The sequence below is a fragment of the Mauremys mutica genome, chromosome 6, assembly GCF_020497125.1.
Source record: "Mauremys mutica isolate MM-2020 ecotype Southern chromosome 6, ASM2049712v1, whole genome shotgun sequence".
NCBI classification, from domain to species: Eukaryota; Metazoa; Chordata; order Testudines; family Geoemydidae; genus Mauremys; species Mauremys mutica.
In genome coordinates this window covers 98,380,538-98,618,820 of record NC_059077.1, presented here as the reverse complement: position 1 = coordinate 98,618,820, position 238,283 = coordinate 98,380,538, and the positions used below count along the sequence as shown (strand labels likewise).

Below are 238,283 nucleotides of genomic sequence, written 5' to 3'. Positions count from 1 at the left end.
GATTTTTTTAAAATGTGTATTTGATACAAATGACTACCACGATCTATTGCCATTTTGTATAAAATAATAATTTATTCAAATGTATCTATGATAAAATGTAAATAAGAGCAATAAATAATAGACTGACATAAATATCCTGTTACAAATATCATAAAATGTTCTGAAAATATTTCCACAATACACAAATAGAATAAATAGTAGAAACAGCTTTTAAAATTCCATTGCATCTCCTTTTAACTTCTGTATAAAATGTTAAGTGATTTTGGTTAGTACTTCTAACAATTTTATTTTAATTACTGAACTTCTTTGTGAGTTTGTCCTATGGTTGAAAACTGTTTAATTCCACTTGGATTCTCTTGCCGGCACTGATGCTGAACTGCTTCTCTGCTAGAGGAAATAATTGGTATCTCTTCACTTTCATCCTGGTGAGCTGAAAGTCCTTCCTTCCTTCCTGGTAAGAGTCCCACTTTCCATCATTGCAACCAAGCCTGTCTCCAGATGACCAGCTGGCTGATGAGTCTATGCTGGACCCTCTGAATGGAACTTCCGCCTGAGGTAGCTTGGGAGAGATTTTGCAAAAGCAGCAGGAAATGTGCTGGAAGATTTCCTGGATTGTCACCTGGGCATTTTCTTACAGGGACTCTCAGAACTTGAGAACCTCTTGCTGCCACCTGAAATCGCTCTCTTTGTTCTGACATTATAGGAAAATTATCCACACCTCTTTGTTTGGAAGCTGTGCCAGTTCACATAGAATCATAGAATCTCAGGGTTGGAAGGGACGTCAGGAGGTCATCTAGTCCAACCCCCTGCTCAAAGCAGGACTAATTCCCAACTAAATCATCCCAGCCAGGGCTTTGTCAAGCCTGACCTTAAAAACCTCTAAGGAAGGAGATTCCACCACCTCCCTAAATAACCCATTCCAGTGTTTCACCACTTTCTGAGTGAAAAAGTTTTTCCTAATATCCAACCTATAACCTGTGTTATGCTGTTATACTGTGGTTATACTGCATGTTACAGTTCAGACGTGAGATTTGATCAGAGAAGAGTTGAACCATAGAAATATATAGCAAACACTTAATGTCAACAATGTTTAAGGTCTAACCCTTTCTTTTAAAATTCTTAATTGTCTTGAAGCTTTTTTGCATCAGTATCCTTAATTCTAAGCATTTTAAACACAGTAAATGAACAGAATATTATCACATAAAATGTAGTTTGTGCAGCTGGAATTTCGTAATAGAGTGCATGTATTGCACAATACATCAAGCGTTCTGGAGTGTTAGAAGTCACTGTGGGAAGAATCAGCAGAGAGGAGGGATTCCACTGCATCCTTCTGGTTTAACCTCAGTAGTTGCAGGATCCGGAGCTGAAATGAAATTGGAACTAGTTGAAACACAAAGGGAAAAAATATAATTTTCATTGAATTGATCTCAATAAATTAAATGAAAATATCTTTTCCACATGTAAGCTCGCAGGTCTTTTAGTATGTTCATATTTTTTTTAAAGTCTCTAGGAAGCTTCTCAAACCTTGGAATACTAGAAATAGTTCTCATGAGGACAGATTAATTAATAGCAATGATGATAATCGTAGAAACACACTACATCTGTCGAAGTAAGAATACTTTGGTCAGCAGATAATGATACTTCCCTCCCTCCCACACTGAAAAGTGCTGGTGAGGTGCCTAAGAATTCTACATATATGTACTTTGTTGCAAGGTCTGCCAATTACCTACTGCCCAGCAGTACTGCTATGTGAGAGATTATGAAGATGTGCAAAAATAAATAATAGTAGAAACACATAAAAATAAATCCATGTAATTGCAAATCCATTTCCAGCACAGGACAGGAAGAGCCTCAAACTGCTGCCATGGAAATCAGTTGGTATTTGGCCATTTACCCTGTAGAACAGGGGTAGGCAACCTATGGCACGCGTGCCGAATGCGGCACGCGAGCTGATTTTCAATGGCACTCATAGTGCCCGGGCCCTGGCCACCGGTCCGGGGGCTCTGCATTTTAATTTAATTTTAAATGAAGCTTCTTAAATATTTTAAAAACCTTATTTACTTTACATACAACAATAGTTTAGTTATATATTATAGACTTAGAGAGAGAGATCTTCTAAAAACTTTGAAATGTATTACTGGCATGTGAAACCTTAAATTAGAGTGAATAAATGAAGACTTGGCACAGCACTTCAGAAAGGTTGCCGACCCCTGCTGTAGAAGAATGATCAGGCCCATATAAGCAAAGAGATAAACTATCCGCTATCTCTGTTCAGCTGTATAAATTACACTAATGTTAATTAATTTACTCTAGGGAAAAGTTTTGACTGTACCTTAGTTATTAAGCCTTCTAGTGAGTTTGTCAACTAGTACAAAACATCTGGGTATTTCCATGCGAATGATCTCCCAGGCACACAGGCTGTATTGTTTTTCTTTCAGGAAAACATCTATCCCCTGGAAGTATTGTTTCACTCTCCGACTGGTGAGCTGGAGGTCCTCACTTTCTGGGTTGGTTAAGCCCTTCTCCATATGTGCTCTCAAACATGCCTCCAGCCGCTGAATTTGTAGATAAAGTCCATTTTGGAACCTGACTATGGAAGTCTCCTCCCAGGCACTCTGGGTGAGGTTTTTGCTAAAGATGTTGAAGATCTCTTGGAGGATCTCTTGAATTGCCACCTTGGCATTCTCCTTCTGGGACACTGGAAGTTGGACAACATCCTGGGTGGGTTTGAAAGCTGCCCTTTCATTTATGCAGTGTGAGGGGAAATTTCCGCTCATTTTCTGCAGAAGCTCCAAGCTTTCTTTGTTCACTTTGTTCTGCTGGAAGTGAAGCATGGTACAGAGCCGAGATGAGATTTCAGTAGAGAAGAGCAGCATGAGGCAAACGTGCAGCAAACACCTGGTGGTCATGATGATGTCTATACACTCCTTTTCTTTGTGTGGAACCTTGTGCCTGGAGTTTGTTGAAGGTCCTATGTAGACTGCTGTGTCTTTCCTTCATGTCTCTGAATTTAAATATTTGTCTGCAGAATTTTTGTTTCATCATTTTCTGTTTTTAAGGTTTTTCCCTCCTGGAGGCTTCAGTCTTTTTCCTTCTGTTTAATTCACTGCTTTCTAGTTCTTTTACCACGCTTCCTCCTTTTTGTATTTTTGTGAAAGTGACCACAAATGACCATATACAACCCCTTTAACTCATGGTGGATCCACATGCATACAGGCTTTTCATGATACATTAACTTAAAGATGTAATTTAATAAGATCATCCAAACTTCAGAAGTGGTAGAGAGAAGACCCCCAATTCATCAAACCCTACACTTCCCATTCATAACCTCCTTCATTTGACAGAAAAAATAGTTTAGGTATATTTAAAGTTCTGAGGTATAGAGGAAATGGAAGGAAAGGGTTAGGCCTCGGGGAGCTGGAACAATTTGTATAGTGGGGCTGTTGAGAGCCATTGAACCAAACTGTAAACCCTGAATATGAAGGAAACCACTTCAAGCCAGGGGATGTGGCAGCACCTATGTTAGGCCGCCCAAAAATATTGGTAAATTTCAACTTCAACCATGCAACCTGGAAAGCACACTTAATATGGAGACACCTGAAAATATCGGTATCTTCCTTCTAGGAAAACAAAGGAGACAGAGAGTGTGCTCTGTGAGAATGGAAGCTTTTTTCATTTTTTGTTTACTTCCAGATCTGAACATATATATATACTGTAGCTGAGGAATAGATGCAGTTAGACGGTGTGAACATCATGTCCTATTGGTCACTCTGAGTAGCTGACACTGGTGAAAAATGGACGGTAATTCATAAAACAAGATGAGCAATTAGTTACACATACTAGAGAGGTACCCACATGGATGATTGTGATTTACAGTGTGGCCAGAAGGAGGTTATGAAGAGAAGTCATGCTGTGTATTTTTAACAGGCATGTCCCTGGGTTGTAATAATTCAAAGAATTTTTTAAAAATCAAAATCAGTGTTCACCATTTTTGCTGGTTCCTTCTCTTTTGACTTTTGCTTTCCCCTTGGTATGGGCAGGGAAACTCTTCTGCTTTGTTTAAGCCTCTTTGTTTCCTGTGGTCACATTTCATTTTCTGGTACTCTTCCCCTAGCAAAGACTGTTTTGCTGGATTTTTCCATCATGTCAGGAAAATGTGTTTTCATCCAAAAAGAAAACTATTTTCACTGAAATTAGAAAGGAAGAATCATATGAATAAACCATGAAAAGATATTTGTGCATATTAATTTGGTTAGTCTCCCAAGTCTCCTGCACTTTTATAAGAAATTTCAGATGTTTGTATCAGCTACATAAAAGTTTCTGTAAAGCAGAGAAAGCAGACTTACCAGAGCCCCCAGATTGCCATGCGCTATGCTCCCCATTCTCCCATTAGTTTCCATGGGTGTTGGGGATGTGTATTCCACACCAGGGTGAAGTCCAGAGGAAGATGTTGAGGAGAGAGGGAAATAAGTCATGTGACTAGTAGGAGAGTATAGGGTAACAAAGTAATCGCAGGGTAATGTGGGGATGGGAGAAATAATCTTTTTCAGTAAATCTGTATTTAGGGGCACTGGAATAATTGATATTGTGTGGCTGCTAAAAGCCATTGACCAATACCGTAAACCCTGTATATAATGGAGACCATGCATTCACTTGCTAATATTACTTGAAGCTGCTCAACACCCCAACTTCCATCTCCCCTGCAGCAAGTAGGCAAACAATTATTATATTATTTGAGAAAAGTTGGTTACAAGGGCCTCAGAGCCTGCTGCAGAGGATCCATGCAGGGATAGAGCCCTCTGCTTGTGACTCTTACCTGTGCTACATGGAAGTGTGTGTCGGGTGAGATGAGGTGCTATGGAGTCAGATGCTTTTGCACATAGTTCCCTCTTGGGGTGTTCTCTATACAGTTATGATCCATGTGCAGGGCCTGGAGTGAGCAGACATGCATTGGGGTGGGGCAGTGCTAGTACAGGTCTGGTGGGTGCCTCTCGCCATGTCAGCTGCACTGAAATGACACTTACAGGGCCTGTCTGAGGCAACTGCTGCCTGAAGGAAGCCCTGGTTGAATGGCTGTAATGGAACCACGCTGACAGGGACCAGAATGGGTCTCTGTCTGGTCCCGACAACTGATGCAGGGACTCTGTAGCTCTATATGAAAAGACCTTGTGTTCTGTGTAGAAGCCACAGGCTCATCTGTTTATATGATGAACGCTGGGGACACCTGCTAGTATCCCCACCTGCCTGCCAGTGGAAGGATAAAAGTGAGCTTAAGTGGGGATGTATTGGTATCATTTCCTCCCTTTTTATCCCCCCGTGGTTGGTTTTCCCGCGGGGAGGCCTGAAATCTTAGATGATACATATCATCAAATGGCTTCTTCAATAGATGAATGGATTCTTCCACATAGCACAGCTTATAAACAGTATGATGGGATGAATGTGAGGAGATTCCCCTCTACTCTACGGGTAATGAAGTACCTATAGTTTGAAGAGTTTGTATAGCTCCCAGGTGCTATATGACTGCCAAGTTCCACTGGAGGTGGGGGGATACATTTTGGAGGTGGTGATTTTGTCACCTTTGACTTTTTCATACAGTCTATTTTTGCTTTCATTATTATCGTATAATTGTGTTTTGTCAATATAACCTGTAGGCTCCAACTACATGAAGGAATGAATGAAGGGAGAAAGATTTGGGCAGGAAAGGATATCGACAGCTGATGGCTACAGCTATTGGGAAAAAAACTGCACCATAAGAAAGGATAGGCATTTGTTTTAATAGTTAACTCCTTATACATGCCTTTAAAACAGCAGGTACCAAAACGAGTTTAATGAATCAGTGGTAGTACATGGAGTACTGGGTGGTGGTCTTCAGAGAACTGGCAGATCCCATGTTCCTTTAAAGACAGCTAAAATTATATAATTGTGTTTCTAGTACTACCTTTCTTTGTAAGCATTTGGTGTACCTGCCAAAAAAAATGTTACCTGATCTTGAATGGGAGGGGAAATGATCATTAGAACAATTTTGGTAAGATTAGGTCCACATAATGAAATGTTTGAGAAAGCCTCAGATAAAGAGAACAGAGGGTAAAAGCTTCTGCAATGCTGCCATCTGTTGACTGTGAAGAATTTGCAGTCTCCTAGAGACCCCATAGTTTGGTTTATATTACTAAAAGGATTTAAAATGGGACATACATTCTTGTTTTTTCTCCAAAGGCAGATTGCCAATCAGTGTAAAAATTCACGCACGATTCATTTTTTTTACTATTTGAACATTTAATGTAGTGGTTGTTTGACTTCTTTTAAATAAGAAATCTCCAGATTTAGGGTCTGGCTTAAATTAATCCTAGACAGTGCTATGGCTGACTAATAGCTCTTCAAAAATACTGTCTACATACCCAAACGTGGGAAAGAGATAGACCAGGGGTTGGCAACCTTTCAGAAGTGGTGTGCCGAGTCTTCATTTATTCACTCTAATGTAATGTTTCATGTGCCAGTAATACATTTTAACATTTTTAGAAGGTCTCTTTCTATAAGTCTATAATATATAACTAAACTATTGTTGTATGTAAAGTAAATAAGGTTTTAAAAATGTTTAAGAAGCTTCATTTAAAATGAAATTAAAATGAAGAGCCCCCCGGACTGGTGGCCAGGACCTGGGCAGTGTGAGTGCCACTGAAAATCAGCTTGTGTGCCACCTTTGGCACGCGTGCCATAGGTTGCCTACCCCTGAGATAGACTCTTACAAGATTTGGTCCAACGGATGTTTTTTGTTTTTGTTTATTTTGTTTTGTTTTGCTTTCAGGTAATTTTTAACTATTGGGTTTAGGGTAATTTTTAGTCATTATTCTCAGCACAACTGAAATTTTGATGCACTATGCTCATATAGCTGCTGGTTGGTTGTTGGTGCAACATGCAGTCCATAAGCACACATGCTTGTTTGGGGAGTGCCAGGGGGAGAGCAAAGGGAAGCAGCACCAGATGCTTACAAGCCTGAATGACAGGAGGGGTTGGGTATGTACAAGCTTGATGCTGTTTGTGAGCCAAGTGTACCCAAACCTGACTGGCGGAGGGGGACAGTTAGGCCCACACAAGCCTCCTTGGTGGGGGGGAGGCGGGATACGGAGTCTGCACACATGGAAACCTCATTGATGGGGAGCCGGTTCACACACATCTCATTAGGGTTGTGAGGGGACAAGCAACTTTGTACCACGACAGCCTGAAGTCTTCCTCTTGGAATGCCAGCCTCTCCATCACTCCTTTAATTTAATCACAATGAGCTACTGCTCCAAACACCCGCAACTACAAATGTTGTGAGGAAAGGTAATCTGGTAACAGACAGACACATAAAAGCTGCAGAGTAGAGGTTGTGGTGTGTGGTCTGTTGGAGTGGTAAAACTAATTACCATAGCTATTTTTCTTATGGAGTCACTGCTGAATCAGAGTTTATGTTCACAATGCACTTTAGCATGTTCTCACGTTTAAGCACTTATGTCAAAGGGAAGCTTGTGTACTTAAAGTTAGGCAAATTTTTACAAGTCCTTTGCTGAACTGGAGTCTTAAGGTAACAAGAGAAGATTATTCTTGGGTCTCTATTTTTAAAAAAAAAATCTCATTAATACAAATCACTACTTCTGTAGATTGCTATTTTGTATAAATAAATATTTATTTATAAATATTATTAAATCTCTGAAAAAAATAAATAAAAGAAATACATTAGTATTTTGAATAAATATAAATGGACCAACATAAAACACGTTTACAAATCACAGTGCAGGAAAATAATTATATTTGCACTAGTTTAAAATTTAAGAGTGCCTAGAAACTGGGCTATTCTTGTTTCTTTGTTATCCTTGCAGCAAAATACACCTCCAGAAGTTTCACTTGCTTATGAGTCCATGTCAGGATCTTTATATGTGCCTGTCGTTCCAGGTAGCTTGTGAGGGTATTTAGCATGAGATGTAGGAAATCTGTTGGAGGATCTCTTGGATGATCTCCTGGACCCAGTCTCTTTCTGGGTTTCTCTGGGCTTGAGAAACTTTTGGGGCCATGTGAAGTCTCTTCCTTCATTCTGCTGTTGCAGGAAAATTATCCTTCCATTTTGTTTGGAAATTGTCCTGGTTCACATTTGTTATGCTGAAGCAAAACATGTTACAGTTCAGAGGTAAGATTTTATTTTTAAAAGCAGCCCAAGGGAAATTGGAGCAAATGCGTAATATCAATGATGAAGAAATAGTAAGGTTTTTCTCCTTTGGTTCAAATACTATGTTGTCTTCTGCGATGTTTTCAGCAAAATCTTCTGTTTTACATTTTCTCATGTGAATAAATCCGTCCAGTAATGGCAAGTAATATATAAATAGTACAGTTGAAGTTTGACAGTTTGCTTAATTCAAGATGGACTGATAAGAGTCTCGAAAGGTGCTGCTTGTAGAATCAATTTAGAGATGAAGGACTCCAGCGAAGGTGCAGTTTCATTCATCTGTTTTCATAACATCATTACTTGAAGCAGCATGTGCTGGAATGAAAAAGGGGAATGGTTCAAACATGGAGAGTTTCAAATGCCAAATATAGGCCATCTTTTTCTAAGCAGATGTCAACTCATAAATCCTGAGCCTCACTGCACTTGTCACAATTTGTTGTTACTAAGGCTGTTGAATTTAGGGGTAAACAAAACAAAGAAAAGCAGAATAAGAACCTTCGGCCATCCCCATGTGCAGAATTGGATGATGGGCTAGCAGTGTGTGAGCACAGACCCTCCGTTTTCTTGTGTCCTAACTGGAATGTTGTCTAACGAGGCAGTTGTTGAAAGGGGGCTTCTCACTGTTCTTTTCCCCAACTTAGACACGTACTGGGCAAAATTATATTTGGTATGGTTAGTTATTACTTAACGATATTTTGTCATTAGTTAGCAGTTATGATATATTTGTATATTTTTCATATAAAATATTGTGTGTGGTAGAGAAGCACTAAATTATATGCTACACTAAAACGATTTAAGCATATTTTTGAAATAGCTTTATGCATAAAATTATGATGGGAGAAAGATTGGGCCCCACATATTAGGAGTTATAAACCTATTGACCCATTTCTCTCCAGCTGTTTTAATCAAATAATATTATCTGAGTTTTTCTAGGAAAAAAGAAAAGATGATACCTTAATTTTGAAGTCTCTTTGTGAGTATGTTGAGCATGAGGAAACATCTGGATATTTCTGCACGGCTGATCTCCCAGGCACACTGGCTGTATTGCTTTTCTTTCAGGAAATCGTTGATTGTCTGGAAGTATCTCTTCAGTTTGAGGCTGGTGAGCAGGAGGTTCTCCTTTCCTGGGTAGGTTATTTCCTTTTCCATCTCAGCACTCAAACACGTCCCCAGTTTCTCAATCTGCTGGTGAAGTCCATTCTGAAATTCCTTTATGGATGTCTCATTCCAGGCAACTTGGGTGAGATTGTTGTTAAAGATATGGAAGAGTTCTTGGAGGATCTGCTGAATGGCTTCCTTGACATACTCTTGCTGGGACAGTCGGATCTTGAGGATATCTCTGGGCTTGAAAGCTGTCCTTTCATTTAGACATTGGAAGGGAAAGTTTCCACCCATTTTCTCCAGATGCTCTAAACTCTTGCTGTTCATTCTGGTTTGTAGAGCATAAATCCTGTTACAGTCCAGACATGAGATTTTACTGGAGAAGAGCAGAATGAGGCAAAATTGCAGCAAACTCCTGCTGATCATGGTGATGTCTTAGATTCTCTGTCTTTGTGTAGAACTTGAGCAACTGGTGCCTGTTCAAGGTCTTTCGTAGACTTTTGTGTTTTTGACCCATGTCTCTGAATTTAAGTATTCTGTAGGAAAAGAAATTTCTTTCATCACTTTCTACTTTTCAAGGTTTTTCCTGCTTGAGGTTTTTACTTTCAGTTTCCTTCTTTTTATTTAATGGAAGCGAACAAGTCATTAGAAGAACAAAACCACAGTCATTACTTTTTTAATATTAAAGAATCCCTACATTTCTTTCCTTAGGTCTCCCCCAGCCCTCTTAGATAAAAAAAATGTAAAGGGTAAGAATAGTGATGATGAACAGTGTCATCCAGTTACAGGTTAGAGTAGGGACCTGTCTGTCTACTCACAAGTACCTGTAGTTAGGAGGGATAGGCAGATCTGAATGTGTGTTCCATCAGTAAGTTACATCAGCAAGACTATCTGTCTTATGAGAGAGGAAAAACCATGTGTGTAGAAAATACCAGGGGATGGACAGAGGGCACTGAAAACCTGGGAGGTTTACTTAAGAAACTGATAACTGCAAGATTGTGTGTCTGAGTTTTCACCATTCAAGCTTTATTCTTTTTTTTCAGTGTGCATTTCACTGAGCTTGGACATTGAAATTCAAGTGGTCTGATGAATGAAGGTGCATCCTGTGGCAAGTTTCATTTTCTGTTTTTCATACCATAGCACTCAGCTGTCATGTTGGAGTTTCCATCAGTGAAGGGGAATGGTTTTCAACTGAAAAATTGAAAAGGAATGTTTTCATATTAATTTTAAAAAAGGAAAAGAAGAAAACATAAACATATTTCTGTTCATGTCACTTCTTTTACATCTCCCTCCCCCATCACCTCAATTTCTTTCTTTAGTCATGATCTAGAGTTTTGCCTAAACTATTTGGAAGTGTCACTTTGAAGAATGTACATAAGTATTGTACATAAGTATACCATATAAGGGACCCAGTCATACCAGAGGCTTTGCACCCCAATCTTGCATTCACTCCATGGGGGTCCTTTGTGTGCATTTTCTGGCAAGTTGAACCTTCAGGAGATAATATTTATATTAAAGAGAAAAAATAAAAAATCTGAATCTTAGCTTTTCTTGTTAAAGTAAGAAAGCAATGGGAGTAAAGACACATAGTCTTTCAGCATATTTTCATAAGCAATTAACCTGTTTTCTGGGAAAGATTATCTGTAGACTCAGCTGAGTGAAATATTTACTAGAATTTGATAAAATACCGTATATTTAAATTTCGGTGAAAATAGCAGGAATTTTTACTGGAATTTTTTCCTCTGTGCCAGCCAGCTTAATTTGAATGTGAAATAAGAGATAGTTTAACCTCTTTTCCTATTTGCAAATAATCTGCAAATAAATTCAGAATGTGTGAATGTGTTCATTTAAAATGATTTGACAAATGGTTTATACACATTCCACTCTGATTGCTCAGGACCTCCTCACCACGTCTTTTCCCTATGAATATTTGCTATGCATAATTTGCTACTTGTTCTGTTTTATGGTTTACCTGAGTCACAATGCTATTGTGTCTGTTCCCGGGCTGGTTGCCTTCAAATTCAAAACTGCTTTCAAAATGTCTGCATGAACTTTTCTCAAGAAAATTCTCTTTAAAATAAGCATTTATATGAGTGTTTGTTATACTTTCTTATTAAAGAGATGTTCTTTACTAACAAAAACTCAAATGGAGAAATATTACAGAAAATGTTTATAAAGGGCCAAACATTTGTCATAAATGTTTAATAAGTCTCTCATGTTTAGACTGTAGCTGAAATATGTTGTTGACTGATAGCTCTTCAGAACTAGTATCCACCTACACCAAACTTGGTAGAGAGGTGGATCCTCACTAGATCTCATGCAACCGGCAGGTTTATTACTAGAATTTTAAATGTTGGGTTTAGGTAATGTTTAGGCATTGTTGATGTTATGACTGAAAGTTGAACACATTCTGTACACCAAACTGGTTGTTGGTGGCAAGGAACCACACAAGCCTGATTTGGATGGTGTGGAGGGGTGGCACCAGTTGTTCAGAAAACTGAGGGATAGAATTGCTGACTTGAGTGTCTGGAAGCCTGATTGATATGACTTGATTTGTTTGTGTGTGTGTCGGGGTGTGTGTGTGTCTGTCTGTAAGACTTGTGAATTCTAGTTGATATTATGAAGCTGTTGTCATGAAATTTCCTAATCATAGGAAACCTCTTTCTATGTGTGTCCATCCTGTTGGACAGGACCTACAGCAGGTACTCATTAGGCTGAGGACAATGGGGGGCACTTAACTTTAAAACTGTGTTCTGATGACAGCATCGTTACAGTAAGTAAGGTGCTCGAGTTGGGAACCAGTTTGGCCAAGCTGATGTTAATTAGAATGGGGGTTATGAATGGAAAGCTACTGAAAGTCAACCAAGAGACAGATGACAAAAACAAAAGGTTCTATAAGAAATCACTGGGGGAAGACCACAGGACATGTGGGCTAAAGGAAGAAAGGGGATGAACTGGCCAAAGCCAGGTTATCTTAGCTGGGGGAGAAGGCTCTGTTTTTGTGCATATAAGTGATGCATTCCAACAGAAGGATGTTGGATGACCCCAAGTGACTCTGATCCAGGCCCACAGAATGGCCTGGTGTGTTGAGGAAACTGAGGCAGGGAATGGCGTATAGGGTTTACAATTTTTGTTCCAATCTGTGTATTTTCCATGTGATTAAGTAAACAGCAATAGTGTGTTAGAATCCTGTGCAAAGTGTCTGGGTGTTATAATCTACACTTACTACATGGCCCCTGGAAGAGGTAAACACCTCTGGGTGCACTTTTGAGAGAGGACATGTTAAAGCGGATTCTGAGCTTCAAAAACTTCCCAGTTGACATCTCGGATGAGCCCTCACTTATAATGCTTGCAGAGCCCAGTTGTCAGCAGGCAGGATTGAACCTGGGACATTCAAACCTTAGTGTATAAGCCTCAACTGTAGGGGCTGAAAGCCACATGCCTCTTAAGCCAAGGCTGTAGCAGACTCCTCAATCTCTAGATGGTTCAGGTGCCACTAGAGAGTGACAGAGCACCACACCAATCAGGCCTCGGTTGCATACTTCCCCTAGCTGAGGAAGCCCAATCCAAGCTTCAGAGATTTCCCAGCTGATATCCCAGCTCAGGTGACCAGACAGCAAGTGTGAAAAATCGAGAAATAGGGTGTGTGGGGGTAATAGGCATGTCTCTGAATTTAAGTATTCTATAGGAAAATATTTTTCTTTCATCACTTTCTACTTTTCAAGATTTTTTCTGCTTGAGGTTTTTACTTTTGGTTTCCTTTTTATTTAGTGGAAGCGAACAAGTCATTAGAAGAACCAAACCACAGTCATTACCTTTTTTAATATTAAAGAAGCCCTACATTTCTTTCCTTAGGTCCCCCCTGCCCTCTTAGATAAAGAATATTTAAAGGATAAGAAGAGTATGATGATTAACAATGTCATCCAGTTACAGGTTAGAGTAGGGATCTGTCTGTCTACTCCCAAATTCCTGTAGTTAGCACTGCTAGGCAGGTCTGAATGTCTGTTACATCAGCAAGACTATCCATGCTTTTAAGTGATAACAATTAATTTTGGCAGATGGGGGAAACTACTGCAAAGGTTCTTTTTGCTGGACTCTGCAGATAGCAGCAGTGAAGTGATGTGTAAAGCTGCTGTTCCTTCACTTTGCCAGCAGATGGAAAACTTTGCCTCTCTGGTGTCACACACAAAATCAGAAAATCCTGCTATACTCTAGCTGTCTCATTCCTTCCTTCCAGCCTTTGAGAGGGAGTAATACTATTGGGACCTCTTAAAATTTGATTAGCATGAAAAGAATTCCTGTGGGAGATTGGGGCCCAGACAATTCTCTATTAATCTCTTGCAATTTCCTGGCCATTTGAAACATGAAAGAGGAGAAACCATGTGTGTAGGGAATACCAGAGGATGGACAGAGGGCACTGAGAAACTGGGAGGTTTACTTAAGAACCCGATACCAGCTGTGAAAAGCTTGAGGAACAGGTACAGTTGAAGGGTGTGAACATGTTATCTTCTCGGGCACTTCTGAGTATTTCCCAGTGATGTAGTGTAGTGACATGGAATGGAGTTGTCCAAAAAGATTGTGTGGGTGGTAATAAATATGCTAGAGAGACTGACATAAATGAATGTCACTTTCAGATGTGATTAACTTTTCACCATTCAAGCTTGAACATTGCAATTCAAGTAGTCTGATGAATGAAGTTTGCAGCCTGTAGCAAGTTTCACTTTCTGTTTTTCATCCCATGGTACTAGGCATAGCACTAGCGTGTCGGAGTTTCCATCAGTGAAGGGGAATGGTTTTTAACCCAAAAATTGAAATGGAGTTTTTCATATTAATTTAAAAAATGGAAACGAAGAAAACATATAAATATTTCTGTTTAAGCTATTTCTTTTACATCTTCCTGCCCCATCACCTCAAGCACATTCTTTAATTGTAATCTGGAGTTTGTCCCTAAATTATTTGGAAGTGTCACTTTAAAGAATCAGTTTATTGTACATAAATATACATATATGGGACCCAATATTAATATAGGCTCTGTACCCCATCTCCGATTGACCCCAGTGGGAGTTCTGTGTGTACATTCCTGGCAAGTGGAAGCTTATGAATATTTATGAGAGAGAGAAATTAAAAAATCTGAATCTTAACAACAAAAGTAATTAAGCAATGGAAGTAAAAACACATAGTCTTTCAGCATATTTGCATCAGCAATTAGCCTGCTTTCTGGAAAAGGTTAGATGCAGACTCAGCCGGGTGAAGTATTTACTAGAATTTGATGAAATACTATATATTTAAATTTCAGTGAAAATAGCAGGAAATTTTATTGGACTATTTTTCCTTTGTGTCAGCCAGATTAATTTGAATGTGTAATAAAAGATTAGTTCATCCCCTTTTCCTATTTGCAAATAATCTGTAAATGAATTCACATTTTGCTGATGTATTTATTGAAAATGATTTGACAAATGGTTTATGGGAACACATTCCACTCTGATTACTTAAGACTTCCTCACCATATCTTTTCCCTATGAGTATTTGCTATTCATAATTTGCTACTTGTTCTGTATGATGGTTCACCTGAGTCAATGCTGTTGTGCCTGTTCCTCGGCTGGTTGATTTCAAATTCAAAACTGCTTTCAAGAATTTTTCTGGAGAGATTTCTCTTTAAAATGTGTATTTACAGAATACCTGTTGTATATCTTCTTTAGGCAAATGTTCTTTTCTAACAAAAACTAACATGTACAAATATTTCTGAAAATGTTTACAAAAGGCCAAACATTTTTCATAAAAGTTTAATAAGTCTCAAATGTTTAAGCTGTAGCTGAAATATGTTGTTGGGAGCGCTACTGTTGACAGATAGCTCTTCAGAAATACTATTCACCTACACAAAACTTGGTATATAGGTGGATCCTCACTAGATTTGATGCAACCAGCAGCTTTATTACCAATATCTGAAATGTTGAATTTAGGGTAATTTTTAGTCATTATTCATGTAATATAACTCACAGTTGAATGGATTCTGTACACAAAACTGGTTGTTGGTGTCAAGAAATGCACAAGCTTGATTTGGAGGCTGTGGAGAGGTGGCACCAGTTGGTCAGAAAACTGAGTGTGACTTGCCTGATTCATATAGCTTGATTTGTTTGTGTTTGTGTTGGGGGGACGAGGGGAGGGTCTATCTGTAAGACATGAATTCTAGTTGATATTATGAAGTTGTTGATCTGAAATTTCCTTATCATGAGAAAACTCTTTCTCTGTGGATCCATTATACTGGACAGGACCTACAGCAGGTACTCCCTAGGCTAAGGATAATGAATGTGGAGTATTTAACTTTAAAACTATGTTCTAATGACAACATACTTATGCTAAGTAGGGAACCAGTTTGGCCAAGTTGGTGTTAAGGAGTATGGGGGTTAGGAGTGGAAAGTTACTGAAGGTTGAGAAAGAGATGACAAAAATGAAAGACTCTAAAAGAAATCAGTGGAGGAAGACCCACAGGACATTTGGGCAAGAGGAAGGAAGGGGATGAACTGGCCAAAGCCAGGTTATCTAAGCTGGGAGAGAAGGCTCTGCTTTTGTGCATATAAGTGATGCATTGCAACAGAAGGATGTTGGATGACCCCAAGTGACCCTGATCCAGACCAACCAGGCGTGGGTTGCATACTTCCCCTAGCTGAGGATTCTCACATAGGCACCTATTACCCCCCACCTCCTGTCCCCATTTTTGACCCTTGCTATCTGGTCAGCCTAGTCACGTGCATAAGTACTCTATGGAATTGGGGTTTTAAGGCTGAACAATTACAGAGTTTTCTTTTTTATTCTCCTTTTCTTTCTTTTTGGTTCAATAGGTATTTAATTCAAATCATTTCTACTATAGGTTGCCATTTTATATAAAATAATTATTTATTTATAATTAACAAATATCTATGATAAATACATAAATAGGAACAATAAATAAATAACAGACTGACAGAAATATCCTGTCATAAATATCATAAAACGATCTGAAAATATTTTCACAGTGCACAGATAGAATAAATAGTAACAACTGCTTTTAAAATTCCACTGCATCTCATTTTAAATCATGTATAAAATATTACTTGATTTTGGTTAGTACTTCTAAAAATGTTGGTATTTAAATTTCTAAACTTCGTTGTGAATTTGTCCTATATTTGAAAGCTCCATAATTCCATATGGATTCTCCTGCTAGCACTGAGGCTGAACTGCTTGTCTTTTATGAAATAATTGGTATCTCTTCACTTTCATCCTGGGAAACTGTAGGTCTTTACCTCCTGGTCAGAGAGTCCCATTTTCCATCACTGCAACCAAACATGTCTCCAGATGCCCAACTTGCTGATGAGTGTATGTTGGAATAGCTGAATGGAACTCTCACCTCAGGTAGTTTTGGAGAGATTTTTGCAAAAGCAGCAGGAAGACGTTGGAAGATTTCCTGGATTGCCACCTTGCCATTCCCCTTCAGGGACACTCGAGGATTGATATTAGAGGAAAACTATGCACATCTTTTTTGTTTGAAAGTTTTTCCAGTTCACATTTGCTAGGTTGTTATACAGTGGTTAAACTGCATGCTACAGTTCAGAGATGAGATCTGATCAGAGAAGAGTTGAACCACAGAAATATATAGCAAACCCATAATGTCAACAGTGTTTAAGGTCTGACCCTGTCTTAATTTTCTTGTAACTTTTTTGCATCGATATCCTTCATTTTGCAATTTAAACTTTGAGTAAATCAACAGAGTATTATCACGTAAATTGTAATATGGGCAGTTGGAATTTCATTATGGAGTGAGTGTATTCCATAATAGAAGGTCAAGTATTATGGAGTCTTAGAAGTCACTGTGGGAAGAATCAGTAGAGAGGAGGGAATCCACAGCACGGTACAATTTCATCCAACTGTTTTAACCTCTGTAGTCACTGCATCCTTAGCTGGAATGAAATGAAATTTGGTTGAAACACAAAGGGAAAACTACATTTTTCATTGCATTAATGTCAGTACATTAAATGACAATATCTTTCCACACCTCATAATCTCACAAGTCTTATGCTCAGTTCATATATTTTATACATGTCTCTAGGAAACTTCTCAAGCTGTGGTATATGATGAGGACAGATTAATAAATAGCAGCCATGACCATAATAGAAACACACTACATATGCAGAAGTCAGAGTACCTTGGGGGTGGAGGGGAAGTATCATCATTGGATGACCAAAGTAACGGTGAGATGGCTAAGGATTTGAAATATATGTACTTTGTTGCATGGACTGCCAATTATGTAGTGCATAACAGCACCTGATCTATGGGAGATTATGAAGAATCACAAACCTAAATAAAAGTAGAAACACAGAAAAGGAAATCCATGTAATTGCAAATCCATTTCCAGGAGAGGATGGGAAGAACCTGAAGCTGCTGCTATGGAAGCCACTGATCCTGTAGAAGAGGATCAGGCCCTATACAAGCAGAGTTATAAAATATCCGCTATCTCTGTTCAGCTATATAATTGACACTAATCTTAATTCATTTACTCCAAGGAAAAGATCTGTACTGTACCTTAGTTACTAAGCCTTCTAGTGAGTTTGTCAATAAGTACAAAACATCTGAGTATTTCCACACGAACGATCTCCCAGGCACACAGGCTGTATTGGTTTTCTTTCAGGAAAGCATCTATCCCCTGAAAGTATTTTTTCACTCTCCGAGTGGTGAGCTGGAGGTCCTCACTTTCTGGGTGGGTTAATTCCTTCTCCATCTGTGTTCTCAAACATGCCTCCAGCCGCTGTATTTGCTGGTAAAGTCCACTTTGGAACCTGACCATGGATGTCCCATCCCAGGTACTCTGGGTGAGGTTTTTGCTAAAGATGTTGAAGATCTCTTGAAGGATCTCTTGAATTGCCACCTTGGCATTCTCTTTCTGGGACACTGAAAGTTCAACAACATTCTGTGAGGGCTTGAAAGCTGCCCTTTCATTTATGCATTGTGAGGGGAAATTTCCGCTCATTTTTTGCAGAAGCTCCAAGCTCTCTTTGTTCATTTTGTTCTGCTGGAAGTGAAGCACAGTACAGAGCCGAGATGAGATTTCAGCAGAGAAGAGCAGTACAAGGCAAACATGTAGCAAACACTTGGTGGTCATGATGATGTCTATACACTCCTTTTCTTTGTGTGGAACCTTGAGCCTGGAGTTTGTTGGGGCTCCTACGTAGATTGCTGTGTCTTTCCTGTATGTCTCTGAATTTAAGTATTTGGTTGGAGAATGTTTCTTTGATCATTTTCTATTTACAAGATTTTCCTTCTTGGAGGTTTCAGAGTTTTTCTTTCTGTTTTTCTTGCTATTTTCTAGTTCTTTTACCATGTTTCCTCCTTCTGTTTTTGTGTGAAAGTGATCACCCATGACAATACACAACCCTGTTAACTCATGTTGGATCCACATACACACAGGCTTTTTATCATACATTAATATCTATAATTTGAGAAGATCATCCACAATTTGAAAGTGGGATGGAAAAGACCTCCAATTTGTCAGCCAGTGCACTTCCCATTCATAACCTCCTTCATTTGAGAGATCAGGAATATTTAAATTTTTCTAGGCATGGAGGAAGTAAATGTGGGAGGAAAGGGTTAGGCCTCCCAAAAATATTGGCAAATCTCCCCAACTTTAACTATTTCCTCCGATTTAGAAGGTACATTTAAAATCTAGACACCACAAACCATCGTTATCTTCCTTCTGTGAAACCACAGGAGATAGAATGCTCTGAGGAAATGAAACCTTAACTCATTGTTATTTCTAAGTCTTAATATACATACTGGAGCTGAGTAATAGATCCAGCCGAAAGGTGTGAATATCATGTCCTGTTGATCACTGCAAGTAGCTGACAATTGTGAAAAATGAGAATAATTCATAAAACAGGATGAGCAATTAGTATAGTAACACATACTAGAGAGGTACCCACATGGATGACTGTGATTTACAATGTGGTCAGAAGGAGGTTATGCAGAGAAATTACATTATGTATTTTTTACCAAGTGTGTCCCTGGGATGAAAGAATACAAGTAATTTTTTAAAAATGAAATTTAGTGTTCATCATTTTTGCTGGTTTCTTCTCTTTCCCCTTCCCCTCAGCTTTGGCAGTGAAATTCTTCTAGTTTGTGTTATTCTCTTCACTTCCTGTGGTCACGGTTCATTTTCTGGATCTCAAGCCCGAGCACAGACTGTTGTGCTGGAGTTTCCATCATGGCAGGGAAATGTGTTTTAATTCAACAAGAAAACTGGAATTTAAAAAAAGAAAATCACATGAAGAAACGATGAAAACATTTTTGTGCATATTAAATTGGTTAGAGTCTCCCAAGTTTTCCTGCATTTCTATACGAAATTTGAGATTTTTGCTTCAAATTTTTGAAAGACCCTCAACAAAGCAGAGAGAGCAGACTTCCTAGAGCCCCCAGCTCATCATGGGCTAACCCACTATCTGAATGAGACCATGCTTTTGGTCACTCTTATTACTTGAATCTTCACACCCCCAGCACCCATTGTTCCAGCCTGGGGCAGCCCTGGCATGGTGGCTGTAATGGAACCACACTGATAGGGACCAGAATGCAGGTCTAACAAAGCCCTAGAAGTGATGCAGCCACTCGGGTGCTCTGTGTGGAAAGATTTTGTGTTCTGTGCAGAAGCCATCGGTTCATCTATTTCTATGAAGAAAGCTGGGGCAACTATTTCCTCCTGCCTGCTAGTGAGATGATAAGTGAGTACTTAAGTGGAGATGTATTAGTGGTGTTTTCCTCCCTTTTTATATACCTGTGGTTGGCTTTCCCACAGGAAGACCTAAAGTCGTAGATGATGGATGACCTCAAATGGCTGTTAAGTAGATTAAAAGACTCTTCCACGGAGCACAGCTTAAAAACAATGTGATGGAATGATTGTCAGGAGGTTCTGCTCTTCACTACAGAGGAAATGGAGAAGTTAGACTTTGAAGAAGAGTTTGTATGGCTCCCCGGTGCAATATGACTGCCGTGTTCCACCAGAGAGCGGGGTACATTTTGGAGGTTGGAAACCAATCTGTTTATAATCTTTGACTTGTTCATACAGTCTATTTTTGCTCACATTATTTCCCTGTAATTGTGTTTTGTCAGTACAACTTATAGGCTTTAACTACAATGAAGGAAGAAAGACTTGGGCAGGAAAGAACTGCTGATAGGTACCGCTACTGAAAAAGCCTGCACCATAAGAAAGGATAGGCATTTGTATTAAGAGTTCGCTCCCTGTATATGCCTCTAAGCCAGCCGGTCCCAGACTGAGCTTCATGAATAGGTGATGGTTAGAGTACTGGATGGTGGTCTTCAGAGAACTGACAGTTCTCACATTCTTTTAAAGACAGCTCAAATGTTATAAATGTGTTCCTACTACTCCCTTTCTCTGTAAGCATTTGGTGTTCCTGCCACGAAGGTATTACCTGATCTTGAATAGGAGGGTAAATAGTCCATAGAACAATATTTTTAAGATTAGGCCCACATTATGAACTCTTTGAGAAACCTGGAGATAAAGATAAGCAAAGGCTTCTGCAGTGGTGCCAGCTGTTGACTGTGAGGAATGAACAGAGACTCCTATTAGCAACTCCAAATGAGGTGATAAGAGATTTCCAATGGGGCTTACATTGTCAAGAAATGGTCTGAGAAATACATATAATGAGAATAGTCCCCTTGTCTGGGCCCTGAGATCATGATATCTTCTCCATTATTTGTTGTTTTTCTCTCTCCCAGCGTTTCTTCTCCATCAGGGCTTGATTAACCAACATGGTGTGTTTTAATTTATTCAGGATTATTTTTGTTCAGTTGCAAAACGATGTTTTCCCTTTTGCCTCAGTTTATCAGTTTCAATATTCCTGTCCCTTTACCTTTTCTTAGATTGGTCAGGCTGAACTGACAGTTAGAAACAAGGCTTTTTACCTAAAAACTGAGACAATGTCATCAGAAAGCAATTAGAAACACTAAATATGGTGCTCCCGCAGTATGATTTTTTTTTTTTAGCAATCTCCTTTTAAAAGTACAGCCTCATTTTAAACTATACTTTTTTGTAAATCTACATTTCATCCTCTTAACCAGCAGGAGGAAACTGTTCATTTTCTGGATGGTCACTGCAAAACATAAAAACCTCCTGCAAACCTATAATTTTCCTTCGTACCCTGCTTCATTTCAGAGAGGGAAATAGCGTAGGTATATTTAAAGTTGCTTAATGCAGGAGTAACTGTGGCCCTCAGAAAATATTGGGTCATCTGCACTTTTCAGATTTCATGTAGTTTAAAAAGAACACTTAAAATGTTGGTGCCAGAGAAACTGGTGTCTTGGACACTGGAAAAAAGAAACCTTTGCTTACTGTCAACAAATCTGAAAATACAATGCAGTTAGTAATCCATATTCGACAGAGGTACCCACGTGGATGGATGTGGTTTACAGTGTGGTTAAAAAGCGCTTATGAAGAGAAGTCATATCATGTGTTCTTAACATGTGTGTCACTGGGATGTAATAATTCAAAGGTTTTTTTTTTAAATCAAATTCAGTGTTCACTGTTACTGCTGGTCCCTTGTCTTTTAATGTTTGTGTTTCTCTCGGCTTGAACTGGAAAATTCTTCTGGTTTGTTTAATCCCCTTAACTTCCTGTGGTCACACTTCACTTTTCACACGCTGTAGCACAGACTGTTGTGTTGGAGTTTCCATCATGGCAGGGAAGTGTGTTTTAATTCAACAAGAAAACTATTTTCACTAAAATTGGAAAAGAAGATTCCCTTACAGAAAATATGAAAACGTTTCTGTTCATATTAATTTGGGTAGAGCCCCATGCTCCTAATGCATTTTCTGGTAAGAAATTCAACATTTTTACTTCAATTATTTGACAGAGACTCTTTAAAGAATAGGGCTAGAAGGGACCTCAAGAGGTCATTGAGTCCAGCATCCTGCATTGACAGGATGAAGTATACCGAGACCAAGGAGGGCCACATCAGGGAATAGAAATTGTATGATGGGTCATGAATTCTCAGAAAATTGGGGCTGGGGTGCGGGCACTGGGGTGGGTCTGGGGATGAGGAGTTTGTGGTGTAGGAGGGTGTTCTGGGCTGGGACCAAGGGGTTTGGAGGCCGAGAGGGTGATCAGGGCTGGGGCAGGGATGCAGGAAAGGGTGCAGGTTCCGGCTGGGAATACGGGCTCTGGGGTGGGGTGGGGATGAGAGGTTTGGGGTGTAGGAGGGTGCTCTGGGCAGGGATCGAGGGATTCAAAGGGCAGGAGGGAGATCAGGGCTGGGGCACGGGGTTGGCACATGGGGAGAGGCTCAGGGTGTTCAGGCTCCGAGCAGCGCTTACCTCATGCGGCTCTCAGAAGCAGTGGCATGTCCCTCTCTGGCTCCTATGCAGAGGCTCGTCCAGGCGGCTCTGCATTCTGCCCCGTCCGCAGGCACTGTACTCCCATTGGAGCATGTAGGAGCCGGAGTGGGGCCATACCGGCTTCTGGAAGCCATGTGGTGCATCAACCGACCCAGTGCTCCGGCCAGAGTGGGGCCGAGCCACGTGGTGCAGGCCTGACCCAGTGTCCCAGCTGGAGCAGGGCTGAGCCATTTGGTCTGACCTTGGTCCAATGCCCCAGCCAGGGTGCTGGAGCGGGGCTGAGCTGCTGGTGCCACTCATAGGCCGGCTTAAAATGGCTCCTGGGCCAGATTGCCCCATGGTCCATAGTTTGTCCACCCCCGACCTAGACCATCCCTGACAGGTGTTTGTCTAATCTGTTCTTTCAAATCTCCAATGACGGGGATTCCACCACCTCTCTAGGCAATTTATTCCAGTGCTTAACCACCCGGACAGTTAGGAAGTTTTTCCTAATGTCCAACCTAAACCTCCCTTAAGAATACTGTTAATAACTAACAGGAAAGACCAAGTGTCATAAATAGTTAGTTAAGGGTTAAGTTTCCACCTGTAAAGGGTTAACACATGGTACCTGGTGAACACCTGACCTGAGGACCAATCAGGGAAGAGAATTTAAAATTCCTAGGAGGGAACTTTTTCTCTCTGTTCGTGTGTGTGTTGTTCTTAGCCATTTGGAGTTGCAAGGGTCCAGATGTATTAATCAAGTCTTCTACAAGTTTCCACCTTTCTGAACTAATTTCTTCCAGTCAAGATAGTGAGTATTAGAAAGATACTTTGTGTCCTCATCTAATAATCCTATGTTTGCAATTCTGTGTGTTTGTTACTGATTATTCTTAATTCTGCCTGTATTGTTTGTACTGAGAGGGAGAGAGGATTCTCTCCAGAACTTGGCAAGGTTATACCCTATGAGTGTCCAGCTTGGACTCATAGAGATTCTGTATTTTCTTGTGGCACCTTATAGACTAACAGACGTTTTGCAGCATGAGCTTTCGTGGGTGAATACCCACTTCTTCTTTTGCATCCGAAGAAGTGGGTATTCACCCACGAAAGCTCATGCTGCAAAACGTCTGTTAGTCTATAAGGTGCCACAGGATTCTTTGCTGCTTTTACAGAACCAGACTAACACGGCTACCCCTCTGATACTTGTATTTTCTTGTTTTTCTTTTAATAAATTCTTTCTATAACGATTTGATTAAATCCCTCTACTGTGGATACAGGGGGAGGGGGCTAAGAAACTCTCTCTTGGTGGTGAGACAAGCTTATCTCCGGGCAGAGAGGGGAGGGGGGAGGTTTCTCTCTCTGTGAGTTGATCTGTGTTTCCCCAGGGAACGTCTTTGGAAAGAGGAGGGGGGGGGGAAACAGGGGTGTCCCGGCCCACGTATTCGACCGGGTGGTGGCAGCAAAAAGGGGACCTACCCTAGGATTTTAGGGTGGGGGGATACATGCGGGTCCTCACATTGGAACCCAACAGTTCCAAGTGGGGGTGAGACCTATGACACCAAGGCATCAAAGTAAATACAGGGTAATGAAAGAACAGAATCTGTTTCAGTAAATCTGTATATCAACAGCACATAGGCACAGAAGTAGTGTATAGTTTGAGGAAAGTTAGTTACAAAGGGCACAGAACCTGCCCCAGAGGCTTCATGCAGCGATAGAGTTCTCTGTGTGAGTATCTCAGCTGCTTCACATGGAAGCATGTGTGATGTGGGCTGAGGTGGAGTAGGGTTTGCTGCCTTCACTCATCATTCCTTCTTTCCTGTGACCCCATGGATTATTTTCCATAGCCCTGGAAAATACTCCTTTACACTGAAAAGATGGGGGCAGAGAGTATAATGGGTGGTAATGCAAAGTGGTGAGACCTTTGTCATCTGTGCAGAAATCATAGAATCTGCTTAGTCTGGAGATGGAACTACAGCCATTTCCGTGAGGAAGGCTGGGGTCCAACCTGCTCCTCCTCATTCCTGCCCACCATTGGAAGGATGTGGGAGAACCTCCGTGGGGGATATTTACAGAGTTTCCCTCTCTTTTAAGAAATGCGAGCTGGGATTCCCCACAGGCATTTGGTGCTCCTTATGGTACGAGTGATATTGTCAAAGAGCTCAACTGAATTCTCCACTCAGTATGGCCCTTTTTTTATTAAAGGTCTGATGGCATGAATAAGAATAGTTTCTCTCTAGCACAGAATAGGTTTGGGGTAGTTAGGGTTTTTCAGAAGAATTCAGTATTGTTCCTGGGTAGTAACTGACTGACGCATTCCCCCAAACTGGGAGCTGCATTTTAGAGGTGACAGAGAAACTATCCTCATTCAAATGTCCTATCCCTGCTCTCATTACTCACATGTAATTTTGTTTGTGGTGTGCACTCAAGAATGAATTTAGTCTGTGCTGTGCTCACTCAAAAATAATGGAACCAAATGTGTGTGAAGGATACACAAATGAGAAGCATTCATGGAAGCCCATACTTAATGGGTGGGGGCGATGCTTGTAAATGTATTGTGGGGAGGTGGTATGTGAATGCACACAAACCTGATTGATGGAGTTATGAACAAGCTAATTAAATGCTAACTTAACTGGTGTGTTTTTGAGCGTTCATACTGTTTGTGATTGGTGCCCTCCCAGTAGTTTGGCCTCTTCCAACACATCTGCTAAACCAAACATCTACAACAAGAAGTTATTTGGTAGGGGAAAATAACCAAGGAAAAAGTAGCAGAGGAAAAAGAGGCAGAGGTCAGGTCTGGTGCATGGTTTGTTACAGAGGAAAGACTAATTTTCACTCCATAGCTACTTCTTTAAATATGGAAGTATAGTGAATTTGCACACTGATTCATCAATGTATCTAATTATATTCCCAACTAGAAGCACGAACATCAGTGGGATGGGTCACATACCATAAGTCGTGTGCATAAGTACTTTCTGGACTTGGGGTTTTAAGGCTGAACAAGTGTAGAGGGTTTTTTTGGATTTTTTTAAAATGTGTATTTGATACAAATGACTACCACGATATGTTGCCATTTTGTATAAAATAATAATTTATTCAAATGTATCTATGATAAAATGTAAATAAGAGCAATAAATAATAGACTGACATAAATATCCTGTTACAAATATCATAAAATGTTCTGAAAATATTTCCACAATACACAAATAGAATAAATAGTAGAAACAGCTTTTAAAATTCCATTGCATCTCCTTTTAATTTCTGTATAAAATGTTAAGTGATTTTGGTTAGTACTTCTAACAATTTTATTTTAATTACTGAACTTCTTTGTGAGTTTGTCCTATGGTTGAAAACTGTTTAATTCCACTTGGATTCTCTTGCCGGCACTGATGCTGAACTGCTTCTCTGCTAGAGGAAATAATTGGTATCTCTTCACTTTCATCCTGGTGAGCTGAAAGTCCTTCCTTCCTTCCTGGTAAGAGTCCCACTTTCCATCATTGCAACCAAGCCTGTCTCCAGATGACCAGCTGGCTGATGAGTCTATGCTGGACCCTCTGAATGGAACTTCCGCCTGAGGTAGCTTGGGAGAGATTTTGCAAAAGCAGCAGGAAATGTGCTGGAAGATTTCCTGGATTGTCACCTGGGCATTTTCTTACAGGGACTCTCAGAACTTGAGAACCTCTTGCTGCCACATGAAATCGCTCTCTTGGTTCTGACATTATAGGAAAATTATCCACACCTCTTTGTTTGGAAGCTGTGCCAGTTCACACAGAATCATAGAATCTCAGGGTTGGAAGGGACGTCAGGAGGTCATCTAGTCCAACCCCCTGCTCAAAGCAGGACTAATTCCCAACTAAATCATCCCAGCCAGGGCTTTGTCAAGCCTGACCTTAAAAACCTCTAAGGAAGGAGATTCCACCACCTCCCTAAGTAACCCATTCCAGTGTTTCACCACTTTCTGAGTGAAAAAGTTTTTCCTAATATCCAACCTATAACCTGTGTTATGCTGTTATACTGTGGTTATACTGCATGTTACAGTTCAGACGTGAGATTTGATCAGAGAAGAGTTGAACCATAGAAATATATAGCAAACACTTAATGTCAACAATGTTTAAGGTCTAACCCTTTCTTTTAAAATTCTTAATTGTCTTGAAGCTTTTTTGCATCAGTATCCTTAATTCTAAGCATTTTAAACACAGTAAATGAACAGAATATTATCACATAAAATGTAGTTTGTGCAGCTGGAATTTCGTAATAGAGTGCATGTATTGCACAATACATCAAGCGTTCTGGAGTGTTAGAAGTCACTGTGGGAAGAATCAGCAGAGAGGAGGGATTCCACTGCATCCTTCTGGTTTAACCTCAGTAGTTGCAGGATCCGGAGCTGAAATGAAATTGGAACTAGTTGAAACACAAAGGGAAAAAATATAATTTTCATTGAATTGATCTCAATAAATTAAATGAAAATATCTTTTCCACATGTAAGCTCGCAGGTCTTTTAGTATGTTCATATTTTTTTTAAAGTCTCTAGGAAGCTTCTCAAACCTTGGAATACTAGAAATAGTTCTCATGAGGACAGATTAATTAATAGCAATGATGATAATCGTAGAAACACACTACATCTGTCGAAGTAAGAATACTTTGGTCAGCAGATAATGATACTTCCCTCCCTCCCACACTGAAAAGTACTGGTGAGGTGCCTAAGAATTCTACATATATGTACTTTGTTGCAAGGTCTGCCAATTACCTACTGCCCAGCAGTACTGCTATGTGAGAGATTATGAAGATGTGCAAAAATAAATAATAGTAGAAACACATAAAAATAAATCCATGTAATTGCAAATCCATTTCCAGCACAGGACAGGAAGAGCCTCAAACTGCTGCCATGGAAATCAGTTGGTATTTGGCCATTTACCCTGTAGAACAGGGGTAGGCAACCTATGGCACGCGTGCCGAATGCGGCACGCGAGCTGATTTTCAATGGCACTCATAGTGCCCGGGCCCTGGCCACCGGTCCGGGGGGCTCTGCATTTTAATTTAATTTTAAATGAAGCTTCTTAAATATTTTAAAAACCTTATTTACTTTACATACAACAATAGTTTAGTTATATATTATAGACTTAGAGAGAGAGATCTTCTAAAAACTTTGAAATGTATTACTGGCATGTGAAACCTTAAATTAGAGTGAATAAATGAAGACTTGGCACAGCACTTCAGAAAGGTTGCCGACCCCTGCTGTAGAAGAATGATCAGGCCCATATAAGCAAAGAGATAAACTATCCGCTATCTCTGTTCAGCTGTATAAATTACACTAATGTTAATTAATTTACTCTAGGGAAAAGTTTTGACTGTACCTTAGTTATTAAGCCTTCTAGTGAGTTTGTCAACTAGTACAAAACATCTGGGTATTTCCATGCGAATGATCTCCCAGGCACACAGGCTGTATTGTTTTTCTTTCAGGAAAACATCTATCCCCTGGAAGTATTGTTTCACTCTCCGACTGGTGAGCTGGAGGTCCTCACTTTCTGGGTTGGTTAAGCCCTTCTCCATATGTGCTCTCAAACATGCCTCCAGCCGCTGAATTTGTAGATAAAGTCCATTTTGGAACCTGACTATGGAAGTCTCCTCCCAGGCACTCTGGGTGAGGTTTTTGCTAAAGATGTTGAAGATCTCTTGGAGGATCTCTTGAATTGCCACCTTGGCATTCTCCTTCTGGGACACTGGAAGTTGGACAACATCCTGGGTGGGTTTGAAAGCTGCCCTTTCATTTATGCACTGTGAGGGGAAATTTCCGCTCATTTTCTGCAGAAGCTCCAAGCTTTCTTTGTTCACTTTGTTCTGCTGGAAGTGAAGCATGGTACAGAGCCGAGATGAGATTTCAGTAGAGAAGAGCAGCATGAGGCAAACGTGCAGCAAACACCTGGTGGTCATGATGATGTCTATACACTCCTTTTCTTTGTGTGGAACCTTGTGCCTGGAGTTTGTTGAAGGTCCTATGTAGACTGCTGTGTCTTTCCTTCATGTCTCTGAATTTAAATATTTGTCTGCAGAATTTTTGTTTCATCATTTTCTGTTTTTAAGGTTTTTCCCTCCTGGAGGCTTCAGTCTTTTTCCTTCTGTTTAATTCACTGCTTTCTAGTTCTTTTACCACGCTTCCTCCTTTTTGTATTTTTGTGAAAGTGACCACAAATGACCATATACAACCCCTTTAACTCATGGTGGATCCACATGCATACAGGCTTTTCATGATACATTAACTTAAAGATGTAATTTAATAAGATCATCCAAACTTCAGAAGTGGTAGAGAGAAGACCCCCAATTCATCAAACCCTACACTTCCCATTCATAACCTCCTTCATTTGACAGAAAAAATAGTTTAGGTATATTTAAAGTTCTGAGGTATAGAGGAAATGGAAGGAAAGGGTTAGGCCTCGGGGAGCTGGAACAATTTGTATAGTGGGGCTGTTGAGAGCCATTGAACCAAACTGTAAACCCTGAATATGAAGGAAACCACTTCAAGCCAGGGGATGTGGCAGCACCTATGTTAGGCCGCCCAAAAATATTGGTAAATTTCAACTTCAACCATGCAACCTGGAAAGCACACTTAATATGGAGACACCTGAAAATATCGGTATCTTCCTTCTAGGAAAACAAAGGAGACAGAGAGTGTGCTCTGTGAGAATGGAAGCTTTTTTCATTTTTTGTTTACTTCCAGATCTGAACATATATATATACTGTAGCTGAGGAATAGATGCAGTTAGACGGTGTGAACATCATGTCCTATTGGTCACTCTGAGTAGCTGACACTGGTGAAAAATGGACGGTAATTCATAAAACAAGATGAGCAATTAGTTACACATACTAGAGAGGTACCCACATGGATGATTGTGATTTACAGTGTGGCCAGAAGGAGGTTATGAAGAGAAGTCATGCTGTGTATTTTTAACAGGCATGTCCCTGGGTTGTAATAATTCAAAGAATTTTTTAAAAATCAAAATCAGTGTTCACCATTTTTGCTGGTTCCTTCTCATTTGACTTTTGCTTTCCCCTTGGTATGGGCAGGGAAACTCTTCTGCTTTGTTTAAGCCTCTTTGTTTCCTGTGGTCACATTTCATTTTCTGGTACTCTTCCCCTAGCAAAGACTGTTTTGCTGGATTTTTCCATCATGTCAGGAAAATGTGTTTTCATCCAAAAAGAAAACTATTTTCCCTGAAATTAGAAAGGAAGAATCATATGAATAAACCATGAAAAGATATTTGTGCATATTAATTTGGTTAGTCTCCCAAGTCTCCTGCACTTTTATAAGAAATTTCAGATGTTTGTATCAGCTACATAAAAGTTTCTGTAAAGCAGAGAAAGCAGACTTACCAGAGCCCCCAGATTGCCATGGGCTATGCTCCCCATTCTCCCTTTAGTTTCCATGGGTGTTGGGGATGTGTATTCCACACCAGGGTGAAGTCCAGAGGAAGATGTTGAGGAGAGAGGGAAATAAGTCATGTGACTAGTAGGAGAGTATAGGGTAACAAAATAATCGCAGGGTAATGTGGGGATGGGAGAAATAATCTTTTTCAGTAAATCTGTATTTAGGGGCACTGGAATAATTGATATTGTGTGGCTGCTAAAAGCCATTGACCAATACCGTAAACCCTGTATATAATGGAGACCATGCATTCACTTGCTAATATTACTTGAAGCTGCTCAACACCCCAACTTCCATCTCCCCTGCAGCAAGTAGGCAAACAATTATTCTATTATTTGAGAAAAGTTGGTTACAAGGGCCTCAGAGCCTGCTGCAGAGGATCCATGCAGGGATAGAGCCCTCTGCTTGTGACTCTTACCTGTGCCACATGGAAGTGTGTTCGGGTGAGATGAGGTGCTATGGAGTCAGATGCTTTTGCACATAGTTCCCTCTTGGGGTGTTCTCTATACAGTTATGATCCATGTGCAGGGCCTGGAGTGAGCAGACATGCATTGGGGTGGGGCAGTGCTAGTACAGGTCTGGTGGGTGCCTCTCGCCATGTCAGCTGCACTGAAATGACACTTACAGGGCCTGTCTGAGGCAACTGCTGCCTGAAGGAAGCCCTGGTTGAATGGCTGTAATGGAACCACGCTGACAGGGACCAGAATGGGTCTCTGTCTGGTCCCGACAACTGATGCAGGGACTCTGTAGCTCTATATGAAAAGACCTTGTGTTCTGTGTAGAAGCCACAGGCTCATCTGTTTATATGATGAACGCTGGGGACACCTGCTAGTATCCCCACCTGCCTGCCAGTGGAAGGATAAAAGTGAGCTTAAGTGGGGATGTATTGGTATCATTTCCTCCCTTTTTATCCCCCCGTGGTTGGTTTTCCCGCGGGGAGGCCTGAAATCTTAGATGATACATATCATCAAATGGCTTCTTCAATAGATGAATGGATTCTTCCACATAGCACAGCTTATAAACAGTATGATGGGATGAATGTGAGGAGATTCCCCTCTACTCTACGGGTAATGAAGTACCTATAGTTTGAAGAGTTTGTATAGCTCCCAGGTGCTATATGACTGCCAAGTTCCACTGGAGGTGGGGGGATACATTTTGGAGGTGGTGATTTTGTCACCTTTGACTTTTTCATACAGTCTATTTTTGCTTTCATTATTATCGTATAATTGTGTTTTGTCAATATAACCTGTAGGCTCCAACTACATGAAGGAATGAATGAAGGGAGAAAGATTTGGGCAGGAAAGGATATCGACAGCTGATGGCTACAGCTATTGGGAAAAAAACTGCACCATAAGAAAGGATAGGCATTTGTTTTAATAGTTAACTCCTTATACATGCCTTTAAATCAGCAGGTACCAAAACGAGTTTAATGAATCAGTGGTAGTACATGGAGTACTGGGTGGTGGTCTTCAGAGAACTGGCAGATCCCATGTTCCTTTAAAGACAGCTAAAATTATATAATTGTGTTTCTAGTACTACCTTTCTTTGTAAGCATTTGGTGTACCTGCCAAAAAAAATGTTACCTGATCTTGAATGGGAGGGGAAATGATCATTAGAACAATTTTGGTAAGATTAGGTCCACATAATGAAATGTTTGAGAAAGCCTCAGATAAAGAGAACAGAGGGTAAAAGCTTCTGCAATGCTGCCATCTGTTGACTGTGAAGAATTTGCAGTCTCCTAGAGACCCCATAGTTTGGTTTATATTACTAAAAGGATTTAAAATGGGACATACATTCTTGTTTTTTCTCCAAAGGCAGATTGCCAATCAGTGTAAAAATTCACGCACGATTCATTTTTTTTACTATTTGAACATTTAATGTAGTGGTTGTTTGACTTCTTTTAAATAAGAAATCTCCAGATTTAGGGTCTGGCTTAAATTAATCCTAGACAGTGCTATGGCTGACTAATAGCTCTTCAAAAATACTGTCTACATACCCAAACGTGGGAAAGAGATAGACCAGGGGTTGGCAACCTTTCAGAAGTGGTGTGCCGAGTCTTCATTTATTCACTCTAATGTAAGGTTTCATGTGCCAGTAATACATTTTAACATTTTTAGAAGGTCTCTTTCTATAAGTCTATAATATATAACTAAACTATTGTTGTATGTAAAGTAAATAAGGTTTTAAAAATGTTTAAGAAGCTTCATTTAAAATGAAATTAAAATGAAGAGCCCCCCGGACTGGTGGCCAGGACCTGGGCAGTGTGAGTGCCACTGAAAATCAGCTTGTGTGCCGCCTTTGGCACGCGTGCCATAGGTTGCCTACCCCGGGATAGACTCTTACAAGATTTGGTCCAACGGATGTTTTTTGTTTTTGTTTATTTTGTTTTGTTTTGCTCTCAGGTAATTTTTAACTATTGGGTTTAGGGTAATTTTTAGTCATTATTCTCAGCACAACTGAAATTTTGATGCACTATGCTCATATAGCTGCTGGTTGGTTGTTGGTGCAACATGCAGTCCATAAGCACACATGCTTGTTTGGGGAGTGCCAGGGGGAGAGCAAAGGGAAGCAGCACCAGATGCTTACAAGCCTGAATGACAGGAGGGGTTGGGTATGTACAAGCTTGATGCTGTTTGTGAGCCAAGTGTACCCAAACCTGACTGGTGGAGGGGGACAGTTAGGCCCACACAAGCCTCCTTGGTGGGGGGGAGAGCGGAAACAGAGTCTGCACACATGGAAACCTCATTGATGGGGAGCCGGTTCACACACATCTCATTAGGGTTGTGAGGGGACAAGCAACTTTGTACCACGACAGCCTGAAGTCTTCCTCTTGGAATGCCAGCCTCTCCATCATTCCTTTAATTTAATCACAATGAGCTACTGCTCCAAACACCCGCAACTACAAATGTTGTGAGGAAAGGTAATCTGGTAACAGACAGACACATAAAAGCTGCAGAGTAGAGGTTGTGGTGTGTGGTCTATTGGAGTGGTAAAACTAATTACCATAGCTATTTTTCTTATGGAGTCACTGCTGAATCAGAGTTTATGTTCACAATGCACTTTAGCATGTTTTCACGTTTAACCACTTATGTCAAAGGGAAGCTTGTGTACTTAAAGTTAGGCAAATGTTTACAAGTCCTTTGCTGAACTGGAGTCTTAAGGTAACAAGAGAAGATTTTTCTTGGGTCTCTATTTTTTTTTAAAATATCTAATTAATACAAATCACTACTTCTGTAGGTTGCTATTTTGTATAAATAAATATTTATTTATAAATATTATTAAATCTCTGAAAAAAATAAATAAAATAAATACATTAATATTTTGAATAAATATAAATGGACCAACATAAAACACTTTTACAAATCCAGTGAAATGATATGAAACTATTTTCACAGTGCAGGAAAATAACATATATTTACACTAGTTTAAAATTTAAGAGTGCCTAGAAACTGGACTATTCTTGTTTCTTTGTTATCCTTGCAGCAAAATACACCTCCAGAAGTTTCACTTGCTTATGAGTCCATGTCAGGATCTTTATATGTGCTTGTCGTTCCAGGCAGCTTGTGAGGGTATTTAGCATGAGATGTAGGAAATCTGTTGGAGGATCTCTTGGATGATCTCCTGGATCCAGTCTCTTTCTGGGTTTCTCTGGGCTTGAGAAACTTTTGGGGCCATGTGAAGTCTCTTTCTTCATTCTGCTGTTGCAGGAAAATTATCCTTCCACTTTGTTTGGAAATTGTCCCGGTTCACATTTGTTATGCTGAAGCAAAACATGTTACAGTTCAGAGGTAAGATTTCATTTTTAAAAGCAGCCCAAGGGAAATTGGAGCAAATGCGTAATATCAACGATGAAGAACTAGTAAGGTTTTTCTCCTTTGGTTCAAATACTATGTTGTCTTCTGCGATGTTTTCAGCAAAATCTTCTGTTTTACATTTTCTCATGTGAATAAATCAGTCCGGTAATGGCAAGTAGTATATAACTAGTACAGTTGAAGTTTGACAGTTTGCTTAATTCAAGATGGACTGATAAGAGTCTCGAAAGGTGCTGCTTGTAGAATCAATTTAGAGATGAAGGACTCCAGCGAAGGTGCAGTTTCATTCAGCTGTTTTCATAACATCATTACTTGAAGCAGCATGTGCTGGAATGAAAAAGGGGAATGATTCAAACATGGAGAGTTTCAAATGCCAAATATAGGCCATCTTTTTCTAAGCAGAAAAAGTTTTTTCTAAGTTTTTTCAACTCATAAATCCTGAGCCTGACTGCACTTGTCACAATTTGTTGTTATTAAGGCTGTTGAATTTAGGGGTAAACAAAACAAAGAAAAGCAGAATAAGAACCTTCGGCCATCCCCATGTGCAGAATTGGATGATGGGCTAGAAGTGTGTGAGCACAGACCCTGCGTTTTCTTGTGTCCTAACTGGAATGTTGTCTAACGAGGCAGTTGTTGAAAGGGGGCTTCTCACTGTTCTTTTCCCCAACTTAGACACTTACTGGGCAAAATTATATTTGGTATGGTTAGTTATTACTTAACGATATTTTGTCATTAGTTAGCAGTTATGATATAGTTATATATTTTTCATATAGAATATTGTGTGTGGTAGAGAAGCACTAAATTATATGCTACTCTAAAACAATTTGAACATATTTTTGAAATAGCTTTATGCATAAAATTATGATGGGAGAAAGATTGGGCCCTACATATTAGGAGTTATAAATGTATTGACCCATCTCTCTCCAGCTGTTTTAATCAAATAATATTATCTGAGTTTTTCTAGGAAAAAAGAAAAGATGATACCTTAATTTTGAAGTCCCTTTGTGAGTATGTTGAGCATGAGGAAACATCTGGATATTTCTGCACGGATGATCTCCCAGGCACACTGGCTGTATTGCTTTTCTTTCAGGAAATTGTTGATTGTCTGGAAGTATCTCTTCAGTTTGAGGCTGGTGAGCAGGAGGTTCTCCTTTCCTGGGTAGGTTATTTCCTTTTCCATCTCAGCACTCAAACACGTCCCCAGTTTCTCAATCTGCTGGTGAAGTCCATTCTGAAATTCCTTTATGGATGTCTCATTCCAGGCAGCTTGGGTGAGATTGTTGTTAAAGATATGGAAGAGTTCTTGGAGGATCTGTTGAATGGCTTCCTTGGCATACTCTTGCTGGGACAGTCGGATCTTGAGGATATCTCTGGGCTTGAAAGCTGTCCTTTCATTGAGACATTGGAAGGGAAAGTTTCCACCCATTTTCTCCAGATGCTCTAAACTCTTGCTGTTCATTCTGGTTTGTAGAACATAAATCCTGTTACAGTCCAGACATGAGATTTTACTGGTGAAGAGCAGCATGAGGCAAAATTGCAGCAAACTCCTGCTGATCATGATGATGTCTTAGAGTCTCTGACTTTGTGTAGAACTTGAGCAACTAGTGCCTGTTCAAGGTCTTTCGTAGACTTTTGTGTTTTTGACCCATGTCTCTGAATTTAAGTATTCTGTAGGAAAAGAAATTTCTTTCATCACTTTCTACTTTTCAAGGTTTTTCCTGCGTGAGGTTTTTACTTTCAGTTTCCTTCTTTTTATTTAATGGAAGTGAACAAGTCATTAGAAGAACAAAACCACAATCATTACTTTTTTAATATTAAAGAATCCCTACATTTCTTTCCTTAGGTCTCCCCCAGCCCTCTTAGATAAAGAAAATGTAAAGGGTAAGAAGAGTGATGATTAACAGTGTCATCCAGTTATAGGTTAGAGTAGGGACCTGTCTGTCTACCTGTAGTTAGCAGGGATAGGCAGATCTGAATGTGTGTTCCATCAGTAAGTTACATCAGCAAGACTATCTGTCTTATGAGAGAGGAAAAACCATGTGTGTAGAGAATACCAGAGGATGGACAGAGGGCACTGAAAAACTGGGAGGTTTACTTAAGAAACTGATAACTGAAAAGATTGTGTGTTTGAGTTTTCACCATTCAAGCTTTATTCTTTTTTTTCAGTGTGCATTTCACTGAGCTTGGACATTGAAATTCAACTGGTCTGATGAATGAAGGTGCATTCTGTGGCAAGTTTCTGTTTTTCATACCATAGCACTCAGCTGTCATGTTGGAGTTTCCATCAGTGAAGGGGAATGGTTTCCAACTGAAAAATTGAAAAGGAATGTTTCCATATTAATTTTAAAAAAGGAAAAGAAGAAAACATAAACATATTTCTGTTCATGTCACTTCTTTTACATCTCCCTCCCCCATCACCTCAATTTCTTTCTTTAGTCATGATCTAGAGTTTTGCCTAAACTATTTGGAAGTGTCACTTTGAAGAATGTACATAAGTATTGTACATAAGTATACCATATAAGGGACCCAGTCATACCAGAGGCTTTGCACCCCAATCTTGCATTCACTCCATGGGGGTCCTTTGTGTGCATTTTCTGGCAAGTTGAACCTTCAGGAGATAATATTTATATTAAAGAGAAAAATTTAAAAATCTGAATCTTAGCTTTTCTTGTTAAAGTAAGAAAGCAATGGGAGTAAAGACACATAGTCTTTCAGCATATTTTCATAAGCAATTAACCTGTTTTCTGGGAAAGATTAGCTGTAGACTCAGCTGAGTGAAATATTTACTAGAATTTGATAAAATACCGTATATTTAAATTTCAGTGAAAATAGCAGGAATTTTTACTGGAATTTTTTCCTCTGTGCCAGCCAGCTTAATTTGAATGTGAAATAAGAGATTAGTTTAACCTCTTTTCCTATTTGCAAATAATCTGCAAATAAATTCAGAATGTGTGAATGTGTTCATTTAAAATGATTTGACAAATGGTTTATACACATTCCACTCTGATTGCTCAGGACCTCCTCATCACGTCTTTTCCCTATGAATATTTGCTATGCATAATTTGCTACTTGTTCTGTTTTATGGTTTACCTGAGTCACAATGCTATTGTGTCTGTTCCCGGGCTGGTTGCCTTCAAATTCAAAACTGCTTTCAAAATGTCTGCATGAACTTTTCTCAAGAAAATTCTCTTTAAAATAAGCATTTATATGAGTGTTTGTTATACTTTCTTATTAAAGAGATGTTCTTTACTAACAAAAACTCAAATGGAGAAATATTACAGAAAATGTTTATAATGGGCCAAACATTTGTCATAAATGTTTAATAAGTCTCTCATGTTTAGACTGTAGCTGAAATATGTTGTTGACTGATAGCTCTTCAGAACTAGTATCCACCTACACCAAACTTGGTAGAGAGGTAGATCCTCACTAGATCTCATGCAACCGGCAGGTTTATTACTAGAATTTTAAATGTTGGGTTTAGGTAATGTTTAGGCATTGTTGATGTTATGACTGAAAGTTGAACACATTCTGTACACCAAACTGGTTGTTGGTGGCAAGGAACCACACAAGCCTGATTTGGATGGTGTGGAGGGGTGGCACCAGTTGTTCAGAAAACTGAGGGATAGAATTGCTGACTTGGGTGTCCGGAAGCCTGATTGATATGACTTGATTTGTTTGTGTGTGTGTCGGGGTGTGTGTGTGTCTGTCTGTAAGACTTGTGAATTCTAGTTGATATTATGAAGTTGTTGTCATGAAATTTCCTAATCATAGGAAACCTCTTTCTATGTGTGTCCATCCTGTTGGACAGGACCTACAGCAGGTACTCATTAGGCTGAGGACAATGGGGGACACTGAACTTTAAAACTGTGTTCTGATGGCAGCATCGTTACAGTAAGTAAGGTTCCCGTGTTGGGAAACCAGTTTGGCCAAGCTGGTGTTAAAGAGAATGGGGGTTATGAATGGAAAGCTACTGAAAGTCAACCAAGAGACAGATGACAAAAACAAAAGGTTCTAAAAGAAATCACTGGGGGAAGACCACAGGACATGTGGGCAAGAGGAAGGAAGGGGATGAACTGGCCAAAGCCAGGTTATCTAAGCTGCTCTGTTTTTGTGCATATAAGTGATGCATTGCAACAGAAGGATGTTGGATGACCCCAAGTGACCCTGATCCAGGCCCATAGAATGGCCTGGTGTGTTGAGGAAACTGAGGCAGGGAATGGCGTATAGGGTTTACAATTTTTGTTCCAATCTGTGTATTTTCCATGTGATTAAGTAAATAGCAATAGTGTGTTAGAATCCTGTGCAAAGTGTCTGGGTGTTATAATCTACACTTACTACCTGGCCCCTGAAAGAGGTAAACACCTCTGGGTGCACTTCTGAGAGAGGACATGTTAAAGCGCATTCTGAGCTTCAAAGACTTCCCAGTTGACATCTCGGATGAGCCCTCGCTTATAACGCTGGCAGAGCCCAGTTGTCAGCAGGCAGGATTGAACCTGGGACATTCAAACCTTAGTGTATAAGCCTCAACTGTAGGGGCTGAAAGCCACATGCCTCTTAAGCCAAGGCTGTAGCAGACTCCTCAATCTCTAGATGGTTCAGGTGCCACTAGAGAGTGACAGAGCACCACACCAACCAGGCCTGGGTTGCATACTTCCCCTAGCTGAGGAAGCTCAACCCAAGCTTCAGAGATTTCCCAGCTGACATCCCAGCTCCGGTGACCAGACAGCAAGTGTAAAAAATCGAGACATGGGGTGGAGGCGGGGGGGGGTAATAGGCACCTATGTAAGACAAAGCCCCAAATATCAGGACTGCCCTTATAAAATCGGGACATGTGGTCATCCTAATCCCAGCTGCCCAACAATGACTCTTTAAAAGGTTGTCTGAGGTAACCGCATGCAGCCTGGAACAGCCCTGGAAAATACTACTTGGAAAGACTGGGGCAGGGAATCTAATGGGACCAGAGCTGAGACAGATGCTGCAGATCTTTGTGTCTGAAGAGACCTTTTTGATCTGTGCAGAAACCACGGAATCTGCTGAGTCTGGAGATGGAATGACAGCCTCTTCCATGAGGAAGTCTATGGACGAACCCGCCCCTCCTTCCTCCTGCCCATGAGTGGAAGGCTGTGGGAGAATCTCTGAGGGTGATATTTACAAATTTTTCCTCACTTTTAAGAAGTGCGCGCTGGGATTCTCCACACGTACGGTAGCGCCTTATGATTCGGGTGATATTGCCAAAGAGCTCAACTGAACACTGTATTCAGCATTCCCTGTTTTTTATTAAAGGTGTGATGGAATGAAGGGGAATAGTTTTTCCCCAGCACTGAATAGGTTTGGGGTTGTTAGACTTTTTCAGAAGAATTCGGTATTTTTCCTGGCAAGTAACTGACTGACATATTCCATCAAATGGAGAGCTGCATTTTAGAGGTGACATTGAGAAACTTTTGTGTTTTCAACCCATGTCTCTGAATTTAAGTATTCTCTAGGAAAATATGTTTCTTTCATCACTTTCTACTTTTCAAGATTTTTTCTGCTTGAGGTTTTTACTTTTGGTTTCCTTCTTTTTATTTAGTGGAAGCGAACAAGTCATTAGAAGAACCAAACCACAGTCATTACCTTTTTTATTATTAAAGAAACCCTACATTTCTTTCCTTAGGTCCTCCCTGCCCTCTTAGATAAAGAATATTTAAAGGATAAGAAGAGTATGATGATTAATAGTGTCATCCAGTTACAGGTTAGAGTAGGGATCTGTCTGTCTACTCCCAAGTTCCTGTAGTTAGCACTGCTAGGCAGGTCTGAATGTCTGTTACATCAGCAAGACTATCCATGCTTTTAAGTGATAACAATTAATTTTGGCAGATGGGGGAAACTACTGCAAAGGTTCTTTTTGCTGGACTCTGCAGATAGCAGCAGTGAAGTGATGTGTAAAGCTGCTGTTCCTTCACTTTGCCAGCAGATGGGAAACTTTACCTCTCTGGTGTCACACGCAAAATCAGAAAATCCTGCTATACTCTAGCTGTCTCATTCCTTCCTTCCAGCCTTTGAGAGGGAGTAATACTATAGGGACCTCTTAAAATTTGATTAGCATGAAAAGAATTCCTGCGGGAGATTGGGGCCCAGACAATTCTTTATTAGTCTCTCGCAATTTCCTGGCCATTTGAAATATGAAAGAGGAGAAACCATGTGTGTAGGGAATACCAGAGGATGGACAGAGGGCACTGAGAAACTGGGAGGTTTACTTAAGAACCCGATACCAGCTGTGAAAAGCCTGAGGAACAGGTACAGTTGAAGGGTGTGAACATGTTATCTTCTCGGGCACTTCTGAGTAGTTCCCAGTGATGTAGTGTAGTGACATGGAATGGAGTTGTTCAAAAAGATTGTGTGGGTGGCAATAAATATGCTAGAGAGACTGACATAAATGAATGTCACTTTCAGACGTGATTAACTTTTCACCATTCAAGCTTGAACATTGCAATTCAAGTAGTCTGATGAATGAAGTTTGCAGCCTGTAGCAAGTTTCACTTTCTGTTTTTCATCCGATAGTACTAGGCATAGCACTAGCGTGTCGGAGTTTCCATCAGTGAAGGGGAATGGTTTTTAACCCAAAAATTGAAATGGAGTTTTTCATATTAATTTAAAAAATGGAAACGAAGAAAACATATAAATATTTCTGTTTAAGCTATTTCTTTTACATCTTCCTGCCCCATCACATTGCATCCGACGAAGTGGGTATTCACCCACGAAAGCTCATGCTCTAAAACGTCTGTTAGTCTATAAGGTGCCACAGGATTCTTTGCTGATTCTTTAATTGTAATCTGGAGTTTGTCCCTAAATTATTTGGAAGTGTCACTTTAAAGAATCAGTTTATTGTACATAAATATACGTATATGGGACCGAATATTAATATAGGCTCTGTACCCCATCTCCGATTGACCCCAGTGGGAGTTCTGTGTGTACATTTCCTAGCAAGTTGAAGCTTATGAATATTTATGAGAGAGAGAAATTAAAAAATCTGAATCTTAACAACAAAAGTATTAAAGCAATGGAAGTAAAGACACATAGTCTTTCAGCATATTTGCATCAGCAATTAGCCTGCTTTCTGGAAAAGGTTAGATGCAGACTCAGCTGGGTGAAGTATTTACTAGAATTTGATGAAATACTATATATTTAAATTTCAGTGTAAATAGCAGGAAATTTTATTGGACTATTTTTCCTTTGTGTCAGCCAGATTAATTTGAATGTGTAATAAAAGATTAGTTCGTCCGCTTTTCCTATTTGCAAATAATCTGTAAATAAATTCAGATTTTGCTGATGTATTTATTGAAAATGATTTGACAAATGGTTTATGGGAACACATTCCACCCTGATTACTTAAGACTTCCTCACCATATCTTTTCCCTATGAGTATTTGCTATTCATAATTTGCTACTTGTTCTGTATGATGGTTCACCTGAGTCAATGCTGTTGTGCCTGTTCCTGGGCTGATTGATTTCAAAATCAAAACTGCTTTCCAGAATTTTTCTGGAGAGATTTCTCTTTAAAATGTGCATTTACAGAATACCTGTTATATATCTTCTTTACGCAGATGTTCTTTTCTAACAAAAACTGTGTACAGATATTTCTGAAAATGTTTACAAAAGGCCAAACATTTTTCATAAATGTTTAATAAGTCTCAAATATTTAAGCTGTAGCTGAAATATGTTGTTGGGAACGCCACTGTTGACGGATAGCTCTTCAGAAATACTATTCACCTGCACAAAACTTGGTATATAGGTGGATCCTCACTAGATTTGATGCAACCAGCAGCTTTATTACCAATATCTGAAATGTTGAATATAGGGTAATTTTTAGTCATTATTCATGTTATATAACTCATAGTTTAATGGATTCTGTACACAAAACTGGTTGGTTGTTGGTGTCAAGAAATGCACAAGCTTGATTTGGAGGTTGTGGAGAGGTGGCACCAGTTGGTCAGAAAACTGAGTGTGACTTGCCTGATTCATATAGCTTGATTTGTTTGTGTTTGTGTTTGTGTTGGGGGGACGAGGGGAGGGTCTATCTGTAAGACATGAATTCTAGCTGATATTATGAAGTTGTTGATCTGAAATTTCCTTATCATGAGAAAACTCTTTATCTGTGGATCCATCATATTGGACAGGACCTACAGCAGGTACTCCCTAGGCTAAGGATAATGAATGTGGAGTATTTAACTTTAAAACTATGTTCTAATGACAACATACTTATGCCTTGTAGGGAACCAGTTTGGCCAATTCGGTGTTAAGGAGTATGGGGGTTAGGAGTGGAAAGTTACTGAAGGTTGACAAAGAGACAGATGACAAAAATGAAAGGCTCTAAAAGAAATCACTGGAGGAAGACCCACAGGACATTTGGGCAAGAGGAAGGAAGGGGATGAACTGGCCAAAGCCAGGTTATCTAAGCTGGGAGAGAAGGCTCTGCTTTTGTAACAGAAGGATGTTGGATGACCCCAAGTGACCCTGATCCAGGCCCATAGAATGGCCTGGTGTGTTGAGGAAACTGAGGCAGGGAATTGCATGTAGGGTTTACAATTTTTGTTCCAATCTGTGTATTTTCCGTGTGATTAAGTAAATAGCAATAGAGTGTTAGAATCCCGTACAGAGTGTCTGGGTGTTATAATCTACACTTACCACATGGTCCTTTGAAGAGGTAAACCAGAAGGCTCTAACCTATGAGTGTACTTCTGGGAGAGAATGTGTTAAAATGACTTCCTAGTTGACTTGCGGGTCGAGCCTCCACTTGTAACACTGACAGACCCCAGTTGTCAGGGGGCAGGATTGACCCTGGGACATTTGACGCATAGGGTCTGAGCTTCTACTGCATGAGCTGAAAGCCACATGCACCTTAAGCTAAGGCTGTAGGAGACTCATCAATCTCTAGATGGTCCAGAGGAGGACAGAGCACCACACCAACCAGGCATGGGTTGCATACTTTCCGTAGCTGTTGATCCCTGTCATCAGCCGGCAGAATTGAACATGAGACTTCTGGAGCTAAATGCATAAGCCTCTGCTTCATGAGCTGAAAGCCACATGCCTCTTACTGAAGGCTGTAGCAGACTCATCAATCTCTAGTGGGGTTCGGTGCCACTAGAGTGGAGCAGAGCACCACACTAAGCAGGAATGGGTTACAACAGCACATAGGCATGGAAATCATATAGTGTTTAAGAAGAATTAATTACAAAGGTCACCGAACCTGTCCCAGAAGCTTCCTACAGAGATGGAACTCTCTGTGTGAGCCTCTCAGCTGCTCCACACGGAAGTGTGGGTGAGGTGGGCAGAGGTGGAATAGGGTCGGCTGCCTTCACCCATCATTCCCTCTTTCCCAGGATTCCATGGATTGTTCTCCATAGGATTCTCCATGATCTGTGTCAGGGGCCTGGACTGAGCAGACCCCCGTTGGGTGGGGACAGTCCTATTGCAGCTCTGCTGGGCTGCACCTCATTATGAGAGCTGCCCAAAAATGACACTTTAAAAGGTTGTCCGAGGCAACTGCATGCAGCCTGGGGAAGCCCCAGAAAATACTACTTGGCACTGAAAGGATGGGGGGTGGAGAGTCTAATGGGTGAAGAGCTGAGACAGAGAATGAGAAACTTTGATAATCCTATTTCAAATGGCCTATTTCTGCTCTCATTATTCACATGTAATTTTGTTTGTGGTGTATACCCAAGAATGAATTTAGCCTGGGTGCACACAGAGGTAATGGGATCAGGCAGTGGGCCACAAACCTGATAAGAGTGCATGTGAGCACAGACTTAATATTGGGGGCAGTGCTAGTAAATGTATTGTGGGTAGGTGATGGATACGTACAAACCTGATTTGATTTTGGTGGGGCGAGAGGGTATGTGAATGCACATTAACCTGATTGATGAGGTATGGGCAGGCTAATTACCAGCTAACAATTGGTGTGTGTTAAGGAGTGCATGCAGTCTTGCTTACTGGGGGAAAGGGCACCAATCTAGCCTCTTCCAACACAACCATCTACTACACCAAACATCCAAATTGACAAGTTTTTTGGGGGGGGAAATAACCTGGTAAAAATTAGAATAGTAAAAGGTGCCAGAGTTCAGGTATTCAGATCTGGTCTGTTTGAATGGAAAGGCTAATTATCATTCTGTAACAATTATTTTTAATATGGAATTACTGCAAACTGGGACTCATCAATGTATTTAAGCACGGTCCTAACTGGTAGCACTAACATCAGTGGGATGGCTCACATACTTTAAGTTAGTCACATGTAGGCTGACCAGATGTCCTGATTTTATAGGGACAGTCCCGATTTTGGGGTCTTTTTCTCACATAGGCACCTATTACCCCCCACCTCCTGTCTCCATTGTTGACCCCTGCTATCTGGTCAGCCTAGTCACATGCATAAGTACTCTATGGAATTGGGGTTTTAAGGCTGAACAATTACAGAGTTTTCTTTTTTATTCTCCTTTTCTTTCTTTTTGGTTCAATAGGTATTTAATTCAAATCATTACTACTATAGGTTGCCATTTTATATAAAATAATTATTTATTTATAAGTAACAAATATCTATGATAAATACATAATAGGAACAATAAATAAATAAGACTGACATAAATATCCTGTTATAAATATCATAAAACGATCTGAAAATATTTTCACAGTGACAGATGGAATATATAGTAACAACAGCTTTTAAAATTCCACTGCATCTCATTTTAAATCATATATAAAATATTACTTGATTTCAGTTAGTACTTCTAAAAATGTTGGTATTTAAATTTCTAAACTTCTTTGTGAATTTGTCCTATATTTGAAAACTCCATAATTCCATATGGATTCTCCTGCTAGCACTGAGGCTGAACTGCTTGTCTTTTATGAAATGATTGGTATCTCTTGTATCCTGGGATACTGTAGGTCCTTACTTCCTGGTAAGAGAGTCCCATTTTCCATCACTGCAACCAAACATGTCTGCAGATGCCCAACTTGCTGATGAGTATATGTTGGAATGGCTGAATGGAACTCTCACCTCAGGTAGTTTTGGAGAGATTTTTGCAAAAGCAGCAGGGAGACGTTGGAAGATTTCCTGGATTGCCACCTTGCCATTCCCCTTCAGGGACACTCAAGGCTTGACATTAGAGGAAAACTATGCACATCTTTTTTGTTTGAAAGTTTTTCCAGTTCACATTTGCTATGTTGTTATACTGTGGTTAAACTGCATGTTACAGTTCAGAGATGAGATCTGATCAGAGAAGAGTTGAGCCACAGAAATATATAGCAAACCCATAATGTCAACAATGTTTAAGGTCTGACCCTGTCTTAGTTTTCTTGTAACTTTTTTGCATCGATAGCCTTCATTTTGCAATTTAAACTTTGAGTAAATCAACAGAGTATTATCATGTAAATTGTAATATGGGCAGTTGGAATTTCATTATGGAGTGTGTATTCCATAATAGAAGGTCAAGTATTATGGAGTCTTAGAAGTCACTGTGGGAAGAATCAGTAGAGAGGAGGGAATCCACTGCATGGTACAATTTCATCCAACTGTTTTAACCTCTGTAGTCGCTGCACCCTTAGCTGGAATGAAATGAAATTTGGTTGAAACACAAAGGGAAAACTACATTTTCCATTGCATAAATATCAGTACATTAAATGAAAATATCTTTCCACACCTCATAATCTCACAAGTCTTATGCTCAATTCATATATTTTATAAATGTCTCTAGGAAACTTCTCAAGCTGTGATATATGATGAGGACAGATTAATAAATAGCAACCATGACCATAATAGAAACATACTACATATGTAGAGGTCAGTGTACCTTGGGGGTGGAGGGGAAGTATCATTATTTGATGACCAAAGTACTGGTGAGGTGGCTAAGGATTCGAAATATATGTACTTTGTTGCATGGACTGCCAATTATGTAGTGCATAACAGCACCTGATCTATGGGAGATTATGAAGAATCACAAACCTAAATATAAGTAGAAACACAGAAAAGGAAATCCATGTAATTGCAAATCCATTTCTAGGAGAGGATGGGAAGAGCCTGAAGCTGCTGCCATGGAAATCAGTTGCTATTTGGCCACTGATCCTGTAGAAGAGGATCAGGCCCTATACAAGCAGAGTTATAAAATATCCGCTATCTCTGTTCAGCTGTATAATTGACACTAATCTTAATTCATTTACTCCAAGGAAAAGATCTATACTGTACCTTAGTTACTAAGCCTTCTAGTGAGTTTGTCAATAAGTACAAAACATCTGGGTATTTCCACACGAACGATCTCCCAGGCACACAGGCTGTATTGGTTTTCTTTCAGGAAAGCATCTATCCCCTGAAAGTATTTTTTCACTCTCCGAGTGGTGAGTTGGAGGTCCTCACTTTCTGGGTTGGTTAATTCCTTCTCCACCTGTGTTCTCAAACATGCCTCCAGCCGCTGAATTTGCTGGTAAAGTCCGCTTTGGAACCTGACCATGGATGTCCCATCCCAGGCACTCTGGGTGAGGTTTTTGCTAAAGATGTTGAAGATCTCTTGAAGGATCTCTTGAATTGCCACCTTGGCATTCTCTTTCTGGGACACTGAAAGTTCAACAACATTCTGTGAGGGCTTGAAAGCTGCCCTTTCATTTATGCATTGTGAGGGGAAATTTCCGCTCATTTTTTGCAGAAGCTCCAAGCTCTCTTTGTTCATTTTGTTCTGCTGGAAGTGAAGCACAGTACAGAGCCGAGATGAGATTTCAGCAGAGAAGAGCAGTACAAGGCAAACATGCAGCAAACACTTGGTGGTCATGATGATGTCTATACACTCCTTTTCTTTGTGTGGAACCTTGAGCCTGGAGTTTGTTGGGGCTCCTACGTAGATTGCTGTGTCTTTCCTGTATGTCTCTGAATGTAAGTATTTGGTTGGAGAATGTTTCTTTGATCATTTTCTATTTACATGATTTTCCTTCTTCGAGGTTTCAGACTTTTTCTTTCTGTTTTTCTTGCTATTTTCTAGTTCTTTTACCATGTTTCCTCCTTCTGTTTTTGTGTGAAAGAGACCACCCATGACAATACACAACCCTGTTAACTCATGTTGGATCCACATACACACAGGCTTTTTATCATACATTAATTTCTATAATTTGAGAAGATCATCCACAATTTGAAAGTGGGATGGAAAAGACCTCCAATTTGTCAGCCAGTGCACTTCCCATTCATAACCTCCTTCATTTGAGAGATCAGGAATATTTAAATTTTTCTAGGCATGGAGGAAGTAAATGTGGGAGGAAAGGGTTAGGCCTCCCAAAAATATTGGCAAATCTCCCCAACTTTAACTATTTCCTCTGATTTAGAAGGCACATTTAAAATCTAGACAACACAAACCATCGTTATCTTCCTTCTGTGAAACCATAGGAGATAGAATGCTCTGAGGAAATGAAACCTTAAATCATTGTTATTTCTAAGTCTTAATATACATACTGGAGCTGAGTAATAGATCCAGCGGAAAGGTGTGAATATCGTGTCCTGTTGATCACTCCAAGTAGCTGACAATTGTGAAAAATGAGTATAATTCATAAAACAGGATGAGCAATTAGTATAGTAACACATACTATAGAGGTACCCACATGGATGACTGTGATTTACAATGTGGTCAGAAGGAGGTTATGCAGAGAAATTACATTATGTATTTTTTACCAAGTGTGTCCCTGGGATGAAAGAATTCAAGTAATTTTTTAAAAATGAAATTTAGTGTTCATTATTTTTGCTGGTTTCTTCTCTTTCCCCTTCCCCTCAGCTTGGGCAGCGAAATTCTTCTAGTTTGCTTTATTCTCTTCACTTCCTGTGGTCACGGTTCATTTTCTGGATCTCAAGCCCGAGCACAGACTGTTGTGCTGGAGTTTCCATCATGGCAGGGAAATGTGTTTTAATTCAACAAGAAAACTGGAATTTAAAAAAAGAAAATCACATGAAGAAACGATGAAAACATTTTTGTGCATATTAAATTGGTTAGAGTCTCCCAAGTTTTCCTGCATTTCTATACGAAATTTGAGATTTTTGCTTCAAATTTTTGAAAGACCTTCCACAAAGCAGAGAGAGCAGACTTCCTAGAGCCCCCAGCTCATCATGGGCTAACCCACTATCTGAATGAGACCATGCTTTTGGTCGCTCTTATTACTTGAAGCTTCACACCCCCAGCACCCATTGTTCCAGCCTGGGGCAGCCCTGGCAGGGTGGCTGTAATGGAACCACGCTGATAGGGTCTGGTATGAAGGTCTGACAAAGCTCTAGAAGTGATGCAGCCACTCGGGTGCTCTGTGTGGAAAGATTTTGTGTTCTGTGCAGAAGCCATCGGTTCATCGATTTCTATGATGAAAGCATTATTTCCCTGTAATTGTGTTTTGTCAATACAACTTGTAGGCTTTAACTACAATGAAGGAAGAAAGACTTGGGCAATAAAGAACTGCTGATAGGCACCGCTACTGAAAAAGCCTGCACCATAAGAAAGGATAGGCATTTGTATTATATGCCTCTAAGCCAGCCGGTCCCAGACTGAGCTTCATGAATAGGTGATGGTATAGAGTACTGGATGGTGGTCTTCAGAGAACTGACAGTTCCCACATTCTTTTAAAGACAGCTCAAATGTTATAAATGTGTTCCTACTACTCCCTTTCTCTGTAAGCATTTGGTGTTCCTGCCACGAAGGTATTACCTGATCTTGAATAGGAGTGTAAATAGTCCATAGAACAATATTTTTAAGATTAGGCCCGCATTATGAACTCTTTGAGAAACCTGGAGATAAAGATAAGCAAAGGCTTCTGCAGTGGTGCCAGCTGTTGACTGTGAGGAATGAACAGAGACTCCTATTAGCAACTCCAAATGAGGTGATAAAAGGGATTTCCAATGGGCTTACATTGCAGTTTTTTTCCTAAAGGGAGATTGCCAATCAGTGTGAAAATTCATACACAGTTTGTTTTTATGCTCTTTGAACATTTAATGTAGTGTTTGTTTGATTTCTCTTAATAACTTTTTAATATGAAATCTCCAGATTTAGGGTGAAATTTGTCATTGGCAGTGCTATGACTGAGCAATAGTTCTTCAAAATACTATCTGTGTACCCAAAATTGTCACTTTTACTGAATGCTTGTATAGCACCCATAATAATGTGCCTGGGCACTGATAGGGCCCCGGGGAACTGTAATACCAATAATAAGTAATAATCAGCTTGTGCTAGCCCTTCTACCTGCAACTGTCACTGTAGTGCATGTTAACCTGTCAGTTACCACAGCAAAGACTCTCTCTCCAGTTAAGGGAATACGGTTTGCATGTTGCACAACTTCTATATCTAGATCAGTGATAGTCAGACCTCGGTAGTTCAGGATCCAAATTAGCGATTAACATTACCCAAAACAGCCACAGTTGTGTGAATTCATTGATTCATTTAGTATACTATAGTTCTATTCGTATTTAAACAGTATGACGGGGAAATACTTAGTTTTTTTATATAATATATATTATTTTCTGAGCAAATAAGTTAACAATTTAGTGCAAGTTGATAAATTAATTGGTTCATAACATAGTAAAAGCATCCTGATTGGTTACTAACTTAGATTGGTTAATAATTAAATTACCCAGTGTTTTTATATCATGTGCTGCAAAGAGCGACAGGAGACACATTAAAGAGCCACTTGCGGCTCACGAGCTGAAGTCTGAGTATCACTGATCTAGATGTAAGTCATGAAACGGTCTGAGAAATACATATAATGAGAATAGTCCCCTTGTCTGGGCCCTGAGATCATGATATCTTCTCCATTAGTTGTTGTTTTTCTCTCTCCCAGCGTTTCTTCTCCATCAGGGCTTGATTAACCAACATGGTATGTTTTAATTTAATCAGGATTATTTTTGTTCAGTTGCAAAACGATGTTTTCCCTTTTGCCTCAGTTTATCAGTTTCAATAGTCCTATCCCTTTACCTTTTCTTAGATTGGTCAGGCTGAACTGACAGTTAGAAACAAGGCTTTTTTACCTAAAAACTGAGCCAATGTCAGCAGAAAGCAATTAGAAACACTAAATATGGTGCTCCCGCAGTGTGATTTTTTTTTTTTTAGCAATCTCCTTTTAAAAGTACAGCCTCATTTTAAACTATACTTTTTTGTAAATCTACAGTTCATCCTCTTAACCAGCAGGAGGAAACTGTTCATTTTCTGGATGGTCACTGCAAAACATAAAAACCTCCTGTAAACCTATAATTTTCCTTCGTACCCTGCTTCATTTCAGAGATGGAAATAGCGTAGGTATATTTAAAGTTGCTTAATGCAGGAGTAACTGTGGCCCTCAGAAAATATTGGGTCATCTGCACTTTTCAGATTTCATGTAGTTTAAAAAGAACACTTAAAATGTTGGTGCTAGGGAAACTGGTGTCTTGGACATTGGAAAAAAGAAACCTTTGCTTACTGTCAACAAATCTGAAAATACAATGCAGTTAGTAATCCATATTCAACAGAGGTACCCACGTGGATGGATGTGGTTTACAATGTGGTTAAAAAGCGCTTATGAAGAGAAGTCATATCATGTGTTCTTAACATGTGTGTCACTGGGATGTAATAATTCAAAGTTTGTTTTTTTTAAATCAAATTCAGTGTTCACTATTACTGCTGGTCCCTTGTCTTTTAATGTTTGTGTTTCTCTCGGCTTGAACTGGAAAATTCTTCTGGTTTGTTTAATCCCCTTACCTTCCTGTGGTCACACTTCACTTTTCACATGCTGTAGCACAGACTGTTGTGTTGGAGTTTCCATCATGGCAGGGAAGTGTGTTTTAATTCAACAAGAAAACTATTTTCACTGAAATTGGAAAACAAGATTCCCTTACAGAAAATATGAAAATGTTTCTGTTCATATAAATTTGGGTAGAGCCCCAGGCTCCTAATGTACTTTCTGGTAAGAAATTCAACATTTTTACTTGAATTATTTGACAGAGACTCTTTAAAGAATCATAGAAATATAGGGCTAGAAGGGACCTCAAGAGGTCATTGAGTCCAGCTTCCTACATTGACAGGATGAAGTATACCTAGACCAAGGAGGGCCAACTCAGGGAATAGAAATTGTATGATGGGTCATGAATGCTCACAAAATTGTGGCTGGGGGTGCGGACACTGGGGTGGGGCTGAGGATGAGGAGTTTGTGGTGTAGGAGGGTGTTCTGGGCTGGGACCAAGGGATTTGGAGGCCGAGAGGGTGACCAGGGCTGGGGCAGGGATGCAGGAAAGGGTGCAGGTTCCGGCTGGGAATACGGGCTCTGGGGTGGGGTGGGGATGAGAGGTTTGGAGTGTAGAAGGGTGCTCTGGGCAGGGATCGAGGGATTCAGAGGGCAGGAGGGAGATCAGGGCTGGGGCACGGGGTTGGCGCATGGGGAGAGGCTCAGGGGGTTCAGGCTCCGAGCAGCGCTTACCTCACGCGGCTCCTGGAAGCAGTGGCATGTCACTTCTCTGGCTCCTATGCAGAGGCACGTCCAGGCAGTTCTGCATTCTGCCCCGTCCGCAGGCACCACCACTGTAGTCCCATTGGAGCATGTAGGAGCCGGAGTGGGGCCATACTGGCTTCTGGAAGCCATGTGGTACATCAACCGACACAGTGCTCTGGCCAGAGTGGGGCTGAGCCACGAGGTGCAGGCCTGACCCAGTGTCCCCGCTGGAACAGGGCTGAGCCATTTGGTCTGACCTTGCGCCAATGCCCCAGCCAGAGTGCTGGAGCGGGGCTGAGCTGCTGGTGCCGCTCACAGGCCGGCTTAAAATGGGTCCTGGGCCAGATTGCCCCATGGTCCATAGTTTGTCCACCCCTGACCTAGACCATCCCTGACAGGTGTTTGTCTAATCTGTTCTTTCAAATCTCCAATGATGGGGATTCCACCACCTCTCTAGGCAATTTATTCCAGTGCTTAACCACCCAGACAGTTAGGAAGTTTTTCCTAATGTCCAACCTAAACCACCCTTAAGAATACTATTAATATTAACAGGAAAGACCAAGCAGCAAAGAATCCTGTGGCACCTTATACACTAACAGACTTTTGCAGCATGAGCTTTCGTGGGTGGATGCATCCAAAGAAGTGGGTATTCACCCACGAAAGCTCATGCTGCAAAACGTCTGTTAGTCTATAAGGTGCCACAGGATTCTTTGCTGCTTCTACAGAACCAGACTAACACGGCTACCCCTCTGATAGGAAAGACCAAGGCATCAAAGTAAATACAGGGTAATGAAAGAACAGAATCTGTTTCAGTAAATCTGTATATCAACAGCACATAGGCACAGAAGTAGTGTATAGTTTGAGGAAAGTTAGTTACAAAGGGCACAGAACCTGCCCCAGAGGCTTCATGCAGCGATAGAGTTCTCTGTGTGAGCATCTCAGCTGCTTCACATGGAAGCATGTGTGATGTGGGCTGAGGTGGAGTAGGGTTTGCTGCCTTCACTCATCATTCCTTCTTTCCTGTGACCCCATGGATTATTTTCCATAGCCCTGGAAAATACTCCTTGACACTGAAAAGATGGGGGCAGAGAGTGTAATGGGTGGTAATGCAAAGTGGTGAGACCTTTGTCATCTGTGCAGAAATCATAGAATCTGCTTAGTGTGGAGATGGAACTACAGCCATTTCCATGAGGAAGGCTGGGGTCCAACCTGCTCCTCCTCATTCCTGCCCACCATTGGAAGGATGTGGGAGAACCTCCGTGGGGGATATTTACAGAGTTTCCCTCTCTTTTAAGAAATGCGAGCTGGGATTCCCCACAGGCATTTGGTGCTCCTTATGGTACGAGTGATATTGTCAAAGAGTTCAACTGAATTCTCCACTCAGTATGGCCCTTTTTTTATTAAAGGTCTGATGGCATGAATAAGAATAGTTTCTCTCTAGCACAGAATAGGTTTGGGGTAGTTAGGTTTTTCAGAAGAATTCAGTATTGTTCCTGGGTAGTAACTGACTGACGCATTCCCCCAAACTGGGAGCTGCATTTTAGAGGTGACAGAGAAACTATGATAATCCTCATTCAAATGTCCTATCCCTGCTCTCATTACTCACATGTAATTTTGTTTGTGGTGTGCACTCAAGAATGAATTTAGTCTGTGCTGTGCTCACTCAAAAATAATGGAACCAAATGTGTGTGAAGGATACACAAATGGGAAGCATTCATGGAAGCTGTCATAAACAGATAGTTAAGGGTTAAGGTCTCTGCAGTACCTGATGACCACCTGAGCAGAGGACCAATCAGAGACAAGATAATTTCAAATCTCTGTGGAGGGAAGCCTTTGTCTGTGTTCTTTGTTAGTGTTCTTTTTTTGGATCTAAGAGAGACCAGTCATGTCTCCATGTTCTCCTGGAGTAGTTCCTACTATTCAATAGTGAGTATTAATTAGAAAGGCGGATTAGTCTTATAATTTGATTTCTACATTTGCAATTGTGTGTTTGCTAAAGGAAATTCTTTATTTCTGTTTGCTGTTACTTTGCTTTTACTGAGAAAGAAAGGGGGAGGGGGAATTCTCTCCAGGTTTACAGGTTAGACTCTGTGTATTGTTCCATCTTGGTTACAGAGACAATTACTTTCTTTTTAGTCTTTAATAAATCTTTTCTGTAAAGAACTTGGCTGATCTTTCCTTGGGTGGATTCTCAGGGAAAGGGGAGGGGGAGGCATCCCTCTGTAGTTAGATCCGGGTATCCCTCCTAGGAAAGGGAGGGGGGAGGAAGCAGGGGGGAATGGTTTATTTCTCCTGGGTGTAAGAACTCCATGGATTTGGGGCTCTTGGGATCCCCAAGGATTTTGGGGAAGGACTGTGTCCCAATCCACGTACCTGATTGGGTGGTGGCAGCTTTTACCAGATCTAAACTAGGATTTTTAGTTTAGAGGGAAACCAGTGCAGGTCCCCATTTTGGAACCCAACAGCTCTAAGTGGGGGTGAGACCTATGACAGAAGCCCATACATAATGGGTGGGGGCGGTGCTTGTAAATGTATTGTGGGGAGGTGGTATGTGAATGCACACAAACCCGATTGATGGAGTTATCAACAAGCTAATTAAATGCTAACTTAACTGGTGTGTTTTTGAGCGTTCATACTGTTTGTGATTGGTGCCCTCTCTCCCCCCACCCAGTAGTTTGGCCTCTTCCAACACATCTACTAAACCAAACATCCACAACAAGAAGTTATTTGGTAGGGGAAAATAACCAAGGAAAAAGTAGCAGAGGAAAAAGAGGCAGAGGTCAGGTCTGGTGCATGGTTTGTTACAGAGGAAAGACTAATTTTCACTCCATAGCTACTTCTTTAAATATGGAAGTACAGTGAATTTGCACACTGATTCATCAATGTATCTAATTATATTCCCAACTAGAAGCACGAACATCAGTGGGATGGGTCACATACCATAAGTCGTGTGCATAAGTACTTTCTGGGCTTGGGGTTCTAAGGCTGAACAAGAGTAGAGGTTTTTTTTGGATTTTTTAAAAATGGGTATTTGATACAAATGACTACCACTATATGTTGCCATTTTGTATAAAATAATAATTTATTCAAATGTATCTAAGATAAAATGTAAATAAGAGCAATAAATAATAGACTGACATAAATATCCTGTTACAAATATCATAAAATGTTCTGAAAATATTTCCACAATACACAAATAGAATAAATAGTAGAAACAGCTTTTAAAATTCCATTGCATCTCATTTTAACTTGTGTATAAAATGTTAATTGATTTTGGTTAGTACTTCTAAAAATTTTATTTTAATTTCTAAACTTCTTTGTGAGTTTGTCCTATGGTTGAAAACTGTTTAATTCCACTTGGATTCTCTTGCCGGCACTGATGCTGAACTGCTTCCCTGCTAGAGGAAATAATTAGTATCTCTTCACTTTCATCCTGGTGAGCTGAAAGTCCTTCCTTTCTTCCTGGTAAGAGTCCCACTTTCCATCATTGCAACCAAGCCTATCTCCAGATGACCAGCTGGCTGATGAGTCTATGTTGGACCCTCTGAATGGAACTTCCGCCTGAGGTAGCTTGGGAACGATTTTGCAAAAGCAGCAGGAAATGTGTTGGAAGATTTCCTGGATTGTCACCTGGGCATTTTCCTACAGGGACTCTCAGAACTAGAGAACCTCTTGCTGCCACCTGAAATCGCTCTCTTTGTTCTAACATTATAGGAAAATTATCCACACCTCTTTGTTTGGAAGCTGTTCCAGTTCACATAGAATCTCAGGGTTGGAAGGGACGTCAGGAGGTCATCTAGTCCAACCCCCGCTCAAAGCAGGACTAATTCCCAACTAAATCATCCCAGCCAGGGCTTTGTCAAGCCTGCCCTTAAAAACCTCTAAGGAAGGAGATTCCACCACCTCCCTAGGTAACCCATTCTAGTGTTTCACCACTTTCTGAGTGAAAAAGTTTTTCCTAATATCCAACCTATAACCTGTGTTATGCTGTTATACTGTGGTTATACTGCATGTTACAGTTCAGACGTGAGATTTGATCAGAGAAGAGTTGAACCATAGAAATATATAGCAAACACTTAATGTCAACAATGTTTAAGGTCTAACCCTCTCTTTTAAAATTCTTAATTGTCTTGAAGCTTTTTTGCATCAGTATCCTTAATTCTAAGCATTTTAAACACAGTAAATGAACAGAACATTATCACATAAAATGTAGTTTGTGCAGCTGGAATTTCGTAATAGAGTGAATGTATTGCACAATACATCAAGCGTTCTGGAGTGTTAGAAGTCACTGTGGGAAGAATCAGCAGAGAGGAGGGATTCCACTGCATCCTTCTGGTTTAACCTCAGTAGTTGCAGGATCCGGAGCTGAAATGAAATTGGAACTAGTTGAAACACAAAGGGAAAATATATAATTTTCATTGAATTGATCTCAATAAATTAAATGAAAATATCTTTTCCACATGTAAGCTCGCAGGTCTTTTAGTATGTTCATATTTTTTTTAAAGTCTCTAGGAAGCTTCTCAAGCCTTGGAATACTAGAAATAGTTCTCATGAGGACAGATTAATTAATAGCAATGATGATAATCGTAGAAATAGACTACATCTGTCAAAGTCAGAATATTTTGGTCATCAGATAATGATACTTCCCTCCCTCCCACACTGAAAAGTGCTGGTGAGGTGCCTAAGAATTCCACATATATGTACTTTGTTGCAAGGTCTGCCAATTACCTACTGCCCAGCAGTACTGCTATGTGAGAGATTATGAAGATGTGCAAAAATAAACAATAGTAGAAACACATAAAAATAAATCCATGTAATTGCAAATCCATTTCCAGCACAGGACAGGAAGAGCCTCAAACTGCTGCCATGGAAATCATTTGGTATTTGGCCATTTACCCTGTAGAACAGGGGTAGGCAACCTATGGTACGAATCCCGAATGCGGCACGCAAGCTGATTTTCAATGGCACTCACACTGCCGGGGTCCTTGCCACCGGTCCGGGAGGCTCTGCATTTTAATTTAATTTTAAATGAAGCTTCTTAAATATTTTAAAAACCTTATTTACTTTACATACAACAATAGTTTAGTTATTTATTATAGACTTATAGAAAGAGATCTTCTAAAAACGTTGAAATGTATTACTGGCATGTGAAACCTTAAATTAGAGTGAATAAATTAGAGCACTTCAGAAAGGTTGCCGACCCCTGCTGTAGTAGAATGATCAGGCCCATATAAGCAAAGAGATAAACTATCCACTATCTCTGTTCAGCTGTATAAATTACACTAATGTTAATTCATTTACTCTAGGGAAAAGTTTTGACTGTACCTTAGTTATTAAGCCTTCTAGTGAGTTTGTCAACTAGTACAAAACATCTGGGTATTTCCATGCGAATGATCTCCCAGGCACACAGGCTGTATTGTTTTTCTTTCAGGAAAACATCTATCCCCTGGAAGTATTGTTTCACTCTCCGACTGGTGAGCTGGAGGTCCTCACTTTCTGGGTTGGTTAAGCCCTTCTCCGTATGTGCTCTCAAACATGCCTCCAGCCGCTGAATTTGTAGATAAAGTCCATTTTGGAACCTGACTATGGAAGTCTCCTCCCAGGCACTCTGGGTGAGGTTTTTGCTAAAGATGTTGAAGATCTCTTGGAGGATCTCTTGAATTGCCACCTTGGCATTCTCCTTCTGGGACACTGGAAGTTGGACAACATCCTGGGTGGGTTTGAAAGCTGCCCTTTCATTTATGCATTGTGAGGGGAAATTTCCGCTCATTTTCTGCAGAAGCTCCAAGCTTTCTTTGTTCACTTTGTTCTGCTGGAAGTGAAGCATGGTACAGAGCCGAGATGAGATTTCAGTAGAGAAGAGCAGCATGAGGCAAACATGCAGCAAACACCTGGTGGTCATGATGATGTCTATACACTCCTTTTCTTTGTGTGGAACCTTGTGCCTGGAGTTTGTTGAAGGTCCTATGTAGACTGCTGTGTCTTTCCTTCATGTCTCTGAATTTAAATATTTGTCTTCAGAATTTTTGTTTCATCATTTTCTGTTTTTAAGGTTTTTCCCTCCTGGAGGCTTCAGTCTTTTTCTTTCTGTTTAATTCACTGCTTTCTAGATCTTTTACCACGTTTCCTCCTTTTTGTATTTTTGTGAAAGTGACCACAAATGACCATATACAACCCCTTTAACTCATGGTGGATCCACATGCATACAGGCTTTTCATGATACATTAACTTAAAGATGTAATTTAATAAGATCATCCACACTTCAGAAGTGGTAGAGAGAAGACCCCCAATGCATCAAACCCTACACTTCCCATTCATAACCTCCTTCATTTGACAGAAAAAATAGTTTAGGTATATTTAAAGTTCTGAGGTATAGAGGAAATGGAAGGAAAGGGTTAGGCCTCGGGGAGCTGGAACAATTTGTATAGTGGGGCTGTTGAGAGCCATTGAACCAAACTGTAAACCCTGAATATGAAGGAAACCACTTCAACCCAGGGGATGTGGCAGCACCTATGTTAGGCCGCCCAAAAATATTGTTAAATTTCAACTTCAACCATGCAACCTGGAAAGCACACTTAATATGCAGACACCACAAAATATCGGTATCTTCCTTCTAGGAAAACTAAGGAGAGAGAGAGTGTGCTCTGTGAGAATGGAAGCTTTTTTCATTTTTTGTTTACTTCCAGATCTGAACATATATATATATACAGTATATATACTGTAGCTGAGGAATAGATGCAGTTAGACGGTGTGAACATCATGTCCTATTGGTCACTCTGAGTAGCTGACAGTGGTGAAAAATGGAGGGTAATTCATAAAACAAGATGAGCAATTAGTTACACATACTAGAGAGGTACCCACATGGATGGTTGTGATTTACAGTGTGGCCAGAAGGAGGTTATGAAGAGAAGTCATGCTGTGTATTTTTAACAGGCATGTCCCTGGGTTGTAATAATTCAAAGAATTTTTTAAAAATCAAAATCAGTGTTCACCATTTTTGCTGGTTCCTTCTCTTTTGACTTTTGCTTTCCCCTTGGCATGGGCAGGGAAACTCTTCTGCTTTGTTTAAGCCTCTTTGTTTCCTGTGGTCACATTTCATTTTCTGGTACTCTTCCCCTAGCAAAGACTGTTTTGCTGGATTTTTCCATCATGTCAGGAAAATGTGTTTTCATCCAAAAAAAGAAAACTATTTTCACTGAAATAGAAAAGAAGAATCACATGAATAAACCATGAAAAGATTTTTGTGCATATTAATTTGGTTAGTCTCCCAAATCTCCTGCACTTTTATAAAAAATTTCACATTTGTATCAGCTACATAAAAGTTTCTGTAAGGCAGAGAAAGCAGACTTATCAGAGCCCCCAGATTGCCATAGGCTATGCTCCCCATTCTCCCATTAGTTTCCATGGGTGTTGGGGATGTGTATTCCACACCAGTGTGAAGTCCAGAGGAAGATGTTGAGGAGAGAGGGAAATAAGTCAGGTGACTAGTAGGAGAGTATAGGGTAACAAAGTAATCACAGGGTAATGGGGGGATGGGAGAAATAATCTTTTTCAGTAAATCTGTATTGAGGGGCTCTGGAATAATTGATGCTGTGTGGCTGCTAAGAGCCATTGACCAATACCGTAAACCCTGTATATAATGGAGACCATGCATTCACTTGCTAATATTACTTGAAGCTGCTCAACACCCCAACTTCCATCTCCCCTGCAGCAAGTAGGCAAACAACTAGTCTATTATTTGAGAAAAGTTGGTTACAAGGGCCTCAGAGCCTGCTGCAGAGGATCCATGCAGGGATAGAGCCCTCTGCTTGTGACTCTTACCTGTGCCACATAGAAGTGTGTGTCGGGTGAGATGAGGTGCTATGGAGTCAGCTGCTTTTGCACATAGTTCCCTCTTGGGGTGTTCTCCATACAGTTATGATCCATGTGCAGGGCCTGGAGTGAGCAGACGTGCATTGGGGTGGGGCAGTGCTAGTACAGGTCTGGTGGGTGCCTCTCGCCATGTCAGCTGCACTGAAATGACACTTACGGAGCATGTCTGAGGCAGCTGCTGCCTGAAGGAAGCCCTGGTTGCATGGCTGTAATGGAACCACGCTGACAGGGACCAGAAAGGGGCTCTGTCTGGTCCCAACAACTGATGCAGAGATTCAGTAGCTCTATATGAAAAGACCTTGTGTTCTGTGTAGAAGCCACAGGCTCATCTGTTTATATGATGAAGGCTGGGGACACACCTGCTAGTATCCCCTCCTGCCTGCCAGTGGAAGGATAAAAGTGAGCTTAAATGGGGATGTACTGGTATCATTTCCTCCCTTTTTATCCCCCCGTGGTTGGTTTTCCCACGGGGAGGCCTGAAATCTTAGATGATACATATCATCAAATGGCTTCTTCAATAGATGAATGGATTCTTCCACATAGCACAGCTTATAAACAGTATGATGGGATGAATGTGAGGAGATTCCCCTCTGTACTCTACGGGTAATGAAGTACCTATAGTTTGAAGAGTTTGTATAGCTCCCAGGTGCTATATGACTGCCAAGTTCCACTGGAGATGGGGGGATACATTTTGAAGATGGTGATTTTGTCACCCTTGACTTTTTCATACAGTCTATTTTTGTTTTCATTATTTTCATGTAATTGTGTTTTGTCAATATAACCTGTAGGCTCCAACTACATGAAGGAATGAATGAAGGGAGGATGAATTGGGCAGGAAAGGATTTCGACAGCTGATGGCTACAGCTATTGGAAAAAACCAGCACCATAAGAAAGGATAGGCATTTGTTTTAATAGTTAACTCCTTATACATGCCTTTAAATCAGCAGGTACCAAAATGAGTTTCATGAATCAGTGGTAGTACATGGAGTACTGGGTGGTGGTCTTCAGAGAACTGGCAGATCCCATGTTCCTTTAAAGACAGCTAAAATGATATAAATGTGTTTCTAGTACTACCTTTCTTTGTAAGCATTTGGTGTACCTGCCAAAAAAAATGTTACCTGATCTTGAATGGGAGGGGAAATGATCATTAGAACAATTTTGGTAAGATTAGGTCCACATAATGAAATGTTTGAGAAACCCTCAGATAAAGAGAACAGAGGGCAAAAGCTTCTGCAATGCTGCCATCTGTTGACTGTGAAGAATTTACAGTCTCCTAGAGACCCCATAGTTTGGTTTATGTTACAAAAGGGATTTAAAATGGGACATACATTCTTTTTTTTTCTCCAAAGGCAGGTTGCCAATCAGTGCAAAAATTCACACACGATTCATTTTTTTTACTATTTGAACATTTAATGTAGTGGTTGTTTGACTTCTTTTAAATAAGAAATCTCCAGGTTTAGGGTCTGGCTTAAATTAATCCTAGACAGTGCTATGACTGACTAATAGCTCTTCAAAAATACTATCTACATACCCAAACGTGGGAAAGAGCTAGACCAGGGGTTGGCAACCTTTCAGAAGTGGTGTGCCGAGTCTTCATTTATTCACTCTAATTTAAGGTTTCATGCACCAGTAATACATTTTAATGTTTTTAGAAGGTCTCTTTCTATAAGTCTATAATATATAACTAAACTATTGTTGTATGTAAAGTAAATAAGGTTTTAAAAATGTTTAAGAAGCTTCATTTAAAATGAAATTAAAATGCAGAGTCCCCCCCCCCCCCCGGATCGGTGGCGAGGACCTGGACAGTGTGAGTGCCACTGAAAATCAGCTTGTGTGCCGCCTTTGGCACGCGTGCCATAGGTTGCCTACCCCTGGGATAGACTCTTACAAGATTTGGTCCAACGGATGTTTTTTGTTTTTGTTTATTTTGTTTTGTTTTGCTTTCAGGTAATTTTTAACTATTGGGTTTAGGGTAATTTTTAGTCATTATTCTCAGCACAACTGAAATTTTGATGCACTATGCTCATATAGCTGCTGGTTGTTGGTGCAACATGTAGTCCATAAGCACACGTGCTTGTTTGGGGAGTGCCAGGGGGAGAGCAAAGGGAAGCAGCACCAGATGCTTACAAGCCTGAATGACAGGAGGGGTTGGGTATGTACAAGCTTGATGCTGTTTGTGAGCCAAGTGTACCCAAACCTGACTGGTGGAGGGGGACAGTTAGGGCGGGAGAGCGGAAACAGAGTCTGCACACATGGAAACCTGATTGATGGGGAGCCAGTTCACACACATCTCATTAGGGTTGTGAGGGGACAAGCAACTTTGTACCACGACAGCCTGAAGTCTTCCTCTTGGAATGCCAGCCTCTCCATCAATCCTTTAATTTAATCACAATGAGCTACTGCTCCAAACACCCGCAACTATAAATGTTGTGAGGAAAGGTAATCTGGTAACAGACAGACACATAAAAGCTGCAGAGTTGAGGTTGTGGTGTGTGGTCTGTTGGAGTGGTAAAACTAGTTACCATAGCTATTTTTCTTTTGGAGTCACTGCTGAATCAGAGTTTATGTTCACAATGCACTTTAGCATTGTTGTGTATTTGGTTGTCATGGGTTTTGTTACTATGGCAACTGAGTTAGACTATTAAGGGATAGCTCAGCCGGTTTCAACCGGCTGAGTGAGCTCTCTGTGTCTGTAAATAAAATGGAGGTTTTGGTTAGCTGTCTGCTCTCTGGCCTCAAGTGATTGCTTCCTACACCGGCTGCCCCAAGGATATAACACTGGCGACGAGGGTGGGATCCTGGTGCTGCTCCAGTAACAGAAGGAAGTAGAAGTCAAGGTAAAGACCAAACAAAGAAAAAAAGCTGCTTGTTTGCACTGACTGTGAAAGTGAAACTAAAAATCATGGCTACTCTGACCAGGCCCCTGGAGCCTTTTGATGAGAATACAGAGCAGTGGCATGTGTATACTGAGCGTTTTGAGCTTTTTGGTATTGCAAATGACATTACAGAAGCGAAGAAGGTGCCAATATTGTTAACTGTTGTAGGGGCTAAAACCTACTCTCTGCTACGCAGCTTACTACACCCTGTTAAGCCTGAGACTAAATCTTACAGTGACATTGTGGAAATCCTGGGGTCTCATTTCTCCCCAAAACCACTGGTAATTGCTGAAAGATATAGGTTCCACAAAAGAGACCAAAAGGAAGATGAAACAGTTGTACAATTTGTAGCCATTTTTAAAAAGCTAGCAGAACACTGTGAATTTAAAGAGATGTTAAATGATGCCCTGCGTGACAGGTTAGTGTGTGGCCTCTGCAGTGAAGCTATACGGAAGCGCCTACTGACAGAGGCTCAGCTTACATTACAGAAGGCTGTTGATATTGCTGTCTCCATGGAACTGGCTACAAGGGAGGCACAATACATCGGTGCACCCCCTAGGGTGCAAAAAGTGTCACAAGAACCGACCCACAAAACTGTGCAGAGTCAAGAATGTTACCGCTGTGGTAAGCCAGGACACCAGGCATCAGAATGCTGGTGTAAGGACCTGGTGTGTCGACACTGTGGCAAAAAGGGACACATTGAGTGTGCCTGTAAACAAAAGAAAAAGAGGCCTGTGGTCTGGCCGACAAAAAGAGGAACCTTGCATACCCTAGAGCAGACCCAGGATGATCAAGGTGACACCGCCTCACAAGAGGAAGTGCCACTGCATGTTTTGTCTTTGGCAGCGGGCTCACATGAATACTGGGTAACCCCCTTATTGGAGGGCAAACCTATACGCATGGAACTAGACACCGGTGCAGCTGTCTCGCTGGTTCCTGAGACTGTGTATAAGGAAAAGCTACAGCATCTTCCGCTTAAGGCAACACAAACTGTTCTGAAGACGTATACAGGTGAAGCTGTGCCCATGTTGGGCACTATTGATGTTAAGGTGGAGCTCAATGGACGAGCGGCTAAATTGCCACTGTTTGTGGTGAGAGGTAACTACCCAGCCTTAATGGGTAGGTCTTGGCTTGGGAAGATTCAGCTGAACTGGGCAGAAGTGCACCGGATGACTAAAGAAGAAACGAGTCTAACCCCTATACTAAGGAAACATGCTGCTTTTTTTGAAGATGATTTGGGAAGTATGAAGGGAATCACTGTGACATTGAACATTAAACCTGGCAGTCCACCAAAATATCTGAAAGCCCGAACTGTGCCATATGCCATCAGGCCAAAAGTTGAAGCAGACCTGGAGCGCCTGGTCACCAGTGGAGTCCTAATACCAGTTACCCATAGCTCATGGGCCACTCCTATCGTTCCAATAATGAAGAAAGATGGCTCTCTCCGGATTTGCGGTGATTTTAAAGTCACTGTCAACCCAGTGTTGTGTGCAGAGCAATACCCGCTTCCCCGCATCAATGACCTCTTCGCAGGCCTGGCTGGAGGACAAAAGTTCAGTAAGATTGATCTGAGTCAAGCATATTTACAGATGCACGTCGATGAAAAGTCCCAAGAGCTGTTGACTATTGTGACTCATAAGGGGCTTTATCGATACTGTCGCCTACCCTTCAGAATCACATCGGCTCCCGCCCTGTTCCAGAGGGCTATGGACCAGATCTTGTGTGGCTTGTCAGGAGTTCAGTGCTATCTGGATGATATCCTGGTCACTGGAAGAAATGAAGAGGATCACTTAAAGAATTTAGAGGCTACCCTACAAAGACTGGAAGAGTATGGCCTACGAGTTCGCAAAGACAAGTGTGAATTCTTCAAGCCCTCTGTTGAATATTTGGGACACATCATCAATTCTGCAGGTCTTCATAAGGCCCCTGCAAAAGTTAAAGCTATTGTGGAGGCTCCCCCACCTCAAAATGTAAGCCAGCTGTGCTCATTTCTAGGACTACTGAACTATTATGGAAAGTTCATCTCACAGTTAGCCACACTGCTAAAACCACTTCATGAGCTCCTTCCGCTTAAGGCAACACAAACTGTTCTGAAGACGTATACAGGTGAAGCTGTGCCCATGTTGGGCACTATTGATGTTAAGGTGGAGCTCAATGGACGAGCGGCTAAATTGCCACAGACCATCGACCTCTGACATCAATTTTTGGACCCTACACAGGCATTCCCCCATTAGCTGCTAGTCGTATGCAACGATGGGCATTGATACTTTCTGCACACACATATGAAATCAAATATCGGAAATCCACTCTGCACGGCAATGCAGATGGCCTCTCAAGGTTGCCTTTACCGGTCAAACATCAAGATAGTGCCCAAAAGGAAATCTTCTACTTTGAACAGGTAGAGAATACACCCATCACTGCTACTCAGATAAAGAAGGCAACCCGCGTTGACCCAGTATTATCCCAAGTTATGGACCTGGTGATGCATGGAAAATCTCGACAAACCTCTCCGGTCTCACCCGACCTTGTTCCCTACATGTCCAGGCGGACGGAGTTATCGGTCCAATCTGGTTGTTTGTTGTGGGGGAGGCGTGTCATTATTCCACCACCCCTGAGATCACAGATGTTAGAACAGCTACATTCCGGTCACTGTGTAATAGTGCGCATGAAGGAAATTGCACGAAGCTATTTTTGGTGGCCTAGATTGGACAGTGCTATTGAAGAGAAGGCAAAAGCTTGTATGTCATGTCAGGGTGTAAGAAATGCACCCCAGTTGGCACCCTTACACCCATGGGACTGGCCTGAAAACCTGTGGCAACGTATTCACGTTGACTTTGCTGGCTCCCTTGAAGGAAGCATGTTCTTGGTGGCAGTAGATGCCCATTCTAAATGGCCAGAAGTCTCTATAATGCAGTCCACTACTGCAGAGAGTACTATTCAAAAACTACGAGGACTCTTTAGTCGTTTTGGTCTGCCAGAACAACTTGTGAGCGACAACGGACCGCAGTTCGTCTCTCAGGAGTTTCAAAATTTTATGAAGGCAAATGGATACACCACATCACGTCAGCACCATATCATCCGTCCACCAACGGATTAGCTGAAAGATTTGTGCAGACAATGAAAAACGCTTTGAAATCAGCAAAGGGGCAACACTCCATTCAAAAGCGTCTGGATACCTTCTTACTTTCCTATAGAAACACACCTCATGCTACGACCCAGGCTTCCCCAGCCTTTCTAATGATGGGACGACAGCTGCGCACTTGCTTTGATCTGCTGAAACCTTCTGAACCCAGACAAACTGTGCAACATCAGCAGCAATATCAAGTCATCAGACGGGCACCCAGAGCAAAAGACCGAACCTTTAGCCCAGGACAGCCAGTTTTGGCTCGGAATTATACTTCCAGAGCTAAATGGGTCCCGGCCACAGTCATCACTCAAACAGGACCTGTTGCCTATACAGTCCGGACTGCAGAGAATCTTACCTGGCGGCGACATGTAGATCAGCTGTTGCCAGGTCATGCCAGTCTTCAGGACGCATCTGCAGTTGAGGGGTCTGACTTCACCCCTCCTGGTGAGACACTGAATCATGTTCCTGACTGTTCTCCTCCATTACCGCCGGCAGCTGAGATACCCCTTTGCCCAGCATGAGCTGATACCACCTCCTCACCTATTCGTGCTGCGGACCCTGAGCCCCTAGTACTTTCGGGTGCAACAACACCAGAAGTTTGCCATAATCCACCTAGAGACAGAAGGCCTCCTCATCGGCTGGATCTTTAGTTAGGGCGAACCCACGATTATGGGGCAAAATAATCCCCAGGGTTTAGCCGGGAATGGAGGCAGTCTACCCTCCTTCTCTAGTTTAGTGTGTGTTTTATTTTGGGGATGTTCTTATTAGGGGGGGAGGAATATGTTGTGTATTTGGTTGTCATGGGTTTTGTTACTATGGCAACTGAGTTAGACTATTAAGGGATAGCTCAGCCGGTTTCAACCGGCTGAGTGAGCTCTCTGTGTCTGTAAATAAAATGGAGGTTTTGGTTAGCTGTCTGCTCTCTGGCCTCAAGTGATTGCTTCCTACACCAGCTGCCCCAAGGATATAACAAGCATGTTCTCACGTTTAACCACTTATGTCAAAGGGAAGCTTGTGTACTTAAAGTTAGGCAAATGTTTACAAGTCCTTTGCTGAACTGGAGTCTTAAGGTAACGAGAAGATTTTTCTTGGGTCTCTATTTTAAAAAAAAAAAATCTAATTAATACAAATCACTACTTCTGTAGGTTGCTATTTTGTATAAATAAATATTTATTTATAAATATTATTAAATCTCTGAAAAAATAAATAAAATAAATACATTAATATTTTGAATAAATATAAATGGACCAACATAAAACACTTTTACAAATCCAGTGAAATGATATGAAACTATTTTCACAGAGTAGGAAAATAATATATATTTGCACTAGTTTAAAATTTGAGTGCCTAGAAACTGGGCTATTCTTGTTTCTTTGTTATCCTTGCAGCAAAATACACCTCCAGAAGTTTCACTTGCTTATGAGTCCATGTCAGGATCTTTATATGTGCCTGTCGTTCCAGGCAGCTTGTGAGGGTATTTAGCATGAGATGTAGGAAATCTGTTGGAGGATCTCTTGGATGATCTCCTGGACCCAGTCTCTTTCTGGGTTTCTCTGGGCTTGAGAAACTTTTGGGGCCATGTGAAGTCTCTTTCTTCATTCTGCTGTTGCAGGAAAATTATCCTTCCATTTTGTTTGGAAATTGTCCCGGTTCACATTTGTTATGCTGAAGCAAAACATGTTACAGTTCAGAGGTAAGATTTCATTTTTAAAAGCAGCCCAAGGGAAATTGGAGCAAATGCGTAATATCAATGATGAAGAAATAGTAAGGTTTTTCTCCTTTGGTTCAAATACTTTGTTGTCTTCTGCAATGTTTTCAGCAAAATCTTCTGTTTTACATTTTCTCATGTGAATAAATCCGTCCAGTAATGGCAAGTAGTATATAACTAGTACAGTTGAAGTTTGACAGTTTGCTTAATTCAAGATGGACTGATAAGAGTCTCGAAAGGTGCTGCTTGTAGAATCAATTTAGAGATGAAGGACTCCAGCGAAGGTGCAGTTTCATTCAGCTGTTTTCATAACATCATTACTTGAAGCAGCATGTGCTGGAATGAAAAAGGGGAATGGTTCAAACATGGAGAGTTTCAAAAGCCAAATATAGGCCATCTTTTTCTAAGCAGATGTCAACTCATAAATCCTGAGCCTCACTGCACTTATCATCTTGTCACAATTTGTTGTTACTAAGGCTGTTGAATTTAGGGGTAAACAAAACAAAGAAAAGCAGAATAAGAACCTTCGGCCATCCCCATGTGCAGAATTGGATGATGGGCTAGAAGTGTGTGAGCACAGACCCTGCGTTTTCTTGTGTCCTAACTGGAATGTTGTCTAACGAGGCAGTTGTTGAAAGGGGGCTTCTCACTGTTCTTTTCCCCAACTTAGACACTTACTGGGCAAAATTATATTTGGTATGGTTAGTTATTACTTAACGATATTTTGTCATTAGTTAGCAGTTATGATATATTTGTATATTTTTCATATAGAATATTGTGTGTGGTAGAGAAGCACTAAATTATATGCTACTCTAAAAAGATTTGAACATATTTTTGAAATAGCTTTATGCATAAAATTATGATGAGAGAAAGATTGGGCCCTACATATTAGGAGTTATAAACGTATTGACCCATCTCTCTCCAGCTGTTTTAATCAAATAATATTATCTGAGTTTTTCTAGGAAAAAAGAAAAGATGATACCTTAATTTTGAAGTCTCTTTGTGAGTATGTTGAGCATGAGGAAACATCTGGATATTTCTGCACGGATGATCTCCCAGGCACACTGGCCGTATTGCTTTTCTTTCAGGAAATCGTTGATTGTCTGGAAGTATCTCTTCAGTTTGAGGCTGGTGAGCAGGAGGTTCTCCTTTCCTGGGTAGGTTATTTCCTTTTCCATCTCAGCACTCAAACACGTCCCCAGTTTCTCAATCTACTGGTGAAGTCCATTCTGGAATTCCTTTATGGATGTCTCATTCCAGGCAGCTTGGGTGAGATTGTTGTTAAAGATATGGAAGAGTTCTTGGAGGATCTGCTGAATGGCTTCCTTGGCATACTCTTGCTGGGACAGTCGGATCTTGAGGATATCTCTGGGCTTGAAAGCTGTCCTTTCATTTAGACATTGGAAGGGAAAGTTTCCACCCATTTTCTCCAGATGCTTTAAACTCTCGCTGTTCATTCTGGTTTGTAGAACATAAATCCTGTTACAGTCCAGACATGAGATTTTACTGGAGAAGAGCAACATGAGGCAAAATTGCAGCAAACTCCTGAAGATCATGGTGATGTCTTAGATTCTCTGTCTTTGTGTAGAAATTGAGCAACTGGTGCCTGTTCAAGGTCTTTCGTAGACTTTTGTGTTTTTGACCCATGTCTCTGAATTTAAGTATTCTGTAGGAAAAGAAATTTCCTTCATCACTTTCTACTTTTCAAGGTTTTTCCTGCTTGAGGTTTTTACTTTCAGTTTCCTTCTTTTTATTTAATGGAAGCGAACAAGTCATTAGAAGAACAAAACCACAATCATTACTTTTTTTAAATTAAAGAATCCCTACATTTCTTCCTTAGGTCTCCCCCAGCCCTCTTAGATAAAGAAAATGTAAAGGGTAAGAAGAATGATGATTAACAGTGTCATCCAGTTACAGGTTAGAGTAGGGACCTGTCTGTCTACTCCCAAGTACCTGTAGTTAGTAGGGATAGGCAGATCTGAATGTGTGTTCCATCAGTAAGTTACATCAGCAAGACTATCAGTCTTATGAGAGAGGAAAAACCATGTGTGTAGAGAATACAGGAGGATGGACAGCAGGCACTGAAAAACTGTGAGGTTTACTTAAGAAACTGATAACTGAAAAGATTGTGTGTTTGAATTTTCACCATTTAAGCTTTATTCTTTTTTTTCAATGTGCATTTCACTGAGCTTGGACATTGAAATTCAAGTGGTCTGATGAATGAAGGTGCATCCTGTGGCAAGTTTCATTTTCTGTTTTTCATACCATAGCACTCAGCTGTCATGTTGGAGTTTCCATCAGTGAAGGGGAATGGTTTCCAACTGAAAAATTGAAAAGGAATGTTTTCATATTAATTTTAAAAAAGGAAAAGAAGAAAACATAAACATATTTCTGTTCATATCACTTCTTTTACATCTCCCTCCCCCATCACCTCAATTTCTTTCTTTAGTCATGATCTAGAGTTTTGCCTAAACTATCTGGAAGTGTCACTTTGAAGAATGTACATAAGTATTGTACATAAGTATACCATATAAGGGACCCAGTCATACCAGAGGCTTTGCACCCCAATCTTGCATTCACTCCATGGGGGTCCTTTGTGTGCATTTTCTGGCAAGTTGAACCTTCAGGAGATAATATTTATATTAAATATATAAATATATAAATAAATAAATATATAAATATAAATATTTATATTAAAGAGTAAAATTAAAAATCTTAGCTTTTCTTGTTAACGTAAGAAAGCAATGGGAGTAAAGACACATAGTCTTTCAGCATATTTTCATAAGCAATTAACCTGTTTTCTGGGAAAGATTAGCTGTAGACTCAGCTGGGTGAAATATTTACTAGAATTTGATGAAATACTGTATATTTAAATTTCAGTGAAAATAGCAGGAATTTTTACTGGAATTTTTTCCTCTGTGTCAGCCAGCTTAATTTGAATGTGAAATAAGAGATTAGTTTAAACCCTTTTCCTATCTTTAAATAATCTGCAAATAAATTCAGAATGTATGAATGTGTTTATTTAAAGTGATTTGACAAATGGTTTATACACATTCCACTCTGATTGCTCAGGACCTCCTCACCACGTCTTTTCCCTATGAATATTTGCTATGCAGAATTTGCTACTTGCTCTGTTTTATGGTTTACCTGAGTCACAATGCTATTGTGTCTGTTCCCGGGCTGGTTACCTTCAAATTCAAAACTTCTTTCAAAATGTCTGCATGAACTTTTCTCAAGAAAATTCTCTTTAAAATAAGCATTTATATGAGTGTTTGTTATACTTTCTAATTAAAAAGATGTTCTTTACTAACAAAAACTCAAATGGAGAAATATTACAGAAAATGTTTATAATGGGCCAAACATTTGTCATAAATGTTTAATAAGTCTCTCATGTTTAGACTGTAGCTGAAATATGTTGTTGACTGACAGCTCTTCAGAACTAGTATCCACCTACACCAAACTTGGTAGAGAGGTGGATCCTCAGTAGATCTCATGCAACCGGCAGGTTTATTACTAGAATTTTAAATGTTGGGTTTAGGTAATGTTTAGGCATTGTTGATGTTATGACTGAAGTTGAACACATTCTGTACACCAAACTGGTTGTTAGTGGCAAGGAACCACACAAGCCTGATTTGGATGGTGTGGAGGGGTGGCACCAGTTGTTCAGAAAACTGAGGCATAGAATTTCTGACTTGAGTGTCCGGAAGCCTGATTGATATGACTTGATTTGTTTGTGTGTGTGTGTCTGTCTGTAAGACTTGTGAATTCTAGTTGATATTATGAAATTGTTGTCATGAAATTTCCTAATCATAGGAAACCTCTTTCTATGTGTGTCCATCCTGTTGGACAGGACCTACAGCAGGTACTCATTAGGCTGAGGACAATGGGGGACACTTAACTTTAAAACTGATGACAGCATCGTTCTGATGACAGCATCGTTACAGTAAGTAAGGTGCCCGAGTTGGGAAACCAGTTTGGCCAACCTGATGTTAATTACAATGGGGGTTATGAATGGAAAGCTACTGAAAGTCAACCAAGAGACAGATGACAAAAACAAAAGGTTCTATAAGAAATCACTGGGGGAAGACCACAGAACATGTGGGCAAGAGAAAGGAAGGGGATGAACTGGCCAAAGCCAGGTTATCTAAGCTGGGGGAGAAGGCTCTGTTTTTGTGCATATAAGTGACTCATTGCAACAGAAGGATGTTGGATGACCCCAAGTGACTCTGATCCAGGCCCACAGAATGGCCTGGTGTGTTGAGGAAACTGAGGCAGGGAATGGCGTATAGAGTTTATAATTTTTATTCCAATCTGTGTATTTTCCATGCGATTAGGTAAACAGCAATAGTGTGTTAGAATCCTGTGCAAAGTGTCTGGGTGTTATAATCTACACTTACTACATGGCCCCTGGAAGAGGTAAACACCTCTGGGTGCACTTCTGAGAGAGGACATGTTAAAGCTCATTCTGAGCTTCAAAGACTTCCCAGTTGACATCTCGGATGAGCCCTCACTTATAACACTGGCAGAGCCCAGTTGTCATCAGGCAGGATTGAACCTGAGACATTCAAACCTTAGTGTATAAGCCTCAGCTGTAGGGGCTGAAAGCCACATGCCTCTTAAGCCAAGGCTGTAGCAGACTCCTCAATCTCTAGATGGTTCAGGTGCCACTAGAGAGTGATAGAGCACCACACCAACCAGGCCTGGGTTGCATACTTCCCCTAGTTGAGGAAGCCCAATCCAAGCTTCAGAGATTTCCCAGCTGATATCCCAGCTCACTGAGAAACTGGGAGATTTACTTAAGAACCCAATACCAGCTGTGAAAAGCCTGAGGAACAGGTGCAGTTGAAGGGTGTGAACATGTTATCTTCTCGGGCACTTCTGAGTAGTTCCCAGTGATGTAGTGTAGTGACATGGAATGGAGTTGTCCAAAAAGATTGTGTGGGTGGTAATAAATATGCTAGAGAGACTGACATAAATGAATGTCACTTTCAGATGTGATTAACTTTTCACCATTCAAGCTTGGACATTGCAATTCAAGTAGTCTGATGAATGAAATTTGCAGCCTGTAGCAAGTTTCACTTTCTGTTTTTCATACCATAGTACTAGGCATAGCACTAGCGTGTTGGAGTTTCCATCAGTGAAGGGGAATGATTTTCAACCCAAAAATAGAAATGGAGTTTTTCATATTAATTTTAAAAATGGAAACAAAGAAAACATATGAATATTTCTGTTTAAGTTATTTCTTTTACATCTTCCTGCCCCATCACCTCAAGCACATTCTTTAATTGTAATCTGGAGTTTGTCCTTAAATTATTTGGAAGTGTCACTTTAAAGAATCAGTTTATTGTACATAAATATACGTATATGGGACCGAATATTAATATAGGCTCTTTACCCCATCTCCGATAGACCCCAGTGGGAGTTCTGTGTGTACATTTCCTGGCAAGTTGAAGCTTATGAATATTTATGAGAGAGAGAAATTTAAAAATCTGAATCTTAACAACAAAAGTAATAAAGCAATGGAAGTAAAGACACATAGTCTTTCAGCATATTTGCATCAGCAATTAGCCTGCTTTCTGGAAAAGGTTAGATGCAGACTCAGCTGGGTGAAATATTTACTAGAATTTGATGAAATACTATATATTTAAATTTCAGTGAAAATAGCAGGAAATTTTATTGGACTATTTTTCCTTTGTGTCAGCCAGATTAATTTGAATGTGTAATAAAAGATTAGTTCATCCCCTTTTCCTATTTGCAAATAATCTGTAAATAAATTCAGATTTTGCTGATGTATTAATTGAAAATGATTTGACAAATGGTTTATGGGAACACATTCCACTCTGATTACTTAAGACTTCCTCACCATATCTTTTCCCTATGAGTTTTTGCTATTCATAATTTGCTACTTGTTCTGTATGATGGTTCACCTGAGTCCACGCTATTGTGCCTGTTCCTGGGCTGGTTGATTTCAAATTCAAAACTGCTTTCAAGAATTTTTCTGGAGAGATTTCTCTTTAAAATGTGTATTTACAGAATACCTGTTATATATCTTCTTTACGCAAATGTTCTTTTCTAACAAAAACTAACATGTACAAATATTTCTGAAAATGTTTACAAAAGGCCAAACATTTTTCATAAATGTTTAATAAGTCTCAAATATTTAAGCTGTAGCTGAAATATGTTGTTGGGAGCGCTACTGTTGATGGATAGCTCTTCAGAAATACTATTCACCTACACAAAACTTGGTATATAGGTGGATCCTCATTAGATTTGATGCAACCAGCAGCTTTATTACCAATATCTGAAATGTTGAATTTAGGGTAATTTTTAGTCATTATTCATGTTATATAACTCATAGTTTAATGGATTCTGTACACAAAACTGGTTGTTGGTGTCAAGAAATGCACAAGCTTGATTTGGAGGCTGTGGAGAGGTGGCACCAGTTGGTCAGAAAACTGAGTGTGACTTGCCTGATTCATATAGCTTGATTTGTTTGTGTTTGTGTTGGGGGGACGAGGGGAGAGTCTATCTGTAAGACATGAATTCTAGTTGATATTATGAAGTTGTTATGAAATTTCCTTATCATGAGAAAACTCTTTCTCTGTGGATCCATCATGTTGGACAGGACCTACAGCAGGTACTCCCTAGGCTAAGGATAATGAATGTGGAGTATTTAACTTTAAAACTATGTTCTAATGAGAACATACTTATGCTAAGTAGGGAACCAGTTTGGCCAAGTTGGTGTTAAGGAGTATGGGGGTTAGGAGTGGAAAGTTACTGAAGGTTGACAAAGAGACAGATGACAAAAATGAAAGGTTCTAAAAGAAATCACTGGGGGAAGACCCACAGGACATTTGGGCAAAAGGAAGGAAGGAGATGAACTGGCCAAGGTCAGGTTATCTAAGCTGGGAGAGATGGCTCTGTTTTTATGCAGATAAGTGTTGCATTGCAACAGAAGGATGTTGGATGACCCCAAGTGTCTCTGATCCAGGCCCATAGAATGGCCTAGTGTGTTGAGGAAACTGAGTCAGGGAATTGCATGTAGGGTTTAAAATTTTTGTTCCAATCTGTGTATTTTCCATGTGGTGAAGTAAATAGCAATAGAGTGTTAGAATCCTGTACAGAGTGTCTGGGAGTTATAATCTACAGTTACCACATGGTCCCTTGAAGAGGTAAACCAGAAGGCTCTAACCTATGAGTGTACTTCTGGGAGAGAATGTGTTATAATGACTTCCCAGTTGACTTGCGGGGCGAGCCCCCACTTGTAACGCTGACAGACCCCAGTTGTCAGGGGGCAGGATTGACCCTGGGACATTTGAAGCATAGGGTATGAGCTTCTACTGCATGAGCTGAAAGCCACATGCACCTTAAGCTAAGGCTGTAGGAGACTCATCAATCTCTAGATGGTCCAGAGGGGGACAGAGCACCAAACCAACCAGGAATGAGTTGCATACTTTCCATAGCTGTTGATCCCTGTCATCAGCAGGCAGAACTGAACATGAGACTTCTGGAGCTAAATGCATGAGCCACTGCTTCATGAGCTAAAAGCCACATGCCTCTTACTCAAGGCTGTAGCAGACTCATCAATCTCTAGTGGGGTTCGGTGCCACTAGAGAGGAACAGAGCACCACACCAAGCAGGCACACCTACAGAGATGGAACTCTCTGTGTGAGCCTCTCAGCTGCTCCACACGGAAGTGTGGGTGAGGTGGGCAGAGGTGGAATAGGGTCGGCTGCCTTCACCCATCATTCCCTCTTTCCCGGGATGCCATGGATTGTTCTCCATAGGGTTATGATCTGTGTCAGGGGCCTGGACTGAGCAGACCCACATTGTGGGGGATCAGTCCTATTGCAGCTCTGCTGGGCTGCACCTCATTATGAGAGCTGCCCAAAAATGACACTTTAAAAGGTTGTCCGAGGCAACTGCATGCAGCCTGGAGCAGCCCCAGAAAATACTACTTGGCAGTGAAAGGATGGGGGGTGGGAGTCTAATGGGTGAAGAGCTGAGACAGAGAACGAGAAACTTTGGTAATCCTATTTCAAATGGCCTATTCCTGCTCTCATTATTCACATGTAATTTTGTTTGTGGTGTACGCCCAAGAATGAATCTAGCCTGGGCGCACACAGAGGAAATGGGATCAGGCAGTGGGCCACAAACCTTATAAGAGTGCATGTGAGCACAGACTTAATATTGGGGGCAGTGCTAGTGTGGGAAGGTGCTGGATATATACAAACCTGACTTGATTTTGGTGGAGGCAGAGGGTATGTGAATGCACATTAAGCTGAATGATGAGGTATGGGCAGGCTAATTACACACTAACAATTGGTGTGTGTTAAGGAGTGCATGCAGTCTTGCTTACTGGGGGAAAGGGCACCAATCTAGCCTCTTCCAACACAACCATCTACTACACCGAACATCCAAATTGACAAGTTTTTTGGGGGAGAAAATATACATTTCAGATCGTATATCTGGTAAAAAGTAGAATAGGGAAAGGTGGTGGAGTTCAGGTGTGGTGTGTGGTCTGTTTGAATGGAAAGGCTAATTATCATTCTGTAATGATTATTTTTAATATGGAATTACTGCAAACCGGGACTCATCAATGTATTTAAGCATGATCCTAACTGGTAGCACTAACATCAGTGGGATGGCTCACATACTTTTAGTCACATGTAGGCTGTCCAGATGTCCTGATTTTATAGGGACAGTCCAAATTTTGGGATCTTTTTCTCATATAGGCACCTATTACCCCCCACCTCCTGTCCCCATTTTTGACATTTGCTATCCGGTCAGCCTAGTTACATGCATAAGTACTCTCTGGAATTGGGGTTTTAAGGCTGAACAATTACAGGGTTTTTTAAATTTTTATTCTCCTTTTCTTTCTTTTTGGTTCAATAGGTATTTAATTCAAATCATTACTACTATAGGTTTCCATTTTATATAAAATAATTATTTATTTATAAGTAACAAATATCTATGATAAATACATAAATAGGAACAATAAATAAATGACTGACATAAATATCCTGTTATAAATATCATAAAACGATCTGAAAATATTTTCACAGTGCACAGATAGAATAAATAGTAACAACAGCTTTTAAAATTCCGCTGCATCTCATTTTAAATCATATATAAAATATTACTTGATTTCGGTTAGTACTTCTAAAAATGTAGGTATTTAACTTTTTAAACTTCTTTGTGAGTTAGTCCTATATTTTTTTGTAACTTTTTTGCATCGATAGCCTTCATTTTGCAATTTAAACTTTGAGTATATCAACAGAGTATTATCACGTAAATTATAATATAGACAGTTGGAATTTCATTATGGAGTGAGTATATTCCATAATAGAAGGTCAAGTATTATGGAGTCTTAGAAGTCACTGTGGGAAGAATCAGTAGAGAGGAGGAAATCCACTGCACGGTACAATTTCATCCAACTGTTTTAACCTCTGTAGTCACTGCATCCTTAGCTGGAATGAAATGAAATTTGGTTGAAACACAAAGGGAAAACTACATTTTCCATTGCATTAATGTCAGTACATTAAATGAAAATATCTTTCCACACCTCATATTCTCTCAAATCATATGCTCAGTTCATATATTTTATAAACGTCTCTATGAATCTTCTCAAGCTGTGGTATATGATGAGGACAGATTAATAAATAACAACCATGACCATAATAGAAACTCACTACATATGTAGAACTCAGACTACCTTGGGGGTGGAGGGGAAGTATCATTATTTGATGACCAAAGTACTGGTGAGGTGACTAAGGATTCGAAATATATGTACTTTGTTGCATAGACTGCCAATTATGTAGTGCATAACAGCACCTGATCTATGGGAGATTATGAAGAATCACAAACCTAAATAAAAGTAGAAACACAGAAAAAGAAATCAATGTAATTGCAAATCCATTTCCAGGAGAGGATGGGAAGAGCCTGAAGCTTCTGCCATGGAAGCCACTGATCCTGTAGAAGAGGATCAGGCCCTATATAAGCAGAGTTATAAAATATCCGCTATCTCTGTTCAGCTGTATAATTGACACTAATCTTAATTCATTTACTCCAAGGAAAAGATCTGTACTGTACCTTAGTTACTAAGCCTTCTAGTGAGTTTGTCAATAAGTACAAAACATCTGGGTATTTCCACACGAACGATCTCCCAGGCACACAGGCTGTATTGGTTTTCTTTCAGGAAAGCATCTATCCCCTGAAAGTATTTTTTCACTCTCTGAGTGGTGAGCTGGAGGTCCTCACTTTCTGGGTTGGTTAATTCCTTCTCCATCTGTGTTCTCAAACATGCCTCCAGCCGCTGTATTTGCTGGTAAAGTCCGCTTTGGAACCTGACTATGGATGTCCCATCCCAGGCACTCTGGGTGAGGTTTTTGCTAAAGATGTTGAAGATCTCTTGAAGGATCTCTTGAATTGCCACCTTGGCATTCTCCTTCTGGGACACTGAAAGTTCAACAACATTCTGGGTGGGCTTGAAAGCTGCCCTTTCATTTATGCATTGTGAGGGGAAATTTCCGCTCATTTTCTGCAGAAGCTCCAAGCTGTCTTTGTTAATTTTGTTCTGCTGGAAGTGAAGCACAGTACAGAGCCGAGATGAGATTTCAGTAGAGAAGAGCAGTACAAGGCAAACATGCAGCAAACACCTGGTGGTCATGATGATGTCTATACACTCCTTTTCTTTGTGTAGAACCTTGAGCCTGGAGTTTGTTGAGGCTCCTACGTAGACTGCTGTGTCTTTCCTGTATGTCTCTGAATTTAAATATTTGGTTGGAGAAAGTTTCTTTGATCATTTTCTATTTACAAGATTTTCCTTCTTGGAGGTTTCAGAGTTTTTCTTTCTGTTTTTCTTGCTATTTTCTAGTTCTTTTACCATGTTTCCTCCTTCTGTTTTTGTGTGAAAGTGACCACCCATGACAATACACAACCCTGTTAACTCATGTTGGATCCACATATATACAGGCTTTTTATTATACATTAATTTCTACAATTTGAGAAGATCATCCACAATTCAAAAGTGGTACGGAAAAGACCTCCAATTCGTCAGACAGTGGACTTCCCATTCATAACCTCCTTCATTTGAGAGATCAGGAATATTTAAATTTTTCTAGGCATGGAGGAAGTAAATGTGGGAGGAAGGGGTTAGGCCTCTCAAAAATATTGGCCAATCTTCCCAACTTTAACCATTTCCTCCAATTTGGAAGGCACATTTAAAGTCTAGACAGCACAAAGCATCAGTATCTTCCTTCTGTGAAACCACAGGAGATAGAATGCTCTGAGGAAATGGAACCTTAACTCATTGTTATTTCCATGTTTTAATATACATACTGGAGCTGAGTAATAGATCCAGCTGAAAGGTGTGAATATCATGTCCTGTTGATCACTCCAAGTAGCTGACAATAGTGAAAAACTGAGAATAATTCATAACACAGGATGAGCAATTAGTATAGTAACACATGCTAGAGAGGTACCCACATGGATGACTGTGATTGACAATTTGGTCAGAAGGAGGTTATGCAGAGAAGTGACATTATGTATTTTTTTTTTTTACCAATTGTGTCCCTGGGATGAAAGAATTCAAATAATTTAAAAAAATGAAATTCAATATTCACCATTTTTGCTGGTTCCTTCTCTTTTAACCTTTGCCTTCTCCTCTGCTTGGGCAGGGAAATTCTTTAGTTTGTTTAATTCTCTTCACTTCCTGTGGTCACGGTTCATTTTCTGGTTCTCAAGGCCTAGCACAGACTGTTGTGCTGGAGTTTCCATCATGGCAAGGAAATGTGTTTTAATTCAACAAGAAAACTATTTTCACTGAAATTAAAAATGAAAAATCACTTGAAGAAACCATGAAAATATTTTTGTGCATATTAATTTGATTAGAGTCTCCCAAGTCTTCCTGAACTTTTAAAAGAAATTTGAGATTTTTGCTTCAAATTTTTAAAGCCACTCCTCAAAGCAGAGAAAGAAGACTTACCAGAGCCCTCAGATTGTCATGGGCTGTGCTCCCCATTCTCCCATGACTTTCCAGGGGTGTTGGGCATCCGTATTCCACACCAGGGTGAAATACCAGGGGAAGATGTTGCGAGGTACTGAAAGCAAATGAACAAAACTACAAATCCAGTATATGAATGAGACCATTCTTTTGGTCTTATTACTTGAAGCTTCATACCCCCAGCACCCATTGTTCCAGCCTGGGGCAGCCCTGGCATGGTGGCTGTAATGGAACCACGCTGATAGGGACCAGAAGGCAGTTCTAACAAAGCCCTAGAAGTGATGCAGACACTCAGGTGCTCTGTGTGGAAAGATTTTGTGTTCTGTGCAGAAGCCATCAGGTCATCTATTTTTATGATGAAAGCAGTGCAAACTATTTCCTCCTGCCTGCTAGTGAGATGATAAGGATGAGCTTAAGTGGGGATGTATTAGTGGTGTTTTCCTCCCTTCTTATCTACCTGTGATTGGCTTTCCCACAGGAAGACCTACAGTCATAGATGATGGATAACATCAATGGCTCTTAAGTAGATTAAAAGATTCTTCCATGTAGCGCAGATTAAAAACCATGTGATGGAATGATTGTCAGGAGGTTCTCCTCTGCGCTATAGGGGTACTGAAGAAGTAAGACTTTGAAGAAGAGTTTGTGAGAGGTGGAATATGACCAGGTCAAGGCCCCTCTCCAGCCACTCCCCATAATTGAGTTTCCATTTCAGCATGTAGCTGTGGATATTCTGGGTCCTTTCCATAAGAAGACACCCAGAGGAAAGCTGTACATACTGACTTGCTTGGCCGTAAGGCCAGGGCAAGCACCACCTCTGGCCGCAAGTTTCCTAAAGATGAGTTCAGCTATTGAGGATCTAATCCTCCCAGACGAAATGTAACATTTTCATGGACTCTCATTGTGCCAGCGTTGACTCTGGTCGCAAGGTAAAGATGTGTTCAGCTATTGAGGATTTAATCCTCTCAGAAGAAATGTAACATTTTCATGGTGTGACATTCTGTACCTCCATTACTCAGGCAGTGCAACTTCCCCTCCCACATACATAACTGAGTCCCATATGTATATATTTGTTATAATATTGCATTGGCCAGGAAGCATCGCTTTATATTGCACATGCTACATTGTACATGTACATTATACATAAGATCATATTTCCTTTTGTAAACATGTAACCACCTTATGTAAAATTGAGCAAAATGCTTAAAACAGTTCAAACACATTATGTGAGGAAAAGATACACACTGAAAATGTGTTGCGGTTACTGAAGTATTTCCCAGGACTATCTCCTTCAGCCCTGCATCTCAGGATATAAAATAATCTAGACCGGCAATAAACTGTACAAAGGGAGACTGTCTTTACAATGTAAATAGGTGAAGTGATCTAAAACATACTTTTCTTGGGCAAGACCTCATAAGATCAGATTACATGTCCTTCAATTTTGCTCAGTTTTTCTGTGTAAAAGAATGAAAGCTGGCACCTCCTAGAGTAGAAAACCTCCCAAACATTTTAGAAACGAATTAACCACTATATTAAGTCACATGTGCTGCCCTACCCTCTGTTTATATACAAAAGCAGAATACAAGCAGAATAGCGGCACTGTGCTGAAAGCAGGGTATATGCTGGGAAGTCTCTATGCCCCTGGGATTCTGTCATGCCTTTCTTTGCAACCTGAATGGAGGGCTGCGGGTGTTGCCACTAGACAGGTCTGTGCTGTAGGTGACAACCAATGTATGAGGTGTATCGGAACCCCATTTGTCTCTACCACTAGAACACCAGTGCAGCTATTCCATGCCAACCCATGCCAACCCAGCAGACTAAGGGGCAAAATATTCCACCCAAAGCCAGATTTTTGAGCTTTGATGAGAGGTGGCCCCATTTGGCCCCATGTGTTCTGTATTTCTTGCCTCACTTTCTTGCTAAGGATATTTGCATACCATAATCTTCCCTTTTCTGTGACCTCATAACTTCCATAGCAAGTTGTTTCTAATGTCATAAGCAGTGGTGATATGTGGTAAATTAGCAGCAGTAGATGAACTTCAGATGTATAATGTATAGCATGTCCTCAAGCTTAAGGGGAAAAAAAGCACAAGTATTGATTTGTTCTCAGTCCTTATTTACAACCTTCTACCAAATTGTTCAAATTTATTTGAACACATTGGATTAGAATGAACAATCCTCGATCCTTAGATAATTAGGGTAGTTTAATGACTAATAGCAATGGAAACCAAGTGCTCCACCCAACAAAAAGCAATAACTTGGGAGTTCTCAGGCAGATACAGGGCCAGAATATGGTGTATTGATCCTTTCCCCAAGTACAGGGTATCTATCTAGTGCTCAAGATAATGTTAAAAGGTGCAGTCCAGGTACCCCATGCTACTACATTGCCCAAGGAAATGTGGTTCACCAACAAGGGGGCAAAGCTATACACCAGCTAGTACATTCCAAGTTGCTAATACATAGTCATCATCTTCTGCACAAAAGCACAATTTTTGTGCATGGCCATGAACCAAATGCTGCTTGTTTGACTAATGGAAAAATTGTCAATTCCATATCCATGCCATCTTATTTTATCTTTTTGTCTGACCACTTTTCCTTGCCAAACTCTAAAGCAAAGATCAAGCGGAGTGCACGCTAGGTGTTCTGAAGCACCAAGGTAAATCAGTTTGATGTCAAAATTGCAAAACCGATATGGAGTGAGGCTAACCCAGATAGGATCCCATACTTTATTGCATTCGATAACGTGCCACACAGCATTGAAAATGGTGGTATATTACACTATAATACAAACAAGTAGCATGATGGTTTTGCTATATTTCCCAAACTTGGATGACCTGCTGAGGGGGAAAATTGCTCTAATGAAAACACTAGAGGTTAGCACATAGTGTAGACACTTTACTTTGACAGAATGGGCAAGAAAAATATTGGCCCAGCCAAAGCATAGAAGCAACTTGATGTAACCTCTCTTCAAGCAGGTCATTTTAACTCTTCACTTTTACATAGTATCTTCAGAGGCTTTATGTAAACTATGTAATTATCTTCTATATTTCCCTTACTCCTACTTTTCATCTAACAATTATGGCACCACAACAAAGTTCATTGCATATTTCCCACATCATTTCTCCTTCTTTTCCTCTCTCTTGGTCTGTGTCAAGCTTGCCTGTACTTTTCCTTGTATAGGCAGCTTCATCTCCCTGTTAGACCAAAACTGTGCTAGATAACCTGTAAGGGCCATCAAATAAACCCCTTTAATCCTAATTTCCCTTGAGGGGCTTTCCAACCTTGGGAAGCTTTTTGGCTAAAAGATAAGCTCATGTTGGCCTATATTCATCTTAATGTCTGACAACGTGGCAACCCTTCAGCACAACTCCTTTCACAAAAGAACAATTTCATATCTAGTGGGGTGATTGTTTTCAATTACTTGACTGTGTATTCATGCTGGTGATGGTTAAATGCATAGATAATTGAAGCATGTATGCAGCTGACATTTGCAAAATAATAAAATGTTAAACTATCTTCTATGTTGAAATTTTATGACTTTCAAAAACATATACTAACTATGCAAGTCAGAATGCATCAATTCTCCCCATGTATAAATCTGTGTGGTATAAATCTGCTCCTTGAACGTGTCAGATACTGCTTTGTATAATGTATGAGAAAATGTAAGTGCACTATGACATGACACACAGGATCACAACACAGATTGACATACAAGCAGATGGACATAAATAGACAAGACAGAGGTGCTATAGCTGTTATCTAAACACAAAATCTTAGACAAGGTGAAGAACCTCCACAGGCTATAGAAAAGGTGATTCCAAGTCACAGGAATGATGTCTTTCATGCTCATACTCACAGAGTAAAACATACTCTTCAGTCTAGATTTGTTTTCATTCAGGTCAAGGAAAAACATCAAAGAAAGTGCTTAACCCTGAGAGGCACTAATGGCTTCCTGCAAGGTCCTGAGCACCCTGAACTCCCACTGAACTGGTGGGTGCTCAGCACATCTCAGAATTGGGCCCAAAGACTGAACAAAGAGAAATTTTTCATGGCAGAGAAAACTCCGTGACTGTAACATGCTGCATCTTAAAGACAAGATGGCAGCTGCATTAGGCAGGGAGAAAATCTACTTTTAAAAGTGTAGTATTTAGAAAACAGCCTTTAATTTACATTGCTATGTGTAGAAAGAATAGTTAGAGGTTATTGGCAAGATTCTGCCCCCCCCTACTCACACTGAGTAATACATCACTCTCCTAACACTGATTTCAATGGGGGTTGCTTGTGGGGTATTGTACTAGTCAACATAAGGGTGGCAGAGTCTGGCCCAACATGAGAACAATGGGCCAGATCCTCAGCTCATGGAATGCAGCATGGCACCTTGGCTGGCCCAATATCATTAGAAGAATCCAGATAAGCCAGAGTAGAAGTCAGTTACAGAGATTGGTGTAAGAGGGTCAGGGCCAGAGCCTGACAATAAAATTCACACACACACATATATATATATATATATATATGGAGAGAGAGAGATCAACACTCAGAGATCATCCAGAGCTCTGAGATAATAATAGAGAGCCCCTGACTAAGCCAGCCCTGATTACAGAATGGGCCCCACCTGAGAGAAATTAGGTGATTTCAGGTTTAACTACTGAGTGGGCCCAGCTGAGGAAGGGCTGGAGGAAAGGGAAGGCAGAGAGTCAGAAAGTACCTGGAGGGTTTTGAGTGAGCAAGGAGGCACCTGGGATAACCAGGGAACAGAGTTGGAGACCCAGAAGGGAAGGAAAGAGGTCAGGGAGGAAGGAAGGAAATAGCGCAGGGAAAACTGCCATATGGGTAGAGGATTTGAGGTAGCTGTGCAGTACAGGGCCCTGGGCTGTAACCCAGAATTGAGGTTGGGACTGGATTCCCCTACCAGCCCCAAGGAAGTGGTGTACAAGTGTAGCTGAGCCCAGCAAGGGGGCTACAGGCTGAGTGTGACCTTGCTGAAGAAGAGCTGTGGAGAGGGTGGAAGCTTTTTATTTCTGTTAGATAGTTTTGATCTTTACTTTGGAGAGCTGACCCTGGAAGGAATGGGCTAAAGACTGTGCCCTGGCTGGAGGGATGAGTTATCTGAAAGAAACCACCACAGCCCCAGAGTGACTGTTGACAAGGGCTGCTACCCCACAAGGACACTGTGACGCCATGCCTGGCCATGAGGAAGTGCATAGTAAACCCTGTTACCATGCTTTTTCTTACATGCTTTAACTGCAGCATGTCTAAAACAACTATATTTTTGTAGTTTTCCTTTTCTATTCTCTTTTTTTCTTATACTTCATGGCAAGCACTGTATCTCAGCCCTAGTCTACAGCCAGCTCCTCCTTCCTTGGAAAAGAAGAGCTGAATCTGACACAGAATTTGAATTGAAGGACACAGTTTCCAGTTCTCACTTGGACTGGAATCACAGTTCTAGCAGCTAAAATAATTAGTTCAAGAGACATATAAGCAGAAGCCAAAATGATAAATACTTTTAATTAAATATTTGCCATTTGAACTCTGATCTTGAGAGATGCTATATCTTTTCTCTTGGTCAGTCTGAAGAACTTTGTTGTCTCTTGCCCTTCTTCTTTGAAAGAAATTACATACACAATTTGTTCATAAAGCAAGAGAATGGCAAAAGACTGCCCTCTAGTGACATTTCACAGTAATCTTTCAGAGGTTGCTTTACTCTTTACCATGGACCAAGATATTCCAAATTTGCCAGGCCTGGGTTCTTTTTGGATTAAGACATTTTGAAAGTCTTTCTATAAAGTAAAGAAAGAGTTGAGAACGTGGTTGAATCAAAAATGTATAGGGTTACACTTCATTCTTTGAAATTGCCCTGGGATCAAAGATTTTGTTGTCTTCGTTTCCAGGTAAACAAGCAAGCTATAAACTGAGCAGTCAATAATACTTACGAGTTTTGCCATGGTAAGAATTCCTGATGGTGGTTGTTTTGGGGTTTTTTTTTTGTTGTTTCTTGGGAGGGGAAGGGACTTAGAACTGTTTTTCTTCTGGGTTCCCCTGGAAACCTGTTACACCTGTATAATATTTGTTCATCAGCTTTTTATTGCTACAGAGCCAACAGTGCCACTTTTTAGGATGGGTATATTTCTGCCCACAAGTCATAAAGCTTAGTTGATAGATACATCTCATCTTCTAAACTATATGTTCCACAGGTCATTAGCTGTCATTGATTTACTTCTGGAAGCTCCCATCAGTTTGTTTCCTAATAAACAGGGTTTCTAGTTTTGGGTTTCAACTGATAAAATGATCCCAAATCTATTTTAACTGCTTGGATGTTTTTAAAAACTAGAACAGAAATGAATCAAATTTGGATATTTTGAAGGTTTTATTGATTGATTGTATTTAATCTTTCCTGCTGGAGCAGGTCTCCCAGTCTGTTACTGGAATGTTAAATAATACATCTGTGAAGGGGAAGATCTCTAATGTTATTTTACTCTGTTAAAACAATGGCTTAGCTTCTTTCCTGCTATGTGGCAACGTTGTGATCCTCTGCTGGCGAAAAGCTGCTTTCATGCTGGCATAGGCAGCCAGTAGATGATTCTCTCTCTATGCTAAGGAATTCTAAATGGTGTAGAGCTGCCTTCTCCTAGCTCTTGGGGTAGTGGACAGGGTTGAGGAAAAGGAGGTATGACTGGGATTTTCTTACACGTTGGTCATTCTTAGCTGTCAGATGTGTCCTGGGGGCTGTGGACAGATGGCACAATTTAGAATAGCCCTGAGGTTGCTTTAAACTGCTTAAACTGAACTTGAGCTCAGTTGCTTATAATTTGTCAAAACTGTAACAACTTGGGTTTTTTTTTTTAAGTTTAGCAAAAATGGGTCAGCTGTTTCTGAGAATGGGATGGGGGGAAATGTAGTTTTGCCAATGTTTAAAAAAACCCTTTTATTTCTGATTTTTAGAGGGGTTCTAGCACCTTCAGACTTTGGAACTGGAACTTGGAAATTTGGCAGGGGAACAGTCTTGGGGCAAGAGAGATGTCTTTTGCTGCCTCTGTGAATATGTAAACAGATTTGAACAAGTCATCAGCCACTAAAAATCACCATTTCCACATATTCACTAGAGTTTTGTTAGAGGCTTGCTGCTAAAATCTCTAAACATTCCATCTCCATGGAGCATACTCTCAGGCCCCAAGGAGCTTTATGGTAGGTACAGAGCTAAAGTCTTGGATGGGACATAGTCAAAGCAGTATAATTAGCAGCCGAATATTGTATGACTTAGAGGAAGGTGTGCAGGACTGGGAACCTGGAAAACTTCAAATCTGACTTGTGTTAATAATTCTGCCTACTTCAGCCCTCCTATCTTGGAGACAGGCCAGTATCATTCTCTGCATTTCTGCAGGAGCTGAGAGATTGCACAAGGTCATTTCTAATGGAGCTAGGAATAGAACACAAACCTCTAAAACAGCAGACACAAAACTCATCCATAGCTATGCTGCCTTTCAGACACAGTGTGCCAAATCTGTGTGTTTGCGTGTGCTGTCTGTGTTAATTTTTTTCACAGGTCTGGTCAAATTTAAACCAGCAGGTGAGCTGTTAATCTTCCTAGAGGAAGAGGATATCAGGGGGGGGGGGGAGAATGGGGATAAAAAGGCTCCATATAAGTCTCCAGCCTTCTCTGCCCTCCCCCAGTAAATCTTCCCTTCAATCACCATTCTTTTACCCTTCTGCCCCTTCACTTTCCCTCCATTGCATCATTCAGGGTACAGGATAGACAAGTGAGGCAGAGTAATACTGAAGAGAAAAGATGTTCTCTTATGTTAAGGCGCTCCCTGGGGACCCAGGAAAGCACAGTTCTATTGCTGATTCTGCCACAAGCTTCCTATGTTATGCTGGTTGAATCTGTCATAATCATGCATAGACCCCACACTACAAGAAGGATGTGGAAAAACTGGAAAGAGTCCAGTGGAGGACAACAAAAATGATTAGGGGGCTGGAGCATATGATTTATGAGGAGAAGCTGAGGGAACTGGGATTATTTAGTCTGCAGAAGAGAAAAATGAGGCATTTAACAGCTGCTTTCAGCTACTTGAAAGAGGGTTCCAAAGTGGAGGGATCTAGACTGTTCTCAGTGGTAGCAGATGACAGAACAAGGAGCAATGGTCTCAAGTTGCAGTGGGGGAGGTCTAGGTTGGATATTAGGAAAAACTATTTCACTAGGAGTGTGGTGAAGCACAGGAATGGGTTACCTAGGAAGAGGTTTTTAAGGTCAGGCTTGACAAAGCCCTGGCTGGGATGATTTAGTTGGGGATTGGTCCTGCTTTGAGCAGGGGGTTGGACTAGATGACCTCCTCAGGTCCCTTCCAGCCCTGATACTCTATGATTCTATGTGTGGGTAGGTACTAAGGTGGCACAGGGAACCTAGAATCTGGCATTTCTTAAGTTTTTAGTGCTTTGCTTTGCAGCTCTAACATTCCTTTAACAAAGTGGTTTTTTGCAATAAAATAGTAAAACAATAGATACATTTACAAAAAAAATCTGACTCTCCTATAACGGCGTATGACGTTTCCCATGTGATCTGAAGGAGTTAAACAAACAGATTTTTATAAGTATTTAAGTGCCTGAAGATGCAGATAAGTTGCTTAAGGCAGGCACCGGTCCATGCCTCTGCTCCGGGGCGTGGGCGGCCGCCTGCTCCTCCCCCGGCCCGGGCGGCGGTTTCCACGGAGACCGCGGGATACAAGTGCCTGGAGCCGCCGCCCCAGCCCGGCTCGCCTCGGCCCGCAGGCGGCGGGTGTTAGCAGCCGCCCCAGACCCGCTCCCGGGGCCCTGTCCGGGCTCTCGCCCCGCTGGGCTGTGGACGGGGGTGACTCGCCCAGCCCGAGCGGACCCTCCGGCTCCGGCATAAATAACTCTCGGGTGGCCCGGCCCGGCCCGCCGGAGGGGCCGCGCCGCAGACAGAACCCGAAGCCCCCGCCGGGGAGTCAGCAGGTCGGCGCCGTGAGCACTGCAGACAAGGTGGGTGGGGAGTCCCGGGCTGGGCTGGGGGCAGGGCTCAATGTGTCACCCACTCACCCCTCCCGCCATGCCACTGCCCGTTCTGCTGTGTGGGCAATCAGCCACTTCTCCAGCCACAGAGCCACCATCCAGCCATGCAAGTGCCCGGCCACCAGTCCAGCTACCCAGACACCTTCCCGCTCCTCCAGCCATGCAGCCACCCGTCCAGCTACCCATCCAGCCATGCAACTGCCCAGCCACCAGTGCAGCTACCCAGACACCTTTCCACCCCTCCAGCCATGCAGCCACCCGTCCAGCTACCCATCCAGCCATGCAACTGCCCGGCCACCAGTGCAGCTACCCAGACACCTTTCCACCCCTCCAGCCATGCAGCCACCCGTCCAGCTACCCATCCAGCCATGCAACTGCCCGGCCACCAGTCCAGCTACCCAGACACCTTTCCACCCCTCCAGCCATGCAGCCACCCGTCCAGCTACCCATCCAGCCATGCAACTGCCCGGCCACCAGTCCAGCTACCCAGACACCTTTCCACCCCTCCAGCCATGCAGCCATCCGTCCAGCTAACCATCCAGCCATGCAACTGCCCGGCCACCAGTCCAGCTACCCAGACATCTTTCCACCCCTCCAGCCATGCAGCCACCCGTCCAGCTACCCATCCAGCCATGCACTGCCTGGCCACCAGTCCAGCTACCCAGACACCTTTCCACCCCTCCAGCCATGCAGTCGCCCACCCACCCTGCCACCTACCTGTCTGGCCATGCAATCGCCAGCCAGTCCTCCAGTCATGCAGCCATCAGACCAGCTGCATTGCCACCTGTCCATGCATTCTGTCACCTATGGAACTGCCCAGCCTTCAGTCAGCCATCTACCTGCCCAGCCACAAAGCTGCCCACCCTTCCAACCGCTTAACCATGCAGCAGCCTGTCCAGCTTTCCAAGTACCTGCCAAGTCATGCAACCACTCACTCAGCCTTCCAATTGCCCAGCCTCCCAATCACTCATCCGCTCTCCCAGCCATGGAGCTGCTCAGCCACCCAGGCTGCCAACCCTCCATCCATCCATGTCCACTCACCCAGCCCGTATGACCACCCAACCACTTGCCTCACCATCTACCTTCCTATCATCCATACATCTATTCACTCACTCATCCATCCACCCACCCACTAGCTCAGCCACTCTCTTTCCCACTCAGACACCCACCCATGCACTCAGTCATCTACCCATCCACACACCCATTTGAGGAGCCATCCAGCCACCCATACAACTGCTCACTCACCTGGACATCCCCCTATACACATCTGGCCACTTCCCCAGCCATCCAAGTGACCAGTCATCCATACACTCACCCACTCTCCTAGACCTCCTTACACTCAACCATTTGCTCATTTGCCAAACCATATGTACCACCCATTCTGTACACCCAGTAAATTTCTCATCCCACTCTTCTCCTGATTCTCTGTGCCCCACCCATTTTCCCATCCATCTCCCATAAACTCAGCCATATCCTCACTTACACACTCAGCTGCTTTTTGATCCATCCCTCAACATGCCAGTCGACCCATCCATCACTCAACTTTAAAATTATGTTATAGTTGTTTATTATATAGCACCACAGGGGGGCATGGTACTTTCCAGAGCTGATGAAGACTGTCCTGTTCGTGAGAGCTTACCCTCTAAAGCACTGGTTCCCAAGTTGTGGTCCATGAAGCACTTGCTAAGGGTTCACAGACAGCTGGCTGGTCACAGGGTGTTGACTCACTTCCTTGCTTCCATGTGCTTGACTGCATTTAAAAAAAAGTTAAAAATACATTTAGACACTTTCCTCACACTATTTTTGTATGTGAGCAGTTGCAGTAATTGCTACAGGAATGTATGCAACAGAAAGGGAAGGTCCATGAGATAATCTCTCCATTAAGAGGTGATCCATACTATAAAAAACAACTTTGAGAGCCTTTGCTATAAGGTAAGATGATAGCACAGGGAAGGCTAGGAGAGAGAGAGAGAGGGTGAGGATGAAGACAATACAATCATTCAATTGATTGGGAAATGTACTGTATTTTTCTTTAGGATTATGCAGGTTATTTTAAGTGATAGGACTAGGTTTTATAAGCAGGGCTTGAAAAATCCACTTGCCTTTGGCTAATTGGAAAACTTCTGCAATATATAAACTTTCATTTAAAAAACAAATTCTAGCCCTTATAGTTGGGAAGATAAACAAATGTGAATCAAGTGCAAACTGGTGCAGTACTGCCTCCTGGATCTTCTACTCCTGAGGAAATTCTGTGCCAAAATTAAAAAATTCTGCACCAGAAAATTAAGAATTCTATGCACAATAATTTAAAATTATGCAAAATTCCACATATCTTAGTTGTCAAAATAACACTCTATAATCATGCCACTTTCAATTATTTTGGTAATTTATTCCAAAATACCTGTCAGCATACTCTAACAATACAGACACACAAATTCCCCCAGGAGTAGGGAGTTAAAGAAACCCCTATGACAACCCAACTCCTGTTTCTCTTCCCCTTACCCTCCAGAGCCCAGCCAGAGGTGCCCCTCTCCCACAGCCCAGAAACTCACATCCCCTTTCCCTCCCAAAGCCCACGTATGCAGAGGGAGAAGCAGCCTGACACTGAGTCCTGGGCTTGTATGGCATTTCCTGCACGCCATCTCCTTCCTTCAGGGTGTGCCAGGAACTGTAGCTTCCAGGAACCCTCCAGCTCCTTCTCCCTCTCCCTGCCAGCAGTGTCTTCTATTTGGGAGTTGGGCTTTGCCGGGTCCAGCTGCCCCTAGTGATGGCCAACAGCTCTGCAGTGCCAGTTCGGTTGGGGGGGAAGGAAATTCTGTGCAGAACATTAATTCTGTGCAAATTGTGCATTGCACAGTGGAACAGCATTCCCCCAGGAGTAATCTTCAGATAGACAGCTGATGTTTCCAATATGCTGCTGCTCAAGGTGAAAACTGCAGCACAGCAAACACTAACCAGTCTTATTAGTTTATGTAGCTGCTACTCAGAACCCTCTGGGGAGCAGTGTAATTGACAAAAATCCGTTGCATTTTACTCTGCTGCTGCTACTTGAGAAAGCTTTGAGCAGTTGTAAAAGGAAGCACTATTCACTGGGGAGAAGGACTCAGACAGAAGCTGAGGGAGGAGGAGTATACCAGGGTAACCTCCTCTTTGAGCAGTCAGGGAGGAGCTAGAATAGAGGTCCATGCAGACTACCTGTCTTGGTATGTGGTGGTACATTTTGCTCAAAGTAGCCTGTTCTCACCTCTCCAGTGAAGATACGGCATTGTTTGCTGGTGTGATATAACTTATTACACCAGCAAAGGGAGGGATAGCTCAGTGGTTTAGGCATTGTCCTGCTAAACCCAGGGTTGTGAGTTCAATTCTTGAGGGGGGCCATTTAGGGATCTGGGGCAAAAATCTGTCTGGGGATTGGTCCTGCTTTGAGCAGGGGGTTGGACTAGATGACCTCCTGAGGTCCCTTCCAACCTTGATATTCTATGATCTCTAAAGTCCTAAAGATATTTGTGTTACTATGGTAACTCCCTTGGGTCATCCCTTCGGGATAGGGGATCCCTAAAAAGGGTGACGTGGGCTGGATATAGGATAAACTATTAGAAGTGAAGTGAGAGGTTGACCTGAGCCGGAGAAGTAAGTTTGATCTTCATGCTAAAGAGAGCTCTAAAGCAGCAGTATTTGAGATCTACTCCTGTAGAAACCCATCTGGGTACATGAAGATTGAGGAAGCCTGGCTTAAAGGTCAGAGACTAATTACTAAAAGGGCCAGGTTATTGAGTATACAGGGATGTACCAAAAAGTGTTAGAGAGCTAATGTGTTGAAGAATTCTCTTCTGACTTTGTTCAGTTGAAACTGACTTCTTGTATCTGGTAAATATTATTTGTCCTTTTATCATTTGGAAACTATTTAGAAATACTATTTGTTTTGTATTGCTTTCTAGCAAAAGTAGATGAGATCTGGGCTGTATTCCTATCTGTGCCAAATATCTGTGTGCCTTTGGGCAAGTCACTTAATCACTCTGTTCTTCAATTTCTTCCTCTGTGGCAACTGGGATAATATTTACCTATCTTACTGGTAATGTTTGTAAAGTCTTTTGAGGTCCTTTAAGGGAAGGTACTGTAGCAGTGAAAAGTATTATTTTTAATTATTAATCTGGTCTGCATTAAAGAAAGTAGTATAAAGGAGAGATTAGAGATAGGTGTTGGTAAAATCAACAAAAGAAAATTCCAAACCCTAGAAAACTTGGGTGTTTAACCCTTGTTCTGCATCCAGAACTGTCAAAGGAGGTCAGTTGTTGTATAATTTTCTTGTTGTGGGATGAGACAAAATGGGGGTAAAATAGGCCATCTGTGAATGGGAACTCTGGGCCAGGCCAGACAAAGCAGGATAGGCTTTGCCTACTTTATTAAGTTAGATCCAATGTGATCTTTACTCACGTTGTAAATTACCAATGAACATTTAGTTTAGTTTTGCCTAACCATGTTCAAATATCAGCCATCTCTACTGGGAAACAAGAAAAACCCTTTCTCTGCATTGTCTCACCTCTCCTCCTTCAGTTGCCAGTCTTACCATCCCTCAGCCTCCTCCTAATTTTCTGTCTCCCCTCCCCCCCACCAATGTTGTTTACCAAGTTATTTCCCTGCTGGATTGCCCTACTTGACATAGCTTGTATCTGCAGCATTGTCACTGAAATGAACTAATATTCTGTCTCTCACACTGTACTATTAAAACAAGTATAATTTATTTGTACCTCTAGGTGGCAATTGCAGACTGTGATCTGTTTTAGAGAATCCTGTGAGAACACATTGTTTTCTTAAGGGTTTAATCTGGTGGTATCCAGTTTGCTGTGGAACAGTGATTACTCCTGCAGGAATTCTGTGCCAAAAAATAAAAAATTCGGCACACAATATTTTAAATTTCTGCATATTTTATTTGTCAAAATAACACAATATAGTCATACCAGTTTCGATTATTTTTGGTCATTTAGTTCAAAATACCTGTCAGCAAGTATGTCTGTAACCATACAGACAACAAAAAAAATTCCGAAAAGGTTTTTTGACAAATAGATTCCTTACTAGGCATATTAATACAGAACTCTGAGTAATAATTCATTTAAACTACAATACAGAACTGTATTTCCCGCACCCCTCAGAAGCAGATCAAAGGCTTGGGGGAATCAGGGGTAAGTGAGGAGTTGAGGGAGAGGGAAGTAAATGGCTGGGCAGGAGCCTGGGTGTGAACTTGGAGAGCTGTTGGATATGGGTGGGAAAAGTATGGTGTGACATTGCACTCCATATGCTTTATGAAAATATGCTTATGAATGTGAATATGATATAACTGGAATATGCGTTATGCAAAAGGTCTCTTGTAAGATATCATTACAAAGTTTATAATCTACTGAGTGTGTTCATCCTATTTGTATGTAGGTATCATTCTTGTGTCTGAAGCTAGAAATATGAAGTATAACTCTGAGGTCCTATTGTAATTATGCAAAGTATGGGCCATTAATGGTGGCTTAGAATCTTGATGGCTCCCATTGACTAGGACAGTTGGTTGTGAATGGGTTTATTTATCTGCAAGCCTTCTTGTGTACCTGTGGGCTAGCCTATGAGATCTTACAGTGACATGTGACCATGTCACCTGAGACTGGAATCCATCTTAAATATGGTACTTTTTCCATTTCCATTTAGAAGGAGGGGTGGGGACCCAGTGAGAGAAAAGATTCCTGCCTTGTGCCAAAGCTATAAAAGGGGGTGAAGCAGGACAAAGGAAGTTGCCAGTCATGAGAACACCATTGCTTTCCACCCAAGGCTGCCAGTCATGAGAGAACCCCTAGTTTCCACCTAAGATGTCTGCTGGAACTAAAAAGGACTGTACCAGGGGAAAGGATTGGGCCCAGACTAGGACCAGTCTATGAAAGAAGCTTATTGGAACATCTCTGAGGGTGAGATTTTACCTGTAATCGGTTTCTTAATGTATTAGGCTTAAACTTGCATGTTTTTGCTTTATTTTTCTTGGTGACTTACTTTGTTCTGTTTGTTATTACTTAAATCCTGTTTTTATACTTAATAAAATCACTTTTGTTTATTAATTAACCCAGAGTAAGTGGTTAATACCTGGGGGAGCAAACAGCTGTTATAGAGAGCGGACAATTTATGACTTTACCCTGTAGAAGCTTTATATGGAGTAAAACGGATTTATTTGGGGTTTGGATCCCCTTGGGAACTGGGTGTCTGGGTTCTGGAGGCAAGTAACCTGCTGAGCTGTTTTCACTTAAAGCCTGAAGCTTTGGGGGCGTGGACCAGACCTGGGTCTGTGTTGCAGCAGGCTAGCATGTCTGGCTCAACAAGGGAGGGTTCTGGAAGTCCCAAGCTGGCAGGGAAAGTGGGCTCAGAGGTAATTCCAGCATGTCAGGTGACAATCCCAAGAGGGTTTCTGTGTCTGAACCTGTCACATATGAAACAGGTTTTTTGGGGGGAGGCAAGGAAGGATTGTTAGGGAGCTTACCCCATGCAGACCCTGGCTGATCCCTAGCCTCTCCCATTTGGGCAGCCACATCTGCCTGCTCCCATGTGTCTCTGTGCCCTCACCCAGCCACTTCCCTCTCCCTATGTAGCTCTGGCCTCCTCCCCTGTCCCCATGTGTCTCTGAGCCTCCCTCCCGCCATGGCCCTGTGTCTCACTCCCATTCAGACCCTGCCCCAGTCTGTCCTCCCCCAATAGCCCATATGAGCCCTGAGATAATGCTCCTGGTGGATCGAGTCTGATTTTTTGCAGTTCTTCAGCAGTTTCCAGAGTTGGCCTTAAGAACAAACAAAACAACTGACTGCTTTTGGCCTCTGGGTGAAGTGCCGTCCCCATGAAAGTCAACTGGAGTTTTACCATTCACTTTAGTTGTGCCAGGATTTCACTCCCAGTATTTTGGGGGCTCCACATAGCTTCAGTAACACCCAACCTGATCACCCTCTAGTAGAAGGATGGCTTGTTTTGTTTTGATCTTGGTTAAACCTTCGCTACTCTTTTGTTTTGTGTCATCCAGAAGTGACTCTACAGAAATGACATTGTGGGTTCCGTGCTTGTCGTTCATATGAAATTTGATCAATTTTTTTTATCTGTCAAATACTGGATCTGAAAGTCAAGTCGGATTCTTTCCTTCTTGAGTATAATTACTGGTATCTCAAACGAAACTGAGGGGTAGTATAGGTATAATTAAGGTGGAATGATTGTCCAGTTCATTACACCTGTACTAGGGATGTAAAGTGCTAACTGATTAACCAGTAAGCATAGTCTTACCGGTTAACTGCCTTAACCGTTAACTCCTGGGCTGGCCGGCCAGCCAGCTCCCATGGTCTCGTGCCAGCTGCAGCTGGCCTAGCCCCAGCGCCCAGATGGGCAGCACCGCCTGGAGGGAGCGGGTCCAGCTGTAGCGCCCAGCTGAAGCAGTGCTGGCTAGCCAGTGCCGGTGGGATGGGGCCCAGCCACTTAAACAGTTAAACATTATAAATATTTAGTTTAAACAGTTAACTTTTTAAATGGTATTTACATCCCTAACCTGTATACTTCTTATGGTATCAAAATACTATATATTGTATTTTATTATTTGTGCTATTCTGTTAAATATGAACCTCCTAATTTTCACCAGAAATTAAAAGGTACAGCACCAAAAGTGAAATCCCTGCAAGCTGCATGGAAACTTTTTAAAGACACCATAATAGAGGGTCTATTTAAATGTGTGCCTCAAATTAAAAAAAACATAGTAAGAGGACCAAAACAGTGTCACCGTGGCTAAACAACAAAGTAAAAGAAGCAGTTAGAGGCAAAAAAAATCCTTTAAAAAAGTGGAAGTTAAATCCTATTAAGGAAAATAGAAAGAACTAGCCAAAGACTCAAAAAGTAAGAGCAATAATTTTTTTTTTAAGTACACCAGAAGCAGGAAGCCTGCTAAACAACCAGGAGGGCCCCTGGCTGAACGAGATGCTGAAGAGCACTCAAGGAAGATAAGGCCATTGCAGAGAAACTAAACAAATTCTCTGCATCTGTCTCCATGGCTGAGGATGTGAGGGAGATTCCCAATTCTGAGCCATTTTTCTTTAGGTGACAAATCTTAGGAACTGTCCCAGTTTGAGGTATCATAAGAGGAGGTTTTGGAACAAATTGATAAATTCAACAGCAGTAAGTCACCAGGACCAGATGGTATTCACTGAAGAGTTCTGAAGGGACTCAAATGTGAAATTGCAGAACTACTAACTGTGGTATGTAACCTATCATTGAAATCAGCTTCTGTACCAGGTGACTGGAGGATAGCTAATGTGATGCTAATTTATAAAAAGGGCCCCAGAGGCAATCCTGGCAATTACAGCCTGGTAAACCTAACTTCAGTACCAGGCAAATTGGTTGAAATTATAGGAAAGAACAGTATTATCAGACACATAGATGAACACGATTTGTTGGGGAAGAGTCAAAATGATTTTTGTGAAGGGAAATCATGTCCCACCAATCTACTAGTATTCTTTGAGGGGGGTCAATAAGCCTGTGGACAAGGATGATCCAGTGCACGTAGTGTACTTAGATTTTCAGAAAGCCTTTGATGAGGTCCCTCACCGAAGGCTCTTAAACAAAGTAAGCTGTTATAGGATAGGAGGGAAGGTCCTCCCATGGATCAGTAATTGGTTAAAATATAGGAAACAAAGGATAGGTATAAATGGTCAGTTCTTGGAATGAAGAGAGGTAAATAATGGTGACTCCCAGGGCTCTGTACTGGGACCAGTCCTGTACAACATATTCATAAATAATCTGGAAAAAGAGGTAAACAGTGAAGTGGCAAAATTTTGCAGATGATACAAAACTACTCAAGATAGTTAAGTCCAAAGCCAAAGAATTACAAAGGGAAGTCACAAAACTGGGTAACTGGGCAACAATGACAGATGAAATTCAATGTTGATAAATGAAAAATAATGCACGTAGGAAAACCTAATGCCAACTATACATACAAAATGATAGGGTCTATATCAGCTGTTAGCACTCAAGAAAGAGATCTTGGAGGCAATGTGGATGGTTCTCTGAAATCATCCAGTCAATATGCAGGGGCAGTCAAAAAAGCGAACAGAATGTTTGGCATCATTAGGAAAGGGATAAATAATAAAACAGAAAAATCATATTGCCTCTATATAAATCCATGGTACACCCACACCTTGAATACTGCGTGCAGATCTGGTCACCTCATCTGAAAAAAGATATATTGGAATTGGAAAAGGTTCAGAAAAGGGCAACAAAAACGATTAGGGGTATGGAACAGCTTCCATATGAGGAGAGATTAATAAGACTGGGACTGTTCAGCTTGGAAAGAGATGACTAAGGGAGGATATGATTGAGGTCTGTAAAATCATGTCTGGTGTGGAGAAAGTAAATAAGGAAGTGTTAGTTACTCCTCATAACACAAGAACTAGGGGTCTCCAAATGAAATTAATAGGCAGCAGGTTTAAAATAAACAAAATCAAGTATTTCTTCACACAACGCACAGTCAATCAGTGGAACTCTGTCGGAGGATGTGGTGAAGGCCAAAACTATAACAGGGTTCTAAAAAGAACTAGACAAGTTCATGGACGGGGCGGCTCTAGGGATTTTGCCACCCCAAGCATGGCAGGCAGGCTGCCTCCGGCGGTTTGCCTGCGGAGGGTCGCCTGCGGGAGATCCGCTGAAGCCGCGGGACCAGCGGACCCTCCGCAGGCAAGCCGCAGAAGGCAGCCTTCCTGCCGCCCTCACGGCGCCGGCAAAGCGCCCACCGCGGCTTGCCGCCCCAAGCACGCACTTGGCGTGCTGGGGCCTGGAGCCGCCCCTGTTCATGGAGGATAGGTCCATCAATGGCTACTAGCAAAACCATGCTCTGAAGTGTCCTTGGCTGCTGTTTGCCAAAAGCTGGGAATGGGCGACGGGATAGATCACTTGATGATTACATGTTCTGTTCATTCTCTCTAGGGCACCTGGCATTGCCCACTTGCAGAAGACACGATGCTGGGCTAGATGGACCATTGTTTGACCTAGTATGGCCGTTCTTACGTACCATTTATCATCACATATTCCTTTCCCTAAACTCTAGCCAGAAGCTTTGTAATGTGATGACTATTTTGATGTTGTTGCCTGGGAAGATAATTGTGTGCTTAAAGCAGCTGTTTGGCCTTAAAGCCAATAAGTTCATGCAGCTTTAAAAAGTCTGAACTGAGGCCCTGACTCAGCAATATACTTAAGTTTGTGCCTAATTTTAAACTCATGAGCCATTCCATTGAAGTTAATGGATCTACTCACATGCTTAAAGTTAGACACATGCCTAAGTACTTTGCTGAACTGGAGCTAGTGCTTCTACAGCTGATTCTGGACCCATGTAAGCTAATGAGAATTTTGCCATTGACATCATTTGATGCAGGATCAAGTCTTTAGCCTCAGAATGGAAAAGTAAAATTGCATCTTGTTTTAATTACTTAATCCAAACTCATATGCTTTTTTTTTTACCTTTTTTGCCAATAGTTAGTTGCTTCAGTCCTGTAATGATGCATTGAATATGTTCATGGAATGCCTCAATTCATCTGTAAGAATTATATTTGTAGTTCTACTCTTGCTGAAAAATTTAACTTTTGTGTACATATGTTTTTTGCAGATGGAGCATTTATCTGAAAAAGCAGCTGAACGGCTCCATGCTGAAATAATTAATGAAGCAGACACACCTCGCACCCGTGACCTCAAGCTCTTACGGGCCAAGCGCTTAGCTTACTATGGAAGGTGTGGAAGGACAAAGATTTACTCTTGTGGTACTGATGATAAACCAAGTTCATCAGCTTCCAGAGGAGCAGTTTTACATTCTGCAGTGAGCACTAAAGAAGAAGAAAATCAGACTTCCACATTAAGTGGCTCTCAGCAACCCAATAATGCAACAAATGGAAGGAAACTTTTAATTCAGAGATCATCTGGAGTAAACGATCAAGGAAAAGAGCAAGAAACAGTTATCACAAATCCAGAAACACATAGCAAATATATGAGCCAGACCTGTATTTCAGAATTAGATCATAGACTACTTGAGGATCTGACTGTTCCAGAGACACACAAACTCCAGCATGTTATGAGTTGGGCACAATTGGTCCTTAGTAAATCTCAGCAAGCAGCTCATATGCTGAAATGCTCACAGTTATCTCAAGGACTTATTTTGCCTCAAGGCAATGAAAGTGAAATAGCACTAAGCAGGGAGACGAAAGAAACCAGAAGCTCATCTAGTTCTTTGTCATCATTGACAGATGATTTTAACCCCAATGCACATGCTAATATTTGCAAGAGTTCCAGCTTTTCTTCAATCTCTGAAGTTAACTCAGAGCATACAGAGAGGTGCATTTCTCTTGATCCTTTAAGAGATAAAACATTAGCCCCTGAAAACAAATATTTCTATAACATTCAGGCTAATAATAATAATAATAATCAGAGAAAGACAATAATTAGCATCAAGAGAGAGAGAAGGAACCCTGAGATCTTCCCATGTATTTTTGGCCAGCTTGCACTTGCTGATGAAACCTGGAACAGCAAAGAAAAATCAAAATTTCAAAATATAAGTGAGAAAGATATGTGGTCAGAGATGCATAGTGTCCAGCCACAACCTCCAGTTGTGTGTAAAACTGACAATTCAAGTAAAACTGCAGAGGCTCCACATGAAGATCCTAGTACTTATTTTTGGGCTCCCCTAGCTGATAGTTCAGATGAGGAATGCACAGACAGAACTGTGAAGACAAAGAGATCAAATAGGTCTGGTGCTGAGATCAAGGAGCACAAAAAATCTTCACACAGCATATTTTCACTTAAAGAAAAAAATATAAAATATTTGAGTTCTGGTGTGCTGGGAGGTAGTATTGCTTCCATGAGGAAGATGCACAGCAATGGAAAATGGTCCGTGGGAGAAAACCTCATATTAGATAACAAAGAAAATTATAAACACAAAGATTTCAACTTGGCCTTAAAGGCTCATGGCTGCAGTGAAGGCAAGGTTATTGCAGATAGCATCAAGGGGGAGGCTGAAAACAGATGTATCCCCTTCTTTAGTGAATCTGAGGTTGAAAATGATGAATTGGAAGATCTGGTGGTAGATTTTACATCTCTGAAGAGAGAGAAAGATCATAGAAATGAATCAAGATTCAAGGATATGGAAGACTCGCATTCCTCTGAGGCGAGGAAATGGATTGGAGAAGAGCAAACAGACAGTATCTTCAGTAGCACAAGTTTTGATAATAGTATGGGTAAAGGAAATAACTACAAGAGAGCTCAAAAAGAAATAGAGCTAAAATGCTCTAAGATAGATCCAGCCATGCAAAGTAGCAATCCTTTGCTGAATTCATTAGTGAACCGTCCGGAACACACTTTTAAAGTTTGCCCTGACTGTGAAAGTCTCAGTTATCCAGATATGACTTGGTGCAGTGGATGTGGTTGTGTTTTATTAGGTGTATTAACACAGTCTCGTAAAGACAACATGGAACATAAATCCAAAGTATTCCTAGGAGATGTGACTGACAAGCAGAATAATGTTTTCAGTCAAGTCATCAAATCTTCACAAGTTTCAGAAAGCAGCTCAGAGGAATTCCCGAAACTAAGAGAAAGAAGTGATGATTGCCAAAAGATATGCTGGGATGATAAGCCACTGTTATATTCAGACTGTGATATTAGTGTTTTGGATAAATATTATTTTTATTTGGATCAGTTAAATAAGGCCAGATGTCTTCATCCCAAAGAGAGAAACCAGCCATTTTCTTTCCAAGAATACCTTGGATACTCTAAAGAGGAAAAGATCGCCAAACATCTTGAGGGTAAGGTGGTTGAGCAAGAGGAGACTGAAGAAACTCACAGTGATTGTGGAGCTACTAAACTAAGCTATGTTAATGACATAAATCCTGATGCCATAGAACAAGAGAACAGCCATCTTGAAGAACAGGACACGTCTGAAGGAGAATCTACTTTTATGAAACTTTTGGATGATCTTGAGTTGAATAGTAAAACAGAGCAGAAAAAAAGCAAAGTTTCAATAGGTAAAGAAACTTTTCACATTTAAGTTCATTTTTAATTATGTAAGATATATAACCATTGCTAATGACTACTTTAAGGAGAAATGTGCTAGTCCTCTGTTGAATATATGCGTGATCCAGTTGTTCTTCTCTGACTGTCATAATTAATTATTTTGGGTGTTTATATGTAAATGTAAAATTTTATGACCTTTGATATAAAAATAATAATAATGGTTCAGCACCGATAAAGTAGCATCCATCTCTCCAATTCCTAATTCACTGTTAACTGAAATTGATTCATGAGTTTTGAGATGCTTAGTTTTTGCATTTAAAAAAAGCTGTCAAGTAATGACACAACTGTTTGTGAAATTCATTGCTTTTATTAGCCCCTTTTTATCACTTGCATGTAAATAAACAGCTCTGATTAGGCTGCTCTTGGGACTCAATGAGTAAAGATGATGTATGTTTTTTAGGAAATGTTTCTTGTGGAGTACAGTAGAATGTGGAACTACAGTACTATACTTTGGTGTCAGAATTTACTCATAGTGGAGTAAGATTGCTCCCTATGATTTTGAAAAAAACATAAATTCATTATATGTAAACGTTTGGTAACATTTAGTGTTACATATTTTTAGATAGGAAACTCTCAGAAACCAAAAGCATTAGAACAAAACTGACTGGTTCTAAGAGGTATTGGGAGAAATCCAGCATTGCATGGTCATCTTACACACATGGAGAACTGAAGCCAAGGTTTGCTTACCTTTTTTTTTTGAACTTACAATCTACTAAAAATGATCTATAATAAATGCTCCAGTTAGGGCTTTAATACTTACATTCTACCCATCAACATCCTTAATCTTATCAACCTTGCCAGTTTTTTTCTAGCTCTGCAGTATGTTGTTCTAAAGTTACAATTTAATTTGAAACATTCTAATTTTAACTCAAATTAAGTTAGTCAGAATTGAGACACTAGATTGGCAAAGAATTAAAATCAAGATTTTTCTTCTACAACTCTAACAGCTTCTGAAACAAATCAAGCAATGGGGATTTTCAAGGCAGCTGAGTGGGTTAAAAAACAAGTCTACTCCCCACATGGTTAATATCCCTTGGAGTCACAATAAGGTCTGTGGAAGACATTTGTTTATAGCGCTTCCCTTTTCCTTCAGGTCAGCGATTAGATGGCAAATGGTTAAAGAAAGGGGTTGGAAAATACAAAACTGTTATGGGAATATTTTTATTGTCTCTTAAGTAGAATATTATTTATTATGGTCTGATTATCCCTTATACTATGGCCCCTTTAAACCAATTTAGCAGTGTAAAGGGGCATAAAATCAGTGTAAATGACATTTACACCTGCTTTATGGTAAGGAGCCTTAGCATAAATGAGAATCAGACCCTATGCTGGGGACGCACTACAGAATACTTTTGTATAAAAAAGAATAAGTAGAAGCAGTGGGGAAAAGGGGCACATAAAATATATCTACATGGCAGAGTCTGGTGGTAGCAGCCTTCAGATGGCATCTGGCAGGAACAGAGAATTGAGTGGGGGGAGAGGGCATGGTTAGCTCTTATAGTGGCACCATCCATATCAAGTGGAATGAGCCTGAGGATCCTCCCTCTGACTGCCCAGCAATTTTAATTCTGAGAAGCCAGGTAGACAGTGGCAGCACAAGGGTCATGCACAGGAGGCGATGGTGGTTTGCTGTGGGAGCTGCTTTGATGCAGCTCACTCCAATGACATTGCTTTCTGGATTTAGAGCCCAATGGAGGCTCAACATTTTCCCCATAATTAAGTTGGAGATAATATTTTCGTATGTGACAGTCAGCAGCGACCCCCTAACAGCTAGTAGCCTTATAATAGCTGGCAACCATTAGGGGAAAATGGACACCTCACGAACACAGTAGCCTGAACTTTTAAACTGTCTTCCCTTATCAGCCTTAAGGCAGATAAAGCTGGTCCTAAACCGGTTTTTGCTGACCAGATTGCAAAAGTGCAGGGTTTGCTAACCACCAATCAAATGCTAACACAACCAAAGCCTGTATGTAAGTGTGTATAAAAAATTCTTGGTTTTTGTATGGAGTAGAGTCTTTGTACCAAGGTGCAAAACTCTCCTTTCTTCTGCAGAATAAAGCAACCTTTCCTTATCCCTGTCTAGCTGTCATTGGCTCTCAGCTAGGCGGACCCGACATTTCGGTAACACCTACATCACCGGAGAGGGGAGGATTAATTCATTAGAATTAGCAAAAATGCTTTTAAATTGCTGGCTGGAAGGCACTATAGAAATGCAAAACTGTTTCATTATTGCTACTAAGCTAAATTCACCCTGTTGTAAATGCATTGACTTCAGTAGAATAACACCATGCTGGATTTGCACCAGTGTCTGTTATAGAGCTAATAACAAAGAAATCAGAGCAGCAACAAAAAGATGATAAATTTACATATTTCCAATCTAGTCAGTCAAATTATTAGTTGTATTGTGTATGTCTAAAAGATGATACTTGTATTAATTTAGGGACCCAAATTTAGGTGCCCATGTTTGAAAAGGCTGTCTTACCATTTTTGTGGTGAAATTTCCAGTTTTAACAAATTCTGTTTCTTACCCATTACACCGTTAAACTGATTCATTGCTTCCTGAAATGGATAGTACCAATAGTAACTAGATAAATCATAGCTTGGAAAGTCTCGTTAACATCTCATAGTCTCTGACCTTGGACATTGTTTCACATGGGCAAAACTCTGTGTTCGTGTGGGGTAACTGAAAGGATTGGGCCCATTTGTGGAGTCCAGCTTATAGTAATCATCATTTCTCTTAAAAGAAAATATAAAAATAAATTTGCAAGAGAAATAAAATAATTAAACTAGAGGTTTTATAAATCTTATCCGAAGAAAACATTTCCCAAGTACTCACAGCTTATCCGAATTGGTGTGAACGTATTATAAAAAGCATACATCTAAACAGTGGAAAAAGTCAGTGTTTGTAGAATTGGGGAGAATTCAGGCCAAACATGAAGTTGCACCAAGTAATTTTCTTCATCCATCTACTCGAGGGCTAAATTCTTATGATTTCATGGCAGAGAGCTGAAAATGTTTTTTTTTGTGTTAATATTCAGATGCTCTGGGTTGGTTTGTGTAGGAAGGCATTTTTTATTTGTAAAAATCCAATTGTGCTTTTTCCATAATAAACTTCTTAGCACTAGTGATCAATAAGATAGAATTGTTTTAATCTGGATTCAGTTACTAATGGCCTCTTTTTTTATTTTCAAGTGATTTGTTCTTTGGTGGTAAGAATCTGTGCATGTGCTCTTGCCCACGTCCTCTGTCATGTTTTGCCTCATTTCTGTCTTTGTTAAGGGCCTGGCCCTGCTTCCTGTGAAGCCACTGGGCTGGATTCTGTGATCTACTAAAACCACTTTGCACAAGGCAGTCTTAAATATGCTGGAAATGGACAGTGGAGAACTCCCCTTGCACGCAGGGACTCTTCACAGCCAGCAAGCTGGCAAAGCTGGCTCCACCACCTTCTGTGCCTGCCACCCCTGTGCCACCCAACTCTAAGGGGGAATTGGAGAGATTCAGGGAGATTGGTGGGATGGAGATGGGATATGCTAGAGTGGAGTTCTGCTGTTCCCTATTCTTCATTGGTTTATGGTCCCTGGTGGACCTTACACCAGTAGTGAAAGGTAGAGACGCTTCAGTGAAGCTCTAATTTGCGATGGTGATGGATGGTTGAATATCAGGGAGCAACAACTAATATTCTGCAGTGGCCTCCCTCCACAGCATCTGAACAGAGGTTGGGTGGAGTGGGGTGAAGTATGTACCCCATTGTTTCTTTAGACGTGGGAGAAGGACTGGACCCTAATTGACTGACTGTTTAAAACAGGACCAGTATGATGCATTCTTCTTCAACCCCCTCACCACTTTTATCAGTTAATCTTTATTGGTCAATGGAATTCTAAAATGTTTCCTCAAAGTAGCTCATTCATGAGCATAACTGAGCACATAGGAGCTGCTATTGCTGGTGCTGCCCCAAGGTGGTTCATGAACAAGCCATTGTGTATGAGAGAGTATTTAAGGAGATTTCACCCAAGCTGTGAATCATAGAAAAGTAGGACTGGAAGTAGGACTAGATGACCTTGAAAGGTCATCTAGTTCAGTTCCCTGCACTGAGGCAGCACTAAGTATTATCTAGACCATCCCTGAAAGGTGTTTGTCTAACATGTTCTTAAAAACCTCCAGTGATGGAGATTCCACAGCCTCTCTAGCAATTTGTTCCAGTGCTTAAATGCACTTACAGTTAGACATTAGGAAAAATTTTCTTTCTTAAATAGTCCTGCTTCATAATTTGACCTAGTTTCCACTTTCTTTGACTCGTTTTTGAGTTTCAAGTTGTTGAAGATCTCCTGGTTAAACCAAGGTGCTCTTGTCCCATGCTTCCTATCTTTCCTGTGCTTTGGCATAGTTTGCTTTTGTGCCCTTAATAATGTCTCTTTAAAAAACTGCCAACTCTCTTGAACTCTTTTTCCCCTTAGTCTTGCTTCCCATGGGATCTTAGCTACAATTCTCTGATTTTGCTAAAGTCTGTCTTCTTGAAGTCCATTGTCTTTATTCTCTTTTCCCTACTACCATTCCTTAGAATCATGCACTGTGATCATGAAATGATAAAGTTCATAATTCTTTTCACCCAAAGTGCCTACATATACCTGTAGACATTCAAATTGCTTGAAAGAAAGAATTTTACTAATTTCAGTTTACTCCCTTTTTTGGATCATTAGAGAGTATTTTAAATACGACAGGACAAAATATTGGATCCCACTTGATGCCTGCCTCCATTCAGTAATTTGCTCTTTATCTTTACCCTTTGTTTTTGTTCCTTCAGTCAGTTTTCATTCCATGTGACTTTCCTCTAAACCCAAACAAATTTGAATAAACTTTGTGTATAATCTGCCATGAGAGAGTATATCAAATGCTTTTTTAAAATCTGCATATTAATATGTGTATTTACTAATTGACTTCTAAATGAACATTAATGCTTTAAAACAACTCTGTTTATACACTGTGGCTCTCTGTATATTTCCCAGTTAGTTAACAAGGGCAAGCAGTAATAATTTATATTAACATTGAAGGAAAAATGATTCAATAAGCACTTGTAGTATAATTCCATATATATGAGGTAATTTGCTCTATAGTAACTTAATGAGGAGAAATTACATAAAGTCTCCTCTTGAAATAAGGTTAATGTTATCAGAGTTCATGTGCACACACGAGAGGTGTGAACATCTGACTCAAGCTCTCTGTCTTCATTTGCCAAATGAGCGAAAGGAATGCTATGATACTGGAGCTGATCTGATTAATAATTTGTGATGGAAATGTCTGATAAAGGGATGAATTCACACATGGCAAGACTCAGATATTCTAATAATACTTTAGTGGGAAGAATCTGCATAGAGTTTTTTTAAGAGCCACTAAAAATTTTCTAAACCCAGACAAGTAAAGTGAAAGAATTTTTGTAGAACCTTCCTTGGATATATGTAATAGGTTCTGGAAACTATTTAATTGGTTCATAACATTTATCACATGGCTATCACCATGGTTCCATATGGCTCTGCAGCTTATCAAATATTTATTCTCTCCCCATATGTTGTACATTATATATGTAAATAAATGTGTCTAGTAAGTTTAATAAAATAGTAGTTGTACGATTTCAGTTACATGTTTGTCTTCAATTTACCGGGTGCTGTAGTGCCAAAGGTACGCACTACGTTTGTCAATCCATAGTATGAAATATCATATTATTAGCCTCTGATGATGGGCAAATGGAAATAAAGAAATATGCTATTCCAACGATTTTTTTGTTTGCCTGATCTAGATCACAATGTGTACAAAGACCAGTCTCAGCTGATGTAGGCAAGAAGATGATCTATATATCTCAAAATATTCAGCCTTCAGGTATGTGAATCAATAACCAGTAAATGTGACCACATCTACAATATGCCAGAGAAAATTAGTATTTTAAATATCATGAAAATATGTGATTTGATGCATGTATAGCATGTAGCTTTTGATAGTGGAGAGGGTGGGGGAGTTTAGGTAGACTCCAGAAGCTGAACTTTCTTCTGAAATAGCACATGTAACTGTATTTTAAGGGATCAAATCTATTTCTAACTTTTAATATTTTAATTAAAAACACAGATAAAGGGAGAAATGATCTGCTACTATGGGATTTAAAGAGCCCCACTGCCATCTTTTTTTTCTCTGTCATCTTCTCCTCTTCCTTGTGAGAAAAGTGATGTGTTAAATGGATAATAGTCACTAGGGCTGAAATTCGGGTACTCACCACGCCTCTCACCAAAGCCCAAGTAAACAGGCTTTGGACAGGGAGGACGAATATGGAGACTGAGAGAGATGGAATTTTCCCTTCTCCTAGCCAAGAGGCTGGACTTGGAGCACTTGCTCAGCTAGTCCATGTCCATTAGTATATCCTGTGGTCTAGTAGCAGACATAGCTTGCTACAGCCTCACTGTGCAGGATTTGTGCACGCTGGATCTGTACAGTTATTGGGTCCATTGACCACTACCACTTATCCAACCACCTACAATACTTTACCCCCTGCACTTCTGTAGGGAGAGCCACCATGGATCTTGACTCCAGGGTGTGCAGGGGCGGCAGCAGACTTTGTGGATATTTTTGGTAGTTTCAATATATCCATAACCATATCTAGAGCCTCCCTGCTTATTCTTCCTCTTCCCCCTGACCTCATCCAGTTGCTTCCTGCTCTTTCTGAGGTTCATAGATTCCAAGGTCGTAAGAGGGACCATTGTGATCATCTAGTCTGATCTGCCGTATAACACAAGCCATAGAAATTCTCCAAAATAACTCCTAGAGCAGATCTTTTAGAAAAGTATCCTAAAGTGGAAGGAAAAAGGACAAATAATCTCTCTCTCCATCTAGGTTCTCAGTTGCACCCATCTTCATAGTGTCTGAGTGCATGGCTAGAGAGTAACTGTCTAGCCTTTGCCCAGATACTTCTGCATATTAAAAATATCTATATGATAGGCAAAGTGAAAGTACATAGCTGGATAGCTACTCAAAATAGGATGTGGGAGAATGGCAAACAAGAATGAGGGAATATAGACCTTTTGATCCCAAACCTGACAGATAATTTAAAATAGGGATAATTTAATTAGTAGGGAAGAACAGCAAGATACAAACAAATATTTTTTTTTAAATTAACCCCCCGCTGTAATTTCTAAGCCCATTACTTCCTCAGTTTCTTTTGTCTTATGTAATATGTATATGTTCTCTGATCAGATCTAGTTTGAGGACTGATTCTGGAAGGTAACAAACACCTTTGGAGAGGTACTGAGAGCCCTTGACTCTCATTGCAGTTCCTCTCTTGTGAAAATGCTGAGATCTTCAATAACCAGAAATAATCAGGACTGTGGGTTTGTATCTCATCTGCAAGACATCAGTGCTATCCTCACAATGCTTCTTTTCAGTGTGTTTGGGCATTGGGACAGTCCTGATTTAGAAGGGGAATGGCTTCTTGTAAATTGCTAGTACCACTTCCTGCAACACTTTTTGGCTTTACTTGGAGGCCTCCAATAAATATTGTCAGGCCTGACTCTACCATGGAAGATCTAACAACATCACAGCCTGATATAACATGGTTACGTTACATCCTAAATGAACAAAATGATTTGGGAAATTCTAGGTAGAAATCAATGTTTTGCAGTGGATAAACAGATCACCTTCCTTTAAAAATAAGTGGTCACTTTTCAGAGACCCATTCCATGACAATGGCTTTAATAAACACCCTTTAAAATGTTAAAAAAAACCACAAGAATGAATTTACTGGCTACAAAAAGAGCATTTCTTACGAGTATTAAAAGACTTTTCTGAGCCTAACAGCGTGGACCTCAATTAAAGGCAAGTGAAATGTAAATAGGTCAGTCAAGAGATCCATAAAACTGAACAATGGTATGTAACATGCAACCAGAACAGAGATATCGTGGGGATATTTACGGTTCCACAGATTTATAACTGAAAAATTGAGAGTAAGGTTGTTTCCTGTGCTCATCCAAAGTACAGAGAAAATTGCATGTTTTGGTGAATGTTCTTTCTGCTGTGAACATTATTTAACAAACACAGCAATGATCTGTGCAGATAATTATAAGGAGTGGTTTTAGTGAAGTATTTTTATTTGATTTTTAGCCAGTTGAGGACATCTGAATAAGTCAAATCTGTTTTCTCTACTCATAATGCCCTGGGTTAGCGCCTTCCAGTTCCTGACCAGCCAAAGAAGAATCTGCCTTCAAAAAAATCTATCCAAGGTGGTGCATTGAATGATGGGACAAGAGTTTGGGAATTTATTCATTGCTATGTGAATGCTCATTTAGTGTAGATATGATCAATCAAGCTCTGTCTTGCAACTCACTGTTGAGCATCGGTGCCTTGTATTAATGTGCTCCCTAATAACCAGGACATGCAACTATTTATGTGTTGGTTGAGTGCATAACTATTTACATAACTTGTGTCTAAAATGGAAATATAGCGGACATTTGCTCTCTTAATATTCTCTTGAAATAAATACTTGCAGCTATGGTCCATTTGAATCTCAATCTGACGATATTGTGTTCTATGTACAAAGACAGTCAGCGTATCTGTGCCAGTAGTGGCGTTATAGTTTCGGTGTTCAATCATTTTTGCTTTTCTAAAAGATGCTAATTATGTATTTAGGATGGTGTATGACATTGTATAGATTAAAAGGCTTTCTAGTGAGTGGCCTTTTGACTGACGAATGTTTGATTATTTTTTAATGTATAGCGAGTATAATGCAACTGGTCTGTTAGCAGCTGTAGTGACAGAAAAAAATAATGTAATTCAATTAATAATTGCACCACTCACCAAGACAGCAAAAAGTTTGTTTTGAATATTTGCCAAAAATGTTATTCCATTGGAATGTCTGATATATTAGAGATAGAAAAGACCTATTAAATCCATGTAATCTATCCTCCTACTAATATGGGAATATTATATTCTAGTTCTGTGTTTAGGCTAGTTTTAGAGATTAAGTACCAGCATTTTCTTCCTGCCTTCAGCGGTCCCCGCCCCTGCCCTTTTTTTTGACCTGTAAAATTGTCAGCATAGTTATTTATACCTAGGGTGACCAGATGTCCCATTTTTAAAGGGACAGTCCTGTTTTTTGGGACTTTTTCTTATATAGGTGCCTATTACGCTCCACTCTTTGCCCCGTTTTTTCAGTTGCTATCTGGTCACCCTATTTATACTTGCATTAAGGTTACATAGATGTCTAACTATCTAATTGCTCCTGCAGGTCAGGTACTCAGACATACGTATGACAATGTTTGTGTCCAAATAATTGTGCACACACAAATAATTATGGCACAAAATTATGCCTGCAACTACTTGCCCCCATAATTTGCAATCATAAAAAAAGAAGCCAGCTTTTGAAAATCTGGTGCTACTGGCAAGATACGTAGAACCACCAAATATATTTTTCTATATGCGGCTGCTGGGTTTGTTTGTTTGTTTTTACATTAAAGGCAATTGGGAAGAATCCTGCCCTAACCAGAGGTAAACTAAATACCTTACCAGGTCTTTTTCATCTTTAATTTCTCTAATTCTGATTATTTACAGTGTGGCCAAATGGAAATATTGCTTCATCTTTTCCTCATATGTTGCTCTCTATTACCAAACAGACAGACTTTCACATAGCTCTGAGATTCCAGAATAATTTCTCTTTTACCCAGGCACTGACTCCAAGCAACCTTGCAAAAGTACATTTCAAGGTTTTGAGGAAACAGTAAATTGGGTAAGTGTCTGCATCAGCTCCCTAGCTGTATATAGAACATGCTGGTGTTTCAGAATTTTGAAATCTATTTTTCATACTAACCACAAATCCAGTCTTTACAAATAAAGGATCTTGTCTGCGCAAAATATTCCACCTTCTGGATTGGGCCTTAATAACCCAGAGCCAAATTCATCAAAGCAATAACTGCTTGATGTATTTATTTACCTTTTTTAGAAAAGTCGTTGTACTTTATTTAATCTGGTCATTTGAATCTGTTTTCTAATGTGAACAAATTTCTGTTAATGATTTATCTGCTGCATGAATAGCAAAATGGTATTTTTATAGCTATATTTTGAAAAAGAGAACTGGAGAGCTTTTATCAGACTCTTTTTTTAAATTAAGTTGTTAGGTAATAAAAAGACACTCTGTTCTGCAGGCAAAAAGTTTTATTGGCATTCAGATGGAGACATTTGTAGAAGAGATGGGGATTGAAGCCCATCTATGGCTACCTTGAATGACAACTCTGGAGAAGTTTTATAAAATAAAAGTAACATGGTGAAGTTTAGTACATTCCTAAGGGAAAAAATTTTTCTTCAGAAACTGTTATCATGAAGGCTGTGGTACCAGAAAGCATTGTTGTGCAGGGAATTTGTGGGTATATAGAGCCAAATCTCTGCCCATACAGGCCAATGCTGTGCAAATGTCATAAGATTGTATACATTGAATTTTTCTGTCTCCTGTACTTTTACTACATAGAGGACTATCTGGCCCTATGTCTGCAAACCATAGGAGGCACTTAAAAAAAATGAGGGGTAGTTGGTCACTTTCTTCAGTGTGTTCCAGGCTGTTTCCAGCTTGGGAGAGCTAAGCAGAACCAAAACATTCCAGATCTGGAATTGTTATCATTATTATTATTATTATTATGAGAGTTGTATTGATAAAGTGAGCTGGCTAGTAAGGGTGTGGCTGATCAGAATGCTAGATCCTCATTCCTAACCCAAAATCCAGCTGGTTAAAATTAAGTAATACATCATTCTGATGCCTCAGATTGGAAATGGAAGAGGAGAAATAGACTGCCCCTTTGCATTAAAGTCTCTTCTCGCTTTGCTTGCCAGTGAAACAGAAGAAAATGTTCTTCTCTTTGGTACCTGAATCTGATTTGTTTATTTTACTGTTTGGAATGGATAGGAGTTAGCTGTCCACTAGAGAATGCATTGTATTTGTTTGCTGTTCCTTGTAATAGCATGTTACTTTGATTTGTTTTTAGGATAATAACTGTGAGAGTGACCTCTCAGTTTGGCTGCTTCTTCCTGATGAACTGTGGCTATGCATCTTCTCATTGTTTTCCCATAAAGAGCTTTCTCAGGTTGCCCAAGTCTGCCACCGTTTCCACCAGCTTGCGAGGGATGAGTCCTTTTGTAAGTACATTAAAATACCTAGCTAGTAATGGTCAGTAAGCAGAAAGAAAGGAAGGTCCTCCAAGGTAACTAAGAATGCCAGTATAAAGGAAATCTCTAGTGTAATATCAAAAATATCCTAGGATTCAAGATATAGGCAATAGGAATAGCAGCAGGAACAGACATTTCTGTGTTGAACTACATAGAGGAGTGAATCACTAAAAATGTTTATTAAAATGTTTAAAATAAAAAAATGAATAATTACCAATCAGTTTGGAAGATGTCTATTTCCTACAAAGTTGAATTGAAAGAATTGGCTTCAGCTTCATCATGCTACCTTGCAACCTGTATAAATTTACAAGTGTAAAGAAAACTGTGAAGGCACTGGAAATTAGGAAACTTTGGAGTTAGAAATTAAGATCTACTATTGAAAAGAAAATAGTTGATTTAACAATGATTAAATCAAATGCTAAGTTAAACAAATTGTTTAAAAAAACTTGATAATTTAGAATTGATTCAAATTGCTTTCTAATGTTGCCAGGGGTGGCTCTAGGATTTCCGCCGCCCCAAGCAGGGCGGGACGCAGCCGGGGGGGCGCTCTGGTGGTCGCCGGTCCCGCGGCTCCGGGGGACCTCCCGCAAACGTGCCCTGCGGAGGGTCCGCTGGTCCCGCGGCTCCGGTGGACCTCCCGCAGGCATGCCTGTGGATGCTCCACCGGAGCCGCGGGACCAGCGGACCCTCCGCAGGCATGCCTGCGCGAGGTCCACCGGAGCCGCCTGCCGCCCTCCCCGCGGGACGCCGCCCCAAGCGCGTGCTTGGCGCGCTGGGGTCTGGAGCCGGCCCTGAATGGTGCTGCTGTCCCTCAGTCCTACTGTACTTTGAATTACATTGAATCCTTGCTTTGAAGTGTAACCAAAATGGCATCTCTTCCTGAAAAAACCAGACTCATTCACTGAATATGTATATTGAAATTAGAGATTGGATATTAAACCAAAAACCCCGAATTGGAATAACCCAAACAAGTTCCCCAGAAAAATCATGGAACAGATCCTCAAGGAATCCATTTTGAAGCAGTTGGAGGAGAGAAAGATGATCAGGAACAGTCAACATGGATTCACCAAGGGGAAGTCATGCCTGACCAACCTGATTGACTTCTATGATGAGATACTGGCTCTGTGGATATGGGGAATGTGGTGGACATGTTATCCCTTGACTTTAGCAAAGCTTTTAATACGGTCTCCCACAGTATTCTTTCCAGCAAGTTAAAGAAGTATGGATAGGATTAATGGACTATAAGGTGGATAGGAAGCTGGCTAGATTGTCAGGCTCAACAGGTAGTGATCAACGGCTCGATGTCTAGTTGGCAGCCAGTATCAAGCGGAGTGCCCCAGGGGTCGGTCCTGGGGCCAGTTTTGTTCAACATCTTCATTAATGATCTGGATGATGGGATGAATTGCACCCTTAGTAAGTTCGTGGGTGACACTAAGCTTGGGGGAGAGGTAGATATGCTGGAGGGTAGGGATAGGGTCCAGAGTGACCTAGACAAATTGGAGGATTGGGCCAGAAGAAATCTGATGAGGTTCAACAAGGACAAGTGCAGAGTCCTGTTCTTAGGATGGAAGAATCCCATGCACTGCTACAGGCTGGGAACTGACTGGCTAAGTGGTAGTTCTGCAGAAAAGGACCTGGGGATTACAGTGGATGAAAAGCTGGATATGAGTTAACAGTGTGCCCTTGTTGCCAAGAAGGCTAATGGCATATTGGGCTGCATTAGTAGCAGCATTGCCAGCAGATCAAGGTAAGATCTATTTGGCACTGTTGAGGCCACATCTGGAGTATTGCATCCAGATTTGGGGCCCCCACTACAGAAAGGATGTGGACAAATTGGAGAGAGGCCAGAAAAAGGGCAATGGAAATGATTAGGCAGCTGGGGCACATGATTTATGAGGAGACATTGAGGGAGCTGGGCTTATTTAGCCTGTAGAAGAGAAGAGTGAGTGGGGGATTTGGTAGCAGCCAGGGCCGGCTCCAGACCCCAGCGCGCCAAGCGCGCGCTTGGGGCGGCGTCCCGCGGGAGGGCGGCAGGCGGCTCCGGTGGACCTCCCGCAGGCATGCCTGTGGATGCTCCACCGGAGCCGCGGGACCAGCGGACCCTCCGCAGGCACGTCTGCAGGAGGTCCACTGGAACTGCGGGACCGACGACCGCCAGAGCGCCCCCCACGGAGTGCCGCCCTGCTTGAGGCGGCGCAAATCCTGGAGCCACCCCGGTAGCAGCCTTCAACTACCTGAAGGTGGGTTCCAAAGAGGATGGAGCTAGGCTGTTCTCAGTGGTGGTAGATGGCGGAACAAGGAGCAATGGTCTCAAGTTTCAGTGAGGGAGGTCTAGGGTGGCAATTAGGAAAAACTATTTCATTAGGAGGGTGGCGAAGTACTGGAATGGGTTACCTTAGGAGGTGGTGGAATCTCCATCCTTAGAGGTTTTTAAGACCTGGCTTGACAAAGCCCTGGCTGGGATGATTGAGTTGGGGTTGGTCCTGCTTTGAGCAGAGGGTTGGACTGAATGACCTCCTGAAGTCTCTTCCAACCCTGATATTCTATGATTCTATGCCCTTACTTGCAATTTGTGGTTAAAGTGTAATTGTGGCCCTACCTGTTTGCACCAGTCATCCCTTTTATTTCGGTAGTTTGTTTGCAGAATACACCATATTCACACACAAAAGAGACTTTGGACATGCTCTGCTTTGATTTTGGACATTTAAATTCAGCCTTGGCCTGTCAGATGTTCTTAACCACTGTGAAAAAGACAATATCATTCCATAATTCCATTTGAAATTTCTCCAAGCACGGGGGGTAACTATAATGTTACTAGACAAGCTGCTCAATAAAAAACATTGGGGGAAATTTTTCAGTTTCACAAAATATTGTAATTCAAGTCAATGATAGCTTGTGATGGAAGCTTTGTATGACATATTGAAAAACAACAAAAATTATTACTGTAGTATTTTTAAAAACATTTTTAAAATGCTTTGAAATGTTATAACAAAAAAGAATAGGCAAAGATTTTCCAAAACCATATTATGCCTGATGTCAGCATCTTTATAATTTATTTTAATTCTCTGATTTAAAAAATGACATGATCTTTTTAATTTTGGGATTATAATTGCCTTTTATTTGTGCCTTGTCCAGGTCTGGGTTATAAATTACCCTGCTTGGAATTTTTCAATAGGGTAAGTACTCAGAAATGTTTCCGTAAAGGAAAATTCTGTCATGCTTATCTTTGGTAACTTAGTTCCTGCAAGGTGCCCTCTCTGTCTCAAAGTTCACCTTGATATGTTATCCATGTACTTGCTCCAGATACCATCATGACTCCTACGTTCAGTGATCCAAGAAAATTGTGCTTGAGGTTATGCTCATACAAGAGTGTGAACAAAAATTGGTGAAATGGCATCTATTGTTTCAAACAGACAGCCTGAGCAAAATGTCATTAATAATGGATATTTATATCCAAATGGCCTCAATGATTCTGATTCCATGATCATACTGAAAACAAGATGATACTGGTAGTTAAGTACCATACATTTTGTAAGTTACTGTCTCTGGCCTAATTGCTATGGTCCTTACTCCATAAATAGTATGGGCCGAATGAGTGCAGTATCTTTAAAGCCTCTTGAGCTGCATCCATTTCCTCACTGTAGAATTTGACCCTGTATGACTGTAGAGTGAAATGAGCTTTTTGTGGCTTTAGGGAAGTCCCTTTGGTTGGGATCTATGAAAGTCCCAGTTTTAGCTCCATTGTGAGCCACAAAACTCTAATTGAACCCTAAACTCACTTAGCACCTAACTTTTTAGAATAAAATTTCCCTAGGGATCTAAGTTCCTGCCTCTAGGCATGCACACTGCTGCCTCCCTCTAGGCAGCTGGATGCCTATCTCCTGCCTAAGTGCCACAAACCAGGGAAAGACAGGTAGTTAGCCACCAAAGTCACATGCCCTGGGGGCTTGATCTGGTAGGCTACCTCTGAACGTGCCTACTGGATCAGGTCCCATTTCAGACTCCAGGAGGAGCAGTAGTATTAGGTCCCTTTCAGAATCGAGGAGGTGATGCTGGTATGCACCTTAAAACTTTTAGCTCTGTGGTTAGTGCACTTACCTGGAATGTGGGAGACCCAGGTTCAATCCCCCTCTCTGCCAGAGAGGGAGAAATGATTTGACCTTGGATCTCCTATCTCTCAGGAGAGTGCTTCAACCACTGGCCTATGGAATATTCTGATGTGTGGCTCCCTGTTGAAGCTGTTGATCTGTGAATAAAAAATAATGAATGAGGCGGGGGGACTGGACAGGGCTTATACCTCCCAGGTGAGGACTATAACCACTGGGCTAAAAGTAATCAGCTGGGTAGCACTTCCACCTTCTCCAACCATTTTGTGTGGTGGAGTATCCAATTCAGTCCCATGAAAAACACCTTAAGCACCTGAGCTGCCTGACTCTAGATGGCAGGTTCCCATCTGTGGATCATTGAGAAGAGCTAGGTGCCTCCCTGCAGGTCAGACTTAGGGGCCTGTCTCTGAAAGAGGGGCAGGGCTTAGTGCACACACCCAACTCCTCAGCACCTCCCTTTGGCTGCTGGCTCCCTGCCTAATGCGCTGGCTTTTGTGGATTACATTCTCAGGTGCCTATATATCCCTGCTCATTGTTCAGGGAGCCTAGGCACCTAACTTGGCTTTGTGGATCACAGTGTTGTTCCTGTGTGGTATGTGGGTTTTTTGTTTGTTTGTTTGTTTTGTTTTGTTTTGTTGCCTAAAAGTTAAGCACCATGATGCTCAGCATTGCAATGTCTAAATCCCTTCGTGGATCCCATCTATCATGTTTCTGTTTTTCCATCTGAGTAATGGGGATAATATGTAGGTATCACTTCCAAAAGTGTGTTGTGCCTTAATTAGTTAATCTTTGTAAAGAGCTGCCCCACAGAAATATGATTACATTTCATTCAGTGCTGACTAGGGCCTTATTTGAACCGGTGACCTGGATAGCTATGGAAAATTCTTTTATCAACAGTAGTAGTTCATATCTGGATTTTTATATCCTTTAAACAAAGGAATCCCAGTCGCACTCAGAATTTCCTTCAGGTAAAATAACTGATCTAGCATATTTTTATCCAAAAGCTTATCATAAAGATAGATACATAGTTAAAACAACAACAACAAAAAGCACTGAATGAACTAAATGCCAGACGTTTAACAAAGAAAGAGACTTCTAAAAAAAGAACAAACTCAAGGCTGTGACTGGGGAGGCAAACAAAGCTTTAGGTCACCTGCTGTAGACGCCTGTGTCTCGGCTTATGTCACATTCCCACGGTGAACTCCAAGACAAATACTTACACCTTGAACAAACAAAGGTGGGCCATTAGACGTAGCTGAGTGTTGCGTTTCAGTGATGCTGAACAAATGTTCTAGGAACTAAGTGTATTGTTCTTTTAAAGAAGCAACAGCTGTCATGAATGGTCTCATGTTTATAACTATTGTGTAGCCATAGGGGCTTGCATTTCTAGATGAAGCCAGCAGTGCATTCTGTAAAATCTTTGAATTGTATTGTTGGATCTCATGTATGAGGTAAACTAAACTAACCAACTAGCCAGGAATCAGCTTAGTTTCTACTCCAGGTTTTTTCTTTGTGTGTTTGTTTTATCTTGTTATCTCTGCTGTGCATATCATCAGGAACTAAACTCTAGAAAGGAAAGTTGGAAAACATATTAGGAAGATTTTTCAATTCCACATGGCAAATACAAGTGAGAAAGTGTTTTAGAGGATGTACAGTATATTTCCATACTCCCATGTATTTCAGCCATACTGTAGCATATGGTTTTACAAATATTAAAACAGTGAAGGTCTTTATCAGTCTGTTTTGGAGATTTTAGCAAGAGGAATTGCGTTGTTTTTCCGAGGCAAAAGCATTTTCTTATTGAGGCCTAGCCTACACTAATTTTAACTATATGGGTTTAGAAAATGATATAATATCATGGTAGAACCTCCCCCCGCCCCCCACCATAGATGCAATTATACCTGCATAAAGATGCTTATTTCCATATATTTATAGAAATGAACCATCTGGCTATAAACACCTTTACACTGGTGTAACTGCATTCACATAAGGGGATTGTAGCACTTTATCGGTTTCTAAACCAACACAGTTATAGTAACCAAAAACTGTACATAGACCAACCATAAGAGAATTGTTTGCAAGAGTTCAAGTGACAAGTTGATATTGATAGAACAGGTTTACAGTAACATGGGCAGTGGCCCTCTTCAGTACCCGCCCCCCCACATCTCTGGTAGGGAGGGAGGAGGAGGACATGCTGTGGATCAGAGGAGCAGTACCCTTATAGCACAGTGCTATGGAGATTCTGAGCTGCTCCACAACCTACAGGTAAGGCTGTGGGCCCAAGGGATTGCTTGCTTTTACTAACAAACATCATGTATTTAAGGACTCATTCAGTACAAAAAGAAGAAAAGCCTAATATAAGAAGTTTTTCATCCAATATCCTAACAAAGAATAGTTATACTTTCTAATCAGGCTCATCAGAAATAATGATGTCATTTAGTGCTAAGCATAAACAATTATGTGTAGCTTTCTATGGACTCACAATTCCTGGGCTGACCCAGACTCCCTTTGGCAGCGAGAGTGGGAAGCATTTCTCCAGTCAATTTTTCCAACCCTACAGCTTAGGTCCTTGCAAATTGTAAATCCTGCCCCGCTTTTAGCTTCAGTTCTCAGCGCCATCTTCATATTTTTATCTGTAGTCATCATATTGGATATTACTCTATGCTGTACTTGTCCTGCCAATATGGTGTGTAGTTTGGATAATGTTTGAGTGTACAGGTCAGTTTTGGTGTATTAAAGCAACTTTACTGGGAGACAGGGTGCTGCTTGGAGCACCTGAATTTGATATAATGTTAATTGAATATTTAAAATAGCAGATTCATTTAGTGTGCTTGTATCTTTTCTCTTGGATTCCCTTTAGAACTAGTTGAAAAATGACCAGATACAAAGCTTTGCAAACTTTGTTTATTTTTTATAAAGAGCTTCACGTGAGCTCTTAGTGTATTTCTACCCTGCAATTAAAAACCTGCAGCTGGCCCTGCGAGGTTGCAGGGTCCAAGAGTTTGGGTTGCAGCTCGAGTCTGAAAGTCTATCTACAATAAAACAGCCTCTTAGCCTGAGCCCCACGAGCCAGCTGGCACAGGCCAGCTGCAGGTGTCTAATTGCAGTGTAGACATACCGAGGCTAAAATTTTGTGGGGAATCTTTATCTATGAGGTAGAAATGTCTGAAAATAAAGAGTCAAGTAATAGTTATACCTATACATCCTCTGATTACATTAAACAGTTGCATATTTCCTTGACTTAGCGGACTGGTAAGTGAATCTCTCAGTTAACATTGATGCATCATGATTTGCGTTTGCTCAGGATTAATATTATCTTTCACCATGAACATTTCATTTGTATAATATTTATATCCCCTTTACTTGTATTGGAGCACTCAGGGCAAAGTGTGCTGAGCTCCTTCAACTTCCAAGGAAAACAATTGGTGCTGAGAAAGATCAGACCCTATGTTTACAAGTATGACTCAAATGGAAAGGCTTGAGAAGCTATTGTATATGCCAAAGGGCATTTATATTAGTGCAGTTTTGAATGAGGTACATCATGTATTGCAAGGCATGAAAGGGAGTAAATCAGTCTAACGATCCTATGAAGGCTCTTCTGATACTTAACGTAGAATCCCATTTGGACTTTCATTTCTTTTTTCCACAACCACCGTTTAATTTAAAAAAGATGAGAGATTTTGATTAAGTGTTGTGTTGCTGTCATCTCAGTCAGACTGTATAGGTTAGGGGAGTTTGATAGATAAATGATGGCTTTTGGCTTTTAGCTAAGCTATTTTGCTGAAAGAAATATGGCTTTCCTGGTCTGAAATGGAAAGTTCTTGACCCTTTGTGAACTAACTTTTTGAAGTGTATGTTCTAAATTGTTTGTTGGGATTGTGATTGTTATTTATATAGCACCAGAGATGTGCATCGTACTTTATAGACAAGGTGGGGGGGGGAAGGGGGGAAGACCCTGCTGGGATATCTTTTCAGTCTAATTGGAATCATATATTAAGCAAAGGGTTTTCAGTGAATGAATGTGGACAGCTGAATTTATGCACATCAGTAATTCAGTTAGAACTATCATAAGTCACTTCAACATTCAAGCACACATTAAAATATATTATGTCAAATCTGGAGGTCTCTGCATTTGATCTATATTTAGGCAATTGAGTTATGACAGTTTGGATTGAGTACAAACTAAATAACAATTTCAGGATTTGGCCCTAAATATATTCCTATCAAGCTTAAAAACTTTCTGTATTCTTGCACAGCTGTTGCTGTGGTCACAAAATTGTTTATGTGTATAGTAGAAGCTCTACATTTTGTAAACAGTTTGTTCCTCCTACCTGCATCATTGACTAATGACACAATTGAGGATTTGTGACATTGCAAGTGTTTCTAATGTGATGTCACAACCACTGAGTTATAACTACTGAAAGAAAAAGGCTAACTATTAACGAGAGCTATTTACATCTCTTTTTCTATGTAATCAACAATGATGGCAAAAGTACAATAGATGCCTATTTTTGGCTCACCACTCCCATGAAATGCTGAGTACTCTCAGCTCCTGTTGACTTCAGAATCTAATGAAGTTTTGTGAAATTATTAGAAATCTGTGCTTGGTTATTTAAATTCACAACAACTAGAAAAAGCATTGGAATCTATATCAATGAATCTTAATGCCAAAGGGTTAAATCAGTAAGACTTTGCTTGGCATATATCAGATGACTGTTTAAAAAAAAAAGGTCCAGACTGCCAGCATTTCTGTCATAAAAACTCCGCCTACTACTAAAGAAAAGAAAAAGAAAGGGACATACTTCCTGCCCCTAGCAAGCTCAGAAGAAATCTTATTAGTAATACAGGTAGGATTTTAGAATACTTTTGCATAAAAACCGTAAGGAAAAATAGACCTGTGTTTTATGAACCCTAAAGGATTATGTCGGGACAAAGAGATGAAGAGAACACCTGATTCAGTAATGTAATCCAACTGTTATCCTGCATCTCATTTCTTTGGATTCTGTAGCAGAATGTCATTCAGCTTTGACTAGCGAGCCAGTCTTACCACCGAAAGCCACTGTCTGCAAAAGATTTAAATAGCTGTGTTCTTTACTTAAAGTTGTATCTTCTCTTATCCCTCATACAAAAAGAAAGAAAAGGCTTTATTTTGATCCCTTGTGTCCAGTTTCCTCTGGATCCTGTGGTGTACTTTGAGTCAAGTCATATGCAGTCAGTCCGATTGTAATGTATCCATCATCTAAGCATACAGAACATGTCAAAGGGGTCATGGGTTTGAGTTCTCTTTTATTTTAGAAGTGCTGTATATTGTATATCTATGGACAATTGAGGTTAAAGTAGCCAATTAGATTAGGATTTGAAATGTCTGTTAACAGCAGAGAACTTCTCACTGTTGAGGTGACAGCCAAAATAAGTTTTTTTAAAAGTCAGTGAAAAGGGAAAGGAATTGCAGTGACCTATATTGTTCTCTTGCCACACCCAGGGCTGTATAAAAGTTTATCCAGAAGCTCAGTTCCATTGTTGCGTTGCTATGGGCATTGCTATGTAATGGTGTATCATACACAAATAAGGGAAATAAGTCTGTTATTTAAGGAGTCTTGAACCCTGTAAGTTTAATTCTTCTGACAGTGGAAGTCAAATTACTCTTCTTTGTAATAGAGCAATTTCATTTTAAGATGCCTTGGTGGTGGTGGTGGTGGTTGTTTTATTTCATGTTTAGAATGCTAAAATCAGCTCAGGTTCCCTAAGGTTTGCTTTCTATTCAGATGCTCCCTTGGCCAAGTCACATACACAGGTCACAAATCAATCACCCAAATCCTACATATCCTGAAGGAGTCAGTTTGAGCAGCATCCTGAAACACACAAAAGAGATCAAGGGAAAAGAAAGGATCTTAGCTGGAAGGAAAGAAATAAAGTGAAACCATGGGAGACAGGATTTTTTTAAACACAAGTATTAAAAGCTTTTTAGCAAGAAAAGGCCCTGCTCAGATAAAATTCTTTGATACTATCAAGGCCATGTTCAGGAGGGAAGTTGGAATCTATTTGAACAAGGCTACAGATATAATCCGAGAAAAAATATATTTAAAATCATGAGTTTATTATTGACATTTTAATACACTCTTTTATATTAGTCCAGATAAACTGTGTCTTGTTGAACAGGCTCAAGCAGTGCAGAACTAATTAGCTGACATCAAAGACGTTGCTTTGGTAGTGAATAAAGATGACATGAACATTATGATCTGATTCTGGGAACTAAGCAGAGTATGACTGAGAGTGAACTGTTCTTTACGCAAAGCCTGACATATCCTAGAGGAAATTGCTAATTTACCTTAAGCTTTAGTTGGACTTACTTTTATCATAGTGTTCTTAAAAACTTTACAACAATAACAATAGCAAATATAGCTATATTTTTATGATATAGTTTTCTCTACAAAGAAGTTTGTCCTCCTGCCAACCAAGGGTCTAATTCTTCTCTTGTTTACATTGTTGCAAATCAGGAGTAACTCTACTGAATAGAAGGAGTTATAATGATGTAAAATGGGTATGAGGTCAGATTCAGGCCACAAATTGTTAAATCATTGAAGTTCACACTAGTTTTACATTAAATGCTTACATTATGCAATATACTAAATGCTCTCAATACTGATTGATTTCCCTGGCAGCACCTCTCAAAGTGAGTCCCTGGGTGATTATGTGAACCATTTCTGTGAAGAAGTATAATTTAGATGTCTCCCTTCCTACTAAATAGAGATGGTACAATATTAGATGTACCCAACACAAGATAAAACGTCCTGATACTCTGGCAAATTGACAAAAAGCAGTCATGATTCTGTATACTACATTATATGCAGTGTTGTTGTAACCATGTTGGTCCCAGGGTATTAGAGTGTCTAGGTGGGTGATATTAAAAGAAGTTGGTCCAATAAAATATATTACTTCGCCCACTGTCTTTGTAACCACTTGATATAAAAAAAACATTGTGCATTTTCAGTTCATACTATGGCTTTTTGAAAGTTGCACTTTAATGATGGATATGTTAGTGAATACATTATGCAAACATACCCTGAAATTCAGTTATCCAACTGAGATCCATCAATAATTATATTCTACCATGTTAATCAAAACAATAGACAGTGAATATGGGCTTGTATTTTGTGTTTGACCATTTTGGTAATCTGGCTGTCTTTTTCCAGGGAGGCAGATTCAGATTTTAGATTGCCATTGCTTGAATGATGAGTGGCTGATCCACCTGGGACTACACCATCCCCAGTGTTTCACTCTTTACCATTGCCATGATGAAACACAGAGGATTACTCATAAGGGGTTAATGAAGTTCTTTCAGCACTGCCGAGACTCTCTTAAGGTAACATCAGCCTATGTTTAGAATACAGCTTTACTTTCTGAGACGTTTAGTATGACGCAATACTAATATATTTCAGATTTCTAAACATGTGTCCACAGATTTCTAAACATGTGCTCTGTCATATGCACAAACTGTAAAAATAGCACCCCAGTAAAGAAGTATTTCATTCAATTGTCTACTTTTCTTACCAACTTTTCACAGTATTTTAAAAATGTCATGTTTGTCATGATGACCAGTATTGTGTCCTTGATTCCTTGTGCTTCCTCACACCTGTCTGTTGTACCATTAGTTTCTCATCTTATTCTTCATTTGTAAGGTCTCTCACCAAAGGCTCTTCAGCAAAGAAAGCCCTCATGGGATAAGAGAAAAGGTCCTCTCATGGATCAGTAATGGTTAAAAGTCAGGAAACAAAGGGTAGGAATAAAAGGTCAGTTTTCACAGTGGACAAGGACCTGTACCGGATCCAGTACTGTTCAACATATTCATTACATGCTCTGGAAAAAGGGGTAAACAGTGAGGTGGCTAAGTTTGCAGATGACACAAAATTATTCAGGTTTGTGACTTTTCACAGTCCGCTTTAGACTTAACTAAGGGATCTCACAAAACTGGGAGACTGGGCTACAAAATGGCAGATGAAAGTAATGCACATTGGAAAACATAATCTCAACTATACATACAAAATGATGGGGTCTAAATTAAATTGGAGTCCTCATGAATAGTTCTCTGAAAACATCCACTCAATGTGCTGCAGCAGTTAAAAAAGCGAACAGAATGTTAAAAATCACAAGTAAAGGGGTAGATAATAAGTATGGAAACAGTTTTGTCATGGTAAAATTAGGCAAAATTTATGGGACAGTCATGGTAAAAATGTACAAAATCAGGGTATGGTCACGACAACAAAAATATGTAACAATTTAATAATTAAATATTACAGTGTAATATTTACACAAAAAACAAACAACATTAATGCATTGGTTTTCATTTCCTTGTCAAAGTAAACTATTTCAAAATTATATGCCTATTGTGCAATAATTTTTGAAACAAAAATAATGAAAAACTACAAAAATAACTAATTCTTTTTAGTAAAGCCCCTTTTGTAAACTGTTGTAATTTTGGTATAACAAGTTATGCAGAGACAGATTGTTGTTGGGGTTTTTTTATGCGGCATCTGTTGTCCCCACACACATTTTTATAAGATGAGAAGGAGTGTTTGTCATCCATACTGTTGACTGGAACTGCTAATCATCGCAGGGCAAGTACTGACAGAGCTGAGAATTTGGCCATTGCGCTTCTCCAGAACTGGAAAACATCCTCATTCCTCAATTCTGGAACTGCTCCACAGTAAGCCCAATATTCTCTCTGTGCTGGAATATTGTCTTCAAACAGTGGTATATTGTCGAATACTGTGGTCTCACAAATGTCAGTGTTTTGCTTGATTTGACTCAAATACACTGAAGTTAAGAACTGAAGAAAGTGGCAGCAGGTTGGTGAAAGCGAGAGCTTGAGTCAGTGTCCATATATGACTTCATTTTCTTTGAGCTTTCCATGAGTGTTGTTTTTGCAGTTGGGTGTTGGCAAGTTTCAGAGCAGCTCTCTGCCTACAACACAAAATCACACATGTCATTTTTGACTTGATGAGCGCAAACTGTGGACTCTTCATAAACTGTAAGTGTGTTCATGATTCAGGGCCCAAACTCTCTTAGAGCCTGGAGTTCAACAGCTGCTTTGGATTGGCAAAGAGCAACAATCTCTTGAACACTTGAACTACTGCTATGACCATTCTCTTCTGTAAAAAAATGAAACGTAATCCTCAGTGTGTTCAGTGTGATAAAGAGCTGCATTGAACTAGGTGTTCCATCTCGTTATTATGGGAGGTTGTTGTGATGGAAGGACTGTTCCCTCTTTCTGTTAGAAACATACAGAACTAGACTTTTCTTGCAGGGCAGGTACTGAAAGCACATTTTACAGCCACAATTAATTTATTTACTTTCAAAAGTATCTTCCTCTACAGATTGCCCACAAAGTTAAGCAAATGTGCAATGCATTTAAGGTGTGCAGCATTTAAAAACGTTTTCAAACCTCGATTTCAAGCTTTCCTCATGTACGTGGCGTTAGTGGTCATAAATGCAGTGTTACGGTCAAATGGTAGGGCAGAATTTTCAACTGTTTCCCATATAGCTTTGTGGACGGTTTTAAAATTGACTGCTTCCAAAACTTCACAGTGTAACAAAAAAATAATCCAGCTTGTGTTCACTTGCATCAGAAGTGCCTGCATTGTCACTGCTTGTTGGGATGGGGATGGCAAGAATGTTAAGCACATACGTTTTCTTCAGCATCGGAGTTTCACCTGCGACAATGCTAATTCCTTCACAGGACTGCAACTTTTCCTTTGATTCTTCAATGTGACAGTCAAACACTTTGGAAGATAACATTTTCTAAGTTGATCTGCACTTGGTATAACACCTACCGTGCTTTCTAAAAACCATCTCAGTTTTGGATTGTCAAGGGTATGCAGGAGTATATTTGCAGCAGAGTGTGTTAATTTGAACACTTTACTTCTCCTGTAAAGCTGCTACTCGATCTTAGTATTAAACCGCTCTGTAACTGTTTTCTGTAACTTTTTAAAATTTTTATCTGCGTTCATTTTTAATGCCTTTCGTTTGCGCTTATGAGTTGCACTTTCAAGATGCTTATCACAGCTAGTGTTTCTTATAAAATCAACATTTATATTGCATGATGTAGAAAACAACTTTCCTTCACTTTCATAGAATGTTTTAGGGTACTGCTCTGCTCACTGCCTCGCACTTAATTTTGACATTTCATTCATTTTTTTGTTTGCTACTTTTCTGTCTTCTTTCAAATTAATCGCTGTAATCCCTTCTTTTACAAAATGCGTGACTCTTACGTATTAAATTTGACAAAGGCAGCGTGATGTAACATCCTTAGTTAATGTTGCTAGGTGAGTGACTAAACAAAGTGAGCAGTGGTGAATGGAAACAAATGTTAGCGAGTTTATTTCATTTCTTTTTTTACATATACTTCTTACAAATTAAAAAAATCAGTTTTATAGGGATGGAATGGTGCATTTTAAGGCATTCTCTCTGTTTCCATGGTCAAACTGAAGTAAATGGCAAAATGGATTCTGTGCCAGTGATGACTGCCATGACATAATTGTACCCATAATAAGAAGACAGAAAATATCATAATGCTACCATATAAAACCATGGTAAGCCCACATCTTGACTACTGCATGCAGTTCGGGTCTCCTCATCTAAGGAAGATGATATATTAGAGTTGGAAAGGGTACAGAGAAGGGTAACAAAATGATTAGGGGTATGGAACAGCTTCCATATGAGGAGAGATTAAAAATGCTGGGACTGTGCAGCATAGAAAAGAGATGACTAAGGGGGGATATGATTAGAGATGTATAAAACCATGAATGGTCTAGAGAAAGTGAATAAGGAAGTGTTATGTAACCCTTCACATAACAAGAACCAGGGATCACCAATGAAATTAATAGGCAGCAGGTTTAAAACAAACAAAGAGAAGTACTTTCTCACACAAGATGCTGCCAACCCTTGGAACTCATTGCCGGGTGGATGCTGTGAAGGCCAAAACTATAATGGGGTTCAAAAAGAAACTAGGTAAGTTCATGGAGAATAGGTCCATCGATGGCTATTAGCCAAGATGGTCAGAGATGTAACCTCATGCTCTGGGTGTCCCTAAGGCTCTAATTGCCAGCAGCTGGGACAGGACAACAGGGGATGGATCAGTCAGTAATGGCCCTTGTTCTGTTTATTCCCCCTGAAGCATGGGGCATTGGCCACTGTTGAAAGACAAGATACTGGGCTAGATGTACCATTAGTCTGACCCAGTATGGCCATTCTTACATTCTTATGCAAGCTATTCATTTGGCAGAGGAGGAAAATGAGTCACTGAGAAGTTAAAAGCCAAAATTTTCAAACATGTATGGCTAAAACTAGACACCTAAATCCTAATTTTAGTCTGAATGACTTGTTCAAGGCCACACGGTGAGTGAGAAATAGGACTGGGGTTAAAATTTTGGAGTTCCTGGCCCTCCAGTGGAAACTGTTGAAGCTCTACTTGGGATTCAGAATTACTTCAGAGTTTCTTTTAGTTTGTAATGCTAAAATAGGTTTCTGCATAGTGAATGGAAGAGCAGCCTCTGCCAAGTAGGGAAATAAAATCTGTGAACCTTGTCACTGTATAGCTGGCACTTCCTCTGTATACAATGGGCAAAATTTATCACATATATTCCTGGTGCAATTCCTTTAAGAATTCACAACTTTTTCATATGCTGAAAGACTTTACAGGGAAGAATCTCTCTCTCATTCTAGCTGTCATTAGTGATCTAATTGTTCAGTGGGTATTGGCATACAGATTCAGTTAAAGAGTAGATTTCAAATTTTGTCAGAAATATATTTGAGAACTTTCATTTAAAAATAGAAGAATCCTAGGCCTCTGGAAATAAAAAACCAACAACAACAAATGTTATTATCAAGGTATTAAAAAGCCGCAGGTGCAGTGCTTTCACATCCTGTTGATCCTAATTGTAGTTCATAAACATCTGAATGTTCTCCTAAGCATAATGAATCAAATTCTGCTTTCAGTTACCCCAGTGTAAATCCCTAGGAACTCTACTGATGGCTTTGCACCAGTGTAACTGAGTAGAATTTGACCCAATATTTTAAACTTTCCCTCTTTTCCCCTCCCAGCATCTGTAAGAGCAGTTTGTAATAGTCATAGAGGTCACAGGATTCAGGAAATAAGTAGATTAGTTGGATGTCTTTAAAATACCTTCAGATTATTTGACTGCCTTTTGTTTGCAAAACTCACTTTGTGATATCCTTCTATCAACTTGGCATGTAATTGTGCAGTTCTGTATCACATGCCTCGCTATGCAAACTGAATAAAAGTTTTCCATTCAAAACATTTTAACTAAGCAGTTAAAATATGCTGAATGGAAAGTCTACCACTAGTCAGTAGCAACTTATTTAACAAACACATTGCAGGTTTCATTGTTTAGTCCATTGACTTTCTTAAGAACTGCAGTGGTGAATCATGCCCTAAAGTGCAACTTCCCTTAACTATATTTGAATCATCTGACCTTTTAGGGCATTGCTGTGGCTCCTTATGTAACTCTGAGCTCACTTTCAACTCTGAACATCTTCAAGAATTAGGCCATATGTGACATTCCCATTTAAATACCCCCTAGATGTTACAGGTTTTGGCTGGGCAATGGAATATTGTACATGACAGAGGGCGAAGTGTAGTACACTGGGGGTGAGGGGGAAACCACTTTTATTCATGCGACCAATACCAAATCCAGAATAACCAAAGCATTACATTGATTTTTTTTCCTTATGTAAATACTGTCAGTGCCTTCAGTACAAATGAGTTTTCCTAGGCTAAATAATCTCTTCCTATAGCAGTATTCGTTGGACAGGGGCGTGCTGGGGCCTGGAGCCAGCCCTGCTTGCTGCAGACTAAATGTGTGTGTGGACAAGCCCTGAGTCTTGAATTTTCAAAGGGGTTTAAGAGAATTTGATGCTGAAATCCCACTAGAATTCAGTGGCAGTTTGACAGCTAACTTTCTTAGGCTCCTTTGAAAATTCCAGCCTATGATTGACATTATGCATTATAAAGGAGAAAAAAAGTAGAAGTAAAGAGTACAATCTTTTTGTTTGTTTTATTTTGTAGTTCACCTTTGAACCACAAAATAAGATGCATCTACAATGTCATTAACAGTACTTAGCCTGTAAACATCCAGTATGTATGTATCCAATCTGTAAACAAGAATGTTACTCAAATGATAAACAGTTGCCATGCTAATAGTTTTACATTGTTTGTGCCCTGTAAATTAAACCATAATTGCATAGTCTAGAAAATACTGGTTCTGATATTCATCAATGACAATAAGATCAGTATTAGTAAGAAAATGTTTATTAGATTTTGATTTGCCAGTAAATCGTTAAATTCTAATTCGTAATGGTTTATGGCAAAGATTACAGCAGTTTTACCACTGCCATGTGTGGTAGTACAAAAAGAGCCACATAGGCTTTTAAAAAGGGACGACTTCTTCAAATACTGGGAAGCTATAATAGGCTTATAGTATTTGTATTCATTCTGTAAAGTAAGAATCTGAAATCTACTTTCCTCAGGATGGAATGTTTGACGTCCTAGTCGACTAGATTTCTGTTCTGTTAGTTTAGTAATACTCATCTTTACCACATTGGAATAATGATTGTTTTTAGTATTTATATAGTGCTTTAATTGATGTTTGTAGAGTGCTTTTACAATGTAATCTACACAATGTCCTTGTAAAATAGGTAATTGTTATCTCCGTTTCATAGTTGAGACATAGAGGTAAAATGACTTATATGAGGCCAAACAGTGCTCCTGATTCTTCTCACAGGTGTAATTCCACTGACTTCCGTGTGGAGTGTAACTCTATCAACTTCACCATTGTAAGTGGGAGGAGAATCAAGCTCAAAGAATGAGTGGCAGAGCCAGGATTAGAACCCAGGTAAACCTGTCTCCTAGTCTGAAGACCCATCAAAGTCTTGCTTTGCTGGTGCAGTCAGATAACTTCACATTTAAATGCCATAATTAGTACTTGCAATTGATTACTCTCACAAAATTAGTGATCGGATCGAAGCCCCTTTTAAACTTTGGTCCATCAATTTACAAATTATTCAATATGTTGGTATTGAGGTACTGGCTAGGCCACTTTGCAGTTGTCATCAAAGAATACAAAATACATATCTCTATTCAAGTTTCCGTACAGTGATATGTTTAACAATGCAATTCGAAAAAAACCTCACATCCTGGAACTATGCTTGGCAAGGTGTCACCATGCCTCCATGGGTCAAAACTGAGAATACCAAATTCATGACAAACTGCTAAGAAATAGGGCAGACACACCCAAAACTAATGGTTATTCTTCCATGAGATATACTCAATCAGCAACAAAAGTAAACTTCTGTCTCACCACGCTGGCTAACAAGAAGTCAGAAATACAGCCTCCTTCTTAATTCCAGTCCTGGATTCAGTACCCAGACACTAGACTTAATGATGAGTAGTTATTTAAAACCAATTTAATCAAACAAAAGGTGGTTCTGATCCCAAAGGACCAGCCACATACCCGAGTCAATATTTAACTCATATCTTACCCAATAATCATGCTATTGCCAATCCTTTAATATCTAAAATCTAAAGGTTTATTTCTATGAAGAAAGAAAGGTGAGAGTTAAAATTGGTTAAAGGAATCAAATACATACAACAATTGCAAAGTTCTTGGTTCAGGCTTGTAGCAGTGATGGAATAAACTACTGGCTTATGTCAAGTCTCTGGTTGCTTCCAAATCATTGGAAGGTCCCCGTCCCTTGGTTAGAATGCTCCCATTAGTATAAGTCCATAGTCCAGAGATTTGAGCAGGAAAGAGGCAAAATGGAGATGCTTCCAGGGCCTTTTATAGCTTCTGCCAATCTTTCCTCATAGGTCATGCTTTCTAGACCTTTAATCATTTTTGTTGCTCTTCTATGGACTTTTTCCAATTTGTCCACATCTTTCCTGAAATGTGGCACCCAGAACTGGCCCCAATACTCCAGTTGAGGCCTAATCAGCACGGAATAGAGTGGAAGAACTACTTCTCATGTCTTGCTTACAACATAAGACCAAAAGAAAGGTCATACTGGGTCAAACCAAAGGTCCATCAAGCCTAGTATCCTGTCCTCTGACAGTGGCCAATGGCAGGTGCCCCAGAGGGAATGAACAGACAGGTTATCATCAAGTGATCCATGCCCTGTCATCCAATACCAACTTTTGGTAAACAGAGGCTAGGGATACCATTCCTGCCCATCCTGGCTAATAGCCATTGATGGACCTATCTTCCATGAATCTATCTAGCTCCCTTTTGAACCCCATTATAGTATTGGCCTTCACAACACTCTCTGGCAAGGAACTCCAGAGGTTGACAGTGCATTGCGTGAAAAAATACTTTCTTGTGTTTGTTTTAAACCTGCTGCCTATTAATTTCATTTGGTGGTCCCTTGTTCTTGTATTATGAGAAGGAGTAAATAACACTTCCATATTTACTTTCTCTATACCACTCATGATTTTATAGACCGCTATCATATCCCCCCTTAGTTGCCTCTTTTCCAAGCTGAAAAATCCCAGTTTTATTAATCTCTCCTCATATAGAAGCCATTCTGTACCCCCTAATCATTTTTGTTGCCCTTTTCTTTTTTGAGATGGGATGATCACATCTGCACTCGGTATTCAAGGTGTGGGCATACCATGGATTTGTATAGTGGCAATATGATATTTTCTGTCTTATTATCTATCTCTTTCTTGATGATTCCCAACATTCTGCTCGCTTTTTTGACTGCCGCTGCACATTGAGTGGATGATTTCAGAGAACTATCCACAATGACTCCACGATCTCTTTCTTGAGTGGTAAGAGCTAATTTAGACCCCATCATTTTGTATGTATAGTTAGGATCATGTTTTCCAATGTGCATCACTTTGCATTTATCAACATTGAATTTCATCTGCCATTTTGTTGCCCAGTTACCCAGTTTTGTGAGATCCTTTTGTAGCTCTTTCAAGTCTGCCTGGGATTTAACTATCTTGAGTTTTGTATCATCTGCAGATTTTGCCACCTCACTGTTTACCCCTTTTTCCAGATTGTTTATGAATATGTTAAATAGGACTGGGCCCAGTACAGATCCCTGGAGGACACCACTATTTACCTCTCTCCATTTCTGAAAACTGACCATTTATTCCTATCCTTTGTTTCCTATCTTTTAACCAGTTACCAATCCATGAGAGAACCTTCCCTCTTATCCCATGACTGCTTATTTTGTTTAAGAGCCTTTGGTGAGGGACCGTGTCAAAGGCTTTCTGAAAATCTAAATACATTATATTCATGGATCTCCTTTGTCCACATGCTTGCTGACCCCTCAAAGAATTTTAGTAGATTGGTGAGGCATGATTTCCCTTTACAAAAAACATGTTGACTATTTCCCAACAAATTATGTTTATCAATATGCCTATCGTAAAGAACAAAATTGTCAGTTTCAACCAACTTGCCTGGTACTAAAGTGATGCTTACTGGCCTGTAGTTGCCAGGGTCACCTCTGGAGCCCTTTTTAAAAATTGGCATCACATTTAGCTATTCTCCAGTCATTTGGTACAGAAGCTGATTTAAATGATAGGTTACAGATGACAGTTAGTAGTCCTGCAGTTTCATATTTGAGTTCCTTCAGAACTCTTGGGTGAATACCATCAGGTCCTGGAGAGTTATTACTGTCTAGTTTATCAAGTTGTTCCAAAACCTCCTCTAATGACACCTCAATTTGGGACAGTTCCTCAGATCTGTCACCCAAAAAGAATGGCTCAGGGTTGGGAATCTCTCTCACATCCTCAACAGTGAAGACCGATGCAGTGAAACACTCCTGCTTGTGATCCACTATGACCCCCAGATCCCTGTCTGCAGTACTCCTTCCTAGGCAGTGCAACTGATTTTTCCTTCTTAAGTGGAGTACTTTGCATTTGTCCTTATTGAATTTCATCCTGTTTACTTTAGACCATTACTTTAGACCAGTTTGTCCAGATCATTTTGAATTTTAATCCTATCTTCCAAAGCACTTGCAACCCCTCCCAGCCTGGTATCATCTGCAAACTTTATAACTGTATTCTCTATGCCATTATATAAATAATTGATGAAGATATTGAACAGAACCAGACCCAGAACTGATCCCTGCGGGACCCCGCTCATTATGGCTGTCTAGCTTGACTGTGAACCAGTGGTAACTGCTCTCCGGGAATGGTTTTCCAGCAAGTTATGCACCCACCTATAGTAGCTCCATCTACATTGGATTTCCCTAGTTTGTTTATGAGAAGGTCATGTGAGACAGTATAAAAAACTAATGTCAAGATATACCGCTTCCCCCACATCCACAAGGCTTGTTACCCTGTCAAAGAAAGCTATTAGGTTTGTTTGACATGATTTGTTCTTGAAAAATCCATGCTGACTGTTACTTATCACCTTATTATCTTCTAGGTGGTTGCAAATTGATTGCTTAGTTATTTGCTCCATTATCTTTCTGGGTTGTGAAGTTTTAAGCTGACTGATCCATAATTCCCCAGGTTGTCCTTATTTCCCTTTTGTATAGATGGTCACTATATTTTTGCCATTTTCTAGTCCACTGGAATATCTCCCATCTTCCATGACTTTTCGAAGATAATTGCTAATGGCTCAGATAGCTCCTCAGTCAGCTCCTTGAGTATTCTAGGATGCATTTCATCAGGCCTTGGTGACTTGAAGACATCTAACATGTCTCAGTAATTTTAACTTGTTCTTTCCCTATTTTAGCTTCTGATCCTACCTCATTTTCACTGGCATTCACTACATTAGGTGTCCAATCTCTGCTAAACTTTTTGGTGAAAACTGAAACAAAAATGTAATTTAGCACTTGTCATTTCCACATTTTCTGTGGTTTCCTCCCCGTCTCCCTCATCATTGAGTAATGGGCCTGCCCTGTACTTGGTCTTCCTGTTGCTTCTAATGTATTTGTACAGTGTTTTCTTGTTACCCTTTATGTCTCTGGCTAGTTTAATCTCATTTTGTGGCTTGGTCTTTCTAATTTTGTCCCTACATATTTGTGTTATTTTTTTATATTCATCCTTTGTCCATTTGACCAGTTTCCACTTTTTGTAGGACTCTTTTTTTGAGTTTCAGATCATTGAAGATCTCCTGCTTAAGCCAGAGTGGTCTCTTGCCATACTGCCTATATTTCCTACGCAGTGGGATAGTTTGCTCTTGTGGCCTTAATAATGTCTCTTTGAAAAATTGCCAACTCTCTTGAGCTGTTTTCCCCCTTAGACTTGCTTCCCATGGGATCTGGCCTATCAACTCACTGAGTTTGCTAAAGTCTGCCTTCTTGAACTCCATTATCTTTATTTTCCTCTTTTACCGTCTACCATTCCTTAGAATTATGAACTCTACCATTTCATAATCACTTTCACGCAAGTTGCCTTCCACTTTCAAATTCTCAACCAGTTCTTCCGTATTTGTCAAAATCAAATCTTGAACAGCCTCTTCCCTAATAGCTTTCTCCACTACCTTCTGAAACAAAAAAATGGTCTCCAATACATTCCAATAACTTGTTGGATAATCTGTGCCCTGCTGTGTTATTTTCCAAAGAGATGTCTGGATAGTTGTCCCCCATTGCCACTAAGTCCTGTACTTTGGATGAATGTTAGTTGTTTTAAAAAAAAGCCTCATCCACCTCTTCTTCCTGGTTAGGTGGTCTGTAGTAGACCCTTATTATGACATCACCCTTGTTTTTTACCTCTTATCCTTAACCAGAGACTTTCAACAAGTCGGTCTCTTATTCCCATCTCAACCACAATGGTCTCTGCATTGTCTCTCTGTTGACTTGGCTTGTTCCTGTACTTTGAACACCCAGCTTTGAGCATTGGTTTGCACCTGGACTCTGGCTATGATACTGATTCTGGGTTGATGATGGACTCTGATCTCAATTTTGACCCTGGCCTGTCCCTATATCTCAATTCCAATATCATCGTTGGCCTAGTCCTGACCCTACACCCAGCTTCAACAGCTACGCCAACCACTAGGTCTGATTACTGTGAGGCAGCGCCTGACATCACTTCTCACTTCATAGGGATGTTGTGAAAATAAATAAATTTAATGTTTGTGAAGCACTCATATTATAGTGATGAGAACCATAGAGAAGTTCATAAGGAAATGAATTCTGTCTTCAGAACAGGGTTTGGATAGTGTGCAGTGAATAAGGCTTGGGAGTTAGACATAGAATAAGGACAAAACAAAACATTGACTATGCATCTTGTGCATTGAATGAGGTAGGAAAAACAGTATCAGATAGCTTTTTTGGTCGCTGCCTTATACTTACAGATTTAATGTACCCTAATGACTTTAGTTTAAATGGGTCAAGTTTTTCTTATGTCTGATTATATATAAAAATCATATAGAACAACTTTATATAGATGAGCTGTTTTTGCACCTGTTAGTTATTAATGATCTGATAACAATGATTTTTTTAGTTTTTTAAAATAAAATATAAAGGAAAAGAAGATCTGAATAGTATATTTTATAATAAAAACACTATCTTGCTAGGATTTGATTCTAGAATTGTCTTTATCAAGGAACTCCACTTATTCCTAAAGGATGCTCAGTATTTTTGTGAGGGAAAATGAAGAATGCAAATGAAAAATAACCACCAGAGGGAGCCCATAAATTACCATTACCCCATAAATATGACATAATATTTTTATACAAGCATAGCCGAGGATATTCCATCTTTATTTCAAGATGTAAATATATGTGGTTCTTCTTGAAAATTATTCCTAATAATTCCATGTATTTTAATTTTTCTTCAAAGAGATGGTGAAAACTTTTAAGCAGATGCAATTTGAAGGCTCAAAGCAAAGAGAAGACACTTATTGAATAAAAATGCAACCCTAGTAGGTTTGGGACAGTGTAAAATCCTATCTCCAAGGAAGTCTGTGGAAGTTTTGCCATCAACTTCAGAGGAACCAAGATTTTACTCTGTCTTAAATGTAAGGAAATCATTTTATCCACCAGGCTACAAAATGTATAGGTTTTTGCCTTGAATATTTTTAAGAGTTTTCAAGAGTTCACAAAGAAGGTGACAAAATGAACTCTTTATGGTTTTCAGGAATCTTCAAGGGTCACACAATGAGTGGAGACCTATTTGGTACCTACAAGGAAAAGGTGTAACAAATAGTATTTCCAGAAGGAAAGATGCAGGCTAGAAATGAGGGGCAAGCTGCTTCTTCGAGGGAATTGTTCGATCAGAACTTTCCATCATATGGTGATGTGGAAGCAGATGGGTAAATGAGTTTAAGACAAAGATATTTTTGGAATCCAAAAATCTACTTAGGTCTTCTGGCTGAGTAGCAAGATGTCTCTTGCATAAGGTAGAGAATGGAGTAATAAAGTAGTTTATTTTATCTCATGGAATTACTCTTGCTTTACACAAATGTAAATGGGAGGATAATCAGGCCTAATGTGTCTAATGTCAATACTTTGGCCATCCTAAATTACTGATGAAACGGGTGGTTTAGACAATCATCATCCTTAGGGCTCTTATAGAATGAGAATTTCCAGTTAAAGTCTCAGGGTAGTCATGGTAACAAGGGGAAAAAATGGAAGTATGGATTAAAAAAATGAGGACTTGATTCTCATTCACTACTTTGCAGTGTAAAGTGGACCAGAGCAATGTAAAGGGGCCTTAGTGTGAATGAGAAATCACACCTAAGTGTCATGGAAGTGGTTTGCATTGTGTATGCAGGTGTGCTTGTTATGCTTTTTAACAAAGAGGCTATGTTTGATAACAGAGAAACATTTTTAATATAATAGTTGCCATGCCACTGTCATGGGGTTCACTCACCACTGCGGCACCGCCTGCTGGCCATCCCAGGGGTTCGCTCTGCTAGCCAGTGTGCCTTCAAGGTAAGGTTGCCAATTTGGGTTGGATGTATTCCTGAAGGTTTCATCACATGACATAGTCTTTAATTGAAGATTGATCTTAATTCCTGGACAATCATGGAGAGTTGGCAACCCTACCTCTTAGTTGTGCCTCACCTGTTGTTGTCGCCTGCAAATCTGACTCAGTCTCAGCACTGCAGCATCTTTGTCTCGACTCAGCCCTCTGGCCGTGTCACTGTCCATATTTTCCTCCTTCCGGGGGGAGGAAGGGGTGGTGGGAAAATCTCCGTTCTGGAGTCTAGCCACTTCCCCAGTGGTGAGTGTGTGTGGGGGGGGGCGGGCGGGGAGGGCCACCCATTACTCTGGGTCCTGGCCCAGGGATCCTGAAGCTAGCAGCATCCCGCTGCCTCTCCTTAACTTCTCACCTATGTTGCTTCAGATTCTCCAGGCCACAAGAATATCTCAAAACCCATGACTCTATGTGGCCATCACGGCTAAAAGGTAGCTTTGGTTATCATAGGGTGTGACAAATTCTATCTGCTGCACTACACTAGTGCTGCCATTGACACAGCTGAAAGATTTCAATGCTCATCTCCACATAGGAAACGTATCCGTTTTTCAAAGACAATATATCCCAGCTGCTACAGATTCATCAGACTAGTAAGAAAGGAGACTGACTGCCGTGTAGTCTTTGCTGTTCTGTTGAACTTAATGAGCGGTGAGCTTGAAGTTAAGCATGTTGACTGTTGAACAAGGGCCTTCATTTCTGTGGTGACCTGTTTTAATATGTCACAAAAAGCTCACTCCTTTAATAATAAATAAATAAATAAATAAAAAGGCAGGTGGGGAGGAAACAGAGAACCATGTTTTGGGACTCCTAATTTATTACTGGGCAGTGTTTTGCACAATTTGTGTCTTTTTTGTAGTTACAATGTATTCACATCCACATAGCAATCCTTATAATTATTTTAATACATTCACCAATACATGATCTGGTAGATATTAGGCACACTGGTTCTGATGCATCTAAAGTCTTAATATGGGGATGGTTGCTCCTCCCTCTTCCCCTGCCCCCATGCAGTGTGACGTATTGTGGCTCATAGTTGTTAATACATCATGATTTATTTTAGTGTTTATAAGTGTGGTGTGTTGAGGACTGTTGGAATTGCAAGCTATTGCTTTAAGAGCAACGGGGAGGGGAGATGTTCCCTGGACGTGCTTGCAGACTAGAGAGTTCTGTAGCAAAGCATACAAGCAGAGGCAGTTCGCAAACAGACAGCTGAAAGCTGGGTGGCGTGAGCTGTGCCTCTCTGCCTTAAGGTGCAGCCTGTTTTTCTCTCTCTCTGTTTTTGGGTTCATGTATTATTGTTCTGAATTCTCAGAAGTAAAGTAGTGTTATGTTGCAACCTTCTAGCAAGAGAATTTGTTTTTTTTGTTTTACTACTCTGTTTGTATGCCATGAAACATAACAATATGTAAATATTTTGTACCATAAATAGCAATTGTTTGTGTAGGGAGACCTGAGGAAAGTCCTTCACTTGGTTATAAATTGTCTGTTCTATGATTCTAAAGAAACAAAAAACATTCTAACCATGGTATTGTATTGGTCCCTTACTAGATGGAAATGGTAAAATTGTCAATAATAATAGAGAAGAGGCAGAAGTGTTCAATAAATAATTCTATTCCGTATTTGGGAAGAAGACAGAAAATATATTCATATCATAAAATGATAATGAAACACATTCCTTTCCAACAGTAACTCAGGAAGATGTTAAACAGCATCTACTAAAGTTAGACATTTTTAAATCGCCAGGTCTGGATAATTTGCATCTGAGAGTTTTAAAAGCACTGGCCGAGGAGCTATCTGGACTGTTAATGTTGATTTTTCCAATAAGTCTTGGAATTTGACACACATTAGATTAAAAAGATTAGATTAAAATCTGGCTAACAGGTCTCAAAATGTAATTCTAAATGGAGAATCATCAAGTGTGGTTTTAGTGAGGTCCTGCAGAGATTGATTCTTAGCCCTGCTCTAGTTAACATTTTTGTCAATGACCTGGAAGAAACCATAAAATTGTTACTGATAATTTTACAGATAAGCTTACAAAGGGTTACTTGATCACAGTCTATTTGGATATCTACACAACATTTTGAAGCCAGTGGGAGCGAAACTTCCACCCCAGGTTGACAAATGTGGGTTAGCGGGGCTCACACTGGTGCTCTAAAAATAGCTGTGAAGACAGGACTTTGAAGTTATGGTTTGGGCTGGAGTTGGGCTCTGAAGTCCGTCCTACTCCTTAGGCTTTAGAGCCTGAGCTTTAGTCTGAGATGCAACTTTCAAGTGCTGTCTATACAGCTATTTTTAGAGTGCTAGTGTGAGCCCCCTTAGCTTAAATCTGTTGATCCAGGCTGGGAGGCTCACTCCCGTTGGCTCCAAAATGCTGAGTAGGCATATCCTATAAGAGCCTATATGGGGAATAAAACTTTGATAGTGGGTTCTTCAATTTAGCAGACACAGATATAACAAGATACAATGATTGAAAGGTGAATCTAGAGTCTAGACCAGTGGTCCCCAAGCTATTTGTGGCCAGTAGCACATTCTTGTTTTCAGAAGAGTGTGGCAGGCACCAACAATTTTTCAAGGCTTATTTTGTATTTGTACATTAAATAATATGAAAAACATCATATTTAATATACATAATATATGAATCCATAAGATAAAAAGGGTAATTTTACATGTAAAAGGTATTAATTAAATTATTCAGCAGTTACTCTTTCACCTTACCATGTGAATTTTCTCTTTTTTTTATCTACCTAAGAAAAATTAAGGAGTTTTTACAAAATAAATAAACAGTTTTCATTATTTATTTTAAAAAAGTTAAACATTGTTGAACTGCTAGTCCAAATATATTTATTATTCTTACTTTAACATATAATGAAGCCTGGAGCCCCGGACTTCTCTGTCCCCGGCAGGCGCGGGGCCGCGGTTTCTCTCCGGCTTAAGCCGTGGCCCCGCACCTGCCAGGGACCGAGAACACTGGTGCCTGCAGCCCCGGAGTTCTCTGTCCCCGGCAGGCGCGGGGCCGTGGCTTCTCTCCCTTGCTGGGCACTAGGCAGGCGCACATAAATGCCCCGGCGGGCACCATGGCTCCCACAGGCACCGCATTGGGGACCACTGGTCTAGACTAATTCAGACTGGAAATAAGATGTACATTTTTAACAGTGAGGGTCTTAGTCACTGGAACAACCTACTCAGGATGGTGGTGGATTCTCCATCACTGGACATTTTCAAATAACTTTGGATGTTTTTCTAAAAGAGACGACTACTTCAAACAGAAGTTGATTCAGAGAAGTCCTATGGCCTCTGTTATGCAGGAGGTTAGACTAGATGATCGCAATTGTCCCTTCTGGCATTTTCTGTGAATCTATGAATGAATAACTCACTTGCCTGTGCACAGAATGTATTTTTCCTTTTTGTATGGTTTGCTATCTCACATGCCAGACTTTCTACTATAAGCTCTGATTTAACCTGCAAAAGTGTACACTTTCCTTGTACCATATTTTCTTGTACACATAGGGCATTTGCAAATGGAAACACGGTGAAATCCTGGCCCTGATGCCAATGGGGATACAGAATATTTATATGGGCAAGTGTTTATATACTCACATGAAAAATTTGCATATATGTTTGTGTCAAGCATCTGAGATTTGAAATTTTGGCCCTTAAGGATATGGTTTCAAAGTGATCTATACAACTTATTCTTCCCACCTCAGTTTATCAATAATACTATACATTCTGAAGGAAAACATTTCTTCAATTTCAAATGAGAGAGATTCATCTTTGGAAATGGCCAGCCAAGTTACATCAGATTAATTAAGCTTTTTCTTCTCAGGGTGGTCTGCATTGTGTGGGGAGTTGAGGGGAAGGAGGTCTGTGGGAGATAGGGAAGGGAAGTCAGAGCCCTACTACTACTCACTTTAAAGGCCACAGAGCTTTTCTAATGAATCAAGTCCTCAGAGAATAAGAATGCACATATGTATTTGTCAGAACATATGATGTGACAATAGCTACTGTGACAAAGTCCCTCTTCTACCTTGGTGGGTCCTGCGCTTCTTGGCGGATTTGCTCACCTCAGTGATCTTCCCCTCTGGTGGAACCCACAGTCTGGATCAACTCCTCCTGTGTCTGATCAGGAGTTGGGAGGTTTGGGGGGAACCCGGGCCCACCCTCTACTCCGGGTTCCAGCCCAGGGCCCTGTGGAATGCAGCTGTCTATAGTGCCTCTTATAACAGCTGCATGACAGCTACAATTCCCTGGGCTACTTCCCCATGGCCTCCTCCAAACACCTTCTTTATCCTCACCACAGGTCCTTCCTCCTGGTGTCTGATAATGCTTGATTGTATGATAATTCCTCAATCCTCCAGCAGCACACCCTCTCAGTCTCAGCTCCTTGTGCCTCTTGCTCCCAGCTCCTCACACGCACTTCTCTCCTCTGGCTCCTCCTCCTTGACTGGAGTGAGCTCCCCTTTTTATACCAGGTGCCCTGATTAGCCTGTCCTGATTGGCTGCAGGTTCTCCAATCAATGTAGCTCTCTCCAGTGCCTTCTAGAAAGTTCTTAATTGGCCCCAGGTGCCTTGATTAGCCTGGAGCAACTGCCATTTTGGTTCCCATGGTACTAGGGATTTGCTTAGCCTGGAGCTAACATACCTGCTCCTCAGTACTTTCCTGTAGCCATCTGGCCTTGCTCCATCACACTACATAAATAAAATTATGGCTTATTGTTTTGCACTTACATATGTTCTGTTCATAATACAAATAGTCACTACAAAGTAAACTATCTATGTAATTAAATTTCAAATGACTTTATAATATCTAGTTGTAAGCTGCTAGTTTTATATATATATATTTTGGGAAAATTTAGATCAATAAAATAAATACACTGTAATAAAATAAAATAAATACATGTCCCATCTCAATAATATAAATAAATCCTTCAGAAACTAACATATAAACAAATAAAACTATTCTCCCAAAATAGTGACTAGCAAATAAAATGTCAGCTGATATGAAATAAATAGTCTTCTTCAGAGACAGAACTATTGCTGGACTGCTGCCATGATTTCCATAATGAAAACGTGTTCTGACATTTTATGCCATTACATGAGACTGCTGGAAATAATTCAGTTAATTTCTGTAGCAGTTCACCTTTTGCGTGATAGTTATTTAATTACATGCCTGTTCCCACAAGTTTAAGATTAATTAATAGAACCAAGTCTACTCTTCTAAAGCAAGTCATTGGACATATTTACTTGCATTCAGCAGGTTTTGATTTATTTTAAAGTACAAGAAAATGGCAATAATAAGTAATATTGCCATTTTGTTGAGAAATCAAAATTTTGTGAAATTAGGCTATGAATTTTTTTTTTTTTAGTTTTCTGAAACTTCTGCTTATTGTCAGTTTAATATAATTGCATTTAGAACCCAATCCAGCTCCTATAAAAGTGAATGGAAAAGCTCCTGTTGACTTCAGGGGGAGTTGGATTGTACCTTAGGCCTGGACTACACTACAAAAAGGTGAACAGAGGTTGCCTTGTGTTGACCTACTTGCGTTTTTGGCTATGCTCAAATTGGTTACCAGCTAACATAATAGCTTAGTTACAGCAAAGTAGTAAAACCACCTCCTGGAATGGCATGAAGCCAGGGCTGATCTACTGAGGTCAATGCAGTGCAATTGTAGACACTGCATGACCTGTGTCGACCCTAACAGTCCTTCAGCAGTTGTCCCACAATGCCCCATTCCCTGCAACAATGACTGCTCAGGTCACAATTGGAAACTAAACTGCCTTGGGATCATGGAGACTGGAAGTCTCTCTCCATGTTAAAACTTCCTGTGTGTTTTTGAAATTCCTTTTACATATTGCCCAATTGCAAATCTAGCAATTCTCCCCTGCTGTGTGCAACTGCCCAATCAACCATGCCAGCTCCATGCACTAGACATGCTGCTGCCTGGAGTAGACATGAATTATTGGATCTCTTGGGACTGTGGGGAGAAGAGGTTGTGCAAGCACAGCTACGGACCTGCTGGAGAAACATGGACATCTATGAAAACAATGAATGGGAAATGCAGGCAAAGGGGTATGATAAGGATCATTTGGCAGCAGACATGCAAAACCCGTGAAAAAAACAGAGAAATTGGGCTTTGTTTTGGCCTAATTGTCTTATGAGTTGCTTGTTGGCTAGTTTTTGGCTTGTTGCTTGTTGTAGCTTTTTGCTTCTTTTTTTGATCGGCTCCCGGCAAGGGGGAGCAAAGAGGGGAGAGAGTCAGGGGTGCACAGCAGGCCCACCACAGTCCCAGACTCCACGCCGGGGGGATCTAGTCACATAGAGTGTTGGGGTTCTTAGGGATTGGCTTGTTTTGGCCTTGTTTTGAAATGGGATTAGCTTGATTTTTGGCTTATTGTGAAAGTCAGAGTCCTTATTTACCACATGAAAGTTGGCAACTGTGATCAGCAGCAGCGCCACATCAAACTAAGGCACTTTGTTAGGCATAAGGCAAGGTCAGGGGGTCAAAAAAACTATCTGGTGCTGAGCCACAGACCTGACAGTTTTACAACTGCCTGCCATACTTGATGGAGACCCCACCAACACCTAGCAGATCACCGTGGATACCTTGGAGGAGCTCGAGACAGACACTCCTGCAGTGAGCAGGGAGGGCAAGATACACTACTCATGCCACGAGCCAGGACCTGTTTGAGACTCCACCATAGTGTAGCCAGTTCCACCAGCCGAGCATGGACCAGCCCATTAACAGGGAAGGAAACTCGGGTGAGATGGGGCATGCCAAGCAGTTTGTTTATGTACATAGGGATATCCCTTGTATCCTCCTAAGGGATCTTAATAAAACTTTAGTGAAGATACTCTGCAATCTTCTTCCAACAGTTTCTAGGGTTGGCTGCCTTATGTTTTCCTCCATGTAGGACATTTTCCTATGCCACTCCATGATGAGTTCAGCAGGTACCATTGTAGTAAACAGGCTAGCAGCATACAGGCCTGGGCAGCTTCAGGATGCCAATAGCAGCTCTCTTTGCTTTTGTCACCCTCAGGAGTGAGTTATCAGCCAAAAGCACCACTGCCTGTGGAAAACAGTGCCAATATTCATTGCCCTCTACTGGTATGTGTGAACTAGGGACTGAAATTGTATTTCTTCATGAAACTGAAATTCCTTCCACCCCTTGCCGTGGTGGGCCATACTCACTATGGCTGGGCTGGAGAGCGGTGCTGTGCTGAGCTGTTGCAAAGATGAAATGACAATAAACATGACTTATTAAACATTTTTATGAGACGAAGGGAAGGCAGATTTGAAACTTGTCTTTCCCTTTCCACTGTGACTGGAACAATACAATGATACATCTGTTTTTATCAGCTACTGCTGTTGTGGCCTTAGGGGGTGCCCCTTCCACACCCACAGAATGTCTAACCCAGAGGAGGAGGAGAAAGAAGATGACTAGGGAGGACGTGTTCAGTCAGATTCTACAAGCTAGTGCTGCGTCAGAGCATGAACAAAGGGCCTGAAGGCATGGAGAAGGAAAGAGCAGACAGGAGAAAGACCCAAGAGTCCCAGCAGGAAAAGAAGAGGGAGATGCACCAGGACGTAATGGGTCTTCTCAAGCAGCAAACCAAATGCTCCAGACGCTGGTTGATCTATAAGTCTAAAAATCGCAGACTTCCCACCTTTGCAGTATTTGGAGAACTCTACAGTAACAGCTCCCCACATCCCCCAGCATACCACATGACCTCCCTACTCCTATCATTCCATGTTTGTCTATGTGTGAAAAATACAAACTGGGCTGAAAACACAAAACTGAGAGAGACAGAGGCAAAATGCAAGAAAGCCAAGCGTCTGTCTGTGAGCATGGTGTATGACCCTAGAAAATACCAGAGAGAGAGAGTGTGTATTTGGGGTCTGGGGTTGACTAAAGAGGTTTGGGGCGATAAGCTAAAATAATAATCGTTTGTTTCTGGTTCTTCCTGTGTTCAGAGAAGCAGAGACTTGTATATTCCTTGTAAATAAACAAAATTGCATCAAAGAAAATACCAGACTTGATGATTAATTTCTACCCCCAACTGGAATATCCTCAGGGCCCCCAAATTTTGACAAGCCACCCGCGTCGAAAAGGGGCAACTAAATGACAGTCAGGGGTCCCAGAATGTGAAGGGGGGGAACAACTGCAATGGGACATCTAAGTAATATTTGTTAGTTGATTGAAAAATTTTGTTATATAAAACAGGCAAAACTGTGCTATTCTCCAGCAGAACTACACATATTACAGCTCAAAAGATAATTGCAGGGACATTAGTAACTTCATGTAGTTGATGTCTCTTGGTAAAGATTACAGAGATGTAATGGCAGTGAAGAAAGATTTAACACCTCATTTTGCACTCCCTTTGAAGTCAATGAGAGATCAATGCATGTAAGCCTTGCAAGATCCAGGTCCCGGTGCAGCAGAGCATTTAAACCCATACTTACTTTTAAGCATGTGTTGAAATTATTTGCTTAATCTGGAGCAGTACTTTATCTCAGAAAAAGAAATTTTAGGTAAGAATATGTTACAGTTGTTACAATCCTAACAGAGCTCTCCTTGTGGATGATCACCACATTACTATATTAGACCCAAACCTTGGATTCTGCCAGAGTTTAGGCTGGTTAAATTGGGACAGAGTCCAGTCACTGTCATAAACTCTGTCGTTCTAGACACACTCTTGGCATGCAGATCTTCTAGCACTCCTTTCCCAGATATGGGACTCTGCAGGCCAACCGCACTGGTCCTGAAATTAATATTGTCCTCTCAAGCCTTCTCAGTAGTGACTGCATGCTCCCCAGAGTTCCACTGAAACCATGGACTCTCTGGATTTCTGTTTCATCCTTCAGAGAGTATGTGACAGTTAAACTGAGAGAGAGACAGCTATCACAAAACAATGCCTAAACACTTTATCTCTTGTGCTTTGTCTATGAGTATACAGATCTATGGGAAAATAACAAATACCTGCATGGAAATTCCTGCTTCCAGTGTCCTCAAAACTCCAGAACCCTTTGTGTTTTGGTCCCTTTTTTTCAGGGTCCCAGGATCCTCCTCTCTTCCTTCTCTTACCCAGTGTTGCCTTCTTGTTTGAGACAGTGAGATAGAGCCTCTGCTAAAACCAAAACTTGTCCTTTTATAAAATTCTGTGCCCCTCTGTGAGGTGCTTAGAGCAGCTTCAAGTCTCTTTTCAGGTGATTTGTTGACAGCCCACCTGAAGTCCAGATTGGGAAAACTTGTTCTAAGGTGCTTCCATTTGAATGGAAGATCATCCAGATTAAGAAATCTTGATGCTCGCCATTGTTAACCTACAGCTAGTGGGCACGAGGTTAAGAGGCAAAAGTGAAGGCACAGTGCAATATACAATCAAAATGGAGTTGCCAACCAATATAGATATGTGCAGGCATACACTCATCTGTCACTACAATGTTGCCAACTTTTGTAATTTTCATTCCCAATCTTGCATTTTTGGGTGTTTTTCTTAAAACCCTCTCTTGGGGTCCATTGATTATGTGAGAATGTCAGCTTTCATATAAAAAGAAAGTTGCTGAGAAAATCTTGAAAATATGAACACTAAAAGCTCATAAACCAGAAGGCAAATATAAAGTATCCCAACTTTATTATTTTTAAAATGTTATTATTTTAAAGCCAGTCATGTTATTTTGGGGCCTGATTCTTGATTTTTTTAATACTTGAGGTTGACGATACTGTATGTAGCAAAGTCCATAAACCTACGCCTTGTGAGGCTGCAACATTATCGTTTTACTTAAATAAAAGTGACATAAGGAAAAAAAAGTGATCTTTTCTGTATGTAATTTAAAAGGAATAGTTTGGCTTTAAGACACTGTTTTAAAAAAAAACAGGCCAATCAAAAATGAGTGGTTTGGACCTTGGCCACTAAGAGACCAACCCTGCAAAGTGCGGAGTGTCTGCTGTAACATGCTGAATGTCCTCAACTCACAATTAAGTTAGTAAAGTGAAAGCAAGCCACTGTCAGTTTAAAATTTTGGGTGCTCCACACCTTACACAGTTGAACCCTTAGTTGCTAAGGTTGACCCTAAAGACTTACCAGCAGTATGTTGGGGAGTGTCCAGTCCCACCTGCAAAAGTCCACAATTGTGTTTGCAAATGCATGCATCTTGTATATTGCAGGGGCTCTGTTAGAGGCCCATTTAAAAACCTGGCCCTCAATATAAAAAAATCTCAATCTCTCTCCCTCTCCCTCTCTCTCTCTCTGTGTGTGTGTGTGTGTGTGTGTGTGTGTGTGTGTGTGTGTGTGTGTGTGTGTGTGTGTGTGTGTGTGAAAATATATGAAAATGAGAAAGTACATTGAAAAAAAACAATGAAAGAAGACAGAGACTGTACCCAGTTTGTAGTTTGGAAGGCAAACTTCTACAAGCTGTAGTCATTATTTAAAGTTGTCTTGCATTGCAGTTATATTGTTGTTTGTTCACCCAGGAATTGAAGATAACAAGCTGCAGTGGTCCTAGGTTGCGAGGAGACACAATTCTTCTCCATGCAAGCTCCTTTTGCAGCCAGCTGACATCCGTGGATATAAGCTGGACAGGGGCTACTGATTTAGGGGTCATTGCTCTAGCAGAAGCTTCTTTAAGGTAAAACACTTAAAACCGCCCCACTTCTCCGCCAGCGTGCTTTACAGCAATAGGTATACGTTCCTCCTGTGGATCTGTTTAGCTGTGCAAAGTAATGAAAAAGATCAGTTGTATTCATTGGGCATGATTCACTTCTGTGAATCAAACCAAAGCTCTGCTCAGTGTGGGGGAATTGAAGGGGGCCAGGAGTTGGGTTCCAGCTCTGGCTCCCTGGTTCCCAGCTGAAGCCACAACCTTGCTGGAGTTGGAGTTTCTTCCTAGCAGCTCTGACTTGTGCCACTGATGCAGATATTATCGGTGTAACAAAACAGAGCTCTGTCATGGACCCCTCCCTGCCTGGCTCTAGAAAGTCCCTGACTGCTCCCTGCATTGAGGGCGAGAGAGGCACAGGGGCTGGAGCCAGCACACTTGTATAATTTGGATGTTCCTCTGAGATGGAATTTTTCTGCTGGACAGATGCAGCCAGTTTCCAGCCCCTTTATGTCTCCTAAGCGTCAGAAGGGCAACAGGACAAATACAACCATGGTGTAACTTTTTTGAAGCTGATGGAGTTAAACTAGGGATGATTTTTTTAAATATAGAGAAATAACTGTTATTTTTCATTTCAGCCTCCAGGCCCTTTCTGCTAATGGATGCCAGCTGACAGATGATGCTATAAATGCCTTGATTGAAAAGCATGGGAAAAGGTAATTCATATTCACACAATGATCCTGCACTGAGATATTAGCCATTAACAAACCAAAGAATAATAGCATACCCACCACAAAATGCTACCAGTTTGTTTCTCTTCTGGCAACCTACTTTTAATAAAGGTGCAACACACAGGAATGCTAGTAAAGAGACTGGTCCTAGTCACTTGACATGGGTCAGAGTTAAGAATGGTTATTTCCCTTGTATCCATTCACTACAGTGGCTCACCTACCTTCCTTGCAGTTCCTGCTATGCTCATCCTGAAAAACCAAAATGCAGCCTTAACTCTGACCATATTTATAGGGTATATGTTCAAACCACCTGAACACAATGCACCAACATATAACCAATCACAACATAGATAAAAATACCTGAACATGTATCCAATAATCTTACTCTTAGATTTAAGACTTAAGACTGCTTGGTTGGTTTTTTTTTTCAGGATAAGGGTGGAAATTTATGGGCTGTAAGGAATGTAAGGGAAGTAACTAGGGTTGAGATGGGGAGCTGATGAATGGAGCATGGAAGAGAGACTGAACAACTGAATTGTTTCTTTGTGTGCTTTACAGAATTTGTGTTGGTTTATACAAGGTCTAACAACCTTAACTCAAAGCTAACAAAGTTTTGTTGTGTGAAAATATGTATTGAGCATCATGCTCAAGCCCTCTGATGGCAGTAGATCAAAAGGAGATAAGAGGAGATTTCATAGTAAGCTTTAAGTAAGCATGGGAGTGAACATGAAGTATGTAGGAGGTAGCATATCATTTTGTGAAGGAGTGAGACGTAATGGGATAATTCTGTAAATTTTCTGAATGCAGACTCTTTGCTAAAATTTGTAATAAAAAATAAAGGTTAGGAATAGATAATAAATCTGTTGGGAACCCATTGCAGCTAATGAAAAATCATTTTTATATTACCTATTTCAGCAATAGGGTATAATAAGACATGTGCCACTAAGCGATAAAAGCAAATCTTGGCTGTGTAGTAGCGAAGCAATAAATAAAAAAGATCACAGGCATGAATTGTGATATTTTTCCCTACCCAGACAAAGGGGTACTTTGAGACAGACTTGCTTGCTTGTCAATGGACATCCTTCTAAAAAATGGAATCATAAAACATGAAAATCTAGTTTTATTGTGTTTGACATTCTATTTGTTATTGCTAACAAGCATGACTCAGAGGATGAATAAACCCAGCCAGCTGAGACCTATGTTTTTGTTTACAATCTGTGGATAGTTCTAATTCCTCAGATGTTTTGCTCAGGGAACAAATGAAAACATCATGGTGAATGAAGTCAACAGAGATGTTTATGTAGGTTTCTGCCGAATTGTGTTGGAGCTGATTTTTAGACAGAAACTTGGTTTGACTAATCAGGAGGCAGACAACCTAATAACCCAGGCAACCACTCAGATTTTTTTGGGAAAAGTCTAAGGGCTCAGTCCTCAACTGTGACAAGTGAGTTTACACTATGTGCAGTTTGATGAAGGGAAGAGTGGAAAGGTACCCTCCTGGTCACTTTCTTCTCCCCGAACCTGGGCACTCAAATTGCCCTGGCATAATTTAGAGCAGTCTCATTGCTGCTTTAAGGTATGCCTTAAGTCTCATTGCTGCTTTAAGGTATGTAATCAGCAATTGCAGTAGCTGAAAATCTGATGGATTGCTTTTTTGCAAAGCTGCTGGATCCGGGGCCTGAGACTGCGTCCTAGTTCTTTAGAGTCTGAATTTGCTTAAAGAAATTAAATGGCAAGTCAAGTGGATATTGTTTTTCATCTAAGGGCTAGGTTGAACTTCAGTCCTAAATTTGGGGCATTGGGTAGCAGCACCGTGTCCAGGAACGCCTTGAAGAAATTGGGATTCAGTGGCTCCCTAGACTCCTCTCTTGCACTTGCAGGCAGAGAGTAATTTACTTCACTCCTTTTTGAGGTGCAGCATACTCGCTCCCTCATGCAACAATAACTAGAATGTGGGCATAGAGCCATGGCTCCTCTATTTGCTGACCACTTGTTTGCAGGGAATTTTGGGTCACAGCCTCTACTATCCCTTCACACTTGAAATGGCAACTTGGGAGAGTACTATGCATGCATGCAGGGTGGGGGAGGAGCCTTACTCCACTGTTTAGCTGCATAGGAGAAAGGCACAATCAAGCTTTTCTCAGTTATAGAATTGAAGCATGTCTGACCAGCAGGAGAGAAGCTGTGGAAATAAAAGCCAAACTTTTCAAATTTAGCTTCCTAAATCTGGGCATGTTGTGGCACCTGAATTATTGACCTGAGTTTCAGAAATATTGAGTGCACAGTCTCATTGAAATTAGTGGGAACTGTGGGTACTCAGTGCCCCTGAAAGTCAGGCCACTTACAGTATTTAGGACTCTAAATGTGAGCTTATAAGCCTGGTTCTAAGCACCTATGTTTTAATTTTTAACTCAAAGAATTCAGATGGAGTTGCAAATCTTTAAGGAGAAGGTTTGTCATGGACATCTCCCAAAGGCATACTTTGTTTGCCAGAGAGGAAATAGTCAATGAGCAACATAAAACAGTACGGATTAATTTACTTTGCTATTTTTGGACATTATAAAGAAACAAAAACAATGTGTGGTAGGCAGGGCCGGCTCCAGACCCCAGCGCGCCAAGCAGGCGCGTGGGGCGACATTGTCGGGGCAGGGCGGCATTTGACTCCGGCGGACCTTCCGCAGTCATGCCTGTGGGAGGTCCACTGGAGCCCGGGACGAGCGGACCTGCCGCAGGCATGACTGCGGAGGGTCCCCTCTTCCCGCGGCTCCGCTTGAGCTCCCGCAGGCATGACTGCGGCAGGCGCGCTGGTCCCGCGGCTCGGACGGAGCTCCCGCAGGCATGCTCCACCGGAGCCGCGAACCAGCGCACCCGCCGCAGACACTTCTGCCCCGGCCGCGGGACTGGGGAAGGGCGGCAAAGCGCGCCGCCCTGCTTGGGGCGCCGTAATTTATAGAGCCGCCCCTGGTGGTAGGATATATGGATAAACCAAAACCACCCACTGCACATAACGGAGAGAGAAATTCCCTTCATTCTCCCAATAATCAAACATAAGCGATAGAGCAGTTTTGGAATGGTTTTAGAAATTACAGTCAGCAGCCTCTAAATCAGGGTTTTTTCCAGCCTGCTTTCTTGCATTTAAGCCCATATAGGAGCATGGAAATACACTGAGCTCCAGTTCTCCCTTCTTTAGAGTTCATTCTCTCATCTGAAGGCAAATCTCAAGCCCACCTCCAAGCAGGGTCGGCTCCAGACTCCAGCGCGCCAAGCGTGTGCTTGGGGCGGCATGCCGCAGGGGGCGCTCTGCCTGTCGCCGGGAGGGCAGCAGGCGGCTCCAGAGGACCTCCCGCAGGCGTGCCTGTGGAGGGTCCGCTGGTCCTGCGGCTCCCGTGGACCTCCCGCAGGCATGCCTGCGGATGCTCCACCGGAGCCACGGGACCAGCGGACCCTCCGCAGGCACGTCTGCAGGAGGTCCACCGGAGCCGCGGGACAGGCGACCGCCAGAGCACCCCCCGCGGCGTGCCGCCGTGCTTGGGGCGGCAAAATTGCTAGAGCCGCCCCGCCTCCAAGTATCCATTTTAGAACTTCTCCACTCATGCTGGTTCACCAAGTCACCATCTTCTCTGCATTCAAGTCCTGCCTAAAGACTCAGATATTCAGTGACACTCACAACAAGTGAATATGTTCTTTATGAATAGGTCATAAAGAAGGAGCAAGGCTAGTGCACTTGTGCCTGGTTTGTTGACCCCAGTTACGCTTAAAAGACGGCACCTGGCCGGGGGGCGGGCCGAACCTGGGTGAGTCAGGCCTGAGAGTCAGTCAGGAAAGGGACAGAGTGAGCGCTTGAAGACATGGGGCTCTCAGTGCCTATTCCCATGGACTAGGGAGATGGGCCAGAAGGCCTGGGTATTGGAAGCAGGACAGCAGGATCTTCTCTGGGAGAACCTGCCAGAATCCTTTGGGAGAGGAGGCAGTGGAAAACTGATGGGGAAAGAGTCTCCAGGAAGAATCTCAGGGTGGTGGTGCTAAGTGAACAGAGCATGGAAGATTCCTGCAAGAAGCCCTGAAAGAGGAAGGACTGAGAAGTGATGGGGAGAATCCCCTGGGAGCTGTAGCCCAGGGTGGGCTAATTTTTATTTTGTTTTGTTAATTTTGCCTTATTACAGTATAATATGTCAAAATGGAGCCTTCCTCCAAGCATCCCATAATATCCCATCTTTTCTGTGTTTGTCTTTCAAATAGTCAGTTCTTATTGGACAAGGACTGTTTCCATTTTGTGTGTGGTTCACTCCTGAACACACTTCTAGCAGTATTATTACTATGGAACAGTATAAGGGGGGTAACTATAAGGTGGCCTATACGTCAAATAAAAGGAAGTTCTTCTTCACGCAGTGCACAGTCAACTTGTGGAACTCCTTACCTGAGGAGGTTGTGAAGGCTAGGACTATAACAATGTTTAAAAGGGAACTGGATAAATTCATGGTGGCTAAGTCCATAAATGGCTATTAGCCAGAATGGGTTAGAATGGTGTCCCTAGCCTCTGTTCGTCAGAGGATGGAGATGGATGGCAGGAGAGAGATCACTTGATCATTGCCTGTTAGGTTCACTCCCTCTGGGGCACCTGGCATTGGCCACTGTCGGTAGACAGATACCGGGCTAGATGGACCTTTGGTCTGACCCGGTACGGCCGTTCTTATGTTCTTATTAAGCCTTTGGCATGTTCATTAATCAAAAGAAATCAGAATACATGAAGAGAGTATTCTGAAGTTAATTAAGCAAATGCCTAACTTTCAGCATGTATATGGTCCCACTAAAGTTAAGTTTAGCTCTATAACGACTGTATAGTTTGGCTATAATGAGTGTAGCTCTGCAGTTCTTTACCTTTGAGCTTGCTTGCAAAAGAAATCACATCATGAAATCGATGTTAGTTGAGATAGCTTCACGTATGCAGGAACCAGTTGACACAGATCAGCTGGTATTGTTTTTTCTTGTGTGTGTGTGTATCCTCATAAATCTCATTCAATTTAAGGAAATTATATAAAAGCATACCAAGAAAAGAGAAATCTAGAGCACTCTGCAGATACAAAATTTGTATCTGCATTCAATCTATGATCCACAAACATGGTCCGTGGATATAAAGCAGATATCTGCATATTTGCAGGGCTCTAGAGGTATTTTCTATTGCACAAGATCCTTAGCTCACAAAAGATGATTTCTTAAAAGAGTATGGCAATTTGCACTCAGAGTAGAGACTTTTTCTACATTAACGAATTGCCAGCAATGGTCACATTGCATCAGTTTTCAGCAATTTGAAGCCCAGTGTTACACTGTATTCTCACATGCCCAGTTATGTCTTATTTATTAGTAAGGATGACCTAAATGACACTCTGAAGAAATAGCATTGGATGAGAGAGAATGCCAGTGCTGCTTCTATTTTCAGTAAATACTGCTTTTTTCATTATTCACAAGTTGTATTACATGTTGCATGGCTTCAGAGAGAGGTCTTCAAAAAGTGCTTTATTTGAGAACAAAAGATGGTGGTGATTGTCTGCCATGATGGCCACAGAGGAGATCTTCAACATGCTCTGCAAAGTATATGAGCATGAATTAGAATTATGGAAACACAAAAAAACCTTGCCAATCTATTTGATTTCCTTCAATGAATAAATTATGCAGTCTCAACGCTAGCAGGAAGCCTAAATTTTGCCTGTTGTTTTAATCTGTCTGACTGCATTCATACGTAGAATGACATGTAAAATGCCTCTAAATAATAAATTGTTAAGCCTTCATGTACCCTTTCTTTCTTGGTATCTCACATCCTGTCAATTAGACTAAAACAGCACATATTAAAACACAGGACACAAGCACAATCAGTGGGAGTTGTGTATAATGGACCATATCCTTAGCATGTGTGGATTGAAGTCAATGGGACTATGCTGATCTATACTGATGAGGCTCTGGCTCTACATACTATTTCTGAGGGAAGAACTGAGCTCATGGTGTGTAGAATTTTGGGTTGTTTTTTTTTAAGAAATAGGTGTAATCCAGCTGCTAAGGGACACTTTTTCAATGTAGTTTCAAAAGCCTCTAGCCCAACTGTTGGTGGAGATGCTAATGGCAAACATTTGTAATAAGAGTAAACATATAATCCCAATAATAGTCTCTTCAGACTTGCAGAGTGACAGCAGTATCTTTAATAATTGTTTTAAGAGGATCCTTGGCCTAAAGTTTTGCACCTAAAATTCACATTAGGCACTTACAAAAAGTGCTCTGATATTCAGAGTTCTGCAGGTTTCATTGATTTCACAGGACAAACTGGATTTCACAGTCATAGCAGGAGTTATCTCGCTGAGTATTTGTCTACAGCATTCTGGCTGCAGTGCCTGTACATCTAAGACTGGCTGTCTTAGACACTGCGAACAGGTGGTTGCCTAGGGCAACAAAATGTTTAGTTATAAGCCAGCCAGGATCTATATCCTGTAATTAAATTTTCTTTACAATCCCTCCTACTCACACCCTCTGCTGCTTCACCACTTTCTAAAGAACACGCAATAAATCCTCCTCTCAGTGTTAACCCTATCTCATCCAAACGACACATATTTGTATTTTAATACTGATCTGAGACATGTCAGTCTCTTTGGACATTTAGAACTGATGGAACACGTATAACATACAGCGAGAGGAGGGGGAATTTTCTCTGGTGAAAAGCTGGATGAACCTATAGGGTCAGGATCAGAGGCAGAGAAAGACTAAGAAACCCCTCCCTGCAAAAAATATCATGACAGGAAAAAACAAAAATGAAGATTAATGTAGTACAAAAGAACCTCAAAAATACATTTCAAAAGTACCAGAGAGAAGGAAAGATGCTGAATGAAAATGAAAGTAGGAAGAAAAATAAAGTGAAAAAAAGGATACTACGGGAAGAAGAATAGGGCCTGATGAAGTGAGGAGCTAAATTCCCTAATGATTTGAGGAGCTCAGCATCTCACAAGGTGCTCAGCATTTTACAGAACTCTTATGGAAGAAATAGTAAAGTCTGTACCATAATGCATATACACAAAGGGGCCAAATTAAGATCTCCTGGGCAGCCTGAATACTGGCATCTCCTAACTTTTGAATATTTGACTTTGCTAAATAAATAATTCTTTTGACATAGATTTTTATATATAATCATTAACATATTACCAAATATATATTATACTGCCACATATATTTTAAATATTTTTCTTGCTCAACTCACCCCAGTAGGCATGCGCAATTGCTCACAAGGCTAATTATTTAATAAATATCATTTTTCTTTTCTAAACAACTTCCTCCTGCTTGCTAAACAATTTTGTGCCACTATAATCTGAGGACTGGGACAACAATGTCCATAATTCCATGGTTCTGAATTATATTGTCGTAAACACTAGTTTGTGGCCTCAGTTCAATGAATCCAGGAGGAAGGGGTGGAGGTCGAGTATATAAGAAACTATAGGGGACAGATTCAATACTGCATCCACCTTCTGCAAGGTGCAACAGAGCAGGGATCTGTTGGAAACTGCTTACGTGTCCCTGATTCTTTGCCCCCGCCCCAATCCATGGGGCCGTTTAAACTTGTGACACTTGATATGACCTCCAAAGGACCCTGTACCAGTAGTGAGTAGCTGCAGAAGAAATTTTCATGTTCTGGCCATTCCCTGTCCTGGCTCCCAACATTCCCTTGCTGCTCCTGATGTGCCTCCTGCATTGGTTGTTGCAGGAGTGAAATCATATGAGCCAGCTCTACACCTGTTGGGGACTCTCCCATGTACGGTGGGGCACTAGAAGGGACTTGTGGGAGATTTCCACTCTTTACATTGCCTCGAGAATCTAGACTTTTCTAGAAAAGTCAACAGCAGTGCAGGTTTCATGACAGTGCCCTGTCAGTGTGCCTCAATCTTGGTCAGAAAGGAACATCTCTAAGAGTGAGAGAACCAGGAGAACCATGCCATAGAAAGGGAAAGAAAAAAAGATAAAGTAGAGAGAGCTAATTTTTTATTCTTTCTTTCTTTTTTAAAAATCCAGGGAATACATTTCAGCTTGTCAGGGAGAAAAGAAATGTGGAGTAGAGTGAAAGGTATTCTTCTCCACGTTTGGAATAAGAAAACCTCTCTGCATAATGTCTGTTTTCTCCAGTTGTTCGGAATGATCTCATACCACATATGTTTGTGTTCTTAGCCATTCAACTCATCTCTGCTCTGTTAAGAGGAACATTGATTATCTGTCGCACTGTAGCTACCATAGATAAAGCATTTTGATGAAAGAGGCTGTTCTGTTGTTTATTTCTTTTTTTAAGTAGGACTGAATGTTCAGTGCACTTCATTTTAGGGGCTCCACATATGAATGAAGATAGTACTGTGGGAATTGCTGTAGCACTGCTTGTCTAATTTGTTTTGATTAACTCAGTGCTGTCATCCAAATGAGGCTTTAGCATTTTGCTTCCTCTCACTTGAATAATGTGTGCTGGGGTAGAAAAATAGTTTTTTCTTTAAATGAAAGGCCCTATCTAATGCAATTTTCAATGTACTAATTTCTTATATTTAATACTTTAAAAAGAAGAATTTGTTTCCTTAAGATAATTAAAGTGGTTCCTCTTCATCCTTTAAAAAAATGTTTGCCTTGAATTTTGGTACTTATATTTCATGGTACAGTGTTTATTGCAGTTAATGGATGAAAAATAACCCTAGTTTATTTGGTTAACTTCAGTTGAGTTGTACCCTTGATCCAAATTTGCATTGGATTCAAGAACTCTAATTCTGATCTCACCTACACTGGCGTACTGGAGTAACTGACTTCTGATTTACTTTGATTTAAGTGAGAGCAGAAACAGATCCCAGTTGTCTTTCCCTTTTCATTGATCTGAATCTCTTGGTAGCATTTGTCATAGATGCTTTTCTTCAGGTGCCTAATCAGTCTGCAATTAGGGGTTGTTTAGAAGGGTTTTGTAATAATTATAATTTCTTGATAACATTTTTTTCATTTATACATTTTCAGAGTACAGATGAGCAACATGTCCCTCTGGTGCTTCTGTTTATACATAGTATGATTTGTAGGCTACTTATTCCCGTTCCACTACATGCATCCGACGAAGTGGGTATTCACCCACAAAAGCTCACGCTCCAATACGTCTGTTAGTCTATAAGGTGCCACAGGACTCTTTGCTGCTTTTATTCCCTTTTGTAATCTTTAACTATATGTAATAGAATAACATAAGAGTGAATTTAAATACCAGTATATAGAATAATGATGATTGCAAAATAACCTGTTTATAATATATAAACACATGGTAACATTTATAAACCTGGCAGGCACAATATGTAATATTGATGATAGAAAAACCAGAATGTGAACCTTCTGAAATTTACTACAGCAGAAAATAAATTATTTTTCCACTACTTTCAAAGAGCAAAATATGTCTCAAGTAATTTGGTCTTCCCAGTAATTAGCTTCTTGTAAGACATTCTCTCTTGAATTTCTCATTTTATGATTTGGCTCTGCAGGATTTTTGTGTTCCTAAATCTCCACTCCTTCTCTTATCTAGCGGCCTCACTGATCTGCAGACCTCAGCTGTTTCCTGCCTCTACTCTGACAGTTCCTACCTAGTTCTTAGTGAAGAATCAAATACAAAATAGAGGTGGACTGAGGAAATGATGTTCTGGATTAGATTTAGGCTAGGAGTTTGGGTTGAAATTTGCATCAACCAAAATCTTGCAATCTTTATTTCTGAGATTATGGCTGAGAATGATGAAAATCTCATAAGATAGTTGTTCTCATGACATTTTCATCATTGGGGGCTTAAAAACCAGAGAAGTAGGTTCAGATCAAGGGATTCACATTGAATTCCTTATCTAGGTTTGGATTTGAACTGTATTATGGGGAGTTATCTCAACAGTCCCTTTATGTCATTGGTTGAAATGTCTGAGGGATGGAATTCCCTGGTTGATGCCATCATCAACAATAAGAAAGTGAAAGGCACTTGTGTTTAATGGTGCTTGACAAAGTAGGGATCTCTCTTAATTAGCTTCTGCTAATTAGCCGGTTCCTATCCTTGCTGGGATCAGCCACAAGAGGGAGACATGATCACCTGTGTTATGCCTGTGTATTACACTACTTTGTTGAATGGATGCTATGTGCTCAGATAGAGTTTAAAAAGTCAGAGTGAATGCTATAGGCTTAAGTGTTGAAAGTGGGTTACTTTTAGGGTAATATATGATTATCTGAATTATTTTCAATCTGTTGCTAAATTTTGTAGGGGAAAATGAACATGGTTATTGTTTGTTTTTAAGCATTTTATCAGTGATTTTATTTATCAATTTGTGTGATAGCCATTTCCAACTGCTTCTTAAAGTTATCAAATATAAGGGGACTTGATTCCGATCTCACTTTTACACAGGTCTAATTCCAATTACTTCAATAGTGCTATCCAATATTTACACAGGAATGACATCGGAATCAGGCCCACTATGTTTAGGAGAAGGAAAACTGAAACATCTTACAAGAAAGTTTATGCAAAGCTATGGTTTTTGTATGCGTTGCACTGTTGATATTGGATTAACTTTTTCAGTAATCTCATCTGTCTTCCCTCAGTCTCAGTAAACTAGAAATATTTGGCTGCCATGCTCTTACTAACAAGTGCCTGGGTTTCATGGCTAGAGAGTGTCCAAATCTGCAGACGCTGAACATTGGCAGAGTCCCCAAGGTTACTGATGTCTGCTTGGCGAAGATAGTGAATTGTCTGAAAAAGCTAACTACACTCAATATAACTGGGCTCAATGTGGTAAGAACACTTTCATTTCTCACTGTTTTCGCATTGGTTTTAAATCGACTAGAAGCAGATTGATTGATGTATATGGTATTTGTATCAATAAATGCACACTGGTATGTGTGAAATTCTCTGTTCTTTTCCAGACAAAGTGAAGTAATTGAAGGAAAACAGCATTTTTATATAAATGTTATGGCCATTTCACCTAGTTGTGAGACATGCAAATAGCCAATTACTTTGGCTAAAAAATGTTATCAAATATAATACAAATTCAAAATTAGTTAAACCGTAAGAGAGACAGTAGCTTCTAACACTTGTCCCCTGTACAAAGCCTGAGTAGCTGAGCTTTTCACAGGTTACTTACATGGAGTTTAGAAGGGACAGATCCTCCCTCTAGTAGTGTCCCAGAGGTCTCCCTATGTCCCGGTCTGGAAGAAACAATTATAAACGGGAACACTGCACTTGCTAAAACTCATGTCTGTTTTCAAAATATCCACAGCAACTACTACAGCCTTTAGGCTACAGCAGTGTCTGCACTTACAGTGCCCTTCCTCTCCCATGTTTAGGGGTTATGGCAATTGGCTCTGGGTAGCTGATATTATCCACTGTCTTGAATTTCCTCTCTGTGTTTCTCTGTGGCACACAGTGGGTGCCTGCTGCTGTTTGGCTTTACATGACTACACAAAATTGATCAGGATTTGACTCAGTTTTTTTCTTAATAACAGAGCTAACCTTAAAACTATTGGGAAAATGTCCAACATCTCATACGTTCCTATGCTAAGCACCATAACACTTAATTTGTCACAAGGCGTGTCAGTAGGATCACACTGTTGCTGAGGAGAGGCACTAAAATGGGCAACTCTTATTGAGAGTCTACAGAACCATTCCAGGTCAATACATGTAGAGATTTTTAAACAATGACCAGGATGGTGAGAAGAGGGAGGAAGGACAGAGTTCAGTGAGTACTGCACTTGAATTCAACAGCTAAAGTGCAGAAAAACAAAATTAGAAAAATCATAAAGAAAATAAAGCAAGCTGAAATTAGAGTTGGAAAAACTTTCATTAAGAAATGTGCTCTCTGGCCATGTAGAACACCCAATTCCTTTATTTGCTACTTGGATCCCCAAGTAAATACAGGATTTAACAACATCCTGCATAAGTGAGCCAAAGCTGCTGTAGTGCTGAGATCCAAGACTTTCTATATCTTCTCATTCAGCATTGGAGGATTTAGGTCATTCACACTGACAGAGCCCTTTAGTCTCACTTGGAACCTTTCTGCTTGGAAAGAAATGCTCTTTGAACAGAGACGGCAATTTGCTATATGTATATACAGTGCCTAGCTGCCCTAAGGGAATCTGGTCAGACTGAGGCCACTAAGTGCTACCACAACACAAATGACAAATAAATTACTACTACTACTAAACGAACCTCCCCTAATCTTGTAAAGTTATCACACCACGTGTTTCATAGATGTATGTGGTGATATGGGTCCTGCTGTGTGATGGAGAACCCATGAGTCTGTACATATTATTATCATTATTATTATTATTTATTTCTGTTGTTTTTTCTATTAATTTCCTTTGTGTTCTATGAGGGCCCTGCCCACAGGAGTTTCCAGTCTCCCTTCTTCCATATGGGTGAGAGAGCAGTAAGAGCCAGCCCAGATTCCAGGGACAGGAGTTGGCTATTGGGTCCTCCAGGCCTAGGGTCCCATTCACCCTTGAAACTTGAACTAAAATGGGCATCTTCTGATTGGCTGTTGTTTATTTGTCACTCAGACATGTCTCTGTTCTAGGATGGGTTTGGTGGAAGAAGGGCAGTTTACTGTATTTACTAGGGGCAATGGAGGAGCAAGGGAGAGAGTGGGCCAGCTTAGGGCACGAAGATAAATGGGAAAACTGAAGGAAGCAGTTGGTGATTATGTCAATATATAGAATCACCAGACAGCTGTAACAGACAAAGGCTGTGAGAAGGAGATACATTATACAGGCACATCATCTATATCAGGGGTAGGCAACCTATGGCAGAGGTGCTGAAGGCGGCATGAGAGCTGATTTTCAGTGGCATTCACACTACCCGGGTCCTGGCCACCGGTCCAGGGGGCTCTGCATGTTAATTTAATTTTAAATGAAGCTTCTTAAACATTTTTAAAACCTTATTTTCTTTACATACAACAATAGTTTAGTTATATACTATAGACTTAGAGAAAGAGACCTTCTAAAAACATTAAAATGTGTTACCAGCACGCAAAACCTTACATTAGAGTGAATTAATGAAGACTCGGCACAGCACTTCTGAAAGGTTGCCGACCCCTGATCTATATAAACTCAAACCATATATATAATGGAACTAACACAATGTGTGCTTAACATCAGACTCAAACACTGTGCCTGTATATTGTATCCTCTTTTGACATGCAAGTTCTTCAAGGAGCAGAGACTATGTCTTCCTAAGAGTCTGCAGTGCCTAGCACGTTGGAGAATAATGTAAATAATAATGTTTGATAACATGACTGAAAGAATGAATTTTATTTCTTTAGCTACCACCGAATATCTCTGTGGGCTTTTGACAGACAGTTGCGCATATCTGAAAGAAATTTTTGCATTTCTTTTCCCTTTGTGTGATGCGTTCTAGGTACGAGACCGTGTTGTCCACTTTATTGTAACACAGTGTCCTAAACTGGAGTGTCTGGTTCTCAGCTCCTGCTCCCAAGTGACTGATATAAGCCTAGTGGAAATTAGCACCTACCTGCAAACAATCAGGTACAAGTTTGAAAACTAAAAGGAAACTTTTTGCAAATGAATTAGCATTTGAAGTTAAAGCATTTCTATCATTCAAAAGGGATGCTATTGGGATCATTGATATTCCAGTTAACAGAAGCTTTGTTTGGTTTGCTCACAGAAAGTATCGCAATGGTGCTGTGTAAGCCACACTGTAATTGCCCTGGATCCACAGTGCTGCTCCCATTGGATGTTACAGGTGTGGATCAAAGCAAATATGTGGCCTTTTGAGTGTAGCTCACTTAATAAAAACCTATTATTTCTACATACACACATTATGTGATTTTGATTTACAGAAGGATGTTGTCACTTGCTTTTCAAATGTATAAAACTCATGAGTCAGAATAAGAGTAACCTCTCATACTAAAAAGAGCAAACACTTTTCTGCAGTAACCAATCATAGTGCTGTAGTACTAATATGGCAAGATATGCAGCATTTAAACCAATACTGTAGAATTCTGGAATACTTTACTATAAGAGAAGCAATGTATGTAAATGTGGAAATGCTAGAAAGTTATTCAGTTAATTTGAAATTTATCTTAATTATATCATTGTATCTCTAAATACACACCTAGCTCTAATAATTCAGAAAAGAATTTAAATAAATGAATACAAGTGCAAACCTAGATAAGGATTTTACAGAATTGATTTAGGACCTGATTGAGTGAATGTGATACCAAAAAATGAATTACTGTGGATTGCAGAATTAGACCTTCCATCCCTGGAGTGAAATCTTGACTTCAGTCAGGCCAGGATCTCACCTCTTGTCTCTTTAATCTTCTGAGTGGCTCAGGCATAGGCCAGGTCCACAAAAGAGATGAAACAATGGAAGTGGCTTCTATGCATCTATCTTGGGTATCTCTATTCTGCTCACTGATGAAGTATCTAAGCACTGCTTCTGCAGACCTAATGACTATGCTGTTCAATAGGTTGGCTGAACACACAAATCACTGATAAATGTGGACATCAAATATGAAAGGAAATGTTACTTTTATATTAATCCCTTATAACACTAACATCTTCCAGGCTGTTGGCCAAATGAAATCATAGGACATGTAGATACTACATATGTCTGTAGTCATCAAATAGTTAATGATAGTTGATTGGACTACAAGGAGAATATATTCCTACAATCATTTTACAAACAACAAGATTTCACGGTACTATTTGATATAGTGATTTGGTATTAAATTAATTCTGACATAGCATATATATTGTAATACAAGACACGCCTTGGTAATTATTCCACAGTTTTAGCTCCTAATTGGTCAATTAGTAGCCTAAAATCCCATGCAGCTGAGACACAGTTGAAAGCTTCCCCAGTTTTATTATGCATCCTCGGTGAGATACTTCATAAATGAATATGCACCATCAGGTTTTGGTCTTATGGTGTAAGATTGACATTCATGAGCCATTTAGGCGTGAGGCTCACATGCAAGCCGAGTGGTTTTTGCAGTTAGAATGCAAATGGAGCAACACGCTTATAGCTTGTTAGATATAACTCTCCGTGACACCTAATTCATTTCCCATTCTAGAAATCATTATATTTGGGTTCCTAAAAGTGTTTATATATAAAAAAAGGTAGAGAGAGGGGATTACATTAGTAAATGATGCTTTTTTTAATCCAGAGGAAAACTGCCATGATGGAATAAAGAAAACCTTTTAGGTCATAACACTTTTTTTTCTTAATTTGAGCTTCCTGGGAGTAAAAGGAATGAAATATTAGTGAATTTAGAAAGGGCAGTTTTTTTAATAATCAAGCTGTTTTTTTGTTATGCTTTATGGAGTTACCTGTATATTTATTAAAAATAGTATAAATGGGTAAAGCTCTATAAATCATCCCTGAAAATGAAACTCGTACACCACTTTACACTATTGTGCCAATGTTAGACATTCCTTGGTAGTAATCTGTTCTGAAACCTACAGGTATCTTGATGTGAGTTGCTGTAAAAGGGTGACTGATGTAGGAATTCAAGCTTTGGCAGGGAGCTGCCGCCAGCTTCATTACCTTGATCTGAGCTCTACAGGAACAAGCAAGAGGGGGTAAGATATAACTTCAGCAGTTATCACCTAATACTTGGTATTCTCTCTCTCTCTCTTTTTTTTTTCCTGTCATTTTCTTCTGTGTAACAACTTCATTGTGCTTCTTTTGTAGGATTTTCAATATTCGGTATGATCATTCATTAATCATCAAAACAAACAGGAGTTACCCGTATAGTCCTTCTGTAAAGAATATATAACTGGGCATCGCTAAAATAGTGACATATGCTAATCACACTTTGTAATTATCACAGTGTTTGTTATATTCTTCACTCTAAGTGCAGGGAATACCACAAATCCATATGTGAGATAAATACTCTATCATGGTGCTGCAAACATTAAGGTTGTAATGATATTTTGCTGTGCAGAGATGTACAGACATTCAAATATTTTATGCCCATCATTACTTATGTTGGTAACAAAGTATCCTCACTATTAATTAAGTACTACAGATGAATAAGGAACATTTTAAAATGTATTGTTTAAAGTGATTACCTTGATTAAATTGATAGCCACATTAAAACCCCAGCTGCTTCATAATATCTTGCTGAAATTCTTCATATACCAAATGGTTTTAGGCTGAATCAAAATATTTGTATATTCATTTATGTGTATATATTTATATATGTTTTATATTCTTTTTATAGGACAGATAAATATCTGTATATACAAATTGCCCACGTACAAACCCACGTCGGAGATTCCTTTCTAGACACATACGTTTGGCGGTCACTCTTAGAAATATATTTTCTCTGTTTGTACATATGTGTCAGATGTATAGGAGAAAGAGTGACATGCTTGTGTGTATATTTGTGTGTGCTGGTATGTTGTTCCAGAATCTTCTATTTGCAAAGACTTCGGTCAATGTGAGAGATTTCCTCATTGAGTGTGTGGCAGTCTGTGAAAGGGTGAAAATATGCCACTCCAGTAGAGAGGAAAGGGTTAATAAGTTTCCTTGAGAAGGAGAAGTACCTGCCACACTTCAGATAAACTGTTACTTTTGGCAAGAGTGGCTGGCAGTGATGTTTTTTTAAGGATCTAGGCTGTTTAAAAGAAAAACTTTAGACCCTGGCAGGAGCACTTGCTCCTGGGAAAGAACAGACTGTGCCTGGACCCTGGCCTGTAGGACTGACATGAAGGGCAAGAGACTCTGAACATAGGGATGGTAGATTTGGTTTTGGTATGAATTCTGTAGCAGACTTTTCACACAGTGCAGTGACATCACTGTAAAAGTCTTGTGGTAGTCAGACACACTGAAGTATAGCCTCTTGAAATACAGATGGCATAAGTCCCATATTTATTTTTGTATTGCTGAGATCTATCTGGATATTGATAGCAGAATAAACCCCTTAGTGCAGGGGTTCTCAAACGGTGGGTCAGGACCCCTCTGGAGGTTGTGAGGTTATTACATAGATTATTATATGTGAGTATGCGATAGTATCCTGTTGAGGAATGAAAATCAGAACAGAACTAAATGGTACTACATTATACAGTTGCCTTGCACATAGAACCCTGACTTAGGCATAACCAACAGTTAATTACAGATGGCTAGAACAAACTAGATATTAATTGTAACCTGTGACCCACTTAGATTTGTATTTGTTTCTTCTGACTTGAAATTTAACCTCTTCTTTGCTGCCTTACCTATGTAGTACATCAGTCAAAAAATATCTTCAGTGTTACTGCATGTGTTGCATATATCCTCTTTTGAAATACTGACATTACAGTGGAACGCGGGCACTTCAACATAAGTCTGCTCCAGTTTTACTGCTGTTGATTAAACACCAAAGCCAAATGAGACATATGATAATTATTGCAGCCATTCATTACAAGTACCCTCCCATTTTAGCTTCTTGTGAAGCTTTGAAATTCTTTGCTGCTCCCTTCTCTGGTTTTCAATGTCATCACTTTAGGGACAGTTAAATATTGTTTCAGGGAGTAGTGTGTGAGGAAGACGACAGATGTGATTACAGACAGAGGACATATTTTCTTTTATAAAGGAGTAAAAAAAAAACCTCACGCAAACATGTTCTTGCTTCAACATGGCTGTATGTGCAACTGCAAGTGGAACTTGAGTGTGCTTGTTCGCACTCTTTTAACCATTTGTCCCAGAGAGTCAAGGATTTCATTATTGTATTAGAGTAGGCGATTTCATTTTCCTAAGCTGTCAATAGCTGAAGAATTTCTCTCTGTACTATAAATTGATAATGTTAATCTATTTTGACATTGTTAAAGGCAGAACACATTTTAATAGTGTGTGTTTGTCATTCCCAACTGTACAGAACCCTCTCCCCTCCTATTCACAATCACAACTTCCTTGTGGCAACTACAACAACTGCTTACATGGAAAGCATTAGGAAATTGATTATGTATGTTTAGTTTCTTTTAATGTAATGTTCCAGGTAAAACAAGGAGGGGAGAAAGAATCATATGACCAATCCCTTCTTCACAGACTAGTCTATGAGCCATTGTTTAGAAATCCCCGGGTTAGAGGACTTGGATGCCATAGGGAAGTGGCAATGGGATACAGAACCTTCCAACTCTAGGCTCTTTGGGCTCTTCATGAAATGAATTTGGCCATTGGCTGTGTGGCTATCTCACGTTGTGTAACTTACAATCTAAGAAATGTTCTGATTTGAATCCACCACCATTTGGGTTTTTTCCTTTCTTTTGTTCTTTATTTTAAACTACATTATTTTAAATTCAGTGAGAAGTTTTCAGTATATGGGGAAATCTGCAAAAACTGAATAACCTATCACGTCTAAGCTCCATTTAAAAAAGAGAGTGTTAAAAATTCAAGTTATACTTTAAGCCCAAATGGCTTAATCTTTATTCTTCATGAGATTTAATCCAGCTATCTCTGAGGGTACCTCTAGACTTTGAGCTGGAGGTGTAAATTCCAGCTCAAGGAAACATACCCATACAAGCTCTGATCGTGCTAGCGGTAAAAATAGAGTGTAGCCCTGGCAGCATGAGGGGCTAACGGCCCCAGGTATGTGCTTTGCATCTCTTACATACTTGGGATGTCTAGCTCCTCCTGTTGCTTAGGCTGTGGGGGCTATGAGAGCTAGTGCAGGTGTGTCATCTCAAATTGGAAGCTACACCTCCAGTTTGAAGTCTAGACATATCCTGAGAAAAGAGGGGCATAGAAAAAATGTCACTGAAAAAGTATGAAGCCCCCTAATTCTGGTAGAAAGGAGATGCCCCCAACAGGATGAACAAGTATGTTAAAAAAAATCTGTATACATAGTCTATAGGTTTCTCAGGAATTGGATCTCTGATCCATTCCCTCATACACAGTTGCACAGGGAAGTTTTTCTAATGCTTATTAAATCTATTGTACAGCCATGCATAAGGTTTTGAAAATGCCAGAGAATTGGGTGTTGTAGGATATGGACCTTTCAGCTCCCCTCTTCAACTTTCTCTCTTTGTACTGCCTAAAACAAAAGGGCTTTTTTGGATTTTGTTATTAATGGGTTCTGCTATATACAAACTCTTTTGGCTAACTAGTTGTCCCTGCCAAGGCAACCCATGTTGTAAGATTTTCCACAGTTTTGTGTTATGAGGTGGGAAGTCATGGCATATTGATTCTCTTGACCTGAGGGTGCAAATCATCAAATCTGTCTTAAATAATAAGGGAGGAGATTGGGACCAACATCCATTGATAGAATTTCCCCTCCCAGAGTAAAACTAGGTTACCAGAGACCAAGGGCAGAGACCAGGCTGTTGGGAGCCATGTAGGGTGACCAGACAGCAAGTGTGAAAAATTGGGATGGGGTGGGGGTTAATAGGAGCCTATATAAGAAAAAGACCCCAAAAAAATCAAGACTGTCCCTATAAAATTGGGACATCTGGTCATCCTAGAGCCATGAATCAGCAAAGGCACAGAGCCTCAATGGAGTGATCCACAGGGTTAACTGTGTGGGTCATATGTCTCATTACACAAGGAGGACACAGTTTTTTAACAACTGAGAATATATAATGTATACATAAATACTAGGTTTGTATGATTCAATTATTAAAAATCCTGTTTTTGTTTATACATTTACAGTGAAACAAGGAGCCACATGCGACTCATTATAGCCATGTTTTCTGTATTATAGACATAGACTTTCATATGATTGTAACAAATCAGGTCTATTTTTTAATTAGAGAATTATCTACATTTAAAAAGAAGATGGCCTCACTGATGGAGTTGATGTGCGTCAGAGGCTACAAAGCTCCATGATAACAGAAATGTTGCCAGCAGGTGTAATGTGGGTGCTCTCTTTTCATCACATCTCCATCTTTTCAGAGGTGAAAAGCCTGCTAATTAAAACACAGAGAGGAGAATAGGCTAAAGAATTGAAGAGTGTTTTAAGTACATTTTCAATTTCCAGTCCTGAATCAATGTGCATTAAGATTTTGCATTGTTTTTTCCAGGTATCTGTAGCAACATCTCCATTTTGTTGGCTTTTATGTTTCTTTAATACAGTTCAGTTCTACAGGAATATCTAGTTTGTTTCCAGGGCCGCCCAGAGGATTCAGGGGGCCTGGGGCAAAGCGGGGAAGCTGCGGTGCTTGTACTTACCTGGCGGTGGTCCGGGTCTTCGGCGGCATTTCGGTGGTGGGGGGGGCCTTCAGTCGCTCTGCGTCTTCGGCAGCACTGAAGGGCCCCCTGCCACCGAAATGCCGCCGAAGACCCGGACTGCCACCGGGCCAGGGCTCACGGGGCCCAAGGCCTGGGGCAAATTGCCCCACTTGCCTGCCTTCCCCCCCCCGGGCAGCCCAGTTTGTTTCTGTCCATTTATATACGACTCTGGTATTTTAGGTGAAATGTCCAGTTGATTCAGATTTTAGTATTCTTTCTTCTGTGATCCAAGAGGATTACAGTGCCTTTGTCCTTGTTACCGGCCTTTTTATATGTAGCTTGCTACTGTGGTATAAATTATAGCAATAATTTTGATGCAGCTTCACAGCACTGGGTTCCCTCCACTGTCCGTTGTCCTCCTCTACTGTCCGTTGACTCAGAGGAAGAGCTCAACACCTACTAGGGTCAGACCCAAAGAGTACATGTCAGTTAGTTATGCCTCATCAGTCAGTTATATGGACAGAACATTCCCAACCCTTTAATTACTAACAGAGCTTGTTTTATCATATTAGTCTGTGCTATTTTAATATTGAATGAGGATGAAAGAAAACATTAGTTATTTATAAATAGGTTTAAGTTGCTGTTCCAATTCCAATGTTTTATCATACAGTGAAACTTGTTTTAAGCAACCATTCAAGATTAACGAAAAAACACATTTGCTTGATAGTAGTAGTCTCCTAATATAAGTGGCATGGAATTGTACTGTCTGTGGACTAGCTTTTGACACAACAATCTGCCCTGACTGAGTCAGAGGGGGCATGTAGCTGCACTGTCTAGCAGTAGACGAGGGACAATCTTCCCAAGACTTTCCAAGTCACAGTTCATTCCCTGGTTTCCACCTTGTTTCAGAGGGAAGTATTCTGTGCTGTCTCTTTACCAGGCATCATCCTCCACACAAGGTCAGCTGAACTTGCTGGTGCATAAATGAAGAGGCTGAGTCAACACTCCACTTTTTCCCTGTCTGTGCCAGCCCACTCATGTAGTGAGTAGTGAGCCTGCAGGGGCTGTTCTCTTCCTATGTTGTGACCAGCGCCTTTACTCTTCTGCACAAATGCAAAGGACAGATGACGATCTTGCCTTTGTGTAGTGATATTTAGAGTGGTCTCTTATGACAGGAAGTTGCCTATGAAGAGTGAGATTTTGCATAGAACAAATTGTCAACAACACAAGTCAAAATATACAAAGTAAATATCCTTAAATCAAACTAAATTATAAACCAGCATTTTTTTTACTTTGTCTGTCTTTTGATAGTAATTTTGATTATTGATGGAAATATTTTTCATTGGTTTGTTAGTATAAGGTGAAATCCTACCAATCTTACCAACATTTACCGATTTTTTAAAAAAAACTATTTCTTTCAAACTTAAATGTATAGTATGCAAGATTTTAATCTTCTCATGCTTACATTTGGAAAATAATGAACAAATTGATGTCATAAATTAACAAGATGCTCATAACTCCAGCAGAAATGCCTGTTTTTAGATTAATTAGTGTGGAATATAATGGACTATTTTTTGTCTCCTAAGAGGAAAATATCCTTTTACTCAAGATCTGGAAATTAGCTGGTTATAGAGGGTTCAGCCTACAGCTACTCAACTTGTAATGATGCCTTCAGGAGCAGCTGGTCCAGTGAATCACTGAACACATCCTATTTCTAGTAATAAACTGCTTCATATGTGCTATTGTATTTTATTAGCTTAACGTGAAGTTTAGTCTCTGGGGCTGGAATCCTGGCCCCATTGAAGTCAATGGCAAAACTTCCAATGATTTCTCTGGCCTAGGATTTTACCCTGTGCTTCCATTAGTCATAGGCATGGGTCAATCTCAGTTACTAAATGCTGCTGAGTGTAGAGATGCTAAGAGTACCCAAAACTTTTATTCTTCCGTGTGTAAAGAGATTTCAGTCTATTTTAGTGAGAGTTTTGGAAGGAAGAATGAGTTCTTGATCTTCACCTAGGGATCAGTATATTTATACACCTCTAGAATGCATAACAGCTCTTCACCAGGAATGTGCCATTTAACAATCCTTTTTCAGCATTGCGTGTATATATAGATCAAATGGCACCCATCTGTATCAGCAAGGATACCTGCAGCCCAATGTGGAGGCAGGCAGTGTTTGTGCAGCCAGCCTTCTCCAAGGGCTCATCCAATGGCAGGCAGTATTAATTTGCAATTGGAATCTGATGGTGGATACTGCTAAGGGATTTATTATTTGTATAGCCCTAGCGCCTAGAGGCCACAGTCAGGACCTGGGGACCAGATGTGCTATGCTCTGTACAAACACATGCAATGAAAAAATGGTATGTGCCCTGAAGATGTTGCAGTGTAAGACCGCATCCTGTATTGAAAACCATGTGGGTGCAGGGAGGTTTGGGGCCCAAATATTAGTTGAGACACAGCAGGTAGATAGAGCAAACTGACTGGGGGAGCACAAGGTAAAAATGAGACAATTATGACTAGTGTAATACAGAGCAGACTCCATCTCTGTGTATCCCAAGTACCTAGTAACCCCCCTCTTCCTTGATCACTGCAGCCCACTTTTCGGGTTACAGTGGTCAGCTGCAGATCCCCTGGCAGAGCAGGGTTCAGGGCATCTTTCAGAAAATGAGTGAATCATGAGTAAAACTTTAAACTCATAAATGGCTGCAGTTTACAATTTGAAATGTGCATGTTGGCTGATGCTCTCAGAAGTCTCTCTGTGCTTTTATTTAAAAAAAAAGACATACAACTAAGTTGTTTAAACTAGGAGTATGGAGTAGTATCCTTTGCTAATAGTGAGAGCTATAATCGGAAGTTTGGCTTCAAGGAAGTTAGAACTCTGTCAACTTCCCTGACAGAGCTTTTAAGCTCCACCAGCTTTATAGGTATGGATTTTTTCCCTTTTTCTTCCTTTTATTTTTCTAAACCAGGGAAAATAAAATTATAAATCTGAATGTATGTTTTTATATTTCTATATGCAATATATACTTATATTTTTCTAGCAGTGAACCACAATCACCCACATTTTTCTGAGATAATGTATTTATAGGTCTCTGTGTGGAGAACAAAAAGAAGTGTTTTTCAAGAGCCTGCGCAGAACTTGGAATTAATCTCTTTTTTATTCTTGGGCTTAAGGGTCTGCTTGTTGGCCAGCTTCTGCCATATCAGTTTGGAATGTGTGAAGCTCAGTTTCTGCAAGGATATCACTCTGGAGGCAGTTAAAAAACTCTGCAAAAACTGTAAAAGGTAAGAGTTTCGGCTTTACACAGATAAAAAACTCAGCTATCCTGTCAGTGCTTGACTGAAATACTAAGCTATTCTATCGGACACAGACTTTGATCCTGATAAATTAATGATTCCTACAGCCAACAGTACATTGTTTATATATGTTTTCCATTCATAATAGGTGCTGTTAAGGTATCTGTATTCAAATGTTTTACATGCCATTTGAAATAGCTTTTAAAAACTGCAGAGGCTGATGCAACTCTCAATGACTTTTCATAGAGTACTTCAGGTGTCCACTTCCACTTAGTGTTTTTAACACTGATAAGAGAAATGTGATCTGCAGAACATAAGCCTGTACTGTATTTTTTTAAATCGATATTGTTACATCTGAAAACACAGAAGAGGTGCAAGTGACCCAGCTTTCTGACTGTAGATCTGAGTTGATAGAATTAACGATGGAAATACAGAATGAAGTGATAATTTTTAGATCACTGGTTAAAGCAAGCAAGCAAGCTCTGATGTTGTGTTTATAGTGTATAATGGAAATATCACACCTGGAGAGGGGAAACCGAGGCACTTTAGAATTTTAGTATATCTTAAAAGTGGGGCTGTAATTGTAAGTACTTCTGTATTAAAAATCTGTACCTTTCTTGAGTTACTGACCATCATCAAAATACAATCCTGATCCTGCAGTGAGATATACACAGGTAGGCACTTGTGCCTGCAGGGATCTCAGGCTCCACGTGGCCCCTGAACTGTGCCAGATCCTGGGAGCTGAGGAATGCTGGCCAATCAGCACACCTCTCTCCCAGCTGGCCAGTGGGTGCCAGAGAGTCCCAGGGATAGTTACCTATTGTTCCTTGGCAAATGCCTCCCTGCCTTGCTATTAGGACTGTCCCCCTTTCAGCACCTGCCCCATCAATATCCCCCACCTGTTGATGTGGGTGGCACTTTGATTAAAGAATATTTGATGTAAGAGGTAGGAGAAGAGACAGGTTGATTTTCAGATGCCGTGGTGAGTTTGCAGAGCTGGCAGTTACAAAACCTGGGCTTGAAAACTCAGTTGCGTTGCTGTGGAAGCCATAGAGAACAGAATAAATGTGTCTCCATGAAGTCATATTTACAGTCACTTTTCTTACTGTAGCCAAAGTTTAAAAGAAAAGGTTTATATTAAAAACAAAAACCAAACTCAGCTCTGTGATTGGTTCACAGTGTATTGTTTATTTAACAAATGTAGCTGCTCTTGTTTTTGGATTGTCTGCAAAGAACTTTCATAAATTTATTATTATTCAGAATTATTTGCTAAGTCGTCATTGCAAATAATAATTGGTTTGTAGTGTGTATATAAACAAGACCGTTGTGAGTTGTTGAAATTTGAGCTATCTTAGGTTTGATTGGACATATAAGGTCACCTGTTCTGTTTCAGTTCTGTGAATGGATGAATAATTACGATGGCCAGTCTATATTACAAAAATAACTATACACGCAGAGCTGGCTGTAACTTGTTAAATGTCATGTAGTTACAAGACAACAGAGATTACAATATGGATATATTCAAAAGCCTTAGCCCAGTTTCACAACCCTGTTAAAACACTCAGTTAGGCTCTGCTCCTGTCTATGTTAAAATTCTAACTGTATAGTAACCAAGTCAATGGACAACTGTTATATTTGGGTCTTGTAACTCAGTTTTTTTGTAGAAGAGGATCATATTTCCATTCCAACTACTCCTGTGTACAGAGTCTAAATTTGGTTTCTGTGTATATTCTCCAGTACGCACTTAAAATTCATTGTTTAAACAAACATCATTATCAGTAACTTCTTTGCTAGAATATTTGTGGTAACAGTATGTGCGCAAAGTCTAAGCAAATATATGTAAATATTTGAACAAATACGTGTTGAAAATAGTTGTTTTTAAGTGTTCTCCAGTTCTAGAACATTATGCTCAACAGAGATCTGCCAGGTTAATGGAAAAATTTTAGAAGGAATATTTACTTCATTCATGGAATGGGCGTCACAAGAACACCAGCTTTATTTCATAGTTAGTATTGGAGGGGAGTACAGGAAGAGCCTAGTAGTAAGAAATCCACTGAATTTTGATATACAACCTGTCTGTTAAAAGGAAATGGCACCCCCAACAGAGTTCAAATTTTTATTTTTTTATCCAATCCTTTATCATTGACGTACATTCTTTACTCTACCATTTATAAAATGTTTATAGTGTAAAAATATAAAAGGCTTTTATGGGCCTCGATGGGAAAGGAGGATCTCTTAAAATGGTTAGAAATACTGAAGAAAGATTTTCCAGCTCACTTGTTAAAGAACTAAATGAACATCTCACACCTTAATTTAAGAGCCATGAGTATGAGGTTCTATATTACATTCCAGAAGAATTAGTGTAGTTTTACAGCTTTGTAAATCTTATCTGGTTTGTCTCACTTTGCTGTTCTGAGTCATGTAACCTTTAATCTTCTTTGGTGTAAAAGAACAGATGAACCTCCTTTAACACTTCCTCATTGAGGAGATTCTTGAGAGATACCACAATCACATTCCTGTTCTTTTTCATTTCTGCCCATATTGTTGTACCAATATTGTTTCCTTGTAAATGCAAACAATTATTTGGTGTTCTGAAGGGAACTTTTTCTGTCCTGAATTGAGAGTGCCAAAGGGTTGTTTAGGCCTAGAGTACTCAAGTTGCTTGTATTCTCCCTTTTGCAGCATTTAGATATAACCAGGCATATGGCCACAGTAGAAATTGTTAAGGTGCATTTTAATAAAGAACAAAAGTACAGCCCTGTCCATTTTCAGTATAGAATATGTTCAGTGTAAAAATCTCAGCAAGAATTTTACCTAGATCCTTATTCTGCTCTTATGTTAAGGTACAATGAGTTTCAAACTCTGTATACAGAAGCAGTTTCAAATGCAGCTCTTAATCATTCTGATTACATAGGTATGTTACGTAGAAATTACATAGGCATGTTAGTTCAATACAGTAACTCCTCACTTAATGTTATAGTTATGTTCCTGAAAAATGCAACTTTAAGCGAAATGATGTTAAGCAAATCCAATTTCTACTGGAAGTTAAATTGTATTGAGGAAAATAGAAAGGAGCATAAACTCTGGCAAGTGAAGTGTAAACATATATTTAGAAAGGCCAGAAAAGAACTTGAAGAACTGCTAGCGAAAGACTCAAAAAGTAACAGCAAAAAATTTTTTTAAGTACATCAGAAGCAGGGTACTTCTTCTGGCATTGGCCACTGTCGGAAGACAGGATACTGAGCTAGATGGACCATTTGTCTGACCCAGTATAGCCATTCTTATGTTCTTCAATGGGGTAAGGGCACACACTTGTTACTGATGGAAGAATTCAAAGGAAATGCCCCATGTGGAAGCTCAGAATTTCTAATCCCCTTCACAGGGTATTTCTTTTAATTGAGAATCTTTGTCATTCTGGGACAAATTCTTCTCTCACACCATTGTAAATGCAGAAAAGTGTAGTATCATTTGTATCCTTTATATCTAAAAAGCATTTAATAAAATAACTCTCAGTACTTTCCTGTTCTTTTTTGTTAATTCTCTCTAAATTTTGGAGGGTTATTTAACTGGTCAGTTATCTGGGGTAAAATTTTCAAAAGCACTGAGTGTCTAAGGATCCTAAGTGCTATTGAAAATAAGTCAGATTTAGGCCCCTCGGTTACTTAGGCACTTTTGAAAATTTTACTCTTTTCTTTGGTTAAAGGAGCACTGTGATATATATGGTACCCACTATTGTATGTTAATACACAAAACATTTGCTTTTTTCATATTTATAGATTATAAAGCTGGATGGGACTGCTGTGATCATCTAGTCAGACCTCATGTATAATACAGGCCATAGGACATCCTGGAATTAATTCCTGTGGGAACTAGAGCTTGTCTTTTAGAAAACATCCAATCTTGATATTTTTTGCCACTAATAGCTCCTTACATTATTAAAAATGAAAATCATTAAATCTAATTTCCTTTCTCATTATAGGTCCCACTCTGCCCTCAGTTACCTAGGGAGATGCACTTGTGTAACTGAGGGCAGAATTGGGGCTTTGATGTTTACTTTTTGCATTTTATATAGCTTGGAAGATAAACTCAGAGGGTCAATTTCTTTTTCTGATTCTCATATACTGCAAATCGTGTGTGTTTAGGTTTCTAATAGTGCATGGGAGAGGGAGAATTATTCTGTTTAAAACATTGTTTAAAATATAAAAATGTTACCGAATAAATATATTAAAATAAAATTCTGAAAATTTTATTGAGAGCTTTGTATTATCAGGGCTTGCAACCCAGCCCTCCCACCCACTTTTCACATTAACAAAACATCATGTAAATGTTGGGAATAAACTACTTCTCCAGTCACCTCCTAGCATGGGAATATTTTTGGTAGAGTGGCATGAGGAAGACTACACGGGCCTCCCTAGTAGGACCATGAACTTTTATTGGTTATTCCAGAGGTTCGCAAACTACCTGATTGATCAGATAGTCAAGGGGCTTTAAAAGGGATTAGCACGGTGTCAGGGACTCATTCTGCTTTTGCTGCCAAGTACTCTTTAACCATCTGTGTTTAATTCTGTTCCTAATGGTCTGCTTTCTCTCTTTCAGGTTGAAGTTGCTTCATCTCTATGGCTGCCACATCACTGATCTGGAGTCCATTAAAGAAATCAATAAAACAGTGCAAGTGTATCACGACCTCTGTTTCCCACCTGCTAATATTTAGTTGAATGAGGAACTCTGTCTGTTGCTATGGACACCTTGGCTTGTAAATATGACAATGCTTCAGCAAAGAGATGCTATATCAGTTAATCTTGTACATATTTTTAATTGTAATCTCAGCACAGGGTTGGGAACCATGAATTCCTGAACTGTAATCCTGACACTGACTCCGTTTCTAGTTTTGCCCAAGTCACTTACCTTCCTCGCAGGGGTGCTGTGAAGATAATGCATGTGATACATTTTTAAGATGAGAGATAGAATTCACATGCTAAATATTACTAAATGTATTACCCTGGCTATTTGATTGGAAAGAATAAAAACGTGGGTCAAAATCCGCAGTGATGTCAGTGGTGGTCAGCAGGTGTAAGCTCCGGTGTAAAAAAAATGTTTGCAGTTGGCAAAGGAGTGTAACTTGCAGTGGCTGTGCACACTGAATGATATACACCACTTGGTATTCTGTGGGGAACAACTTTCAAATCTTGTGTAAGCAGCTTCAAATCCCATTGAAGTCACTAGAAAAAAGAAGGGAAAGGGAAGAAGGCCACCAAAATAGGGAAAACAGCATACGCTGAAGTCCTCCCTCCACAACTATTGTATACCACAAATCACACACCTCCATCTTAACTCTGCATTCCTAAGGATGCCAATCTTTCATCATCTCCTTTACCAAACACATCTCTCCCAACACACTAAACTTCCAGTACTAATAGTAGCGAGAAGGGGTAGTGTGGTAAAGAGATATGTATGTCAAAGAGAATTGTGAGGAGGGGCAGAGTTAAGGTTGTGGTATTTTTTCTGTGTGCTTGTGCATAGAGGATTACAGGGTATGTACTACTGCTCAACTTTTAACTTCTTTGTTTTTCTGGAGTTGTGATGGCTGTTATGTGAGCACAAACATTTAGTTGTTTCACAACAAGATTTTTTGAGTATGTATTACTGTTTCCTGTTGTACCCTTTAATCTGCTTGCTGCTTTGCAAACAAATGGCACAGTTCTGGCCCAAAGAGCTTAAACTGTCAAAAGACAAAACAAACAGGGAACAACAAACAGGTAATGTGGCCATATAGTGATTGGTCACATGCTGATAATACAAAGTTTGAATGGCAGAATATATATTTACACACACACACAACTACATTAAAAGAACATTATTAAGATTGCAAAGCTAAGTACTCAAAAGTTAGGAAATGCCAGAATTAAGGTTGCCTGTGCAATTAATAATGATCACAGTTCCTGGTTGCTCTGGGCCATGCTGGGTCCAGGACCTGAAAGGAGATCAGGGAGATTCTCTCTCTCCTGTGCTGTAAATGACCCTGCTGCTGTGGCCAGGCAGTGGGAGGAGAAAGCTGCCTGATTAGAAGGTAGAGAGCACAAAAGTTGGTTCAATGGTTGGGGGAAGGAACAAGGGGCCTGGAACAGAGGCTGGCAGTGAGGTGGAGAGGGAAACTGGAACTGGATGCTGGGGTAGTGGGGGAGGCTAAGATTTCAATCTGGAAGACTGGAACTAGCTAGGCAAAGAGACTGGGTCTGGGAGCTGGGGGAAGACTGGGACTGGCAACCTTAATTAGGATGCCCTTGTGCATGCCACTGAGAAGAGAATTTAGCCCCAGGAACTCTGTTTAAATAAGTCTCTTCTCCTCTTTCCCATTCCTGTTAGGCAATGTAATATGACACCAGATAATATCACAACTGTAGCCAAAATTAGTGGGATCCTCATTTCTCCTTATAATGTAAATGATTAACTTATTTGATATGTAGTGGAAAAATGCACAATTTAACACTTCAGTGATATTGTTTTATACTGAATTTAAAATGTGTCCAACATAGCACCAGTGAAACTGATTTTATGTCATGTACACTTCAGGTTCTGTTCAAACAGAATATTTTAGGTTGTGATATTATGTTAGGTACTCTGTATTCACACACAGGCTAACACAGCATGATTTCATACCCTGCTACTGTCTTATTCAACCATAAATTTTCTGGTGCTGAAACTGGTTTTGAAGTGTGGTTGGAGTTATCTTTTGTAGTCGGTGAAAGTAAGCTGGTATGAGCTGGTACGGTGTACCGGTAAAAAGTGGCCGCCTGTACGCAGCCGCCGTTAAAGTGCTGTCACAGCAACGGACCCTGCTTAAAGCGCTACCGTGGCAGCGCTTTAATGTTGCTGCCCCTTTTGCGCTCGCCCCCCCCAGCCACTGACAGGGGTGGAAGGGGGCAATAGGTGCAGCTGCCCCAGAGCCAGTGATTTAAAGGGCCCAGGGCTCCGGCTGCTGCTGCTGCTACCACGGCAGCGACCAGAGCCCCAGGTGGTGCAGGCTAGTGTGTCCTACAGGCCCGCCCCTTCTGGGGGTCAGAGCCAGCCCCCATACTGCTAAGTGTTGAATGTTACTTTCAACCCTGTTTGTAATAAGACAAAAAGACACTGAAAATTATATCTCTATTTCTAAGATGGTTGTAACCTTGGTATCTACCTATTGAATTCATATGACTGCTTCTTTCTGTCTCCTGGGTAAAAACTACACTTAGAGGGCCATAGAAGTGATATTTTGTTTTGGAATATTAAATTAGGCTAGAGCTGGACTCCAGCAGCACATCCTTCTAACAATAGGTGCATAATTTCAGAACAAAGCTTTGTTTTGCCATTTCCTGCTGGGAATCCTGCCCTCAACACCCACTGTTAGGGCTCATAAAATGAATCATCTTTTGTTTTGTTGTATCTGTGTCAGTTTGTTTGAGTGGCATGTTTGAACCCTGTGATTAGAAACATGGGTGCCAAGCAGGATAGGTTGAAATTGGCTGATTGTATAATACTATAGGTACCATCTGTTTTGGAGGATATACTTCTTCCATGACAATGCTAAATGACAGCATACTTCATCTTGTTGCTTGAGCTTAATCGGCCAAATTAAAACTTTTGTAGCAGTGGAGGAAAGAAAGGCACAAAAGCCCATATTCTGCCCTTGGTTATGACCACTGACTACAGAGTGGGTTGCATTCATATAAGTAAAGGCAGAATTTGGAGAAAATGTAACAGTTACATAGGGCTCTTACAAATATTGCTTTTATAGGGCCTGCTCCAAAGCCTCCTGAAGTCAGTAGAAAGACTTCCATTGACTTCACAGGGCTTTGATCAGACACCTTGTGGAGCAAGGGGGGAATGTCTTGTATTGCTCTTTATTACTTGTATCATCTTAGATGTTCAGGGTGCTTTACAAACCAAAAAGTTGGAAGCCCTAGTCTAAAAGCCTAAGGAAGATGAGAACAGGAAAAGGCAACATATGGAAGGGTTGAGAAGAACAGTGAGATTGGTGTAAAATCAGGACTAATAAAGGACCAAAGTAATATCCAGCTATACTCTATGTGATGGCATATCCATGGTAGACCATGCCTCCAGAGACATGCAACCATGAAAGAGTGAATCTGACCATGCCTGAGATACAAGATTACCAAGAAGTATAATCTAGTGAACAGCATATGGCAACAAAGGCAAACAAGATAGGGTGTACATGTTGATTATGATTTTGAGATATCACTGTCTCAAAACTCAACCCACAAATAAAAGTACTTCAGCTTAACAGCTTGTCAATATCAAAAGCCCATGCCTAGAAACTCCTGTTATCAAAGGGCTGGCACCCATAAGCAAGATAAATGTGTTTCACTTTGATGAGGGAACAACTGCAGTCTGCCTTAAAGCTCTCCTCTGTTAGTCAGTATGAGTGCTCTTTCTTTATATGGTCTGCTTATTCATCAGGTCAATACTTAGTGGGCCTCCTTTCATATAAGAGCCTGGAGGAAGCAGGATTTCTTTTATTCTAGTTAGGAAGATTTTGCTGGAGTACAAAGGGTTAAATCTTAGGCCATATCTATACTACATGGCCTACAGCAGCATAGGTATGCTAACTTCATCCTGTGTAGACACAGAGGGAAAAAAAACACACACAACTTGTTCCTCCAACCTACTTCTGAGGTCATGTCAGCTGTTCCGGAGAGACTGAGGTTGGTACTGTGAATCCTTTATAGAGCATAATACTACAATAAATCAGTCAATCTCTAATAGTGTTTTGGATCACTCTAGAGTGGCTTCCTAAATGAGATTTATGGTAGAGCACAAATTTTGACAGACCCCATAGTTACAGATAATTCTAAGAACATAACACTTCCTGTGCTGCAGAGTGAACGTTTTAGTTCAGAACTGTAGCAACACCACCTCCCCAAGGGATGGCAGCTAGGTTGACAGAAGCATTCAGCTGTTGACCTAACTGCATCTACACTAGGGGTTAGGATTTTTCACACCACTGAGCACTGTGTTGATTCAAGTTTCAAGTGTAGACCGGGCCTTAGCCTCTGTGAAGTTAATGGAGTTTACACTTCAGTGAGATTGGTCATTTCTAGTCTATGTTAAACAAGATGATTGAAAAAAAACATTTGGTTCCTGGATCTGTTAGTCTCTTCAGAAGTCAGGCTGTGACACAACAATATTTTATATTACAACAGGGTCCCCATAAACTTCCACTAATGTCATTTTCTGTTGATCTGACATTTTAATAGGATCCTCTTACATTCCTATCATTTGCCATTGTATCTGGATCACAATACAATGGACTAGGACATTCTTAATTAACATATTCTAAAGGCAACTATTTATTAATACAGGAAGCACTTTTAAAAAGAAACAGACTCCCATTGACTTCAATGGGCTTTGGACCAGGTCCTTAATCCCTTTTTCCTTCTTCAAATACTGAGTCTTAAAAACTGATGTGGAAATTTCAGTTACCTGGAAAGTTTCTGCTGCAGCAGAGAAGAGGACTGTGGTAGGGGACTAATCAGAGAATGAATAACGAACTTCTAAAGGGTGTCATCTTACTAACAGCCTAAAGACAATTCCAGGTTCAACTGAACCACTGGACATAAAACAACGTGTGTAGGCCGTTCCTGCGGCCTGAACGCTTAGCAAGGAAACATTTCTAACAGACCGTTCAATGTTTTCTCCAAAGCAAATATAATGCAAACAGATGCAAAAAGGGTCCACTCCTAAAAGCTTCCTAGGCAGCTTCCACACTAACTGATAACTTTACCCCACTCTTGGCATTCCTTCCCGCGGGGATTTCCTCCAGCGAAGAGAAGGGAGCGCCGCAGTTACGCAGGTAACCGCATCGCTCGTTTGTCTAAGGTGAACCTGGCAGGTTTGTCAGGGGGGAGCGCCGCTGCCGGCGATGCCCACGGGCCGGCCAAGCGCTACACCTTACATAACAGCGCCTGCCACGGCTCCGCCCGCCTCGCTCGGGAGGTGCGCGGGCTCCTCCGCCCAGTGAGCGGCTGGCGCGGCGAGTCTCGGGGCGGGCCGGGCCGGGGGCGGCTCCGGGAGCAGGGAAAGTTGCGCGGCCGGTCGGGTCGCTGAGCTCGGCGCCGGACAGCAGCGGAGCCCGCACCCCGGCCCGGAGTGGCCGGCGGCAGGAGGGCGCGTCGCGGGCCGCTGGCGATGGAGCTCGAGGAGGGGGACGAGCTGGCCCGGCTCCGCTCCCTCTTCGTGGCCTGCGACGTGAGGGGCTCGGGGCGCATCGAGCGGGCGGAGTTCGGCTCGCTGTGCGCCGAGCTGCGGGTGCGGCCGGCCGAGGCCGAGGCGATCTTCCGGCGGCTCGACACGGACCGCGACGGGGCCATCACCTTCCAGGAGTTCGCCCGCGGCTTCCGCGGGGCCAGCCAGCGGCCGCCGGGGCAGGACGAGGAGGAGGCGTGGGGCGCGGCGGGGCCCAACCAGCCCTGGCGGGATTTCGAGCTGCGGCTCGGGAGCGAGGCCAGATACGTCCCCAGGTGAGAGCGGAACGGGTGGGTGGGTGGCAGCAGTTACCCCGCCCCCGGCCCAGCGCGGGACCAGCCCGGGGAGGGGAGACGCTGCCTGCTCTAGGGGGACCCTCCGTGCGCACAAGGCAGCCTTAGCGCGGTAGGATCAGCTGTGCCCGGCGCTGCACAAAGTGATGGCCCTTGGCTCAAGGACCGCACGACAAGAGACAGGGATGGGGGGGGGGGGTGTCACAAGGGAACAGTAGGGCTCAGGATGAAAAGCCGCAGGCACAGCACACCTGGTAACTTCTGGCCTGGAAAGCACAGCAGTGCCTGTTGGAGAATATGACCCCAGCTGCAAAATCAGGGTAATAATAGTTTGTGTGAAATAGGGGAAAGTTGCTTTTCATTCCCCTCTCAATCTGCTTCTCCCCTCCCCTCCACTTTATGCTGGTTTTATATGAGAATTGGTTCTTTGGGTTTCCCATGCTGATGAAACCATCCCAAAGTCCATCCTGGTTAGCCAGAGGAGGCACCAGTGCATGTTGTGAGCTCAAGAGACATCACCTAATTGATGGGTCCCTGAGAATTAATGGAAGCACAGCTTAAAGAGGATGTAGGTTTAATGCTTGCGGGAAAGGGTGAGGAGTTCTGCATTGTTGTATTGGTAGGGCAGGACATGATCTTGTACCCACTCTTCTGTATGTAAGGTAAAATTTGCCTGTGCTGTAGAGGTCTGCAAGGACTTCTAACCACTTAGGCTATCCAGAGGGCATGGCACCTGCTTGGATTCAGAGGGAGATGAGCCTCCCATGGGCCATACAGAGGGAGGGATCCCAGTTTGCTACAAAGAGGCTGTGCATAGTGTGTTCTGGACAGAGGCCAATAACATAGGTGCATTGACTCAAAACCTGTGTGTGGGAGAGGTTTGGAATGCCAGCACCCCCTTTTCCGGTCTATGGGCTTGATCATTGAACTCAATGGTAGCTTTAGATCAGGCCCTATATTCTGGAGTTGTAGATGCTTATGGACTGCATTTCATCTCTCCGCTCCTGCATAGTTGGAGTTGTGAATGTCCTCTCCCTCAGCTGCTGAGTACCCACCCATCATTTGAACAAGAGACAAATGATTCAGTACCAAACAAAGCAACAGATGTCAAAGAAAATCACATTAATGGGACAGTGCCCACTTGAAATCTTGACACTTACGAGTTAAAAGTAGGTTCAGGTGCTACTTTGCCCCTGGGTCTCTCTGCCAGTTTTTGTGGTCCTTACTATCACATTTTTGAGTTTTTAAAATGTTTCCCCTCTCCTCCGCTACTGTGAAAGACCCAAACAGGAAAAGGACTGACTGTGCAAGTGAAACAGACTATATGCAAAGTATTGTGAAATGCACAACTTAAACAAATGAGAGGGAAAATTCCCCTCTAATCTCTTTCAGATATAGTAATCGGATGTTACCTATCATTACAGTAGAAGATAAAAATCTTTCTTCCGTCTGAAAGTTTAAATTGACTGAGCCCCCTTAAATAAGCCAGGAGGCTGTAATTAACTCATTCTTGCCCATACTTCCTGTGCTGTGATCTCAGCTCAGACTTCTACATCTCAAGAATTCTCCCACTTCTCTCTTTATGCTCTGAGCCTTCTGCGAGGGCCCTGATCCTGCTCCCACTGAAGTCAATGAGAAAATGTTCAGTCCCATAATGGGGAAAGTTGGCTGGCCGCAGCCTGCTTCGCCATGAAAACTGTTAAAAAATACTTCCATAATTGTAAAGTTTTCCATTTTGAAGGGTTCAAAATGGATCCATTGTCTATTTTTTATCATTTTTAAAATTATTTTTAGCAGAAATTTTAATTAAAATTGATACATTCTATAAAAGCAAAAAAAACTATCAATGTCAAAATTTTCTGAAGAGTTTTTAAAAGACCATTTTTTAGTGAAATACTTTTTACGCAAAAAATTTTGACCAGCCATCCTCAGAATAAAGCTTCATGTTAGACAGGAAAGGTAACAACCTGGCTTGCTTGTTAAGGGCCTAGTCCTGCAAACACATATGCGTAGGCTTAACTTTACTCACAATCTAATTTAAATCAGACAAATTTTATGTAAAAAGTGAAGCATTGCATAAGCATTTCTAGACCACGGCTGTAGTTGGAAATGTTGAGAAAGAAACAAGAAAGAGCATTTGCAGAAGAACAAATAGGCAAAACCTCTGGTGCACGTGAACCTATTCAAGATAGTTGAAAATGTCAGCATGTTTCCAGACCATCAAGTTTTTCATTATGTTAAAAGTTTAGTCCAGATCATACTTTAATCTGTTTTCTTCAAACAATTGTAAATGGCTCAGGACTTAATATTAAAGAAATGGAAAAAAATATCAAGTCAGACATGATGAATATCAACTCACTGGGTTATAATTTTAAATCAAGATGGCCAACTATTTAACCAGGTTTAAAGATCTGTATATGAATAAAATAGAATAATTTAGTGTTTTGATAAATATCTAAATGTTATACCTTAATTAAAGTTTAACTGCTACTGTTTAAGGCTCTGATTCTGCAAAAACCTATGCAAGTGCTTTGAAATATTTGAAATATGTGACTCATCCAATGTAATTCCGTGGAGTTACTTGTGTATAAAATTAAATACATATGTAAGTCTTTGTAGGAATGAGGCCAAAAAGTGTTTTTTAAAATCTATACTATCCCCCAAAAAAGCATTCAAGAGATGTAGTCCCAGTATTTTGGATAATTAAGAGTAAAAGCTGTTTTTTACCTGCCAAAACCTTTGTTCAAAGTCTTTGTCTTGTAGCCACACTTTCAGAAGTGTTCATTTAGGCTTCAGTGTTGCATGTTAGTGTGCCTTGATGGACCCTTGTGCTCATGCAGAGACTGTGACTTCAGTAGGGCTCTGTGCGTTCACAAGGGTCCATCCACATGGCTCATCTTGTAGGCTTGGAGCCTAATGTTGTGTGTGTCAGTTTTGGGCACCCTGCTTAAGAAAAGTTATGCATATTGAGGATGATGACATCACTGCTAGCTCAGTGGAATTTTTCATAGAAGCAATGAACAACATTGCAGCAGAAGATGAATGGGCTGACTTCCAGAAAGCAAATTGGTAACTTATTAATTTTCATTTGGACACTGGAGTTGTCAATGGTGTTAGCACTAAAAGAAAAGCCATGGGTGGTGAAGGTAAATGGTAAAACAGTAGTGAGTTTATCCCACTAAAGGAGAATATTAACTTGATATATGGGTAAATAACAAACTGGAAAGATAAAATTTGTAGTAGTGCCAGGGAAAAGAATATCTGCCATTGGGTTAAAAGTGTCAAACTCTTAGTCTTGTCAAGAGGTGCACTCTTTGGTGGGGCAGAGAACCAAAACAAATGACAAGCAGCAAAGAGTCCTGTGGCACCTTATAGACTAACAGACGTATTGGAGCATGAGCTTTCGTGGGTGAATACCCACTTCGTCAGATGCATGCTCCTACCCACTTCATCGGAAAGCTCATGCTCCAATACGTCTGTTAGTCTATAAGGTGCCACAGGACTCTTTGCTGCTTTTACAGATACAGACTAACACAGCTACCCCTCTGATACAAAACAAATGGTGAGAGTTTGAGGACATCTTCCAGGGGATAGGGAGGCTCTCAAATGAGTACAGAGTATAGCTGAAAGAGCCTAATTGCCCCACTATTCACACACCTAGGAAAGTTCCCTTTGGCCTAAAGCAGAGAGGCACAGGATTATTGCTCTGGTAATTAGAATGAGAACCACCAAAAGTGTGGGTACACTTGTTAGTCACTGAAGAGAGAAAAAAGATGGACTCCTTCACTTATGTATAGACCTAAAAAACGATACAAAGATGTAAAAAGATAATATTTTCCACTACCTGTCGGGAGAAATTTTGAGGGATATGGCTGATGCCAGATATTTTTGTGTGCTGGATGTGTCGTAATCTGGTACCTATATCTAGAAAACATTGTACACATCTGTGCACATTCAAAACACCTTTGGGGGAGACTGTTTCCACAGACTGCCATTTGGATTGTGTTTTGTTCCCGAGGTGTTACACTGGATAATATAACAAATGTTTCATGATATTAGAGGATACTAAGATTTACAAAGGTAACGTTCTGATATGGAGAAAAACAGCAAAAGAGTATGACTAGAGGCTCTGGGGAGCTCAAGAAAGAGCAAGTGCAGCTGGGCTAAAGTTAAATAAACAAAAATTCTTTGCAACAGAAATAACATACCTAGAAGAGCAGCTAACACAGCAATGTGTCGTGGTTGAGGTCATCACCAACATGCCTGTCTCAACAGATGAGAGGGTACAAAGATTCCTTGAAATGGTGGACTATGTAGGGAAACTTGCGCCAAATCTAGCTGCTCAAACCAGCAACCTGAGAGCACTATTGTGCAAAGATGTCCAGTGTACATAGGCTGCCAGTCTTAATAAAGGGTTTGAAAAACTGAAGAAGATAATTAAAGAGGCCCTAGTCTGGAGGTACTATCACAGTAAGTGTAAAACTGAGATGTCCATAGATCCCTCCAAGGAGGGTAATGGCAGCAGTATGGTCAAAACTGGAGATGAGTGGTTTATGCGCCACGGGCGCTAACAAAAAACTGAGTATCAGTATCCTCAAATAAAGAAGGAGGCTATGGCCAGTCCATCGGTGTAAAAAGATTCATATTTTTATTTATGGGAGACCAGTGTTAGCTGAAATGACCATAAACAATGGTTTATGGTCATTTCAGCTAACATTGGTCTCCCATAAATAAAAATATGAATCTTTTTTATTACCGTGGCCATAAAGGGCTTGGTAAATATTCCCCCAAAAATATAAAGATTATTTTTTCAGTTGTAGATCAAATAGAAACCTGGGAGTGATTTGGTAGTTGCAGACATACTTTCTAGAATATTTGTCTAGGGGAGCAAATTCCAGCGCTAGCTTTTGTGCACGTCAGTTTGGTAAAATAACCTTTCTGGTCTCAGACAAAATGTGGACTGTAATTGCCAGAGGAACAGATCAGGATGAGAAGCTGCAGAAAGTGAATAAGGCTATTTCTATAGGGTAGTCAGAACAGCATGTTTCCAGCTTCTATGACCAATTAAGAGAGAAGCTCTCAGTCCTAGATGCCATTTTTTTGAAGGTATCAAGATGAAGATCCCTAAATTGTAATAGAAAAATATGTTAAAAAGGTTAAAAGATGCTCATGTAGAGATTGAAAAATCTAAGAGGAGAGCTAGAGACATTTTATGTTGGCCTCGAAAGAACAGCAAAATTAAGGAAGCTGCCATGGCTTGTTTCATATGCCAGAAGTACTAGCTAAGTCAAGCAAAAGAGCCCATGTTGGTGACACAGGAAAGATTTTTCTGCTTGGAGCAGAGTAGGCATAGATTTGTTTATGATGACTGGGGGAAAAAAACTATGCATTTGTTATAGACTGTTATTCTCACATCCCTGAGATAGCTTTACTAGAAGATACTACAACTAAACAATCTGTTTTTGCCAGCCATGGTATACCTGATGTGGGTCTACCCACATTTGGTTACATCTGACACTGGGCCGCAGTTCAGTGGATATGAGTTTAAGAAGTTTGCAGTGAAGTTTGGGTTTAGGAATGTAACCTCTAGTCCCCATTACCACAATCCAATGGGTTGGTTGAAAATGATGTTAAAATAAGGAAGTGCCTATTGAAAAATGCTGCAGTCTCATTGGTGGTGTTCTGTAATTTAACAATACCTAAGTACAGATCTTTACCTTTCCATTACAAAATGCACCAATGAAATGTGGTTTATTACCCGTAGGCATTTTATTTAATAGAAAACAGAGAACTAGAATGCCTGTAATGAAAAAGCTGATCTCAGAGGAACTGTAGATTTGCAGAAATAGAAAGAGATGGATAAAGCTATACAAAAAACTCAATATGTTTTGAGGTTCTGGGAGCTATCACTACTTCATGAATACAGCACAGTGAATGTTTCTGATGGAAATGAATGGTTGCAAACAGCAATGTCTTAGGAGGGTGTCACTCCAAATGGACATGTACTGAGGAGGAAACAGACCCTTTCCCCAGCTTTGAGAAAGGAAAGGGATGAGGGGCACTGAGTTTGTTGTCTTGCCCAAGAAGGTCTCAGTTTGGTAACAGCCACAACAGATCCCCAGGATATAATACTGCCAGAAAAAATAGACTCACTGCCTCCTGAGAACAGTAGTACTTATGTTCAAGGGAAATCTGCAAGTCCAAATGACAGCTGAAGACTTCTCAGAGATTGATAGAACACAGTTAGTAAATTTAATTAGGTTGGTTATAAGTGGAATTGTGTGTTATGTAAACATTTAAATTATAATATTCTTAAGTTTTGGCTGGCAGAGGAAGGAAGATTGGTATTGGTAACTGTACCTTTAAGTGGTTTAACTTCCCAGACAGGTAGTCTGAGGGGAGGGAACTGCAGAAGTCCACCGTATGTAATGCAGAGGCAGCTGCTAAGTGGCATCACTCAGTAAAAAGGATCTCTTTCATGCACTTCGGGCCTACCACGATTACTGATGTAGGAGTCATTCAGTAGGAGATCAAAAAATATGACTTGTGCGCCATGGTGCTTTCTGAAAGCGTCCGTCTTCTTTCACTAAGGGCTGGTCTACACTGGGGGGGGGTCAGTCTAAGATACTATTTGCGTAGCTGAAGTCAAAGTATCTTAGTTCGACTTACACGGCCGTCCTCATGGCAGCAAGTCGACCTCCGCGGCTCCCCCGTCGACTCCGCTTACTCCTCCTGCTGTGTTGGAGTAGGGGTGTTGATTCGGGAGTTGATTTATCGTCTCTAGTCGAGACGCAATAAATCGATCCCCGATAGATCGATTACTACCGCCGATCCGGCGCATAGTGTAGACGTGGCCTAACAAACCTATCCCAGTGTCTTGGTTACTGTGTTTGCAGCAGCAATTTGAATGCTGTCCCATTGTTTGTCTAAGTGGGTAGTAGGAGGGAATGGGAATAGCTTTATTTGGTATAAGTGATGTGGTCTGATTATATTGAGTTGCAATTCTCAGACATCAAATTACCAACTGAAAGACGTTCAAAATGAAATGGTGGTGATCTAAGTGCATATGTACTCATATCAAATGAATAATTCTGTACTGTTACTTCATGCAAACCAGTCCTCTTCCTTTTTAGGTTTCTAAATAACTTTGAACCTCTCTAATTTATGATCCTTGGCATCATTTGTTAGGCATGTATCAATTCAAGTTCAGGGCCTCCTTTGTTTTATTTTATTTTTCCTTTTTGTTTAGCCCTGGTCTACACACAGCCCCTGGTTCGAACTAGGGTACGCGAATTCAGCTACGTGAATAACGTAGCTGAATTCGAACTACCCTAGTTCGAATGACTTACCGTCCAGACACCGCGGAAGCGAACTCCGCGGCTCCAAGGTCGACTCCGGCAACTCCTCCTGCCGCGGTGGAGTACCGGAGTCGACCGCGGCGCTTCCGGAGTTCGAACTATCGCGTCTAGATCAGACGCGATAGTTCAAACTCCGAGAAGTCGAACTCGCCGCGTCGACCCGGCGGGTAAGTATAGACGTGGCCTTAGTCTTCAAGCACTGGAGGCCGAGCTATGCTACTGTTCAATTTCTCCATGCTGGTTCCAGATCTGGCAAATGTTTTAGCATGTTTATCTTTGCTCCTTTGGGTAGTACTATTAAAATCAATATGATTACTTATATGAGCGAAGTTATACAGATACTTAAGTGTTTGAAGGGATATGGGCCTCAGACAAAAAAATGTAAAGCTTGAGATGACTTTATAATATATTGTTTTACATTTAACTGTTTATAAATCCACATTTCCTAAACTTTTTCCTAAAGGAAAAGTTAAACAGGATGGCTGAAATGCTTCTGAAATCAAAACTGGAAAAAAATCTTAAAATGGCAAACTTCTCACCATGCTAATTACAGAACTGTTTTTAAGGTATGCAGTTTGCTAGCATATGAAATTTTACATAATAGTTTGTAACTGTTATTCTCAAAATAGCATTTTGTGTCCCAGCACATGCATTCTTCTTTATTTCTTTGATACAGTATTTCCCTGGAATATATTTGCACTGAGAACCACAAGTAAAATAATTTAAAACAAGCAAACAAACAAACCCTGGCCAGCTCAGATGTGTAATTAGTTAAAATATGAACCATCAATAGAGACACTAACTTGATTATGCCCAGATTCTGACCTCAGTTACACAGGTAAGATGGAATAATTCAGCATTCGGTCCTGCAAGGTGTTGAGTACTTGGTAGTGGGCCCCAATCCAGCAAAGCATTTGATCACGTGCTTATTAAGTGCCTTGCTGGATTGCTCATAAAAATGGAGGAGTAAGCCATAGAAGATCAGAGTAACAAGACAGAAATGGGACCAGTTTCCCTGTAAGATAGAAAGGACAACCTTTCTCTACTTCCTTGTATTGCCATTGGGAGTTGCACTTGCATCAAAGGGGACAATTGGCCTTTCATTCTACAAACAAGAAATGATAGAAAATTTCACCATATGATACAAATAGAATAAAACCATTAAAAAAATCTGAATCTTGGATTAGAAATTTCTCTTGTGCTTCAATGATAATGAATGCCTGGGTCTTAGGTAGTGCTTTTCATCCATAGATCTCAGAGTACTTTACAAAGGAGTTCAGTATCGTCATCCCCATTTTACAGATGAGGAAACTTAGGCACAGAAAGGGACATGACTTGCCCAAGAACACCCAGCAAAGTAATGGCGGAGCCAGGGATTGAGCCCAGTTCTCCTGTCCCAGTCCAGCATCCTATCCACTAGGCCATGCTGCTTAGCTATTAACATTTAAATTATACTAAAGTTTGTAATGCATCAGTAAGGCTAAGGCCCTTCATTTTCAGTTTTTATTTTGTGTAAAATGTTCCAGGAATTTATCAGTGTTCATTACAAAAATTAATAAAAAGGTAAAAATAGTGTAAAAATTAACTCAGTCGTTTTCTGGGTAAATATCAGGGTTAATATCGTGGGAACGGGAGGACAGAAAAAAGCAACAAATAGAGAAAAGTAAGAGTATTGAAACTAAAAGCAGTTTAATGCTGTGGCTTATTTAATGAACTGTACATTAACAGTATGTACACATATGTTTGTGTATCTTCCACTACATTGCCTCACTTTAACAGACAGGTAGACTAATTTATTATTAACATAAACACGTCTACATAATGTAATTTTATTGGATTTTCTTAACATCAGTATTTTCATGTACATGAATGATCCAAAATTCAGGTGAAAATCAGTAAAAAACTGAATAATAGCTTTTGTAAAACCCAGGAATTTTTCAGTACATAGTAGTAAGAGCTGAAAATGAAGGGCCTTAACTATGGCATATTCACTTTCTTTAATCAAAACTAGTCTTTTTAAAAGAGTTCCAGTCATGTTATCTTTATGTAGGCTTAATGCAAAAGATACCAAAATCAATCCATTTTTCAGAAAGCCATAATGCAGGAGCAAAAGTATTTATATAGGTTTTTAAAATAATTTTCTAAAATTGAATACTGACTTTAGTAGAGACAGTACACAATTCCTGGGGCATCAAAAATTCCAGCTAGTTAACATTATCTGTGTACTTACTTTTGACTTTCTAATATTGCCTTATGGGTTTTGTCTTGATTAGAATAAAAGGTGTGTTGTTAGAAGGTTAGCTAGCATACTCTTACTAGCACATTCTAACACTCTAGCATAGACAAGCCCATGTAGACTATTAACACATGCCATCTGGCCAAGATGAAGCCTACTTAGCAAATTTGTCTAATGATACACCTTTAAATCTTAGTCATGACAAACCCTAACACACTAGGTAAAAGAGAAATCCTTGCTGAACAGCTGTGGTCTCCACCAGTTTAAAATAAGTTATACTGTTAACTGCTGCCTTATCAAACTGTTGGTAAGGTGTAAGGAAAGTTTCTGTTATCTCCAATATTATATAGGAGTTCAGCAGGGCTGATCACATGTAAAGTTACGTGTGTAAGTAATTTCAGGATTGGGGTTTAAGACATGCTTCCTGCTTCAAACAGCTTAAGGTTAATTACCATGTGGTATTAATATTTTCCAGATTGTATCATATTTTGCCACGTTCTCAGGATGATTATGGCTCAGATTCAGTGCCCACAAATCAGAGATTTCAATAAGCAAGGCTCAGGAATTATTTCAGTAAACGTAACACTAAAAGGCACAAAATAAGCCTTAATTGTTTTCAGTATTAATGATCCATCTCCCAATCAAATCTGCAATCAGTATAGTAGTAGATGTTAGCTATACAGTATCTGTGGGCAGGTACTCTGTTTCTACACACTGTATAGTGCATATTTTGAAACTAACTTAATTTTTTCGACAACTGTTATGGGATTTGTCTTGCCTGTCTGCAGTTTGATTTATTGATTGTCCAATTAATTTAATTTAGCTTGCTGTCAGGATGCCTTCAAAGCATGTGTTATAGTTGCCTCTATTATCTTTTGAAGTTAGATGGGAGAACTAAATTTATCCTTTTTTCCTCCAAAGAAAGATTTTTTTTTTCAACAAATTTCCAGAGGTGTGTTTAGTCAGATTCCTCTGTGAGCCATTCACTGTGAGCCGAAGTGTTGTTTGCCAGTTAGCCTTTATACTCAGTGAGCAATTGTGCTAGTAGCACAAAAAGCGGAAAGTGTTTCCAGACTAGTAACCTAGTATAATGCAAGACGTCTGATTTTAACTGAATCTTTTTTTTTGTTGCTTTCTTTTCATTCAAGACATAACCATTCTTCCTTTATATTAAATCAAATGCAATGAGTAATTAAGCACAAAAAGACAGTGATTTCATTTTATATGCAGTGAACTACCTATTGGAGCATATATGAATGAGCTTTAGAAGTTCTCCTTTATTGAGAACTGAGGCACACACCAGATTATACAACTAAAAGCTATTTGACTTTATCTGAGTATTCAGTTACCCTCACACCTATTGAAATTTCAATTCCCAACATTAAAAGAAAAGAACAGGGTATTTTTAAATCTGTATAAAAAGGACAGCAGCTTTTTCCTCCCTGAAATTAGAATAAGGAATGATCCAACGCTCACTGACACCTCAAGAGAAAACTCGTGCTTGCAAATCATGTAACCATCAAATGTGCCAGCAGTTATTGATGTCTGCAAATGGTGGACTATGGATAGTGACTTCTTTTGGATTTTGTCTCCTTTTATGCCCCAGACAGGGATTTAATGCCCCTAGCAAGAAGTTGGTGGGGTGGGGGGAGGAGAGGAATAGGGGTAGGGAAGAGAGAGCTTTTCAGGGCCAGCTCCTGAATCCCGCTACCTGGAGAAATTTGCTTTCTTTCCCCACCCATTTTACAGGACTCTGAGCTTCTGTCTGAAATATACCCAAGTAAATATAAACTAAAAATGATGTGAGGAAGTGTATGCTGCATAAGTAGAAAGGCCATTAAATGTAAGGTTATAAATATTCTCTCTCTGAAAATCCTACCATTTTGTTATGCTTTTCACAGCTCCACTTCTGTTATCTGTTCCTTTCTTTGTGCCTTACTTCATTCTACTTGCTATGTTCACCTGACTGTAGGCTTCCATCTCTTCAGGACAAGAATTTAATTTTATTTCATTTCTATAAAGTTGGAGCTATGTGAATGTTAATAATTTTGTTTATAATAGCTCTTCTATGGAACTATACAAGTAACTGATTTTTTCCATAAAATATCAGTAGATCTTTAAAAATTAATAAACTCAGCATAACATTGGTGTGCACAAAGCTACCAAATCTGCAAAATAATCTACAAAATAATCATGACTGAAAAATGTGTATCAGTGTCTGCTGCATAAAAAGCTGCATTTCAGGATGATAACACTCAAGAAAGGAGTGATGGCTAAAAGAGGGCAAAACCTTCCACAGTGCACTCATTCAAAGCACTTGAGACAGATAAACAGGTGCCGTCTAGACCTTCCAATTTGTTCCCAGAGCTTCAATCACTAGCGCTATTATGAGACAACTGTGTTCCTGAAAAACATTCTGGGCCTGATTCTGATTGCACTAATACCAATGTAAATCAGGAATAACTCCACTGAAATAAATTGTTACACAGATATAAAACTGAAAGATAAAGTTAGGAGGCATGAGATCAGAATCAGGCCTGTAGTATATTAATATGAAAACAAGTACTCCAAGCATCCTAACTGGCTTCAGAATTCCCATGTCCATAAGGATTAAAAGTTTCTAGGCCCTTTTTATACAGGTTTTGCAAATGCACTTGACAATTGTGAATAAACACAATTTAAACTTGTTTGTGGCTGAACTGAGTTCCAAGATGGCCTCGCTCTAATGCACTTTAGCTCCGTTGATGGTGGCTAGCCAAACTACAGCAGAGCCTGCTTTCCCTACAACTGCATAAAATGGAGATGGGTTTGAGCTGATACGGATCTGAAATTTGGAGTGTTTGGCTCTGGAGTTTTGATTCAGGCCAATCTGTCTTAAACACTGTTGTAAATACCTGTCCAGGCATGACCTTAAGATAAAGCAAGGTATATTCAGGACAGGTATACATCAATACCCAGAATGCTTTTCTGTTCTAAATTTATCACAAAGCTCTACTTTGGGAACATACCTTTTGGGAACAGCTGGCAGATTGCACAACAGGGATTCAGTCCCTAGTGACAATGAATAGCAATAATTTCTTTTACATTATTTTTTTAAAACATCTATCCCATGCATTAATATTTATGTACATCTCTGGGTGTACACATTTTTAAGAGTTAAAAGCTTGGCACTTGGAAGTGAAGGAGGCCAAAAAACAACAACATTGAACAGTCTTAAAGAATTCAAACTGGGTTAATTTTTAAATTAAAAGTTCTGAATTTTCTGAAATTTGTGACATTGAAATACAAACTTTTTAGTCTCCCTCTGTATCAAAATAATCTGAGTTTCAAATATTAGATATTCACAATGCACTGCTCAGGAATAAGCTGCAGACCACAACTTATTTTCAAAGTTTATTCAGGCAAACAATTTTGAATAACTAGTACAATTTTGAAATTGATCTCTCCATAAAGAGTTGGAAAAAATGGACGGTATTAATCAGTTAAATTATTAAGTACAATGACTCTGTCCTTCTGTAATTATGCCAGTAAAGTGTCCCAAACTATGTGAAAGCAGAAAAGTGGTTGAAAAATATGCAAACAGGCAATTCAGAAAAATGTTCATAACAGTCAAACACTCACTGCAAAAGGCCACATCCTTCTAAAATTCTGTGAATTTATAAAGTATTACAGTGAGCTTGCAAGTTAATACATTACAAAATATAGTTTTCAGATACTTGAGGTGATTAAGTCAATGGCATTACTGATAATTTGTGAAAATGTATTACATCTTGCTCAAGATGCCAGTGGTCAAGTGGAATTGTAGCAAATTTGTTACAGATTTTATATTTCTTCTGTGTTTTTCTGTTGCTTCTGTGGGCTGTTGAGTCATGTTTTTAATTAAGATTTTATGCAAAGCTGTCACTGACGTGCTCAGGTAAGTGCCATCAACATCCCCGAGCTGTCAGTTTCAGTTTAAAAAAAAAAAAATCTCCCAGAAGCTATTGCAGCTTCTGTTGGGTGTTGCACTACTGTGGTTGTGTGGATTTTATTTTACCTCTTAGACCTAACTGGCTCTGCATAAAAGTATGCCAGTAGGGTGTTCTGAATCTAGCTCTGACTGCTGTAACCGGGCCAGTGAGGAACAATGAACATAAAGAGGTTTTTGGATCATATAGCTAGCCTAAAGTACTATAACAGCTACTTATGTTTCTGACATCAACATCTTAATACAAAGCTTACCCACATGTGTGCGCAGTCAGACGCAGTGGTAGCGAAGCATTGCTTTCAACCTTCCTTCTTTGTATTTGTTCATTTGTTGAATCTTTGATGTCAGAAAATAGAATACTGAGAGAGGAGTGGCGGTGACACTCTTGGAACAGGAACAAAAATGTAAAATACAGAACAAAGCTCCACCCTGGCGCAAGGAGTTTGTTGTAGGGAGAGACCAGCGTGCTTGATTAATTTTCAGTTTGTCAGCATGAGGCATTGTAGCTGCATATGCTGTACTGTAAGCAAGAACCTATTGGACAGTGCACTAAAGATGCTTTAATAGTAATATTTTACATGAGTTACAGTGCTTTCTGTCCCGAAGGATCTTTCCAACCACGAAGCACACTTAACTTTATACATATAGCTCCACTAGGGTGGAGGAAAGCAGTCAAGCAGTACTGTACAACACTGGAGTGAGGAGGGCCTGAGCATTTTTTTGCCAAGGACTTTTTTTTGCGAGGAACACAACACAACCCCCCTACTCTTGTGAAAGGTTTGATGATATGGTCCCTTCTGTCCAAACAGAGCTGACAGAACCTGTATGTGCAATACAGATGTGTGAATACCTCAAAAAAACTCCACAAACATTTTCTCAAATAAAAAAATTGAATACATTTTGTCTATGTTTGTGTTTGCTTTCTGTGACTACTATAACAGAGTTTTACTGGCAGGAACGTTTATGGATGCAGCAAATTTAGAACAGATATAAAATATTTGCAAAATGCAGATTTTGAACTCAGATGAATGTGCACACCAAAAACCTGATTCTAAAGAGTTGTGCTTGTCCATCTGAGGAGGCAGAAACATGCCATGTGATCTCTGTATCCTGTCAAAACTAACCAGTGCAATTAGTTTTGAACATCAAATGCTCTCAGTAAATTGATCACAAACCTTCTATGGACCAAGCATTTTTCATACAATTGGGGGGGGGGAATAATACCTACTAATGAATAAGAGCATTCATACTAGGTCAGACCCAGGGGCCATCTAGCCCAGTATCCTGTCTTCCATCAGTGTCCTATGCCAGGTGCCTTTAGAGGGAATGAACAGAACAGGTAATTATCAAGTGATTGATCCCATCGCCCATTCCCATGTGTCTTACTGATATGTGTCTTCTTGACAATTAACAAAAAGAAACTCATTGAATAATGTAGTCACTACAAATTTTTTGCTCAGCTTTAGATTTTACATTCACATCCCAAAGACCCAAAAGTGCTGATCCAAATAATGTTGAATGTATCTACCTTAGAGGGATGAACGATTCATTTGACTATGATGGATTTTGATATACAAAGAACAAATTTTCTTTTATTTAGGGCCCAATCCTGACTTAAATAAGTAGTCCTTACTCATCTGAGTAGTATTGTTGAGTTAAAAGTGACAGCTAATAATAATACTACATTAATTAATTAATACCTACTTCGTAAATGTTGACAGGATCCGTTCCTCAATTTGTTTTTGCAGGGCAAAATCTAAACCATTCTAAACTCTTCTTGTTTTGCCTAAGGAATACTACACAATATGAACCATAGCATCTCAGCGTTGTCTTGCCCTTGTACTACTGAGATAGAACAAAGTAATAAAAGGATGGAATTTCAGCCTTTAAATTTCTTTGTTTTCCCTCATTTAAAAATTAATTAATCATGGTGATAGTTTGTATTTAATGTCAGTGAAGTTTTAACTTTTATATTAATGTCAAATGAAAATGTCCTTATCTTATTTTAAATATGAGTTATTGACCAAACTGTGTAAATATGCAGTAAGGGAGTTTTTTAATTACTGGTTATTCATGCATAGTCATGACTGGATAAATCTGGTTAGTACCATGATCAGGGCCGGCTCCAGACCCCAGCGCGCCAAGGGCAGCGTGCCGCGGGAGGGCGGCAGGCAGCTCTGGTGGACCTCCCGCAGGAATGCCTGCGGAGGGTCCGCTGGTCCCGCAGCTTTGGTGGAGCATCCGCAGGCGTGCCTGCGGGAAGTCCACCGGAGCCGCGGGACCGGCGACCGCCAGAGCGCCCCCCGCAGCATGCCGCCCTGCTTGGGGTGGCGAAATTCCTAGAGCCGCCCCTGACCATGATCACCTATGAATCATGGTATTACTTTAAAAATATGTTATGAAATGTGCAACTGTGCATATATGGCAGAGAATCTTCAAAGACTAATACAAGTGTTGAAATTTTAACTTACAGAAATACCTAATATACCTAAAGTACTAGCCTGTATAAAAGAAATGATTTCTGAGAACGATAGTTTAGGTGCACAAAAATGGCATGAGCATCAGTAAATCTGTATTTCGTTGTGCTCTTGGTACATTGCCATATATTCATCTTGTACATCAAAGTTTCAGCCTATAGATTTTTATAGTCTCCTGGAAGTTCTGCAGTTGTTTAAAATAGTATGTGAGCTATAGCAGCAGTTATGGCACAGTTGTAATAGAATAATGCATACTGCTGGTGGGAAATCATATGGAGACATTGTGAGAAGGTATGTTGATAACCTCCTACACCATGGATATACAGTATGAGGTGCTTAAAGTAGATAAAGTACTAGCTACAGAGAACATGAATCCTCATTCTATAAAAAAGTATCCTAGGAGATACCAAACCTTTTAAGTTATATTTTAAATAATGCTGCATTTGTAAGCGATTCTTCATGACTGGATAACTGCAAGTATAAGTTCATTATTGGAAAAGGGTCAAGTGTATAATCTTGGGGGGGGAAATCTTAAACTTTTCATTTAAAAAATTGCAAACTTTTCTATAAAAAGGAAAAGAGAAAATTTACCCATGGTATATTAGATATGGTGCTGGAGTAGGACTCAGAAAACTTAGGTTTAATTCTGTTTTCTGCCACTGACCCACTGGATGACCTTGGGCAAAACACATCACCTTCCCATGCCTCAGTTTCCCTTCCCATTTTCTCTATTTAGGTTGTAAACTCTTCAGGGCCAGATCCATCTCTGTGTGCACAGTGCCTCACATAATTTGGCTCTGATCTTTGTTGGGGCCTCTAGGTCCTACCATAATAATATTTCCAGTAATCAGATTTATAATCCAAATAACAGAAATATCTAGCATGTAACAAAATACATTACACTACTATAGTTCCCGATGATAAGGTCAGAGAGCTCAATGAGTTCATTCTATTCTTCAGTAGTAACCTCTGTAATATTGTCATCTTTTCTTAAGCTGTTGCGTGTTTTGTTGCTGTTTTTGTGTTTGCTCTTGGCAAAATGGTTTGATTAGGCAGTCAGGAATTTTTGTATTATAGTTTATGAAGGGAGACTGCTTTAAAAAAAATGTGCATGTTGTTGTTCTGTACTATGGCAGAGGTTTTATAAGTGGTGTTTTTTCTTATAAAAGTTTTCAGCGACTGTATATACACACACACAAGATTTTTTGCTTTCCTTAAGCATCCACTGTATTTCACATGAGAATGGTATCTAGGAATGGCATCTTAGAAAGATTACCTTTTTATTTTTTGTCAAATAGAGCAGACAGAGTTCCAAGAGTAAAATGATTGGAATTAAAATTATTTGTTTTATACAAGTGATTTTTTTACTCTGTGTTCCTTGACAATTTACTTCTTGGTTAAATAAAAAATGTTGGTCACTATCTATAAAGCTGTAAATGGTCTGGGCCCCAGATATCTCAGAATTCACCTTCTGCATCACTATGACAAATGAAATTACTGATTCTGATTTACTAATGTGTTGTTCATTGAGTCATCGCTGTCTTCTTTTCTCCAAGAAAATATGCCCAACTCCTTAACCTTCCGTTATAACTTAGGTGCTCACGGTGGTGTCCTCTTTTACCTTATGCAGCAGCCTCCAACAGTGATAATCTCCTTATATAGTATGATTACCAGTAGTGCACTCAGTGGGCCTGATTTACCACTGTGATACTCCAGTTTTACCCTGCACTTTACACAGCTAACATAAGTAATATGAAATTATTCAAGTAATACTTCTAAGAGGTTTTTCTGGGAGAAGTATAATGCAGTAAAGAGACCAGAAGGATTTAGGTACTTGAGAAAAGGGCAGATGCTGTGCAGAATGTTTTAAATCTGTATTTGTCTTGTTAAATTTTAAAATCTGAGACACAGCTTGTTCTCATTTTGAATAAATTTTGGAAGCCTAATGTAGTGTTTTTGTGTAAGGAAATATGCTTCATTGTTTTGTTTGTTTTTCTTGTTTTGTTTTTTTTTCAGGCAAGAGCAGGCTAGTGTTCTGTATGCGAACATCAGCTTAGTGGAACCAAGATTAATTCAGCCTTATGAACATGTTATTAAAAACTTCATCCAAGAGATCAAACTTCAAAGCATGGAGATGGAAAGCTTGGCCATAGCTGTAAAAAGGTACAGGGGATAGTTCTGAATGTCAAACGTGTGCAGTTATGCAGTTGTGAACTTCACCACTTATTTCTGTAGTACAGTGTGTTGGTTAAAGTTACCTGGTTTTAATGGCAAAACATGTTGAACAGAATATTTTCATTTTTAGGATATTAAACTGACAAGTTGAAAGAATCACAGGGTTGTTTTTTTATACAAACCAGACAATTTGCAAATTGCAAATGACTCTGTATGTAATTACTTACACTTTGGATAAATTCTGGGGTCAGTCTTGGATCCAAAGGCAGGGTAAGATCTCAGATTTTAATAACTAAAAAAAAAATTGGTGTTTTTTTTCTGTTGTTGTAACTGTAACTTTGAATACACGACTGTCATTTGCTTTTACAAATATTATTTTTGTATCTCCAGCTTTAAAGAGAGTATTTAGGTAGCATGTTTGGGTATTGTACAGGGAGTCCTCGACTTTACGACCTTCGACTTAGGATGAACAACATTTACGACGTTTCTGAATTGACACCCTGATTCAACTTACGACAATTGGTTTCAACTTTACGACACTTGGTACCGCAATAGAGTGGATTGCGATTCCAAGTTACGATGTTTTGACTTATGATACACTTTTCAGGAACCAATTGTGTCGTAAGTCCGAGGACTGTGTGTATCTTAATATTTGTAACTATATCATATTGGCATATTTGTATACTACATATTAAAATTCCTATATGTCAGGGAAGCTAAAAATGATTTTGTTCTAAAAAGTGACTCTGCAAATGTTATCATGATGTTCCCAGTTCATTGTGTCTCAATGAACCCAGACTAAATTTGCTCAGAAACTTTTAATTTCCAGTCCTGCAAACTCAGCCTTGGCTTTGAGAGTCAAGCTGATTTCTTTCCTTCTTGTACATCATCTCCAATAATATCGTAGAAACGTAGGACTGGAAGTGACCTTGAGAGGTCATCTAGTCCAGTCTCCTGCACTCATGGCAGGGCTAAATATTATCTAGACCATACCAGACAGGTGTTTCTTTAACCTGCTCTTAAAAATCTCCAGTGGTGGGGATTTGAAAACCTCCCTGGGCAATTTATTCCAGTCAGAGACGTCTCTTGGTAGGGCAAATCAGGGCAACTGCTCCAGGCCCTGCGCTTTGGGGGGCCCTGTGGGCCAGTGCTATTGGCTGGTGCCGTCAGTCTCGGAAGACATAGGCGCAGGAACTAGTAGTGTGGGGGGTGCTGCAGCACCTCCGGCTGCCGCCCCCACCCCATGCCCAGGGTCCCAGCTGCCCAGCTGCGATGCAGAGCGGGGCCCCCAAGCCGACAAGGGCTGCTTTGTTCTGGGCCCCACATCCCCTAGGGACAGCCTGATTCCAGTGCTTATGTAACACCGACAGACCTCAGTCATCAGCAGGCAGGATCTGACGTTTAGTGCATGAGCCTCTACTGCATGAGCTAAAAGCCACATGGCTGTTAGCTAAGGCTGTAACAAATTAATTAATCTCTAAGTGGTCTTGGTGCCACTACATGGGATAGAACACCACACCCAGGAGATGTGTTGGTTACAATTAACCACCCTGACAGGAATTTTTCCTAATGCTCAACTTAAACCATCTTTGCTGCAATTTAAGCCCCTTGCTTCTTGTCCTAGCCTCAAAGGTTAAGGAGAACAATTTTTCTCCCTCTTCCTTGTAACAATCTTTTATGTACTTGAAAACTGTGATCATGTTCCTTCTCAATCTTCTCTTCTCCAGACTAAACAAACCCAATTTTTTCAATCTTCCCTCATATGTTATGTTTTCTAGACCTTTAATCATTTTTGTTGCTCTTCTCTGGACTTGCTCCAGTAAAGGCTCCAATAAAGGTGCTACGTCACATTTGGACTGATATGTAAACTTATGCATGAATGGTCATCATCTTCAAATGATTTCCTTGGCTAGGTAATCTCAGATTGTCAGTGGGATGGCACAGCAGTAAATGAAGGCAGAATTTTGTTCCGCCACTGAACCTGAAACTTTAAATTAAATTTTATGTATTTTGGACAATATGTGAGAAGGAATTGAATAAGCCATATCAGTACTGGAGTGATAATAGTAGTTAGACAAGTAAAAATATAGCTTTTCCGGTAAAGTGAGTTAAGATGACTAAATGTATATAGGGCCTAGATCTATTGAGAAGATGGTGTATTTCTTACATAGTCATTTTTCAGAGGAGAATTTCACTTTAAAGATTTATTTTAAAGGGAAAAATATGAAACCAACTTTCTTCTAAACAGAGCATAAACATCATAGCCTTTTGTCAGTACTGCCGTATCCAGGGGCGGCTCCAGGCACCAGTGCAGCAAGTGCGTGTCTGGGGCGGCGAGGTGAGGGGGGGGGGCGTGCCGGTCGTCATGAAGGTGGCAGTCAGGCTGCCTTCAGCTGCGTTTCTGTGGGAGGTCCACCAGTCCCGTGGCTTCGGCGGCAATTCAGCGGCGGGTACGCCAAAGGTGCAGGACTGGCAGATCACCCGCAGAACTGCCACCTAATCCGCATGACCAGCGGACCTCCCGCAGAAACGCCGCTGAAGGCTGCCTGACTGCTGTGCTCGGGGCGGCAAAAAACATAGAGCTGCCCCCCGCCGTATCTATCTTTCAGCCACTTATAAAATTGTGACATAATTGCCTCTCATGTTTGGCCCATGTTTCAACATATGCATGTGTATGTTTGAACTGAATAGGACATGTATTTTTTTCTCAAATTTTCTTTGAAGCAATGGAGGACTCATTAGAGAATATTCATGTTTAAATCTTAGAGCTCAGGATAAAGCAGCAATACAGCTCAGTGAGATGGAGGAGGAGATGGATCAGCGGATACAGGCTGCAGAACACAAAGTCAAGAAGGAAGTGAGTACTAGATATTCCCAGCATTTCATAATTATCAGGTTACTCCTGCCCCTATTGAAGTCAATATTGACTTTAAAGGTGCAGGCTTCAGGCCCCAAGTACAGAATATTTCTCATATTGATTTACAAATGTCTAAAAGTTTATGGAATCACATTTTCCAAATAATCTTATAGGGAAGTACTGTTGTTTGGTTTTGATGCCTGTGGATCAATACAGGCTGTCACTGAGCAATATTTCCGTTGAAGTCATTTGGTTGAATGTGGGCCGTAGAATTTAGGACAGACTTAAGGTTACCAAATGCCTGAATATCATAGAAATGTAGCACTGCAAGGGACCCCAAAATGTCATCTAGTTCAGCCCCCTGTGCTGAATTAAATTATCCATCCATATCCTTTTCTTTTAGAAGCATACATTTGATGCTGATGAGGAATGTAATTCTTAAGGAATGATTTGCACCATGAATGTTCTAAAAGCCATCCATTTCCCCTGCATAAGTGGGGGGTTTGCATCACCATTTAGATTTGTTAGGCCTAACAAAAATACTTGGACAAAACTCCCATTGAGTTTAAGGAAGGATTGAGGGCTAAATGATTCTCTAGACTTGCATAGGCCTGATCCAAAGTGCACTGAAGTCAATGGAAAGACTCCCATTGACTTCAATGGGCTTTGAATTTTGCCCAGGAAGAGGATAAAACCTCCCAAAGGACATTTTTTCATTTTCCTCACAAAACAGATTGGCTGCTTATGTGTAAGTAATAAATTGCAAGACACAGTGCTCCTGTGTTGTTGAGCGGGGAGTGAAAGGGATTGACCACTGAATGGGACACAGAATGGAAGGATGACATCCCCCGGGGAAAGGGTCTAATCAGTAGTACCAGTGCCCTAAATTTTCCTGTCTTTACAGAGTTGTGTACTGATTATTGTTTGAGCTGTTTAATCTGCTTAGACTTTCCTTCCCCTGTTCATGCACAATTATTTTTTTTAGAGATTCCCAGAAGAGGGAGAGAAATCCTGTCCCTATTGTAGTTAATGGGAATTTTGCCATTGTCTTCAGAGACTTCAGGTTTCACCCATTATCTTAATCCAGTTGCAACCTTGATGGACTGTTGGAAGAATCCTTTTCTCTTTATTAGTTATGAGAAGATATATTAGAACCCTAAATGAACTATGTAATAAAAGGTAGAAAATACAATAAACTACGTACTCCTTGTGATGGGTTGGATCACAGAAACCCCCCTGGGAGCTGCCACCTGATGGGCCAAGACTACTTTTGCCCCCTGCTTTCCCTGCCAACTCAGGACTCCAGCACCCTGTCTTGCTGAGCCAGACACTCCCGTCTGCTCCAACACAGACCCAAGGTCTGGATTACTTGCCCCAAAGCTGCAGGTTTACTTGAAAGCAGCTAACAGAAGTGTTCCTGTCTATAACACTCAGATGCCCAACTGCCAATGGGGTCTAAACCCAAATAAATCCGTTTTACCCTGTATAAAGCTTATACAGGGTAAACGCATAAATTGTTCGCTCTCTATAACTGAGAGAGAGATATGCACAGCTGTTTGTTCCCCCCGCCCCCGGTATTAATGCATACTCTGGGTTAATTAATAAGTGAAAAGTGATTTTATTAAATACAGAAAGTAGGATTTAAGTGGTTCCAAGTAGTAACAGAGCAAAGTAAGTCACCAAGCAAAATGAAATAAAATGCGCAAATCTATGTCTAATCAAACTGAATACAGATAATCTCACCCTCAGAGATGCTTCAGTAAGTTGTGGTTTTTTTTTCTCAGACTGGACACCTTTCAGGCCTGGGCACAATTCTTTCCCCTGGTACAGCTCTTGTTCCAGCTCAGGTGGTAGCTAGGGGATTCTTCATGATGGCTCTTTGTTCTGTTCCACCCCTTTATATATCTTTTGCATAAGGTGGGAACCCTTTGTCCCTCTGGGTTTCCACTCCCCTCTCCCCCACACTGGAAAAGCACCAGGTTAAAGATGGATTTCAGTTCAGGTGACATGATCACAGTCACTGCAAGACTTCATTACCCACTTCCCAGCACATACACATACAGGAAGACTCACAGGTAAAACACAGCCATCTGCAGACAATGGTCCTGGTTAATGGAAATCATCAAGATTCCAAACCACCATTAATGGTCCACACTTTGCATAATTACAATAGGCCCTTAGAGTTATATTTCATATTTCTAGTTTCAGCAACAAGAGTGATACATTTATACAAATAGGATGATCACACTCAGTAGATTATAAGCTTTGTAATGATACCTTACAAGAGACCTTTTGCATGAAGCATATTTCAGTTACATTATATTCACTCATTATCATATTTTTATAAAACCATATAGATTGCACAACGTCACACTCCTCTTTATCTATATAACATAATGTTATGTTAAGCAACTAATATATTGAAGTAGGTTTACATTTCAATGTAAAATATGCCTAAGAACAAAAATAAAGTTAAGATGGTCTAACACATGCACAATAAATACATCAAATAGTTTTTATTATTATTTATTTATTGTTTAATTTTTGTAGGCTACACAATGTACTTGGACCAGTCTGCATACTGGAAGACACGGCCCCTTTCACCAAAAGGGAGCACATTGTTATAATAAGCTGCCAAACACTCATTACCACTTATATCATTCATGGTTATTTGATTGGTTAGTAGGTGAGAAGATAAATTATATTTGGATAAATATGCTTATGTCATTGTCCTGTAGTATGTTTACTGTAAATACTCATTTTGTAATATAATAATCAGTGATTTATCTATCAGTTTCCTAGAGGGGATAGAACACACATGATGACATCAAGGTCTCAGGTGTGAATTCAGTAAAATGGTGTGTTATAATATGTTTGGCAAATGACAATGTAAATCACAGGAAAATAAGTGGAGGATGGGCACAACTATATATCCTGCTGGGAAGATATGGAACATTTACACGTAGGAAACAAATACATTACTTCTGGAAGAATTTCCTCTCTGCACACACAAATACATTGCAATAATAAATAAATAAAATGTAACACTCTCAACAACCATTATGTGTTCAACAGATGAACAGGAAACATGTATCAAAGGTCAGGCACAACAAGCCATTGCACTTGTGCACTCGTGCTGTCTGCTACATATTTCCGAATGTAGATTGTAATTTTTATCTTAATACAAATCAGTCTGTACTATGGGCTAAAGAGTTCTAACAAATATGAATGGATGGACTAAGAATCGGATAAATGACAGTGTTTTGGGACCACTGGGGTGAAATCCTGGCAACATCAAAGTTAATTGCAAAGCTCCCATTGACCTCAGTGGATATGTCTACACTGCAATTAAAAACTCCTTAGCTGTGGTGCAGACATTTGGACTTACGGAGCCTGCAAAGGGGGAAGGTCCAAGAGCTTGGGCTCCTGCCTGAGCCCAAATGTCTACACTGCAATTACAGAACCCCTTAGTCTGAGTCCCACAAGCGTGAGTCAGCTGACACAGGCCAGTTGCGGCTGTTTAATTGCAGTGTAGGTATACACAGTAGAGCCAGGATTTTACCCCTGATACCTAAGTACCAATATCAAGGATGGGCTGTAACTTATTTCTCCTATCATTCTTTAAATTACATTTCTTTTACATGTTTCTTTCAGTTCATAGCTCGACATATTTTCAAAAGGTAAAACGCCCCGAGAGCAAATGTAACTTGCCGAGATATTTATTTTATGGGATTGTTCTAAGCCATAAATCTTAGTGGCTTCAGTGAGCACACTATTGTTTCAGACAGTGTGCTGACTCACACCAGTGTGACACCTTCCTCCATATGATATCTGTATTTTGAGTGTTCCCTGCCTTCATGTTTTCACCAGGAAGGCAAACAATTACTGTACAAGTCATACGTTAGGAATCTGTACAGGTGTCAACAGTAGGAAAATCCTGCACTAGCTGGACAAGTGATTACCTATATTGCTATAATTAAAACACACACATACCAAAGGCTCTTTTATGAAAAGAATTGCATTCTGAGTAAAGTTTCGGTTTTTGTTCCTTTCCACAAATAAAATCTGGCAGCTCTCTTAAAATCTTCATTTGCCAATGCTGATTGTTGTGACACCTTCTAGTTTGTAGTGCTCAAGTCAGAGAGGAGGCCTGCGGTGAGTTTAACATTCCCATCTACAGCTCTGAAAGCCTGTGTAAACCTTATTGATTTAAACAAACAAAACCCCAGTAATCCACTTGGACCAGTGTTCAGACTAAAAACCTTCCTGAGTCCCCTACAAATTAAGATACTGTCACCATCCTTTCTCATACTCATACCTCCCCTTTCCTCCCCTCCAAAATGGGATAAAAGTATTGCTTTAGTTGTATCTAGAGACACTTTTCAGTTTCATTGTGGACACTGGCAACATTGAAACAAGGAAGTATGACATGAATTACAAACAAAGAACTGTCGCACAAATTTATCTTGGGAACCAGCGTGTGATATTTTCTGAGGGGAGAAGGGAGGAGAAAGATTATTTTCTGGGACCATATGTGTCTTCTGTGCAAATCACAGTCTGGTCTAAAATCCAGCTGAGTCCACAAAACTGGGTTATGGTTGAATTAAGTAACATTGGTGAACTGACCTGAAGTTTTACTCCAATCTGCTAAACATTTCTCTTCTACAAATACTTCAGATACTACAAATGGGGCTGTAATAACTTGAGAATTCAATTCAATGCCCATTTTAGTCAATTGAAAGGCACCTATTGACTTTTAGTGTTGGATAAGACCCTTAATCGAAAGCCAAAGATATGTACTTCAAGGTAAAAGGAAAATGTTTGGCTTTACAATAATGAAATGTTTAATACCTTGGTGACTGAGATTTTAAAGAAAATGTTTAAACCTGTGTTTTGACTGTTAATAAAATACCAAATGTTACAGGAGAAGCGGAAAGCTGAAGAGGCATTAAATAATCTCAAGCGTCAGTATGAGAATGAAGTTGGTGAACTTCAGGTGACAATAAAAAAACTTAAAAAGGTGGGTAGCTTGGACTTGTGCCCAGAATTCTGTGGATGCTACAATAGGGCCTGACCTGGGGGGATGCTAAGTGTTTCTTCCAAGGTAGCTAATGGGAGCTAAGGGTGCTCTGTCTTTTGCTGTAAAAATTTTCCAGATAATGTGCATCATTGAATGGCAACTTGAAAATAGTGTTTAAAATTGTGTTGACTAAAATACCCATTGCCGTTGTCCTTGAATCCATTCAGTATAGTTTACTGAAATACTTTGCCAAGGGACCTAACTGCTAGCCAAATAATATTACCAAATGATTGCTTATGATTATCAAGAAACTGGCATTTTGATTACCCAGTGGCAGTCTGGAATTTTATACATTGGAAAGAATCCAATTTATCATGTATAATTATTTGTAGTTGACAGAATCATAAAGGGGTGAAAAGGACCTAGTATCATAAGTCGTCATATCCATCCTCTTTGCACTGTTAGGTTTATCTCTACTTTAATATTCCTAGCTCTGTGATTAACATTCCTAATATTGCAGAGAACCCCAAATCTGAACTCTCAGTGCAGGGACCAGAATCTGAATTTTGCAGTTGATGCGTATATCTGTGATGGGATAAACTAGAACCCCAGAACTGACTGCTCACTTTGAATATTTGAAATTCAGATTTAGGTTTTTGTGGCTGGCTTTGCTATAGCTCTTAGTAACATTATATGTGTCTTTCAGCAATATGAATCCTGGATGTGAATTGCACTCCATTTTCCTCTTTATTATCATTAAATCACACTTACAATTCCACTGATACTAATGGAAGTTTCCTCTGAAAATGCTGTAGTTCTCTTATTTTTTTACTCTGTAGAGAATTGGGGCTAAATGAGCTGGGTAGATATGCACAGCTCCACTGAAATCAGGGGAACTACCACTCTTATTACCAGCAGAGGATCAGACCCTGGTTTGGTTTCTTGTGTTGCAAAATGACTGTTAACATTTCTAGCTAAATTCTGTAGAACACACTTTGAGAAATTTTCAAAATATTTTTTCTAAAAATGAAATGATATAAACTAAATAATTTGGAGGTGGAAATTTCTTATGTGTACACCTGGAGAACTCATGTATTGTAAAAGACCTTTCGTAGCTTGAAAATGCACATAGGTGTCTTTCAATATAGCCCTTGATCCAAATGACTTTCATTGACTTAAATGGGCTTTGGATCAGGCAAGCATGTGTTTTTAAAATTTGCACATTTTATTTGCTCTTTCAGCTGGAAGAACAGTCAAAGAACATAAATCACAGAGAAGATTTGGCTGAATTAAAAAAAAGAATACACGAATTGTCGTGGGTAAGAGCTGATTATAATTTACATACAGAAGATGTAGATTCACTTTGTACTTTCTTCAATACCGATTTGTTTTCCCACTTCAGAACTGGTATTAGAATTATGAGGCTAAGAGACTGTCCTTTTTTTTTTTTTTTTGGGTAAAGATATTTAAGGTGGGGTGATTGCTTATTCTTGGATAAAGAAAAAATAATTCTGTTTAAGTAGATATGAATTCTATACATACCATTTATTAATCATTTGAAATAGGATGGTGTCATTTTTGTGTATGAGAAACTGCAAAATCTGAAATTAAATTGAGTTTTTGAGTGTTAGAACTATGGAATGTGCTTAACTTTAAGCATGTGAGTAGTCCCATTGGGTTAGTTAATTAACATTTCTAAAGTTAAGTGTGTATTTAAGTGCTTTTGCCTACTTCAGAGATTTTGAGTGTCAGTCTTAAAGGTTTACCTTTTGTAAATTAGCTTTTCATAACTGGCACTTTTAACAGTTATATTCTTAACTCTATCAAGATTTTTATATTGTTACTGTTTTTTATTTGATTTTGATCTTTTATATTTTAGTATTACAGCACTTCATTATTTTGTGAAGGCAGCTCTGTTGCATAAACTTCATTTTTTGTTTTTCTTTAGGAAAATCAGAAACTTAAAAAAGATCTTTTAGAAGCACAGACAAGTATAGCTTTTCTTCAGAGTGAATTAGATACTTTGAAAAGTGATTATGCAGATCAAAGTTTGAGCTCAGAAAGGTAAGTTACTTCACATTATAAAATTTTTATTTGGGGGGAAAATAAGTTGTTTTGTGTATATATTATATATCTAGTCAGTAACAATTATTTTAATAGATCATAATTGGCTAGTACATAGGTTAAAACTGATATATTGCCACATATCTACTGTTTACTTAGTAGGCTATAATGGCTCTGATAGAGCAAATTTTGGGCCTGATCTGGAATCCCTTATTCATGCAAGTAGGTTCACTGACTTCACTAGTGAGTAAGAACAACAGGGTTGGGCCCTTTCTTTATAACTCCATTTCAGTGAAATACCCTTGTCTGTCATGGTAAATAAGGCCATGGAAGTCTTCCAAATCAAGGGTGAACCTGTGAAAACAAAAGCTACTCTGGCTATTTTGAGACCTTTCACAAGAAATAAAAGTTAGGGCTAAATTATGCCTCTCATGAGGCTGAGCAACATTGGAGATGGAAGCCCCAGTGACGGTGCTATAGGCGTTATGCCTTTGAAAGGCACAGTGGCTAGTGGGTGATGATGTCTTGCTATACCTATCCAGTAGGTTTAGTCAGGGTCCGCTTAGTGCAGAAAAGGAAGATCCATAAACCCATTAGCACGTCACTCAGAGATTTACCTATTGGGCCATCAGCACCACTTCCTTCATTCCTAAACACCTGCAGCTAAATTATGACTGGCTGCTGGTGGGAGAATAGGGACTCCCTTCTGTCGCTCACCTGCCACAACATGTTTAAAATGGAGCAGTAGTAATTTAAGCCCCAATCATTCAAATGGCTGTGCTGTGGCACACTCTTGTGTGGTCAAAGTCTCATTGAAGGCAGTAGGGCTCTTCCTGGGAGCATGAATGTACCCACATGCTGTCAATTGTAGGATTGGTCCTTTAACCTTTAGAGTACATCAGAGTTAAATTAGCATTAATTTCTTTTGCTAAATCCGCCTATAAAATATTTGTTGAATCCAAAGTATTTTGTACACACAGCAGGGATATAGACAATTTTTAATCTTTGGGGAAGCTAGAGTTACAAAATTATAAAATAATAGCTGTTGGCTATTGCTTAAATGAATAGTTTGGTATCATGACTAAATTTGTCCACTTTTAATAAAGTGAGATAAATGAACTTCTGTTCCAAACGCAGTGTTTCCATTATTAATGAAATCCCTGGGTTGTGAGGGAGATTAGGAGGGGGCTGGCAAAAACCACCCAAGTCCCTGATTGTCTATGTCCATGCATGCTGGCCAGTTTTGAAACTTCTGTACCTCTTGGAATTTCCTTGTGGGTGGAACCCTGACTGTTCACAAGGTGCTGGCTTTTTGTTTCCACCTGCTGAATTACATTTAGAACAAGCTAATGAAACATTAAAAACATCAGTAATACTGTTTTTTTTCACATCAGTAATTATCACAGTTGTCAAAGTTGACCACCATTGGGAGAGGAGGTGGTCTATGTGATTGTGAATTGGATGGGAAGCATTTGAAAAACAATCTCTTAAGACACGATGAATGTTTGAGAACTCCTGGTCTGTTACCAAATTGCTAAAATATTTTAAAAACAAATTTATTTTTAATATAAGCAAATAAAACAATCAAAACCTGGTGTAACTTAAACATTCAAACCAATTTCTCCCCCTCCCCCCGTATACATTTACAGCCCTCTAAAAATATTTTTCTTAGATTTCTAACTAACTCCTTCAAAATCTGTTACAGTTGAATTTTGTTTTCTGCAAGAGTTAACACTCTAGACAATGGAGCAGTGTATGTAGAGAAGTATAACTTTATATTTTGCAGAGACCTGGAAATGGTCCGAGAATACACTGAAGACAGAGAGAGCCTGGAAAGACAAATTGAAATACTTCAGTACGTTTTAATAATTCCCTGTTCTTTCTTTACAAACTTTATTCTGAAGTGTGCACAGCTAAACACGTTTCTCTAGTTGTAGGGATATCTTGATGGAATTGAAGAAGAAAATATTATCAAGGGAAAATGTTTTTTTTAGCTGCAATTTAAACTGTTTCAGTTGTAGTAGACTTCACCTTACTTCCTGGACTATTTAAGAATAGTTTTAGTGTCACATGCAGCAATCTGGGAGCACAATGTAAAAATATTATCTGAATTTAGTATCTCTCCATGTGATCCCCTATATAATCTTGTCCTTTCACAAAAGATGAAAGTATAATCTGTGTCTGCTCTTCAAAAATTCAGTTGTAATGGCTCAGGTATGTTTGGACTGGTACTGGTTGACTACTTCATTCTTATTTTACCACAAAATAACTGCACACATTATTACCTTTTTATATAGTACTAGAATGATTTCTGACAGCCTATCCCTGATGTCTCTATTTATGTATGCTACAGTTCTGTCTGCATTTTTTTCTCTAATGCTGTTGAGCAGAGGGATACCGGACCATATCATGCCACTGATTTTATAACCGGAGCACCCTATTGACTTAAGGGAGCCAAAAATATTAAAGATTTATCCACCACAACTGCCAGCTTCTTCAGTTCAATATTTGGTAGTGTGTGAGACTGCTGAGTCTTGAATACTTAGTTGGATTTTTGTTCTTGGCCTAATTGCTTTTCATTTCTTTATAAATAAGCTGAATAAGATCCTTGTATATCCATGTTATTCTAAATCACTTGGCTCCTTTTTTATTGACTTTGCCTCTCCAGTAACTCCCTCTTTTATCATGATCTTTAAAGCATCAACAATGTGTCTAGTGCTGTATGACACGCGCACACACACTGCTTCCTTCAAGGATCACCCAATCGAAATAGTTTTACATCCTCAGCAAGTTTCCTCATCATACTCATGAGTTTTCTTCCAAGTAATTGAACCAAATCTCTCCTTAAAGTTATCCCAGTGGCACTCAGGCACTTTCCCCTGTTCATCCCAAATCATTACCATTCACAAGCAGTTTCTGGCTTTGAGATCCAAATAACTCGGCTGAAGTCACTCATCTCCCATATTCTACTTATTGACCTTGCAGAATTCTTTTAAGGATTACATAGATTATGTCCACTCCTCCTCCCATCAAATATTTTCAGTTACTCAATTTTTTGAGAAGTATAGCATTTATGATCTTCCTTTTCAATTCAAGATAACATTCTTGATATGTAACTTTCTAACTTTCAGGTATGCCCCTATTTAATGGTCTTGACTTTGCAACCTTAGGCCCTGATTCTGGAAACACACGTGCTCAACTTTACTACCACGAGTAAAGGGATGCTTCCTTCTAAATCCCTTCCAGTTCATTTGATCTGATAACTGTATCTCTTTCATAATAAGTACCTACAGTGGACATCCGTCACATGGAGGTGCCAGCAGTTAGCTTGGCTGCCTCCTTCTACTCCCTCTCAGTTCTCAGATATTTACCAATTCCTTCCTTAATATTGGACAAAAAATATATCCACTCCCCAGTGTACCCCTAACTTTCCCTTTAAAGAACCTTTCCCTCTAAAGAAAGAGAGGCACCTACACTAAACAAATCTGTACTGCTTTAATTGGGCAAATTCCGTTCTTTCCACACACTTGTAGAAGTATGACTCTCCTTGCTGTGCCTTAATTGGTTTGTTGACACATTGTGAGTCAGGGTGTTAAGTCCTTACCCGTCCCCCCATTGCAGATCAACTGGAAGGGCAGTGCCCCTCTTGACCTGGTCCAGCGACCTCCTGCTCTTTCCCCTCTTCCTCCACTTCTGCTATAAGTTACAGAGAGCGCCCTTAAAGCGATAATAACTCCTTGTCTTCTGGCCAGCTGACTAAGGACCCTCTGTCTACAGTTATAGTGAGCCCAGTTGTAGTTCACACTTTACTTGAGAGTAAACATCCGCAATTGACAGTTCATCGGAAAATGCTCACAAAGTTACACTTTGAGTACAATAACAGCTCTGGGCCCACCCTTCTCATTAGAGTTCATTTAAGGAAAAAAAGAACCTTTCTAATTCCATCACAGCTGCTGGATTTGACAATGTGTAACCTGTAATGTAAAAATCTAATAATCCTTTTTTTCTTAACCTATTAGGAAGTTTTGCAAAAAAAACTTTAATTTTGTTACCTGTTTCATCTTATAGATCAGCTAACAGAAAACTGCATGACAGCAATGATGGTTTAAGGAGTGCACTAGAAAACAGTTTAAGCAAATGCAACAGATCACTGGTATGTAATATAAAATTATAAATTATGCAAATGTTTTATATAATTGGCCATATTCTGCTGTCTCTTACACCAGGGTAAGCTGAGAAAGCTCCACTGACTTCAGTAGAGTCATTCTGGGTTTACACTCATGTAACGGAGAGCAAATTTTGGTGCAGTGTTACTACATTCTGAAGTTGTCTATTGTCTCTATGTGTGTACGTAATTCCTATTAAATATTGGGGTTATTACACACGCATATCAAGAGATGAAAACATCCTTTCCTTCATCCTGAAATGAATATATTTACATTGGAACCCTCAAATACTGAAAACACACTTTTGCACAAAACAACTTAAGTCTCAGCAGAGATTCACTGTAATCTGAATTGCAATCTGCCATTTAAATACATTGACAGAGTTCAGGACTTTCATTATATTTAACTGACACATGAGAGTTTCACTGTAACTGGGTTCACTTTCAATGGGTTCCACTGCCCCACCTCTAAGAGGCCACTCATACTTCCTGTGCTCTGGATTCTCCCTGTTCGCTGTAATTTGAAGGAAGGTATGTCTACACTTCGAGCTGGAGGGTGTGAATTCCAGCTTAAGGAGACATAACCATGTGAGCTCTGATTGAACCAGTGTGCTAAAAATAGAATGTAGCTGTGGCAGTGTGAGGAGTTAGCTGCCTCAAGTATGTACCTGTCCAAGAAGGTAGGGATGAGCTTGAGGTGGCTAGCCTCTCACGCCGCTTGTGCCACTGCAGCGACTCTATTTTTAACATGCCAGCTCTGATCAAGCTACTATGGGCATGTCTCCTTGAGCTGGGAATTGCACCTCCAGCTCAAAGTGTAAACAAACCCTGAGAGAAGTCTGGTTTGATAAGGACATAGAAACAGCAAGACATAGTACGGTTAAATGTAGTGGCCTCAATTTTATTCATTTAAAACTCTTACCTAGCTGGAGTAGCTACCCTGGAGTACCCTGCAGGGTTTTTCTCATGGGAATGTCAACTGGCCCCAATAGTCCAAATGGACTATAAACGTGAGGATGATTGTGAAGGCCAGGCCCTCTCTATACCCTCAGGCCTGCCAAGAGACCTTGATTGGAAACTAGAGTCCCAAAGAGCTGCCCTCCTCCACATTGAAGGTAGGTGAGATAAGATGAGAGGAGGTACATGCTGAGATATAGAGGCAACTCCCTCACTGTGCGCTGAGGAGATATGCCTAAGCAGGCCACTGAGCTACAGGGACCTCTTCTGGACTCCTAACCCACCAACTGCGCTGGTACCATCCAGTATTGCAACAGTTGTAATGTAACCCTTCCCCTCCCCTCAATCAAACATTCTGATGCTGGGTGAAAAAAACACCCAGCAGTTTGCCAGTTTTTCCATATAGGAAAAATCCCTTCCAGACCCTAAAACTGGTTGTCAGCCAAGCTCCTGGCATTACCAGAGATCCAGCAACTAGATGGGTTGGGAAGGGTGAGGCTGAAACAGGAAGCCCACAATAGCTCCCCTGCCTAGGTAGCAAACTGTATTAACTCTCCTCCCTTCTCCTCCACCAAATGGGATCAGCATCATTCCCAGTGAGAGCGGTGGTGGGTGGGCCAGGCTCCCTGAGTCCAGGCTCAAATGTACCATGTGACCCCGCTCCCCCATACACCCTGCAGCACAAGGAAGAGAAAAGCAACCCTTGCATGTTGAAAGCAAATGGGAAAGGGTGAGAGAGGAAAAGAGAAGGGGGTATGTGGAACAGTCTCAGCTGCTCCAACCCGGGAACTCCATTCTCTCCCTCCAGCCCACTGCTTCTAGCCCCATCACAGCTGCACCCCGGCTGGAAAGGTGAGCACATTTTGGTAAAATAGATATTGAGACTTTAAAATTTGGTATGATGTCTTCCAGCAGCCTGAATGTCTATGACCTGAGGGTATTTGAATCACATTGGAGATTTCGCTTTCTCCATCTTGACCACCTACATAATTCTAACTGGTGGTTATTCCAAAATGAGAAACAAATCTTAGGTCAAAGCAGCAAAGAATCCTGTGGCACCTTATAGACTAACTGACGTTTTGCAGCATGAGCTTTCGTGGGTGAATACCCACTTCTTCGGATGCAAGTAGTGGAAATTTCCAGGGGCAGGTTTATATATGCAAGCAAGAAGCAAGCTAGAGATAATGAGGTTAGTTCAATCAGGGAGAATGGGGCCCTGTTCTAGCAGTTGAGTGAAAACCAAGGGAGGAGAAACTGGTTCTGTAGTTGGTAAGCCATTCACAGTCTTTGTTTAATCCTGAGCTGATGGTGCCAGCAATGCCCCTCTGCTATGTACATCAGCCAAACTGGACAGTCTCTAAGGAAAAGGATAAATGGACACAAATCAGATATTAGGAATGGCAATATACAAAAACCTGTAGGATAACACTTCACCCTCCCTGGCCACACAATAGCAGATCTTAAGGTGGCCATCCTGCAGCAAAAAAACTTCAGGACCAGACTTCAAAGAGAAACTGCTGAGCTCCAGTTCATCTGCAAATTTGACACCATCAGCTCAGGATTAAACAAAGACTGTGAATGGCCTGCCAACTACAGAACCAGTTTCTCCTCCCTTGGTTTTCACTCAACTGCTAGAACAGGGCCTCATCCTCCCTGATTGAACTAACCTCGTTATCTCTAGCTTGCTTCTTGCTTGCATATATAAACCTGCCCCTGGAAATTTCCACTACTTGCATCCGAAGAAGTGGGTATTCACCCACGAAAGCTCATGCTGCAAAACGTCAGTTAGTCTATAAGGTGCCACAGGATTCTTTGCTGCTTTTACAGATCCAGACTAACACGGCTACCTCTCTGATACTTGAAATCTTAGGTCATTCCCCAAAATACTGCATTTCTAAAAGACTGTATTAGTTCATGGAATGAGACTCAAATGACACTGTTATACAGACCAGCCACTTCACTCTCAGAAATCCCATTGCTGCTTGGTGGTTGATTTAACTCCAGAAGTTGGGGTCCATAATGTCATCCTAACATTACATATTTGAATATTACATGTTAGACATATATATATGTTGTCATCCTGTAAAGGATAAGGAAAAGAAAAAGTTGGATTTACATCATAACATACAGCAGCGTTAGCTGTGATGGTTGTAGTCCCACTTGTACAATAAGATTCTTATAGACCTTTCTACACATGTCTATTACAGCGTCTAACAAACATCTCCCCGGGAAATACAATTACTAGAAGCAGCCCCAAATGTAATGGTGGCCAGTCTCCTCAAAATCCACGATATGACAGGTAGGCCTGGTACATTTTTACTTAAATTATAGCATAACGATGGACCATTATACATGTCTTAAGACAGCCAAATACTTAGTAGAAAATGACAGAGTTAAGCAGCCTGTTCTATCTTTTCTCAATTCCAACACAAGAAATTCAAGCAGAATTCAATTTGTGTCCTCTCAGCAGGACCAAGCCTTACAAGACAAGGTTCTAATGTGGACCATTCTTAAATGGTCCCTTCAGTACTTAAAAGAGAAAGCTCTGGTTTTTCAAGATCTGTATAGCTGGTGTCCCCTGTGTAATAAATTAACTTCTATCAGTGTATGAGGGCCTGATTCTTAAGGGGTTAAACATCCTCATCTCTCAATGAAATCCCAGGTAAATGAGTGTGCTCAGTGTTTTTCCTCAGCATTTTGCAGAATAGACTGTATAGACAGCATAAGACCATTTAATTAATTTTTCAGCTTCAAAAATTCTTGAGCTAACTATTAAATGGTCAAAGCAACTAATTGTCCTCTTTGTTTTATTGGATATAAGTTCTAGATTCAAAACCCACTGAAGTCAAAGGAAAGACTCCCATTGACCTCACTGGGCTTTGGATCAGGCTGTAAGTGCAGTAGGTCATACCATTTTACTGGCTTGACACATTCTCTTAAATGATAGATTTTTGTCTAATTTTTTTCTTTTGGTATTACTTCAAACTGCATATAGATCTATATTAGGGCCTTTATATGGTTAACATATATATTTTGGAAGTGGGTTGACAATCTTTTGTAAACATTAAATTAGCTTTCACTTTACACTAATGATAGCCAAATATATCATTAATTGAATACTATTATTGAATCTGCTGTCTCCGCGTTGGAGACTTGTTTGCGGGCTATAAAATTCTGATTGCAACAAGCTATCTTTCTGCTGAATGCAGATAAAATAGATTCCCTCTTGTTAGATTCTCTCCTTTCAAAATATACAGATGTCCCTTACTAAGTTGCACATTAAAAGGAGTAATGTTTTGAGGTGAAGGAAGGAAGGAAAGAAGTCGTCTATTTAGCAGGCCTGAAAGATATCCTTCTCTGAGAGCATTTAAAAAAAAACCAACCTGCTATTCTGTGTAATCTAGTGTATTCCAACCTGAAGTGAAAAAATTGACTTCTCCAGAAGTACATGTGCCAAGGGTAAAACTCATTCCTGGCAGGTATGGCTTAGCAGTATTTAGAGAGCGATTAAGTTCTGCTCCCAAAATGCCTGTCCATTTTCAACACTTTGTATCAGACAAGAAACATCAGAAGGGTACTGGTTTGGATTCTAACCTTGCTTTTAAGACATTTTTAATAGTAAATATATTTTTCTTTTCTCTGGTCAGATAACCTCACTTATATTAAGTTGCCTTAAGCACGTATAGAATTCCCAACACTGATTACGTGCTTTAGTGATTTTGAAAATTGACTAATGTAGTCCTTTGTTTGAGGTTATGCTTAATGCTCTTAACTTTGCTACAATATGCACCCTTTGTTCTCATATATCAGTGATTTTCTATAGGCTACATGCATGAATACAAATAGTATTACAGTACTACAGTGGTAGTCTAAAACCAAGATCATGAGTATTTGAATGAGAACGCATTACCCTGGGAGCATGGAAATAGACAGTTCTGAAGTTGTTGCAATAGAAAATGCTCCCTATAATTGCCCTTGCTGACCAGTAGTTGATAGAAATTATATGGGAGTAGGCAACCCTATGAATCCCAATGAATAGAAACTACAGCCCCACAGAAGGCTGCACCTCCATGCTGCACACTAGTGTCCAGATCACTTGGCAACAAAACTCTACAAGGAACAATGCTTCCATTCGCTATATTAGCTGCAACTGTGATGTCCTGCATCTCCACTCATATAAAATAGAGCAAAGTTAACTCCACTACTTTCAGGCATTTCCCACCCCACTTTACTTTTATTTGCTCCTGTCCCTGCTTGCTGCAGATAGGGGCTGGAGACCATAATACCTTTTTTGAAGGCTGTCCTCTTTGTCTCCCTCCATTCCTCTCTTTTCCTTTCCCCTTTTTGTACAAATTAACTTAAAAAGGAAAGACACGACTGCCATTTGAGTATCCTATTGTATGTCGTGGCACCCAAAGCAAAACAAAAATAGCCTTGGAAAAGAAAAGAGAATCAAAGGGGAACATTGTCTTGGAAAGGAGGGGAGAGTCAAGCCCATTACGAGAAACCAGTTGTTTCTGGCTGTTATGCCAAAGATTATGTATGGGGTATCTAAAACTGGAACTGAACACATTTCTGTGCTGCTTCTTCAACTGTTGCTGCACTTGTGATTTCTGCTGCTCCTTTTTCATAGTCACGGATATTTGCAGGACAATAAATTATGAATAAAACCTGGATACATCCATTTATATTCAGGTTCAGTATATTGAGACCATTTTCCAGGTCCTGGGATGGACTAATATCTCTACTGCCCTGTTTTTAATATGTTCATGGTACAATGTTCTATTTTTTTTAACAACCATTTCCTTTTGGATTAAGAATAAGAATGCCAGACTGTGAATAAATACAACATCCTCACCACGGCATGTTAGATGAACTGTTTGGGTGCTCACTGCTAAGGATCTAAATTAAGGAATTTATTTACTGGAGATTTAAAAAAAATAGAGATCCTTCTTTCATAAAGGGCAATAAAATGTGTAACTGAAATGTCTTATTTTGTTGGGGAATCAGATCCTGTAAAAAGCCTATTTTCCCCCACTTTTGTTACCAGATCATCTCGTTCTTCCTATGTGGATGAAGATGAGTGTTTAGCCCTTTGTGACCCTCTGCAAAGGATAAACTGTGATGCTGATAGCTTGTCTGAAAGCTGCTTTGACAGTGGTTTGTCTACCTTGAGAGACTCAAACGAATATGATTCAGAAGTGGAATGGAGACATCAAAGAAATTTTCAAAGGCCACACTGTACGCAGGACAGTTCTGGTGGTGATGCTTCTGATACAGATGTAAGCTCCAGTCTTATTGCATTGCTAAGAGACACCTTTGTTTGGAGGCAAAATTAGCTCCCTGTTTGTAAGGTGAAATCTATCTTTTTCACGTAAGTCAGGGAACCTAAATTGTCGTTACCTGGGTTATAAGCATTAAAACAGAATTAATAGGATACTTTTGTGGATGTTTAAGGGAACACTCTGTGGTTTAAAAACAGTCCCATTTTAACTGGTTTTATAGATCCATTAGTGAAGCTATAACTTTTCATAAATTTGTAAAAGTGAATTTAATATTTGTGAAAGTTGATAAATTGTTAGCCCTGAAGATTAAAGTCCTCCTCTTATCAACAGCAGAGATACAATAGAGGTAGTACATCACCCACAGCCTGCCAATGTGCCTTGGCAGTGATGTGAAAAGAGAATAATAATAATAATAGTATTTATTGACACTTACAACATTTTACATGCAGAGATCTCAAAAAACTTTACAACGTAGGAAAGCATTGTTGTCTTCATTTGACTAAAGAGGAAACTGAAATGGAGATAGATGTAGTGACTTACTGTGAGGCAGTGACAGAGCTGGGTGTAGAATACTGGCTCCTGGCTGCTAAGTAGCTCAGTCTCCCTGACTCTTAAGTCCCTGATCTTTGTGTGGAGAATGCTATTAAGGGTACCAATTAATGTCAACTGCGGTGACTTTGTTCAATGAGTTTGAGCCACCAGCGTCTTAATTAAAGTATTTCTTTCATAACTTTTGAAGTAAATTTTCTCACTGTTTGTTTATTGTAATCCTTTTGAATCTGAAAATTTCCTTTCTGAAATCTTTTATTCCTATTACATCTGAAAACCAGATTGATGTTATAGGGTTGTTTATGAGTACTGGGCATTTGGCACTGATTGTTTTTGAGAACACTAGATTAGAGAAAGATATTTGTTTTGGGGGGAAAAATCCAAGATGCATAACACTGCAAAGCACTATTCTTTTTCTGATTTGAGATATTACAAAAATAGCAAAATTTGCTGGTACTTGCAGGTTCCGGAGATCAGGGATGAAGAGGCTTATAGCCCTGACAACAGCAGTATAGCAGAAGACTGGAAATCCTCCCAACCAGTCAGTCGAAGCAGCTCTAGTGCTTCAACAAGGAGGTGTCTCCCTGCCCTCTCTCCACAGGTAACCAGTCCAGAGCAATTTTATATTTTAGTTTGACATACTTAACTATACTGCAATTTTTTTTTCATTTTTAATATGGATTTGGTGGGCTCTTTTTGCGTTTAGACAGACACAATAGACTGTAACCCGAAATACCCTAATTCAGAGAAGGCTTACAAGATCGTTCTTGCTGGAGATGCAGCAGTAGGGAAATCCAGTTTCCTTATGAGACTTTGCAAGAATGAATTTCGAGGAAACACCAGCGCAACTCTGGGTAAGGATTTGAGATCTAAAGCATATGGGTGCCTAAATGTGTATTAGGTAGGGGAAACTAAATGGTTATGTTTATCTTCAGGAACATGCTCCATGTTTTATAAACATCCTCTGCACAAAGACACCCATTAAAACCTGTGTGGAGGGGCTGCAGTATCAGGATCCTTGAACCTACTTTAAAAAAAATCCTCTTTCAATTTTCCATTATCATCTTTTTCCTGCTATAATTACCACCCCTACGCACACCCCTTGTGGCCCCTCATGGCCCTGCAGTTGCACTGCACTCAGGGCCCCTGGGATTCTTTCAGCAAATTAGGTTGGTTCAAAACCAAGTACCCTCTTCCTGGGGTCTGAGTTATTAAGACGTTCTACAAAGTGTAACTCACTTTAATTTCCCCAGTTATGCCCACTCTGGATCCATATAAGAGTCTCTTGCTCCTCTTCAGGTGGTCTCCCAGCCTCCTTTGTGGAACTGGGGTTGAGCTTTAAATTGCCACTTCCTGTCCCTCAAGTCAGGAGTCTCCAGCTTCCCACCTTAGAGTGGGGTTGTAATTTAGGCAATTACAGGTCTCTCTGCTCAAGACGGGAACCCCCAGCTCTCCTCCTGGAGCAGGGTGTACTTCAAGAAGTTACTCTGTCTCTCCTTAAAGTAGGATCCCCAGCCTTCTGGATAATTCAGAAGTTATTAACTCTCTCCTTAAGCCAGGAGTCCTTCATCTGGAGTACATCCTCATTTAGGTCACCAGAGGAGCCTCAGCCAGATTCTCCTCCAACTGACCCTTTTCCTCTAATTAGTCCTTTTAATCCTCATGCTAGGAGGGTTCAGCAGGCAAACGTTCTCCTTCTGGTGTCATCCTTGGTATTAGGGGAGGCAGCGTATACGCTAGTCCACTTCTCCCAGCTCATCTCCAATTGGTCAGGTCAGAATGGAGCCTTGCCACACCCACTCTACAGTAACTTACGTTCTCCAAACAATACTTATACTCAGACCTGCTTTCTCTCTACCAGTACCTCTTATTATCTAGGTCTTTACATATATCAAACCCTCCCAGAATCCTAAACGGGCTTGCAAGTGGGCAGGCGGAAGGGGGACACTTAAGGATCCCAACCCTTATCTCTGTCCTTTTTCATATAATTTTCTCTTCATCCTTTCTTCTTAAAAGTGTTCTTAAAGCCTGGAATAGCTCTAATTCAAATGCAATTGGAGGGATTTTAAAAGCTTGGAGGTCTCAACATTCCAATCTATATTATCACATCCATGAACTACTGTAGTTATATTAAGTTCAAAGCTTAATTTTTTTGTCTGCCCATCAAATCACTTGTGTGTTTATTTGTTGTGATTTGAGGGTTTTTTGTTTGTTTGCTCCTTGTTTAGAATAAGATCTGCTATACAAAATATTTTCTGTCCTCTGTAAAAGGCTTTTATAATGTAACATATATGGAGCTTTTTGTTTATGATGTGAAATTTGCATCAGTACTCCTGAGTAAATGCATGAGAGGATGTTTTAATTTTTTCCCCCTAAAACCAATTGATTATGCACCATAATACAGTGCGGGGATTACTGCGTTTTTTTGGAGTGTTTTAATTCTAGAGCTCTTTCTCACAATGTACTAAATGACTTGTAATTTGAAATGGCTGTTACAGCCTATTACTTGAACTATATCACACTGTTATTCATTTGTAATGATGTTGGTAATAGTATTAATGTAGTTCTTAAATCAAAGCCAATATTACGTCCACTGACTAGTTTTGTACACTTTATATTTCTTTTTAAGGAGTTGATTTTCAAATGAAAAGGCTTGTTGTTGATGGAGAACCTACAGTACTCCAGCTATGGGACACAGCAGGACAGGAGAGGTTAGTAATGCTCAACAGATTACTAGGATGTAGATGTGAGTTGACTTGTTTCTTAGTGAAGAATTTGTATTAGCATCTGACTTTTTTCCTAGTTGTAAGAAAAATAGTAACAGTTTCTTGTCCACATTATTTCTCCTATTTTTACTTTTCAGTCCCTTCCTTACTTTTGCTATTACAGACCTTTACCTTTGTAAGGGCTCAGTCTTACACGGTGTTCAATGACCTAAATTCCTATTTGGATCCTTGACCTTGATTCCCATTGAGCACAGCCAATTGTCTCTTCTGTGGTATTTTAAGAGAAGCATGATAAACTTGCACAAGTTGCTGAATTCTCATAAATGGATCTGTAAACTATCTGTGTAGTTTTATAAACCCAATAAAATCCCATGAGATCCTGGACAGCAAAGAGCCAATACATTTTAGCTGATGCAGTTGTATGTATATTAAGGTGCTTGATCTAATTCCATTGAAGTCAGTTATAATCTTTTCATTCACTTCAGTAGAATTTGTATTGAGCATGCTATCTACTTTTGCATTGAGTGAAGTCGGTGTATTATGTGGAACAGGAAGTTAAAAGATATATTTGGCCCACTCATTCTTCTTCATTATGTGAAGATCTCAAATGTGCAATGTAATGCCTTGTCAGTCATCTTAGTTTTGGAACAGGCCACAGTACGTTTACAGAAAAGAAAGCCCTCTATAATTGAGGACTCATCCCTGTTGTAAATCCATTGGTTTCATATTTCACACCCATTTTATTGACTTCAGAGATGTTATACTAGAAATGAATTTGGCCCACTGTGTTTATGAACTTTGCTTCTCAGACAGGAACATAAACATGCTACCATATCATCAAAACGCCAGTGTGAAGAAGGTGTCCTTCATGTACATTGCTGTTTACTGCAAAGTGGTGTCTGACTGCAGTATAGGATACTGCATGTTTTAATGGAGTGTTTATAGAAGTGGATAAATAATTTGGAGAAACCTTTTATATGAATTCAGTAATACATGCAAGTTTGTCAGATTTTTCTTAAGAAGGCTTTTGGGGAGACAAATGTATTTTACAGACTAAGCTAATACAATAATGATTCATTATTAATGATGGTAATATTAAATCTGTGTTTAAAATGTTTCAAACATCATTTTTTTCTAAAAGATTTCGAAGTATTGCCAAGTCGTATTTCAGAAGAGCAGATGGCGTGTTACTGTTGTATGATGTGACATGTGAAAAGAGTTTTCTTAATGTACGAGAATGGGTGGATATGATTGCGGTAAGAACTTAACTGTGTGAAATTTGCAAAGTACACTTACTATGTAGTCATTTTAATATTTTTTTTTATTAGGAAATGGGCATTTCCATTGGGAGCACTCTGGTATGGGTCAGAACCATGGAGTCCTTTTAGGGATACTTGTTTTATTTGTTTTTAAATCTACATTAAGGTGGTTGTGTTGCAGAATTGGCCAACATGCAGTTTCCACTAGTAATGCAAGTTAAATGCACTGCTGTCAGGATACAAGAAATTAAACTAAATCCTGACACAAGCTTCTGGGCTCTCATTAAAGTTGATGAAATGTGGTGTTTGGTATCACAAAATACCATGTAATCAACCATTTCATATTGTTCCCCCAATCTTGTCTGAATATCTCACTTCCCTTTGATCTGAAAATGCAATACGCACCCATTTCAAATACTTTATGGGAACAAGCTCAATTTTCCTTGTGGTCTCTGCCACAGTACAATGTTTCTTCCTGTACAACCACCATATTTCCTATAATCCACAGCAATGTTTTCCCCTGTAGCTTTATCTTATTATTACCCTTTTGTGTTACCTGAATACTAATTTGCATTAATAAAAAGGGCTTCCCTCCTTTGCCCAAAGGTGTTTAATAGAAAGGAAGGTGATTAGAATAAAATTTCATTTGCCACTTAGAAAGAATGCTTTTTTTACCTTGGAAATTGAATTAGCCCCTGTTTCTAGGGGTAATTGTGTCATATAAAATAACATAAGAATGGACATAATGTGTCAGACCAATTGCCTATCTAGCCCAGCATCCTGTCTTCTGACAATTGCCAGTACCTGATGCTTCAGAGGCAATGAACAGAACAGGCCAATTTCTTGTGATCCATCCCGTTGTGCAGTCCCAGCTTCTGGAAGTTGGAGATTTAGGGACACTTGGAGCATGGGGTTACTTTCCTGACCATCTTGGCTAATAGCCATTGATGGACCTATCTGCTATGTACTTATCTATTTTTTGAACCCAGTTAAACTTTTGGCCTTCACAACATCCCATAGCAATGAGTTCCACAGGTAGACGCTGCGCTCTGTGAAGAAATTATTTCTTTCTATGTTGGTTTTAAATCCACTGCCAATTAATTTTATCAGGTGACCCCTAGCTCTGATGTTATGCAAAGGGGTAAATAACACTTCCTTATTTATTTTTTCCACACCATTCATAATTTTATGGACCGCTATCATATCCCCCACTTGGTCTTATCTTTTCTAAACTGAACAGTCCCTGTCTTTTTAATCTCTCCTCAGATGGAAGCTGTTCTATGTTCCTAATAATTTTTGTTGTCCTTATCTATACCTTTTCCAATTCTAATGTGTCCATGTTGAGCCATAATGGGCAGAGTGTTCATTTCCAGAAGAGTTATCTAGCAAATACAATTCTTGTTGGAAATGCATTCACTCCTGGTAGGTTCACTATTAAGATGGCTATTTTAAGATATGCATTGTTTTATCTGCAAAGTGTTTAACGTGACTGGTGTTCAACATATTTTAACTATCTTTTCTTGCATTAATATTGCATTGGTTTTAGATGTTTTGGTGGTGAAGTAATTAATATGATGTGTGCTCCAATAACCTGCTGATATATTTGACCTTTTTTGTATTCAGAATTTTCCAAAGGTAAATAAACAATATATTTATTACAGGATGCAACTCACGAGAATATTCCAATCATGATGGTTGGTAACAAGGCAGATCTTCGCCAAACAGTTTCAGAACAAGGACAAAAATGTGTATCAATCAACTATGGAGAAAAATTGGCCATGGTAAGACCTATATCTAATTGTTTCAAATTTAACTCCTCTTAAAAACTTTAAGATGAGGTCTGGATAATTAACAAAAATAATTGTGAGGCAAAGAGTCTTTTACCTTATCACCAAGAAGGAATTTGTCCTTGGATGGGTAATGCATACTTGATCAGGTTGAAAAATGTCACCAAATAATGATGGATCTAATATGGTTATTTGCTAGTCTCTATGAATGAGTTAGCTATCTCAAGTATCAGAGGGGTAGCCGTGTTAGTCTGGTTCTGTAGAAGCAGCAAAGAATCCTGTGGCACCTTATAGACTAACAGACGTTTTGCAGGAGCTTTCGTGGTGCAAGTGACTTGCATCCGAAGAAGTGGGTATTCACCCACGAAAGCTCCTGCAAAACGTCTGTTAGTCTATAAGGTGCCACAGGATTCTTTGCTGCTTTAGCTATCTCAGTTCAGAGTCGTCATCACAAATTGGCACATTCTTGACATTCTCAGAAAAGTAGTCAAGAAATTCATGAGTCTGAATAGGATGACCAGATAGCAAGTGTGAAAAATCAGGGCGGGAGTGGGTGGGGAGCAATAGGTGCCTACATAAGACAAAGCCCTGAATATCGGGACCGACCCTACAAAATTAGGACATCTGGTTACCTTAAGTATGAGATTTATCTTGCCCACTCAGCATGAGTTCATGTTTGTACTCTACTACAAGTGTGAGGCACATTACTGAGAACAGGGCCGGCTCCAGGCACCAGCACAGCAAGCAGGTGCTTGGGGCGGCCAACGGAAAGGGGTGGCCCGTCTGTCTCTTCGGCGGCATGTCCCTTAGTACCTCTCGGAGGGAAGGACCGGCTGCTGAATTGCTGCTGCCACTTCATTCTTCGGCGATAGAGCAGCTGCCAAAGTTCCACCTATTTTTTTGCCACTTGAGGCAGCAAAAACACTGGAGCCGGCCCTGACTGAGAGGATGTGAGGAAATTAGCTTCTGCTTCTCTTGTACCCATAGATGTTCTGAAGTTAAAGTATTTTGGTTTCTAAAGCCCAGATTATCAAAGGTTTTAGCTGCCTACCTCCCCTTGAAATCAGTAGAATGTGGGCATCTAAATACCTTCAAGGATCTGGGCCTAAGTAATTCTGTACCACTCTAGCCATGACTGCAGCAGTTTTGGCATGATTTGTTGCATAGGAAAACATAAGCAAAATTCCAGGAACTTGTACAGTGGATCTGCACATCCTGGTTGCTGTGGAGCTGTTCTTTATGGGATTCCCCACACCACCAGGGGCAGGGTTTTTTGGTTAGCCAGCAGTGGAGCAAGAGTTTGCTCTGTTGGTAGATCTGTGACAGTGCAGAAGCAGTGGCCATTCTCTGTGCAAAGGTGTGTGGGCCTAGAGCTGTGGATGCTAATGTAGCTAGTACTAGTTAAATACCAACGTGTCAGGGGTTCTGGAAATATGATAAGTAGAATGTAAGCACCAGTAACCGCTTCAAAGCTTCTGCTGCTGGTTTACAGCCTCGCAGACAAGATTATTCAGGCTGGACCTTGGGACCAGGATTTGTTCCTGAATCAGTTACATATCTTAAACGCTCTTAAGTTTAAAAAGCTATAAAACTGAAAATAACTTACCGGTACTTAGTTTTAATACTACAGAAATAACGTCTACAGAGTATTAAAAGGACCAAAAAATCCTGTTCACTTTAATCTGTTAAATCTGCTCTTCAGTAATACTTAAATTTTCTGAGGAAATCATTTGGAGTAAACATTTAGACCTAACTGTACAATAGACAATGTAGCCGATCCTTTTATTTTCTTCTTACAGACTTATAATGCACTCTTTTGTGAAACAAGTGCTAAAGATGGATCTAATATTGTAGAAGCAGTTCTTCATCTTGCTCGGTATGTAGTCATGTTTCTAATATCAAATATTAGCTTTGTTGGTTAATATATATTATATTTACTGTATAAATAAATATAAAACAGGATTCATTCTTAAGGTTTTACATGGCATATATTTTATTTTATAGAGTCCATTTTGATCTTAGCTGATCCTAGTACAACAATTTTCAGTGTTAAATATCTATATTCTAAACACATTTAAATTATGTGTATATGTATATAAATATATCTCTGAATATAGATACTTAACATTGAAAATTGTTGTACTGGAATCAACTAAGATCAAAACAGGACTCTATAAATAAAATATATGTGCCTTGTAAATCCTTTAAAAATAAACATAAAACAGGATTCATAATTGAATAAGTGAATCAAACAAACGACTAAAGAATCTACACCACAAACACTAAAACAATATTAACATATTTACAGACAAAATTATGTTAAAGTAGAGCTCAAATATGGATCCCATTCTTTTAAAAATCTCTCTGGTTGATAAATTATACTTTCTAATGAGATACATGCATTTATTCTTTTAATCTTTTCATACACTGAAGACATATTTGGTTTTGTATCATTATATATGATTTTGCTACAGACAATTTTAATCACATACATTTTCCTTGATGTCTACTGAATGTAACTTTTTTCTAAACTATTTAAAATTCAGACATCTGGATTAAATAAAAAAAATCCCATCTAGCAAAGCTTGCACGTACTTGATAAATTCTGACCAAAACATTGCAATTTTCCTGCAGTTTCCAAACTAGTATTAATTATGATTACTGGTGTATATATAATTTTTAAAGGATCAGCAATATGTATTACATTTAATACATGAAGCTCCAAACTGGAGTCAATTGCTCCTCATATTTATTTGTTTTTATTCTGTAGCTTGATATGAGAATCAAATCTTTTGACTTGAAAGGTCAATATTTGGCTATTCCATGCTACAGTATTTTTAACAGTAATAATTTGAATAAAAATTGGATTATTGGACAGAAGTAATGCTGTCTGTTCAGTCAGAAAATGGAAAAATACCTAGACTTCCAGTGAGAACAGGTGTAGCAGAAGTATAGTCATTCATTTATATTCAAATGTCAATACAAAGTTAATTGTTAACTTGTATGATTCATTTCCAGGCACCTGACTATGAATGCAACAGTGCATTGTGCTGTTAGAAATTTCTACAGCACAGTTACATAATGTTAAATCACAGGTGAAAAAACATTTGATTACAATAGTTCAATGATTATAATAGTTCAATTTTGTGAAGGGACAAACTGCTCTTCCCATCTTGCCTATCCCCTTTGCAATACCTTGAATATATGATTTGAACCAGTCTGTTCACTGGCTTAGTGAAAGTTCATTTCTGAGGGATCTGTTAATATTTGCTATATTTGAGAGCAATGGCAGATGCACCAGACACTGTCCAACAGTTTGGTTTGAGATGGATGGTTATACTCGGGGATTAATATTTCTCATTTCCTGGAAGTAACATCTTTAACTTAACATTTCATGGGAAAGTTAGACTTCCAGACCCATGTTACCTGTATTTAGGGTTTGATTCTGCCACTGTTACTCATTTTAAGTAGTACAATATTGATGTCAGTAACTGGTTTCAGTGGAACTAGTCGGTCTGAGAATTGGGACTTTACAAGACACATTAATAATACTGGTACAAAATTGAAAATCACATGTACAGATAAACCAGTTACAAGCATCTTTGTAACAAAGTGGCTAACGATATGCACTATTTCTCAGAATAGATTTATAATTGTATAATAGTTTCTTACTTTAGTATATGAATATCTAGGGCCCTTTGCTTTCCTCTTCTGGGATATGAGGAGGGGAACAAATAAAAGAAAAATGGGCTAAAAAGGAATGGAAAACATGACTAATTGTCTAGACCTCAAATTGGAGTTATATAATTAATAGTTTTTACATAACAACTATGCTTATTCCTTCTGCTAATTTTGCACTTTGGCAGAGCACTTTGTATAGAATTATTGCTGCCATTCCAAAGCAGAAACTGTAGAGAATTTCACTCAGTCCCAATCCTTTCATTGATTTCATAAACTAAAAACATTTATCCTTTTAGACAGTTTGTGAATTTACATTATAAAGCAGTGGCTGACAGTGGGCAGGGCATTCCTTTTTATTGCTCTGTGTAACACATTTTGAGTAGTATCAGAGGGGTAGCCATGTTAGTCTGGATCTGTAAAAAGCAACAAAGAGTCCTATGGCACCTTATAGACTAACAGATGTATTGGAGCATAAGTTTTCGTGGATGAATAACCATTTAGTCAGAGGCATGTAATGGAAATTTCCAGAGGCAGGTATAAATATGCAGGCAAGAATCAGTCTAGAGATAACGAGATTAGTTCAATCAGGGAGGATGAGGCCCTCTTCTAGCAGTTGAGGTGTGAACACCAAGGGAGGAGAAAGTGCTTTTGTAGTTGGCTAAAAGCAGTTTCTCCTCCCTTGGTGTTCACACCTCAACTTCTAGAAGAGGGCCTCCTCCTCCCTGATTAAACTAATCCCGTTATCTCTAGACTGATTCTTGCCTGCATATTTATACCTCCCTCTGGAAATTTCCATCACATGCCTCTGACGAAGTGGGTATTCACCCACGAAAGCTTATGCTCCAATACATCTGTTAGTCTATAAGGTGCCACAGGACTTTGTTGATATTTTGAGTAGAAATACCAAGATATAGTTTGGTGACTGTAATTTATTTCATTGCTATCTTACAGTGAAGTGCGAAAAAGAAGTGACAATGAAGACACAGGGTCCGTAACCAACCTGGCTGAGCCAACTGTCAAAAAATCGACACTAATGAAGAACTGCTGTAATATATAATTAACAAATTCCCTTTCTGCCCTAAATAATTTTACTTTTGTATTTTTATCACTTTTAAGAATGAAGGATTTACATGAGGTTGTTCTCCTTACTATGGATATATATGTATATAGTAGTTGCAAAACTTGAGAAATTCAGTTCCTACTTTCTGCTGCTCTGCACTTGTGCACTTGCCTTGCCTCACAGGCTGTGGTTTGATCTCACTTATATCAGTGTATGTCAATAAAATTGGAGAAATTACATTGGTTTAAAAATGGTCTGAGATCAGAATCAAGGCTTCTACTTTTGCCGGGAATTTATGATAGTCAGTACAGTACTGTATTTTCATTTCATTCATCTAGACATTTCCTTATAAAGTGAAAGAGGTTTCACAAACTGAAGACACTATAATAATTTATTTTAAACCCAGGATATTCAGAGCCCAGGGGAAATTCCATCGTTACTTCATCTAATTTTGCCTAGGACCGCAAATGTAGGTCAAATTAGACCTGTATGAAATATTCACAACAAACCACCCAGCCACTTGAAAGTTACCTAGGTTTGTCCAGGTTTGTCAAATTTTTGAACTTTTCAAGTGAGCTAGCTGAGTTTTGAGCATACCTCGGCAAATATATGGTGTTGCATCTATAAAGCAAAACTCAAGTCTGATCCCACACAGATCAAAACTGGAGGAAATACTTGCATGAATCCTGCAAAGCAAAAAGACAAATTTATATACTGCTCTAACCTCAAGAGAGGTCACAGTATCTGCAGGATTTAGGAACACTGGGATGAATTAATGATACATTTCCTGCCTGTTTATAAATGAGACTGTTACTATTATTATAGGGGAATGTGAATTGTCACTTCCCTCTTGTTCTTCAAATGTTTGCCATTGATATATATGACAATTTAGACAGTTAAAGTGATGGACTCTAATAGTACAGAAGAGTCTGTAGTAATCTGTTTTCTTAGTGAATCTTTAGGCCTTAAACCACCTGTTAGCAGCTGTACATGCACAAGACTCCATATTAAATTTTTATTAAAGGAATCAGTCAGCATGACCATGAGCCACTTTCCAAAAATCAGGCAATACTGTTCCCATCAAGGTAAGGCCGAGAAGACTCAACTCCACGTGAAGTCAGTGGGAGCTGCAGATGCTCAATCTCTCTGAAATTCAAGACATTGGTTTTATTGAGTTTTCTAAAAATCCCATAGTTTAGTACATATTTTAAACTCAAAGCCTAAAATCATTAATGTAACAATGACACTATTATAGTATAATTATTAAAATAGGAGTACAAAAAAGCATCACACCCTAGTGACTTTTAGTCTTTTGTTCCCTTACTTAGGGCCAGTCCTGCAAATATTTAAGCATGTGAGTGGCACTTTGCCTGCAGGTAGTTCCATTAAAACCAATTCATGTTTATAGGTATTTGCAGGATCAGGAGCTTGGGACCCAGTCCTCCTCCTGTTAAAGTAAATGGCACAGCTCCCACTGACTTCAGTGGGAGTACTATTAAGACCCTTAATGGCTGAGCAAACTATTTCAGCCTTTTTTTGTGTATATTAAAAACAGTTCTGAAGCTGCAACCAGCCTGCCTAGTGTCAGACTTAGATGAAGTTTTAGGGTCTGACCTCAAACCTGTGAAAAAGTGGATACTAGCTGTAGCAACATTCGATATTTTCTGAGCCACTACGTCTTAAGAGTATAGCCTGTGACTGATATTGTTAATTTTTATAAAATATGGACTTCCCTAGAGTAGGATAGTTTATCACCTGGGTTTTTTGGTTTTTTTTAAATGCCTTTTCAGGTAAAGAGATCTGTGTTTTTAGGTATCCTTTTAAAGCTATGTTTTCTCAGAGATTTTATCCTCAAGCGACTAATCCTGAGCATTTTCCAGCAAGGCAAAGAAACTATAATGCCAAATAAAGTTGGCACATTCATTATTTCTATATATTTTGGCCTCATAAAAGAAAATGTACTTGGGACCAGATCATGCCCCATAATATCCATGAGCTGAGGGGAACCTTTGCACACAGATCTATCTTATCCCACATGGGAGGGGTAAGGAGTCACCTACTTCTGCAGCACCATCCTACCCCACCTGACAGAAACATCTCTGTGGCTCTTGGGTCTGTGCTGTGGGAGGTGAGAAGCTGGGAGAAGTGAGCAAGCTAGGCATATGGCCATGGAATATTAGCAGAAAAGATAGTGCAGCCATTTTTCTACAGGGGCAGTCATGGCTGGGGGAGCTTGGCTTTGCTGTCAAGGAGAAGAGATCAGTGCAGATCACTGGGAATCCAGGATTTCTTCAGTGAGGGATGAGGGTTAATCCCCTCCCCCCCAGCCCCTTCCAAAGGAGTGAGTGTGAGTGGAGCTCCACAAGGGTATCCTGGAGATTTCCTCCTCCAGAGCCCACTCCTGTGGATTTTATCAAGAGGGAACATAATCCAGCTTTTGGCTTCTAAAAGCCTAGGCTGACTATATATAGGCTTTCAAATTATTAATCTGTTTGAAATTGACCTTCCCAGTAAGAAGCTAGATTCATATTAACTCTTTATTTCAATTCAAGTTATTGCTCATTCAGTGTTGATAACTTCTGCTCACTCTTACTGCCACTCCAGAAATTTTCCCAATAATAGCTGTCTTTCCTGTTAAAAAAAATAGGCGAGAGAGAAGTCAGAACAATCACAGGTTACCTTTCATTTCATTGACAATGAAGGAGAAATATCCTTGAAAATTCTGCAGGGACATTTTAAAGTAATGAAACTGTGTCATGCTAGTATTCAAAAGAGAAATCCCATCAGCAGTGAAGCGAGTAGAGTCCTGTGCCTGTACAGAGTACAACTGAAGTCAGTAATGTCAATAGCCTGACCATTTAGTTCTCTCTGTGGGATTGGTGTCTTGGGCAGTTCTTGTTGATTTTAATGACCAGACATGTGTGTCTAGGGATTTTGCCAAAATTTATAAATTGAATCTATTTTTTTAAACAATGTGACTTTTGTTTTGCATTTGTGTGGGCTATAGCTAAGCAAACCCACCTTGAAACAATTGTTTTAAAAATTAAAGTGTAATGGTCAAAATAGTATCAGCCAGGTTTCATCCTGGAATGTGTTTTATGGTCAACTTTTATAAATTCTTAGAAAAAGGGCTTTGAAATGAAAATCCGGTGTCACTGGGCCAAATTCTGTACTCATTATAGGCAGTGGAGTTGCAGAATGCAGCTCTGGACAGAATTTTGCTCACTGGCCATAGCAGTGTGAAGAGCTCTTGTCATAGTTACATTTCATAAGCCCCCTTTGCAATTAGATTCACTAGAGCAGTTTTTTTAAGCCCTGATGGGATCCTGCTGAGTCAGTGAGTGTCCACACAGGCATAAGGGTCTGTGCTACTGTAACCAATTGTAGGATTTGGGCATATATATATATATATATATACACACACACACAGATTATAATATATGCACAATTTATTAGAAACACATGGATTCAGGCCCTGCCTCTGCGATATGATGCATACTCAGAGACTGCTCCTATACAGAGCTCCATTGACTTCAGTGGGGGCTGTGCATAGGCATAGAAGTCTGCTCCCATGAATCACTTTGCAGGATCAAGGCCTTATTTAGAAATCCTGCAATGATCGCCCCTATCAAGTCTGACAATTGGCATAATATGAGATGGCATTCATGGTAAAATAAGAGGGCTTGGAATGAAATTATTAATTTTAGAAGCTAAAATATCTGCCTTTTAAAAAAAAAATCAAAGCTAGTGTTTATATAAGGTCCTCCTTTTGTTTTGCTTTGAAAAGTTGTCTTGCCTGCTGCCTAAAACATATGGCAGCAAACAGCAGATTTATGTTCTGGCATGTCTGCACTATTGTGTATTTGTGTTCCTCTGTGATTTTGTTCAGTACTTAAAGCTGTTCATTTATTGCACAAAAGTTGTTTTGTTAGTTAGTGGCGATGTTATCTTAATAATTATTTATTTTTAAAGGAACGTCTTTTCATGTTTTTTCCAACAGAATCTGTAAATAAGATTTTTTTTAATGCACTTGACACACAAGTATTATTTTCGTCCTTCATTGTCTTTGCCTTTTTAATGGTCACACGTTAAACATATTTTGAGGCAATAATTTTTGTGGGATGCTTTTAAACATCCAGGTGATCAAATGATTTTTTCTAGGGGTCTCATCTATTTAGCACTATTTAGTTGCTTGCTTATTAAAATTTGCTGTATTATTTCCCTTGCTCAAGAGTGTAGTTATGATCTAACTGCTTGAAACCATATTTAAAACATATCTTCTTTCATATTCATTGAACAATTCCCTCTTATTTTAGCAAATACTGTTGATCATAGAGCACACTTTATCCCAAAAGATCCCAAAGCACATTACCAAACTAATGTGGCAATCCTGCAAGGAGCATCAGGTGGAAAGACTCCTGCACTCATGCAGAGAACTCCATCAGTGGGGTTCTGTGCCAGCATTGAGGTCTGTTCACAAGGAGATCCTTGTACAAAGTTTTTTGAGAAGCTGGGGCTATGCAGCCTATATATTCTGAAGTGTAGCTACCTCTGGGGTTAAACATGGTTCCTGTTTAACACTCGTAGCAATACTATACATTGTAGTACAGGAAGTGAAGAATACCAACACTGACAGATATCAGATGGATGTTGTGGTAGGCACAATGTATTTATCCCCATTGGAATTTGAAGAGGACAGCAGGGTTAATTATTCTGACAAAAACAAAAAACCCCATGGTATTTATGATCATCACTAGTGATTAAGATCTCATTTTACATTTCTCCAGCAATTTCAATGTCTCCTACCACCATATCCGAAGGTGTTGATACAGTAGGTGATAGTTTCCTCTAACTACTAATCTATCAACATCACTTCCTGCAGCATGAGGCATTTGAGTAAAGATATCTCGTCCAAGCACAGACAGGCATAATGCTGCTTGGCTTAGATCTGACATCATAGCCTGAAGGATGTTTTTTGTTTTGTTTCACTATTACCTGGCATTTCTTTTTTTGTTTTTTAAACCCAAACCACTTGTATTTTAGGTTCAATTTGTGCCACAGAAAATGGTAAAGAGTGCTCTGTCACTCACATTTTCAGCCCTTAGAGAGAGAGAATTAACTTCCCACTAGCTGCATATATGTGAAGTTAGTAGTTAAATGATCGGCTAACAAATAACATTTGCATAAACCCATGCTGTGTAAACTTCTAAGTGAATATAAAGTTAAGTATTTAAAATAGAGATTTATTTTCATACTTGTATAGTGAGCAGATTCAGTGAACTTTAGTTTTATGTGCCAAATTTAATTACAGACTATGTTTAAAAAGTGTGCAATAAAATAAACAGGTCCTATAGAGTGAAACAATTATTTTGAAACTTTGATTTATTCCGTTTACAAATATGACAGCAAGAACTGTGGTGTTTGTGCTAGTTGTTTCTCCTCAAAACTACAGATCATTCCACCCATGGTGTAATTGTCTACATATGTTTAAAAAGAACCATGTGTTTGTCAATTGTATATTGCTGTACAATAAAATGTGCTTTAATTGCTATTCAATAGGGTTTATTTTTTTCCAATTTGCCACTAAATTTGCTGAATACTTTCAGCCACAACATTTCTTCCAGGCTAGATCCACAAGGGAACTTAAGCACCATTCACGAAATAGAAGAACTCCTGTCACCTCCCTTATGTCCAGTAACATTTAAGGCACTTACCTAGGATGTGGGAGAAACGGATTTAAATCCCTGCTCTGCAGCAGAAATTTGAACTTGGATCTTCTACGACCAAGGAGAGTACCCTAACCACCAGGCCATTGGGTACTCTGAGGAGGGCTCTCAATCTCTCCTGTTGAAGCTGTTCCACTTAAATATTCACTGGACCAGAGTGAGACTATTGGGGCTAGAGCACTCACCTAGGTTCTAGATCCTGCTCCAATAAATATTTTACAGAATGGAACAACTTCAACAGGAGAGACAAAGGGACTAGTGCACCAGCATTTTGAATAGCCCAGTAGATAGGGTACATACCTAAACTGTAGAAGATTGAAGTTCAACTCCTTGCTCTGAATCAGGCAGAGTT

The 238,283-nt window shown here is 40.1% G+C and overlaps 10 protein-coding genes and 1 pseudogene across 10 annotated transcripts; 2 read left to right on the top strand and 9 right to left on the bottom strand.

The window, feature by feature from the left end:
• Positions 1 to 2,333: 2,333 nt before the first annotated feature.
• On the bottom strand, positions 2,334 to 2,909 carry LOC123372475 (interferon beta-like). Its single transcript, XM_045020579.1, has one exon. It carries the CDS (start codon positions 2,907 to 2,909, stop codon positions 2,334 to 2,336), a length of 576 nt encoding a protein of 191 aa, XP_044876514.1.
• Positions 2,910 to 9,151: 6,242 nt separating this feature from the next.
• LOC123372250 (interferon beta-like) lies at positions 9,152 to 9,724 on the bottom strand. Its single transcript, XM_045020257.1, has one exon. The coding sequence runs from the start codon at positions 9,722 to 9,724 to the stop codon at positions 9,152 to 9,154; it is 573 nt and encodes a 190-aa protein (XP_044876192.1).
• Positions 9,725 to 17,855: 8,131 nt separating this feature from the next.
• LOC123372491 (interferon epsilon-like) lies at positions 17,856 to 18,431 on the bottom strand. The gene has a single exon (XM_045020604.1). The coding sequence runs from the start codon at positions 18,429 to 18,431 to the stop codon at positions 17,856 to 17,858; it is 576 nt and encodes a 191-aa protein (XP_044876539.1).
• A 9,566-nt stretch (positions 18,432 to 27,997) lies between these two features.
• Positions 27,998 to 28,573, bottom strand: LOC123372476 (interferon beta-like). Its single transcript, XM_045020580.1, has one exon. The coding sequence runs from the start codon at positions 28,571 to 28,573 to the stop codon at positions 27,998 to 28,000; it is 576 nt and encodes a 191-aa protein (XP_044876515.1).
• A 6,286-nt stretch (positions 28,574 to 34,859) lies between these two features.
• On the bottom strand, positions 34,860 to 35,432 carry LOC123372249 (interferon beta-like). Its single transcript, XM_045020256.1, has one exon. The coding sequence runs from the start codon at positions 35,430 to 35,432 to the stop codon at positions 34,860 to 34,862; it is 573 nt and encodes a 190-aa protein (XP_044876191.1).
• Positions 35,433 to 46,085: 10,653 nt separating this feature from the next.
• On the bottom strand, positions 46,086 to 46,661 carry LOC123372493 (interferon epsilon-like). The gene has a single exon (XM_045020606.1). It carries the CDS (start codon positions 46,659 to 46,661, stop codon positions 46,086 to 46,088), a length of 576 nt encoding a protein of 191 aa, XP_044876541.1.
• Positions 46,662 to 56,635: 9,974 nt separating this feature from the next.
• On the bottom strand, positions 56,636 to 57,211 carry LOC123372438 (interferon beta-like). The gene has a single exon (XM_045020515.1). It carries the CDS (start codon positions 57,209 to 57,211, stop codon positions 56,636 to 56,638), a length of 576 nt encoding a protein of 191 aa, XP_044876450.1.
• A 10,664-nt stretch (positions 57,212 to 67,875) lies between these two features.
• LOC123372248 lies at positions 67,876 to 68,448 on the bottom strand (annotated as a pseudogene).
• An 8,537-nt stretch (positions 68,449 to 76,985) lies between these two features.
• Positions 76,986 to 77,561, bottom strand: LOC123372498 (interferon epsilon-like). The gene has a single exon (XM_045020616.1). It carries the CDS (start codon positions 77,559 to 77,561, stop codon positions 76,986 to 76,988), a length of 576 nt encoding a protein of 191 aa, XP_044876551.1.
• Positions 77,562 to 98,565: 21,004 nt separating this feature from the next.
• On the top strand, positions 98,566 to 179,281 carry LOC123372247. Its single transcript, XM_045020255.1, has 14 exons — positions 98,566 to 100,747; positions 100,844 to 100,966; positions 101,578 to 101,692; positions 106,807 to 106,886; positions 110,711 to 110,772; positions 112,019 to 112,169; positions 123,499 to 123,668; positions 147,725 to 147,879; positions 148,488 to 148,565; positions 159,186 to 159,375; positions 161,995 to 162,122; positions 164,067 to 164,183; positions 171,925 to 172,035; positions 176,644 to 179,281. The coding sequence occupies exons 1-14, from the start codon at positions 98,566 to 98,568 to the stop codon at positions 176,756 to 176,758; spliced, it is 3,777 nt and encodes a 1,258-aa protein (XP_044876190.1). The 3' UTR covers positions 176,759 to 179,281.
• A 2,826-nt stretch (positions 179,282 to 182,107) lies between these two features.
• On the top strand, positions 182,108 to 232,731 carry RASEF (RAS and EF-hand domain containing). Its single transcript, XM_045022476.1, has 17 exons — positions 182,108 to 182,564; positions 200,637 to 200,783; positions 203,562 to 203,652; positions 208,577 to 208,672; positions 209,914 to 209,991; positions 210,621 to 210,736; positions 212,523 to 212,591; positions 214,805 to 214,889; positions 218,066 to 218,157; positions 220,909 to 221,140; positions 222,156 to 222,293; positions 222,399 to 222,546; positions 224,322 to 224,403; positions 225,560 to 225,674; positions 227,339 to 227,458; positions 229,264 to 229,340; positions 232,097 to 232,731. Exons 1-17 carry the CDS (start codon positions 182,233 to 182,235, stop codon positions 232,200 to 232,202), a joined length of 2,124 nt encoding a protein of 707 aa, XP_044878411.1. The 5' UTR covers positions 182,108 to 182,232; the 3' UTR covers positions 232,203 to 232,731.
• Positions 232,732 to 238,283: the final 5,552 nt, after the last annotated feature.

What these genes read in the sequence shown, in the direction of transcription:
- LOC123372475 (XM_045020579.1), bottom strand. Translation starts at nt 2,909, where the DNA reads ATGACCACCAGGTGTTTGCTGCACGTTTGCCTCATGCTGCTCTTCTCT.
- LOC123372250 (XM_045020257.1), bottom strand. Translation starts at nt 9,724, where the DNA reads ATGATCAGCAGGAGTTTGCTGCAATTTTGCCTCATTCTGCTCTTCTCC.
- LOC123372491 (XM_045020604.1), bottom strand. Translation starts at nt 18,431, where the DNA reads ATGACCACCAAGTGTTTGCTACATGTTTGCCTTGTACTGCTCTTCTCT.
- LOC123372476 (XM_045020580.1), bottom strand. Translation starts at nt 28,573, where the DNA reads ATGACCACCAGGTGTTTGCTGCACGTTTGCCTCATGCTGCTCTTCTCT.
- LOC123372249 (XM_045020256.1), bottom strand. Translation starts at nt 35,432, where the DNA reads ATGATCAGCAGGAGTTTGCTGCAATTTTGCCTCATGCTGCTCTTCACC.
- LOC123372493 (XM_045020606.1), bottom strand. Translation starts at nt 46,661, where the DNA reads ATGACCACCAAGTGTTTGCTGCATGTTTGCCTTGTACTGCTCTTCTCT.
- LOC123372438 (XM_045020515.1), bottom strand. Translation starts at nt 57,211, where the DNA reads ATGACCACCAGGTGTTTGCTGCATGTTTGCCTCATGCTGCTCTTCTCT.
- LOC123372498 (XM_045020616.1), bottom strand. Translation starts at nt 77,561, where the DNA reads ATGACCACCAGGTGTTTGCTGCATGTTTGCCTTGTACTGCTCTTCTCT.
- LOC123372247 (XM_045020255.1), top strand. Translation starts at nt 98,566, where the DNA reads ATGGAGCATTTATCTGAAAAAGCAGCTGAACGGCTCCATGCTGAAATA. An exon ending in AAAAAGCAAAGTTTCAATAG is followed by an intron (nt 100,967 to 101,577) that starts GTAAAGAAACTT and finishes ACATATTTTTAG; the next exon opens with ATAGGAAACTCTCAGAAACC. An exon ending in ATTGAAAAGCATGGGAAAAG is followed by an intron (nt 148,566 to 159,185) that starts GTAATTCATATT and finishes GTCTTCCCTCAG; the next exon opens with TCTCAGTAAACTAGAAATAT.
- RASEF (XM_045022476.1), top strand. Translation starts at nt 182,233, where the DNA reads ATGGAGCTCGAGGAGGGGGACGAGCTGGCCCGGCTCCGCTCCCTCTTC. An exon ending in TTGGCCATAGCTGTAAAAAG is followed by an intron (nt 200,784 to 203,561) that starts GTACAGGGGATA and finishes TTTAAATCTTAG; the next exon opens with AGCTCAGGATAAAGCAGCAA. An exon ending in AGACAAATTGAAATACTTCA is followed by an intron (nt 212,592 to 214,804) that starts GTACGTTTTAAT and finishes TTCATCTTATAG; the next exon opens with ATCAGCTAACAGAAAACTGC.